At 43.5% G+C, this 288,358-nt stretch overlaps 6 protein-coding genes, 2 long non-coding RNA genes and 1 pseudogene across 31 annotated transcripts in view; 5 read left to right on the top strand and 4 right to left on the bottom strand.

Annotated features, from left to right (window-relative positions):
- The first annotated feature begins 15,833 nt into the window (after positions 1-15,833).
- Positions 15,834-17,185, top strand: LOC146702473 (uncharacterized). Its single transcript, XR_014922067.1, has 3 exons — positions 15,834-16,581; positions 16,679-16,790; positions 17,106-17,185. It is a non-coding gene; the product is annotated as an uncharacterized LOC146702473 (long non-coding RNA).
- Positions 17,186-19,595: 2,410 nt separating this feature from the next.
- Positions 19,596-23,387, top strand: LOC146702474 (uncharacterized). The gene is made up of 2 exons (XR_014921837.1): positions 19,596-21,316; positions 21,806-23,387. It is a non-coding gene; the product is annotated as an uncharacterized LOC146702474 (long non-coding RNA).
- Positions 23,388-30,703: 7,316 nt separating this feature from the next.
- rab3gap1 (RAB3 GTPase activating protein subunit 1) lies at positions 30,704-91,991 on the top strand. 9 transcript variants are annotated; one of them, XM_085465363.1, is made up of 27 exons: positions 30,708-31,780; positions 32,150-32,220; positions 33,007-33,136; positions 48,732-48,787; positions 51,187-51,265; positions 51,361-51,493; positions 52,464-52,542; positions 53,646-53,765; positions 56,909-57,074; positions 58,065-58,164; positions 60,357-60,438; positions 60,623-60,691; positions 61,645-61,718; positions 62,433-62,525; positions 62,666-62,838; positions 63,440-63,541; positions 63,719-63,864; positions 71,451-71,505; positions 71,797-72,132; positions 72,910-73,047; positions 74,655-74,882; positions 75,454-75,550; positions 78,543-78,646; positions 81,081-81,196; positions 82,064-82,166; positions 85,991-86,014; positions 89,135-91,991. In XM_085465363.1, exons 2-27 carry the CDS (start codon positions 32,201-32,203, stop codon positions 89,366-89,368), a joined length of 3,057 nt encoding a protein of 1,018 aa, XP_085321489.1. In that variant the 5' UTR covers positions 30,708-31,780; positions 32,150-32,200; the 3' UTR covers positions 89,369-91,991. The 9 variants fall into 9 exon arrangements, with proteins under 9 accessions (XP_085321494.1, XP_085321493.1, XP_085321489.1 ...); XM_085465360.1 differs by having other exon boundaries at positions 30,709-31,780; positions 63,719-63,891; XM_085465361.1 differs by having other exon boundaries at positions 30,709-30,978; positions 63,719-63,891.
- Positions 91,543-117,145, bottom strand: fasn (fatty acid synthase). Of its 2 annotated transcripts, none has more exons than XM_085465359.1 (42): positions 116,642-117,145; positions 114,774-114,909; positions 114,014-114,166; positions 113,753-113,926; positions 113,138-113,338; positions 112,778-112,900; positions 112,576-112,691; positions 112,354-112,488; positions 110,638-111,097; positions 110,173-110,360; positions 109,410-109,599; positions 109,207-109,301; positions 108,770-108,904; positions 108,417-108,620; positions 108,028-108,143; positions 107,782-107,957; positions 107,508-107,699; positions 106,604-106,684; positions 106,058-106,240; positions 105,762-105,941; positions 105,380-105,583; positions 104,800-105,116; positions 104,322-104,723; positions 104,077-104,241; positions 103,797-103,912; positions 103,196-103,350; positions 102,530-102,733; positions 102,261-102,411; positions 101,535-101,713; positions 101,279-101,398; positions 100,270-100,392; positions 99,887-100,110; positions 99,565-99,766; positions 99,311-99,462; positions 98,519-98,610; positions 98,039-98,433; positions 97,696-97,887; positions 97,323-97,532; positions 95,243-95,454; positions 93,510-93,608; positions 92,828-93,079; positions 91,543-92,714 (listed from the first exon to the last, which is right to left on the bottom strand). In XM_085465359.1, the coding sequence occupies exons 2-42, from the start codon at positions 114,898-114,900 to the stop codon at positions 92,577-92,579; spliced, it is 7,533 nt and encodes a 2,510-aa protein (XP_085321485.1). In that variant the 5' UTR covers positions 114,901-114,909; positions 116,642-117,145; the 3' UTR covers positions 91,543-92,576. The 2 variants fall into 2 exon arrangements, with proteins under 2 accessions (XP_085321485.1, XP_085321484.1); XM_085465358.1 differs by having other exon boundaries at positions 103,797-103,915.
- Positions 117,146-118,426: 1,281 nt separating this feature from the next.
- ccdc57 (coiled-coil domain containing 57) lies at positions 118,427-142,997 on the bottom strand. 8 transcript variants are annotated; one of them, XM_085465371.1, is made up of 13 exons: positions 142,933-142,997; positions 137,548-137,622; positions 134,744-134,902; positions 134,458-134,620; positions 131,634-131,726; positions 125,021-125,219; positions 124,539-124,691; positions 124,229-124,308; positions 123,897-124,119; positions 122,974-123,074; positions 122,568-122,699; positions 122,184-122,286; positions 118,428-119,999 (listed from the first exon to the last, which is right to left on the bottom strand). In XM_085465371.1, the coding sequence occupies exons 2-13, from the start codon at positions 137,589-137,591 to the stop codon at positions 119,794-119,796; spliced, it is 1,656 nt and encodes a 551-aa protein (XP_085321497.1). In that variant the 5' UTR covers positions 137,592-137,622; positions 142,933-142,997; the 3' UTR covers positions 118,428-119,793. The 8 variants fall into 8 exon arrangements, with proteins under 8 accessions (XP_085321501.1, XP_085321502.1, XP_085321497.1 ...); XM_085465369.1 differs by having other exon boundaries at positions 142,912-142,975; XM_085465370.1 differs by lacking the exon at positions 142,933-142,997 and adding an exon at positions 142,773-142,837.
- Positions 142,940-157,948, top strand: LOC146702478 (monocarboxylate transporter 4-like). Of its 3 annotated transcripts, none has more exons than XM_085465377.1 (7): positions 142,942-143,003; positions 144,192-144,352; positions 154,862-155,115; positions 155,197-155,340; positions 155,508-156,109; positions 156,250-156,430; positions 157,053-157,948. In XM_085465377.1, the coding sequence occupies exons 3-7, from the start codon at positions 154,893-154,895 to the stop codon at positions 157,358-157,360; spliced, it is 1,458 nt and encodes a 485-aa protein (XP_085321503.1). In that variant the 5' UTR covers positions 142,942-143,003; positions 144,192-144,352; positions 154,862-154,892; the 3' UTR covers positions 157,361-157,948. The 3 variants fall into 3 exon arrangements, with proteins under 3 accessions (XP_085321505.1, XP_085321503.1, XP_085321504.1); XM_085465378.1 differs by lacking the exon at positions 142,942-143,003 and adding an exon at positions 143,017-143,082; XM_085465379.1 differs by lacking the exon at positions 144,192-144,352 and having other exon boundaries at positions 142,940-143,003.
- Positions 157,949-158,623: 675 nt separating this feature from the next.
- Positions 158,624-184,572, bottom strand: LOC146702479 (casein kinase I). Its single transcript, XM_085465380.1, has 10 exons — positions 183,933-184,572; positions 176,570-176,680; positions 173,856-174,004; positions 173,216-173,444; positions 172,920-173,090; positions 172,677-172,825; positions 171,367-171,532; positions 170,521-170,660; positions 169,185-169,255; positions 158,624-160,590 (listed from the first exon to the last, which is right to left on the bottom strand). The coding sequence occupies exons 1-9, from the start codon at positions 184,006-184,008 to the stop codon at positions 169,223-169,225; spliced, it is 1,224 nt and encodes a 407-aa protein (XP_085321506.1). The 5' UTR covers positions 184,009-184,572; the 3' UTR covers positions 158,624-160,590; positions 169,185-169,222.
- LOC146702480 (histone H1 pseudogene) lies at positions 161,037-164,711 on the top strand (annotated as a pseudogene).
- Positions 184,573-215,258: 30,686 nt separating the features above from the next.
- Positions 215,259-288,358, bottom strand: part of LOC146702481 (RNA binding protein fox-1 homolog 3-like) — a 611,273-nt gene continuing 538,173 nt past the window's right edge. For 3 of the 6 annotated variants that reach the window (XM_085465381.1, XM_085465385.1, XM_085465382.1), the window contains 9 exons: positions 272,663-272,716; positions 266,363-266,455; positions 264,874-264,934; positions 261,353-261,406; positions 250,069-250,201; positions 248,487-248,526; positions 248,245-248,309; positions 241,561-241,639; positions 229,677-233,199 (listed from right to left, as the gene is read on the bottom strand). In XM_085465381.1, coding sequence (XP_085321507.1) covers positions 233,155-233,199; positions 241,561-241,639; positions 248,245-248,309; positions 248,487-248,526; positions 250,069-250,201; positions 261,353-261,406; positions 264,874-264,934; positions 266,363-266,455; positions 272,663-272,716 — 624 coding nt within the window. In that variant the 3' untranslated portion in view covers positions 229,677-233,154. Of the gene's footprint in view, positions 219,982-229,676; positions 233,200-241,560; positions 241,640-248,244; positions 248,310-248,486; positions 248,527-249,513; positions 249,959-250,068; positions 250,202-261,352; positions 261,407-264,873; positions 264,935-266,362; positions 266,456-272,662; positions 272,717-288,358 lie in introns of those variants that run through there. The other 3 variants (XM_085465383.1, XM_085465384.1, XM_085465386.1) reach the window with 3 other exon arrangements.

A 288,358-nucleotide genomic window follows, 5' to 3' on the forward strand; every position in this document is an offset into this window, starting at 1 on the left:
AGATAAACTCACCCCAAACAATCAACATTCCAAGAAATCCAGACGTGGCTCTGATTGCACACACATGTGATTATGCGCAGAGGTCCACCCTACCAGCCAACCTCAGATCTCCACGCAGGCACACATGAATGCACATACATTTGCACACATCCAGAGATAAACTCACCCCAAACAATCCACATTCCAAGAAATCCAGACGTGCCTCTGATTGCACACACATGTGATTATGCGCAGAGGTCCACCCTACCACCCAACCCGGATCTCCACGCAGGCACACATGAATGCACATACATTTGCACACATCCAGAGATAAACTCACCCCAAACAATCCACATTCCAAGAAATCCAGACGTGGCTCTGATTGCACACACATGTGATTATGCGCAGAGGTCCACCCTACCAGCCAACCTCAGATCTCCACGCAGGCACACATGAATGCACATACATTTGCACACATCCAGAGATAAACTAACCTCAAACAATCCACATTCCAAGAAATCCAGACGTGCCTCTGATTGCACACACATGTGATTATGCGCAGAGGTCCACCCTACCAGCCAACCTCAGATCTCCACGCAGGCACACATGAATGCACATACATTTGCACACATCCAGAGATAAACTCACCCCAAACAATCCACATTCCAAGAAATCCAGACGTGGCTCTGATTGCACACACATGTGATTATGCGCAGAGGTCCACCCTACCAGCCAACCTCAGATCTCCACGCAGGCACACATGAATGCACATACATTTGCACACATCCAGAGATAAACTCACCCCAAACAATCAACATTCCAAGAAATCCAGACGTGGCTCTGATTGCACACACATGTGATTATGCGCAGAGGTCCACCCTACCAGCCAACCTCAGATCTCCACGCAGGCACACATGAATGCACATACATTTGCACACATCCAGAGATAAACTCACCCCAAACAATCCACATTCCAAGAAATCCAGACGTGGCTCTGATTGCACACACGTGATTATCCGCAGAGGTCCACCCTACCAGCCAACCTCAGATCTCCACGCAGGCACACATGAATGCACATACATTTGCACACATCCAGAGATAAACTCACCCCAAACAATCCACATTCCAAGAAATCCAGACGTGGCTCTGATTGCACACACATGTGATTATGCGCAGAGGTCCACCCTACCAGCCAACCTGAGATCTCCACGCAGGCACACATGAATGCACATACATTTGCACACATCCAGAGATAAACTCACCCCAAACAATCCACATTCCAAGAAATCCAGACGTGGCTCTGATTGCACACACATGTGATTATGCGCAGAGGTCCACCCTACCAGCCAACCTCAGATCTCCACGCAGGCACACATGAATGCACATACATTTGCACACATCCAGAGATAAACTCACCCCAAACAATCAACATTCCAAGAAATCCAGACGTGCCTCTGATTGCACACACATGTGATTATGCGCAGAGGTCCACCCTACCAGCCAACCTCAGATCTCCACGCAGGCACACATGAATGCACATACATTTGCACACATCCAGAGATAAACTCACCCCAAACAATCCACATTCCAAGAAATCCAGACGTGGCTCTGATTGCACACACATGTGATTATGCGCAGAGGTCCACCCTACCAGCCAACCTCAGATCTCCACGCAGGCACACATGAATGCACATACATTTGCACACATCCAGAGATAAACTCACCCCAAACAATCCACATTCCAAGAAATCCAGACGTGGCTCTGATTGCACACACATGTGATTATGCGCAGAGGTCCACCCTACCAGCCAACCTCAGATCTCCACGCAGGCACACATGAATGCACATACATTTGCACACATCCAGAGATAAACTCACCCCAAACAATCCACATTCCAAGAAATCCAGACGTGGCTCTGATTGCACACACATGTGATTATGCGCAGAGGTCCACCCTACCAGCCAACCTCAGATCTCCACGCAGGCACACATGAATGCACATACATTTGCACACATCCAGAGATAAACTCACCCCAAACAATCAACATTCCAAGAAATCCAGACGTGCCTCTGATTGCACACACATGTGATTATGCGCAGAGGTCCACCCTACCAGCCAACCTCAGATCTCCACGCAGGCACACATGAATGCACATACATTTGCACACATCCAGAGATAAACTCACCCCAAACAATCCACATTCCAAGAAATCCAGACGTGGCTCTGATTGCACACACGTGATTATGCGCAGAGGTCCACCCTACCAGCCAACCTCAGATCTCCACGCAGGCACACATGAATGCACATACATTTGCACACATCCAGAGATAAACTCACCCCAAACAATCCACATTCCAAGAAATCCAGACGTGGCTCTGATTGCACACACATGTGATTATGCGCAGAGGTCCACCCTACCAGCCAACCTCAGATCTCCACGCAGGCACACATGAATGCACATACATTTGCACACATCCAGAGATAAACTAACCTCAAACAATCCACATTCCAAGAAATCCAGACGTGCCTCTGATTGCACACACATGTGATTATGCGCAGAGGTCCACCCTACCAGCCAACCTCAGATCTCCACGCAGGCACACATGAATGCACATACATTTGCACACATCCAGAGATAAACTCACCCCAAACAATCCACATTCCAAGAAATCCAGACGTGGCTCTGATTGCACACACATGTGATTATGCGCAGAGGTCCACCCTACCAGCCAACCTCAGATCTCCACGCAGGCACACATGAATGCACATACATTTGCACACATCCAGAGATAAACTCACCCCAAACAATCAACATTCCAAGAAATCCAGACGTGGCTCTGATTGCACACACATGTGATTATGCGCAGAGGTCCACCCTACCAGCCAACCTCAGATCTCCACGCAGGCACACATGAATGCACATACATTTGCACACATCCAGAGATAAACTCACCCCAAACAATCAACATTCCAAGAAATCCAGACGTGGCTCTGATTGCACACACATGTGATTATGCGCAGAGGTCCACCCTACCAGCCAACCTCAGATCTCCACGCAGGCACACATGAATGCACATACATTTGCACACATCCAGAGATAAACTCACCCCAAACAATCCACATTCCAAGAAATCCAGACGTGGCTCTGATTGCACACACATGTGATTATGCGCAGAGGTCCACCCTACCAGCCAACCTCAGATCTCCACGCAGGCACACATGAATGCACATACATTTGCACACATCCAGAGATAAACTCACCCCAAACAATCAACATTCCAAGAAATCCAGACGTGGCTCTGATTGCACACACATGTGATTATGCGCAGAGGTCCACCCTACCAGCCAACCTCAGATCTCCACGCAGGCACACATGAATGCACATACATTTGCACACATCCAGAGATAAACTCACCTCAAACAATCCACATTCCAAGAAATCCAGACGTGCCTCTGATTGCACACACATGTGATTATGCGCAGAGGTCCACCCTACCAGCCAACCTCAGATCTCCACGCAGGCACACATGAATGCACATACATTTGCACACATCCAGAGATAAACTCACCCCAAACAATCCACATTCCAAGAAATCCAGACGTGGCTCTGATTGCACACACATGTGATTATGCGCAGAGGTCCACCCTACCAGCCAACCTCAGATCTCCACGCAGGCACACATGAATGCACATACATTTGCACACATCCAGAGATAAACTCACCCCAAACAATCCACATTCCAAGAAATCCAGACGTGGCTCTGATTGCACACACATGTGATTATGCGCAGAGGTCCACCCTACCAGCCAACCTCAGATCTCCACGCAGGCACACATGAATGCACATACATTTGCACACATCCAGAGATAAACTCACCCCAAACAATCAACATTCCAAGAAATCCAGACGTGCCTCTGATTGCACACACATGTGATTATGCGCAGAGGTCCACCCTACCAGCCAACCTCAGATCTCCACGCAGGCACACATGAATGCACATACATTTGCACACATCCAGAGATAAACTCACCCCAAACAATCAACATTCCAAGAAATCCAGACGTGGCTCTGATTGCACACACATGTGATTATGCGCAGAGGTCCACCCTACCAGCCAACCTCAGATCTCCACGCAGGCACACATGAATGCACATACATTTGCACACATCCAGAGATAAACTCACCCCAAACAATCAACATTCCAAGAAATCCAGACGTGCCTCTGATTGCACACACATGTGATTATGCGCAGAGGTCCACCCTACCAGCCAACCTCAGATCTCCACGCAGGCACACATGAATGCACATACATTTGCACACATCCAGAGATAAACTCACCCCAAACAATCCACATTCCAAGAAATCCAGACGTGGCTCTGATTGCACACACATGTAATTATGCGCAGAGGTCCACCCTACCAGCCAACCTCAGATCTCCACGCAGGCACACATGAATGCACATACATTTGCACACATCCAGAGATAAACTCACCCCAAACAATCAACATTCCAAGAAATCCAGACGTGCCTCTGATTGCACACACATGTGATTATGCGCAGAGGTCCACCCTACCAGCCAACCTCAGATCTCCACGCAGGCACACATGAATGCACATACATTTGCACACATCCAGAGATAAACTCACCCCAAACAATCAACATTCCAAGAAATCCAGACGTGCCTCTGATTGCACACACATGTGATTATGCGCAGAGGTCCACCCTACCAGCCAACCTCAGATCTCCACACAGGCACACATGAATGCACATACATTTGCACACATCCAGAGATAAACTCACCCCAAACAATCCACATTCCAAGAAATCCAGACGTGGCTCTGATTGCACACACATGTGATTATGCGCAGAGGTCCACCCTACCAGCCAACCTCAGATCTCCACGCAGGCACACATGAATGCACATACATTTGCACACATCCAGAGATAAACTCACCCCAAACAATCCACATTCCAAGAAATCCAGACGTGGCTCTGATTGCACACACATGTGATTATGCGCAGAGGTCCACCCTACCAGCCAACCTCAGATCTCCACGCAGGCACACATGAATGCACATACATTTGCACACATCCAGAGATAAACTCACCCCAAACAATCCACATTCCAAGAAATCCAGACGTGGCTCTGATTGCACACACATGTGATTATACGCAGAGGTCCACCCTACCACCCAATCCCAGATCTCCACGCAGGCACACATGAATGCACATACATTTGCACACATCCAGAGATAAACTCCCCAACAGAAACCAAATTCCAAGAAATCCAGATGTGACAATGCTTGCACACACATGTGGTTATGCGCAGAGGTCCACCCTGTTATGGTAAGGACTAATTCAATGGTTCATGCAGCACCCTCTGGTGGTTGTGCCGTGTGTATTTGTTTTTGCAATTTGGCAATAAACGGAGTCGCCACTTTAAGACAGAGCTGTCCCAGCGAAGAAGAACGTCACGAAAACGGAAGCTTTCTCACCGGAGAGAACTCGCCCTCCAAGTTTGCATTAACAGCCACAGTAAGAGCTAAGCTAACAAATTAGAAAACACTAACTAGCATCTCGTGACTAGCAGCATGGCAGCCGCGCCAGCAGCCTTCCAAGTATCACCGCCGCCGAAGTTCGACTTTTCAAAGCCAGAAGAGTGGCCAAAATGGATCCGACGCTTTGAGAGGTTCAGGATAGCATCCGGACTCGAGCTACAATCGGACGAAAACCAGTTTAACACTCTGATATATACAATGGTCGATGAAGCTGAAGACGTGATCACCTCGTTGAACCTGACCGAAGAGGAGGCCAGTGAGTACCACACTCTCAAAGACAAACTCGAGACACACTTTGTAGTCAGAAGAAATGTTATCTTTGAACGTGCAAAGTTCAACCAAAGGCAGCAAGAAGCAGGACAGACTGCAGACTGGTTTATTACATCCCTATATCAGAATCAGAATCAGAATACTTTATTGATCCCTGGGGGAAATTATTTTTTGTTACAGTGCTCCATTTTAAACCAACATTAAGACAAGACAGACAATACGCTAACTAAGAATAGTACAATATATACATATATATACATACATACATACATAAGTCACTTATAAATAAATATTTGGAAAAGAAACATGTGTAGTTGTAGCAGCAAACAGTGTGTTAAGTGGATGCGTTGTACAGGGAGATGGCCACAGGCAGGAATGATTTCCTGTGTCGTTCAGTGGTGCTTTTCGGTAATCTCAGTCTCTCACTGAACGAGCTCCTGTGACTGACCAACATGTCATGGAGTGGGTGGGAGGTGTTATCCAACATTGTCTTTATCTTGGACAGCATCCGCCTCTCCGACACCACCTTGAGGGAGTCCAGCTCCATCCCCACAACATTGCTGGCCTTACGGATCAGTTTATTAAGTCTGTTGGCATCTGCGACCCTCAGCCTGCTCCCCCAGCATGCAACAGCATAGAGGATCGCACTGGCCACCACAGACTCATAGAAAATCCTCAGCATATGCCTTGGCTGAGCATTGCGGCTACGGGGCGCTGCACAGTGAAATGATAAGAGACAGACTCGTTGTCGGAATAAGAGACATTAGGCTCTCGGAGCAACTGCAAATGGACGCAGAGCTCACGTTAGAAAAAGCAGTGATACGGATTCACCAAAGTGAGCTTGTTAAGAAGCAGCAGGATCTTCTTAAAAACAACTTCAAGCAGGAAAATCTTTGTAACGTGGACATCATTAAAGGAAAAATAAAACACTTTAAACCAAGAAAGACTGTGCCACAAACCACAGAGAGGAATGTGAAAAGCCAATGCAACCGATGTGGAAAGACACCCTTTCACAGCAAGAACCTGTGCCCAGCCAAAGAGGTACTCTGCAATCAGTGTAAAAAGAAAGGTCACTATGCAAGAGTGTGCATATCTGGGGCAGTGGGAGAAATACGTGCAGCAGGTGGTGACAGTGAAGAAAGGGAGGTAGCATTTTTGGGAACAGTAGCTTCAGAGAGAACTGAGGATGCGTGGTTGACTAAAATAAAAGTTAACAATGTAGACTGCTGGCTCAAAATTGACACAGGAGCGGACGTAACCGTCTTGCCTGAAAAAGAGTACAATGCTCTAGCACAAAAACCACAGCTGCAACCCACAGATCTGAAACTGTATGGGGCGGGACTGTCTCCACTAGCAGTTAGAGGGACATTTACTGCTAACCTGAGCACTCTGAGCAAAACTACAGTACAGCCTGTGTATGTAGTAGCAGACCTGACGCAAGGGTTACTTAGCCGCTTAGCAAGTGTAGCACTTGGGCTAGTGGCCAGAGTAGAAGCAGTGTCACTCACTTCGGTAGAGGCAGTAAAGCAGCAGTTTCCAAAACTATTCAGTGGGTTAGGCTGAATGGAGGGGGAATACAAAGTCGAGCTTAAAGCAGACGCTAAACCATTCGCCCTGTCAACCCCAAGAAGGGTCCCGCTTCCCCTGTTGCCCAAAGTCAAAAGAGAGCTCGCTCGTATGGAAGAGTTAGGTGTAATCTCCAGAGTAGAGCAGCCTACTGACTGGTGTGCAGGAATGGTTCCAGTACCTAAACCAAACAGAGATGAAGTGCGTGTGTGCGTGGACTTGACCAAACTAAATACTTCTGTGAAAAGGGAAAGACACATGTTGCCATCAGTTGAGCACACCCTAGGACAGCTAGAGGGCGCAAAGTTGTTCTCAAAACTCGATGCTAACTCAGGGTTTTGGCAAATACCTTTGTCCAAGCAGTCAGCTCTTCTCACAACCTTCATCACACCATTCGGAAGGTACTGTTTCAATAGACTCTGTTTTGGCATATCCTCAGCCCCTGAGCATTTTCAAAAACGAATGTCTCAGCTTTTGGAGGGGCTGGATGGAGTTGTCTGCCAGATGGATGACATTCTGGTTTATGCTGACACACAGACCCAGCACGACAAGAGGCTGGTTGCAGTCCTCGAACGGCTCACAAATAAACTCCCCTAAAGAAACTCCCCTGACACTGGCAACAGTGACGCCAGTATGTTACGTGGCGATGAAAAGTCTAACGGTGCAGATTCACGGAGTAATCACAAAAGTTTAGCATGAATCTGGATATTAGATTCAAGATTTAAGTTTTAAGCTTATCAGATATCACTTGTTAGAAGAGATTTATTTCTAAGGATACCGTTTGAAAAAATCTCTTCTCAATCTGCTGTCCTTTTCTGCTTGCATCTTTTTTTTTTTTCATCTAACACTGACGTTATTCCATGTTAATTATTTTTTCTCCGTGAAAAACACAGCAAATCATCTTATCCCGGTACCAACTCATCTTATCCCGGTATCCACGGTACCCATCCCTAGTTGTCACATGACATTTGTGGACCCCGCTATTTTTTTAGTTGGACAATTTATCAGTAAAGTTTCAATCTCTGTTATTACCCCTAGACTAGACCGGCTGCACCACACAGACACTGCAAACCTCATCTCTGAAGAAAAACCACAAGAACAACATCCAAAAGAAAGAAAACATACCTTAGAAACATGCCGGGTTAGAGGAGACGGCAGCACTGCAGAGGTGAGGACAGGCATCTGTTTGAAATAGACAAAACAGTAAACATAGTCATACAGACTCAGAGACGCTTTCCATCCAATCTGTCTAAGTTTGAGCTGTTTTACAGTGAAGAATGGGCAAATAATTCAGTCTCTAGATGTGCAAAGCTGGTAGAGACGTACTCCAAAAGACCTGCAGGTGTAACTGGAGCAAAATGTGGCTCTATGAAGAGCAGGGGGTGAATAGAAAAGAATGACACACTTTTCCAAATTTCATTTGCTTAGAATTTTGACAACCATGTATTATTTTCATGCCACTTCACAATTATGTGCTACTTTGTGTTAATCTACCATTGAAACTGTCAATAAAAACATCTTTTGTTTGTGGTTGTAAGGTGACAAAATGTGCACAAGTTCAAGGACTATGAATGCTATTTCAAGGGACTGTAATGTTAAATCACCCCCCATGCACACATCAGTGCACATGCATGTACACATATGCAGAGTTACATTATCAAAGAAGCTAAAAAAACAAGCTCTGCTTTAACTTTTAACTAAAAAAAAGACTGCAAACTTTAGGAACAATATGGAATGAGTGATAATGTCATCATTCCATGAATTGAAAAAATTTGTTTCACCTTAAATCTTTTTTTCTTTTCTTAATTGCAAAAACTGTAAATTTGGCTCAAGGGGACCTGAAAGCCAGGAGACAATTTATTGACTTTGCCCACAATCTTATGAAGAAAAAGATTTCCATTAAATATTAATAGAGCAAAATCTCTCTCTCTTAAGTATTTGCACCTAACCACGTCCTAACCTAGGAGTCATATACAGCTATTAATTAATCCTGCATTTTTTTTGTCAAAGACATTTCTCACCATGAAATTACCCGATTCAAAACATGAACACTGTTAGCCTTTGCAGTAATTTCCATAGCTTAGTACTGCAAAATCAACAGTAAAAAACTCTAAAGGATGTTAGCAGTTTAGTACTGTAATTTGCATGTAATTGTGGGAAAATTCCACGAGATTACACTATTTTTACGGTAACTCACCGTACTCATGGAAACAGCTGTAAAATACAGCAAATGTAACAATTGGTGATGTTACTGAGATTATACTATTACACCATCCGGATTTCTGTTGTTTTCTACTGTAGATCTAAGAGTAATTACTTAAATCCTCATTCAGTTGTTTTTATTTGTTTGCTTCTTTTTTCTTGCTTTGTTTGTTGGGTTTTTTCCTTCCTGGTCTGAGGGATAGGGGTTCTAAGTGTTGTGGGTAGGGGATAAACTGCTGGAAGCAACTATAAGACATGTGAGTGTGTCATTAATCTGTATTCTGATATTTCAGTTTTAACAGTCACTGTGAAACTTGCTTGTTTGGCGTTTGACAATTCTGCGTGTATTTGCTTTTCTTTGTTGCTTCAACTCAATAAAAATATCTTTGAGAAAAAAAAATCCTCATTCAGAGTGTATTACTATAAAATGTGATTCACTGTGAAAGCAGTATAACATATAAACTACAATATACAGCATAATTTTTAACTTAAGGAGTAAGTTGCAGCCACACTAAAATTTAATTCCTTGAACTGAATGGAACCTCATATATTAATAAATGCATTTGTTTAGTCAAACAATGTGAAACATTAGTAATACTATTAATTAATAGTATACTTGTAAGGTTAGTATTGTGATAGAGTCGAGTATATTTAATTATACTCTTGTAGACATTATGACATTATGCTAGTACAATTATGGTGAACAAAAAGTACATCTAAAAGTTAATTTCAAGAATACTGTTATGTACTAAAACGGGGGCCAATATAGTCCCAAGAAGCATTATTAGTATACGTACTAGGTAAGATATACTTGGGAAATATAATTGAAGTATACTTATTTTTGTATGGCCAGCAACAAAAACTAATGGCTACATTTAGAGTAATGTTTAAAAATGACTTCATTTAGCAGGATGTTGCTTTTTTTCTCTTCTTATTCTTTCTTATACTGGACCTTCATTTGTTTTGTATAAGGTGGTACTTTTTAAGACACCTCTGCCTAACTACAGTGAACTGACCTAATAATATGCTCTGGTCGTCATTTTACACAAGGTGTCACATCCATGAAACCTACACCACTAACCAGCATCAGTCCTACAACTTCACTCTCAAAATTAATAAATTCTGGGACAAGCAGAAACTGTATTTTTAGCGGTGCATTTTGTTGCAGGCCAGACTGCTATTAAATGCTCTCCTAAAGAAATAATTCCTTTGTAGCACCACTTCGTCTTGGTTCAGAAGAGATGTCCTGATATACGTGATTGTTAGGTATTTTAGTACCATGGTAGCATTTACTGGATATTGTTTTATAGTGACATTATGCAGGAAAACTCTGTCATTCAATAAGGCCCCTTTGTTTTAGTTATTTTTCTCTTTGACCCAAGAATTGATGTGTGAGAATCACAGGCTGGTACAAGGTTGAAATACCACAGAGATCACTCCCTCAGCTACATTAGTTTCTTAATCTTTTAGGAGACGCCTGTTGAAGGCCAGATGGTTTGTTTCAGAATTCACTAATGAAAGAACTCTTTATTTCGTGCCTTGAAAATATGTCGCTGAGATAATCACAATTGTAGCTGAACTGATACACTATACAAAGGGTGCTTCTTCACCCAAGGGCAGAAAGACGCTCCCTTATCTTGGTCTGTACTGGTTTAAACTGAGAATCTGCTGACTCATGAATTTGTCCCTCTATATAAACTGTTGTACTTGTGAATAAAGTTGAGTCAATTTGGGAAGACAACCTGAAGCAGTCTCTGTTTTCTTGTTCTCCCAAGCTGCTCCCGAGCTCGTACTAACACGCTGAATGGCATGCTTGAATATTACTTGAGAATATATTTGACTGTGTTACAGACTAAGGTACATTCTCTGCTGATAGACGTCCACGCCTCGGAGGAAGCCGATCCACGGATTAGGCCCTGGAAGCCGTTTCCTTCAGTGATAATGTAACACATTATCACAGTTTAGCGCGTTGGGTTGTGTTGGATTGTTACGTTTTTAAAGCTTTGTAATGCGACAGGTGCGATAGCCGACACCACACCTTCACCTGACGTACAACGTGACGTATGACGCACACGTTGGGTATTCACTTTCAAAACAACACTGGGGATAGAAAATAGTGCTCGAGGTGGTTAATGCTCCTTTCGCTGGTTGCCAACCACCATTAAATAACAACAAGAAGAAAATATTGATCTGCTTCTCTTAGTTTTGCACGTTTAAGCCGCAATTCAGACTCAAAAAAAGCTGCAAAGCAGGAGAACGACATGGCCATCAAATATTCTGTGCCACAGATACAGTTCGCTGCAGCACAGAGTGATGATGAGACCGTTAACATGTGCAACTTAGAAGTAGTCAGAGGTAACTGGATGTTCAATCGGGTTAAATGCAAGGTTGATTGGATTATATCTGAAGATCGTATGCTATTCGTGGTAACTCTGCTAGACTCCAAATTGCTGCTCGTCCATGCGGGAGTATCTCAAAATGAAATGAAACCACTTAACACTTTTTCCCTAAAACGGACTGACATGGGACACATTAAAGTTGGATCGGAACCTGCTAATCAGTCTGAAGGTAAGTGTTTTTTTCACTTATTCGAGAGAAGTCCGAAATGCGTTCTTAGTACTGTTTGTTTTGACTTTTAAGCTACCCTACCAGGATATTTTCATTTAAAGACAAATTGTCAATATCTCTGAATGTGGAGACTCAAAAGACTAGTTAGGTAATTTGCCGATGGATTTATGAGACTTGATAGAAACTTGGACGTTTGCAACAGGTGAATCGGTGAACTACCGAGGTTGCGCCCAAATGCTTAAAGCTGTTAGCTGGTCAGTGTTTTCAGGTGTGCTTGTACTACCTGTACGGTGCGGAGTGCTGACTAAGTCATGTTAAACCCATTAAAGCGTCGAGCTCAAATATCTTTTCATTTTTGTGCACTGTTCTCTTGTTGGCACACATTTTCTGTTTATTGAAGCCTTTTGTGAATAATTTTGATCATGTAAAAACTGGGAATTGGTCCCTATTGACAATACTCTTATTTTTTGCATTGAATATGTCATTCAGGAAAGGTAATTGGTCACTGAAGTTTTTGCAACTGTGTATTTCTAAATTTTGTGGCTTCAGTGCACACAAATTTATATTGTTCAGTTTGCATGTTAAAAGCCTGCCAAGCACCCCAAGGCTGATTATGCTTGGTAAGAAGTCATTTATGACATAGAGCTGATTAGACCATATTAAAATTTCTGTTTGGCACAGGAGCTTTTCGTGGACACAGGTATCCAGTCTCTGTTTTGTTAGCTCAAATTTCTGTAATTTCCTTTATAAACCAAGGTTGTTGGACATGTGTCTCAGTGAATCCAGCAAAGTAACAATATCAAATTTCACATTACATATTACTGATCAACAGTAGTCTAGCTACACCAACAGCAGAAATACTGAAGTCAATACTGTAAAGTTTAACAGCAGCACAAACTATAAACTCCAAAATAACCATACAGTTGATTCACCTCCGGTACTTTAACTGGGCTGACTCTTTGTTAGGTGTGTTTAATGTGCAGAATAATTCCCAATTATATACAATTATAATATGTTAAAATGGACCTATGTACACAAGGCCATTAATAATTAACTGTACGTAGGTATTTGCTTTATGACTATCTAGACAGTGTGAAGAAGTGAAGTATTGAAATTATTTTATGTTGCATAATGACAACATGTTGCCCCTATACATTTAAGGACAAAGTTCAATGACCGCCACCTGCTGGATGGTGAGTGCAGAGGGGCGTGTAATTGTTGAGCTGGACAAAGAGAACACCTGTGCTGATGCAATGTCAGTCTTCTTTGGTTCATTCTATGTATTGAACCTGGAATACCAGGAGTCAGCGGGTGCAAGGTTTTTTGTAAGGATAAACCCTGAAGAGGGAACAAAATGTACCTCCAAGGTTGGGACAAGCAGGAAGACTGGGACCACTGTGAAGCGAAAGGTTGTTCACATTAACCCTCATGTCACAACTTTCCTCCAGTGGCTTACTGAATTTGAGTGGAGAACTTCAAATTAGGGAAATTAGTAAATTTCTTGTATAATTTAAGTGACCAATGTGTTGTTACCCATGTCTCCACAGATGATCCATGGCCCATGCTTTCTGGACATTTACACAAGACGAGCAACAATGAAGACAAGCTCTCTCGCCATCTTGCAAGACGCTGTCTCTGTCCAATAGGTTTTTTTGAGTGCAACAGTTTTGATTTTTTTCCCTTCTTTTACCCATCCATCCATCCATTCACTTCCGCTTATCCTTTTTCAGGGTCGCGGGGGGCGCTGGAGCCTATCCCAGCTGTCATAGGGCGAAAGGCGGGGTACACCCTGGACAGGTCGCCAGTCTGTCGCAGGGCCAACACACAGGGACAGACAACCATTCACACTCACATTCACTCGCACATTCACACCTAGTGGCAATTTGTATTATCCAATTAACCTATCCCCACAAGCTGCATGTCTTTGGACGGTGGGAGGAAGCCGGAGTACCCGGAGAGAACCCACGCAAACACGGGGAGAACATGCTAACTCCACACAGAAAGACCTGATGGTGGAATTGAACTCAGGACCTTCTTGCTGTGTGGCAACAGTGCTAACCTTCTTTTACCCGTTTGTTAAAAATTATTTCAGCTACTTACACTTTAATTGTCACATGTATTGGCTCACCCTACAAATCAATGAACTCAGTCCACAAAGCAAGATCAGGGTTCAGTGCAGGTCAGTCAAGTTTCTTCACACCACACACGCTCATCCATGTCCTTGTGGACCCTGTTTTGTGCAATGATTTGGTCGTGTGAGCCAGTATTTTGGACAAAGTGTATATAAAGGCAGACGTGTGGGGCTTGATATTATATCCATTACAATTCAGTTTGTTTGTATGGTGCCAACAAAATGAATGCCAAGGCACTTCACATTGTAGGTTTGAGACCCTACAAAATATAAGTAAGGAAACCCAACACTTGAGCATGTGTTGTCTGCCATGATATGGATATGACATAATATTGTTATTGTTTGTACAACCATCTGAGAAAATAATGGATTACATGGTTTAGTAAAAACAAGTGCTTCCTCAATGAAAATATGTTTTCAGTTCTTTTCAGTTTTTGATTTTGGAAATGTGTATTTCAGCAGGGAAGAATCAGAATTGAAATAAAGTGGTGTAAAGCACATGAATTATATTTTGTGTGTGTGTGTGTGTGTGTGTGTGTGTGTGTGTGTGTGTGTGTGTCCATCCATCCAACTTTTTTGGAACCCTCCAGTCTCTTACAGTATGTTACTGTTAACTGAAATTACGGTAAATTACGACCTTTTAAAAGAGTAAATGACCGCCTGTTAGGACACGGTGTCCTCTAGCAGAGATGAATATTTTTGGTACTGATGATGCGTACCAACGGTAAGTTACTGGTTAATATATTGCAGTTTATTACCTTGCAGCGGGCTTACAGTGACATACCGTGAATAAACGGTAGTATCCCAGATAGCAAGGAGACATTGAACAGATGTTGATTTTCCATCTGAACCATCAGAATCGTCAGGATTGGTTTTGTGTTGACATTTCAATGTTGAAACAACATTGAAATACTGATGAAACCTGACACTGACATTGAAATAACATTGATTCACTGTTGTTCTGTCATCGTTGATTGTTGATCTATTTATAGTTGACAAGGTGACAACAATCACGTTGAAAAACCATCGATTTATGGTTGAGCGGGAAATTAAAGCTGCTACCACTTGGACTATTCCGCAGCACCCCTATCACATTGGTACATCCCTCCAGGTAACCATTGTCTTGTACAGTAGAGCGGGACATTAGATTTACTCTCAGCGGAATTGACCGGAGAAGGCATCAGTTCATGCACTGCACTGGCCTGCACCAGTATAAGTATAGTATAAGGTAAGAATGAATGACTTTTGTTCTATTCGTTATTTCCACGGTTGCATTTGAATAACAGTAAAAAAAACAAACAAACTTGTTAATGTAAAGTTTCGGATAAAATGTGGGAGCCCGAAATTGTGTCTACTTTCATCTTACAATCCGGCAACAAATAAATTGCACTGCAAACAAAGTCTATCAACAAAGAAAACATTTTCGTTTCATACTTTTCCGTTATATTCCCTTACAAAGCTAGCTTTAACGCTTCGAGGGTTCCTTTGTTCTTGCCGTCGCCTCGGCGCTTGACCCAGACTTTCGCTCTTGTAGTTGCTTTTTAGCATAGTACTACAAAAAATTGTAAATCTGTGATATATGATTGATAAACGTAAAGGTAACTGTATAAATGTGTTCAATGACTTTGTTACTTTTAATGATTGGTGAGCACCCGCTTCGATTCGCACTCAATTCAAACTTTACGTTGCACGCTCACCTAACTTTACGCTGCACGCTCACCTAACTTGCGTTTGCACCTTTTGTCCACACGTAAACTGCGTTTAGCATTTACGTGTGGACGAGGAAGACGGAGAAAACGCAGCGTCAAAGGTGTGCGCCTATTTTGACGCCACACTGTGCGCCAAGTTTTTGTCTCGGTGCCATGAATTCCTACAATGGCAGACTTAGACAAAATACTGTTAATTTTATTATCTTCAGTGTTTAAATGCTTACATATACGGGTTTGCTTGTAATGGTTGCCTATATACATTTTAAGCTATTATTTATTATTTAGTTCAATCAATAGATCAAGTTTTGTAGTGACTATGAAATATATTGTAATTATCTGTTTCCTGTTTATCCTAGACAGGGCAAAAAAGGACTCCAAATTAAAAAAAAAGATAAAAATGAAAGACTGGTGCATTGTGCAGTTTAGCACTGGTGGTACAGAAATAGTCCCTAGATCATGGATAAATGGGGAGAAATTGTCATGGCCTCCATATCCTCCGTGAGACACATTCAGGATCCACGACGCAGTAAAGAGGAGAGTTCATCCTGGTGCAACATGGCTCACCTATGCACCAGTCCGACTTCTAATAAGCCACGGTGGGTATCATCTGGATTGGTGTTGTATAAATGTAACAATAACAAGTTTTTCGTGTCCTAATTTATGTCTGGCCATACATTGTGTTTGTACTTCCAGACACATTTCACGAAGCAGAACGCAGTCTTCAGAAATATCTAAGTGAACACTGTGATATGTCTGACCTTCAGTCCGAAGCTGAAACTCAGACCAGTCATAAAAGAAAGCACAAGTAAAACTTTTTTTATTTCACAAACACATCTTTGATTGCTAAGAATTTATGATCTTGTCTTTTATACATATCTGTGGTGCTTGCATACTGCAATATCACCACATAATATAGTCCAAAAAGTGGAAGCTTGTAAACTTTTTATAAATGCAAAGCCGTGTACACTTGTGCACTTCAAAAATCCCTTGTATACTGTACCTTCTTGCACATCTCCGTTTCCTGTGTGTGTTGTTATAAATCAAACTGTAACTTTAGGAAAAAATATTCCAAAAGCACATTTGTAATTACTTATGACCGTTTTCAACTTTTTTTCTTTAGACCAAATCCCCTGTACACATATAGTGACTCAGAGGATGAGCAGCCCACAAAGAAATGGTTTCCCCGGGCCCCTCGAGTGAAAATACCAGGTAATAAAATACTGCCTAGTGTCTTTGTACATATCTGTGTGTGACACAAGGACAAGTTGTCTGTATTCTTAAATGCTTAAAAAAAATTTATCTTTTTCTGTCAGACCTGACGAAAGCTGTTAACGAACTCCGTGAGGAGGTCAGAGCCATCCGCAATACCGGCTGCAATGAATCGGTAGATGCTGGGGTACTGCCTCTGGATTTGCCCTTGCACAACACTGAGGAGCTAAACAATGCAGAGCCAGCTCTTCAATCACAAGAGGCAAATAAGGCAATGGTAATTATATAAAGGTTATGTACACTTTGTAACTATAAAGTGTAATAGCTGTCAGATGTGATTTAAATACATAACAACGGCCTGTTGATTAAACATACAAGCACTTGCATACACATTTAAGACATGAGACACGCTAATTCCATCTCTTAAAATGTGTCTATAGGTGAGACGCTTTGCCTTGATTGGAGCCTGACGCAGCAGTTAGGGGCAAACTCTATGTCCGAGTTTGTCTTTGCACAAGCAGTGCAGAAATGGCTCCGATACGCCCCAGATCGTTTGGGTGGTGCAGGACGCACATCATGCAAAAAATTACAAACTTCTGTGAATCATATAAACGTAAATAGGAAACTGTCTTTTAATAAAGTATTTAGCAAACGAAACATGCCTATTGACCTTTTTTTGTTTATTTTTTTTCTCTGTTACATCACATGCAATGCTTTCTTATTTTAGGATATTGACATGATACATTGTGAGACATTTGGGTTTTTTTTATAAAGGGTGTCCAATTTAAGGAATAAGTACAATTATGTGTTTAGGTGGTTGAAGTACTGATGGAAACATGCAGTAGTTTAGTATTGGTTAAAATACCTATAAAGAAAGGTAGATTTCCAGTCATGATTTAACTGTTGTTTTAATAAAAAGCAACTGTGCGAAAGAGGTGGAAAATCAACACCATAGCTCAACAGTGTTTCAATATCAGAATCTGACATTGTTTCAATGTCAGCAGTATTAGAAAATATAACGTTGAATCAACGTCAGGTTTCAACATTGATTCAACATCAAAACCTGACGTTGTTTCAACGTTAAAAAAGGGTGCAAGAGTGACGTTAGGTCAACGTCACACTTCAACGTTGATTCAATGACACAGCCTGATATTGACTCAACATTGTTTCAATGTTTCCTTGCTATCTGGGATACCAATTTATTAATCACAGTATGATGTTACTTTGTTGACGTAATTTACGACATAACGACATAACGGTATCTCACTGACATAACTGTCGCCAGTGAGATACCGTAAAAAAGGCTACGGTGCGTTACCATAATTTGTCCAAGAGTATTATACCACACCAGCAAAAAACGGTATCATCCTGCAGAAAGGTAAGCTACCGTAACACGGCGTCACGATATGACGCTGGCAGCAGTGACGCCAGTATGTTACCGTAAAGTGGCGATGAAAAGTCTAACGGTGCAGATACACGGAGTAATCAGAAAAGTTTAGCATGAATCTGGACATTAGATTTAAGATTTAAGTTTTAAGCTTATCAGATATCACTTGTTAGAAGCTCCTTACCGTTTGAAGAAATCTCTTCTCAATCTGCTGTCCTCTTCTGCTTGCATCTTTTTTTTTCATCTAACACTGACGTTATTTTTTCTCCGTGAAAAACACAGCAACTCATCTTATCCCGGGGTGCCAGGAAGTCGAGCTGCGGATCTCAGCAGAAAACTTTTCAAACTGATTGCAGGTTGATCCAGGTATCGTTTGAAACAGGTTCTCCTCGGTGACGTGACAGTCGGAATGCATCTGCGTAACCATGGTTACAGGGGGACGCTTTGGAGCTCTGCTGCTCAGCAGCAAAATATTTCAGATCAATATGTAAATACTCCAACTCTAAAACCAAGTAAAATAAATATGCTGCATATGTGTATAGTGCGTTCATGTGTGTGTGCGCTGCGTGGTGACGTAGGCGCGTGCATGTGTGCCCCGGTCACAGCTCCTTTCAGCATGGCCGGAGGTAAGTCACTGCCACTTTGCTCGCAGCTAATTAAAGTTTGTTCAGATCCCAAGCTGCAATGTAAATACAGCCAAACCGCCGCGTTTTTGTTTGTCATTAAGAGACTCATTCGGGATAAGTTTTGTGGAGGGCGGAGTTCACTAATATACGCTTATGAGTTTTAGCCGAGAACGCAGCTAAAATGCTAGCATGCTAAGTTAGCCTGATTGCTAGCGGCTACTCGCGGCAGTCTTTTTTTAACAGCATGCACTCTTTTTTCCTTCGTCAGGAGAGGTGTACTGGCAGTCGCGTGACACACACAGATCAGACACATATTTCTGTGTTGCAGGTATGGAGATGTTCTTATGTTTTGGAGATGCTGTCTTTCAGTCATTGTTTTTATAAGTACAGTGTTGTACTGCCTGTTAGATGGCGGTTATTAATATAATTGTACTGAAGTATAATGTTTGAACTATAAGTACCAGAATATTGGGTCCTGGTTATTGAATTGTATTTATCTGACTGTTTATTTGTTTTTGAATTATTTTGTTTATTGTTCTTATAAGTTGTTTTTGATGTTTTTTCAGTGACATATTATTTATTTTGTGCTTTTTGTTTTTGAGAGCTTAAGTTAATGTTTTAAAACAATTTGTTGTATTTGATTCATTATATTATTGTAGTGTTAATGAAGCTGCAGACACAGCTCCTTTCAACATGGCCGGAGGAGAGGTGTACTGGCAGTCGCGTGACACACACAGATCAGACACATGTTTCTGTGTTGCAGATGTGCAGTAAAGAGCCAAAGACCCAGTACTGTCTCCTGCCTCTTACTTTCACGCCAGAACACAACGCAAGAACAACAGGCGTAACACATGAACGGGTTACACATACTGAGGTGAGTTGTTGAGGATATGTCGAGCTGTCGATAAGCACGGCTGTTTCTGTGCTCTTATATACTGTTAGCCTGTTTTGCTGGCGTTAGTGAAGCTGTTTTCAACTGGATGTAACATTGTTGAACTCTGATGATTAATGAATAAACTCTCGATGTGACGATGTGAGCATGTAATTGTAACCCTGTGTTCATTTAGTCGTTTGATACCGTTTAATATCCAGTACATCTATTGGGTGTTTTATAACATGCCCTGGAATCATTTTAAGTTTTACAATGCCGGTGATTTACGACTCTTTCGTGACAGTCAACTGTGGCGTAAACTCTGGCGGGTCTCAGAGCTAGCTTATGTGAGCCAGCAGTGACATCTATACATGCAGTAGCCTTAAAATACTGATTATTTATTCTCCTGCTAGGTAAGAATTTGTGTTTTATACGTTTATTGTCACATTGTGCGCCATGTTATTGTTTCGGTGAAATGAATTTCTACAATGGCGGACTTAGACAAAATAGTGTTACTGTTAATTTGACTCTCTGCAGTGTTTAAATGCTTACATATACACACACAGTTACTGTCCCGCCACACGTAGGACTCAGTTCTGCTTCTATGCCCCATCTTTGTTTACTCTTTCCCACCCAACAAGTGCATAAATAAGATGTTAAAAACGTCATCATCATATCAAACATGATCGATTTGGGGGGAGTTTGTTTGGCACATGCTGACTGCATCCTAATTATAACCAGAAGAGGAGGCGAGAGGAGAGAACGAGAGTGCAGCAGTTTGGTCAAAGGAACAGGTGAAGAAGAGGTGAGCATCCAAGAGACGAGCAAGAGGACAGTTTCAAAGCAGACATTATGGCACAATAAAAGCTGTAAGAGCAGAGATTTATTCATGTCTTTACTATTTTTCTTTAGCTTCTACTCCCGCTGCTTACAATAAATCCGAGATAAAGAACAAACAAGAACAACTCACATGGCATTGATTGTTTAGTTCAGTGTCACTCTGTGATTGTTTGACATTTCATATAAATGTGACTCTAAAATATAGTCAATAATATTAAAAAGCTGCTGTTACTGAGTGAAACTTGAAGGATTATGATAAACTTCAGTTCTTACTGAATCTGTAACATTGCTTTTTTTAAAATTGTTAAATGACTTTTGTGTCACTGTGCACAGTGAAAAGCTCACTTGATGTAGTGGTGAGGCCATGTTCACCACTAGATGGAGACAACCTGGCACAGGTATTTTCTATACACTAAATTTCACACTGAAAAGCCTTGGTGGGAATTGTTGTTTCATAGAAAGTAAAGGAAAACGCTCATACTCTCTCCCGCACTCGATATATGATCCATTGTTGATCTGCACACAGCTGTTGTCACCAACGGCGCGCTCGCTTACGTCACTGTCATGAGACATTCTCGCAAAAAAAAATCACGGTTTTAGTAACGCAGTAACGCAGCGTTCCTACGGGAAAGTAACAGTAATCTAATTACTGTTTTTGCAATAGTAATCCCTTACTTTACTCGTTATTTGAAAAAAAGTAATCGGATTACAGTAACGCGTTACTGCCCATCTCTGGACGTCATCATCCCGTAAGCCAATTAGGTTGTCACTAGGGATGGGTATCGTTTAGGTTAGGTTAGCAGTGCTTAAACAATGGAAAAAACACAAACTTTGTCCAAAAACCTCTCATGTTTAGCTGTTTTCCACTTTTTCTTTTGTCATTTTAGCTTTTTTGGCCAGGATGAAGGGAGCATCTGCCATCAAACAAGAAGACAGCTGCATGTAACTACGACGGTGTTTGCTACTTCACCTTACATGCATTAATGTAATAACGTGGTTAGCCTACTCAACGTAAATTACACACGAACAACATTAAGCTCCTCGCCCAGAGAAGAACGGCTGCTGCTGCATCATCATCCGTCATCATTTCCGCTACACTGGCAGGGCTAGGGGCCAGGACTCTCGTCTTCGGGTTCTTGGGGGATGTTGCTAACTCCGGGTCTGATAACAGGCACCACAGCCGCAGTAGATGTGCTTGGTGTGAGGTCTCGCAGCAAGCTATCAAATATGGTGCATTTCTCGGCTTTTAAAAAAAACGCTATGCGTCGCCAGGTTCGTCGTCAGATTCGAGATGTTACCTCCTTTGCACAGTATCACCTTAAAGCACTTGTTGCAGGCTGCTGAGTTTGCATCTTTTGCTGTGAAATACAGCCAGACTTTGACCGCTTCGCCTTGGGCATTTTTAATCTGTAGCTCTGCTCTAAAAGAACGTACGTACCTGGGCCCGCCTACTATCCTCGGAAAGGTAAAATGATTGGCTAGAATCCAAAGTGTATGATATCTCAGGGGAAAAAAAGCACCGAAATAAAGCACCGAAATGTGCGCTGCTTTTCGGTCTGTTTACTACCGTTTATGTCAGAACCGGTACCATAACGGCACCGGATACCGGTACCCATCCCTAGTTGTCACATGACATTTGTGGACCCCGGTATTTTTTTAGTTGGACAATTTATCAGTAAAGTTTCAATCTCTGACATTACCCCTAGACTAGACCGGCTGCACCACACAGACACTGCAAACCTCATCTCTGAAGAAAAACCACAAGAACAACATCCAAAAGAAAGAAAACATACCTTAGAAACATGCCGGGTTAGAGGAGACGGCAGCACTGCAGAGGTGAGGACAGGCATCTGTTTGAAATAGACAAAACAGTAAACATAGTCATACAGACTCAGAGACGCTTTCCATCCAATCTGTCTAAGTTTGAGCTGTTTTACAGTGAAGAATGGGCAAATAATTCAGTCTCTAGATGTGCAAAGCTGGTAGAGACGTACTCCAAAAGACCTGCAGGTGTAACTGGAGCAAAATGTGGCTCTATGAAGAGCAGGGGGTGAATAGAAAAGAATGACACACTTTTCCAAATTTCATTTGCTTAGAATTTTGACAACCATGTATTATTTTCATGCCACTTCACAATTATGTGCTACTTTGTGTTAATCTACCATTGAAACTGTCAATAAAAACATCTTTTGTTTGTGGTTGTAAGGTGACAAAATGTGCACAAGTTCAAGGACTATGAATGCTATTTCAAGGGACTGTAATGTTAAATCACCCCCCATGCACACATCAGTGCACATGCATGTACACATATGCAGAGTTACATTATCAAAGAAGCTAAAAAAACAAGCTCTGCTTTAACTTTTAACTAAAAAAAAAGACTGCAAACTTTAGGAACAATATGGAATGAGTGATAATGTCATCATTCCATGAATTGAAAAAATTTGTTTCACCTTAAATCTTTTTTTCTTTTCTTAATTGCAAAAACTGTAAATTTGGCTCAAGGGGACCTGAAAGCCAGGAGACAATTTATTGACTTTGCCCACAATCTTATGGAGGAAAAGATTTCCATTAAATATTAATAGAGCAAAATCTCTCTCTCTTAAGTATTTGCACCTAACCACGTCCTAACCTAGCAGTCATATACAGCTATTAATTAATCCTGCATTTTTTTTGTCAAAGACATTTCTCACCATGAAATTACCCGATTCAAAACATGAACACTGTTAGCCTTTGCAGTAATTTCCATAGCTTAGTACTGCAAAATCAACAGTAAAAAACTCTAAAGGATGTTAGCAGTTTAGTACTGTAATTTGCATGTAATTGTGGGAAAATTCCATGAGATTACACTATTTTTACGGTAACTCACCGTACTCATGGAAACAGCTGTAAAATACAGCAAATGTAACAATTGGTGATGTTACTGAGATTATACTATTACACCATCCGGATTTCTGTTGTTTTCTACTGTAGATCTAAGAGTAATTACTTAAATCCTCATTCAGTTGTTTTTATTTGTTTGCTTCTTTTTTCTTGCTTTGTTTGTTGGGTTTTTTCCTTCCTGGTCTGAGGGATAGGGGTTCTAAGTGTTGTGGGTAGGGGATAAACTGCTGGAAGCAACTATAAGACATGTGAGTGTGTCATTAATCTGTATTCTGATATTTCAGTTTTAACAGTCACTGTGAAACTTGCTTGTTTGGCGTTTGACAATTCTGCGTGTATTTGCTTTTCTTTGTTGCTTCAACTCAATAAAAATATCTTTGAGAAAAAAAAATCCTCATTCAGAGTGTATTACTATAAAATGTGATTCACTGTGAAAGCAGTATAACATATAAACTACAATATACAGCATAATTTTTAACTTAAGGAGTAAGTTGCAGCCACACTAAAATTTAATTCCTTGAACTGAATGGAACCTCATATATTAATAAATGCATTTGTTTAGTCAAACAATGTGAAACATTAGTAATACTATTAATTAATAGTATACTTGTAAGGTTAGTATTGTGATAGAGTCGAGTATATTTAATTATACTCTTGTAGACATTATGACATTATGCTAGTACAATTATGGTGAACAAAAAGTACATCTAAAAGTTAATTTCAAGAATACTGTTATGTACTAAAACGGGGGCCAATATAGTCCCAAGAAGCATTATTAGTATACGTACTAGGTAAGATATACTTGGGAAATATAATTGAAGTATACTTATTTTTGTATGGCCAGCAACAAAAACTAATGGCTACATTTAGAGTAATGTTTAAAAATGACTTCATTTAGCAGGATGTTGCTTTTTTTCTCTTCTTATTCTTTCTTATACTGGACCTTCATTTGTTTTGTATAAGGTGGTACTTTTTAAGACACCTCTGCCTAACTACAGTGAACTGACCTAATAATATGCTCTGGTCGTCATTTTACACAAGGTGTCACATCCATGAAACCTACACCACTAACCAGCATCAGTCCTACAACTTCACTCTTAAAATTAATAAATTCTGGGACAAGCAGAAATTGTATTTTTAGCGGTGCATTTTGTTGCAGGCCAGACTGCTATTAAATGCTCTCCTAAAGAAATAATTCCTTTGTAGCACCACTTCGTCTTGGTTCAGAAGAGATGTCCTGATATACGTGATTGTTAGGTATTTTAGTACCATGGGAGCATTTACTGGATATTGTTTTATAGTGACATTATGCAGGAAAACTCTGTCATTCAATAAGGCCCCTTTGTTTTAGTTATTTTTCTCTTTGACCCAAGAATTGATGTGTGAGAATCACAGGCTGGTACAAGGTTGAAATACCACAGAGATCACTCCCTCAGCTACATTAGTTTCTTAATCTTTTAGGAGACGCCTGTTGAAGGCCAGATGGTTTGTTTCAGAATTCACTAATGAAAGAACTCTTTATTTCGTGCCTTGAAAATATGTCGCTGAGATAATCACAATTGTAGCTGAACTGATACACTATACAAAGGATGCTTCTTCACCCAAGGGCAGAAAGACGCTCCCTTATCTTGGTCTGTACTGGTTTAAACTGAGAATCTGCTGACTCATGAATTTGTCCCTCTATATAAACTGTTGTACTTGTGAATAAAGTTGAGTCAATTTGGGAAGACAACCTGAAGCAGTCTCTGTTTTCTTGTTCTCCCAAGCTGCTCCCGAGCTCGTACTAACACGCTGAATGGCATGCTTGAATATTACTTGAGAATATATTTGACTGTGTTACAGACTAAGGTACATTCTCTGCTGATAGACGTCCACGCCTCGGAGGAAGCCGATCCACGGATTAGGCCCTGGAAGCCGTTTCCTTCAGTGATAATGTAACACATTATCACAGTTTAGCGCGTTGGGTTGTGTTGGATTGTTACGTTTTTAAAGCTTTGTAATGCGACAGGTGCGATAGCCGACACCACACCTTCACCTGACGTACAACGTGACGTATGACGCACACGTTGGGTATTCACTTTCAAAACAACACTGGGGATAGAAAATAGTGCTCGAGGTGGTTAATGCTCCTTTCGCTGGTTGCCAACCACCATTAAATAACAACAAGAAGAAAATATTGATCTGCTTCTCTTAGTTTTGCACGTTTAAGCCGCAATTCAGACTCAAAAAAAGCTGCAAAGCAGGAGAACGACATGGCCATCAAATATTCTGTGCCACAGATACAGTTCGCTGCAGCACAGAGTGATGATGAGACCGTTAACATGTGCAACTTAGAAGTAGTCAGAGGTAACTGGATGTTCAATCGGGTTAAATGCAAGGTTGATTGGATTATATCTGAAGATCGTATGCTATTCGTGGTAACTCTGCTAGACTCCAAATTGCTGCTCGTCCATGCGGGAGTATCTCAAAATGAAATGAAACCACTTAACACTTTTTCCCTAAAACGGACTGACATGGGACACATTAAAGTTGGATCGGAACCTGCTAATCAGTCTGAAGGTAAGTGTTTTTTTCACTTATTCGAGAGAAGTCCGAAATGCGTTCTTAGTACTGTTTGTTTTGACTTTTAAGCTACCCTACCAGGATATTTTCATTTAAAGACAAATTGTCAATATCTCTGAATGTGGAGACTCAAAAGACTAGTTAGGTAATTTGCCGATGGATTTATGAGACTTGATAGAAACTTGGACGTTTGCAACAGGTGAATCGGTGAACTACCGAGGTTGCGCCCAAATGCTTAAAGCTGTTAGCTGGTCAGTGTTTTCAGGTGTGCTTGTACTACCTGTACGGTGCGGAGTGCTGACTAAGTCATGTTAAACCCATTAAAGCGTCGAGCTCAAATATCTTTTCATTTTTGTGCACTGTTCTCTTGTTGGCACACATTTTCTGTTTATTGAAGCCTTTTGTGAATAATTTTGATCATGTAAAAACTGGGAATTGGTCCCTATTGACAATACTCTTATTTTTTGCATTGAATATGTCATTCAGGAAAGGTAATTGGTCACTGAAGTTTTTGCAACTGTGTATTTCTAAATTTTGTGGCTTCAGTGCACACAAATTTATATTGTTCAGTTTGCATGTTAAAAGCCTGCCAAGCACCCCAAGGCTGATTATGCTTGGTAAGAAGTCATTTATGACATAGAGCTGATTAGACCATATTAAAATTTCTGTTTGGCACAGGAGCTTTTCGTGGACACAGGTATCCAGTCTCTGTTTTGTTAGCTCAAATTTCTGTAATTTCCTTTATAAACCAAGGTTGTTGGACATGTGTCTCAGTGAATCCAGCAAAGTAACAATATCAAATTTCACATTACATATTACTGATCAACAGTAGTCTAGCTACACCAACAGCAGAAATACTGAAGTCAATACTGTAAAGTTTAACAGCAGCACAAACTATAAACTCCAAAATAACCATACAGTTGATTCACCTCCGGTACTTTAACTGGGCTGACTCTTTGTTAGGTGTGTTTAATGTGCAGAATAATTCCCAATTATATACAATTATAATATGTTAAAATGGACCTATGTACACAAGGCCATTAATAATTAACTGTACGTAGGTATTTGCTTTATGACTATCTAGACAGTGTGAAGAAGTGAAGTATTGAAATTATTTTATGTTGCATAATGACAACATGTTGCCCCTATACATTTAAGGACAAAGTTCAATGACCGCCACCTGCTGGATGGTGAGTGCAGAGGGGCGTGTAATTGTTGAGCTGGACAAAGAGAACACCTGTGCTGATGCAATGTCAGTCTTCTTTGGTTCATTCTATGTATTGAACCTGGAATACCAGGAGTCAGCGGGTGCAAGGTTTTTTGTAAGGATAAACCCTGAAGAGGGAACAAAATGTACCTCCAAGGTTGGGACAAGCAGGAAGACTGGGACCACTGTGAAGCGAAAGGTTGTTCACATTAACCCTCATGTCACAACTTTCCTCCAGTGGCTTACTGAATTTGAGTGGAGAACTTCAAATTAGGGAAATTAGTAAATTTCTTGTATAATTTAAGTGACCAATGTGTTGTTACCCATGTCTCCACAGATGATCCATGGCCCATGCTTTCTGGACATTTACACAAGACGAGCAACAATGAAGACAAGCTCTCTCGCCATCTTGCAAGACGCTGTCTCTGTCCAATAGGTTTTTTTGAGTGCAACAGTTTTGATTTTTTTCCCTTCTTTTACCCATCCATCCATCCATTCACTTCCGCTTATCCTTTTTCAGGGTCGCGGGGGGCGCTGGAGCCTATCCCAGCTGTCATAGGGCGAAAGGCGGGGTACACCCTGGACAGGTCGCCAGTCTGTCGCAGGGCCAACACACAGGGACAGACAACCATTCACACTCACATTCACTCGCACATTCACACCTAGTGGCAATTTGTATTATCCAATTAACCTATCCCCACAAGCTGCATGTCTTTGGACGGTGGGAGGAAGCCGGAGTACCCGGAGAGAACCCACGCAAACACGGGGAGAACATGCTAACTCCACACAGAAAGACCTGATGGTGGAATTGAACTCAGGACCTTCTTGCTGTGTGGCAACAGTGCTAACCTTCTTTTACCCGTTTGTTAAAAATTATTTCAGCTACTTACACTTTAATTGTCACATGTATTGGCTCACCCTACAAATCAATGAACTCAGTCCACAAAGCAAGATCAGGGTTCAGTGCAGGTCAGTCAAGTTTCTTCACACCACACACGCTCATCCATGTCCTTGTGGACCCTGTTTTGTGCAATGATTTGGTCGTGTGAGCCAGTATTTTGGACAAAGTGTATATAAAGGCAGACGTGTGGGGCTTGATATTATATCCATTACAATTCAGTTTGTTTGTATGGTGCCAACAAAATGAATGCCAAGGCACTTCACATTGTAGGTTTGAGACCCTACAAAATATAAGTAAGGAAACCCAACACTTGAGCATGTGTTGTCTGCCATGATATGGATATGACATAATATTGTTATTGTTTGTACAACCATCTGAGAAAATAATGGATTACATGGTTTAGTAAAAACAAGTGCTTCCTCAATGAAAATATGTTTTCAGTTCTTTTCAGTTTTTGATTTTGGAAATGTGTATTTCAGCAGGGAAGAATCAGAATTGAAATAAAGTGGTGTAAAGCACATGAATTATATTTTGTGTGTGTGTGTGTGTGTGTGTGTGTGTGTGTGTATCCATCCATCCAACTTTTTTGGAACCCTCCAGTCTCTTACAGTATGTTACTGTTAACTGAAATTACGGTAAATTACGACCTTTTAAAAGAGTAAATGACCGCCTGTTAGGACACGGTGTCCTCTAGCAGAGATGAATATTTTTGGTACTGATGATGCGTACCAACGGTAAGTTACTGGTTAATATATTGCAGTTTATTACCTTGCAGCGGGCTTACAGTGACATACCGTGAATAAACGGTAGTATACCAATTTATTAATCACAGTATGATGTTACTTTGTTGACGTAATTTACGACATAACGACATAACGGTATCTCACTGACATAACTGTCGCCAGTGAGATACCGTAAAAAAGGCTACGGTGCGTTACCATAATTTGTCCAAGAGTATTATACCACACCAGCAAAAAACGGTATCATCCTGCAGAAAGGTAAGCTACCGTAACACGGCGTCACGATATGACGCTGGCAGCAGTGACGCCAGTATGTTACCGTAAAGTGGCGATGAAAAGTCTAACGGTGCAGATACACGGAGTAATCAGAAAAGTTTAGCATGAATCTGGACATTAGATTTAAGATTTAAGTTTTAAGCTTATCAGATATCACTTGTTAGAAGCTCCTTACCGTTTGAATAAATCTCTTCTCAATCTGCTGTCCTCTTCTGCTTGCATCTTTTTTTTTCATCTAACACTGACGTTATTTTTTCTCCGTGAAAAACACAGCAACTCATCTTATCCCGGGGTGCCAGGAAGTCGAGCTGCGGATCTCAGCAGAAAACTTTTCAAACTGATTGCAGGTTGATCCAGGTATACATTTGAAACAGGTTCTCCTCGGTGACGTGACAGTCGGAACGCATCTGCGTAACCATAGTTACAGGGGGACGCTTTGGAGCTCTGCTGCTCAGCAGCAAAATATTTCAGATCAATATGTAAATACTAGACAATTCTAAAACCAAGTAAAATAAATATGCTGCATATGTGTATAGTGCGTTCATGTGTGTGTGCGCTGCGTGGTGACGTAGGCGCGTGCATGTGTGCCCCGGTCACAGCTCCTTTCAGCATGGCCGGAGGTAAGTCACTGCCACTTTGCTCGCAGCTAATTAAAGTTTGTTCAGATCCCAAGCTGCAATGTAAATACAGCCAAACCGCCGCGTTTTTGTTTGTCATTAAGAGACTCATTCGGGATAAGTTTTGTGGAGGGCGGAGTTCACTAATATACGCTTATGAGTTTTAGCCGAGAACGCAGCTAAAATGCTAGCATGCTAAGTTAGCCTGATTGCTAGCGGCTACTCGCGGCAGTCTTTTTTTAACAGCATGCACTCTTTTTTCCTTCGTCAGGAGAGGTGTACTGGCAGTCGCGTGACACACACAGATCAGACACATATTTCTGTGTTGCAGGTATGGAGATGTTCTTATGTTTTGGAGATGCTGTCTTTCATTCATTGTTTTTATAAGTACAGTGTTGTACTGCCTGTTAGATGGCGGTTATTAATATAATTGTACTGAAGTATAATGTTTGAACTATAAGTACCAGAATATTGGGTCCTGGTTATTGAATTGTATTTATCTGACTGTTTATTTGTTTTTGAATTATTTTGTTTATTGTTCTTATAAGTTGTTTTTGATGTTTTTTCAGTGACATATTATTTATTTTGTGCTTTTTGTTTTTGAGAGCTTAAGTTAATGTTTTAAAACAATTTGTTGTATTTGATTCATTATATTATTGTAGTGTTAATGAAGCTGCAGACACAGCTCCTTTCAACATGGCCGGAGGAGAGGTGTACTGGCAGTCGCGTGACACACACAGATCAGACACATATTTCTGTGTTGCAGATGTGCAGTAAAGAGCCAAAGACCCAGTACTGTCTCCTGCCTCTTACTTTCACGCCAGAACACAACACAAGAACAACAGGCGTAACACATGAACGGGTTACACATACTGAGGTGAGTTGTTGAGGATATGTCGAGCTGTCGATAAGCACGGCTGTTTCTGTGCTCTTATATACTGTTAGCCTGTTTTGCTAGCGTTAGTGAAGCTGTTTTCAACTGGATGTAACATTGTTGAACTCTGATGATTAATGAATAAACTCTCGATGTGACGATGTGAGCATGTAATTGTAACCCTGTGTTCATTTAGTCGTTTGATACCGTTTAATATCCAGTACATCTATTGGGTGTTTTATAACATGCCCTGGAATCATTTTAAGTTTTACAACGCCGGTGATTTACGACTCTTTCGCGACAGTCAACTGTGGCGTAAACTCTGGCGGGTCTCAGAGCTAGCTTATGTGAGCCAGCAGTGACATCTATACATGCAGTAGCCTTAAAATACTGATTATTTATTCTCCTGCTAGGTAAGAATTTGTGTTTTATACGTTTATTGTCACATTGTGCGCCATGTTATTGTTTCGGTGAAATGAATTTCTACAATGGCGGACTTAGACAAAATAGTGTTACTGTTAATTTGACTCTCTGCAGTGTTTAAATGCTTACACATACACACACAGTTACTGTCCCTCCACACGTAGGACTCAGTTCTGCTTCTATGCCCCATCTTTGTTTACTCTTTCCCACCCAACAAGTGCATAAATAAGATGTTAAAAACGTCATCATCATATCAAACATGATCGATTTGGGGGGAGTTTGTTTGGCACATGCTGACTGCATCCTAATTATAACCAGAAGAGGAGGCGAGAGGAGAGAACGAGAGTGCAGCAGTTTGGTCAAAGGAACAGGTGAAGAAGAGGTGAGCATCCAAGAGACGAGCAAGAGGACAGTTTCAAAGCAGACATTATGGCACAATAAAAGCTGTAAGAGCAGAGATTCATTCATATCTTTACTATTTTTCTTTAGCTTCTACTCCCGCTGCTTACAATAAATCTGAGATAAAGAACAAACAAGAACAACTCACATGGCATTGATTGTTTAGTTCAGTGTCACTCTGTGATTGTTTGACATTTCATATAAATGTGACTCTAAACTATAGCCAATAATATTAAAAAGCTGCTGTTACTGAGTGAAACTTGAAGGATTATGATAAACTTCAGTTCTTACTGAATCTGTAACATTGCTTTTTTAAAAAATTGTTAAATGACTTTTGTGTCACTGTGCACAGTGAAAAGCTCACCTGATGGTGGTGTAGTGGTGAGGCCATGTTCACCACTAGATGGAGACAACCTGGCACAGGTATTTTCTATACACTAAATTTCACACTGAAAAGCCTTGGTGGGAATTGTTGTTTCATAGAAAGTAAAGGAAAACATGTCTTGAGGTCTTTTTCCTGTGTTTTCAAAATTGTGTTTTTCACATACACATCAAAACTTCACACAGACAAACACACACAGAAAACAATAAAATATGTCAAATTGCATGCACGTGTCATTCATTTTCTGAGAATTTCAACACTTTTAGTTTTTATGGAAAATAACTTTGTCAGGTCAGTGAATAGATGCCACATAAGTACAAATCTAAATCATACATGTGTATTATAGAAAAAAGCACAAACCGTTGTGCTGTTAGTTCATAATAAATGGGTAGGGGTGCATAGTCAGTAAAAGTCACCAAGGCTCTGCAGAGCTCCAAACCTGCTCTTCCACAGACAGAAGCATCAAAAATGTGCGCTGGGAGCTTCATGGCATGGATTTCTACAGCCAACTAAATCTATATGTGTGTGGCCAAGAACCTTAGTCCATGTAGGGCATCTTAGCACAGTTTACTTGTGTCAGCTAGTGGGAGGGCAGAGAGCGCAGCCTTTACATTGTTTTATTGTAGAGTGACAGGAACTGCCTATGAGCTTCTAATCAAGCAGAAGTGTTGACGGAAAATCTATCAAAGGAAATACATTGATGAAAATCAAAGAAGAGAAATATTTATGTGATGTTCCATCTTCCTGAGAGCTGATTGGCTGTGATGACTCCTTCAAGTACTACATGCTACTTTGTCCTGCTAGTTAAGCCTGCTGTATGTTCTCAGGCCTCCTCCTGCTTCACTGCCATATATCCATCACCAGAGGGCTCCACTGACCTGCCTGCTGACATCAGACCACACCCCTGTGTCATGTGACCTGGCAGGAGTAGCAAAGCTGGACTCAGACCTGGCCCAGGCAAGTTCAAAGGCAGCTGTGGTAGAGAGAGTATATGGGCTCAAATTGTGGTCATAAATATTTTGTACTTGTAAATCAGGATTTGTGAGTATGGGATCAGAACAATGCCACCTTGACATGAAACCGAAAAAAATATTGAAACTGAAAAAAATATTGAAACTGAAAAAAATGTACAACGCGGCTGCGGTCATTGGTCATTATTTTCCTGTATGAATCGCTGTTACAGTAAAAAATGTCACTTGCATATATCATATAGGAGACACACACATTGATATACACTAAATAGTCATTTCATTTCTCTTTTTTTGTGTTGCCAATTTTTCGCGGGACACGCAATCGTGTTCTCTGATTGGATAGTTAAATTTGTGATTGACATGACATTGGCCAATCAGATGAGAGGAAGAAAAATAGGCTCAAAATTCGTACTTGTAACTTGAAAGTTTAGTGCAGACTTTCACACATATTTTTTTGGATAAGTCCACACACAAATCTTTTTTACACACACAAATCCTGATTTACAAGTACAAAACTGATTTACAAGTACAAAATATTTATGACCACAATTGAGCCCATAGTAGTAAAGCACTGGAAGGATGAGGTGGAAACAGGAAGTGTGTAGATACAGTGGACTTGGCATCCTCCATCTGCCTCCATGCTCTCTTTACTGGTCTTCTAAAAACTTCTCCTGTAGCTGTTTAAATGTTTAGGATAGCATTTAGAATTCAACGTTTGTCATTACACATGTCTAAATACAGGGTAACAAAATACAGTTTGCATCTAATCAGTAAGTGCAATAAGAGCAGATTATGTATAAGTTCAGTAGAGAGCAGATATACAGATGTACTGTTGTATACATATGTACAGATATACAGATGGTGTAGCATACAGATGTTCTGTATTGCTGTACAGATGGGCAGATATACAGGTGTACTGTGAACAAATATACAGATGTGCTACATATATGCAGATGTATCGGTGTGAGGTAAACAGATCTACAGAGTGCTATGAATATATCTACAGCAGTGGAAGCGTAGCTCTCTGAACAGACTGTAACAGTGAACAGTGTAGGCACTATAACAGAGACTCTGTCAGTGTCGTAAAACTATAGCAGTAACCAATGTGAGCATGTGGTGAATGTTGTTACGATCCAATGTTGTCAGTGTTTTGTGTTAGGCGTGACTGTTATGTGTTTCCTGTTTTACTTTGAAGGTCTGTCTTATCTCAGTGTGTTCAGGTTACGCTTCCTTGTCTCGTCAGTTCTGATTTGCCCCAGCTGTGTTTCCCTCCTGTTGTCCGTTCCCTGATTGCTCCCTCTATGTATTTAAGCCCTGTGTTTCAGTTTGTCATGCGTCGTGATCATTGTGGTGTTGGTATCGTAGTTTTGTATATAGCTGTAAATAGATTTGTAAAGTAGCAATTGAGTTTTTTTTTTTCCCACCTTGTATTTTTTCCACCTTTTTTCCACCACTCTCCCAAACACGTCACTATAAGACTGGACTCTCACACACGTCACCACACGCACCACCACACATTTCCTATAATTCTATAATTCCTATAATTTATAATCCTTATCTTTATAATCTCTTCTGCTATTTGCACATTCTTTACTGTAAATTCCTAAGTTAATTTGTAAATTTTTGTAGTAAATTGTAAATATTGTAAAACTTTTCTTCTGTCATTTAATGGTCGGGCATTGTACAGCTACAAGCATTTCACCCCCATGTCATACTGTGTATGGTTGTGTGTGTGTGACAAATAAAATTTGAATTTGAATTTGATTTGAATTTGATTTATATATTGTTCACTGCAGCAGCCTAGTAGGCGTGAGAAGCCATTTTTGTTGATTACGTTTTCTCCTGTTTTTCATGTAGCGAGTTAGGTAAGTGAATTGTCTTTTGTTTGGTTTTTCATTTTGGGTAGGAAAGCGTAGGGACCATTAGGGAGTTTTGTTTATTTTCGGCACTGCTCACTGCTGAAGCAAATAAATGGCTGCTTAGCATTTTAAAAGATACTATTGTTTGGGTTCTTGTTTTGGGTGGAGTGTGGTGGGCCAATGTTGTGTTGCGTTCAAGACACACCTAGACTTAGAACGTAACAATGTTGAGAATGAAATCATGGTCACTGGGAGGAGGAGTGTAGAAGGGTTCAGTGAGTGTGGATGGAAAGGTTCAGCGGGGGCTGAGTTCAGTAGGGTGACAGCTGTGGGGGAGGAGCTGTTCCTAAACCTGCTGGTTTTAGTCTGAAGGCTCCTGTAGCACCTTCTGGGGGGGAGGAGCTGGAAGAGTTTATTGGCAGGATGAGAGGAGTCCCTGAGAATGATGCGTGCTCGGCATAGACATCTCTTCTTGTGGACATCCTCAATGGCAGGAAGTGGAGGCCCTGTGGTGAAAACTGCCCAACCCGCTGCAGTGCCTTGTGGCCAGCAACAGTTCCCATACCAGAGTGTGACACAGTTGGTCAGGATGCTCTCTATCACATAGTGGTAGAAGTTAACCAGTATGTCAGTAGACAGGTGGTTCTTCTTCAGTGTCCTCAAAGAAAAAAAGGCGCTGATGGGCCTTCTTGACCAGGCTGGAGTTGTCAGTTGACCAGGACAGATTCTCAGAGATGTGGGTCCCCAAGAACTTGAAGCTGGAGACCCATTCAACAGCTGTGCCATTTATGTAGATGGGGACATGGGGGTCTCTGTTCTCCCTCCTGAAGTCCACAATGAGCTCTTTGGTTTTGCTGGTATTCAGGAGCAGGTTATTGTCAGCACCACACAGCTAGGTGCTTTACTCTTCCCTGTAGCAGACTCATTATTGTCTCTGATGAGACAGTCACCGCGGTGTCATCTGCAGACTGGATGATGGAGTTGGATCCGGACCGAGGTCTGCAGTCATAGAGGAACGGGCTCAGCACACAGCCCTGTGGAGTGCCAGTGTTGAGTGTGATGGTGGTAGAGCAGTTATGGCCTGACCTTACATGCCAGGGTCTGTTGGTCAGAAAGTCCATGATCCAGGTACAGATAATAATAATAATAATAATAATAATAATGGATTACATTTATATAGCGTCTTGTCTAAGGACACAACGACCAGGGGGATCAAACCGGCAACCTTCCAGTTATAGATGAGCTTCCCAATCCCCTGAACCATGGTCGCCTGGAGTTGCTGAGTCCAAAATCCACAAGTTTGGTGATCAGCTTGGAGGGAATGCCTGTACTGAATGCTGAGCTGAAGTCAACAAACAGCATTCTTACATAAGTATTGCATAAATATCTGAGTACACGTTGCAAGAAACTGCATTCCCAGATCACATCCACTGTGTGCTGGAAAATTTGCAACGATTCTACAAAAAAGTTCCACGTGGTGGTTTTTTTTTTCTTCCTACTGGTGATGATCCAGTGGAGCTCCAGTCACTCCAGGCTCCCTTGTGGTTCCACAAAACAAACAAACTCGTGCGTCCATGACTGATACTCCTGCTTCACTTCTGTATGAATTGATCTTTTCATCACGGTTCACTTTGGACAAGCAGGGCCCTATTTCAGGAAGCCGGTTTAGAAAACTCAGAGTGAAAAACGATACTCAGGGTTGAGTAACCCCGAACTGTCCAACTCGGAATATTCGGTTTCAGAAAGGCTGATAACAATTAGTTCAATCAACGCGGAGTTGCTTTAACCCCAAGTTAAGCGCGCGCACGAGGATACATAAAGCCCTGATTAGTGGAGCACAGATTAAGCGAGTCACCATGGAGACGGAGGGAAAGAAGGCGCGGTCAATGTATTTTACAGCGCTTGAGGCCGAAATTCTGATGGCAGCATATGCTGATAACATGCAAATTTTGCGGGAAAAAAGTAACACAGCCTCAGCTGCAAAAGAAAGGGAGCATGCATGGCAAAACACAGCCGACAGAGTCAATGCGTGAGTGTTAATTTAAACATTGATCTAGGGATTTCCACCCATTTAACACGTTATCTTATTATATTTCATTTTATTTTTTATTTCATGCATTTTATTTTGTGATGTGATGTGAGCGCAGGTGCAACCCAACAGGCCCCAAACGTTCCTGGCAGCAAGTAAAGATGAAATATAAAAATATAGTCCAAACAGGTAAGGTGTAATTGTATTATGAGCCATAGTGCTTGATCTGTTTGTCCCATGTAAATCAATTGCAGTTAGAGGCTACATTAATTTTCCTTCTGTAAGCACTTATTGAAATTATCTGAGCACATTACAAGTACATATTTGCTTACTCTGTATGCTCAAATGTGACCTGTTATAGCCAACAGAAAAAAAAGCGGAGGCCCGAAAAACAGGTGGGGGTCCTCCAACACCACCACTCACAGAGGCTGGCCACTTGGCTTCCACATTTGTGATAATGTTGGTAGCATCACATATGATCTTCACAGTGCAGAGAACACAAATTAGCATCCATTACTATAATGAAATAATTTGTTAGTTTGAAATGCTACAGGGAACCATGTACCTGTACATTAATGCTGTGGAAAGACTTCCTGTTCACATAGTCTCCTTCATTTACTGAAGGAGCAATGATTGGAATGTGAGTGCCATCTATACAGCCAATCACGCCTGGGAACCGTGAAAATAAATGTAAAATTTAAGTAGTAGTTCAAGTATCACCACATCATGAATTAAGTTTCGTTCATCCTGATACCTGCAATTTTGTGGAATCCCTCTTTGATGAATCTTGTGGGTCTATGACCGGGGAACACCACAGACGAGTACAGGAGACGTTTCAGTGCAACTGTAACATTCCTGACTGCCCGACAGACGGTAGCCTTGGAAACGTGGAGCGTCACCAATATTATACAGAAAGCTCCCGTTTGCAAAAAACCGAAGTGCGATACAAATAATATGTACAGAACTGAGAGAATGTCCGCGATGTGTCACATGAGCAATATTAGGCCTGAGGATGTTATTCAAATAAATTATAGATTGTGCTGAAAAACGGTAACGTTCACACAGGAAATCATCAGGAAATGATAAAATGTCCGAACGCGCTCTAATCACTCTCTCCCGGCGGAGAGCTCTGTGGAGAATTTGGGCTTCAACATCTACTGGCTCTTCAAGGAAGGGACACGCCATGTCTGACACTTCCTACAGTCAGGTTTCTGACAAAGAGGCGGAGAACGTCAGGGTTAGTTGAAGTAAACCTGCTAGGGGGCAGGTTAGCTTCACGGAGTGTGTCGTCATAGTAACTCACTCAGAATTAATCTAAACTCGCTTTGTGAAACCGAAAACCCAGAGTTTTCGTTAACTCAGGGTATACTTACTCAGAGTTTGCACTAAACCGGCTTCCTGAAATAGGGCCCAGGAAACAGAGGTGACGCTGACTTGTGGCTTTGCAGGAGGATTCCCTTTAACAACAGGAGCATGCACACAGTTTGTTTTAGGCCACCATGAATAGCTCACATTGTAAATCACAAAGAGCCAGTATATGATACTGTAGCTTCCACTCACTGTGACGGGATGGCTCGTAGGTGATTACACTCTGCTTCATTTGGTTCCAGTTCAGATTAAGGGACAACACATGAAAAGACAGAAACTGGAAACAAATGTTAGAAAAATATTTACTGTTAGAAAACATTCAGTGAAAACAAAATAGATTTTTCTGTTTGGCTTCAAATCTGAGTCTCCAAAAGCCAGTCAGACAGTAGAGTTGGTATAAACAGAGAGAGGAGATGAATCTTTTTTTTTAGACAGAGGAAGGAAAATATTTAGATTCACTTAAAAGGATAATTCTCTATTTTTAGCACTTTCCACTTTCACTTTCTTGCCATTGAACCATAATTAGCTTTAATTTCACTTCAAATACACGAACACAGAAAAGTAAAAGTGTGATTCTACCAAAGGTAAAACCTAAAATATAGCATTTTGAAAGAGTTCAAGGAGTTCAAATATTTGCTGGTCACTGCATTTTTGTGCGTGCAGAATTGCTAGTTTGTTGCAGAGCATGGTTCGAGGTTTTGGAGAAGCGAGGAGAGACAGCCACCGGAAGACACCTGGCGCGGAGGCGAATAAGATGCTCTTTTGAACTTTTTTTAAAATCGTTAATGAAACTTTTTTGGTTGTGAAACCTACGTATCTATTGTATCTGTTTGACGTTGAAGGGGCGTCATTAAATTTAAGCCCTAATGGTATAAAACATCTGCTCGTGCATTGTTAGTTAGAGATCGATGCTGTCTGCGTACAGCGGTCGTCTCTCCACGCGTCATTAAAATCATCATTTGACTTCACCCGGCCGGATCAGTGTTGTTATTTTTTTGGATTACCTCCTGTATCCCTCCTTGATATTTGAACCCTAACACTGCTGTATATGTGCTGGATTATTTGGACTACATTGCATTGTACAGTTAAACTATGATTGTATCTGTGGGGCTTAAAAACAATGACATGTGTGCACACACAGTGGATTCATTTTCACTTCTTTAGGGCTGGTCTGGAAACATTAACTGGCTCTAGATGACAGAAAGCGCTGCAAGGGCAGAAAAAACAGTATTAATCCCTTTTTGGTGCACATTATGACAGCTGGGATTCATGTATTGTGCATGTGTTGAGGTTTTCTCTTTGTGACTGAGGTCCTTACTGGCGGTGGGATTTGTATTGAGCGTGCAGTGCAGAGTGATCAGACACATATGTGCTGTTCCACAAACGGGATGTTTTTATTGTAGTCACTGTAGCAAGTGAGATCATTGAGAAATAAACCAGGAGAGATCAAACCACAGATCTTAAGTCCATGATACAATCTGAAGGAAGAGACAAGGCTCACTGTGTGGAAGGCTGAGATACTCGTCACTTCTGCAGACGAGCAGCAGAGATAGTTCAACAGGCCACAGAGTATTTTCCCTCCATCTCTGAGTGAAGTTATCTCAAACTCGTTTCTGTCTCTGTGAAATACAGCAGCTTTTAGCTGCAACACACTGTGAAACAAACTGCACAAAAACAGTTTGTGTGTTTGCTGATGTTTGTTGAGCTGTGTTAAGGGTTCAATATTTAGGAGGAGAGTAAAAACAACCATGGTCCAGAAGAGCTTGGTCAAACAATTGATTTTAATGACCACACGCAGCGTGGTGAGATGTACACTGCAAAACATCAGCTGTAGATCTCCGCCCAAAAAGACACTTCAGATTGCTTTTGATTCATCAGGGTTAACGCCCCCTCATGCGTCATCAGATACAATACATGCATACGTCAAATCAAAACCACAATGACTTTTAACACAGTTTGAAAAGAACATCGCCTCGTCTCCATGCCAGGTCCATCTTCTGACTCTCGCTTCTCCAAAACCTCGGGCCATGCTCTGCAACAAACTAGCAATTCTGCACGCACAAAAATGCCGTTGCAAGAAAATATATCTGAACTCTCACCTAGAACATAAGCCTACCTACAGTGTGTGCAGGTGTGTGTGTGTGTGTGTGTGTGTGTGTGTGTGTGCGTGTGTGTGTGTGTGTGCGTGTGTGTGCGCGTGCGTGTGTGCGTGCGTGTGTGTGTGTGCGTGCGTGTGTGTGTGTGTGTGTGTGTGTGCGTGCGTGCGTGCGTGCGTGTGTGTGTGTGTGTGTGTGTGCGTGTGTGTGCGTGCGTGTGTGTGTGTGTGTGTGTGTGTGTGTGTGCGTGTGTGTGTGTGTGTGCGTGTGTGTGTGTGTGTGTGTGTGTGTGTGGCTCGACCTCACACGAACTTTGTCTTATGAGAAGAGAGGCCAATTCTCATGTGCATAATAACCTAATCAAAAGATATAAATGAATAAAAGACAATAATGAATAACCTGGTTATTCAAATAGCATCCACACAGCTCCTCAAAGTCACTTTCACTTTGACAAGCACGCTCTGCAAAAGCCTGTGCTTCCTGTCTACTTTAACACAGAGTGTACTCAGAGTTAGGCCTTTCTTTTATAATGCAACAGAATCAGCACATACACATTTAAGATTATAACAAGCATTCAAAAGCATTTAAGATTATAGATTTAACTCAACAGTTTAACGTGGTTATAACTGCACCTGTAATAAAGGCTAATTGGCTACCAATATGTTTAAACATCTGAATACAATATCAATGCTGTAGATTATGTTATTAATGTCATTACTGCAATGGTAATGATGATGACCATGAACCATAGCAGTGAAATAATTTCCCTGATCTCCACAGCTGATAGAAACGTTGCATTTGAAATTACCTGCCACGACATGTTACTCCCTTTATGCTTGATCGTCTTCTGTAGGGCTCATTAGATGCTGAAGTACCGCGGCCACAACTTATGGACACCTGCAGTCGTTCCAGAGCTGTGCCAAAAAATCAAAACCACACAGCGGCCCACTTGGACCCTTTACTATGGCACACGTCATCTCTTTTTATGTGACGTCCCCTGGTGATTATTTTAAATGAAGGCTCAGAGTGACAGAAACAATAACTCCCTGTAAATTTGTTGAACCAAAAGTAACCAGAAAATGTAAGAAGTTTCAAAATAGGGCGGCTGTGGCTCACTGTACAGGGAGTGCAGAATTATTAGGCAAGTTGTATTTTTGAGGAATAATTTTATTATTGAACAACAACCATGTTCTCAATGAACCCAAAAAACTCATTAATATCAAAGCTGAATGTTTCTGGAAGTAGTTTTTAGTTTGTTTTTAGTTTGAGCTATTTTAGGGGGATATCTGTGTGTGCAGGTGACTATTACTGTGCATAATTATTAGGCAACTTAACAAAAAACAAATATATACCCATTTCAATTATTTATTTTTACCAGTGACACCAATATAACATCTCCACATTCACAAATATACATTTCTGACATTCAAAAACAAAACAAAAACAAATCAGCGACCAATATAGCCACCTTTCTTTGCAAGGACACTCAAAAGCCTGCCATCCATGGATTCTGTCAGTGTTTTGATCTGTTCACCATCAACATTGCGTGCAGCAGCAACCACAGCCTCCCAGACACTGTTCAGAGAGGTGTACTGTTTTCCCTCCTTGTAAATCTCACATTTGATGATGGACCACAGGTTCTCAATGGGGTTCAGATCAGGTGAACAAGGAGGCCATGTCATTAGTTTTTCTTCTTTTATACCCTTTCTTGCAGCCACGCTGTGGAGTACTTGGACGCGTGTGATGGAGCATTGTCCTGCATGAAAATCATGTTTTTCTTGAAGGATGCAGACTTCTTCCTGTACCACTGCTTGAAGAAGGTGTCTTCCAGAAACTGGCAGTAGGACTGGGAGTTGAGCTTGACTCCATCCTCAACCCGAAAAGGCCCCACAAGCTCATCTTTGATGATACCAGCCCAAACCAGTACTCCACCTCCACCTTGCTGGCGTCTGAGTGGGACTGGAGCTCTCTGCCCTTTACCAATCCAGCCACGGGCCCATCCATCTGGCCCATCAAGACTCACTCTCATTTCATCAGTCCATAAAACCTTAGAAAAACCAGTCTTGAGATATTTCTTGGCCCAGTCTTGACGTTTCAGCTTGTGTGTCTTGTTCAGTGGTGGTCGTCTTTCAGCCTTTCTTACCTTGGCCATGTCTCTGAGTATTGCACACCTTGTGCTTTTGGGCACTCCAGTGATGTTGCAGCTCTGAAATATGGCCAAACTGGTGGCAAGTGGCATCTTGGCAGCTGCACGCTTGACTTTTCTCAGTTCATGGGCAGTTATTTTGCGCCTTGGTTTTTCCACACGCTTCTTGCGACCCTGTTGACTATTTTGAATGAAACGCTTGATTGTTCGATGATCACGCTTCAGAAGCTTTGCAATTTTGAGACGGCTGCATCCCTCTGCAAGATATCTCACTATTTTTGACTTTTCTGAGCCCGTCAAGTCCTTCTTTTGACCCATTTTGCCAAAGGAAAGGACGTTGCCTAATAATTATGCACACCTGATATAGGGTGTTGATGTCATTAGACCACACCCCTTCTCATTACACAGATGCACATCACCTGATATGCTTAATTGGTAGTAGGCTTTCGAGCCTATACAGCTTGGAGTAAGACAACATGCATGAAGAGGATGATGTGGACAAAATACTCATTTGCCTAATAATTCTGCACTCCCTGTATGCTGGACCAGTGAAATTCTCCTTTCTGTCAGTGTAAAGATGACATATTTAACTGTTTTTCTACATGATAAAGAAAAAGCTGATGTGACAAAGACAGAAATCTGTCGGCACGGCTCTTTGTACTTAAATCGTAAGAAATAAACGTGTAAGATTACAGAAAAAAGCCCTGACAGCTCATTGCCCAAACTGCACAGTTTTTCCTTTCGTTTTTTAAACTGTAGTTGTCAATAGAAAATTGATTAACCGCATAAATTAACCGTATAAAGGTTATACTGACAACAGGAGGGAATGTCAATAGAAAATTGTATTTGTTTAGTCAGTATAAGCTTTTAATGATATAAGTTTATTCGTGATAGAATGCTGCATGATGATCTCTTCATTGCTCAGAACTGATTGTTCTTTATGAAACGTGTTCTGATATTCGTATCTGAATCTTTCCACAGCGATAGTAAGAAGTTGAACAAGCAGTTCTGACATCGCGCACACACACACACAAACACGCACACATGCACATGCTCATGTCACTGAACGAATGTATTAATTCCTGTTGTATAAAGAAAGAAAGCAGACGGTGACAGAGCGCGAGTCCATGAATGTCTCCTGTGCGAGCGCTCTGTGACCGTCCTCACGAGTAAACACAACTGCAGTGTTTGTGTTTTCTAACTCAGGTGTCTCAGCTGAAGAACTGCGGGGTGATTTTTAAAAATCCCCTGTCAGTAGTCATATAAAACAGAGATTTCTGTAGTAAAAAGTGAAAAACAAACTTTTCTGTCATTTAATTGTTATTTGCTTGATGTCTTTGTGTAGCATGAATGGCAATAAAGGAGGTTTTTATCACTAGGAAAAGCTGTAAAACTTATAAAAACACGGTTAAAAGTCCAAATTTCATGCTTGTGCTTCTTTGTGGTGAGCAGCAGATCCAACAAGTTAAGAATTATTAATGACTTCAAGCGAGCGTTCAGGCCTGTGAAACTCATTTAGACACTCAGACAGTGAGCCATGGCTCTGTGGTATGTGCACACATCTCTGCCATTCAGAGACACTTTGTATAACTTGATTTTATGTTATTTTTCAAATGTACATATTCTTTTTCAACAAAGCAACATTTTATTCAGTGTTTTCATGAAAATAGTATTTTTATACATTAAGTACTACTTGGGAGAACACACCTGAGGTCTAAGGCCTGGACAAGTTTGAAACAATGGAAAATAGCAGAAAATAAAAACAAGTCTGCACTCAGCTTTGCAGTCTTCCATTGAAATGCAGTCAGATGCTGCCCACTTTACGTTTTCACAGTTGTTTGGTGGTGGCTATGGCGGAGCTGCCACAAGAGGCCAGGTGGATGAGGGAAAGGTGAGGCAGGAGGAGCAGAGGCCCGAGGCGGCCGCCGGTCCGAGTGTCAGGTGAACTGAACTTCAGGTAAGAAGTTATGACCTGCAGTCTATCTGGGTCAGATATAAACCAAGTTTAGGTGGAGTTTATTTTCGTTGTGCTGACTTTTTACAGTCAGTTACAATAACTCGTACTGCGTGCTAGCCAGCATGACGGAGTTTCTACAGCTGGGTGGTGCTATGATGTTACTGATAGTGAACTTCATTTTATTCATAAGGTTAGTTAGTAGAGTTGCCAACCGTCCCCTAAAAAACGGAATTGTCCCGCATTCAGAGAAAATATTACTCGTTTCGTATTGAGGTGAAAAGGAGCACAGTTTGTCCCGGACTTCAGCTACAATGGAAAAAGACACAAAGCTGGAGTTATTCTGTGTCTTTACACTGTCAGCTGTCTCTTCTTCTCTCATTCTCTCACCCTCCCTCTCCTGTTGCTACTTCAATCATGAAACTGATCAATGATCAGCTGATCGTCTCTCTCGTTAGTTTATCTCCCACTTTGCGCCAGAAAGAGGAAGCCAGCGGTTGTCGCGCTAAAAAACAGCAGCACGTTTAAGCTTGATCAGCTGTTGTTAGAATTTATTTAATATTACTTTCTAGTATCAGCTGATGTTTGCTGGAGCCACAGCTGTAAAGCTGCTGGTCATGATGCCGGTTTGGATATGTGGTGAGAAACATCTCTCTCTCTATGACAGCTGGGATACGCTCCAGCGCTCCCCGCGACCCTGAGAAGGATAAGTGGAAGCGAATGAATGGATGGATGGATTATTAGAGTTACAGTCATACATATTTTCAGAAGCTTGTATTTAATCTCCATAAGAAACAATCATATTTAGCAGCATGAAAATTACATATTTATTTAGAAAATTACGTATTTTTATTGGAAGATCATGAGGGAGGAAAATATATGGTTCTTCAAAACAGAAAAATAAACAAAAAATCCATATTATGGAGTTGACAAGTGGTGACACACGAGTAGAAAGCAAGATATTATTTCTTTCAAAATGACCATTAAATCTTAACAACCTTTGTAATATCACAAGACACATCATAACAATTCTGTTTTTGCACATGTCAAGTTCTACATCTTAATAGTTCACCAGCAAGTAGCTGCCTACTACTCCTTGATTCCTAAAGTACTCTGTGGTTGTGTGTTTAGACCCTGCTGGACTTTCTCTACTTTTGACTCTCTGTGCTAGTTTCCAAAACCTTCTCTTCTGCCTTTTTTCTCTTCCTTTCAGATCACTGATGTTCTTTATTTTTCCCTCTTTCACTCTATTTGTCCATCTTTCCCTTTATGAGAAACTCAGGCTGGCTGTTAATTTTTTCTCTACTTATTTTTTGATCCTCCCTGTTCCTTCTCTTTTGTTCCTCTACTGACAGCTTCCCCTTTGCTATTCTAGCCTGAAATGTACCATTTTGTAATTGCTATAATTTTTCTGAAGCATATGCATTTACACATATTAAGGATGAATATTCACAACACAAATATGTATTAAGCAACAGAAATGCTATCCGGTCTTTAAGTCTGATGTCATTAGCCGTTTCCAGGTCCAAACTCCGCTGCAGATCCCAAAGTCAAAGGAACTCTGCGGCATCACTGAGAGTTACAAACTGTCTAAATTCTTTCATCTTTAATAAAATGATCAGTGTGGCTGTTTTACCAGGTGTAACATCCAGGCATCCATGAAAACAGAATATATGAAATTTAACAGAGTTAGAAGTTAGCTCGCCGGTTTCCACCTTAACACCAGCTCTGCTATCACTTCCAACATAAATGAAGACAAAACTAAACAGCAGTGGCGTTTGTAGGGTTACTGATGTTGGACTAGCTGGTATATAATGATGTGCTACGTGATTGCTAGCGACACAGCTATGTTAGCGTAACATAAACACAGTGAAACTTTTTTCCACTTGATAAAAGTTAACGTGAGGGTTCCCGATGGTTAGGCTGACAGTGATCACTGACTGTTTTTAGGGGCTTGTTCAGATTAAATAGAACAAGATAAAAAAAGAATAAAAACATGTTAAAACACAACAGCCTTAATAAACACAGTAGTTTGGACCCGAAAGCAGGGTTCATACATCATCACTTAAAAGACCAGCTCTCGGGGCAGAGATAGCTCAGTAGATAGAGTGTTTGCCCCATGATCGTTGGAGGTTCAAATCCACTGAACAGCGGCTATCCTGAGATACCCTTGAGCAAGGTACCGTCTCTACACACTGCTCCCCGGGTCATGGATTGGTAGCTGCCCACTGCTTCACTGAGTAAATGGGTTAAATGCAGAGGACTAAGCATTTTCCTACAGGATTAATAAAGTATACATTAACTATGAGATTCAAGATCAGGCAAATTCCATAATATTCAACACATCTGTAAAGCAGAAATATCAGTAAAATACACAGGAAGTAATATGACTGAAATAGTAATAAAAATAACTTAATATAATTAGTGAATAGGACACTTTTGTGACATTTGCCAAAATCATTAGAAAAAGGGTCAACACCGTCAGGCAAAAATCCTGATGGTGCTGACAAAATACCCTACTTTCTCTCATAGCACGTTTTTCTGACAGACGCCATCTTGTTTTTCATCAGTTGCTTATGGCCTCTACTGTGGTGTTGATGCACTATGGGTGTGACACAGAGTTTTTTTTATCAGAAAGGTATGCAATAAATGAAATAAAAATTAAAAAAACTCACCAGAGCAGTGACCTCATGGCATGTGTATCAAACAGGAAGTGGTAAAGGGGTCCTCACAGTGTAAGTTACCCACAATAATTCCTGATTTTTTTGTACTTTTTAAAAAATCTGATGGTGTTGACAGAAACTTTGGACATGTTTTGTCCCTTATCTCAAGAATCACTGATATATTCTCAAAATCTTTCATAAACTGCCTGCTTTTCAGGAATGAGGTGGTAATTCGATTTTGGAGCAGTTCTTGAGCCATAACCTTTCCTCACTGTCACTGGTACAGTGCTGCACTGATGCCTTCCTGAGAGCAAATGCAAGCACAAAGAGTTAAGTCAGCAGTTTTTTGATGAGCTTTCAATATTTCCTTTAACTAACGGGGAGTGAGGTCCTTTTATCTCAGGCATGTCAGGAATACTGAAACCTGGGCTGACTGACCTGACCACAGCCTCTATGACTTCAGCATCACTGTGTCCTTTACACAAGAGGCCGACTGGCCCACAGATCTTGACACCTCTCCTTACTGTCACTTCTTGAAGCCTGTTTGCTGCTGTAGGAAACACATTTTATGGAGCTGTCAGCTGACTCGGCGATGTTCTGTTCACTCTTTGACACACCCTGCTAATTGCTTATATTAACATCTCTTGGCTGGTCTGAGAATGGGTTGGCGTTCCCCGGACAAGCTGGAGGAGGCTTCTCTGCTTGGGCTGCTGCTGTGTTACTGCTGCATTTCTGCTCATCAGACTCACCTAATGAGATGGCTGGAACTGTTTCTTTTTGGCGAGGTGTCTGATGTCAGCTGGCAGTGATGATGATGATGCCACTCGAAGCTGCTTTTTCAAGTTTGATTCAGTTAGTCTTGAGTGGAAGCGCCTCTTTGCAAGAGTCAGTTTTGAAAAGACCTGTTCAAAGTGGTACGTTGTCCCAAACAGAGATGCACATTTCAGGGCATGTCTCGCCAGGATGGGAAAAGCCTCAGCATGAAAGTACAGTTTGTGAAAGTCCAGCAGAGAGAGGCTGTTATACTTAGCTTTGAGCTCGTAGTTGTTTTGCAGCCCAATTATTTCCACTTGGAAAGTGTCTGGCACAGATGGTTGCACATTAAACGGCGTAGCAAACATCTCCAGTTCCTTTTGGATATTCTTCACATCTTGAAACCTGTCATTAAATGCCTGAATGAGTTTTGCACAACGACTGTTGTTGTGATTTGGCGCTACACAAATAAAATTTAACTGAATTTAGAATTTGTTTGTTTTCTTTTATTGTGAAAGAACTATAGAGGAAGCGACCACCTTTTCGCACATGCGTAGAAAAACATCCTAGTTTCCGGAACCGATCAGGCAGCCAAAGGCAACAACATGGCTGCTGATAGCGATGTGAGTTTGTTTTGTAACATGTCAGTGTGGTTGTTAAGCGCGCTGTAACAATACGACAGCTGATTTTACGTTTACGTTTGTGTTTTGCAGCCCGAGTCGGAGGTTTTCGAGATCACCGACTTCACCACTGCGTCCGAGTGGGAGCGGTAAGCCAGCTGGTCATTACTCTGAAAACTAGGATTAGTCCACAGCTTTACGTGTTCCGCACAGCTCGCCCTCGGGAGACACGAACCTGCATTTATTTCTTCAGGCCTAAACATAACAACATGATTGTATATTACAGCGAACCTAACCTCAAATAGTCAAGCTAAAGAGTGAGGCTGTGTATCTGTGCATATACATTTACCACCACTCTGATATCGCACACCAGCATCACTAAAACTAGTGATGGGCAGATGAAGCCCCATGAAGCACTGAAGCTTTTCATCGAATTGGTTCACCCCAACGCGAAGCTTCATGAAGCTTCATTTGCTCTAGCAGGACACCTACTGGACGTAAAAATAATAGCTGGCATGAATTTGAAGAGTGTGGCATTTTGCACACAGCCTGTAAATGTCAACAACAAAAGGAGTGTGTAAAACACCTATAGTGTAGTGATGGCAGTATACTGTGTATATTTATGCTGGCAGTATGGAAAATGATTATTTGCGGCAAAGTTCGAACCGCTTCATGAACCAGTCACGTGGTACAGCCGGGCAGCGAGGCTTCGGACGTCATCATTTTCAGCTCCTCCCATAAATGAAGCAAGCCTCGATACGCGCTTCGCGGAAACGCCCCCTCCATTACTCGACACACGCTCCGAAGCCTCGATACAGAACGTCCCATCACTAACTAAAACTATAACACTGCACAGATATAGATGTGCTTCCGGTGTAGATGAATAGGAAGACTGATGCCATATGTGTGAGCCATTTTTAAATAATCTTCTGGATATTGATTACCAAACAAACTATAGCCAACTAAAATGTATTATTACAAAATGTGCGTTAAATAAAATGCATTTTCCAAGAACTGACCTGTAATTAGACACATTTGTCAATAAGGAACTCACCTGCTTGTTAGGGCTTGAGCCAGAAGTTTGAACTAGGAGTGGGTTTCCATAATCGATATTCCAATTAAAATCGATTTTAGCTTGAATAAAGTGATATTGATTCATTAAATCCTGAATCGATTTTAAATATAAATGTATTTTGCCAGAAACTCCAGAATCTCAGGTTAAACCTCACAAAACGATTTCAACAATCACCAAACAGCTGAAACAGTAAATGAGAGCAGCTGCACGGGTTCCACACAAAGACGTAAACACAGAGCGTGGACCGTTCACCCGACGGCACGTACACAGACGTATGAGCTGACCGCTCACAGAGTCTGAGCTGCAGGTTTTGTCACTCTGACCAAAATTGACTGAACCAGCAGCAAAAGAAGATCCAGACTAGGCTTCACGTTTGATACTCATCGTCATTAAATCTCTTATACTTTGGCTGGTTTGCTTCCACCACAATAAAATCACACTTCCTGTACAGCTCTCTCTCTCTGTGTGCTTCAAGAAAAGTTTCCCATCTCAAGTCTGTTTTCTGCATTATTCGCTGCTTATTATGCACCCGTCTACCGTTGTTTACAGTGCTGTTGGAGGCTGGGGTTTTTTGTTGTTTGTTTGTTTTTGTTTTTTAAACAAAACAGCAGTAAACCAGTAGGCTGTGGCTCCTTGTGTTTGTCAGGTGACAATAAACTAAATATAGCTAGATGGTACAGATTAGAGTCACTCTGTCAAAAGTCGGAATTTTCAACCTCAAAATCAGTAATAAAATAAATGGACTGGTTCTTATACAGCGCTTGCCTGCTCTCCTGGAGTACTCAAAGTGGTCTATACAACATGCCACACTCACTATTATCTATACGGTGAGCGCTTTCTAACTATCATACATATGCATTTATACTCTGATGGATGCATTGGAGAGCAAGTCGGGGTTAGTATCTTGTCCAAGGATATTTGGCATGCAAACTGGGGGAGCCGGGGATCGAACCACCAACCCTCTGATCAGCAGCTGACCTGCTCTACCTCCTGAGCTACAGCCAGCCCTTAAATAAATATATTAAATGACGAGAAACACGAGCGCACACTGAAAAAAAAACAAGGGACTCTGAGACACTGAGGCAGCTGATCTGGTTGGCCAGTGTTAGCATCAGATTGATTCTTGTTTTAGTGGTTCCTTCCAAAATCACAATGCCACTAACCAAAGGTCACGAGGAGGGGGGAGGGGGGGGGGCTAAATGGTTGTTTGTACTGCGTTGTCATGTCCTAATATGTTGATCCATTGGTTGGTGCAGCTCGTGTGTGCAGAGGCAGTTCAAATGGCTGCAGCCTCTTTAACGAATCACAGTTAACATTTGCATTCAGTCATATTCATTGCTTACTGTAGATGTAATATTTAAAGCACAGTGTGCTTGGAGGGAAATTCATTTCTGAAGATTAGTTTCAGTGGTTATTTAGCATGAACCAGACACTGTGCTTGTATGCTGGGCTAATCTGTTCATCTGCCTGAAGTTTTGTGTCCAGAGTGGAGGAAGTGCTTAATGATTGGAAGCTGACAGGGAACACTGCACGGAAGGTTTCTCCAGAGAAGGTATTTTTTACTCATCAAATCTTTACATGCGTGTGAAGTATGCAGAAAGGAAGTATCTCACCTTCATCGTATGATGCTGCATTATCTGAACACAGGGGGAATACACCAGTGGAACCTGGGCGGAGAAGTCGCAGGAAATTAATTTTGCTGACTTCAAGTTCTACATAAGCCACTACTTTCTGAAACAAGAGTGTGAAGAGGATGATGGGAAGGACAACCTCGAGGAAGGTAGAGTCACTTTGTCTGCACTATTATCAACATCAGCTTTTCATTGACTGTTTGTTGTGAATGATGTCGACAGTGTTGGACAGTCCTGCTCAGTGCACATGCAGGCTGTGGTGGAAGGACCGTCACGTTTTCAGAATTTTGTTATCAGAACGATGACAAGCTGACATCCAGACTCCACACCCTTTATTATGTAGCTTTAGTTTTTATTATCCTGCAGGTTTGCAGAAATATTTATTATTATTATTAACATCATCCCAGGGCACAGCTGTGGGCCTCCATCCTCTGGTTTTCATGCTTTGACTCTGGCTTGTACCACAGCCTGCTCCCACACCACTGTTGAAACACTGATGAAGTAAACCTTGGAAAAAGCACGAGGTTTGGATGTATCCGCTTAAAAAAAGGAATAAACACCTTTTTTCTTTGTACAAATAAAAGCAGGCAAAGCAGAAATGTTACCTGGATACTTGCTTATTTGGTTGTGAATGGCAGTGGGCGTCCACTGAGGAGGGTAGCAAGGCTCCATCTTTGAAATTGAACGCTGCACTGAGGTCTAGCAGGACAAGCACAGAGATGAGTCCACTGTCAGAGGCCATAAGAAGATCATTTGTAACCTTCACTAAAGCTGTTTCTGTGCTGTGATGAGCTCTGAAACCTGACTGAAACTCTTCAAATAAACCTCTGCAGATGATCTGTTAGCTGTTTGACAACTACTCTTTCAAGGATGTTTGATATGAAAGGAAGGTTGGAGATTGGCCTGTAAGTCAGCTGGGTCTGTCCTGTACATCATTAGAGACACCAGTGATGTACAGGACAGTAAATTACTGCCACCTTGTGGCCGCAACAGAAATGAGCATCTGTGAAAGTCAACCCAGTACAGTTATTTTGGTAGATGTCCCACTTTAATAATCATATGCACCTTAGATGGTGTTTAAAATGAACAATGTTTTTGACACAGTTCTTCTATTGGCAGATGCTATACCGTTGGCAATGCAGGATCTTCTCTGTATGAACAATGATTTCCCTCCACGAGCCCACTGCCTGGTCAGATGGTAAGTTTAGTCTTTACTTTTTATGCTAAAAAACTGCTTCACTCAAAGTGGAGTGGAGTCATTTATCTGCACGCCTCACAGCGAGAAGGTCCCGGATCAAATCTGTGTGGAGATGCATCCTGTAACTGTGCCTGCGCAGGTTTCCTCCACAGTGCAAAGATGTGCATGTTAGGTTTGTTACGGATTCAAATATTGGGGATGGATACAAGAGGAAAAACCAAAATAACAACACTGGTCCAGCCGGGTTGAGTCAAACGATGATTTTAATGATCACACGCGTGGGAGATGGACACCGTACGCAGACAGCATCAGATCTCAAAATGGTGGAGCATTGATCAAACTCTTATAGCCTCTAGTGGCCCCCACCTAATCATAAAGCCTAAACATTCACATTCTTTCCCTCACACGGCGCCTAAGCTACGACCTTGGCTCCCTGTTTATCTGCTCCTGCTGAGATGGGGCAGAAAACCTCTCCAGTATGTTCTGTTCTCTTCTAATCAGACAAATAAGGCGATGACTTTCTGCGAACACTATTTCTTATAACTCAGCAGTATAATGCATCATAAAACAATATCATTCATTCACAATAAATCAGCAGTCTAATGTAATGCAAATCAGTTTAACAAATGCAATAGTTATCAGCTTCGTCTAATTCAGGAGAATAATGCAAACTAAAACTACATAATAATTCACAATCTTTAATTAGGGGTCTAACATGGCATAAAATAATATTATAATCCCACAGGTTAAATGGATATGTGAGCTAGATACAGTGCATAGCATAAAGTGCAACATGAACATATAGTTTAAGTGTGTCTTTCATTTAAGAGAGCAAGTCCAGAAAGTGCAAGTGTTTCTGGCTTTGAGTTGCCAGAAAGACTTCGTAAATATAAGCAGAGAATCATAGATGCGTCTACAAAGAGGTAATTCAGACAATTTCTGAATATTTTATTTTTCTTCAGAGTGAAATAGTAAAATAATATCCCATTGATTAGTGATGGTCTTTATTGTTACCAAGGGATCTAACAGCATACAGAATGAAGCAAATGTTTCTTCCATCCTATGTGGATAAATGTCTGCTGTGATGCTGTATGTCTTGGTAGGTTTGGCATACGAGAGTTTGTGGTCATCAGCCCTGGAACGAACTGTGAGGCCGTCATCAGTGAGTCGAAATGCAACCTGCTTCTAAGCTCCATCTCCATCTCTCTGGCCAACAGTGGCTGGTAAGTTACGGTCATCGCACTGCGTGGAAGGTTTTGTGAGCACATTAGTGCCTCCTGACGGTGTGATGTGTGTTCATGTTTGAGTTTTAAGTGTGCAACTGAAGGAGTGATGGTTCACCCTTTGAAGGCGAACCATTTCTCTCTCACTATCGATAACGCCACAGTTTTCCCTTCTCCTCAGGTTAAGAGCTTTGGTGTCATCCTAGACAGTTCACTTTCCTATAAATCTCACATCAATAATTTCACCTATTCTGCCTGTTTCCATCTATGCAGCATTTTTTTTTTTGCCTGTCCCATTTGGTTTTTTAGCCGTCAGAATTGTTGTCTGAAGACCAACAAGGAGACCCAATGGATTTACTTTGCCAAATGGATCATCGTGGCATTGCCGTACTGGTCCATTTGATCGACCTTTGTTGTTGTTATTATTTATTTTATTTTATTTTCAGTTGTTACAGACGGGACAGACATGACTGAGGGATAGGAAAGGGAGAAAGAAAGAGGAAGGAAAAGAAAAACAGAAGGGGAGAGGGACAGTGAGAGAGGGCACTTAAAAAGAGAAAGAAGAGAAAAAAATCTTCTGGATCACCTGTTGAGAGAAAAAGAAAAGAAAACAAGCAAAAAAAACAAAGCAACATACTAAACACAACACCATCGCATTAATCTAGCTAAGTGTAAACAGCAGTAAATACTAAATATTGAATGTTGTTGTGCAGCACGCAGGACAGACAGCGCACAATGTGCTTGGAAATAGCACCAATAAAGGTGTAGTTTATGTCTATGAACAGTGAACACCCGTGTGCACACCTGTGTGGATCAGCGCGCTTGTATTCAAAAGGTTTCCCCATGTAACGGTCTGCAAGAGGATGTAGAGAGCCATAGCCCATTCTCCAGGGCATGAAGCAGGCATGGAGGAGATCCAGGCTCCAGACATCCAGAGGCCCCAGAGTGTGAGAGCCCAAGGAGGACCACCGGAGGGGCATCCGTGCCACCCTCCTGGGAAGAGCTGAGGAGAGCCCCAGACGAGGGGTCACCCCAGTAGCCACGGAGCAGAAGCCAGAGGGGGCTGCAGTGGCGTGCCCACCGGCTCTGCCGGCAGCCAGCTGTGCCAGAGTGAACCGAGCCGCAGGCCCGGAGGCCCGAGGGCCCCCTTTGCCCAGGAAGAGGCCCCGATGGCCAGCAGAGAACGGGGGTGTGTGAAGACCCCAAACCTCCCTCCTCTCGCTCATGTGTAGTGTTGCTGCGTGTTGTTCTAAGGTGCATTTAAAACATGGGAGAGCATGGTGCTGCTGCCAGAGAGCAGCAGGTGTTAGCACGGCCCCTCCCGAGAACCCTCAATGTCTACATGGATTTAAAGTTGAGAGGTGGGGTATGCAGCGTTAACAGATTACGTCCTTCTCTCTCCACCCAGTCTTCGTCCATTCTTGTCCACAGTCTCGTTACCTCCTGTATTGACTACTGCAATTCTCTTTTGCATGGTCTCCCCCATAAATCCCTCCATAAGCTTCAACTGGTTCAGAACTCTGCTGCTCGCATTATCACCAGAACCCCCTCCTACCAGCACATCACCTGTTCTTCAGGAACTTCACTGGCTCCCAGTGGAGTTCCAGATAATATACAAACTTCTGCTCACCTTCAAGGCCATTCATAACCTCGCTCCTCCTTACCTTTCTGACCTGTTCAGCACTACCTGTTCTGCCCGCTCACTTCGATCTTCTTCTTCTATCCAGCTTTCTGTGCTTCCCTTCCGCCTCAGCACCATGGGAAGCAGAGCTTATAGCTGCTCTGCTCCCAGGCTGTGGAGCTCTCTGCCCCCACATATAAGAAACACTGGTTCTCCCCCAGTTCAAATCTCAACTCAAAACCCATCTGTTCAAATCTGCATGTTCACTGTGAATCCACTGTTTGTTCATTTTATCTCTTACTTTTGTTTTTATTGCTCTTCATTGTGTCAGTGTTCTGTTATGTGTTTTTATCTATTGTACAGTGTCCTTTGGTGTCTTGAAGGGCGCTTTATAAATACAATTTATTATTATTATTGTTATTCTACTGGAAGAAGAGTTTTACATTTAGATTGGCTTTTATTTTTTATATTATTTCACTATCAATCTGAAAAATGTTAAAAAGCCTTTAAATTAACATGGTCTCATCCACCCCATGCCCCCCCTTTAGACTCACCCCTGTTTGCTGCAGGTAAAATGCGACGGTTGCAGGCTGTGACATGTAAACATGGTATCAGACTAAATGAATAGTTCATCAACATATTTGAATGTAGCCTGACTTCTGTAGCTTTCCTGCTGTGATGGAGGACGAGCTCTTTCAGAATAAAGGTTTTAATGATGATCACGAGAGCAGCGCTGCTGAAAGAAGTTTTCTTTCACTTTACCTGAGCTCACCGTCTCAGTAACGCCTCTTTGCTCCTGTCAGTGTGTAAACTTCAGCTCCACGTCAAACTGCAGCGTCATCATCACTGCTGCTGTGTTATCAGTGTTTTTGTTTAACACTGGGGATGTGTGGGCTTAATGTTGTCAGACCTTTTATTCACATGCTGCTCCTAAATAAGTTTGGTTTGCATGGCTGTTTATACTCACAAATGTGGCTGAATAATGTATATGTGTTAGTCCCCGTAGGCCGTAGCGAAATAACTCTGCATTTAACCCATTCACCCAATGCAGCGCCTGGGGAGTGTGTAGGGACCTTGCTCAGGGGTACCTCAGCTTAGCTTTTCACTTGATTCAAACCCCCAACCTTCTGATCCCGGGGCAGCCACTTTACCTACTGACCTATCCCTCACACACGTTTACATCGTTGAACAAGTCTGTGCTACAGAGCACGCTGCATCGCAGCATCGCAGCAAAGAATTGGTTTGGAGGATTTTTTTTAGAAGTGATGAATTGCTGCAGCCCCAGATTACGCCAATGAACACAACATATTAAAACCAGTCTGTGTAGCACTCAGCGGTCCGTGCAGTGACAGTGCTGACATACATGCCAGTACAATGCAGTTCTGCAGCTTGTTGCTCTGTGTTTCAGTCGGACTGTTTAGTTTAGCTGGATTGTTGCTGGTTGAGAGAAACTGAAGCTGGATGTCGGGCGTGTACCAGAGATCCTGCTAGTAATGCCTTCTGCTGTTTATCTTGTGTTCAGTCAGGTGCCGATGTTTGTGCAGATCCAGCAGAAGTGGAGGCGGATGTATGCCGGAGAGTGCAAAGGACCAGGCGTGCGCACCGACTTTGAGATCGTTCACCTGCGTCGAGCGCCCGTGCAGTACAACCACCTGTCCGGCCTGCTCGACATCTTCAAATCTAAGATAGTAAGTGCTCTGGAACAAACATCTTTATATGGATCATATTTCAAGGTTGTTTGTTTGTTTTTAATAAAGAAAAATTAAAATTGTGCAGCCACAGAGCGTCATGTACCCATGTTCTACAAGTATCACCTCAGCATCCTGTTCCAGACCATTTTAGGACGATGTGAATCCTGTTAAATGCAACTAATAATCATAAAAGCATCCACGAAGTGCATGTAAATGTATTTTCTAAAACATTTATTCATCTGGTTTTTCCTGCTCATGTACAGTCTCTCCTCCTCCTCCTCCTCCTGCTGTGCTCTGACAGTCACACAAAAACTGTATTCAACTTGAAAATAACACAAACATCTTATCTTATAATAGGAATATATTCTTGTAATAGTTCATCAAAGAGCAGGTTGATAACAGTACAGCACACTGCTTAGTTATGTGAACATTGGGAAAACAGAAGAGGAAGAAGAAGACGTCTAATTCTGTGTAAATTCGGTTTCTGGATTTTTGTGAAATTAATTTGTGAATAAAATAAAGACTGTTAGGAAGTGGATGTTGGTTTAATGATCAGTTTGTTTGAACTTTGTTTATTCCTATTCCTGGAAACACAATGGATTCCCAGACATCACGTTGTTTAACCCTTTCATGCACAGTGGTCTGCAGCTATTCAAAGGCTGTTTTCTTGTATTTGTGTTGATGTTGATGGTAAACTTGCACAGAAACACTACACACTGATGTCTCCATACCCTTCATAAGTCAAAACCGATGTTGTCCACCTAAGTGGACATTTAAAAAATGAAGTTCAAAAATCTTATATTCATTCCTAAAGAAGAATAAAAATCCTGATTGATGTTGTCATCATCCACACATGAGGGTTAAATGTGTTCAGTATGTTCCCAGAAACAGCCGACAATGACGAGGTGTAATCCACGCCTGTACAGAGAGATTAATGCTGCAGCTTGTTACCATAAACATGAGCTGATGTCTTCCTGTTGTCATCAGGGTTGTTCCCTGTTCCCTCTGCCTCCAGTCAACATCGCCATTCGCTTCACCTACGTGCTCCAAGACTGGCAGCAGTATTCATGGCCACAGCAGCCTCCAGGTAGGCAGTACATGTTATGGTATTAATACACAAATAAAAAAAATGTAATATTATTATTAAGAAATTATTAAATTTTTTTAAATACATGTCAGCAAGTGGCTGACATCCAGAAACCCTGCCAGTGGCTTTTAGGAGGCGTGTGTGTGATGCAGGTCATGTTGTTGTTTCCTGTGGAACGATTGTACCTGCTGGTTCCAGGTCGTTCTTCTGATAAGTCTTTTCACTCGTCTGTCTGAAATCGTGTGGGGAGCGCTTGGTCGTGGCTGGTTTATCGTAAATAAATAAAAACCCTGCAGGGGCAACGCCAGGTTTATGGCCCCAACAGTGCTCACTGGAACCTTCAGTAACTTAGAAATTCTTCTGTAGCCGATGCCATCAGTCTTAAGTGTGCAAAGGTCTTGAGAGAGCTTGTTGGTTTTACCCATCATGAGACGCTTCTTGTGTGAAACCATATAAATTTGCACTTATTCAAACCGACCATTCAGGATGGTTTTCTATTGTCAACATAAAAATGATCTGAATGAACTGAAATGTTTTCTTTTAACCATCAGCTGCACACAGAGGATTTTCACAGATTACAGTATAATCACAGTAAGTCTCTTTCTGTGGTCAACACTAGACTTTAACATCAAAAGATCACAGCAACAAAAAACGACGTCAAGAAAAGAATCATGAGTCAAAATAAAACGACTGAAATGAAAAAGCTGCTCTGTTGTTCCTATAAAAATGACAAAAATAAAAAAAATGGATGACATCAAATTACAGAAACAAGTCGAGACAGTGACTATAAAACAGTTTATTTAATGTTTGCTTGGTGTGCAGGGAGACGTTGACATGCAGGGTTTAAAACATCGTTACTTTTGCAGCGAGATTCATTCTCTCACCGTCTGAAACTCCTGATGTCGCCATATTTTTACCTGTTCAGTTCAGTTCAGTTTTATTTATACAGCACCAAATCACAACAACAGTCGCCTCAAGGTGCTTTATATTGCACAGTATCGTACAATAATAGATACAGAGAAAAACCCAACAATCATATGACCCCCGATCAGCAAGCACTTTGGGGACAGTGGGAAGGAAAAACTCCCTTTTAACAGGAAGAAACCTCCAGCAGAACCAGGCTCAGGGAGGGGCGGGGCCATCTGCTGTGATTGGTTGGGGTGAGAGAAGGAAGACAGGATAAAGACCTGCTGTGGAAGAGAGACAGAGATTAATAACAAATATGATTCAATGCAGAGAGGTCTGTTAATACATAGTGAGTGACGAAACACCCAGTGCATCATGGGAATCCCCCGGCAGCCTACATCTATTGCAGCATAACTAAGGGAGGATTCAGGGTCACCTGGTCCAGCCCTAACTATATGCTTTAGCAAAGAGGAAAGTTTGAAGCCTAATCTTGAAAGTAGAGATAGTGTCTGTCTCCTGAATCCAAACTGGAAGCTGGTTCCACAGAAGAGGGGCCTGAAAACTGAAGGCTCTGCCTCCCATTCTACTTTTAAATACGCTAGGAACAACAAGTAGGCCTGCAGAGCGAGAGCGAAGTGCTCTAATAGGGTGATATGGTACTACAAGGTCATTGAGATAAGATGGGGCCTGATTATTTAAGACACAGGCATCGAACTCCAGGCCTCGAGGGCCGGTGTCCTGCAGGTTTTAGATGTGTCCTTGATCCAACACAGATGATTTAAACGGCTAAATCACCTCCTCAACATGTCTTGAAGTTCTCCAGAGGCCTGGTAATGAACTAATCCTTTGATTCAGGTGTGTAGACCCAGGGTGAGATCTAAAACCTGCAGGACACCAGCCCTCGAGGCCTGGAGTTGGCAAAGCCTTATTTAAGACCTTGTATGTGAGGAGCAGGATTTTGAATTTTCACCATCGTACGTAGAAAGACTCACAATACATCGAGTTTATTTGTTATATTGTTTGATTTAAAGTTGTTTCTCTGCATGTGTGGATTGGATGGGTTGTTACCAACATCTAGTGAGAATTTCATGTGAACATCACCTTTAGAAATATATGTAGACAATTGGTGATGCGTTCAATATGTTTTACGTGTGTGTGTCACAAACAGAGGTTGGTTGTGTTACTGAACTCCCTGACTGTGAGGACGCCCTGGGTGGGCTCTGGTGACAGACTGCCTGCTCTGCTGTTTGAACGATTATTCAGTTTTTTTGTGTTTTTTCTGGCAGATTTTGATGCGCTCCTTGGTGGCGAGGTGGGGGGGGTGGAGTTTGGGAAGTTTCCATTCGGTGCCTGTGAGGAGCCAATAAGGTAAAAACTGATGATACTTTCTAAAAATTACAGTCACATGTTTTCTGCACACTGAGCAGTCGGTGTGACGGCTTTGTTGCTTATCACGTGGTCTCGGAGCCTCTTCATCATCATCCTTATCTGTGGGTCTGAGGAAGACTTACTTTGTTTGCTGTTACTGTGTTTCTGTTTTTCACTTTTGTAGTGAACTTCATCTCGCAACAACCTGGCCTCATCTTACTGAAGGCATAGTTGTGGATAATGACGTGTACAGGTAAGGCTGTGTGTGCAGTGTTCTGGTGTACTGTACTAAGAGCAGCTGCAATATACCAGCTAGTTCGTTTTGTTACCTCGCAACACTCAGCCTCACTGCAACTGCGTCACCAGCTGAGCCACGAGGAAACCGATGGGCTCAAATTGTGGTCATAAATATTTTGTACTTGTGAGTTCAAACTCACACACTGCTAGGGAACCTGAGCGCAGAGTTTTACACACAGTTTGTTGCTTTGTGTCTGTAAGACGACCTTAACAAAAAAAAATTGTAACTCGTGTAAATATTTTTTACAAACACACAAATTCTCATCTGTAGATGCACAAACATAAAATCTTCAGATAGTCTGGCTTACAAGGTTACAAAGCTCACAACTACACATTTGATTTGCAAGTACAATTGACCACAATCTGAGCCCATAGAAACCAGCACTAATCAGCCAGTGACCACAGCTAATGCTAGCGTGGGCTAAAGTGCACCACACTGAGTGATGAGGTACCCGGGCTAGAAAGACAACTCCAGTTTGAGGCGCATGTCCTCCTGACATTTGGTGTTTGTGTTAACGATCCAATGGAAAAGCTTTGATGGGAGTGAGCTGTTCACTTGCACTATAGCACACAAAACGCTGCGCTGAGCACTGAGTGTTGCATCCGTGTACACACTGCATTGCTTCATATTTCACTCGTAAAGTAGGAAATGGGTGGAGCAGTTTATTAAAAGGGTAAACGTACATGGGTTTGATTGTAAGGCCCAAACAGAGCTGGCACAGGTCTAACAAGCATGAAGGGACAAACTGAGTGTGACATAAGGAAATGCTTACATGTGTAATTATCTTGATTACTGGTGAAGGACTACGTCACATGTAATCAAACATGACTCATTACTTATAAAAACCCTTTAACTAAAAGTGTATCAGAAACTCTCCTCTACTGTTTACTCTGGTTATCACCCAACAGTGACCTCGACCCTCTTCAAGCTCCTCACTGGTCAGTTCGAGTCAGGACGGCTGAAAATCCTCAGTGTTTACTGGGTAAGTTAAACTGATCAGTGGGACACTCAGGGGCAGAGACCATGATGCTTTGGGGCAGACCACAGAGGTTTTACTAGTCAGTACAGATTTCAAACACACCGCTACATACTACATTAAGGTCAGTGCATTAAGTGCACTGACCTTAATGTTGTATTTTTCTGGTTGCTAATACACTTGGATCCATTACAAACATACACATTGTTGTGTGATGTGTGAAGACTTTTTATGGCTTTGTTTTTTGTCCAAACAGCACAGAGGAAACTATTTCTAAGCTAAAATTCATGCATCAAATGATACGCAGCAGATAAGACGGATGTAATCAAGCTACCGATAGAAAGAACATAGTGAAGGACAAATAAAGTGTCTTTTTTTCCTCATTGTTCTATGTGTGGGCCTCCTACTTCCTCCCACAGTCCAAAGTCATGCAGTTAGTGGGGACAGGTTCATTGGGGCTCTAAATTTCCCACGGTGTGAATGTCTGTCTCTGTGTTTGCCCTGCGGCAGACTGGCGACCTGTCCAGGGTGTGCCCCGCCTCTCATGACAGCCCCAAGCACTTTACATGTGATGTAAAGTGGACTTTTCTTTTGTTGCCACGTCCATGATTTAGAAAATGTTACACAGATGTTGTCCTGCTTCGCTGTGCTGAAGCGTGTGCTTCATGAAAAGTTTGAATAAGAAAATATCAGGTCAGTAACTGTTTGTGTTCCCTGTAGGTGAGGCTGTGACAGAGCTCTTTAAACTCTGCTGTAGGACTGAGTCTACAGAGGAGATTCCTGGAAGAGGATACGCTGAAGATGAGGGCAAAGGTCAGGTTCCTGGCTTTACTTGTTGAGTGACCATACTGCATTCTGGAAACGTGCGTAGCTTACTGGGAGATCTGGGCATCTGTGCTGACCCGGGCCTCAGCAATTGAACAGAAACTCTTGGATGTGTTTGTCGTCTGTAGAAAACAGTGATATCAGCTCTGCTTTGTCCAAGCTGACCGAGCCAGCAGCAACTGTGCCCATTTCCAAACTGTCTGTCTCCAACATGGTGCACAGTGCCCGGAAGCACATTCGCCGCCATCGACGCATCGATGAGTCGCCCCTTAACACCGAGATACTCAATTCTGTCCTTCTGGTAAGAGTTAATCATGTAACCTGTTTAAAAGGCATTAACTAGTCGGAGTTGACTAATACTTGACTGAGTTTTAATGGTTTCAGCTCATTTTATGAGGAAACTGATTCTGACAGAAGAGGTGTGGATCCCGTGTTAGGAGACGGTGAGCGTGATATTCAGAGCAGCAGAGACCTCGCAGCGTGTGGTAGTTTGACTCGTACTGATGTGGCTCCTCTGCTTCTTGTCACAAACAGTTTTTCCTTCCTGGTTACTGTTGAGCCCGTCACACTCAGCAGCTCGAGCTCGAGCTAAGACAGCCTTGAATCTTAAAACTACAGCCGTAATTGCATTTATGTCTTAGAGTGCTGGCCACAGATATTGATCCCATCTGACAGCAGCTCAGTAAAGCACAAGAGCGTCATCTTAAACAGGATATCAGGCAGCGTTCTTATTTTTATTGTCTACTTCTGGTCACATCCTGCTTTTGCCACTGAGCGATCAGCATCCTGTGTTTTATCATGAAGTGATGACTACGTGAGCTGCACTTGTTTAATTCTTCTAACATCTATAAAACAACAGAGTTTCTAAATGACAGACTTATTTATTTGTGTTTGTGTCTCAGTATCTGTTTCCAGATGCTGCTGTGGAGAAGTCTGACTGTAAGAATAACACTCAGCTGTCCAACTCCAGTGGGACATCGGAGCAAGAGAAAACCTCTGATTATGTATGTTTGCCTCTTCACCACTCGCACACTCAAGGTTACACTCAGGTCAGGTCCAATATAAGTTTCAGAGTGAAGACAGGCTCAGTGCTGTCAGTACTTTGTCAGGATTTTTATTAGAATGTATTAAATTTGGTGTCCTGCTGTTTGATTTCATGCTGGTCTTTTCCCTCGTTGTAGAACCTTTTCCACCAGCTGAAGTCAGCCCCCAGTGACAGTCTGACCTACCGTCTGGCTCTGTGTGTGTGTCTGGTCAACTATTACTACGGTGGGCTGCGGGCTGTTGGACACCTCTGGCAGGAGTTTGTCCTTGAGTTGCGTTACCGGTGGGAAAATAACCATCTTATTTGTGGGTGGGTACCTCACAGGCTCGTGCTGCTTTGATTTTAAAGATGTCACACATATTAACATTTTCATTTTATAGCAGGTAAAATAAGTAGGGATGGGTATCGAAAACCGGTTCTTGTTGAGAACCGGTTCCCACTGTTTCAGTTCCTTGGAAGTGTTTGCCATTTTTGCAAACGATTCCCTTATCGATTCCAGTCGCCCCGAATGACGTCACCACGTTGCGGAGCGTCATTTACCTGGCAGGAAACACGGCGCGTAAGCGGCTCAAACGCTCAAAAGTTTGGTTATACTTTACGAGAACGGATGACAACAGGGCAACTTGCAATACTTGCAAAGTAGATATTTCATTTAAGGGAGGAAACACTACGAATATGCAAAAGCATTTGCTCACAAAACACGCGATGACCTTAAATGAATGTCGTGTTTTTAATTCCGCTCCAGACTCGTGAATCTCAACCCAGCAGCAGCGGTAACGTTTGCACGTCCTCTCCCGTTAATGCGGCAGGTAAATAATCAGCTAACAGTGCATATTATGTTAGCGCGATCTGCCTTATTACAAACCTGCCATTACTGTGCATTTAGTGACCATGATGAGAGAGACAGAGTCTGGCTCAGATGCTGCCAGTTCTCGCTGCAGTCTACCGGCAGCGTCTCCTTTCAAGCCAGGATAGACGAATGTCACCGAGCAGTGACTCAGTTTGTGGTCAAAGGCTTGCACCCATTTGCCACAGCAGATGATTTTCAGTAAGTGAATGTGTTTAATTGTAGGCAGGGACATTACTGGATATTCTTGTGTAATTGCTACAGAATAATTTATGTTATACTTTGTTATTGCTACAGAAGAACATTTACAATTTTTTTTCCTGGGGACCCTGGGACACCCCATTGAAGAGCCGTAGGCTGTGGATCATTAAGATCTCACTGTTGGGTTTGTAAGGCCATGTTACTCCTAAATTTCTATCTTGTTCAAAGAGAAGATATAAAACAAAGTTCTAAGCTAATCGACCTTAGTGTTCTCCTTTTTTAAAAAGAATCGATAAAGAATCGAATCGTTAAACAGAATCGAAAATGGAATCGGAATCGTGAAAATCTTATCAATACCCATCCTTAAAATATGTATTGAACACGTCAGCAGTTCTCTAAGCAAATATATTTCTAAAGGTGCTTTGATGTGAAATTATCACCAGATGTCGGTAACACAGGGACATTAAACACACAGACATTTATTTATTACTTTATACAAATGTTGGTGATGACAGTTCATGGCAGCTTCTGTATGGAGAAACCAGTCCCATCATTGCTCATGACTTTGACCCACTCACCACACAAACAGTCTCTAAATCCCGAATGCTCCGTGGATCCTTCCCACAGATTCGGCTCAGGTGATTGGCTGGGCCGTTCCAGCAGCTTTACTTGATTTCTCTGAAACCAACAGTTTCCATTGGCTGTGTTTGAGATCATGGTCTTGCTGAAACATCCATCCTTGTTTCATCTTCATCATCCTGGTAGATGGCAGCAGATTTTAATCAACAATGTCTCCATTCATCCTTCCTGGAGTTATGTTTAATGGCTCAGTCCCTTTTGCAGCTTGTTATAAAGTTTTTATGCATAACTTTTCTAAGCAATCACACATTTTTTTGGGAACATCAAAATCATAATGCTCCCACCTCCAGACTTCAGTGTTGCTGTGGTGTTTTTGGGATGAAGCCACCCAAACACGGTGTGTTTACAGCATTCAAAGAGTTTTGCTCTTAACAAAGGTGGTCGCACTTTTCTCCTCTCCTCCTCTCCCTTAGCTTCCCTGCTTAGCCTCTTATGTCCTTGTCTTGTCTCGTGTTTTTTGTATTACTTTTCCCTGGAACACTCTCTCACAGTCTGTTCTCTAAAACCTAAAAGAGGAATTATGGATTTGATCAACTGGTCCCTGAATGCAATTGACACCCCTTTCTCAACGAGAAGTCTGGGCTCGGGTGAGCCTGAGTGCTGAAGATATCTACCTATTCGGAACCATGGTAACAGGGTTCTGGCTGATCGGAGCTGGCTTGGCCCTGACTTATCGAAGAATTAAGAAAGCGGAACCAGCTGTTCAAACCCCCACAAGGCTGCCCGCTGGGATTCAAACGATGGGAAGAGGCGTGAGTTTCTCAAAATGAGCTCATTGAGTGCAGCATGGATAAGATCTTGGAGAAGCTTACGGCTGCTGTGAATACTCAGAATAAGACTTCTGAGTGCAAATTGGATCACATCTTCGAGAAGCTCACTGCGGTCGTTGTTAACTTGTTATTTTCTGTTATATTGCGAGAGTACTGTTGCCTGCGAAGGGTTGTTGTTGGTGTGGAGAAAAATGGCGTAACAAATAAAGCGCTTGGAGTGAGACTACGACGTCGTGTCTTTTGAGTTAACAGTCGTGAGTTCTCAGAATCGGCTCTCTGAGCACAAGAATGACAACATCACGGAGCGCAAGTTTGATAACATCATGGAGAAGCTCACGGCTCTCCAACGGGAGATTGAGAGACCAGTGTCGGAGTGTTAGAACAGCTTTGAAATTCATATGAGCTGTTCGCACTAAAGTAAAAACTTCCATCACTTATGCGGATACCCCTTCGGCCCCAGCTGTGGGCTCAAGGCTGGGGCCGAACAACAACTCCCTGATAACGACTGTGTTTAGACTGTTCTTCCCACTCCATGCAAGGCCACCTGGGTTGGCTGGAAGACTGTTTACTTAGCCTGGCAGGGAGGAGGACACTGCCTCAGCTGAACTCTGGACACGCACACGCTTACACAGACATATATATACACATGCAGATGTACACTCCTCCCCCCTCCAAACGCCTTCGACGCTTATTCCCCTCCGATGCTGACGGTGGATCAAGGAGACCAGCGCACGCAGGCCCGGATGTACTGTCTACACTGGCTGTCTCTCACCCTTTACCCCCCCCTGTTGCTTGTCATGTGTTTCTTTCGTGTATTAAGAGTTTTTTCATGTGCAGAGGTGTTTTTTTCTGTTCTCAAACTGATCTCCCTGTTGGAGCTCAGTCTGGGGGGAGTTATTTTTTTCTCCTTATCTTTCCTCATGTGGTGCATTTTCCATTGTTACACCTCTCTGACCTGTCTTCCCCATGTGATGTTTGTGTCATGTATGTATGGTCAGAAGGGTAAGATGGCGCTGGCAAAGGTCGGCAGCCTTAACCCAATTTCCATCGGGGTCAGCCTTCAGGATCAATAAAGTTTTATTGAATTGAATTGAATTATGTGACCAAACTATGTTAAAGTTAAAGCGTATTGTTGTACCTATGCATTACACTGGAGCAGAGCTTACATACATTCTTACCTGCTTACACTCATCATTCATTCGTCAAACTGAATAAAATGGCAATAAAATAGGGTGGCTGCAGCTCAGGCAGTAGAGCGGGTCGTCTACTGATCGGAAGGTTGGTGGTTCAATTCCTGGCTTCCCCCAGTCTGCATGCCAAATACCCTTGGGCAAGATACTAACCCCAAATTGCTCGCCGATGCATTCATTGGAGTGTGTGTGTGTGAGAGAGAATGTTACTTAGAAAGCACCTAGAAAAATGTGCTTGTGCGAATGGGTGAATGCACAAGTTGTGTAAAGCGCTTTGAGTGCTCAGAAGAGTAGAAAAGCGCTATATAAGAACCAGTCCATTTACCATTTAACCAGGGGAGTATTGCACTGGTTGGATGGCAGCAGCCATGGAGGGAGGGTGTAATTGTCCCGTGTTATGCTGGTGTTTTGTATTAGATGTAAGCTTACATTTGGCAGCATTAGTGAACATTATACTGAATGTTACACAGGAGTGTCTCAGGTAGGAGGGAGGCTCACTCGGTCCGTTCACTGAGCTTAGTGTTCAGTGATCGATGGTCCAGGGGAAAAGCTGTTTTCTTAGCCTGGCTGTCCTGTTTCTTGAACAGGTGCTGTCCAGGATGAGATGAGATTTGATTGGCTCTCCTGAGACAGCGAGTGCTGACCATGTCCTCCAGGGAAGGAAAGGGACAGGCACTATTCTTCTGTACTGTCTTAATGACCCACCGAGCAGTTAGCATACCAAGCTGTTAGCAGTAGGTGGGGACACACTATGGTGCTGTGGTAAAAAAGCCACCAAGACTTTCTTCTCCAGATGGTTCCTCCTCCTCCTCAGCATCCTGAGGTGGAGTCTTTGACTTTGGACCATGAGAGGTCCTCAGCTACGTGAGTCCCCAGGAACGAGGACACTCGCTGAACACAGTCTGCTTGATGTGGAGAGGAACGTGTTTCCCTCTGCTGAGGTCACATCTCCTTAGTTTTGATGGCGCTGAGCAGACGGTTGTGTTCATTGCAGCAGCCTGTCAGGTTTTTAACCTCCTGCCTGTTCGCCGTCTTCTCCACTGATGATTGTCGCATCATCAGCAAATGTAACGATGGTGTTAGAGGGGCAGGTAGGTGTGAACTCATGAGTGTACAGGAGAGCAGGCAAAGACGCCTGTGGATACTTTATGAATGCAGATGATAATATTCTGCCAGCGTTTCACAGACTTGTTCAGCAAACTTTAAACACACTTCACGCTTCTCTTTTTTTCTGTGGCTCTTGCACACATATTGTTTTCTTTGAAACAGTCGTACCTGCTGATTCCAGGCCTTTCTGTGGCTCTTCATAACTGGGCCTTGACTCTTCTGATAATTCTTTTCACTGGTCTGTGTGAAATCTCGTGGCCCATTTATGGTGAAATAATATTCTTTCCACTTTACCAAAAGTGCGCTGGAACCTTCAGTAGTTCTACTGTGACCACTGCCACCAGCATGTTTTGCAAAGGTCTTGAGAGAGCTCGTTGTTTTTACCCATCATGAGACGTTTGTTGTGTGAAACCTGAATAATGAGACCATCAGTTGGGACTGAACCAGCTGATATTTGATTTGATATTAATTGGCGAGGTCTGTGACGAGTTACATGACTCTTTGGTGGCAGGACTCCTGGGCTGGAGGTGCGAGTCCCACTGAGTCTGTGGATGTTGTTGGACTGTCCTGGTTTCCCACCTCGGGATAAGCAGACTACAGTAGCGGTTTCCCTTTCTAAGAAGTGGGACTAGGGGCTGTGCTTGAACTTGGGAATGATACTCCAAAGCCTCCCTGGAAGTCTGTGACTGGGTCAGTTCGTTAGTTGAACCTGAGGTTGAGGATATATTTTCAGCCCTGCAGCTCCTCTGCCTGCTGTCAGATGGTGACGGCATACAAAGTATCTGGTACCACTGTCCTCTGTGTGCTGCTGTTGGTCCGTCAGCTGTGGAGAGAGTGAAGAATAAGTGATAATGAAAAGTTGTTGTTCTCGTTGAACTCTGTTATTGCTGCTTTATTCGTGGCCAACACTCAGCAGATATTGGCATCAGCCGATTTCAGTCGGGATCTCAATGGAGTTCATGGAAGAGCAGAACCTATTTGCAAACATTTGTGGAAACACATTTTGAGACCAGAGGAGATGGATTTGTCAGAGCGGGGGCCCCCAGGCTGTGGAGTGCTTTGCCTCCATCATTATGTTGCCTTGATTGCATTTACAGTGGGGCAAAAAAGTATTTAGTCAGCCACCGATTGTGCAAGTTCCCCCACCTAAAATGATGACAGAGGTCAGTAATTTGCACCAGAGGTACACTTCAACTGTGAGAGACAGAATGTGAAAAAAAAATCCATGAATTCACATGGTAGGATTTGTAAAGAATTTATTCGTAAATCAGGGTGGAAAATAAGTATTTGGTCACCTCAAACAAGGAAAATCTCTGGCTCTCACAGACCTGTAACGTCTTCTGTAAGAAGCATTTCTGTCCCCCACTCGTTACCTGTATGAATGGCACCTGTTTGAACTCATCTGTATAAAAGACACCTGTCCACAGCCTCAAACAGTCAGACTCCAAACTCCGCCATGGCCAAGACCAAAGAGCTTTCGAAGGACACCAGGAAAAGTATTGTAGACCTGCACCAGACTGGGAAGAGTGAATCTACAATAGGCAAGCAGCTTGGTGTGAAAAAATCAACTGTGGGAGCAATCATCAGAAAATGGAAGACATACAAGACCACTGATAATCTCCCTCGATCTGGGGCTCCACGCAAGATCTCATCCCGTGGGGTCAAAATGATCATGAGAACGGTGAGCAAAGATCCCAGAACCACACGGGGGGACCTGGTGAATGACCTGCAGAGAGCTGGGACCAAAGTAACAAAGGTCACCATCAGTAACACACTACAACGGCAGGGAATCAAATCCCGCAGTGCCAGACGTGTTCCGCTGCTGAAGCCAGTGCATGTCCAGGCCCGTCTGAAGTTTGCCAGAGAGCACATGGATGATACAGCAGAGGATTGGGAGAATGTCATGTGGTCAGATGAAACCAAAGTAGAACTTTTTGGTATAAACTCAACTCGTCGTGTTTGGAGGAAGAAGAATACTGAGTTGCATCCCAAGAACACCATACCTACTGTGAAGCATGGGGGTGGAAACATCATGCTATGGGGCTGTTTTTCTGCCAAGGGGACAGGACGACTGATCCGTGTTAAGGACAGAATGAATGGGGCCATGTATCGTGAGATTTTGAGCCAAAACCTCCTTCCATCAGTGAGAACTTTGAAGATGAAACGAGGCTGGGTCTTCCAACATGACAATGATCCAAAACACACCGCCCGGGCAACAAAGGAGTGGCTCCGTAAGAAGCATTTGAAAGTCCTGGAGTGGCCTAGCCAGTCTCCAGACCTCAACCCCATAGAAAATCTGTGGCGGGAGTTGAAAGTCCGTGTTGCTCGGCGACAGCCCCAAAACATCACTGCTCTCGAGAAGATCTGCATGGAGGAATGGGCCAAAATACCAGCTACTGTGTGTGCAAACCTGGTAAAGACCTATAGTAAACGTTTGACCTCTGTTATTGCCAACAAAGGTTATGTTACAAAGTATTGAGTTGTATTTTTGTTATTGACCAAATACTTATTTTCCACCCTGATTTACCAATAAATTCTTTACAAATCCTACCATGTGGATTCATGGATTTTTTTTTTCCACATTCTGTCTCTCACAGTTGAAGTGTACCTCTGGTGCAAATTACTGACCTCTGTCATCATTTTAGGTGGGGGAACTTGCACAATCGGTGGCTGACTAAATACTTTTTTGCCCCACTGTATTTTTATAAACAGCAGCTTGAGACTCATTTATTTAGCCTGGCTTTGAACTAGATTTGTGCTGTTTCATATTATTGTGAAGCACTCTGTGGTTCTTATCCTGTGCCATATAAATAAAGTCAAATGCTGGATGTCTGTACTTTGTCCAGCTTCAGCTGACCAGCTGAGCTGACACTTTAGAATCGGGCTTTGGTGTTGTTGTCAGTCATGTTGGATCTCCGTCCGTCTCTAATAACAGACAAATGACCAAAATGTAAAAATCCAACTCCAAGTACATAATACCAGGTACAAAAGCCCCTGCAGTGTTTGTGCCGTGCTCTAACTAAAACTTTGCTTGAAATTGTTTAAGCAGTATTTGTTTCTCTGTTAACACACTGGTGTTCACTCATATCCATCTCTGTGCTTCCTAATCTGCAGGCTGGCAGGTGGAGCTCCTGATCTTCGCTGTTGTCTTTTGCATCAGAAGTTCCAGGTAGCCACACAGTGCAAGGACTAATTGAACGATTTAAAAGACAAAAAACAACATCATGCACATTTGTAGACTTGCAACTTTAATTCCAGTGGTTTATCAAAAGTGTTGTGTTAACTTTGATAATTGGAACGATGTTTAGGTGATAAAGAGAAAAATGAATTCTGAGAGCTGATGCTCAGTGTGATACAGCATCTTCAAACTCCCAAACACCTGTTTATGTCGTGTTGTCTGTTGAACACAAGTAGCAGTGTTATGTTTCCATGTGTGAAAAGAGTTTTTGTTCCTGGACAGATGCTGAATTGTTGTATCGAAAGGAAGAAGGCCAGAGATGAATCTCACAAGGTACCCGAGGGGAAAGAAAAGGAACACAGGGTCTCAGGTGCCTGCCAGAAGAGCCGCCAAGGACCAGAGTGTGCAACCAGTGCTTCCAGTTCAACAAGAGAGATGTCTCAAGGAAAATCCTGGGACTCGTGGAGTGACAGCGAGGAGGAATTCTTCGAGTGCCTGAGTGACCAGGGCGAGACTGAGGCGACACAAGCTGAGGGCAGAGCTGAGGGCAGGCTGCACCCCCACAACAACATGACTCTGCTCAACTCTGCAGAGCCTCTCTATGTTCCCGTCACACAGGTCAGAGTCACTGCCTCACTGTGCAAACACATCATATGCTGTTATTTATTCCAAATACAGCATGTTGAAAATAATAGTCGGGTCACATGGGGTGGAGCCTATCCCATACCATAGGGCGAGAGGCGGGGTTCACCCTGGACAGGTCGCCAGTCGCAGGGCGAACACAGAGAGACAGACAAACATTTAACCCAGAGGTGTCCAACTCCAGGCCTCGAGGGCCGGCGTCCTGCAGATCTCACCCTGTGTCAACACACCTGAATTAGATGATTAGTTCAGCCTCTGGAGAACTTCCACGATAAGGATAAGCTTTATTTATTGGTTGCCTGCAACTGAGATGACCTAATCGACCATAGATACAATGTACAAACTTAACATTGGGGATACAGGTCAGGCTAACTAGCAACAAAGGATAGCCCTAACCCAAGACACGTTGAGGAGGTCATTTAGCCATTGAAATCAGCTGTGTTGGATCAAGGACACATCTAAAACCTGCAGGACACCGGCCCTCGAGACCTGGAGTTGGACACCTCTGATTTATGCTCTCATTCACACCTGTGGGCAGTTTAGAGTCAGAGTTAACCCAACCCCACTCGCTCCATGTTCAAAGACGTGCAGCTAATAATTAGAACTAAAAGAAAGCGGTTGTAACAGTACAGAGGCGACCTTTGTGTGACAAAACCATGAAAGCAGATCTCTTATAAGTGGTTCACAGAAATGTCATTAAGCTCAGCTGAAGCTGACTGAGTCTGATATCTGTGCATCATGTTTCATTTTCAGGAACCTGCTCCAATGACAGAGGACCTGTTAGCAGAGCAGTCAGAGGTACTGACCAAACTGGGCACATCAGCTGAAGGTACCCACCTGCGTGCTCGGATGCAGAGTGCCTGTCTGCTATCTGACATGGAGTCCTTCAAAGTGAGTCGGACACACTCTGGGTCAGCTGTCTCCTAAGTTTCTTAGTGCTTCCTGTCTAACATCCACACTTAGACGGACACATCAGAGAGCAGCTTGGGGTTAGTATCTTGGCTAAGGATACTTGGCCTGCAGACTGGAGGAACCAGGGATTGAACCACGACCTTCTGATCAGTAGATGACCTGCTAATGAGCTACAGCCACCCGTTAGCCTTCAGCATTAGCCACATGTTGTGGAAGTTTTCCATTAAATAAAGCCTGCAGACGAGCGGTAGCTAACATTCTTTAATCAAAACAAAGAACAGAAAACCAAGCTTGGTGGAGAGCCTGCATGACCGCGGGGCAGACGGTCAGCAGAGTCTCCCTGAGCCTAGCGTGGCTCTCAGTTAAAAACCTTCTTCAGGAACAAAAGGCAGTGCACCGCTGTTTCACACCTTAAGCTTCACACTCCCTTGCTGCCTCCCAGAGTCCTCGAAGAGACAAAAGATTCTTCCTGTGGAGTTCTGCTTCCCCCCAACTTCCTTACCAGACTCCCACCATCTGTGTAACTGCATGAGTGTGAGACATGCTAAAATCCAGTGGCACCAAGGCATTATACAATAACATAATATGAATAATACATAAATATAATAAATTCTTATACACACATTAGCGTCAGTGTGCCCTCGAGTTGCTACATGTCTGCTAGTTTTACTGTTCAGGATGTTTTGTGTGTGTGTGTGAACTGCCTGCAGTGAACATAACTGTGCAGTCACACACACACACACACAGTAGTCACAGAGAGTACCGCTGTGGTAGGGTGACCATAAAGAGGACACTGGGCCCAGTCATGAAGAACTTTAATAATACTGTTAGCTTAAAGAAAACGACGTCTTCTCTGTGCAGTTAATGAATGGGATATTAATAAAAAATGTCATGTAGGCTTTTACAAGTAAACTAGTGTGAAATAAGAGGACTGTTGATCAGCCTACGCTGTGGAAAGCTGTGACTCTGTCACTGACACGTGTGGCATGATGGATGCAGTCATGCTGGGAGAAGCTACGTGAGTGCAGAAACCTCTGATCACCAGACGATCACGTGGTTGTCAGTTTTCAAACAGCTCATTGCAGTTTTATAAATCATCTTCAGAGGTTATTTGAACCTTGTCTTTGCAGAGACCTGCAGACCTGAGGCAGTAATGCAGTGATAATGACCAGCACACAGTGTAAGTCATGCTGCAGCTGCCCTGAATCTACAGTGTTGGTTATTCCCACCATGTCTCTATGTTTCTGATCCAGTGTGGACGAGCTCTTTATTCAGTCTGAACTGGTTTTAATACTAAAATACAATTGATTTGTTATTCATAGATTTTCAGATTTACTCTTACACAAAAAAGTAAAACATTTTTGTTGCCAGATCACACGTATTTACTTCCAGTCCTGAACAGAAGGAAATCGTTTTGATGCCTAAATGACATTTTATGTTCAGTGACAGCCTGGTGTGCTTGGGTCCATGAATGCAGTGGTGTCGTGAGTGGGCCCTGCTCGAGTCGTCAGTGCCAGTATGAGGTGTCAGTGAATATATTTACACATTACTTCATTTAAAGTACGAGTTTGTGTCTCTGTCCACAGGCAGCCAACCCCGCCTGTGTCCTGGAGGATTTTGTGCGCTGGTATTCACCTCGGGATTACGTAGAAGAGGAAGTGGTTGATGAGAAGGGCAACACGATGGTGACCGGGACACTCAGTCCCAGGATGAAGATCCCAGGCAACATGTGGGTGGAGGCTTGGGAGACTGCCAGGGTCACACCTGCACGACGCCAAAAAAGACTTTTTGATGACACCAAGGAGGCCGAGAAGGTCTGAAGCAGGTCGTTCGTTTTGCCGCATGCGTGTTTTTAAGCCAAACGTGTTTACTAAGTGGATCACAAAGTGTTTTCATGAATGTTTCTGCTGATTTTCAGGATCAGCTTCTGCCATGGGACCGTTTTGGCTCATGTATGTTGAAGAAGTCAGTTTAACACAGATCTGTGCTCACAGACATGTTGAAGCATTTTCACATGTTGATGAAAAAGGATCTGATGCTGTCACACACGATGTTTAACTGACACACAGCAGCTCTCTGTGGTGTGATGGTGTTAAATGAAGAACAACTTTAAACCAGCTTCTATTAATGATCCGGTCGGCTTTATGGGAAAGGGACAAACAGTAACTGGGGTTAGTTGTTTCCTCACCCAAAGAGGGTCCTGGATTTGGACCCGGGCAGGTCCCTGCCAAGCGTTTGCATGTTCTTCCTGCACATATGAAAGCAGAGCTCGGAGCTCCAGTTTGCACCATCACTGAAAATGTTGCCTGTCTTTTAAAGACATTGTTTATCCAAAAAGAGAAAGTTAAAAATAATGCTCACTGATTTTTGGGGGTTTGTCTTTAGGTTCTGCACTACATGGCGATGCAGAAACCTGCAGACCTGGCCCGTCACCTCCTGCCCTGTATACTTCATGCAACTATTCAGAAGTTGAAGGAAGAAGGTAAGTCCTCACCGTTTGGTTGAAAAACACGTTTATATGAAATAAAATCAGGGAAAATAACTCTGAGCCCACAGCAGGTAAATTACAGTAAGACCGAAATACAAAAAACTAAAGATATTAAAATAAGTACTAAAAAAATGAAATGCAACCCGAGATGTTAATGGAGAAAAAAAACCAGAAGCTGCATGAATAAAAAAGTAATCTTGGACGCTGCCAGCATAATGCACAGGCTTTTGACGGGGCTCGCACACAAACACAAAGCAGAGGATGAAGCATCACCAAATATGTTTCCAAACCAAAGAAGATAAGATGAAGCATACCTGCGCAGCGGTGGGTGATGAGGAGAGGCCGCAGCGTGTCTGTCTTAAAGTGCAAGTTTGTGACAGTTTAAAGCTTAACAAGCTAAGACGCCAAACATCCAGAGCACAAAGACAAGTCAGAGGGCTTTTTCAGACACACACTTCTAAACTGTCGTGCTCAACAGTGTCTCTGCTAAAACTGCGTCTGTGCTCTGCTCCTGTAAAGTTGCCTATCGAGTGCTTAATGATAAGGTGTATGCTAGCTGCTTTCCTCTGCAGGTGGATAAAGCCACTGATAGTGACAAAGGAATGACTTCTGCAGACAGGCTCCTGGCAGAGCCACTGCAGAGGAACTCTTTACAATCACTGACTGTGAAACGTGAGGACTGTGTGGGGATGTGCAGACGGGGGCGGGACGGCTGGGAAACGAGGAGGGCTGCAAGTGGACGCACTGTATGATACACGCTGGCGTCTACACAGCTCAGTCCTGAGCTGAGTGATGTAATGACTGATTGCATCGACACAGTCATTACATCAAAATACAACCCCTTTTTTCCGGCACTGAAGCGAAACAGGCTCCGCCCACACAGCCGTTCTGTATCACAGCTGTGATGCAAAAAGATTTGGGCACCACTGGTATAGAGTGAATGGAACCCAGAACCTGGAAGTGTCCAGTGATGTGAGGGTAAAGGACGTCTCACTGTGTACTTTGGTGCACAGATGAGTTTGTGGTCGGTTCAGTGAATGCAGCCCATGAGCTGCAGAAAAAGCCCAAATCCTGAGCCCCCCAAGATTTACTGCACATGTTTCTTTTTCTTTCTTTTTCAGCTATTTATTTATGAGTGACTTATGTATGTATGTATATATATGTATATATTTTACTATTCTTAGTTAGTGTATTGTCTGTCTTGTCTTAATGTTGGTTTATAATGGAGCACTGTAACAAAAAATAATTTCCCCCGGGGATCAATAAAGTATTCTGATTCTGATTCTGATTGATTTGGGCTCAAGATGTGTTCTGCACTGCAGGCCCTTGGACTCCATCAGGGTTTGGGCCAGTTTTGAGCTCTTATAAGTATCAGAGATGGACACGTGATATTTTCAGGGCTGCGTAGGCATGATGGGTAGAACATGACCCTGGTGTTAAAATGCAGGTAAATGTGATTTAGTTTGTTTACTCTAACTAGCTACCCAACCCTCACTGTGAAAGGAGCCTGGAAAGTTTCCCCAGCATGAATTTCTTTCAGTCAAGTTTTCTCCAGTAATGATCAGAAATCAGATAAAACCCACTCTTTATTTTATTCTACACACAATAAATTGATAATTATTCCAGGATACAGAAAAGTCTAGATTTCGTCTTCAGACTGTCACATCTGGAGCAGGGCATAATTTGATTTGGTTTTTAGAAGAAGCTAAAGATCTTTCAGTCGTGTTGCTGTTGTTCCCTGACACCTGCAGTGCAACCATTAATTTAGCTAATGAGAGTTCACGTATAATTATAACAGGTCTTAGTTTCTGGATCGTCTCTAAGTTGACGGTATACTGCTAAGACCAGTTCTGAGTCTAGAGACAGCCAATGAGAGACACTAGTAAGGACATCACTGAGGAGAGTTTTCTAGTACTTTGGAGAAACCTCAATCAGCTAACGTCCTGCTGTGATACTCAGACCTTTTCTCTAATTAAACCAGAAAGCTAGTTTTCATTTATTCTGTAATATCCCAGAATGTTTCAGCATGTCAGAAATGCTTTGGTGCATATCCAGGTTGTATGCAAATTAATTCTGATTAAGTCTGGACTACAAAATACAAAACATAGCTTGGACACAACAATAATGTCCTCGTTTCACTTCTTTAAAAAATGTATTTTGATCTTATGACACTTACTAAAAGCTTTACTTCCAGAGGTTGACAGAGACGCTCCGTGCTGATAACACGTGAATGTGTGAAGGTTTGTATCATATCTATCTAACAGACTCCAGTTTGTGCATGTAAATGGAGAGTCCTCTTCACACACTGAGGTTAGTTATGGAGTTCCACAGGGTTCAGTGCTAGGACCAATTCTGTTTACATTATACATGCTTCCCTTAGGCAGCATCATTAGAAGACATAGCATACATTTACACTGCTATGCTGATGACACCCAGCTCTATCTGTCCATGAAGCCAGATAACACACACCAATGGGTTAAACTGCAGGAATGTCTTAAAGACACAAAGACCTGGATGGCCGCTAACTTTCTGCTTCTTAATTCAGATCAAACTGAGGTTATTGTACTCGGTTATTGCAGATGGCCCCGCCCCTCCCTGAGCCTGGCTCTGCTGAAGGCTTCTTCCTGTTTAAAGGGAGTTTTTCCTTGTGCCAAAGCACATGTGGGTATATTCCTGGACAAAAGGCTTAGTTTCTATTTGCAGATGTGTTCTGTGATCCTCTGAAATAGCTGGATTAATTAACTCCAATAATAATCCATCAAGACTTTGTGGATATGTTTTAATCTCTGTAAAGATTATTATAAAATGTTGTGAAGGTTTTGTTTATTTCAAAAGGATCTGTATTAGTAAGATAATAGTTTGCAGGTTTACTCGATTTTAGGCTTTTTCTCATGTTAACAGTAATTGAGGTTACAAACGTGGCAGGTCTTTCTTTTAATCACAGCTTTCTGTCACTCTGGAAACACTGTCATTTCTTCTCTTTCAGAGTCTGCTGAAGATATTCCATCAGTGCAAAAAACCATTCAGCAAGCTACAGTTCAAGCGAGCAAGCTCCTGCAGTCCCCCAACCAGGACTACAAGAAGTTAGAGGTCAGTGAAAACTCGACCGGACTTTCCACAAATGATTCAGTTTAAAAGAAAGTATCATTAGATTCACCCAAAAAAGTTTTGTTTTTAATACATTATTGATTGATTGTTAACTGTGTTTTTGTTGTAGTTGAGTATGTGCTGTACATGAGGTGTACGTAGACTGGACAGTGTGCACCATGGCTGAGAACTTGGCTGATAATTATTATGGCCATTGATGGTTGAACCATGAAAACAGGGGTGTGGTGCAGTGGGATTGTAGTGGGAGCTGGAGTAATAAACTCCAGTGCTTCCTCAGTGATGGCTAACTTTTTTCTAAACCTAGGTAATTCCTTCGGCTGTTCCCACCTGGGCTCAAAGCTTTTATACTCTGCTGATATCGGATGTGTTTATCAGTGATCGAAAACAGAGACTGAGATTGTTATTATTGAGTTTGATCACACGTTAGGTGCATTAAACACCTGCTTTAATACTGTCCTAAAGTCTGAGAACAATCATCACTTCTTCACATATAAAAATGTTCTTCTCACTAGCACTCAGTATCCATACAGCCCCTTTTCTTTGAATAACACTGTACAGCTGCACAGCTAAACCCCACCATGTTATATTTGCTTGATTGGACAGTCTTGTTGTGTAAAAGTATTCTTGGCTTTCTCAAAGTACATTTAAGTATGCCATGTATCCACTGTGACTCCAAACACGCCTTTTACACCCCGAGACTCAGCCTATAACGTTCCACGTAGGAAAAACCACGTACAGTGGGGCAAAAAAGTATTTAGTCAGCCACCGATTGTGCAAGTTCCCCCACCTAAAATGATGACAGAGGTCAGTAATTTGCACCAGAGGTACACTTCAACTGTGAGAGACAGAATGTGAAAAAAAAAATCCATGAATCCACATGGTAGGATTTGTAAAGAATTTATTGGTAAATCAGGGTGGAAAATAAGTATTTGGTCAATAACAAAAATACAACTCAATACTTTGTAACATAACCTTTGTTGGCAATAACAGAGGTCAAACGTTTACTATAGGTCTTTACCAGGTTTGCACACACAGTAGCTGGTATTTTGGCCCATTCCTCCATGCAGATCTTCTCGAGAGCAGTGATGTTTTGGGGCTGTCGCCGAGCAACACGGACTTTCAACTCCCGCCACAGATTTTCTATGGGGTTGAGGTCTGGAGACTGGCTAGGCCACTCCAGGACTTTCAAATGCTTCTTACGGAGCCACTCCTTTGTTGCCCGGGCGGTGTGTTTTGGATCATTGTCATGTTGGAAGACCCAGCCTCGTTTCATCTTCAAAGTTCTCACTGATGGAAGGAGGTTTTGGCTCAAAATCTCACGATACATGGCCCCATTCATTCTGTCCTTAACACGGATCAGTCGTCCTGTCCCCTTGGCAGAAAAACAGCCCCATAGCATGATGTTTCCACCCCCATGCTTCACAGTAGGTATGGTGTTCTTGGGATGCAACTCAGTATTCTTCTTCCTCCAAACACGACGAGTTGAGTTTATACCAAAAAGTTCTACTTTGGTTTCATCTGACCACATGACATTCTCCCAATCCTCTGCTGTATCATCCATGTGCTCTCTGGCAAACTTCAGACGGGCCTGGACATGCACTGGCTTCAGCAGCGGAACACGTCTGGCACTGCGGGATTTGATTCCCTGCCGTTGTAGTGTGTTACTGATGGTGACCTTTGTTACTTTGGTCCCAGCTCTCTGCAGGTCATTCACCAGGTCCCCCCGTGTGGTTCTGGGATCTTTGCTCACCGTTCTCATGATCATTTTGACCCCACGGGATGAGATCTTGCGTGGAGCCCCAGATCGAGGGAGATTATCAGTGGTCTTGTATGTCTTCCATTTTCTGATGATTGCTCCCACAGTTGATTTTTTCACACCAAGCTGCTTGCCTATTGTAGATTCACTCTTCCCAGTCTGGTGCAGGTCTACAATACTTTTCCTGGTGTCCTTCGAAAGCTCTTTGGTCTTGGCCATGGCGGAGTTTGGAGTCTGACTGTTTGAGGCTGTGGACAGGTGTCTTTTATGCAGATGATGAGTTCAAACAGGTGCCATTCATACAGGTAACGAGTGGGGGACAGAAAAGCTTCTTACAGAAGACGTTACAGGTCTGTGAGAGCCAGAGATTTTCCTTGTTTGAGGTGACCAAATACTTATTTTCCACCCTGATTTACAAATAAATTCTTTACAAATCCTACCATGTGGATTCATGGATTTTTTTTCACATTCTGTGTCTCACAGTTGAAGTGTACCTCTGGTGCAAATTACTGACCTCTGTCATCATTTTAAGTGGGGGAACTTGCACAATCGGTGGCTGACTAAATACTTTTTTGCCCCACTGTATGTGTATAAATGTGACAGTCTTGGGGTCTCATGCTGTCAGGATTGAGCAGACAGTTGTTCTTGTCCTGTGTGCAGGATTTCATTAACCAGCTGCTGAGCATGGAGACAGTCATCACTCAAGCTCGCTCGCTCAAGGCCAAGTTCTCCATTCCTGAGGACGACAGCGGAGAGGCTGCTGATGAACTGAAGAAGTGAGTCGCAGAGTTTGAGCTGCGCTCACTGACAGCTTTGTTTGTGCTGTTGGTGACATGTAACTGTCTTCACCGTCACTATAGATAGTTTGTCAGTAACAGGTTGTCACGATGAATCTGTTAACGTTTCACAAAGACGCCGTCTGAAGGATCACAGTCAGTTCACACGTTTCACCTTTCACCTTGTCACGCCTGCAGTTAGTGCAAAACGCGGCGGCGCGATTTTTAACCGGTAGTAGGAGATTCGATCACATCACTCCGGTTCTGGCTTCCTTGCATTGGCTTCCCATTGATTTTAGGGTTCGTTTTAAGGTCCTTTTATTGGTTTTTAAATCTTTAAATGGTCTGGCTCCTGTGTACTTATCTGACTTGCTGAAGCCACATGTTCCTCCTCACTCGCTCCGTTCAGCTGAGCAGCTGCTGCTGTCGGTCCCTAAGTCGCGGCTGAAATGCAGAGGAGACCGTGCCTTTTCAATTGCGGCTCCGATGCTCTGGAATAACCTTCCCCTCCAAATTAGACAAGCGTCATCAGTGCAGGTCTTTAAGTCCAGATTGAAAACCTATTTTTATTCCCTGGCTTTTAACTGTAGGAAACTGACACCTTCTTATTAATTTTATTGTATGTAATGATTTTATGGTATTTTTAATTTGGTTGTTGTTTTGATCTGTGTTGTTCAGCACTTTGGTCTGCCTGGTGTGTTCTTAAAGTGCTATACAAATAAACGATGATGATGATGATGTTTCTTTCTCGCTCATGTTGGTGGTCTTATTTATAGTTTTGGTGTCTTCAGGTTTTACATGTTCTTATTTAAGTGTTTTGTTTTGTGGGAATATTGTAACATTTCCCACATTGTGTGTTGTCTCTAGGTTTGTGAGCTCCCTGCTGGAGGAACCAGAGGTGGTAGTGACAGGAGCAGGCCAGGGCCTGGCTGGCAGTATAATCCACAGACTCTTCATCAGTGCTCAGAGGGTAACTCTCACTCTGCCTCCGTGTCCTTCCCACGTCTTGCTGTCAGTTTCATGTATACAGTCATGTATTTGTCATCTATAGAGACATCTTTAGAGGTACACACACACACCAGTCAACCACTTATTCAATATCAGCATCAAGAATAGGTCGGTGTCCCGGTCCTAGAACAAGACATGAAGTCAGCGCTGTTTTATTTATATATACTTCATGTAGATGAAACTGGAAGGACGTGGTCAGCACTGATGTAAAGACGCAGTGTTGTCTGTCAGTGTCAGGAGAGTCTGCTCTATTGTAACGTTGTTTCTTCCTGAATCACACAATTGCTGCTGCTGTGCTGTGAAGCACGTTCAGAGCTATAAGAACCAGTCTGTTTAACTATCAATGAAAAATGAAGAATTATCAGTTTGACTGTGTGACAATTCTGCAGGAACAAAGTTGTGCAGCTCTCTCCACAGTGGAGCAGATCTCCTTCCTGTCTTTGACGCTTCTTTTTCTCTTTCTGCTGTAACAACTATTAATGTGCATTTGTATATGTTTACAGTGTTAGCAGAAACAAAGCTTTGGTGGCCGTGACTCCAGAGATGGAGCCGAGTATCTAATCGAATCATCGGTTTGTTCTTTAAGCCTTAAAAGTGTCCATGTGCTCCACACTGGATCCCAGATTGACTCTGATGCATCAACTGGAACATGAATCCAAAATCCTGCTCCTTCAAGGTCTTAAATAATCAGGCCCCATCTTATCTTAATGACCTTGTAGTACCATATCACCCTATTAGAGCACTTTGCTCTCGCTCTGCAGGCCTACTTGTTGTTCCTAGAGTATTTAAAAGTAGAATGGGAGGCAGAGCCTTCAGTTTTCAGGCCCCTCTTCTGTGGAACCAGCTTCCAGTTTGGATTCAGGAGACAGACAAAACTTTCCTCTTTGATAAAGTTGGATCAGGAACCTTAATTAGTCTGCAATAGACCCTGTGCACGAGAAAATGCTAACTTCCTGTTTTAAGATCGGATGCAGGGTTGTACATTTCCGGTAGCTTTACTTTGCGGTCAATTGCTGCTGCAAAGATGGACTCCAAAATCATGTCCAAAATATGAAAACAGAAAGATCGCGTTAAGTTACAAAGAGCAGAAGGTGGGAACACTCACCACTGCTGTGTCATAAAAAAAATCAAATGATCAGTTTTGAGGTTTGAAGCGTGCAGATCGATTGGTGGTTTACATCACTCAACACAAGCAGAACTGCATTACAGAATCAGAAGCACATCTCTGTATAGTGACAGTTCTTATGATTTAAACAGCATTCAAACTACAGGTGAACAATAGTCAAAGGTTTCCCTGCTAGTCAAGTACACACCTACACAGCATGTCAACAAACCGTGGTAAGGGTCTCTATGCATGAGTATTTACGAAGGGTATGTTGTGACGTACCTTCAAAATTACCGCGGTCCCTCGCTATAACGCGGCCTCGCTGTTTCGCAGATTTTTTTTTTGTGCAAGTTTGCATGCTTTTTTTTTTTTTTTTGCGCACAGCGCTTTGTGTTCTGCATCCTGATTGGCTGCAGACTATTGTTGATCTCCTCCGTGCCGTCTCTCCTGTACAGTACAGAATCGCTGATTCATTGATTCATTAATGATTCACTGATGTTGAATTATCTCTCAGCTGCTCTGTTCTCATGTGCTGGACCTGAAAACACGGTTTGATCTTTGGTTTCTGTAATACTGGACTTATTTGTCTACGAAGGTTTGAACTTTGAGAGCTTAAACAAGAGAGAAACGTGTGAAAATGTTCATGCCTGTCTGAGTGTATAAATCAAATCAAATCACTTTTATTGTCACATCACATGTGCAGGTACATTGGTACAGCACATGTGAGTGAAATTCTTGTGTGCGAGCCCCACAAGCAACAGAGTTGTGCAAAATACAAGAATGGCTACATCTGAAACTAATAAATATATGTACAATATATAATAGTATATGCATTTCTGGATGTGTATACTAAATATTTTTCTACGTGTGTGTGTGTGTGTGTGTGTGTGTGTGTGTGTGTGTGTGTACACATATTTTACAAATTAAATAGAGTAAACAATAAATAAAATATATAAAAAAAAATAAAATATACAGAGTTGAATATGTGCAAAACAAGTGGCATTTATATACAGTGTGGAGTGCATAATGTTGAAGTTCCAGTAGTGAAGCTGAGGTGTCTATGACGTGTTCAGCAGTCTGATGGCCTGGTGGAAGAAGCTGTCTCTCAGTCTGCTGGTACGGGACCGGATGCTGCAGAACCTCCTTCCTGATGGAAGCAGTCTGAACAGTTTATGGCTGGGGTGACTGGAGTCCTTGATGATCCTCCCCGCTTTCCTCAGGCACCGCTTCCTGTAGATGTCTTGGAGGGAGGGAAGCTCACCTCCAATTATCCGTTCAGAGCACCGCACTACTCTCTGGAGAGCTTTGCGGTTGTAGGCGGTGCTGTTGCCATACCAGGTGGTGATGCATCCAGTGAGGATGCTCTCAATGGCACAGCGATAGAAGGTCCTGAGGATGCGGGGGCTCATGCCGAATCTTTTCAGTCTCCTGAGAAAGAAGAGGCGCTGCTGCGCTATAAAGTGTGTAGTGACGGGTTTTACCTTAAAACATCTATAATAATTGTAAAAAATAAAGTTGGCTACTTCGCAGATTTCACCTATCGCAGGATATTTTTAGAACGTAACTCCCGCGATAAACGAGGGAGCGCTGTTTACAGATACTGAGAAGTATAAAATTTGAATCCTTTCTCTCGTTTGCTCTGAGGCGCGGGGGGAAAATATCGACAAGTCGATCAACATCATCTACAGATACATTCGACATCTCGAGAAATGTAAATCGCCACTTGATTCGTCCATTTGGTTGAAAAAACGACCGTGAACAAGGAGCGAATATCACACCGGAAACTAAGCGCTATACGCCGGAAGTAGCATATGCTAAGGCGCACAGGTCTAAGTTATAGGTCTAAGTTTCCCATGATGCACTGGGTGTTTCTTCTTCACTCAACATGTGTTAGTACACCTCTCTGCATTCAGTCCGTCTGCCCCTCATCTATCGATGGATGTTAGAGGCTTTGGTTCCCACTGTCGCTCACAGACGGTCACCTAATGTTGCCTGTGTAACTGCAGGGTCTTTGCCTTATAACATAGAAGCAGCTTGAAGTAACTGTTGTTGTGATGCTGTGTGTGTGTAATAAAGCTCCCTTACTGACAGTGGGTCACCACAGCTTGTAGCTCCATGTATTTGATGTGGCACGTTTGCCCTCGCTGACACAACCCTAAAGAGATTTGTGTGTATGAATAAAGTTTATTGTTCATACAGTTCATACAGTACCGTATGTCTGTGAAAGGGTGAATGAGGGTTGTAGCTCCCTCAGCAGCTGTGGAGCGATGGCTCGTGGTCACCTGATTCAGCCCTGGAGATGTGGTTGGTTAGACACGCTGCTTTAGTTTACACTACAAACCACACTCACCTGTTTACACTCCTTTTGTGTTACAACCACCTTGTTACACTCAAACACCAGATGATGCATCTGAGCCAACTAAGGATTCACTGAGACTGAAGAAGCTCGAGATCATAAGAATTTGAGGCTCAGCTGATACCATAGGAGAATCCAACCATTGTATGTCAAGAGACTATAGGCAGTAAAAGCTCCATCTGGAGGAACGACGTGGTTCAGAGCGTTGCCTCCTGCAGCTGGTGACATGTTCAGATTTCAGCTCTGTCGGTTAGAAAGTCTGTTTTTGTTTTTCATCTGTGTGTTGCTCTTTCATCCTTTTGTTCTTCCTGTTTCTTGCATCAAGCTGGCTGACTTCACCACTGATGAGGTAACCATGCAGTAAGCCTCGTGTCGCTCACAGTTACATTTAACATAGTGCGATAAACACACTCAGTCACTGTAAGGTGCATCCTCTCTAAAGGTTCACATAACAGACAAACAGGATAATAAAAATAATCTGGTTCTCTGCAGCGTCCTCAGATGAACAACACACAACAATAATACACGTCTCAGTATTTGTTACACTGAACACAAATATAAACACAACACTTTTGTTTCCATGAGCTGAACCGGATCCTGACTGGTTTTGCGACATGTAAATGGTAAATGGCCTGTATTTGTATAGCGCTTTTCTAGTCCCTAAGGACCCCAAGCGGGCAGGGATAGCTCAGTAGGTAAAGTGGTCGCCCCATGATCGGAAGGTCGGCGGTTCGAATCCACTTAACGGCTACCCTGAGGTACCCCTGAGCAAGGTACCGTCCCTACACACTGCTCCCCGGGCGCCTGCTTAGTGGGCTGCCCACTGCTTCACTGAGTGAATGGGTCAAATGCAGAGAAAAACAAGTAATTTCCCCATGGGGATCAATAAAGTATCCATTATTATTATTATTATTATTATTATTTACACAACCTGTCATCCACCCATTCACACACACATTCACACACTGGTGATGGCAGCTACATTGTAGCCACAGCCACCCTGGGGCGCACTGACAGAGGCGAGGCTGCCGGACACTGGCGCCACCGGGCCCTCTGACCACCACCAGTAGGCAACGGGTGAAGTGTCTTGCCCAAGGACACAACGACCGAGACTGTCCGAGCCGGGGCTCGAACCGGCAACCTTCCGATTACAAGGCGAACTCCCAACTCTTGAGCCACGATGTGTGTCATTGTGCTACACATGTACGGCATATTTCAGAGTGGCCTTTTATTGTGGGCAGTCTCAGACACACCTGTGCAATATTCATGCTGTCTAATCAGCACCTTGACATGCCGCTCCAAAAAATAATTTCTGTCCACTATGAGATGAAGGAGAACAACAGCCTGATACCTGCAGGCCTGACAGCAGCAGATGTGTCACTGCTGTAACACCTGTAACACTCAGCAGGCGCCTCATTGTTCTGACACACAACAAAACTATTGACTACACTACACACTAACTACACACTAACTACACACTAACTACATAAGATTTGCGCTAAACGTCGCAAATCTCTCACATCTCCAAGCACCGCCGTCACTCCTAAAACTTCCTCCCGTTTCTAGCCCTTGCCATATCATTTTTGATTGGTCCACATGGTACATTTTTCCACCAATAGGAAAGGCTGGGGGGTGTTGTTTTTGCTCACAGGCTTTCGAGCGTTTTCCTTATAAAACGCCGTTTTTACCGTTTCTTCCTGCAGTAAATATAAACAACGACAGTATTCAGGAAGAAAACCAAACATTGCAGATATTTTATCATAACTCTGGTTTTACGTGGCCGATCAACACAATTTAAAAACTGGTATAAAGTCCACACTTTGTCCGTCAGTTGTTCCGTCTGTCCTGCTCACATCTCCAGTGGTTGTACACGTTGTCATTAACGTGGCTTCACTCCACATCAGCCGCTTTGCTAAAACACCGGTGTCGGCACATAAGGACGCTGTCATAGCCTGACAACCACGTATGCGAATGTGAATCGGATCATTGGCTGGACTGTGGGATAAGGTGGCCTCGTTCTAATCCCATACAGGAGCAGCCAGTCACTGACTCACACTGCAAAACAGGATTGTTAAAGTTTTAATTTTAATTTCAATTCAGGTGATTTTTAAAAAAAAAAAAATTTTTTTGTGTGCACAACGCAGATTTTCTGTGCGCAGAGACGTGCCAGCAGTGCGCAATTGTGCACGCGTGCAGCTTAGAGGGAACATTGCTTGCGAGTGTCGGGTCTTTTGTGTTTGTAGAAAATGTTTCATATCTTTGAGTTCAGCTCATGGAAAACAGGAGCAAAAACAAAAGTGTTGCGTTTATATTTTTGTTCAGTGTAAAACATCAGGTTTGACCCAGAATAGAGTTTGATCCACATGGTGGCGCTGTGAAAAGTGCGCGCTGTACTGGTGTCACCAGTGTTCCCAGCCCACAGACCAGTGCTGCCACTAATCGAGTTTCATTAGCAGCATCTAAATGCTGTTTAAAGGTGGACTTCATCTGTCACACAGGAGCAGTTTGGCTTCGCTTTGCTTAAATAATGACCTGGTGTATTTCTGTATACACACCTGCTGAGGATCAGGTCACTTTTATAATAAAAGGTTAATACGTGAAACCTTAAAAATAAAAAGGGCTGTTTTTAGCAGTATTTAGGCTGCAGTCTGTGTATTATGTCCATGATATTCTACATTACAGTAAAAACAGTAATTATATAAAGAACAGATGGATCAGGATCCTGTCTGTTCTTTACTATGATCTCAGCTGATAATGAGGCTTGAAAGAGACATGTTTGAACTTTTGCATTGATCAGACAAATAAGCCTGCATGTTTGCATGAGCTTTAACTGTAAAACATGAAGCCTTTATTATTAAAAAAACAAAACCCTTTTGGTGTCATACAGGTAAGAAAGCAGTGAAGCGTTTTTCTCTCTAACAGATGTTTCATCTGTTTTCTCTGCCGTTGCTCTGACGGGACCTGCAGGGTGTTTTTGGTGACGTGGAGGTTTGCACAGTTGTTGCCTGTGGTGTGTGTAGAAATGTTCATGTTCTAGTCCCACTGTGAAGCACATAGACGTGTCCTGACTTCCTGTCTGTCCCACACTCTGTTGTCTCTGTTTGTTGCTGCCAACAGTACAAATCATCTTTGCAGATTTTACTGAATTAACAAAAACATGTTTACTGAAAGACTTATTCAGTAAACACGTTTGTTACACTGAGACTGAAACAGAGATCCCTGTTTACGCTCATAGAAAACGAGCCTCTGTTTTACTTTATTGAAATCATTTCTAATCACAGACAGGATCAGCAGCGTGCAGCTGCAGTGAGGTGTTGGTAGAGGAGCTGTGTTTGTGAGCTGTAGTCTGGATCAGGTCTCTGTGGGAGACTCGGTTACAGTACTTCTGAATATCCACGTGTCCACCTCACACAGCACATTTCTTCAGAATCGGTTGCTGTTTGCTAACATTTGACCTTTGCCCTTTTAGGCTGCCCTTCTGGCGCCCGTCGATGAGGACTTGGGATCTGACAAGAAGCAAACTGGGGGAAGCAGCAGAGTACCAGACTTCCCTCCTCCAGCAGGCCGGGAGATCTTGTTGCGCACCTGTGTGCCGCGACCAGCAGCGTACTCCAAGGCGCTGCCTCAGCGGCTCTTCTGTGTCCTGATGAGGGAGGAGTTTAGGTTGGCCGGAGCCTTTTCCACAGACACGTCCTTCTTTTAAGTCCTGTGAACAATTCACACCTGGGATAAAGATAAGTGAAGGACACAGGATGGAGACTTTCACATGTATGAACGTGGCCATGGAGTAAGATCATAGAAATACATTTCTTCATTTGTTTGCTTTATTTGTAAGAATGGTGCAATATTTCAGCATCTACGGCTCGCCCAAGCTTAAAAGCAGGAAGCAGTATATTACTGGCATTGATTAAGAAGCATTTATGGCTTTGTCTGGAAATATGTGAAACTACATCCTTCTGTGTATAAAGCTGCAGCTTCCCACGGTGCTGAGATAAAAGTTTCACACTAAAACCTTCATTTTACCTTCAAAGCTTCTCTTGATGCCTTTTTAAGGAAATGAAATTTGTCGTTAGGATGGAGTTCCCCATCCTGCACTCACCACACGCTAACACAACCTTCTCAACTCTGATATTTAGTAGATTATATTTCAGTTGCAGGGATTGGTCCTGATGGTAAACATGAGAGTCGGTGAGGACTTCATGGGTCGTTTCAGCTGAGCTCCATCCTCCAGCATGTCCTGCTGCTGGATTAACACACAGCTGTTTGTTTGCATCCGACCAGAACCAGACCGTGCAGATCTTATTCCTGTTCATAAGCTGATTGTTCAAACATGAAGCTCTTTGACGTTGTATAAAAACTGAAACGACACTTTACAGCTGACTGTGATGTTTTAGATCGAGCTGGTTCCTCGAGGCGCGTCCGACAGCGTGAGGGGAAAATTGGTTTTGTAATATTTTCTTTGTTTTGTTAAGGGTGTATCCATCCCATAATACAGACACTTTTAACGACAGGGCGTTTTCTGATTTGCTTTCAGTGTTCATTTGATTTGTTACTAGAGCAGCAGTCAGTGCTTTACAGTTGGTTCACTGTCGTCTTGTTTCCTCCCTCGTCCCGCTGACCACCCCACACGCCGCCTCCTGTTAAAGGCTAACGTGGGTCCTTCCACCCACAGCTGCAGCGCACACGCAGGATTTTTGATTTGGGGAATGTTCTCTGTAATATTGTAGAGCTGACTGCTGTTGTTGGCACTGTAAAACAATAAAGCTGAATTGAACTAAAGTGAATAATTTGAAAATGACTCAGTGTTTTATCAGCGACACGTTACCGCAGCCTTTTAAGATCACTGAACCTGTTACTTCAAAAAACAACATGTAATGTTGAAGGGGACAAAGAGTTAGATCATGTTTGACACCTTTGTTGATCAAAACTTCTAAGATCCAGGTTGAATAAAACAGCATTAGGTGTGATTTCACTCTGCTCCACACACCTGCGTGCTCCAATCAGAGACACCAGAGGAACAGGTGATGAATGTGATGGGGAAGTATACGCAGGTGTGACATACAGAGCCGTGGGAATTACAGGACATTATTACTGTTGATATATTCTCAGCGATCAGCTGTTAGTGAAGAGCATGAAAACCTTACTGCACGTCGGTCCGCTCAACTTAGCTCGCTGGATAATTTACTCGTCAGCTTGAAAACATTTAACTTTAACAAAATGTTCACCAACATAGGGGTCAGTGCAGGTCACTGAGTCATCCTGCACACTAGCCCTGCCCCGCCCACCTGTGTTTATACACCTCTGCAGCCCCTCCTCCTTCAGCCGGGACATTTGTTCTAGCCTTCATTCATAAACTCGGCTTTCTAACATGCAGCTAAAGTTCAGTCTGCATGCTCGACCCACACTCCTGGCAGCTGAAGTGAAATACTGCTGTGCGTAAGGGTCGGGCGGGTGACCACGTCACCTGGTCATGGGGTAAATGCTGCGGCCGGGTTCAACTCTGACCTGAGGCCCTTTATTTCTCCCTCCCTGCTTTGCTGTCTGGTCTTCATTGTGCTATTAAATACAGACAAAAATGTTTGTTCTCCTCCTCCCATCACCACCTTTGTTGCATGTAGAAAAGTGTCATATAGAACCAGTCGTTACTTTAATGGTCTGAACTAAACGGTCGGGTGGCGCCATGTCAACAGCGACTAAGAATTTTCTGGGCCAACAGGATTTGTGTTTCAGTCCCTGATAAACTGACCCATCCTCTAAAAAACAAAACCCAAAAACTGTATTTACAAGATAAATGATCAGAAATGGTAACGACAACAAAAGCACAGGAATCATAGATCCAACGGGACAGGCTCGTTACAATGAAGGAAAACACTGAGCGACTGTTGAGGCCTTTATTAGTCCTACAAAACATAACAGAAATATTACAATAAAACACAGAGGCCTTTATTGTCACGTCCATCGTACTGTGACTCCTCAGCACATTCATCTCCAATCAGCAGCTTCCTTCACTGACCCAATCACAGGTCTCAGGCCAGCTGTTGTACTCAGGTTTGGATTATTTGCTGAGGTTTTAGCTCTCTGGACCAAAGCCTTTAAAAGGAAACAGTTTCTCAGAGGTTACATCAGTAAATATGATCTCACTGGTACAGTGATCATTCACATCTCTGATTAACCTCTGAAGAGACACATTTGGTCCTTAGCGACGCCTCTGTCACAGGCGTCTGTCAGAACAACAGCGTGTGTTTGATACAGTCCATCATGAAGAAAAGCAGTTTTTCTTCTGAATTAGTGAAATAACTGGTCTGTAAATTACAGTAACACGAGTGTCATTGTTAAAACACAGTTTATGAAACACTTAATTTGTTGTTAACTTACTGACAACGTAAACATTTGCTGGTTGCCACAGTAACTGATGACTGTGTGGTCACATGACTGAAAAGTAAACAAATGTCACAAAATAAAGAAATGCCTCCAACTGGTGTTACGAGTAGTTAGTGTGCAGAAACACGGCTGCAAGGTCAGCCCTCCACAGTCGCTCATCAGGCTGGTCGCAGCGCGTTTGTCTGTCTACTGATGTCTGCATGAGCAGAAACACCAATTTAAGTGATGTTATGTAATTCAGGATTCAATGTGTCAGTGTTTGTTACTTTGTTACATTCATTTTTTAACCACGTATTTTGTTGTGGGATGAACTTCTGCAAACAACAACATGGCAACAAAAAACAAAACAAAACTTGCAGTTGGAATCGATGGAGCTGTGAGATGTTGATTGGTTCACTAACCATTACCATTTGGGATATTAGGATAACAGTAGCGTGTAAACATAAGCAGTGCAAAGACTTCCTATAACGGCACATTTACAGTCTAGTTTGGGGAAAGCTGAGGAATTAGGGTGAAGAGACGGTGGATGTTTAACCCTCCCTTGGTTTGACAGCTCGCTCAGCCAGCGAGTTATGAATGATGTTCTTGATAGACTCCGCCCCCGCGCCTTCTAGGAAAGTGCGGTGATCTCCCTCGATGACGTGGACCGACACCTCGCCATCACAGACCTGAAGAAAGACGCAGTACACAGTTTGAACATTGGAAGGCTCAGACTGAGTTTATAGAAACACACGCACAGTGAAGATAAGTACTACAGACTGATGTAAATGTGCATCGGTACCTCGCTGAGCTTATAGTCAGCTCCCAGGTTTTGCTCATATTCGCTGCTGGTTTCGGCGCGCAGCAGCTTCACGCTGCCATGGTATTTTGCAGTAGGTACATATGCATCAGCAGCCTTTAGCTTGTAGTAGAAGGCGGAGGCTGCAAAGTGCAGTGAGTCTCGGTCGATGTCCTTGTGAGCGGAGGTGATTAGGTCCACGGCCACACTGACGCGTGCATTCAGGTCTGACAGCGGGAGCAGAGTCTCCAAAAGCTGTAGGACGTAACCATGGAGACGACTGTAAGTTCATAGCAAACGTTACTGCGTGCTCGCGGAGATATTATTGTTTTCAGAAAAGTAAGTGACACATAATAATGAACATCACAGATCTTATGTATATGAAAATGCAAAATGAAGATGTTTTGATATTCAGGAGTTACAAATGTCAGCTTTCAGTGAGAAACTGTACGAAGCTTTGATTTAACCGCATGTTTTACTTTAGTCTCCATAACAGCTCCAAACATCACATCATTGTTGAGTCAAACCTGCACCACACACAGACTGTGCTGGAACAGCAGCTCCAGACTGTGTTACAGTCACCATCTTTACCTTACAGGCAAAAAGCTCAGGTTGTGTGGCCTTTAACGCTGATGCCACATAAAGGAATACTTGTGTGTGAACGTGTGGGTCAGACACAGTATACCTTGTTGTATTCAATGCCAGTGAACTGCTGGATGAAGGCACACAAGGCTTCAGTCTCAGCCTCAGACTCGTTGCCGGGTGTTAGCTTGGCTCTGTAGCTCTGCAAATGAAAAACACAGATAAACGTGTTCACATGCAGATCATGTGACCAGAGCTCATCACACACGCTATACAGCAGATTAGTTAGAATAATAAACAGCCTTTATCATTGTTAGAGTGACGTGCAGTAAATTCCCACATATACTGAAAGCTTAACAAATCATATTGTGACAATCATAACCTGGACCTGTGAATTCGTCCATCACAGGTCGACACGTTCAGGTCAAATCCCCGAGCGCGACACGTGACCCTTCCTTCATTTAACGCATCTGCGGCTCACTGCCAATCATCCCTAATATTAGGGCTGCTCGATTATGGCAAAAATGATAATCACGATTATTTTCACTGAAATTGAGATCTCGATTATTTGACGATATTTATTTAACCCTTTAAGACCTACCATAGAACCAAGTCCGCCAGAGCTTATATTATTTTTTTACATGTTGTAGTGCCATTTGTGGGAGCATTTCAAGTTGCTATACAACTGTTATAGCCCATATTTTAATAATATGTATGCATTAAGTCCATAGTAACTACATTAATTGCAAAAAAGTGCAATAAACTACAAAAAAATTGAAAATTGTTTTTGTTTTTTTACATATATTTCTACTTGGAGAAATTTAAGGGTTTATCTCTCAAAACTTTAAATACAAAAAAGTTTATTTTGAGTGTCTTCATAGTTTTATTTTGGAGATACAGCAATTTTTATATACTGCAGGAAAAACAAAAACAATCCTATGATGCAAATTTGCAAAGAAAACAGCAGGTGCATCAAAATAAACTATTTCCAGCTGTGCAATTCAAGTTCTAAGCATCCCAGAAACTATTCAGAAAAGTCAAACATGACCAGTATAGGCTTTTAAGGCCTACAAGTAAAAAAAAACTACATTTTCCGCGAAAATGACATCACTTCCGGTTTCGGGCAGGAAATGGCGGACATGTGATAGTTAGCGGTGACGTCTGTTTCAATGTGCCAAGTGTTACGAACAGCTGATCGGATCGGCAAAGCGTGTTTCTGGAATATTATGTTTTTGTTCCTGCAAGAGCTTTTTATGCAATTTTTGCAAAGCTTTATGTGGAAGGAAACCGTGACCGAGGACAAGCTGATGGCATCAGATGTAAGTACAACTCCTCCGGTTTCATATGCAAAACAAATTATTGCGCTAGCTTACACGGTTCAGGTTCTACAGGGATTTAAAAATAGTTACGCAAAACGGAGCGTGCTGCTCTGACCGGCTTTAAAGGGTTAACAATAACAATGTATTGAATAATGACTTTAAAAAATACTATAAAATAGTGTGCAACACCACTGAAGTTTTTTTACCTCTCTTTTCAACCAACGGCAGTCACTCTCCTCTCCAAATAACTTCTGCTTAGCTTTCCGAGCTTCCCTCGGGTCCTCTTAATCAGCGGTCTCCAACCTTTTTTGCGCCACGGACGGTTTATGCAATATTTTCACGGACCGGCCTTTAAGGTGTTGCGGATAAATGAGGGAGGGGCTAATAATCGGCTCAGTCATTTTTAATGATCGTTGAAAGCCCAGATCGTAATCGTGATTAAAATTCGATTAATTGAGCAGCCCTACGTAATATGTTTTGATTACATGAAATAAAGATGCGCGAGTGTTTCTCTGACCTGTGTGTACGCCGCCACATATGAATGTGAGCCATCAAAGAGAAACAGGAACTCCACAGGCTGATTCTGGGTCTGCAGCTGAGAGCACATTTCAAATGCTACACAGGCACCAAAAGAATATCCAGCGACTCTGTACGGGCCGTCCGGCTGCACCTGCCTGACGCAGCTCACGTAGTAGGCAGCCAGGGACTCAATGCTATCCAGAGGAGCAGCTGCAAAGGAAACACACGAGGGGAGTTAGTTTAGCTGCACAGTGACATAAACAGCTGATGCACAACATGTGAGTGACAAAGGTCTGAGAACAGAACCACAAACTTTTAAACTGTGAAACAAAGAAAACATGAAATCACATCAGGTCTTTGGTTTTCCTCAGGCCACTATGGAGGGAGCTGTACATGTACAAGTGTTTGCAGTTTCACCTTTGAACAGTCAGACTTTCAGCTTCAACACATTTTTCTGTTTAACAGTTACACACGTTTTGATACACATGATTGTGACACCTGGTGAGGACGCACACTCATCATTTGATGACGATGGTTCAAAGTGTTGATTTTGTATTTTAAAGTTTTTCTCTGTGACTGTAAAGTCATTTTAATATGAGCCCCATTATGCTGACAAACCCACACCGACGATGCACACAGCTCAGCAACACCAACGAGCCTGAAACTCAAACGACATGAAAAGTTATCCATGAGGCGCCAAAACACAACAACAGCTGCAGCAAAGGCTCTTTGTACTGTAAGATGAAGATCCTACAAAAGTAGGAAGCCTCACAAACCACATGTAGACTGGTTGTGCAAACTCCCACAGACCCTGCAGTCGAGAGGATAACGAGCTGCTCCAGTGATCATGACCAGGACACAAACTGCTTCCTCCTGAATCAGAGGCCTGACTGACAGACACACCCTGGCATAGAGGAAGCTGAGGAGTGTGACAGTTGGAGCACACGCTCAGGTCTAGGTCTTTAAACAGGGGAACCACCACCCCAGTGTGCCAGTCCAGAGGCAGCATCCCAGAGCTTCACGCAGCGCCGTGTCAGCCAGGACGGCCCTGCAACACCCAGATCCTTCTCATCAGCCTGTCCTAAATCCTAGCAGGAGCTACCACGACGCGTACCACAAAATGCATCGCACTGGTTCTTCCCAGTAGTTCAACTCCTTGGAACTGGTTGTCTGCTTGCCAATGAATCCTGCTTATTGGTTCCACTTGTGCTACAATCAGGACGAATTGTAGTGGCGCAGTCTAAAGCTGGATATGAATATTACTTTTATGTTTATTGCACAAAAGGACAGCATGCTAGCTCCAAGCTAGAGCTCAGAGCGATGAGGAAGCTGAGCTTCAGCAGGTAACAGAGGTGGTGATGATCAGTCGAGCGGTCGCCTCTGATCATGTTTCTACGGTACCAGCACAAACACACAGTGTGTTTGTGTGACTGCAGGTTTATATTGTGAAATGTAATTATGAGACAGCGCGCTTCACAAAGAAAGCACTGTAACAAGTAACTAATAGACAAGTAACTAATTACTTTGTCTTGGGAGTAATTAAGATAGAACACTTCTAAAAAGTAATGCAGTATGTAACAGAGTACACCCATGACCCAAACACTGATCACACCTCCAACATGCACAAACATTTGACATCATATAACTGATTCATAATGAATGTGTTTGACTGTTCTCTCACAGTGGAGCCGATAAGAATCAATAAAGGAATTAATTCCATGAGTGACGTCAATAATGGAGTCCGTTTCCATCCGCAGACACACTGCAACACTATCAGCCCAGAACCCGGACCCGGACCCAGCAGTGTGGGATCCTGCTGAGCTGTGGACGTCCTGAAGGATTCTAGATTTGATTGACTTCAATCACAAAAAGCTTCCTCAGAGTCGAGGCTGTGCTGAGGAAGGCGGACACACCAAATACTGACTGAAGTCTACAAACTGTTCCTGACTGCATCCACCTGAGTCTGCACACGTTTCATAAACGACTCTGCATATTTCCTTTCCAAATGCAAAGTGCACAGTAGCTCCTGTCTGTTGTGCAGGACTCGGTATTTTCATTGTCTTTAAAGTATAACAAACCTTTGGTGCACTGCAAGCCGTAGCAAGGCACGCTGAGCTTAGAAGCAAGCGTCTTAAAGGCTGCGATGGAGCCCTCGATGGGATGTACCAGGAACAGCGGCCCGTCCTGGCTCTTCACCTTGTTCAGTGACATCACAGTAGGGCTGCTGGGGCTGACCATCAGCTTGGTCAGATCAGACTCCAACACAGAGCGAACGCCGTCCTTCTTAGCTGTGGTGTGTGGAGATGTACTCAGTTATGTTTGTACACATGATAACACATTTCATATTAACAAGAGTCTTAACAGCTCGATTTAAACAAATACATAAGTGCTTTTTTACAACCTGAAACCTTTTCAAAGATCTTTCTGCATTTAAAAAGCAGCTCTTCATACCGCTTTGTCCTTCTGGCTTGCTATTGGCCAGCTCTCGCAACTTGTTAATGGTGAGCTGGCGGATATCCCTCATGGCCATGACGATGTCATAGTCGCGTTCCAGAGTCTGGCGAACCTCAACGCCCATCAAAGAGTCCAGACCCAAATCAGCCAATGAGGTGTCAGCATTCAGACTGCTGACATCCCGCACACCTGTGAGTGAGAAGAAGTTAAAAACAACGAAGAAATGAGTCGATGTCTGTGATACAAAGTAACCTCAAAGATCACCAAAGCGACTCAGGACGGCGGTCTTTTCTTATATAACACCTTTATGAACGCTAGTTTGGTATAACCTGACTCTTACCTAGAATGTGAGCTACAGCGTCCACCAAGTCTTTCTGGTTTCCTGCTTCACTCTTTACGACCGTCCTCTCCGCCAGCACAAAGCTGGACACCACTGGGTGCTGCTGGCACAGGAAGAAGTCCAGCACTTCCAGACAGGAGGCCATGCGCTGCGGGAGGGTGCCACCGATCACAACGTCATTCCCACCCATGGTCTCTAGAACCACCCCAACATCACCAATGGCACCCCACTGGACTGCAAGTCCAGGCAGGCCATCATAGTGGCGCTTCTCACACACGCGCTCCATCGCAGAGTTGGCGTAGCCATAATTACTTTGGCCAGCGTTGCCACGGCCACAGCTGACTGAAGAGAAGGCCACAAAGTGTCTGAGCTCTGGACACAGTTTCCTTGTTACTCTAGAGAGGGGATGGAAACATCCAGAGGTCAGCTCATGATGGTGCCCAGTGACACACAGAGGGAGGAGCCACTCTTCTAACTTACCTGTCCAGGTTGATGGTGCCGTCATTTTTAGGTTTGTTAACTTCGAGATAAAGCTGAGGAGTTAAATTCTCCAACATACCGTCTTTCAACACCTGAATGCAAACAAACATCAACAAACGGTCACTTTAAACGTTAACTGGCAGTAGTTTAGCTGTTAGCATGTTAGCATCTGATAATTGAGAAACTTGAGTCGACATCGTTAGCATCGTTCTTGCTTTTGTTTTCGTTGCATGTCATGTGACACTGCAGCTATTGAAGTCCAACAAAGGGATCTGACCATCATTCTAGTATGCAGTAATAATGCAGTAATAATGCAGTAATAATGCAGTAATAATGCAGGATCCAAACACTGACAGCAACGTCAGCATTAGACAGCGAGTGAGGCGCCTGCTGGAAGGTGGAAGACGTCGTAAATGTAAACAAACCGTCTTGACTGAGAAGTTACTTTAGAAAATAAAATGTATTGTTTCAAAATAAAAGTAAAGAAAGAAAGCTACTGTTAGGTACTAGCACTGGTACACACATGAAAGGTAGCACTCTCCCCTGCTCGCTGTAAAAAGTCACTGCTGCCTCTAACACATCCACGGCTTGTTTCTGGGAGGGGCAGTTACCCCCCCACGGTTAGTTAGTGACACTGAAGAGCAAAAGTATGGAGGGCTCAGCTCAGTGACAGCTGCAGCAGCCAAAGTGCACGAACCAGATATATGTAGTCCAAATTTAGGAAGGACCATAAAACCTGTGAAACATGATTTTTCCAAGGTGACACATATAAATAACTAAAGGGAATCTGACCATGGCTAGGTGAAAGACACCACCCACTGCACCCATGGCACAGGCCTCAGCAATCAGTTGCTCTGTTCCTTTCAGTGTGCCGACATCACTGGTGGACACAAACACCTCCACACCCTGATTCTGCCAGTCCTGCACCCGCTTCGCCTGGTAACCTGAAGACAGTTCAACAGTGAAGCTGTAAGATGAGTCACATCAGCACTGATGCAGGACTTGGCTGTGCACATCAGTAGGAGCACCGTGTCATCGTGCATTACCGTTTCTCACGCCTGATCTAGAAGTCAGCACCAGTTTGTGGGCTCCCCTCTCCACCAGCCACTGAGCAAGCTCCAAACCAAACCCCCCGAGCCCCCCAGTTATAATGTAGGAGTGGGACGAGTGGCAGAAGGTGCGACAGATAGCTGGCAGAGACAGAGGGGAAGCAGCCTGTACAGCTGCTCCCTGCTCCTCACAACGGACCTGTGAGAAAAGAAAAGCTGGTCAGAAGATAAGCAGCAGTCCAGCCACTCTGCAGTCACAGTAACATACCAACCACATGCATGTAGGGATGGGCAGGTCCAGTACAAACACCTCACTCACCTGAACCAGGACCTTGCCGATGTGCTTGCCCTGAGCCATGTATCTGAATGCTTGTTCCACTTGGTCCTTATCGAACACTGTGGTTCTCAGAGGCTGAACTACTCCTCCCACAATGCCCTGCTGCAAACACTGGGACACCTCCTCCCACTCTTGGTTGCCCTCTTCAAAGAGAGCATCCAGCAGGATACCATGGAAAGCCACATTCTTAAGGAATAACGCCATGCCTGAAGGAATCACAGCAACGTGACAGCGTTTGTCAAGGCTTCAAGAATCATTTATGACAACAAAACTCTGGTTAACACCTGCAGGAACCTTTAAAAAGCTAATAAAACATGTTTATATATTTATCTATCCTGTTGTCAATAAACACCAGATCTACTGACCCAGAGGAGTGTTGTTGGAAAGGTCATATTTGCCGATCTCCAGGAATCGTCCGTGTCGAGCGAGGCAGCGAACACTGGCCTGCAGCTTCTCCTCGGCCAGAGAATTCAGCACCACATCCACGCCTGAAACACACGCAGCAAACACGACGTCACATACAGTCAGTGTATAACATGGAAGAATAACTGAGTGGGGATTACTCAGTTCACACAACTGTTACTTGTTAAACTCAAAAACCTGCTAAAGCTTTGTGTGCACAAGTCTTGTTCCAGGACATTCTTGGGTTCCTCAACATGGAACAAAGTGTCTGCAGTACACGTGCCGTGTTCCACACCGGCTTTAAAGTCCCAGAGGAAACATCAAACATGTTAGAGGAGGCGGAGCTGACAACCACGAACAGCACCAGTGCTCACACAGAAGCACACACAGTCATCGATGCAGCACTGGGAGGAAACACACTGGCACCGGTGCATGATGCACATTTCACCAATGAGTTTACAGTGAGAGCTGCTGAGCAGCAGCACTGTGACCGGACGGGGAAAATTACTACTGAAAGAAAGACGAGAGATTCTGGACTTAATGTCCGTCTTTGGATCCAGGACCTCGACACAGGAAGTCTGGACCGGCTCTCTGTTCAAACAGTCCAGTCTCTGATCCTTTGAGTATGATCCATAAGGCGGTGCAGAGCCTGGATGGAGCCGACGGGTGGGGGCACTGCCTCTGGCCTTCACATATCTCGCCTGCCTACTCAAGCCGGGGCCCCGAGCAGCTTTGCAGGCCCAGCTTTCATCAGCCACTCACAGCAGCTACTCTGCTCTTGGAATACGACTGTGTTCAAAGGCTGGAGTAACCTGTAAGTGCCATTTATACTAATGTATATCAATACTCAGGGAATATTGTTTGGAAGAATGGTCTTCCATCCCTGCAGCAGAGCACAGGGAATGATTGCTGACTGCTAATCCAAGATATCTGATGTCATGTCAATCGTCCCCTGAAGCACTGAGCAGCTACCTTTGCCTTGTGTGTGGAGCAGAATGTGCCGTTCAAAGGAAGTATCTCTGGAGTTGGCGAAAGCCTCTGCTGATAGCTGAGGGAATCTCTTCTGCAGGTACGTCCGCTTCTCCATTGAGCCTAGACAAGAGGCCCCGCCCCCAAAGTTGGGGTAAAAAGACATGAGATATAATTACAACTTATTAGCAAGAGGCTTTAAAAGAATCTATAATAAGAGTTGTTACTGTGAGTCTGTGTGCGAGTGTTACATACTCACCGACTGTAGTGAACACTCTGCACTTCTTACTGAGCGCTATGGCGATGGCAGCCTGGCCCACGCCTCCTGACCCCGAGTGGATGAGCACGGTCTCTCCAGGGCGTAATCTGCCACGCACTACCAGGGAGTAATACGCTGTGGCATAAACCACTGGCACAGAAGCTGCTTGCTCCAGTGTCCTGAACACACACACAACACAATAAGTGTGTGGTTTATGTAGCAGGATGTAACTGTGCTGTATGCTGGAGAAACTGCACAGCAGCAGCTTCATGAATGAGACTAATGAATAAATGAATCCTGTGTCAGTGCTCCGCCTTCAGGCTTGGACACTGAAGACTGTCTCACTTAATAATCGAGCACGTACACAACGCCTGTCTGCTCATTCACACACACATTCATACAGTGATTCTTTTATCTAAAACACGGACACACACACGTCACCATATCAGCAGGAGTCTGGATCTTTGTGTTACAGATGTGTAGGACGTGCTGTTACTGTGTATCTGCAGAGTTGATACAAAGTTTCTGATCACGCGTTTAGTTTGAACTTTCAGCACAAACAGCTTCATGTGTGCAAACAGACTGAAGACCACTGCCAGTTAAACTAGTAACTACTGGCATCAGGTGAGCTTCTCTGAAGGCTGCTGATGATTAAAAAAAGATTTCTTGTATTTTAATGTTCACGTTAAAGCTGCTGAGAACGTTCAGAGTTCTCCGCACACTGACCAGCTGTGGGGAACCTCCCAGAGGAACCTTCTGTCAGCGTCCACGACCGTTGCCAGGCCTTTGGCAGGCAACAGCCCCATCACACGACGCCCGCTGGGGTCGCGACCAGAAAACTCCATACCCAGCATGCACTGCTTTAAAGCCTGGTCCCCTTTATAACAAATAACAAATGGAAAAGGTTTGTCATGTGACTGTGAATGTTCAACAACAGCATCACACACTACGACCCAGCAGAGTGTGGCATTACTTGGTGTGTACAGACACACTACCTGGGATGGCGTCGGGCGGCAGCTTGCCAGTAGCCAGCATGATGTCTCTGAAGTTGAGCGAGCTGTAGTAGACGTGGCACAGCTGCACAGCAGGGCTGCTGCTCACAAAGTGGCGAAGCGGGGACGCGATCCAGCGCAGAGACGACAGGTCGCCGCGTGTCAGCACGTTGACGTAAGCGGCTTCGGTCGGCGCTTCATTTACATCTGAAACAGCAAGCAGACAAGCCTCAGTGAGCGCGGGAACCAAGAGGGAAGGAGGCAGTACTGTCTAACTCACTGCTGGGTTCAAACACCTGCAGCAGGGGCGCCTTACAGAGCTTTGTGAGAGAGCACAGCTCTACAATTAAAAGTCATTCTGACGACTGTTTGTTCCATGTAAAATTACAGTTTTGCAGATTTTACAGATTCATTTTTGTAAAAGTGCAGCTGAATCTCAACTCTGTGTTGCAGCGTCTTGAAACAGAACTGTAAGAATGACGTGTAAATAACAACGTCATTCTTATTCTTTATGTTTGTGATGTCATTCATAGGAAGTGCGTCCTCCACACGTTTAGAGCGCAGGCCGAGACATGTAAAGTGACCTGGACCAAACATGAGTGGATCCTGACACGTGACCATCTGCAGCTCATTCGCCTCCTTAAATACACGTATGAGTGCGAGTCGAACCATGAGTGATGAGCTGGTGTCTGAAGGTGCCCCAGCGTCCGTCCCTGAACACGTTCATGACCAGATCCTTCTGCAGTACTGACTGGATGGACTGGTGATCCTGCTGGAGGTCTGGTGCTGCTGAAGACTCGTTTAGGTTGGACACAAACACACAGCTGGTGGCAAAGCGAGAGAAGAAACACAAACAGGCATAAAGACACGTTTGTCCTGCAGTAACACATGAATAATACAACAGTGAACCCAAAGTGTTGAACCAGGGCAGACTGAGCGTGACAGACTTTAGCTGGTCTGAAAGCAGAGGACGAGTCCTCAGAGGTTTGAGCCTCTATCTGAGGCCTGTGGGAAAAACTGATCCTTATCATTTGACTTTACACAGAAATATAAGCAACAGAAAGGATCCACTATGTTTCCACTGTACAATGAAGTGTTAACGTCTGAGGAAGCCTCACTGATTACACTTGTGCTGAGTCTATTAGAAACCTGTGCTCTGGCACATTAGTGATCATCAGTAAGACTCTAAATCCTGACTGAAAGTCTTGGTGTGATCCTTTCTACATAAAAGCTGCAGTGTGAGAACAACGAGCTGTTAACGATGTCGTACCGTATCCGGTTGCCACCAGGCTCTTGCCGTAAACAGTTGACCATTCCCACAATCCCACACTCTGGCTGAGAAGCAGTCAGCCACACTGGATGGTCTGAGGACTCTGACATCACTTCCTGCTGCAGAGCAGAGTCCCCACAGTTAGACTTTTAAACAGCTCAAATCTCTCTCATATATACTTTATGATAACACAGAGAAAACAGCCAATCAGACGAGCCCGATGAGCGAGCTGTGAGTGTTCGGGGACAACGACAGACAGGGAGACGAAAGTGGGACTGACCTTGAGCGTTTCCACCCACTGATAGTCTTTGCTGTCCACAGGCAGGAAAACCGGCTGTTTACTCACAGACTGACGGCGACACAGAAAGAGGGCGGAGCCGTAGAAAGACTTCCTGACAGCCACCAGGTTAAGAGAAGCCTCTGAGAGCACTTCCTCCCACTCAGCCTTCCAACAAGATCAGAATAATCAAAACTCAGCTGACAGCACGTCACAGCAGGGTGGAAAAATGTTCTGTTTAAACACACCTGTGTGAGGAGTCCCTGCTGGCTGCTGCTCTGAGCAGTGCTGGACAGGAAGGCCACAGCCTCCCCCACAGTCTCCCCCTTCAGCAGCGTGTGGAGGAGAACAAACCCACTTTCTTTGGCTCCAGATGCCAGATTTGCTACCAGCAGCCTGGGCTCTGTCTTCACTGGACCCCATGCATGGTTACACAGCACCAGGTCCGCCCCCACAGCAACGTCTCCAGCAGCCGGGCCGGTCAGAGGATCCCACTGAGCCGCAGCGACACCGAGCTCCTCCAGGGGAGCCTGGTGGGGGGCCAGAAGCTCCAGACTGGCCGCAGTCGCAGTGTAGTCCACACGGAGCATGGGCTGGATGTTGAGCAGGGGCACGACGCGAGAGAAGAGCTGGCCGTCGTCTGAGAGAGCCTGCAGGAGTCAGAGGCGTGAAAATGATGAGTGTGTGGAAATAATCCAGCTAAATCCAGCTGTTTGAGAGTCTTACCTCCAACGCTTTGATCCTGCCAGGTGTGCTGTTTTCCACCGTGATGTCGAGGCAATGTCTCAGGGCGTCGTCGACCAGCAGACCCTGGAGCAGGTCGTCTTTAAGCAGGCACAGCCGCTCCTTCTGCACCACCTGCTCCAGCTCAGAGTGGAGGTTCCCATTGAACTCGAGGCCACAGAGCAGGGTTAGCAGCCGCAGCAGGCTGGGCTCAGAAGGCTCACCGCTGGGAGGAGGTGCATCAGAGCCCCCCTGTAACCCCGGGATGGAGAGCTTGACACCATGAGGGGCCAGCTTCTGCTGCAGTGTGTGGATCAAAACTGGACACGGAGGACAGGAGAGAAGACGGACTTTAGCACGATGTTTGGTTTGATGTTCGTCATCTCCTCACAAGGAGATCAAAACAAGTCTAACAGGTAACAGCTCTTAAATACATACAGGGAGAAAGATGCGAACAACCAGACAATCCCATCATGTCCGTCTCCTCACACAGTTTACATCAGATCACACGTGCAAACATTATTTTGATCCAGTTATCACTCATATGTTTACTGCATGTGAGTGATGGAGAGATTGTCTGTACCTTTGCAAAGCCTCAGCTGCTCTGCCAGCTTCCCATTGGCTGTAAGGCAGTCCGTCTCCACATCAGGAACAAACAGGAACTCCTCCAGTGTGGGCGGGCTCTGCAGCTGCTGCCGGCGAGGGGCTACTGTGGCGTGCAGGCCACAGATCTGGACTCCACCAGCAGTGATGTTGTCAAGGTAACGGCTTACGTGGACATCAACTGCTGCAGGAATCAAACAGAGTCAAACATCGAGCTGAAGGGGACCAAACGCTGAGAGCGAACAGCAGCCGGTGTTTTACACATAAAACGGTCACATCATGTTGACATGACAGCCACAAACCGCTAAGTAACGATCAGGAGGATCACTGCTGCTGATCTGACGTGAGGGAGGCAAACACACCTTGCTTTCCTTCAGCGTGCTCGCTGACTTTTTCCAGGTGTGCAGCAGGATGGACGCACACGGAGCGGATTCTGGTCGGCAAACGCAAACCTCCGCCCGGCAGCCCCAAGACGATCATCTGCAACATGGTGTCCAGAAACGTCACCCAGTTTCCTGTCCATTCCAGCTTCCCACGGTCTCCTAGAAACAGCCCATCAGATTATTAGAAAAACAGTCCTACCAACATTTATCTGAGTGTAACTAGAATCATGTCCTTTTATGTCCCAGCAGGACAATAAGCCACAGCTCCAGCGTACCTGCTGTGTTTGACTCCAAGATGCCCTGAAAGGTTTTTCCATAGTCGTAGCCTCGCAGTCTGAGCTCCTTGTAGATCTCGTGTGCGTTAAGCTTCATCGAGGCGTCGCTCCTGTCGGCAGCTTCCCGGCTGATCTCACCGTTGAATGAATCGAGTGCCGAATCCTCCAGGATGCTCACCTTACCTGAAAACCAGCGATTCTGAATATTCACGAGTTCATACTGAAAGTCAAAAGTCTGCAGACGAGTTTTACTCTGTCGCTGGAACAACTAACAGACCTCTGAGGTTTTCTTGCTCTGGTCACAGAGCTTCACCTCAGCCTGATGGGTGCAGCTCGGTGTCATGTGACCTGAGCTACAGCCGGCCTGTGCTGAACCAATCAGCAGCCGAGCGACACGGGAAACCCGTTTAAACGACACTGCACTAAATAATAAACAATATGTTTGTGGATATAATGTTGTGTGATTTTCAGCGACAAATGTAAATGATGTGTAAACTTTGGGATCTTCATCAGCAGCTCAGCCTGTGTGCTGATGCAAAGACGTACCGCTGACAGTCAGGCTCCCGTTCTCCGAAACCTCGAACCTGCTGGTGGCGGGCATGAGACGCACCTCCAACTGGACCGCACCTGTGATAAACAGTCAACAGCTTCATCCACTGTAACAATAACAATAATAATAATAATGCACTTATCAAAATCAGAGTTTTTCACAATAAAAGTCACAAAAACCAATTAAATGTAAAAGATGTTGCTGTTGATTATTTTAGTAATGAAGTCGTCTGTCAGTGACTCCGTCGAGTCATCGAGGAAACAAAATACTTTTGTCTTATTAATAAGGAAAAATAATTATTCAGAAGAAAATCAGACTGAGCTGCTGTGTGAGCAGCGTCTAACCCTCATGTGACACAGTGAGACAACATCTGTAAAATTATCTCAAAGGTCAAATTCAACTAGAATAACATCGATATGCAACCGAAACAAAGATGTACGTCCGTCTCCTTGAAGGTTTCTGAATTTAATACAAGGTGGAAGCAAGGAAGCAAGGAAGGAAGGATGATTTTCAAACATTAATACCAATATTTGATATTATTTCACTTTCAATCTGAAAAATGTTACAAAATCCTCGTTTGACGTGTGTTAACACGTCTGTGCACCGCAGAGCGCCGGCGTGTTAAACGAAGCATGGCAGCCAATAACGAGCATCGAGGATTTTCATCATCCAATCACGCAGTGAGTTCAGTTTAAACGTGTGAAATCGTCAGTGTGGCGTAACTAAGACGCTCGGCAGGTCTTACAAAGCTGTAACAATCTCACCGCCTCCACATCATCTCTTACTGGTTAAAGTGGGACTGACAGGATAGGCACTGGGCCGATCACATGACCTCACCTGCTCGACGAGGTCATGTGATCGTGGTTCAAGCCATTAACAAGCCACGCCTCCCATACTTACTGGCGTTTGACAGAATGGTGGCCCTGTGGATAGTCACATCCTCAAAGGTTACGGGCGTCGTTTCCATGACAACCCCTAGACTCCTCACCAAGGTGCGCCAGGCCAGCACCAGGTAACCAGTTGCCGGGTAGAGGACACGCCCATCGATGCTGTGTCCAATGAGATAGTGGTCTGCAGACTCTGGGCTGACGTCTGTTACATCAATGACGCGACGTTAAACCAAATCAGAAAAACGTTTTCACTGCGATGGAAACACTGCGAGCGCACTTCTTACCAATGTTATACACCGCCGCAGAACCAGAGCCTCCCGAGCCCGACAGGAAGTGTTCCGCTTTAGGGATATCCCACGTCTGGGCGTGGTCCCACTGCACCAAGGGCGAGATCATTGGAGTACCAACCGGCACAGGGTAGGTCACAGCGGGGCACAGGGCGTTGGCGTCCACGTTGATGCTAAAGGCAGAGAGTGGTGTGAGTGAGCAGCTGTCACAGTCAAACAGCCAATGAGGGAGGCTCTCCTCACCCGTTCATGAAGATCCTCCCGACGTTCGAGAGGAAAAACTCGAGGTTGTTGGTGTGACCTCTCTTCATCAGGGGGACGACTGAACACGTGGGCTTCAGGCTGCGCTTCAGGATGGCCTGTGTGAAGAAGTCAACGCTTCAGTCACAGCAGCGAGTGAAACGCTTTACAGCCCTGGTTTCCAACGGTAACACCACCTATTCAGGCTAGTGTCCCTGTAAAGTACATCACCCAGTAACATCTGGACAGGTGTGTGTGGAAAAAAAGCTTTGATAAATCAGTGTTTCTGAGCTTCAGACAGCAACAGCTGCTGAACGCTGTGTGTTGAGGCTGACACACACAGACACACACAGGAAGCAGCCCCACATGTGTGGACAGCACTGGTAGCAAACCTGCAGCAGAGCATGCGGAGCTATTTCCAGCACCACAGCGTTTTCGGGCACCAGGCTCAGGCCCTCCTGGAACAGCACGGGGCTCACGAGGTTGTTGACGTGGTATTCAGCCGAGCTGTGCAGAGCCAAAGCAGAGTCCCACTCAGACTGAGGGATGCTGGTGCTCACCCAGCGCGCCGAACGCTTCTTTGGCTCTTTGATCACCTGCAGTGACAGGATGGCAGCTCATTAATATTCAGCACAGCAGTCTGCACCAGGTTTCCTGTGACAGTGTTGGCGCCTGGCACGCTGATGTGTGAGCCCTGCTTCTACTGACAGGACCGAGCATGGATGGGACGTGCGGCGCTACATACCTTCTTCAGAGCTGCGAGCAGGGCTGGAGCGATGGAGGCCATGTAGTAGGAGTGAAACGCCACCCCGGCACTGCGCACTTCCTTTGCAAACACTCCTTGTTGTTTGAGCTCGGACACAAAGGCACTGACTGCTTCCTAAAAATCAAACGTGGCACATGTTCAAACATCTGGGACCACAGCTGTACAGCAGGACACAGCTTCCATAGTTTAAAACACACTGAGCTGTCACTCATCTGGACTGATGGAACAATGAGTTCACTGTGTTTGGCTATAAATAAGTGAGAGCGTCACGGCGATCACGTGTGTCATATGATACATGAAGCTCAGGTAAAACAGAGACGTGCTGTATGCAAGCACCTTGATTTGGTGCCATAACTCAAACTGAACCAACCAGCAGAAAAAGAAATTCAAGCTGCTAGAAGAACCAGGAAAGTGACCTGAGGGCCGGAGATGGTGACCGTGTCCTCAGCGTTGTGGCAGGCTGGAACCACCCCCTGAGGACACTGAGCGATGCACTCCTCCCAGGTCAGCCCTGCAACACACAGGAAGCACAAAGCTCAAACATGGCGTCCGACCCTGCAGAATCAGAGCCCTGAACACAACACTGAGTCCCATCTGTTAAAAGAAGACGCGCTCTCACCCACTGCAGCCATGCCTCCTGGAGGAAGGCTGGCCTCCTTGATGCAGCGGCCTCTCCAGTACGCAGCCAGGAGGGCCTCGCTGTGACTCAGGGAGCGGTCAGCATAGCCACAGGCTAGCTCTCCCACCGAGTGCCCCACGATGCCATCGGGCTGCAGACCCAGCTTGGTGAGCAGATCGATCTGAGCGATCTGTAAGGAGAAAAAACACGACGATTGCTCTGGCAGTCTGAGTCATCGTCCACCTGTGAACTCAGCAGCCATAGAAGGCCACTGCATGTTTATGCTCCTCCTCCTCGTGCCCACAGATCGCTGCAGGCTCTTTCTGGTGCTCTCCGGTCTAATGTGGCTCGACTGTGCAATGCATTCACAAGATTTTCACAACGCTTGACCTCTGACCCCTGATGTTGAGGTCGGGGTCACTGAGATCCAAACTCCTCTGACATTTTCAGTAGATAGATCTAAGGTATCGATTTGAAGCTCCTCTCAACCTTTTCCAGCTGAGAGGTAAAAAACACCCAATAACTCTTCCTCACTGTGAGCTCAGACTAAACACTCGTTTCCACAGAGTGAGACGTTTCCACGCAGGTGTTAGTTAAAGCAGGGGCACAGTGATTGGTCGGGTCATAAATAAATGTTTGTGCTGACGTCTTCTATAAACTGAGTGGTACACATGGATCTGTGCTCGACTCGAAGCTTTGAAAACAAACGTGTTGAAATGCTTCCCTTTTCTCTCTGTGAAGCAGCATCGCTGCATCGCTGTACCTGTACTGCAGCCAGGCCAACGAAGGCGTGAACGGTGTCTTCGAACGTGTCCTCCTGAGCCTCCATGAGCAGACGAGACACCACCAGCCCCGTCTCCTTCAGCGCCGCATCGGACCGCAGAATGGAGTCTCTGAAGTCTGGCAGCTGCATGAGACTGCAGCCCATCCCGGCCCACTGCGTCCCCATACCTGCATTACAGACAGCGTGTAGCAACACGTTGGTATATGAGGTGTGTGCGTGCAGCTCTGCATCGCAGCTGTGTTCAAACCCTTTTAAATAAACTGGAAACAAACTTTCATGTTGCCCAGCTGATGGTTGCTTAGTAACAGCGTGCTCTCAGCGACTCAACGTCACTCCTGTTACGTTCTCGTTCCTCCATCGATCTCATCGTTCACCCCAAATCTGTCCAAACATCTTTGTATCATGTGAAGCGTCTCATACTTCTGACTGCGTGCAGCGACTCACCTGAACAAACGTACCACAGAGGCCTGGCGGCGCCCGGCACCTGCTGCACTTCCATGACGTCGCTCTGAGAGCCAATCAGAGCGAAACCTCTGTAGGGCATGCTGGCGGCGGGCGCTCCTGACACTTCGTTCAGCAGAGACAGGAAGGCGTCGTCCGCAGCGTGTTCCTTCCCCTTCTGCAGGACGGAGCTCACCGCCGTCTCTGTGCGCCCGCAGGCCTGAAGCATTCTGGGAAGCTTCCCGGGTGAAGCCGAGGCGGCCGTTTTCTCAGCCGGACGAAGGATGACGTGAACGTTGGAACCTCCGAATCCAAAGGAGTTGATCCCTACGATGCCTCCTCGGACGGGAACGGGCCGATCGACGACGCGAACCCGACCGTCGGTGAGGGCGGGGATGTCAGGGTTAGGATGGAGGAAGTGCAGGTTGGGGGCCCAGACTCCTCGCTCCAGAGAGAGCAGCACCTGCACGTCGCATCAAACACATGAGCAGCGGTTTAAAGCAAATAATGACTCATGATTCCAGTTTAACCCTTTAAGACCGACCATAGAACCAAGTCCGCCAGAGCTTATATTATTTTTTTTACATGCTGTAGTGCCAATTTTGGGAGCATTTCAAGTTGCTATACATCAATACAACTGTTATAGCCCAAATTGTAATAATATGTATGCATTAAGTCCATAGTAACTACATCAATTGCAAAAAAGTGCAATAAACTACAAAAAAAAATTGAAAATCGTTTTTGTTTTTTACATATATTTCTACTTGGAGAAATTTAAGAGGCTTATCCCTCAAAACTCTAAATACTAAAAAGTTGCAAAAAATAGTTTACAACAACAGGAAATTTATTTTGAGTGTCTTCATAGTTTTATTTTTGAGATACAGCAATTTTTATATACTGCAGGAAAAACAAAAAACAATCCTATGATGCAAATTTGCAAAGAAAACAGCAGGTGCATCAAAATAAACTATTTCCAGCTGTGGAATTCAAGTTCTCAGCATCCCAGCAACTATTCAGAAAAGCATCAAGTCAAACATGACTTATAAAAACACCAGTATAGGTTTATAAGGCCTACAAGTAAAAAACTACATTTTCCGCGAAAATGACGTCACTTCCAATTTCGGACAGGAAATGGCGGACATGCGATCGTTCGCGCTGACGTCTGTTTCACTGTGGGAAGTGTTACGAACAGCTGATCGGATCGGCAAAGCGTGTTTCTGGAATATTATGTTTTTGTTCCTGCAAGTGCTTTTTATGCAGTTTTTGCAAAGCTATATGTGGAAGGAAACTGTGACCGAGGACAAGCTGATGGCATCAGATGTAAGTACAACTCCTCCGGTTTCATATGCAAAAAAAATTATTGTGCTAGCTTACGTGGTTGCAGTGCTACCGGGATTTAAAAATAGTTACGCAAAAAAGAGCGTGCCCGCTCCGACTGGCTTCAAAGGGTTAACACAGAGCTCATCATAAAAGAGGCCACAGCTCCAGATTTCTACTAAGCAGCACTTCAGAATATTTGGAAGCATTTTTATTTCTCTGAGACGCCACTAAAGGAAGAGTGGAGGAGGTGTGTTTGGGTGGGTGTGGCTCCACCCGGCGATGACTGCATACAGGACACAGTGTGTTCGTGATCTGTGTGTACCGTCTGTCAGCTGATTGGATGTTTCCAACGTCACACGGTCTCAGTGAGAACATTAGAAGACGACTGTGGTTTCAAACCTTTGCCAGGGCAGCCAGCCCAGAGGCCGGCTCTGGATGACCCATGTTGGACTTGGTGGAGCCAATCAGCAGAGGCTCTCGCTTTGACTCGCAGAAAACGCTGACGATGCCATTCACTTCCTGTGGGTCGCCGACCTGCGTGGACAGAGCAGAGGTTAAATACGGTGGATCTGGTTAGTAAGAGCGCCTCTCTGTGCCGACACACCTGACGGCTGCACTGACCTTTGTCCCGGTGCCGTGGGCTTCGATGTACTCCACCTGCTCTGGAGACACGCTGGCCTCCTGGTAGAGTGAACGAACCAGCCTCTGCTGCATCTCACCAGACGGAAACGTCACCCCTGCGTGAGCACGTCACAGAAAACCGGTAAACGAAACCATTTCTCCGATCGGCCGTGACTTCCAGTGCTCCCCTGGACCTCCTTACCTTGCTCTTTGTATCCGTCTGTGTTGTTGCCTGCGTTGATCACTGTGGCATACACTCTTCTAGCCGCCGGTCGTTTGGTCAGCAGCACTGCCACCGCTGCCTCCGAGCGGCAGTATCCATTTCCTGACAACACAAACGTGACGCTTTAACCCTGCAGCACGCTCGCATGTATGTCACACATTGAAGACAGTTAAAGCTGAGACAAAAAACGTTCTACGTCATTGAGTTAGTCAAGAAATGTCAAAGTAAATGTAACACAGAAAGATTAAATGTGCCGGCAGCCGGTGGAGGAGCGGCTCCTCCCCATCGCTCCCAAACAGAAACTCTGTGATGTCACGTGTAGACCAGGTGATGTTTTACCTGAAGCATCAAATGACTTGCAGGTCCCCTCTGGACTGAGCATGCCCAGCTTCATGAACTGCACTGAAGTGTTCGGCTTGAGAAGCAGGTTCACTCCCCCAACTAAAGCAGCGTCACAGTGGCCCTGCCGGATGGCGTGGAAGGCGTTTTCTAGAGCCAGCAGGCTGGAGGAGCACGCCGTGTCTATGGCAGTGCTGGGGCCTGGAGAACAAAGGCAGCAGGGTTAGAGCCGGGCGCCACATACGGAGCCGCCCATCTGATCGTCCGAGCTGTGGTATGCTGAGGAAACCACTACGGCACAGAGCGAGAAACAGAGTAAAAACACACAAAATATATCAGCAACAATTCAGTGGACGAATAAAATCAGAGCCCAGATCGTTCATTCAAAGCAGTCCAGCTGCTGCAGCGTGCGTGCTCTCTGCACGTTTACGTCCTGCCTGTCGACACAAACACTACTGCACGTCACTGATCTGCAGACTCCTTTGCTACTCTAAGATCAAAGGTGATCCTGAGCTGCAGCAGAGCGTCCACCTAAACCTGAGTGTGTGTCTCACACTGGATCACGCCGACAGCACTGCAAACACACACGTGCTGAGCAGCGCTGCGTGCACGTACCGCTGAAGTCGAAGAAGTAGGACAGTCTATTGGCCAACATGCCGCGCTGGCAGCCCGTCATGCTGTAGCCCAGGAGCTCCTCTGGATCTCTGCTGAATGCTTCGCCCGCCTCGGAGCCGCTCACACCGATGTACACGCCTGTTTTGCTGCCGCGCAGCGTGGCTGGATTCAGTCCTGCAGCACAACATTTCATTTTCACTCACATGTCGTCTTTCCCCCAACTGCAAACTAAACCTCAGCTCACCACTCGTTTGCTCTCACCTCCATCTACAATAGCCTCGTAGGCGATCTCCAGCATGAGGCGCAGCTGCGGGTCCATGCTGTTGGCCTGTTTGGGATGGACTCCAAAGAAGGCTGCGTCGAAGTGGCTGATGTCTTTGAGTTTCCCGTTCCTCTTTGGAAGACCGTACAGACCTGCAAACAGCACAATGTTACAGCAGCAGGACCCCACACACGGTCCACAGCCACTGCTCACACTGAGCACCAAACACGATGCTGTGAGACCAGACTGAGCCAAAGAGGGGAGGAAAATCCTCACGAGGACGTTTCCCTTTTCCAGCACAGAGAGCGACAGAGGACATCTGAGTGCTTATTACTGCCTGTGTGCAGCTCACAGGAAGCAGGCAAAAGCACACAGCAGGTTTATGATCACACCAGTTAGGAATCACCAGTAAAACTTGGATAACAAAAAATGAAACCATGAAGTTAAATCCATATGATGATGATTAAAAAAAACTTTACTTTTTAACAGGAAGTGGAATAAACTGAAGTGACACTGGCAGCGATCAGATGAATCAACTAAAGTAAATAAACCAAGCTGGTGGTTAAATCTGCTCCATCCTCTGTTCCTGATGACTCACATTCATTATTTTACCTTCAAATATGTCAAAGCAGCTAAACTCAGCTCAGCCTGCAGAGGCACCAACACTGCTGCACAGTGCAGGAGGTATAAAATATTAGTCTTTGAAGAGAAACTCAGCTCAGTAAATATGTTACATAGAAACCGAAGGGAAGCTTTTACCTGGTGTCCATCGCCGGTTGTCCTCTGTTACCATATCCACACCATTGATGAGGTTTTCCCAGAATTCCTCCAGGTTGCTGGACTCAGGCAGGCGGCCCGATATTCCAGCTATGACGATCTCATCCATGTTTATTTACTGCAGACACAGAGGGCCAATCAGTGACAAGCATTCTGCAGTTTAACAACAATGAATGTGGTCGGTGCTGGGGCCAGACTCACTATTCATGTAACCATGGCAACAACCATCCCAACAATACAGCACTCCACGCTGCACCGGACAGTGACCTAGAAAAAAACAGGTCTGTGTGTGTGTCCTCTCTGATCACACTGATGTTTGCAACTTTGTGGACACAATAAAAACACTGCTGCGTGTGACTGCGACCTGCAGAGCTGCAGCTACGCTGTGTCTCCAAAACCATCCAGGTCCTGAGTAAAGCTGTGCCAGAGCTCTGACATGCACACTGTGAGGTTGCACCAACAAAAACCAACAATCACACTCATGCCACTGTTTTGCTTGTGTGGCATTACAAATGTGAAGACAACGCGACCACGTTACACAACACGACACAGTCTGAAGGGATTTGGACTCCAGGATGTCCCGCCCTGGGATTACATCTAGCCCGGCTCCTTCAGTGCACCATCTTGACCCAGATTACACCCCATTGTGAGCGTATGCAGACAATTCGCTAACTACGAGCTAGCTGCTAAACTGCAAAGTCACTGTGTGCGCACAGCTCGGCGTGACCATTTCTATTCAGGGCACATCCTCCTCGTCTTCCCCCGTTCTCCCTCACTCTGCTCCTTTGTGTCAGGGCTTCGCTCTGCAGCAGCCACAACAGGACCTGACTTGTCAGCATCTTCACAGGAAGAGCGTGAAACAGTGAACAACAATGACACATTCTCAGCTCCTTCCATGACTCCACACTGTAACTATGTGTGGATCCACGGGCGCTGCGTGAACAGGAAAAACGTGTTCCTGGATTTCATCTCCACATTAGTTTGTTGCTTCAACATTGCTGTCATTAAAAAGTTTCACGTTGCACTGCAGGGGGCTCGGCCACTGACTCGATGCTTTCTGAAACAGTTCCAGGAATGAGTTTGGTTTCTTTTGTCAACATATTCTTTAATCTCACTGTCCTACACATGCCTGTTAGCTTAGCTGGTCATTTTAAACAACTTTGAATGTGAAGCTGATGAAGTGCTGTGAACGATGGTGACTGTAGTTTAAAGCGATCTGACAGATGAGTGAGTCTAAAAAGAATCAATGAGCCCTGAAGCACCGTGGTGACCACAGGGCTGCTGTTCACTGGACCCAAGCACCAGCGTGGCCACCATACTGATCAGGGCCCAGGCCTCCAACACGTGTATGTCCACGGACTCTCGAGTTCTCCCAGAATAACTGATGGCAGTGGGCTGTCACAGATGCTGATGAGCTACGTCCCTCATCCTCAGTGCTGTTCTGTCCTGGGATCTTGTATGCCAGCTCCATGCTGTCACACAGCTGAGCTTGGGGATTATTTTAACAAACCATTAACATTTTGGCTGATAACTATTTTTATTCTCCTGTAACTTTACTATATAAAGAGCTAAATCCTCTAAAGTTTCAGGAGTAATGCGTCATAATAAGAAGTGTTTGTGAACTAAAAATGTGGGAGACTGTTTGTCCGTGATTTACACAGAGGGAACAAATCGTGGCAGGATCAGCCTGATATGATTTGTATCCCACTATAACTTCGTTGTATGAAGAGCTAACATCTCAAGAATGTCAGGAGTAGTTAGTCATTATAACAAAAATTGTCGGGGATGCCGAGTTTGGACACCGGTCGGGACCACAATAAGCAGCGAGCAGCAGCCGCGGACGAGCTTACCTGTCTGAGCCGAACCGACGGATGTTCCGGTAAAACGTGAGGCTGAGCCGCTCAGCACGCTCGGTCATGTGTCGAGTCTTCAGCCGCCGTGGGTGTGAGAGCTTCCGTTAGCCTCCGCGCTTCATTCACGCTTTTTTCTCTGATGAACTTAAATGTGTCACACTCTGCCTGCCCACGCCACATGGGCTGACAACCGCTTGGCTCAGCAGTCCAATGAGAGGAGAGGCAGGGCTCTGCGATCCAGCCAGTGATGGAGCAACTGTGTGGATGCGCGCAGAAAAAAGAGCCGGGGTTACTAACGGTCAACCGGCAGCGGCGCGACGAGAGCAGCCGGCAGATGGGACGCGATAAACTCTAGTCATCCTCCTACGACGGTCACGGAGGGAGGTGGGGGGGTACTGATAGCGTGCACGGGGCGAGGGAGCGTCTGTGTCTGCGGGACGTGCACGCGCAGAGCTGCTCAACGTTACACCGCAGCTGACGATGCGAAGGTGCAGCCGGCAACTTCTGGATGACAGGCGAAGCTGGCCAATCACGGAGCGAGGATGTGAGGCTTCGTCCAATCGCTGCAGACCTGCAGCCACTGTTGAGATAGGGTGATTAAAGGGCGGGACCCAACTGTGACGTAGCCAGGAGAGCTCGCGTGACTTGTCAGGGTTACTGGAGTTCACGGTTCAGTCGCATGATGGTGTAAGGAGCTGCTGACCTCCAGCTCCACCTATGGTCAGTACTCATCAGCTCCATCCAGCTCATCGGGACTTTGGCTCCTCAGCTGAGGTGAAGTGTCCTGTAATGGACCACAACAATCACACTCATCTACACAAAGCACACAGCTCACCAAAGCAGCCACACCGTGACCTGTGTGTCCCACCTGGAGCCTCAGAAGCCAGGGCAGGTCTCACACTGGAGCGTGTGCTTCGGTCCCTGCTGATCCAGTCTGCTTGCCAAATATCCTCAGGCAAGATTTACTCACACATCCATCGGAGTGTGTGAATGTGAGAAAAAACAGAAGAAAGTGCTTGTGTGAGTGTGTGACTGCTATATAAAAATAGGTGCATTCACCACGATGTAGGTCTGTGGATGGATGATAGCTCAGGTACAGCTCGTGTTGTCTGAAATAACTTCATGTCATACCCCACAGTAAAGCCTGTCTGTGGATCCTCAGGGCTGCATGACAAAGTGCCCTTGGGCAAAACGCTCAAGCTGAATCTGCATCCATGTGAGTGCTGCAGGCAGTGAGCGTGATACAAAGCACTCAGAGTTCAGGTGTGTCTCGCTGTCACCCAGCATTCACCTGTGTGTCCCTATACCAGTGCTGCCACACATGATGTCCTGATGATGGTTCACTTTGTGTCGAAACACTTTGTGCACGCCCACACTTGTATTTCACAGATCAGCGTTTCCCAGGTTTTCCACAGATACTACGATAATATAATGAAAGTGAAGGGGACAGTCCCAAACAACACACAGTGGGTCAGTGTACAAAATTAGCAGTGTGTATCACCTGTTTGGTATCTGGGAATATCAGGAATAAAAGGACGGACTGACAAAGGTTTACTGAGAGGTGAGAGGAAATGTGGCAGGGTGACAGCTGATATCATATGGAGCATATGAAATATGGTCTCCAGCACTTATAAAATCTCTATTCCAGGGGAGAAATGCACTTCCTGTTTCTCCACAACAACATGTAACAGGAGTGGGTTTCTGAACCTGAGGAGAAACAGCAGCAGCTGCTCGTGTTTCAGAAAGAAGCTGCCTGTAGATTTGATCATGTGTCTGTTAAACCATGACGACAGTGTTTAGAGTTCACCAAAGCAAGTTGCTTTATTTACATGCAAACCTGTCAGTGATTGTTTCTGTCGCAGACACACCACTGTCTGCTCTGATTCACACCCACAGTGTACGCTGATGACCCAGCTGATCTCTGTGGTAAAGCAGATACTTTCTCGGGGATGAAGCATGTTTTGAAGCTGCTCGCGTGGAAGCCACCGTGGTCTGCTGCAACAGTGTTTGTGTGCGACTGTCCTCGTGTGCACAGAGACGGATGAACACCAGAGAGAATTACACACGACAGGACAAAACCTGAAACCTCCCACTAGAAGGACATGAAGATGTACTGAAGGACAACAAGACTGGAACAATGATGGGGACACATTTTAACTTTATAAAGGATTTATTCACGAGTACGTGATTTATGTTGGAGTTCTAACCCACTGATCAGTGTTACTTCCTCATGCTCCTCAGGTTGGTTCTTCGTCTTTCTGTGGATTCTGTTAGTTCACTTTTGTGACTCTAGTTTAGCTTCAGGTTTATTAGTTTCCTCCACGTGTCTCCATGTGTCTTTACCTTTTTGTCCATGGTTCGTCCGTCTTTGTGTCTGTGTCAGTGTTACGTTTCCTGTTTTATTTTGACAGTCCCTTACTGTGACTCCGTCCAGCTGTGTCCCCTGTGGTGTCCACTCTGCCTCGTCCCCTCGTGTGTGTTTAAGGCCTCGTGCTGTATGCTCCTGTGTGTTCTGTGTCTCTGTAGTTTCTTCAGTTATTGGATCTGACAGAGTGTGTGAGAGCGCAGCAATAAAGGTGTAACGCTCCTTAAAATCATGAATATTCCTCCCTGAAACTCTCACGTGGGTTCAACACGTTTGATTTCTGTTCAGGTTTTTGCTGGTCAGGGTTTGTTTTCTCCTTCTGCTGCGGTGCATATGTGCATGAAAACAATCACATCTTATTCAGTAACCTGTTTGTTGTATAGCTTCATTGTCGGTCAGTCATAGTTGTCCTGTTGTGTTATTCGAGTTCTGCTTCCTGCTCAGTTTGATGGACTGTGTGGTTCAGCTCCAGTTTCAGGTTTTTGGTCCCTTGAGTGTTTCTTATCCGTCCTGTCTCTGTCTCGATTGTCTCTGTCCTGCAGTGTTTTTGTCTTTGTGTTCATGTTTACTGTGAGTGTTCTTGTGTATGTGGCCTGTGTCCTCCTTTGCTGGTGTGTGTTTGCTGTTGTTTTCTGTCTGATTGTCTTCATTACATCCATCAGAGTCTCGTTCCCTTCCTTGTCCCACTCTTCTCTCTTTTTTGTGTTGTCCGTGATGCTCGTGTGTTACTCCCAGTGTGCCAGCTGCTGGGAGCTCTGGTCTGGGCTTGTCCTCAACATCCATCTCAGTCTTTAACATTGTAGTTTCTGATCTTGCTGATCCTGGCAGGGACTGCAGGTCTGTTGGTCTTGGTAGTGCTTGGCAGTGTTTTAGACTGGCTCCTGCTTTGCTGGACCTCAGTCTGGGGCTGGCTGGGAATCACACCACTACCATGCACCATCATCTGGACTCCAGAGCCACCAGACTGTCTGCTCCTGAGCCCACGTTCACCTTTTGGAGAGACAAAAGAAGTTGACTTACAACTGTTTCATTTGTTGAATTCAGATCCAAAAACACACTAACAGCAGCACAGGTCACTGCGATTCGCTGCAGTGACGTGTCGGTGCAGGTTGGTCCAGTGCAGCCTATTAATGCGTGCCATGTCTATGATCTATAAACTGTTCAAAGACATCATAACTCCCACGAGTTTCAACCAGCTGTTCATTACCTGGTTTGGTTACAGATGCTACAAGTGTATTTATGACATGTGTGCTCAGCTCAGCTAAAGTGATGCTTCCCATATATATATGTACCACATAATGCCTAAAATGAATAAAAGGATTCTGTTGCTGATTTTTATGCAGTTCTGTTGACAAACAACAACAACAGTACAAAGTTCAACCTCTCCCTGACTCGTGCTGCCATTCCCACCAGTCTGACGCCCTCCACCATCATTCCCATCCCCAAAACGACGTGAGACCTCACGTCTGTACTGTGATATTATTCTGTTATTATATGTTACCTTATATATGTAATCAAAGTAGTTGAATTAGAATACTGCTGTAGATCACATTATACCCTTTAATATAGAGTGTGTGAGCTGTATGTAGTGTAGTTCTCATTATACTTTTGAGTTAACAGAACATATTCACATATTAGTTCATTAGATAAATGTGCATCACTCTGTATCCTTGATCTGCTGGGAATGTGTGACACTGTTTTCTTGACATGCTTAATTGTTGAATCATGAAGAGAAGGTTGTAAGCAGGAGACTCTGTGTCTAAAGACAGGGGAGATAGACAGACCACATTCCACACCCCCACCTTACAGAAAGCAGAGAGACAACTGCCGAGGTCATAACTTAGGCGCTGTAACAGAGAAAAAATGTGATGTTTTGGCTTTTACGACTAGCTGGGGGCCACTAGAGACTATAAAAAGCTGAGCAACCCGTCACCATTTTGAGACATGTGCCTGACCCTCTGGTAGCATCTCTCCCGTCCGGACGTTGTAATGCTCTGACTGTTGAATTGTATGGAAATAAATGATTGTTGATTGAGCATTGATACACCGAGTATTGTCCCTCCTTCAGCCCAAAGATTCAAAGAACTGCGTGTTTTCAACAGTACTCACGAAGCACATCCCCATGACAGTGACACCAAAGGCAGACATTCATCATCACTGAAATGAGCTGTCAGGGCTGAACAGAAGGAAATAAACGGTAAGTGGACGCGTTCTTATTTAGCACTGTTCTGCTGTAACTGAGCACTCAGTGCTTTCTGCAATCTCATCCATCCACACAAGCACTTTAAGCACTTTCTATCTAACATTCACGGAGTAACTTGGGCCCAGCCTGTTGCCCAACGATATTTCACATGAAGACTGGAGACGACCTGCTGGATGGACAAGAAGATTTGTGGCTGTGGTCCGAGTTAGAGATGGTCTGTAGCTCGATGTGTCTGTACCTTCCTGTTCATCATGACCTCCTCTACCTGCTGAACCACCCAGAAACATTGGCTCAAATAAGTTTATTATGTCTATTTTTTTATGTTTAAGGACAACAGATGGAAATTAGCCTTTGGCTATAATCTGGCATGTTTACATTCATGTAATTGTTTTGTTTTTTTTACATTTATGTTCATTAACATGCACTGTCCTAAATAAATAAATAATTAAATAAGTCATCAGTCTCAGAGTTCACTGTTGGATGTCGGTAAAGACAGAAGATAGACTCACGTTTCTCCCACAGTGGAACTGTACACAAGAAAGCAGCACTGTTGCTTTAACAGCTATCACAGACATCTCTAACTCATCCTTTATCAACACATCATTCAAACTTTGTGCTTTGTTTTTCTGGTTTCACAATTATTGACTGCTATGATGCCAATCACTGCAAGTCAGCTTTATCTGGTTGGGAAATTGTTCCCTGGAGCGCTGACAGAGACCAGGCCACACGTTGAGCAACAGCTGATCTGTCGCTGACTCACACTGGGAGCAGAGTTTGTTTTATTCCAGTAACATAGAGTAACTGTACTTATGATCACAAACTAGATACAAAATGAGATGAAATGAATGTTTGTGATGCTGGCTGTGAACTTGTTTTGTCTTCTGCTACAAACTGACACTCAGTGCTCTGACTACACTACAGTGATGTGCAAAGACTGCGAGTACAGCGCATCGTGGGGAGGATGTGGATACCTTCTGAGTCCGTAAGTCCACGATCCAGAGTGTCCCACAGCATCGTTAATGAGCACAGCGATTCATGCGACACAGTCCTGGACAAGTGCAGCTGTGAGCGTGTCTAAAGAAGAAGAAGAGTTATTTTACACTACGGCTGTGCGAATCACAGATTTACTCTTCTGATGTTTACTACTTCATTAATATATACACACAAATGTGTACTTGCATTTACAGTATGCAGCATTTTTCTAGTGTTACTGAACCCACACATTTAACCACAGGCCATTTAGGAACACCACTCAACATAACAAGCATGTTGGAGGAGAACACAGCCATCCAGGCAGGGAGTGAACAGGCCAGCTGGGCTTGGCAGTGCATTAATGCATTCTTCAAGGCTCTCACCTCAGACGTGTCTCTGGGTTTGAGCCCATGGCAAGTGTTTGCAGTCCCTTTGAAGAAAGCCTGGCTCTTTGTTGGTGGGATGTGCTGTTCAGCAGCAGCAGAAGCTCTCTGCATCAGTGCATATTGCAGCTCCTGATGGCACAAACACACCAACACTGTATCCGGTGCAGCACAGACACGGACGTGTTCTTATTAAAGTAAAGCACATACTTTCCCCTCAAGTAAAAACGTCAGATTTTTAATTTGAACACATTTGCACAAAGTGCCGCCTGCACTCATGTGTCAGTGTGATACTGAGGGATGGAGACCACGGCATTTGTATCCATTTCAAATGACATCTACAACAAAGTAACACATTCAAACCTCTGTAAACCTGCTGGAGAAGAGGACGAGGACGAGCAGATACCTGAGTGGTGAGCTGGTACTGCAGCTGTTCCACAGCAGAAAGGCGGCCATGGTGGTCTCCTAGTTTCTCTGTGGGGGTGTCCTTCTCCAGCCCCCCCGGTGCTGTTGGACACAGAGATATTTAAGGACCTCTGACTGCTTCATTTTTCATGAGTCTGTCTGTAAACACCACAGAATATATCATCCACCTGTGGAAACAAACACCACACATGCATGCTAATAATAGTCCATACGCGTAGAGTCTGAATCACTTTTCTTGTAACTTTTCCCACTGCAGCCCCACACAGTACTGCTGTGTCTGAATCCATCCAGTAATAAAACGTTCTCATGCAGTCGCTGCAGAACATTTGATATACGTGTGACTCCACAATCCTGGAACTCTAAATGCTTTTGCTGTCGTTTGCTGTCTCCTCAAAAAGGCCCTGAGTCGCTGTTTTACATTCCTAAAAGGAGGAAACAGCAGGAAAGCCCACGTCAGTGCCAACAGGAACTGAATAAAAGAAGGCTAACTGGTCAGGTGGAGTGATGTCAGACTGATCTGAGATGATGACGATCAGGTACGTGCTGTTCCTAACTGTGTGATTTCACCTGCAGTATCTGAACTCACAGGTGCTGGAATCACATTCCTTCTCTAAAGGAAACTTCATTATGTCCTTTATTACCTCCTTTAGCATACAATTAACCGGAGCATTCTTTACAACAGGAGAGTAAATAATCCCCACAATTCATAGCGGCACACCATCCGACTATTCTTAAGAGGAAAAGTGTGACTGTGCAGGTCCAGTTTGATTTTGTACTGCCAGCGTCTCAGTTTGTCCTTAAATTCATTTATGCTTCCAGTAAACTGGGCTGGGCTGCAGCCTCCCAGCACAGCCACCCTGCTGTGCTGTACCGGGGTGTGCAGTGACGGGTGTGTAACTCTACCCTGCCGTCCGTCGGCGGCGATCTGGGCACGGAGGCGGTTGCCCAGCGCTATCAGCTGCTGTTTCTCTCTGCTCAAACGGGCGATGCAGGACGCTGCCTGCTTCAGCCTGACGCGAAGGAGCTGGGGGTCATTTTTAGCAGGATGGACGCTCTTAAACACGCCACACATCAGAGCTGGTTTCACATACTTGCTGTCTCCTTGGAGCTGCTGCACCAGTGTCCTCTGAAAAGATGATGATGAAACCATTTTGTGCTTTCTAACAGTGATAGGTAGGGTTAAGCAGATCAGTGGCTCCACCTCCACTGACAGATCAATAAACCTCCTGTAGTACCTGCTGTGTGATGTCATTGGAAGCTGACTCCACACGTGTCACAGCGGGGCACCTGCCACGTTCATCCAGACACGAACCACCTGAGGACCCACGGCACAAATATGATGCAGTGATATGAGGGAGACAATGTGACCAACAAACGTCAAAGATACAGGTTTCAGTGACTGTGGAAGATGAACATGTTCAACAGCCACAAACACCTCTGCTGCTTAACGCCTTATGTTCCTCTCTATCATCTACTTACAGTGTTTGTGTTAGCTAACGTAATGTTTTGGGGTTATATGGAGGAAATTAACAGTATGAATAATACCAGCTTGATTTTCAGGCTGTGATCTGCCTGGATTGATGTGTTGTGGGTCCTCCATGGCTGAAGCCAGGCCTGACAGTCCTGTGACACCTCCTCGCTGCTCCTCGAGGTGCTTACCTGACAGGTGCACCTCCTGCTCCAGAGGCTGACGGGAGTCTGAGTCCAGTTTTACAGAGAAGGAGAAGGAGTGTTAAAGTTTAGCTTAACACTCAGATTATCCAAAGCTATTATTTTATACATTAAAATGAAAAACAGAAAACAAGTTCATGATAATTCTAAGCTTTTCTTTCTTACATGCGATGAGCAGAGTGTCTGTGGCTGTAAGTTCAACAAAAGCATGTTTAACAGAAGAATCAGCAGCAGTGATGTGGGTCACTGGGTCAAATCTATCTTAGCATGTGGAGCCCACTGAAAGGGTTTGCGTGTATAGTTTGTCACAGTGATGCAGAAACTCATCAAGGTTTGTATACAGAGCCAGACAGCACCTGCTGTGTTGCCTTTGGAGGCTGAAGATTCCTGATACGGAGGTTGCACTGGTGCCTCAGCATTAGGTAAGACTAGGAGATGGCCGAGACCTTCCATGTCCTTTCTCATCTGGGTAACCACAGCACGCAGGGCGCTGTTCTGCTCCTGTAGACGCCGGATCTCCACCGATGCCAGAGAATCCACCTTTGGAGTGAGACCCTGTGGATTTAGATGGTTTTATGTCGTGTAAGTGATGTTTCACAGGAAGAAGAACAGGAATTGGAAATTTGCATTATTGTGTGTTGAATGTTCAGATCAAAAATACACAAAACGATGAGACTGCAGGGACACCAACAACACAACAATAACTATAAATCTGCTTCCATCAGTACTGAACAGGACTATGCAGAGCTCTGTGCCGCTCTCAGACATGTGCATCACTGTACAGCTTTTTAACCATAATTATGCAAATTTATGGGTAACAAAATTACAAATGTTTTGAGCAAAGTGTATATTTATCCTAAATGTACCTGTAATACCTACAGCATGTTCTAATCGCTCTAATAGGATATTATGGTCGACAGTATCGAACGCTGCACTGAGGTCTAGCAGGACAAGCACAGAGATGAGTCCACTGTCAGAGGCCATAAGAAGATCATTTGTAACCTTCACTAAAGCTGTTTCTGTGCTGTGATGAGCTCTGAAACCTGACTGAAACTCTTCAAATAAACCTCTGCAGATGATCTGTTAGCTGTTTGACAACTACTCTTTCAAGGAAGTTTGATATGAAAGGAAGGTTGGAGATTGGCCTATAATTAGCTAAGACTGCTGGGTCTAGAAGATCCTCAGTCATCAGTGATGTACAGGACAGTAAATTACTGCCACCTTGTGGCCACAACAGAAATGAGCATCTGTGAAAGTCAACCCAGTACAGTGATTCTGACAGATGTCCCACTTTAATAATCACATGCACCCTCAGATGGTGTATTCAAACCCAGGACCTTCTTGCTGTGAGGTTAATCACTGCACCACCGTGCAGCCCTTCTATTAGCTTCTTGTATTCATCTGAAAGTCCCATCATCATAATGAGCCAGCATGTTGTAGGCAATGAGAGCACGGCAGAAATCAATAGCAAAACTACCGCTATCCAAGCCGAGCCACCGGTGTGGCTGAAACCCAGGGATCCAGCTCACCGGAGGCGGTCTCAGCGCTCCTGAAAGAGGTGTTTTGGCTTGACAGGGAAGTCCGCGTGGAAAGATTTCATCGTAGTCTGACTCAACGGAGACACGGGGATACCCCACAAGTTATCATTGCTAAATCAAACAGCAAAGGAGATGCCGTGGACATCCTCAGGAGTGTGCGCAGAGGTAAACTACTCTTCAACGGAAACCCAATCGCCATATTCCCCGACTACACGGCAGGGTGGCGAAAGTCAGGGCAGCTTTCACTGCGTGAGGAAGATACTCCACGATAGACTGGGAGTCCACATCCTGTACCCTGCCAGATTTCCTGTCTCTTACAACAACGTTGAAAAAGAGTTTGTGGATGCTGCCAAAGCCATGGATTATGTCAAGGAAAACATACTTTCTCCAGCAGGTGGTGAACTATGATGGTCTTATCTCCTGGACCAAGGTGGAAGGTAACTCGGAGTTCTTTACTTCAGTAAACTACATCACAGAGCTTAGTTGCGATCGTGGCTCAAGAGTTGGGAGTTCGCCTTGTAATCGGAAGGTTGCCGGTTCGAGCCCCGGCTTGGTCAGCCTTGGTCGTTGTGTCCTTGGGCAAGACACTTCACCCGTTGCCTACTGGTGGTGGTCAGAGGGCCCGGTGGCGCCAGTGTCCGGCAGCCTCGCCTCTGTCAGTGCGCCCCAGGGTGGCTGTGGCTACAATGTAGCTTGCCATCACCAGTGTGTGAATGGGTGGATGACTGGATGTGTAAAGCGCTTTGGGGTCCTTAGGGACTAGTAAAGCGCTATATAAATAAAGATCATTTTTACCATTTAGTTGCAAGTTGTGCAGGCCTGAGTTCCACTATTGTTCTAGCAGACAGCACTGAGACCTGTTGGTTGCACTGAGACTGCTCGCAGCAATTCTCCCCGAACTTCAGTTCATCATTTCATATGAAGTCATAAGTTATAATGTCAAAGGCCTCCACAGCCCCGTTAAAAGAGGTAACACTAGGTCAGCTACAAAGTTTCAATTGTCACATATGTCTGTGAAGGTTCTCAGTCATCCAGGTCATCGTAGTCAAAGGAGCTTGCAAAGAAAAGCGTCTGGACTTCTTTAAGTTGCTTGAAGACATTTCACCTCTCATCCGAGAAGCTTCTTCAGTTCTAAGGTCAAATGGTGGAGAGTCCCAGATATAAACCTAGTGGGAGTTTCCCCCCACAGAGGGACAAAAGGACCCCCTGATGATCCTCTAGTCGCCTGAGCCAAGGTGGGAAACTGGGCGTGGGTCCCAATCAGCCAGAGTTTCGGGTGTGTTCATTGTGAAACCTGGCCCCACCTTATCATGCGAATTCCTGAGGTCAGATGGCCCAGGATGTGAGTGGGCGTTAAGGCGTCTGGGAAGGGATCTCAAAACTGGATTATAGATGGCAGAGAGTTGGTGTCGTAAACCCCGCCTCTGTTCAAAGATGGTCGCTCACAGTGGACATAGATGCTTCTTTCACTCCTCTTTCAAACCATCTGTCCTCTCTGTCCAAAATGTGAACATTGGCATCCTCGAAAGAGTGACCTTTATCCTTAAGATGCAGATGGACTGCTGAGTCTTGTCCTGTGGATGTGGCTCTTCTGTGTTGTGCCATGCGCTTGTGAAGTGGCTGTTTGGTCTCTCCAATGTAGAGGTCTGAGGTCACATAGCTTTTTTACAGGAGACACATTTATCTGATGTTGAGCATGACAAGCTAAAAAGGTCGTGGGCACAACAAGTGTTTTATTCATCTCACAAATCTGGCAGGAAAAGAGGGGTGGCTATCCTAAAGACCCAGATGGAAGGTACATTATGGTCAATGGCTCCATCGATGGAGTATTGGTTTCTCTCTTCAATATTTATGCCCCTAATGAGGATGAGCCAAAGTTCATACAATTTTTAATGTTCTGGTATTTTACTGCTTGGAGTGATTTTGACTGTGTCTTGTCACCTTACATGGACAAACAACCAAGCTCTAAAAGTCATGTGTCTCACATGAGTAAAGCTCTAAAACACTTAACAACTGAACTGGGACCAACTGATGTTTGGAGAAATAGGTTTCCTAGAGTCAGAGGTTATACTTCTTACTGGCATAGACATGCATCCTATTCCAGGATAGATTTATTTTTTACCTCCAAAACAGAAGAACATAGAATTAACAATATTGGAATTTTACCAATTACACTATCTGACCATGCACCGCTATCACTCTCATGGGACTTAGGATTGACACCAAAACTAAAACTTTGGCCTCACTCCTAAATGATAGCGAGTTTTGTGAGTTCATACATCCATCCATTCACTTCCACTTATCCTTTTCAGGGTCGCTGGAGCCTATCCCAGCTGTCATAGGGCGAGAGGCGGGGTACAACCTGGACAGGTCGCCAGTCTGTCGCAGGGCCAACACACAGGGACAGACAACCATTCACACCTAGTGGCAATTTGAATTATCCAATTAACCTATCCCCACAAGCTGCATGTCTTTGGACGGTGGGAGGAAGCCGGAGTACCCGGAGGGAACCCACGCAAACACGGGGAGAACATGCAAACTCCACACAGAAAGACCCCGGCCTGATGTTGGAATTGAACTCAGGACCTTCTTGCTGTGCGGCAACAGTGCTAACCACTGTGCCACCGTGCTGCCTGAGTGAGTTCATACATACTGAATTAAATATTTACTTAGAATTGAATACAACTCCGGAGATATCGCCCTTAACTCTATCAGATTGCACCAAGGCATACATTAGAGGTTGCATAATATCATTTGCAAGTGCCAGAAAAAAAAAGGGAGGCCAGGTGGTGTGAATTGGAGGCCAAAATAAGGCACCTCGAGCAATAACACACAAAAACCACAGACAGCCGACTAGCTGTCCGATCTGAAAGTGCTGCGTAGTGAGATTAATAGTTTAATTAACAATAAAATTGAGGGCAATTTAAGATACATTAAACAAAAGTATTAGGAACAAGGTAGTAGGGCTGGTAGAGTGCTGGCAATAAGACTCAGGAAACAGCAATTCTGCAATATGGTCCAAAAGCTGAGATCGAATCAAACCCTAATTACTAAACCAAACCAAATTGGCAAGTTGCTTTGCCAATTTTTTCAAGTCATTATATAAAAATTCAGATACATGCAAGGATGACAGTACACTGTCTGATTTCTTAGAAAAGATCAATCTAAGAACACTGCTGGAATCGGTAGCAAAAGAGTTAGATGAACCAATTCAGGAACAAGACATTTTACAGGTGATTTCAAACCTTAAAACTAAAACAAGTCCTGGCCTGATGGTTTTATTAATGATAAAGACTTTAAGGAAAAAGTCGCCCCCTTATTACTAAAAGCTTACCCCTGCGCTCTGCGCAGAAGGAAATTGGGTTAAGGCTGCTGACCTTTGCAAGCACCATCTTACCCTTTCGACCATACATACCTGTACATGACACAAACATCACACGGGGTAGACAGGTCAGAGAGGTATAACTATGGAAAATGCACCACATGAGGAAAGACGAGGAGAAAAAAGAACTCCGCCCAGACTGAGCTGGGAAAAACCACCTCAGCACGTGGCTAAACACTGAGAAGACAATATGATCATTGGAATCCCTGCTTTTCTCTAACATTTCACTTAAGATGTGCATATGGGGGAATGGACAAGGGTCACACTAAAGATTTGGCGTAGAATCAAACAAACATTTGGTCCAAAAGAAATTTTAATTGTATCAAGCCTTTCCAACCTGCAGGGTTTTTGTCCTATTATGGAAGACCCTGGCTTCAGAGCATGGTCAAATAACGGGCTTCATAAACTTTGTCATGTTGTGAGGAATGGGCACCTGAGTTCAACAGCTGAGAGGTCAGTTTCTACAGAGCCCCTCTGATGACATGGTCCAAAAAATAAATAAATTGTGGCCACAAAATACTATTTCGTGGGCACGAAATGCTAATTTGTGGGCACGAAACACTTGACCAATAACCGTGATCCTTCCCAGGCCCTTGCAGTTGGTTGACAATAAAATCTATCCCAGCGTCCAGGTCGTACTTACGTCTGTAAAGCAACTGGGCTTGCAGTATCCTGTTTTAACGTCTCTCCGTAATAATGGTTCCTTGCATTGCAGGCTTTTCAAAATGTATTTGTAGCTCATTCCCAGCCTAAAATAAAAGTCAATCATACCGTCTCTGCCCACGGTGTGTAGGTTTAGCCTACTCTCATGCTTATGTCTCTACGCAGCTGTCCAGGATTGTATCAATATGATGTGCGCACGTTATCTATTTTGTTGCCACAAATGCAGAATTCGTTGCCACGTTTTACCCAATTCGTGCCCACAAATGAGCATTTCGTGCGCACGTTATACTATTTCGAGTGCACGAAGTAGTATTTTGTGGCCACAATTTATTTATTTTTTGGACCATGTCATCAGAGGGGCTCCAGAAGTTTCAGCTTCCTTCTTCTGACTTTTTTTTAGATTTTTGCAGCTAAGAAGTTTTTTGACAAAACATAAAGAATGGAAGCAAGTTTGGAGCCCTCACCCATCGAGGAAATATCTCTAAAAATATTTCACAGTAATTCCTCCCCAAAATTGATTAGTAATTTCTATCATGCATTTATGAGTTTTAATACAAGTGCAACTTTGTATATTAAGGCCAGGCGGGAAGCTGAGCTTGGCACTCAAATCTCAGAGGAGACTTGGGAAGAAGAGTTCAGTGAGGCCCATCTGGTGACTAATTCTGGGCTGTGGAGAGAATTTAAAGGGAAGGTGGTCATGAGATATTTTAGACCCCCCAGAGATCGTTGCTAAAATGAACCAACTCCTGACACTTGTTGGCGAAATTGTGGTACTCACTTAGGAACCCATTCACACATATTCTGGTCATGTCCATTGGCTCCGTTTGGAAGGACATATTTAAAGCTCTCAATAGTTTCCCAACAACCGTTAACAAAAGACCAACAGTTAGCCATGTTAGGGGTACTACCAAATGGTTTTACAGGAAACAATAAAGAGTATCTCTTGAGAATCTTGCTTACAGCAGCACTAAAGTGTATCATCATTAAATGGTTAAATCTTGATTGATAAAATAAGAGAGATTTATCAGATGGAGGGAATAACACATGCTCTGCAGATGCAGAGAGGATTGTTCAGTGATGACCCATACATGCTTATTGTTTCAATAATCCAGCAGAGGTTCACTCTGTTCATTTATTGCTACTAAGATTGCCACGTCTTATTAATATTATTTGAAGTTTTTTTTTATTTAACTTCTACATTGCTGCCCTGTTCCTGTATCTGTTCAACTTGTGAACATTGACAAGTATAAGTTGCAAGGTTGTAAATTATAATAGAAAATGGGTTTTAAAAAAAGCTGAATGACAGCAGGAGCTCTGTTCCAGCACGCTTTGGCTGAGCAGCCAAGCCGTAGACTGATATTAGTGTGTGGTTAAACATGTGCTCACCTGTACAGCCTGATCTTGCTCCCTGCTAGTGGACTGGAGCAAGACGGTCAGATCATGCAGCTGCTGCTCTCTCTCCATCAGCTCAGCTTTAGCCTGACACATGAAAACTGTGTTACATTCATAAAACATCCTGGGCTTTGAAACCAGCAGCTCTCCTCTGTCAGTGTGCTGAAACTGAAACAGGTCACTGTTGAGGGGGGGTGGGGGCCACCCGAGCCTGCTGCCATTACCAGCAGGTTTGCTGTGTCTCCCAGCACATCAGCATGGAGGAGATTCGGGAGATGGACAGTTACTCTAGGAGAGCTGAAGGGCTGTAGCAGGTCCTGAACCCCTCAGCAGGTCTGCTTCTGCACAGGAATGGGATGACTGGCACTAGCCATAGAATACCAGTATTGGCAGATCCACCCTGTGTTTTTCACAGATGAAAGAAGCTTCACCCTGACCACAGGTCACACGTGAAAGAAGCTGTGGAGAGCGTTATGTTGCCTGCAACATTGTTACAGACACCATCACATTATGGGGAAGGACTTTCATGTAGGGATTGGTACCAAAGTACCATCAGGGTGTACACCTCACCCCTGGCGTCGTTGCCCACCTCTCAATTTTAAATACATGTAGACATTGAGGGCTAGCAGGAGGGACCATGCGCTTACCTGCTGCTCTCTGGCAGGTAGCTCCATGCCCTCCTGGGTTTTAATTGCACCTTAGAACACACATGCATCAACACTACAATGAGCGGGTGGAGGGAGGTTCGGAGTCTTCTCTCACCCCCATTCTCTGCGACCTGCTGGAGCGGGGGGGCTAGGAGGAGGAGTTGGCCATCCGACTGCGGTCTGGAGTGTGGGGCCTCCCTGCTGCTGCGGAGTCGGGGCGGTCTGCCTCCCCCCACCGCAGGGAAAAGGGTAACACCACCTGGGTCTGGGTGCAGTTCCCCCTCCAGGGGCGGGGGCACCTAGACCCGGTTTGTAGAGTACGCTTGGGGAGTGTGATCGTGTGTACAGCGTCTCTTTATGTCTGTCTCCACGTTGGTTGAGTGTGGAGTAAGTGCATATGAGAGCATGAGGGTGGGAATGGATGTTTGTATCTGTGTGTGCCTGTATGTCTGTGTCTATATGTCAGGTTGGGTGTCAGGCGCCACCTCCCTGGGGACATCTCAGGCCCTCCAAGGTTTGGAGGCCTAGCTCCACCCACCACCACTTCCCCTGCCAGTGGCGGACCCCCTCAGACATCGGTGCGTTGGTGGTTCTTTGTGTCCGGGGGTGGGCGTCCAGGTACACACCGGCTCACTCCTTGGCGGCCGCTTATCGGGGCCTGGAGCCTGGGGCTCGCTCGGGCACTTCGGAGGTGGGGTGCCCCCGGCCTCTCGGCCTGGGGCTCGGTCACTCAGGGGCGGCTGGCTGCCGGCGGAGCTCACGGGCGCGTCACTGCAACTCCCCCTGGCTTCTGCTCCGCGGCTGCTGAGTGAGCCCTCATCTGGGGCTCTCCTCAGCTCTTTCTGGGACAGTGGCGCGGCTGCCCCTCTGTTGGTCTTCCTTGGTCTCTTGTGTTCTGGGGGCCTCTGGATGTCTGGAGTTTTGATCTCCTCCATACCTGCTTCATGCCCTGGAGGACGGGGCTGTGGCCCCCCCACACCCTCTAGCAGATTATTACATGAAGGAACCTTTTAAAAAAAAAAAAAACAAGCGCGTCCATGCTCACAGGTGTACACACGGGTGATCACAAACTACACCCTTTTTGGCTCCTACCTCAAAGCACACTGTGTTCTGTTGATCTTATGTGCTGCACAATAATGTTTAACATTTAGTATTTACTGTCATATTCCCATATATCATTGTGATGTTGTTTATTCTATTACTCTTGTTCTCTTCTGCTTGCTTTCTTTTTTCTTTCTCAGCAGGTGATCCAGGTGATTGATATATGCATTTTTTTTCTCTGCCCGTTCTGTTGGTTTTTGTTTTTTGCCCTTCTCCCCCGTCCCTCTTCTCAGCTGTTTCTCTTTCCCTCTTTCTTTCTCCCCTTCTTTCCCCCAGTCAAGTCTGTCCCGTATTCAGTAAGTGAAAATAAAATAAACAATAAAAGGTGAATCAAATGGACCATTACGGCAAGGCTGGGATGGTCAGTTTGGTAAAGTAAATTCGTTGGGCATCTTTCTTTGCCTTTAGACAAGAATTCTGATGCAAAAGAGCCAAACGGGACAGGCAGAAAAAAAAAAAAAAAAAAAAAAAAAAAAAAGGGATTGGTAAGGACATCTTGATTACATCTTGGGATGAAATCCTTGTACCAGTGTCAGACCCTACACTGGTGCAGTGGGTCCTGATGTAAATTCAGTAGGACACCTCTGGGACATTATGTCGCGGCCCCAGAGACACTCCCAGGTTGCACCTCTGACTGTTCAGGAGCTCCATGATGCCCTGGGCCAGATCTGTTATCTCATCAGGAGCATGCCCCGATGTTGTCAGGCAACGTGAGGACCATACAAACTCCTCAGTATCATCTCTAACTGCTACAAGGAAATGTCATCCACACAGACTAGCCTGCTGCATCCGAATCTCTCTGTAATCATGTCCATCATTCAGTCCTTTCATTCCTAACACTACCATCAGTCTGTATGAGCGTAGATCTGATGTGTTCTCATTTCTCGTTTTTTAAATGACACCTGCTGACATGAACACGCGTGTAACAGAAAACACGTGAAAAAAAGTCTCTTTTTTCTGTCCTGCAGTGAACTGTCCAGCTTCCATCACTGCAGGTATTTCAGTTAGCATTAGTGCTAAAGTGCACACAGAGTCTATTGAATGGGTTGGGTTATGTGTGAGCCACTGACCTGGTCTCTGGCCTCGATCAGGTCTTGTATTAGCTGCTCATTTGCAAGGTAGTAGTCCGCCTTTACATCTTCAAAGCGTCGCTGCCATTCCAGCTCCATCTGCACGCTGTTCTTCTCCAAGACTTTCTCTCTGTTGAGGCCAGCTCTCAGATGCTGTTTGTACCTGACAGGAAATTATAAATACAAAGAGATGATGCCCATACTCCCTGTTTATTACTCCATTCAATGCATCAGGAAGGACCTCCATGGCACTCCCGACTTCGTATTTCTTCTTTCCCCCTCTCACCTTTCAGTCTGTTTCCTGCTCCGCTCCAGCTCAGTCCTTAGTGTGGTTTCTCTCTCCTGCAGGCTGATGATTTGTGTGTCTTTCAGGACCATTTCACTGGACACCTGCCTGACATACTCGTCCCACTGAGTCCACATTTGTGGCTGCTCTGTGTGAAGCCTTTGAAAATGCAGACCGAATAAGACTAGTACTTAAAATATGGGCTATTATATTTTATATGTGATATTGCTGTGTGTTGGACTAAGCCTTAGGGAACATGGCGAGAAAAGGTGGCTGAGGAGGAGGACGTAAAATGAAATGCTGCTGTGAGAGAGACAGGAAGCTAATCCAGACACGCCCACGCCTCTCACGTGAGGGTCACTGTGATTAAGGCTCATGTGAGAATTTTAGCAGCTATGGTATCAGTTTCAAAATCCTAGGTCACTTCCTCGTTGAGTATTCATAATTCAATTCAATTCAATTCAGTTTAGTTTTATTTATACAGCACCAAATCACAACAGCAGTCACCTCAAGGCGCTTTATGTTGCACAGTAGATCGTACAATAATAGATACAGAGAAAAACCCAACAATCATATGACCCCCTATGAGCAAGCACTTTGGCGACAGTGGGAAGGAAAAACTCCCTTTTAACAGGAAGAAACCTCCAGCAGAACCAGGCTCAGGAAGGGGCGGGGCCATCTGCTGTGATTGGTTGGGGTGAGAGAAGGAAGACAGGATAAAGACATGCTGTGGAAGAGAGACAGAGGTTAATAACAGATATGATTCAATGCAGAGAGGTCTGTTAATACATAGTGAGTGAGAAAGGTGACTGGAAAGGAAAAACTCAATGCATCATGGGAATCCCCCGGCAGTCTACGTCTATTGCAGCATAACTAAGGGAGGATTCAGGGTCACCTGGTCCAGCCCTAACTATATGCTTTAGCAAAAAGGAAAGTTTGAAGCCTAATCTTGAAAGTAGAGATAGTGTCTGTCTCCTGAATCCAAACTGGAAGCTGGTTCCACAGAAGAGGGGCCTGAAAACTGAAGGCTCTGCCTCCCATTCTACTTTTAAATACTCTAGGAACAACAAGTAGAATAGAATAGAATAGAATAGCCTTTATTGTCATTGTACAGAGTACAACGAAATTGGAGTGCCACTCCCTTGGTGCAAGTTTCAATAATAAATATAAATGTAAAATATAAAAAGTACAATAAAATAATCGCAAGTACTCAAACAATAGTAAGTACAATATATACGGGATAGCAGCATTAATATAATGACAGTATGAATAGCAGCATAATATAATGACAGTGACTGTATGGAATAGGTTCAATTGTTTTTGTGCTTATTTACTACGGTGATAGCTCTGGGAAAGAAGCTATCCCTGAATCTGTTTGTCCTGGTTTTATGTGACCTGTACCGTCGGCCTGACGGTAATAGTTCAAACAGTTGGTTGCTGGGGTGAGAGTGGTCCTTGATGATATTGCCAGCTCTGCTGAGGTACCGAGAGTTTGCAGTGACCTCCAGGCTGGGCAGAGAGCAGCCAGTGATCTTCTGGGCTGTGTTGATGACCCTCTGCAGTACTTTCCTGCCCGCAGCTGAGCACCCTGCATACCATGTTGTTATGCCGTACGTTAGGATGCTCTCTATGGTGGCTCTGTAAAATGTCACCAGCAGCCTCTCCTCCAGGTTGTTCCTCCTGAGCACTCTCAGAAAGTGGAGACGCTGCTGGGCCTTTTTAACCACCGCCGTAGTATTTGCAGTCCAGGAGAGGTCATCAGAGATCTGCACGCCCAGAAACCTCATGGAGAAACCATGAGGTTTCCATGAGGCCTGCAGAGCGAGAGCGAAGTGCTCCGATAGGGTGATATGGTACTACAAGGTCATTAAGATAAGATGGGGCCTGATTATTTAAGACCTTGTATGTGAGGAGCAGGATTTTGAATTCTGGACACAACAGGAAGCCAATGAAGGGAAGCCAAAACAGGAGAAATCTGTTCTCTCTTTCTAGTCCCTGTCAGGACTCTTGCTGCAGCATTTTGGATTAGCTGAAGGCTTTTCAGTGAGTTTTTAGGACTTCCTGATAATAATGAATTACAGTCGTCCAGCCTGGAAGTAATAAATGCATGAACTAGTTTTTCAGCGTCACTCTGAGACAGGATATTTCTAACTTTAGAGATGTTGCACAAATGGAAGAACGCAGTCTTACATATTTGTTTAATATGTGCATTGAAGGACATGTCCTGGTCAAAAATGACTCCAAGGTTCCTCACAGCGTTACTGGAGGCCAAGGTAATGATGAGCTCTGAAACCTGACTGAAACTCTTCAATTAAGCCATTCCTCTGCAGATGCTCTGTTAGCTGTTTGACAACTACTCTTTCAAGGATGTTTGATATGAAAGGAAGGTTGGAGATTGGCCTATAATTAGCTAAGACTGCTGGGTCTAGAGATGCTTTTTGACTACAGCCAGCTTGAAGGCCTGTGGTACATAGCTGATTATTAGAGATAGGTTGATCATATTTAAGATCGAAGAATTAATTAATGGCAGGACTTCTTTGAGCAGTTTTGTAGGAATGGGGTCTAAAAGACACGTTGATGGTTTGGAGGAAGTAATTATTGAAGTTAACTCAGAAAGATCAATTGGATCATAATAACTTTATTACTTCATTAAACTCAATAGGTGCTGTTTACTCGTTTTACTGAGGCTACTGCTGGTTAGGGTTAACAAACACAGCTGACAAAAACACTGTTACTCCAAAGGCTACGGTGACTCACTGTTATTTCAAATTGAGGTTCTACAGAAGAGTTTGGCTCTGACTTACTTCTTATTGTGGTAGTCTCGCTCCACCTGTAATTTGTTCTCCATCTGTTTCAGCTCATCTCCACGATCTTTTATTCTGCAACACACACACACACACACACACACACACACACACTTTTACATAGCTTTAAATAACATCACTCAAGTAAAGACAACTCCTCGCAGTTGCACTGAAATAAAACTTGTTAATGTAAAGCAACATGTAGAGCTCCTCAGTCATCCTCACAGCCTGTGGACCACTAGACCCTTCAATCAACAGCTTAAACATACTGTGAAACATATTTTTGCAAATGACATATTTCCTGATATCGTTCTAGAGCCCTGTCCTGGTTTCATTTGGGGATTGCATGTTATCTAAACAGGGACAATAGAGGTGCATGGAATCTAGTTTGCAGAGCTTGTTGCATTGAAAATTAAACAATGACATTTAAATATTTAGCAAAACCAATTTGTCTTTCCAGATCCAACGTCTTAGTGTCTATTGATAGCCCACAGACCTCTATTGTTTTCACTAGAGGCAGACGAATGTTTCAAAATGTGTGCAAATAAAGAGAAGTTCAAATCGAGTTCATCATGACAAAGAGAAACATGAAAAAGTGCTGATGAGCGTCCCACTCTGAACAGCCCGACTGCTGAGTAACTGCAAACACACGGCTACACTGGTCTTACTTCATTATTTCCAACACCAACATTGTTCTGGTGTTACACGTTCACATGTTTTCACATCATCCTTCTCAGAACATGAAACAAATATTCTCACATTATTACAGATTTCTATCAGACATGGAGCTGAAAGCTAGTCTAAGTTTAGGAGACAGACAGCCTCTACTTTAAAGATCAGCCTTCAATCGCTCTGATGAAGCCTGGAGTTTGGCTGGGTCAGCTATCCTGCTATGGCCTCAGGCTGCAGGCCGACTGCCTCCATGCACTGAGCGTTTCCTCTTCACTCACTTGTTTTCACTCATGCATTTCTATAGTTCACCTCTCTGTCCTCTCCTTACTGACCCTGCATCTGTAGGTGGACACTTCCTGTTGAAAGGGACTTCTTTCCTCGCAGTTGTCAGCGGGCTCATAGAGGATCATGTGATCGTATTACAAAGAGCCTTGAGATGATTGTTATCATGAGGTGCAGTTTAAATACAATGAAAAAAATGTTTGTTTTAAAGCACAGCTTTCCACTCCACATGCTTCGTGTCCCGCGCCTGCAGCATGCTACAGCGTGCCCATAACCAGCTCATGTTCTATAAAACCTCGCCTGGCTTAATATCACAAGAGTGACCACAACATCTGTAAAGTACATAACAATAATCATAAATGCAGTCACAGTTTTTTTATATCTATAGCTGCACGACTATAGTCAAGACAATTAATCATTATTAGGATTAAACATATCACTGCTTTCACATTCATGTGGTGCTGCCAGTGTACAAACCTTTGCATTATATAAAGACACAGAGCGCCTCTAAGAAGAAAGATGACCACACACACACACACACACACACACACACACACACACACACACACACACACACACACACACACACACACATCCTAATTGTAATGAAATCACTGTCCTCCTCTTTACACTGTGCCACATGCTTGTTAATTAAAACTTCTTTGCAGACAGGTAAGTTGTTTATTCACCTTGATTGACTCTCCAATAAATGAGAAGCTACAACAGGGATGTCCAAAGTCCAGCCCAGGGGCCAATCATGGCCCTAGGTCTGATTTTTTATGGCCCGCTGCCACAAACAGAATTAATAAAGCGTACTTCCTCTGTCCACCTTATGTTGTCAGCACCATGAGATGCGATGCATGAAAGCTTTATACACACGTCAGTAAGTGTCGTTTAAAATGAGGCTGAGATACTGACGTTTCAGGTTTGATCTTTGTGTTACTCTGTGAATGAAAAGTCGTTTTATTCTGTTAAGGCTTGAATGAACCTGATCTCCATAATTCTTGTGTTATTGAAAATAAGGTGTGAAAAACACCTCTGAGCTGCACACAATCTGCAGCAAACAAATAAACCATCTTTAACTCCATTCATTAGACCTGCAGGACGGATGTGACTAAAACCTGAAGCAAATAACTCGACGTCAGTGAGAAGTGCTCACAGCGGGTCGTTTGGTGGACGGAGTTTCTCTCTGTAGGATCGTTACCTTGCAGCTTGATGTATCTTGAGGCTGCCGCTGTGATTTGGTGCTATAGAAATTGAATTGAACTGAATTTACATGCAGTGCAGGTTTTGTCACTTTGGAAAAATAACTACATGAGGGGATAACGCCTCCTCTGCCTGGTAAGTTGTCCTCGTTCCATCCAGGTCGTGGTTTTCTAAGGAGGTCAGGAAGAAAGGGACTGCACTTCACCTCTCAGCCCAACAGCTTCTTCACTTCTAGTCAGTCAGCTGATTACTTTCCGAGCTCATTAGACTCTAATGGATACGCTGCACCGGCTCACTGTTGTGGATGTCTGATTGAGTGCTGGGCAACAAGGATTAGTAACTTTTTTTTTGTGGTGTGTTTTCAGACTACGTCCAAAAACAGATGATGTTGAGTCTCTTTGAGGATCAAGGTCCTTGTTATGTATCTATCTAACCTGGTTACTCATTCAGAGGATTCCAGGTAACTTCCAGCTCCATGGTGCAGCTAACAATCTCATTAACTCTGTGTATGAATCATTCAAACACAAAAAGTCTCTAACTGAAGGTATGAACCAGTGTTGTGTCGACACATAACAGCAGTAAATAAGTAAGCAAACAAAAACTGTATAGAGCCAAGAAGAAGAATGAAACTCACGGTCTTGGCCCTCAAAGCTGGACCATTGCAGCTGGGTCCTGATAACACTTACAAAAGAATCAATGTCAGATTGTACCTGTTCTACTGTGTTACAAGGAGCCTGTTGGAAAAACACTGCATTTGTTCCCATTTCTTTCACTGACTACAAAAAACGTCAAAGAAACAGGAAACAGGGAGAAAACGCTGAAGTACGCCAAATTACACAGATTTTGATCCACCGTGAGACACGTGAAAGACGGGAACAGCTTCATTTTTCACAATGACAGTAATCAGTCACACATTGGTCTCCCCAATGCACCACGTGCCCCGCTACAGTACTGCACAGCTACAGTACTGCACAGCTACAGTACTGCACAGCTACAGTACTACACAGCTACAGTACTACACAGCTACAGTACTGCACAGCTACAGTACAGTACTGCACAGCTACAGTACTGCACAGCTACAGTACTACACAGCTACAGTACTACACAGCTACAGTACAGTACTGCACAGCTACAGTACTGCACAGCTACAGTACTACACAGCTACAGTACTGCACAGCTACAGTACTACACAGCTACAGTACAGTACTACACAGCTACAGTACAGTACTACACAGCTACAGTACTGCACAGCTACAGTACTACACAGCTACAGTACTGCACAGCTACAGTACTACACAGCTACAGTACAGTACTACACAGCTACAGTACTGCACAGCTACAGTACTGCACAGCTACAGTACTACACAGCTACAGTACTACACAGCTACAGTACTGCACAGCTACAGTACTACACAGCTACAGTACTACACAGCTACAGTACAGTACTACACAGCTACAGTACAGTACTACACAGCTACAGTACTACACAGCTACAGTACTGCACAGCTACAGTACAGTACTACACAGCTACAGTACTGCACAGCTACAGTACAGTACTACACAGCTACAGTACAGTACTACACAGCTACAGCTACAGTACTACACAGCTACAGTACTACACAGCTACAGTACTGCACAGCTACAGTACTGCACAGCTACAGTACTACACAGCTACAGTACTGCACAGCTACAGTACAGTACTACACAGCTACAGCTACAGTACTACACAGCTACAGTACAGTACTACACAGCTACAGTACTACACAGCTACAGTACAGTACTACACAGCTACAGTACTACACAGCTACAGCTACAGTACTGCACAGCTACAGTACTGCACAGCTACAGTACTACACAGCTACAGTACTACACAGCTACAGTACAGTACTACACAGCTACAGCTACAGTACTACACAGCTACAGTACTACACAGCTACAGTACTGCACAGCTACAGTACTGCACAGCTACAGTACTACACAGCTACAGTACAGTACTACACAGCTACAGCTACAGTACTACACAGCTACAGTACAGTACTACACAGCTACAGTACTACACAGCTACAGTACAGTACTACACAGCTACAGTACTACACAGCTACAGCTACAGTACTACACAGCTACAGTACTGCACAGCTACAGTACTGCACAGCTACAGTACTACACAGCTACAGTACTACACAGCTACAGTACAGTACTACACAGCTACAGCTACAGTACTACACAGCTACAGTACAGTACTACACAGCTACAGTACTACACAGCTACAGTACAGTACTACACAGCTACAGTACTACACAGCTACAGCTACAGTACTACACAGCTACAGTACTGCACAGCTACAGTACTGCACAGCTACAGTACAGTACTACACAGCTACAGTACTGCACAGCTACAGTACTGCACAGCTACAGTACTGCACAGCTACAGTACAGTACTACACAGCTACAGTACTACACAGCTACAGCTACAGTACTACACAGCTACAGTACAGTACTACACAGCTACAGTACTACACAGCTACAGTACTACACAGCTACAGCTACAGTACTACACAGCTACAGTACTACACAGCTACAGTACAGTACTACACAGCTACAGTACTACACAGCTACAGTACTACACAGCTACAGTACAGTACTACACAGCTACAGTACTACACAGCTACAGTACTACACAGCTACAGCTACAGTACTACACAGCTACAGTACTGCACAGCTACAGTACAGTACTACACAGCTACAGTACTACACAGCTACAGCTACAGTACTACACAGCTACAGTACTACACAGCTACAGTACTACACAGCTGTACTGTTTCAAGTCCAATATTCTCCAGGACTCAGGCTGCTGTCCTGGGGTTTCAGCTTCAGAGGTCCAGCTCTGTGACTCTGACTGTTGTCTGTGCGCATGTGCTGAACAGCTGGGTGCTGTATGTCATATACAGATTTATAGCGGTATTATGGTGGACACCACTTTAATGATGACGTCAGTGGCTGTTTCCATCACAGTCGTGGTGCGCAGCCGCAGAGACAAAGTTACAAACGTATAACTTTTACACTCACAGTGTGCTGTAGCCGGTGCATCACTCCTGCCGCGAGCGCAGAGACAGCCCGGTCCCTGAACCTGCTGTTACCGGATGAAAACAGGAAGTGCAAAGACGTAACGAGCACGCGCTCACACATCCGCCTATCGTTGGGTTACCTTAAACAGCTACGTGCACACCTGCAGGCCTGGTCTTCATGCAGTCACCATGTCACAGCTGGCGTGAACTTTTTGGCTTATTCCCCTGCGAGGTAAGCGGTTTCCATGGAAACCGTGCGTCGGCTAAATTGCTCCCCGGCTACAGCGATGACATGGTTCCTGTTTACTGCTGTGGGTTCAAGACTGTGTGCGATGTTGTGTTTGGTATGAGATGACAGATGGGCGATGAGGACAGTGGAGCACGGACTTCGTGTTCTTCTAGAAGTGACAGCTCGGAAGTGCCATTACATTAATACATATAACAGTCATGTCCCACCTGCAGTGATCAGTGCTCAGCATCACGGAGCGCCACCCTGACATAGTTCTGATGGAGCACGGTGTTGTGCCAAAAACTGATTTCCAATGTTTCTGTGTATTTTTTCTGTGCAATATCTTTACGTATGTTCGTAAACAGACTTCGGCGAACACGGTTTACAAAGGGGTTATATATAGAATTAAAAAATGATCTGTTTTTCAAGTATCTTTACAACTCTGTGTTATTGTACTTACATTATAACCAATCCGGTCCTTTATCCTCACTTAAAATATTTTTACTGAACTATTGTAATATTTGCTGCCGTTTCTGCTGTCCTGTTGGCCAGCTTACTCTTACAAAAGACATTTTTAATGGTAATGAGATTTTTTTAACTGCATAAATAAAGGTTACGTAAAAGTCATTGCCAAAAACTGATTGCGGCTTCTACCTTGTTACACGAATGTTGTTTGTGGCTCAAGATGACTTTCAGGGGTGTCAAACTCAAATACACACTGGGCCAAAATTCCAAACTGGGCTAACATTAATATTTATTGAAAAACAAATCTTCCTCTAGATATAAGAATGAATCTTTTCTTATGAACTCAAACACGCTTTGCTGAAAAACTGAATATGGAACAAACAAAGCTTAATACTAAGCAATATATATATTAGCTGTATAATACCAGTAGGCCAGCTCTAATAGGAATTTGGTATGGCTTCGCGGGCCAAATGTAATTAGGCTGCGGGCCAAATTTGGCCCACGGGCCAGAGTTTGACACCTATGCTTTATGTCATCCATAAGGGATGCATTTAACATATGTTTCACATATTATAGCCCAATAAGTTACTTATAGCAATTTAAATACGAGCAATCAGTTTTTGGCAAATACCGGAAATCAGTTTTTGGAAGACGATCACTTTTTGGGACAGCACCGGCGTCATCAGGAGGAGTCTTCTGAGCTTTGTTGTGCTGGTGCTGGTACAGATCCCTGACTTGGAGCGGAGTCCGGTTTCCTGCAGTGTGGATCTGAAAGCGGGGCGTGGTTTAGGCTTTCCGTGTGCGCGTCATGCTTCAATAAAAACGAACAACGGACGCGCGCTCATGCGAGGAAGTCCAGCCGCCAGACGCAGACAGCATCTCAGCAGGTACGTGATCGATGAGCGATATTTGTTTCATTTCACACTCTGCTGTGATTGTCGTCATCACTGGGTGCTACAGGTGGGGCGCGCAGCGACTGCTTCACAGTTTAATACAAGTTCAAATAGACTTTAAACTCTCAGAGTGATGGAGCTCAGGTGTATCTCAGGTCTGCGTGATGCACTGAAAGCTGAAGCTCTTATTGCTCCAGTCAGGCGCATGTGTGCCCAGCTGCATGCATCACACCAAGTTTAGTTTTTGGTCATTCAGTCTATTAAAGCGCATCAGCACAATGTAGAAAAGCATATATGGGACATGTAGCTACTGAGAATGTACTCTGTGAACACTGGCTCGTTCCCCTCGTGTGAAATTATGGGAAGCAGCACAAAAGTAGGCGATTAGACAGAAAGTGTCTGCTCGTGTCCTGAGTCGCTGAGACTTCAGCAGCTACATAGACGTGCAGCGTTTTCACCAGGTTGACTCGTCCGTATCTGACTGATTTCAAGATAATAATAATAATGCTGTTTGGAATAACCAACTTAGTAATAAATTTCTTGTATACATAGACACCATGTTGCTGTTGCACTGCCGGTTTCCACTATATTCGCCGCACATACAGCGACTGTATCACTGATACCGGTTTGTGCCAAAAACTGATTTCCAATGTTTCCGTGAGTTTTCTATGTGTAATATCTTTACTTATGTTCGGTGAGCAGGGTTTACAAAAGAGTTTTATATCAAATTTAAAGGTTCCATGTTTTTCAAGTATCTTTTTGACTTTGTGTGATTGTACTTACATTATAACCAATCCAGTCTTTCTGTCCACTTAAAATATGTTTGCAATATCTGCTATCCTGATTACTCTTAAAAAAGATATTTTTAGTGTCAATGATTTTTTTTTAAACTGCATAAATAAAAGGATATATTAACGTCACTGCCAAAGGTCGTGGTATTCTACTGGTGGTGCCTACTGGTGGTGGTCAGAGGGCCCGGTGGCGCCAGTGTCCGGCAGCCTCGCCTCTGTCAGTGCGCCCCAGGGTGGCTGTGGCTACAATGTAGCTGCCATCACCAGTGTGTGAATGTGTGTGTGAATGGGTGGATGACTGGATGTGTAAAGCACTTTGGGGTCCTTAGGGACTAGAAAAGCGCTATATAAATACAGGCCATTACCATTCTAAGGAGCTCGGAGCTGCAGGATTGTTGTTTGTGGCTCAAGATGACTTGATATCATTCATGAGGGATACGTTGACATATGTTTCACATATTATAGACGACACTGGGCTGAAGAAACAACAGTATCTGTGCAGAGAATCACAGATTATGGTGGCAGAGATGTTGCAACAGACTTTTAATTCTGTACCAGAACATCTAGAAGGTTTTTGTTTTTTCTTTTGGTCTGTTGAAAGAAAGCCCACCGTGGCAAACAGTTCCCGTTAACATGCTCGATTCTGGGCCCTGCTGTCCTGAGTTTTCTCATGTCTAATGTAGGAACAGGAAGACCAGTTTCTATCCACATGTGTGTGACTCGTTGGCTTCTAACATAATACAAACTGTCCCTGCCAGTTAAACAGTCATTCTGTTCTTTATCGACATTTCCTGCTGTTTAGATTTACATTTTTTTTTACTTTTTATTTTATTTATTTGAACAACTCTCCTGTCTAGTAATAATAATAATGGATTGGATTTATATAGCGCTTTTCTAGGCACCCAAAGCGCTTTACAATACCACTATTCATTCACTCTCACATTCACACACTGGTGGAGGCAGCTACGGTTGTAGCCACAGCTGCTCTGGGGCAGACTGACAGAAGCCAGGCTGCCATATCGCGTCATCGGCCCCTCTGGCCAACACCAGTAGGCAAGTAGGGTAAAGTGTCTTGCCCAAGGACACAACGACCAGGACAGAGAGCCCAGGGATCGAACCGGCGACCTTCCGGTTACAGATGCGATTCCCAACCCCCTGAGCCACGGTCAACCCAAGTACACATACAGTTTCTTCAGAAAAACAGAATACTAAGAGAGTCACAATATATATATATTTAATACACATATATAATGGTAATTAGAAAAATAAGATAAAGTAAAAGAAAAGAAAAGGAAACATGCCTGCGGTGTCAAACATTTCATTCATTCATTTCAAATTCTCTTTTTTCTGTCTATCTTCATTCAGCTCTCTTTTTTTTTGTTGTACGTTAACCATTTTCCCCAGTCATTCAAAAAGCGTTCTTCCTTCAATTTCAGTTTATATGTAAAGTTCTCCATCTCCATAATGTCCTGCACCATTGCTACCACTGCTGCTTTCCTGGTGTTTCTGTCTTAAGCCAGTTTTTGGTGATGGCCTTCTTTGCTGCCAAAAGGAGAATCTGAGCCAGGTATCGATCCTTTACATCTACAGTACCTTCCAAGTATCCTAGATACAAAACAAGGCAGGTTCTGGGAATTGTATAACCTGATATATCACAGAGAGCTGAGTGAATTTTAACCCAGAAAGTGTGAATTTCCCTGCATTTCCAGAAAATGTGTGTATGGTCTGGTTCATCCCATCCACACAGCCTCCAACATTGTTGTTGTGTATTGGTTTGTTTATTTTTAATCTTAGGTGTAATAAAGTAGCGAATTTGATTTTTCCAGATGAATTCTCTCCACCTCAATGAGTGAGCTGTATTCTTATGTTCTTTCCATGTTTCATACCACACCTCAGTGATTTCTTCACTCAGCTCTCTTTCCCATTTTACTTTAACATATACAGTTGATTCCTGTCACGATTCCATCAAACATTGTAGACACTGTTTTTGGAATAACACTTTTATATGCTAGCATAATTATTTTTATAATAGGATGGATTTTGTCTTCCTCTATTTTTATGTTTTTATTAAAGTAATCTCTCACCTGTAAGTATCTGAAAAAATCCTTGTTTTTTAAGTTGTATTCCCGTTTTAATTCTTCAAAACTTTTAATTTCTCCTTTTTTGATTAATAAACAAATTGCTGTGATTCCCTTTTCATTCCAATTTTTAAAACCAAGATCCAATTTTCCTGGTCTAAATTCTTCATCGAAGGCTATCCATTTTAGCAAACCAAGCTCTTTGCCAATTCTCAACTCCTTTACTGTGTCATACCATACATTTAATGTAAAGGATATTATCGGGTTCCTATCTTGGTCTTTAGTTATGTATTCAGGGGTCTTTTTTATACCCATGTTTGTTTGGATTGGGACATTGAGTGTGGAGAGCTCCACATCCTTCCAGCGAGCCCCGTCATCATCACTACACCAATATGTTATCTGGCGTATCTGTGCAGCACGAAAATATTCTTTTAAATTAGGAAGCGACATTCCTCCTTTCTCCTTAGTAAGCTGTAAAGTAGTGTATCGTACCCTTGGCCGCTTGCCTTCCCAGACAAATCTAGATATATACTTATCCCATTCTGAGAATATGCTTATCGGAAAAAAGAGGAATAAATATAGCAATCGTGGTAAGCTATTTATCTTTATCACATTTATCCTGTCACTAAATCCTAACGGATATGTATTCCATCTTTCCATATCCTGCCTTATCCTGTTATTTATATGTCCATAGTTACTTTGATATAGTTTGGCATAGTTTTTGGTTATATTTATACCTAAATATTTAAGGGTTTTTGCCTCCCACTTTATTTCCCATTCCTTAAGATTTTGAGTTGGTGTACAATTAAACATTAGAACTTGAGTTTTAAGTATATTTACTTTGTAGCCAGAAAGCGTACCAAATTTTCCTAACATTTCTGTGAGCTGCATAAAAGAGTTTGTGGGGTTTTTGAGGGCTATCAACACGTCATCAGCAAACAGACTAATTACATGCTCTTGTTTATTGATTTCTATTCCTGTTATTAGGGAGTCTTGTCTAATCATTTGTGCCAATGGCTCAATATACAAGCAAATAAGGTTGGACTTAAACAGCAACCCTGTCTAGTTCCTCTCTCTAGTTGGAACGTCTTTGTCAATGAGCCGTTAACTTTTAGTCTTGCAGTCGGTTTGTCATAGAGAGATTTAATACATTGGATTGATTTCGTAGTGAACCCGAACTTTGCCATGGTTAGGTACAGGAAGTCCCAGCTGACTCGATCGAAGGCTTTTTCTGCGTCTAAACTTATCAACGCAGCCGGTATCTTGTCTTTATGTATTTGGTGTATGATGTGTAGGGTCCTTCTAATATTGTCTTGTGCCTGTCTATTTTTGACAAAACCTGCTTGGTCCTCATCTATCAGGTCTGGTATAAACGACTGGAGCCTATTTGATAGGATTGTAGGGTCGATTTTATAATCAACATTTAACACTGATATAGGCCTGTAATTTTGGCAGTATTCTCTTTGTTTTTGTGGTTTTGGCAGCAACGTGATAATTGCCTCCCTCCAAGAGGAGAGAATCACATGTTTAGTGTGAGTCCAATTAAGAGTCTGGTGGAGTAAGGGTATCAATTCTTTTTTCAAATTTCTTGTAGCATTCGGCAGGAAACCCATCACTGCCTGGTGCCTTGTTTGTTCTTAATTTTCCAATCGCTTGCTGTCATGCGATCATTTTGTATTGTTCCAATAGAGGGTGGATCTAAGGCATCTAAAAATGTTTTGATATCATTTAGGTCATTATTAGTAAGTGCATTTTGGGTATACAGGTCCTTATAATAATCGGTAAAGATACTTTCTATCTCTTCTAGGTTATGTGCCATTTGTTCTGTCTTAGAATTATACAATTTGTTGACTGTTGTTTCTGTAAACATCTTGCCAATAGCCGTGCAGCTTTAGGGCCTGATTCATAGTAGCTCTGTTTTACATATCTTGCTTTTACTTCTGTTTCATATAAGAGTAAATTATTAATTTTCTTCTTAAAATCTTTCATTTGTTGTTGTATCTTGACATCTACCTTGCGTTTGTGTTTCTTCTCCAATTGTGACATTTCAACTACATACTCGTTATATTGCTTCATCCTTTCTCTTTTAAGGTTACTTGATATTGCGATTAGTTTCCCACGTATAACTGCCTTCAAACAGTCCCATAGAAAAACTGGATCTTTTTCACTGTTGTCATTTTCTTCTACATATGTTTTGACATCTTTTTGTATTTGTTCTACCACAGATTTATTGTTTAATAGCCCCACATTTAGTCTCCATATTGTGTTTCTTGGTCTACCTTTAAGATAGATTTTTAAGTAGATAGCACTATGGTCCGACACATCTGCCACTCCAATCCAACAATCTGTTATTATATCTCTATTCCCTTTTTGCATAAAGAAGTAGTCTGTTCTTGAATATACACAATGTGTTGCTGAATAATGACTATAATTCCTCTGTAGCAGATGGAAAGCTCTCCAGACATCAAAATAGTTAGTGTCTTCCAGTGTATGTCTTACTAATTTTGGAATTGAATTTGTATTTTTCTTCAGGCTGGTTGTGTCCAAATGACTATCTAATATCACATTGAAATCTCCTCCACATATGCACATACCTTCTGCTTGTAGCACAAGAATATCAAAAATTAATGTGAAGAATTCCTTATTACTTTCAGGGGGCACATTCATCAATGTGACCAGTGTTTGATGAAACACACCCTTCACTATAACATATCTACCTTCCTTATCCTTTATTTCTTTGTGAGATTGAAACTTAAGGGAATTAGTTATCAGAATTGCAACCCCTCTTTTCCTAGAGTTTGTGTGAGAGCTGTAAAAGGTGTTTTTGAACCCAAATTTCCTCAGTTTTTCATGTTCTATTTTTGATAAATGAGTTTCTTGTAGGAAAGTTATCTGTGTCTTCTCCTTTTTCAGTTTAGTCATAATCTTGGCCCTTTTAACTGGGTTACAGATTCCATTAACATTTAAGGACATACACTTTATTTCTTCATGTGTAGTGAGCATTATCCTTTTGTGATTTACTGGCTGTCTTTTGAGACCCCCACAGGCACTCCATTGAACCCTTGTTTAAACAAAACATTTTCATTAACAAGTTACAAGTTAGTTTAACTTTGTACAGATAAGAGGACTTCAATAAAGAGGTACCAGCCACCTTCCCCACCTGTTGTTCCTCTCTTTGTTTTTGGGGGGTATGTCTCTCATATTGAAAGGGCCCCCCTCCAGTAATGAGATATGACTCACGAAAGATTGTCACACTCATACTAGTCCTTATTATTATATTATATAGTCCATCCCTAGCCAACTTTGTGTTTCCATGTAATCCTACCAGACACACCTTAAATCCATCTTGTTGTCATACGTCTCCATATACGCCTCTCATGCATGGTTATTGTTATGCTGAAATTCTTGAAGTCTCTCACGAGCTCGCCTGCGAGCCACCCCAGCAAACGTGGGCCGGACCGGTTTCCATGTCGCTGCCCCGGTTGACAGACTTCCCTCTGTGCTCTCTCTCTCTCCTGGCTGTTTATCCCTTTTTCCACGTTGTATCCTCTCGCTTGCAGGTCGTTAGCAGCCTCCTCTGCTTTGCCACACGTTTTCACTCCATTTGGCCAATGGACTTGCATCTTGCTGAGAGGAGTCTGGAAGCGGATGCCTTCTTTCTTTAATATCTTTTTGATATTCACGTATGCTTTACGTTCTTGCACCATTCTTGCCGAATAGTCGTGGTCAAAATAAACCCTGCTTCCGTCCAGAGTGACTATTGACCTTTTTATGTATCATCTCTTTGGTTGTGAATTGTTGGAAATTGACAACGACTGACCTCGGGGGGAGACCTGCTGCTGTTTCGGGGTTAACGCTCGGTGTGCGTGTTGAATCTGGAGGTTGATGTTAATATTAAGCTCCTCCCTGAGCCAGACTTCCAGAAACTGGGCCAGCGATTCTGCCTTAGATTCGGTTCCCTCTTGTATCCCGTAGATCCGCAGATTGTTACGTCTGGATCACAGTTCCAAGTCATCCAATTTGGTCACCATCGATTTTTGTTCTCTCATTAGTTCTGTCAGGGTTTGATTGGCCTCGTGGCTCCACGTCTCTATTTCTTCTGTGTGCGTCAGCGCAGCTTCTAATTTCCCTTCTTGTTCTCTAAGTTCTGTAGTCATGCTCTTAAACTGCTGGTCGATGTCTTCTTTGAATTTAGACAGTTCGTGTCTCATTTGGCCGGTAATTTCTTCTTTGAATGTCATGAAGTCTGATTTCAATTCGTTTTGGAGTGATTGAATTTGTTTGCTAATACAATCCAGTCCGTTTTGAAACGCGGCCATATTAGCTTCAGGTGCTAGCTTGTCCTCGTTGTTCGGGTGTTTTATGTCTTTACCTTGGGTGTCCGTAGTTCTTTTATTCTTTGCTTTGTTGTCCCTCCGCTCATCTTCCAAAGTTGTTTTGTCTCACGCTTTAATTCGTGTTTTAGCGGAGTTTATCTACTTGGCTTGCGGGAGCTCTGTACTTATGCGACCGTACTGCTCTACCGCCACACCGGAAGCCCCCTAGGTTTACATTTTATTTGTTCAAATTTTACAAAAGGTCATAATTCAACAAGCTCATATTCTCACAGTCATTGAAGGTTTCTCATTTATATAAGTATAATTAGAGCCCACTATTCAAAGACATGCATGTTAGGTTGTCTGATGATTCTGAATTGGTCCTGGTCATACTGTCCTTTCCAAGCATACAGCACTTTGTTCTATAGACCTGCTACGAGCCATTTGTTTCCTGTACACTGTTACAGGAGCCCGGTCTGCATTGCTGGCAGTAAGTTGGACTCCTCCAGGGCTGCTCTTTGTCACCGAGTCTGTGCACAGTTTTTATGGACAGAATTTCTAGGGAGGGAAAGAAGAAACTGACGGACTTATTGGGGGCGTGGCCACAGTGAGCCGGACCCTGCACCGGCCCGTTGTGGTAAAGAGAGAGGGCATAGTGTAAAAGCAGAGCTCTCGATTTACCTGCAGATCTACTTTCCTAATCTAACCGTCTGTGACGCAGCATTTTGAGTTCTTATGCTGAATATGTGCTTAGTTATCGTGTTGCCATTATTAGTTAGGATTTAGTTGAGTTTTATACTTGTTTAGGTTTCCATCGATGTCCCCTTCTGTAAGTCTGTCCTTGTCTTCATGTCTACATCTCTCAGTGTTTCCTGGTTTATTTTGAAAGAGTCGTGTGTTTCTTTGTTCAGTGTGTTTAGTTTCACTTCCCCTGCAGCGTCATTATGTTCATTTCAGTCAGCTGTGTTTCCACTTCCTCCTGTCTGTATTTAAGTCCTCTGTCTTCTTCTCTGTGGTACGTCCCTTCACGTCTTATCAAAGTTCATTCATAGTTATCACAGTTTAGACACAGTTATTATAGTCTGTCACTGCTCATGCTGCTTTATTTTTGTATTCATGTTCACAGCCTAAATAAACAGTGTGCCTTTTTAAAAAAAAACTTAGTTCCACCTCCTTCCCTCTCTGCTCTTGGGTCCACTGCATCATCACATTGGCGTACCCCGCCGTGACAGTGGCACTGCTGAGAGACATTTGATTGGAGCTCTGGAGGAGATGGCTTTGAGACAGGGAGGTCTGGGTGTTCCTGCCGCAGCCACAAGCTAGTGTTCAGGCATGGTACAAAGCAAGGAAATACTTACTCTGAATAATCAGTCAGACTTATTGTAAATTGTGGACCACACACACCAAATTTCATTTTAAGTGTTCAACAAAAGGGACGTGAGACAACAGAGCCAAAGCGCACCACTGTAAAGGAAAATGTCTTGCCTAATTTATGGTATACAAAAAGAAACACAACTTCATAAAGACAATTAATAGATCAAAAATAATTCAGGAAATGTGATTATTTTTTCCATGTAACTTGGAATAAGTCAAATTAATTATCCAACTATAGCCAGCTACACCTAAATGAAATGAACTGTGTTTCTAGAAGATGTTCCTTAAACGCAGACATGAGCACACTCCTGATCATAGGCAATGGAAAAAAAGCCACATAACCTTGATGACAGCTGGTCCCTGGGATACCCATCAAGATAGTCCTCATGCCACACCTCATCGTTGCCTCTTGGTCATGCTTTATTCAATTCAATTTAATACAGTGCCAAATCACAACAACAGTCGCCTCAAGGCGCTTTATATTGTACAGTAGACCCTATAATAATGGTAAATGGACTGGTTCTTATATAACGCTTTTCTACTCATCTGAGCACTCAAAGCGCTTTACACAACTTGTGCATTCACCCATTCGTAAAAGCACATTTTTCTAAATGCTTTATAGCTAACATTCACACTCCGATGGATGCATTGGAGAGCAATTTGGGGTTAGTATCTTGCCCAAGGATATTTGGCATGCAGACTAGGGGAAGCCAGGAATCGAACCACCAACCTTCCGATCAGTAGACGACCTGCTCTACCACCTGAGCTACAGCCAGAGATAATAGATACAGAGAAAAACCCAACAATCATATGACCCCCTATGAGCAGCACTTTGGCGACAGTGGGAAGGAAAAACTCCCTTTTAACAGGAAGAAACCTCCGGCAGAACCAGGCTCAGGGAGGGGCGGGGCCATCTGCTGTGACTGGTTGGGGTGAGAGAAGGAAGACAGGATAAAGACATGCTGTGGAAGAGAGACAGAGGTTAATAACAGATATGATTCAATGCAGAGAGGTCTGTTAACACATAGTGAGTGAGAAAGGTGACTGGAAAGGAAAAACTCAATGCATCATGGGAATCCCCCAGCAGCCTACGTCTATCGCAGCATAACTAAGGGAGGATTCAGGGTCACCTGGTCCAGCCCTAACTATATGCTTTAGCAAAAAGGAAAGTTTGAAGCCTAATCTTGAAAGTAGAGATAGTGTCTGTCTCCTGAATCCAAACTGGAAGCTGGTTCCACAGAAGAGGGGCCTGAAAACTGAAGGCTCTCCTGTCTCTACCACCTGAGAGCATCTCTGTATGACATTATAAGGCTCATTAAGCTTGAGTCAGACAAACTGACTGGAGATTATTTTTTAAATAAAGAGGAGTTTAGTATTTTGGCCCTGGGTTAGACACAGGAGATAGTTTGATTGTACTGTCATGAACTTTAACATTTAACTGTAGAGTTTGAAATGTAGCTCTAGGGTTTCTTTACGGTTTCTCTAAGCACTGCATGGTCTGTACTTGGATTAGCTGAGAATCCACTTGGAAGATCGGCAAGTGTCTGGAAGATTTCCTCCTTGAAAAAAATGCCCTTGTTGTAGCATGATTGAGTTCAGATTTTTGGAAATGACCTTATAACCCCTCCAACAGATTGATAGGTAGCAACATTTAATTCATTTCTGACAACTGCTGATGTCTCCAGACCAGCAAACAGCCAGACAAGGCCGTACGTGCTGATGATCCAGTAACTTGCAGCACTGTTAGCTTGCTGAGGCTGCATAGCAGGCTGAGGAGATGCTCCTGAGAGACAGCTTATGTTTGCTTTATTTTTCCTTTTTGTCACAAAGTCTGTTTAGTATGATTTACTCACATATTGAAGAATCTGCAGCTGTGGCACAGCTTTTGCATTGAGTTGGTTGATGGCTGTATTAAGTCTGTGCTTTGTACCAATGTGTCTACAGTTACTGACCTCATCATAGCTCCCAGAAAATAATGGGAGGAGCGGTGTTGGATGATGGACCTCCTGGAGTGAAGGCGCCAGATGGAGGCTGGGGTTGGGCAGTGTTGGCGGGATGCTTCGTCATCACTGGCTTCTCATACGCGTTCCCCAAGGCTGTCAGCATCTTCTTCAAGGACCTTATTCAAGAGTTTGAGGTTGGCTACAGTGCCACAGCTTGGATCTCCTCAATACTGCTTGCCATGCTATATGGCACAGGTACCCAAGTATAACACATGAAACTGCTAATAACTGATTGCACACGTATTCTGTGTACTGACTGATGAACTGTGTTCTTAGGCCCTCTGTGCAGCGTGCTGGTCAACAGATTTGGCTGTAGGCCGGTGATGATGGTTGGAGGAGTCTTTGCTTCAGTGGGAATGATTCTGGCTTCCTTTGCCAAAAGCATCACACATATTTACCTCTGCACTGGAGTTATTACAGGTAGAGTCACAAAAAGTGTTAAATATTTAGACTTTGTGAACAAATTTATGCTCAGAGTGGCAAGTACTAGTCTGTCTGTCTTAATTGAATAATTGATCCAATAATCAATTAATGATTCATTAACCCTGCAATGTGACTCATTTCTCTATACTTGCGTCTCTCTGCAGGTCTGGGTCTAGCAATGAACTTCCAGCCATCTCTGATAATGTTGAACTGCTACTTCAGTGAGAAGCGTCCTCTAGCCAATGGCTTGGCAGCAGCAGGCAGCCCTGTGGCGCTATGCTGTCTGTCTCCATTGGGGCAGAGTCTCCAAAACCAGTATGGTTGGCGGGGTGGATTCCTTATACTAGGAGGCATGCTGTTCAACTGCTGTGCCTGTGGTGCTCTCATGCGGCCCCTGTCCACCCCTAAGAAGTCCCAGATGCTGGAAGAAAACACTCTGCTGGCTGCAGACAAACCGAAGGCAAAGAAGAAACTATTGGACTTCAGTGTGTTCAAGGACAGAGGTTTTGTAATCTATGCCATTGCAGCTTCTGTGATGGTGCTAGGCTTGTTTGTGCCGCCTGTGTTTGTGGTCAGTTATGCTAAAGGCCTTGGCTACAAGGACACCAACTCAGCACTGCTGCTCTCGATCTTAGGATTTGTTGATATGTTTGCCCGACCTGCATCAGGACTCATAGCAGGCATGAAGCGTGTGCGGCCTCGAAGCGTCTATCTCTTCAGCTTCGCTATGATCTTCAATGGGTGCACTGACATCATAGGATCGCAGGTAACATTGCAGTCAAGTCCTCTTCAAGTAGAATGCTTCCAGTTGGCGAGTTGTCTTAATGATTGCAGATCTGGGTCGTAATAAGTGAATATTGTAAACTGGGCCGTATACGTAGTGTGAAACCTGTTGTCTCATTTCAGGCAAAGAACTATGCTGGTCTGGTGGTCTTCTGTATTTTCTTTGGTATATCATACGGGATGGTTGGAGCACTTCAGTTTGAGGTCCTCATGGCCATTGTGGGGAAAGAGAAGTTTTCCAGTGCCATCGGCCTGGTGCTGCTAATGGAAGCTGTTGCTGTGCTGGTGGGACCTCCTGGAGCAGGTCAGAGTATCCAAGCAATGATGGTGCTCTCTCTGTTACCATCCCGCCCACATTTAGAGTAAAATATCTCATCTGTATAATAACACCTAATCCTCAGATTATCAGTTTAATCTGCATCTCTTCACATCTGCATGGGAAAATGTCCGAGGACAGGGTTGCAACCACCATGTTGCCCTCGATGCAAAACAATATTAATGATAATTATTAAAATAATAGAAAGCTAGTACGGTGGGGTTTTTCTGGATGGGTTTATACTGTGAAGTTTACTACTTAATCACCTCAGCCAACATGAGTAGATCCAGACTTAAAGTGTTTGAGCTTCAGATGCTTTTAAGCTAGCTATAGCTGTCCCAGCACTTCCCGAAGAACATCAGCTGTCATGTCTTTTACAGAGATGTTGACTTTGTGTATCTGTTTAAGATAAAACCAAAAATAACAACACTTGGTTCATCCATAGTCAGTGACAAACACTAGGTCATGTACTCTGCTCCATCTTTCTAACACGCATGGACACAAACCAACCGTTACATGTGTCCCTTTCTTAGTATCCTCCTTGTTTTTATAAAGTGATCACGGGAACAATGAACAACATTCATACTAACACCGTTGCACTCTCCACCAGGTCGGCTCCTGGACGCTACCCATCAGTACATGTACGTGTTCCTGTTGGCGGGCTGTGAAGTGACAGTATCTGCCTTTGTCATTGCCACCGGGAACTTTCTTTGCATTAGGAGGGAACGAGAAGATGGACAGGCTAAGATTGAGATGGCCGTAAGCGCCGCTGAGCTGGAGGGCCTCAACCAGGCGGCAAACGAAGAACACGATGGAGGCAAAAAGGAGCAGACGGGAAAAGAAAATGGAAAAGTCCGTGTTTTGAAAGTGCAGGAAGACATGACTGTGACGGAGGCACCAGAAGACACCGGGAATTAACATTAGTATTAGCGAGATAGCATAAATTGTACCGATAGGACACAGAAAGATCTGATGCTACGGTAAAAAAAAGAAAGAACTGACATTTGATCACAAATGTATATCCAAGTGTCACAGGTTCACTAGCTGCTTTCAGCTGAAATGGCTCTAACGCCCCACACCTGTAAGAGGAAAAACTCATCACCAGTTTGAGTGTAGAATCATCTTTTTAGTTATCGGTCTTATTCATCTGTAAAAAACATCCTACAGCTGCTTTCAATCACATCTCCGAGTCTGTGAGCAGACGCAGCTCGTCTTCAGGGTGAAGCTTGACGTGCTAATAAAAGAACATGTTTGCAGCTCAGTCTGTGGGTTCCTCTGGGTCATTTGTGCAACGGTTTCTTGGTAAATTATACAAGAACAGGAAACATATTTAGAAAGAATGGCTGTTGTCATCCAACATGCCCATAAAAGGCTTCACGATATACTGCTGCTGTTCACCTGCTTGTCTTACTCTGCTGGACAGTCGTCTGTTTCACATATAAAGTGCTGTTTCTTATTATTTTAATGTGCTGAATCCAAACCTGACAATTAAAATATCTGATTAGCTGCTGTCTCCAAGACATTTATTTTTACACTACATGTTGTTTAGATGAGTTTTTTTTTATATGTGTTTGGTAATATCTGACCTTTCTTCATTATGAAACAATAATCAGAGAAACGTCAACACAGATTAGTCTTAATATGAAAGCACAGCAGGGTTATTGCAGCCCCGCCCTCACATTGTGAGCAATGCTGTGACGTTTCTCAGTTACAATAATGTGACATAACTCCTGCCGTTGGTGTCACTGTGTCTGTAAACATAACTGGAAACAGGCATGTAGAGTGGCCCAGTGTTAACAATCCATTCAAAGTTTGCCTGACACCCACTGAGGTCATCAAAGTCCGTCCACCGTCTTCCACCTATCAGGGTCGTTGGGGGGCTGGAGCCTATCACAGCTGTCATACGACGAGAGGCGGGGTCCACCCTGGACAGGTCGCCAGCCCGTGGCAGGGCTAACACACAGACAACCATTCACACTGATCCCCACTAACTGCATGTCTTTGTGGGAGGAAGCCGGAGAGAACAGACTCCACACAGACCCCGGCCTGATGGGGTTAGGGTCCTGAGTTCGATACCCTAACCTGGAACTGAACTCAGGACAGTGCTAACTGTCAGGACAGTGTAACCACTGTGCTGCCCGTTATCAGAGACAAATATAAATCAATGATAAGTCTTCAAAGTCAACTTGATGATTTATTGGTGGAAACTTGACAAAAAGCTTTAGAACCTACAAACTGTCATGTGCCGTTTGTCCATTTACAGAAAATACTGTAGAAAGATTTTAAACACATCACCTCTGACCTCACTTTGACATTTCTACCTCCCTCCCAAGGATCCTTACATCAGTACTGTGAAGACAAAGTGAACAACTTACCTATAATACATGTAGTATATTATATAATAGCTCAAGCTGCCCAGTTATTCCCCCTCCTACATGTGTTTGGAGCAATACCCTGATTTTTGCTGCACTACAAACTTTGATCTTTATGTCGTTTCAGCTCCTCCTTGCGTTCGCTCCTGCCTGATGCTGTTACAGAGCTGCTCTGTGCGTGACTCTCTCAGACCAACATCAGAGCGCGCACACTGCTGCAGCTCCGTCTGTTTTCCTGGCTCATGTGTACACAGCAGAGATGTGATGAAGGAGCGTAGCAGAGCGCACAGGTTCACATCAAAAACACAACAGCAGAGCCTTTTCACAGCAGAGATGGAGCTTTATTACAGTCGACTGTAAGACGCATTCATATAAAAACCCAATGCACTACTTCTGAAAAAGAGGCACGCACTCTGGTTGGTGCAGACGGTGCTGTCACAGCACCAGGATGACAGAGTCCTTCAGCTTCTCATTTGCTGCCCTCAAGGAGGCGCAGCGACTCCTGAATCATGTTCAGACTCTTGTCCACTGGTACGTCACAAAAACCCAAACACACTTTAATATTATAAATGTTTCACAGTGCAGAAACAATACGAACTCAAAAGTAAGAATATTATATATACAGTGAAAGAACTTTTGGTGAAATATACCCAATGATGTGTTTGCCCAACACAGTGCTTCTTTGTGATAGAGCAGAGAAACCTGGGACGCTCGGGGGAAACCCAACCCCTGCAAAGGTGTCTTCTTAAGTTTAACTCACACTCAGGCTTGTATCCGGACGCCTGCGATGCATCGAAACGTGCTCTGTGCAATCTTTTATGTTACATTTAGCTTTTTATTGCCAAAGTCCATCCCTACACCAAATCAAGACAACCTTCTGCTCTCCCGGGTGCGTCTAACATTTATGCTCGGGTTCTGCCCAAACAACCGGCTCCACGCTGCAGGAGAAACAAGGACATCAGCTCATCTACACACCTGCAGCTCATTTACTAACTTGCAATAAGATAAAGATGTTAGCGTCGCCACCATAGCAGCATAGCTATGTTGCAGCTAGCCTGCTAACTTTAGCACTTTAAAAATCCTGTTTAAAAACAACAACAAAAAACTAGTGCTGAGTTTTTCACCGAAGCAAAAAGATTTACCTGCCAGCTTGAATAAACTAAAAACAGTACATGAGTGATTTTTAGCCAACGGTAAAAAAAGATGGAAAACAGCATGCAGCTGTAAATGTGATGTCATGCTGTAAGCTGGCCTCTCAGCTGCTGTCTCTGGGCTGATGCTAGCTCACATACACGAGCAGCAGGATGCCTGGTTTAGAGTTACTCGCTAACACAAACAGCTGAATCAATCAGGAGCGTGTGGGGATGGCTGTCGGCGACAACACTAACAAATGAGACGAAATGAAAACTGAACGTGTGAACAGTGCGCCCGCCCTCAGACCGAGACGCTCCTATTCAGAGTTCTCACTGACAAACCGTCCAGTGAGGAAGGCTGATGCAGCGGTCCGTGAGGTCCTCATGGTTTGGATCAGCCTGCTGCGGTGCCGGGTCAGCCCTGATAAACTAGTTCAAGTGGCCCCAAAAGTAAAGAGCCCTGAAAACCAACAGTCTGGATTCAGATCACAAAGGTAAATGGAAAAGCATCAGAGGGTCAGTCTGTGACTGGAGCTGGAGCCGTAGACGTTATGGTGGAGATCAGGGCTCGGACTGCTTGTATTGTTGGTGCTCGTTGAGGAGCTCGTAGCTGGAGACCAGAGGATGGTACCTCAGACACCACCTGACGGAGACACAGAGCAGCAGCCAGTGTCAGAACAGACCATGACGCTCCAAAACACAGTGTTAGATTTGTATTGTTGATTGTCATTTATGCTTAGAAATATTTACTTATATATGCTTAGAGTTTTGTAATTAGTTGTAGATTGGTAGAGGTTTTGATCCTTGATAGTCTGCAAACTTTGTGTGTATTAGACAGCACTTTGGGAGCATGAGAGGTCATACCGTGTCTTATTGTTTTATGGTAGGATTAACGTAGCTACGTCTGTTCTAGTTTAGGTGCTCTTTGTTTAGATGAACTGCAGGACTTCCTCACCGTGTTATCTAGGATGAACCATCTAGGGTGAGGGGGAGGCTATCCTCTTCCTGACCAAGGATGTTTGACCCTTTGATCAGCAGTCCCCACACACACACACACACACACACACACACACAGGCAAGATACTCTTTGTTTGTATGTAGACGTCGTATGTTAATGAACCTATGCATATTCATGTAACCTCAATAAAAGGACAGTGTATGGGAGAACGGACGAGAGCTACTGGGGTCAAGCGAAGGAACGGTGCCTGTCCGGTTCTCTCCCGTGCACGAGTACCATGAAGAAGTTTGCCTACTTGTGTCTTGCTTGCAGTGTAATTATATTGTCTTAACGTTCCAGCGAATAGGTTTATGCTACAAACCTATCATTAATTGGTCCTTCGATGCCGGAGCCCTGGAATCGCATTCACCGAGGGGAGGAGAGGCACGCTGAAAGACTGACGTCAGCCAGGAAGTTCCTGTGGATTCGCTGTATGTCTTTTCTCCTCGATGAATGGCGATTGGCGGGATTCGAGGCTGATATTACACGCTAAGCAACACCGAGTAAGTTTAGAGTCCAACTCTATAACTGTACGTCTTCGCCGCTCAGTGGGGCGTTGTCCGTGGCCGCTTAGTGGGGCTAAAATTACGTCTTCGCCGCTCAGTGGGGCGTTGTCCGTGGCCGCTTAGTGGGGCTAAAATTCGCCGTCTAAGTGGGGCGATGTACAAGGCCGCTCAGTGGGGTTTTTTGTACAGAAGCATTAAGTCGCAGAGTTGCGCAGTTCGAACTTTTTTTGGTTCGCCGTCTTAGTGGGGCGAAATACAGACCGCTGTGTGGGGTACTGTAGTGAGTTCTCCACCGCTCAGTGGGGTGTTGAGAAGTTCCGCGGGGTCCAGATTGTGCTGGACAGTAGGCCTATTTTGTGTTGTTGTCATTGTCGTCGTCGTTGTTGTTGTTGTTGTGTGTGCGGAGCAGAACATGTGGTCTGTGACACCGACTGTTGTTGTTATCATGGGTTTCTAAGCAACCAAGAGTGAGTCGGAGGGAGACAGACGTTTGTGCTGGACTTTGCTCCTGGCAGCACAAAGTATTTATGTAAAAAAGAGAGAGAGCGACGGCTCCACAGCTGCGCGGGTTCACGCGAGCGCGGTCACGCGGACCTGAGCCGTGCGGTTAATCGCAGGCTTATAAATGGAAGAGATTCAAATGTTAGAAGTTTTCAGAAAACACACCAGCCTTGGAGAGCTGTGGAGAAGGCCAGCCCACATCAGCAGCACTTAAGATATGCTCTGGTGAATGGCTTTCCCCCCACCCCTTGCTGACACAATGTTTATTCTTTAGCTTGCCCTGATCGACAGCAGCCTGTGTGCCAGACCATAGATTTAATTGAGGTGGATAGTTGTTAAAAGTAATCTACATTAAGCTTGTGGTTGCTTAAATTCAGTACAATGACATGTGAGGTGAAGTGATATAGATAAATATTTAAACTCATGAAGTGCATAGAGGCACTTGACCTGTGTGGAAGACTGTCGTCTTATTATGAGCCATTGTTGAGATATAGAGCACATCTGTGAAAACAACTAATATGCTCAACCCTGTATGAAACATCTAAAAATACATGATGGAGAAGCTGTGTTGAATATGTAAGTGTAAGACTTTGCCACTGTGGGCAGAGCATGCAACTACTGTGTGATGTCGCGTTGCAGTTTTGTTTTTGTTTTTTGAGCTGATGAGCAAGCTACACATTATCAGATCAAGAGCTGTCTGAGAACTACTCAAAGAGAGGGAAACAGAGAGTGTGCAGCGTTTCCATGAGCAGTTTTTCTGCACCTTGACTCGTGTGTGTGTGTAGCATCAGCATCATGTTTTTGTTTATTTGTTTTGTTGGATTAAAAATAATTAAATAAACTGGTGATCATGCTTATGGATCACCATGGCACATATCTCCAGCCATATGATTTATTTATGCAGATGAAAAAGTGAGTGTGAATGTGTCTGACATCACAGTGTTTTTGTGCACTGTGCAAAAGTGATTGCCTCTGATTGTGAGTGAGAGCGGTGATTTTGCAGACCACCAGCTATTGTGAAGAAAAAAAAAAAAAGAGTGAAAAAGAGACAAATTACTACATTGTAGACGAAGAGAAATAATCATAGGAAAAAGGTTTTGTGTTGATCAGCCGAAAAACAACTACAATGTCATTTTCTGCTTTTAAGAAAGGATTGTTCACACAAACACAGACAGAGAGAGAGAGAGATGTGTGTTGATTAAGCAGTGATGATAATAATGAACATGTTTTAGTTTGTCACTTTCAGGTGAAAAGCAGACCTGTATCAATTTTCCACATGCAACAGTCGGAAGAAAGTTATAGTTTAACATCATTGGAAACAAGTTTCTGGCTGACTTATTTACAGTGCCATGTGTTTCTCAACCTCACAAGCGAGCTCACTCCTCCCTGAAGATAAGGAATGCAGCTCCAAAGCAATAACATGATAAAGAGACAGCAGCAAGTCCTGAGCACAAAAAGTCCCAGCAAAGCAGCAGCAATGTGGATAAACAGCAGCAGAAGAAGAAAGCAAACCCATCTTCCTGTCTGATTGGTTGAATTTCACGGAGGGGCGAGCAAGATGGCAGCGTGAAGAGGAGTTTTTGTTTGAGTTCTCAGCACGAGACACTTATTTGATGTCTTTCTGGCCTTCGGGACTTTTTTGGAGATCAGCGCGCTAAACTTGCTGGATCTGAGGCCAGGGTCTGCGGCGGCAGCATGTTGAAATGCTCAAAAAGGACTGAGTGACTCGGGCAAGCCACATGCGGCTAGCGACATGAAAGAAATGGACCCTTCATGATGCGTTCAACGTGCCAGCGCTGTGGTGGGAAAGGCTCCATCATAAACACGCCCTGCGCCGAGGTTCAGGCCAAGAAGAAGAAGACGATGACTTCCAAGCCCAAGAAGGTCGGCCTCAGCGTGGGCGAGCTGATTGTGAAAGCCGTGGCCGCTTCCAAGGAGCGCAACGGCCTGTCTGTGGCCGCTCTCAAGAAGGCTCTGGCTGCCGGAGGCTACGATGTGGACAAGAACAAGGCCCGTGTCAAGACCGCCATCAAGAGCCTGGTGGCGAAGGGCACTCTGGTGCAGACCAAGGGCACCAGGACCTCCGGATCCTTCAAGATGAACAAGGCTACTGAGAGCAAAGCCAAGAAGCCCGCCGCAGCCAAAGCCAAGAAACCGGCAGCAGCTGCTAAGAAGTCGCCCAAGAAGGCAGCAGCAGCACTTCAGCTACTAGACAGGACAAAGCTGAAGGAGAACTGCCGGGACTGTTGAAGAGGGAGAGGACAAAAGAGTGAGAGGACAACAGAGTGAGAAGACTAGGTGAGAACACATAGGAATTATTTAATGTGGGAAATCAAAATTTGGGTTAGCAAACCTGGGGAAAAGAAAACTGACTGCTTAAGTTGGAAAATTGAGACGGAGTCTGAAACATTGCGAAAATAGAAACATATACAAAATCACACACACACAAGCAGAACATGCATTAACCCTACTAACAATTCCAAACACAAAATGACTCATGAAGACTCATAGCACATTAGTTAAGAAATGATTAAATAATAGCAGAGAAATGTGTAGGAAAGACAGCTTTAAGAACATGCTCTGCTGGAGATGCAGCTCCACAGACATGCATTAGACCTGCCTAATAACACAAACCCATGCAATGAAAATTAGCTTGTTATCTTTCATCAGTGTTACAATAGTGTCAATTTAGCAGACACTTGTTATCAAATACTGAATTTATCCTAAAGAAAAAAAATTGACTCTACAAGTTGCAGGACAACAATTTAACTTTTGTGGGAAAAAAAAAAAAATCCTGGTTTGATAAATCAGTGATCAGACAATAAATTTAGTTGTTAAAATGGTAAATTGGGAGAAGCTTCCTGCTTGATTGAGGCAGCATAAGTAATTTACTGTATGAGGGAAATTGTCTTTTGTGATACTATTTTGAACATGCTTTTCTGTCGTCCTGTCAACTTAGTGGGTTAATAGCTGATATGCAAATTAGTTGATCGGTTTTAGATTAATGAAAGGTGATTGAATTCTAGCACGAGTGAATGAGATGTGTTGGAGTTTGTTGTGTGTTGAGTAGAGACTCTAAAACACTGAGTTTCCTGCTTTGATGTGCGAGTGAATCCTGTATTTAGATACACAACTCTGAATACGTCAGAACAGACTGTTTTGTGAAGTGCATGACAGCATGTCACATGTTTTATGATGAAGGGAAAAAGGAAAAATTGAATAAAATAGATCTGTGGCTTAAATGAGTGAAGAGCACAGACCGGGTGATTAAACTCATAGCTAATATGACATTAGGGTTATGTTGTGTGTTGTGCAGCTGATGGTTGATTTGGAGTGAATCTAGCTGATGATTTTTCTTTTGTTGTGAAGTTGAGCCTGCCGATTAGTATGATGGTATGATAAACCATGCTAATGGTATGATTTACCCTCCTGAGATGAGGAGCTTGTGTCATGACTTAACAAGGCCTTTTTATTTTGATACTTTCACAGTGCACTGAGAGTTTGGTTTGATAATCTCTGTTATTTTTTATTTTTCATTTTTGAACAAGCACTGATTTTTGCTTGTGAATTTCTTTTCTTTGAGCAGATCTGCAAGTCGGGAATTAAAAGCGTTACACGTCGTCAAGAAAATTGTTGCAAGTGAGTTTCTCCACATTTAAAATGGGTTCAGGAGAAAGCCACTTATTTGGGACAATTAGGAAATGAGAGTCCCCCCCAAAAAGGATTCAACGAGGAAATCCAGTCTAAATTATTTTTCTTTTTGAAATAACGTCGTTTTGCTGAGCGTGGAAACGAATGCGATGATAATTTCCACAATTAGCAAAAGAAGGAACCACTGAGTGGATGAGTAAGAATTTTAAAATATCTGACTGACTGACTGAACATGATTGTGTGAAGCTAACCCCCACCTGACAAAGGTGCAGATGAACCCATGTGTTTCCTTTTACAGGAGCAGAAAGATGACAGCAACACTCGAGGTTGCATGATGATTTAACCTTTTAAATGCCATTTTCTGTGTCTGTGCATTTATCAGGTGTGTTATTCATAGGCTTGAGTTGCTCACAGAGATATCTGTGACAAAGTATGCATACGCCTGCGCAAGCGCTAATATTTGCATTTTCTTTTCTTACAGCATGCCAGTTCTTCATGTGAATTGATGATGCGATTTATACCAGGACAACTGGTTGATGTTTTTTCCTACTACAGGATTTCTGGGTTTATGTGTGAGGAAAACTGTGTTTACAGGTTATGAGTGGTGATGCTGTTGCATTGTGTTGATGGGAAAATGTGAAGGTTACTTTGATAATGTGAATAACCTGTGTGAAATTTCCTGTGTTGAGAACTGGTGTTACTTCTTTCCACAGCTAGGGTTGACTTTATGGTGTTTTTATGGCACCTCTGGAACCTGTTGACCTGTGTCTGACCTCTGTCTGACTACAGTCAATGTGTATTGCTAATGTTAATTTCTTTGAGAATGCTGTGGGAGATTCAGCTGAAACGGACAAGTGACATGAGTAAAACAAATAAGAGATACAGTGTTTCTGGGATAGTTTGATATGGGCTCATTAGCTGGCCACTTTTGAGCCCATAGTAATATATAAGTGGAGTGACTTTGCTTAAGAGCAGTCACCGATTACATTAATGTTGCCTGAGTACATGGGATGATCCATGTCTGAGGCGACTTATGAAAATAATTGTAGTTTACTGATTTGAGAAAACCTGCACATGACACTTGTCTTGCTGATGTTGAATGCTTCTTGTCCTTATGATACAATTGTTTACAGGTATGAAGTTTGATTTTACTTCCAGATTTTGTTTTCCAGGCCATGATGGTGTGTATGCAGGCTCCTGGGAGAGCCAGGTGTTAAGCAAACTTAATATGCAAAGCACACTAACATTTTCGTTGCAGGATTATAGGTCCAGGGTGGTGCTGCTCCAGGGGAGGAGATGCCCTGATGTTGCCTGGGATATGATCTAGCTAATCTTTTTCTTTAAGACTGGAATCCAGGTTTGGTGAGTTGACGCATGGGTGTGTCCATGCGTCAAGAGGAGGGGTCCAAGGATTAACATTAAACAATGTTTTTTATTATTGTTGCAGTGATTTGTGTGATTAGCCGTTTTATTTACAAATATTAAACCTATGCAAGTGGTGCACCCATGTTCAGATGAGGCTTTGATGGCCTATAAGTGAAGTTCACTGAACTAAAGAATGTGGTTTGATGATTGTTGACATACTCTCCAAATAGTTTGTCTTCCTAGCAAGGAAATACAGGTGCAGCAGTAATCTCCTGAGAAATCTTCAGAGGCCCAGTGAGAAGCGTGAACCATTCCAGGCATAGCTGACAGCCAGGCAGTGGTTGAGGTCAAAGGTCAAGCTGATTGGGGCCCATCATGAAATCAGACCTTGGAGCCACAGCAAGGACCATGAAACTGCCTGCAAAATAGAGGAGAGGATCGTCCACAAGATGGGAGAGAGGCTTCAGGAGGATCAGAGATCATCTTCAGCACAGCAGACATCACACAGAGAGCTGTGCTACTAAGCTTCCAGGAAATCAAGAGGAGACTTCCCACAGCAAGATTTTAAATAAAATGAAAGATTCAATATTGACGCTGAGGAAGACAACTAAGGTGTACGACGTGCTCTGCCTTAAACCTTCAGCAGCGTTGGAACATGAAAACTCGTGGGATGAGGGGAGCGTGCCAAGCTCCATCGACAGCGCAGAAGGAGTTCGAGGATGACATCATGATTCTGTGAAAGCACAGGAACCAGAAGCTATGGTGGTGATGACAGCAGTTTCCTATGAACATCACCTAATGCTGTGCCACTATACTGTGCATACGATGACACTCTGAAGGCTGCTGGGATCATAACAGCAGTAAGATGACGGAACCCAGCACCCTTTCCACAGAGAGCTTTTTCTGCAGAGCGTGGACAATTAAGGAGTCATAAATATCCCCCTCACAAGACGAAGGTCTGAAGTCAGGTGATGGGGGCTGGTAAGAGGCCATAAACCTAGAGTGCTGAGAGGTCTGCAGCTTGGAAATAGCTGAGACCCATGTTGACGAACCACAAAACCAACTAGTATGTTTGAATGTCTATTCTACATACATTTGGACTCTGGTCCTATGGACAGTGACGGAAACAACTGGAAGGGACATTCATGACGCCCTGCAGAGCTTAAACCACTCTGCAGAAAGACATGTGATGTGCACACCCGGAGGAAGCACCACCAAGTTGAGATGTTTTTGAAAATGTTACTTTTTTAGTTTCACTATTAAATTAACAATTTCTTTGGTTGCTCGTAAGATGCAGTTTGCCATGAGATGAGCTCAATGAATGGGGTAACTGCTAATACATTTATTAAACTGTGTACCTTTCAGTAATTTAGGGTGATTTGACATATGCTGAGTATAAAAAGGTTTGCATTGAAACTGTCAGACATGACGTATTCATACCTGGGAACTTTTCAGGCATAAAGGTCAAAAAGGGGGGAAATGTTAGATTTGTATTGTTGATTGTCATTTATGCTTAGAAATATTTACTTATATATGCTTAGAGTTTTGTAATTAGTTGTAGATTGGTAGAGGTTTTGATCCTTGATAGTCTGCAAACTTTGTGTGTATTAGACAGCACTTTGGGAGCATGAGAGGTCATACCGTGTCTTATTGTTTTATGGTAGGATTAACGTAGCTACGTCTGTTCTAGTTTAGGTGCTCTTTGTTTAGATGAACTGCAGGACTTCCTCACCGTGTTATCTAGGATGAACCATCTAGGGTGAGGGGGAGGCTATCCTCTTCCTGACCAAGGATGTTTGACCCTTTGATCAGCAGTCCCCACACACACACACACACACACACACACACACACACACACACACACACACACACACACACAGGCAAGATACTCTTTGTTTGTATGTAGACGTCGTATGTTAATGAACCTATGCATATTCATGTAACCTCAATAAAAGGACAGTGTATGGGAGAACGGACGAGAGCTACTGGGGTCAAGCGAAGGAACGGTGCCTGTCCGGTTCTCTCCCGTGCACGAGTACCATGAAGAAGTTTGCCTACTTGTGTCTTGCTTGCAGTGTAATTATATTGTCTTAACGTTCCAGCGAATAGGTTTATGCTACAAACCTATCACACAGCTGTCCCCACAGCCGGCGTCCGACCGAGACAGCAGGCTGAAGAGCTGCACCAAACACGGCGAGAACACTGGGAGGGACTTACCCCGCGCTGCCGCTGTCACACGAGGACATGGCGAGCGTCTACTTGGTGTGATGCTCGTAGGGAATGCTATTCTGAGGTTGAGGGAAGAGAGAGAACAGAGTCAATATGTCAGAATCCAAACACACAACTCAGCAACACGACATCATCACACAGGCATCAGATTACAGGACAACAAGTACCAGCTTACAGAAAAATTACTGCTGTGATACTGCTGCAATACTACTGCACTACTACTGCAATACTGCTGCACTACTGCTGCAATACTGCTGCACTACTGCTGCAATACTGCTGTACTACTGCTGCACTACTACTGCACTACTACTGCAATACTGCTGTACTACTGCTGCAATACTGCTGTACTACTGCTGCAATACTACTGCACTACTACTGCAATACTGCTGTACTACTGCTGCAATACTACTGCACTACTACTGCAATACTACTGCACTACTACTGCAATACTGCTGTACTACTACTGCAATACTGCTGCAATACTGCTGCAATACTGCTGTACTACTGCTGCAATACTGCTGTAATACTGCTGCAATACTGCTGTACTACTGCTGTACTACTGCTGCAATACTACTGCACTACTGCTGCAATACTGCTGTACTACTGCTGCAATACTGCTGCAATACTGCTGTACTACTGCTGTAATACTGCTGTACTACTGCTGCAATACTGCTGTACTACTGCTGCAATACTGCTGTACTACTGCTGCAATACTGCTGTACTACTGCTGCAATACTGCTGCAATACTGCTGTACTACTGCTGCAATACTGCTGTACTACTGCTGCAATACTACTGCACTACTACTGCAATACTGCTGTACTACTGCTGCAATACTACTGCACTACTACTGCAATACTGCTGTACTACTGCTGCACTACTGCTGCAATACTGCTGTAGTACTACTACAATACTGCTGTAATACTGCTGCAATACTGCTGTACTACTGCTGCAATACTGCTGTACTACTGCTGTACTACTGCTGTACTACTACTGCACTACTACTGCAATACTGCTGCAATACTGCTGCAATACTGCTGTAATACTGTTGTAATACTGCTGCAATACTGCTGTAATACTGCTGCAATACTGCTGCACTACTGCTGTAATACTGTTGTAATACTGCTGCAATACTGCTGCAATACTGCTGCAATACTGCTGCAATACTGCTGCACTACTGCTGCACTACTGCTGAAAACCCAAACAAGCCCAGCTTTGTCGTCCGTACTTGTGCGCGGGCTTTTCTGCGTGCTCAGCTCACATGAAATATTCAGTGAGTCTCGTGCTGTTGGTTCACACAGACTAGGAGCAGAGGGAGTGTTGTACCTGTGAGGTGGACATGCGGGAGGTGTCCTGTCGCCCAGTCAGATCGGAGGATGACACGTTGATCGGAGCGCCGCGGTGCAGCCTCATGCTAACCTTTCGCTCACGCTCCATCCCGGACACTTGTCGAGGAGACGTGTTAGCTGGAGACCATAAACACATCGTACTGTGAGATGAATAAGTCCATGTTTCAAAGACTGACTGCAAAGGGCTGGAGTTCATGTTAACCTGTACATGCTTGCACCGTGTCACAGTAACATCACCTGAACCGTTAAAGGAAAGACAAACGATGTGAGAGCACCATCACCTCCATCAAGGAGCCAGCCGCACAACAGCAGACAGATCATCAGCTGACACGCTGAGGCCACTGAGGCCACAGCAACACTACAGGAGCAGCTCCTCTTCGTCTACAGGACGTGCGCACTGCATATAAACACGTCTGGACACCAGATTCCTACAGAGTTGTGATCTGAATGCACCAGGATCAGCTCTATAAGTTCTCTACATTGTGTTTCTTTTATTTATTCTTTGGTGTTATTTCAGTTACAGCTGACAGCATCTGAGCTGACAGGCAGGAGAAAGGAATAAAAGGAAGGAGGGAGAAAATAGAACAAAATCTAATAAAAGGATGGAGTACAAATAGAAATGCACAACACTGCACCTGTAAGAAAAACCAACATAGAGCATCTGGAACACAGAAATATGAAAGTGCACAGATACATGTACCAACGATCTCCTTTTCTTTAACGGAGAACACCGTCCTCTACCGAGGTTGTTTCCTACATTTTTTGTGTATTTGGGACACTTACATGTGATCTAACGATGCTAACGCAGCTGGAGTGAACTGACCTGTCTGTGAGGTGGGTGTTAGCGGGGTGGGCACTGTTCCCTCCTGGGTCCCTCGGGGGCGCCCGGGCGCAGCAGGGACTCTCGCCCCGGGGTTCCTGCTGTGCCTCAACCGGTCGTCCCGATCCCGACGCTCCCTTTCTGCTTCCTCTGCTGCACGGTTGGCTCCCTTTAGCAGGTCACAGAACAGATTATGGACCGACTGAGACTCTGCGGGTTTATTAGCCTCTGCACGCATGCTAACCCTGTACTGTAACCATCGCGCGCACTTTGGCCCGGCACAGATTCGTTTATGCTCAGCAGGCTTCTGTACTTTTTGCACTAATGCGTGCACTCGTGCAGGAGCTCTATTCCCCTTCACGAATTCCTCTCTCTGTTACAAAGACGCCATCACAGGACCACGTACCAGCCTCCACACACACATCTTACTAATGTGACAGGCTTGCCATCCTGGTTTGTCGCCAACATGGACGACTGACAGGGTGGGACTTCCACCAGCTTTGGTCTAAAGCAAAGTAACGACCTTCACAGTCCACGCCGAGACATCTGAACCTGAGCCACAGAAAAACAGGGTCATGAAGTATCGACTAAAACTATGACATGATCCAAACTCACAGTGTGCCCTGTTACAAACTGCAGAGCTGCTCTTTAACCCCGTGTTCATGTCTATGCACAGTTTTAATATCTCTTTACATGTGAACAGTCGGCCATAATTAGAGGCGTGGCTGCTTTGAGTGACAGGTGGATGATGACTTGTTAGCCCTCACTGAGCTGGACCCGGCAGCTGTGTTGGTACTGAGCAGCTGTCAGCAGGACTCAAACAACCATTGCAGATCATTTCTAAATGTTTAACACACAATAACAAACCAGCAGCTAACAAACGAGGAGGAGACGAGCCCTGTTTGTCAGTCTGGTCCCCGTGTGTGATGCATCCTAGCAGGTCACTAAACATCTCACCGTCCTGTGTAAACAGACGCAGCAGAGAGGACCTGCTGTGTCAGGAAACACAGTTTGCTTCAGGCTGACGTCTGTTTCTTTAACGTTAACTAATAAAGATTTCATGAATTACAAATTAACTTTCATCCATTACAGAAAAAAAGACTCGTGACCATCTCACAGACAAAACATTATGTACAGCTACTTTCAGTGTTGCCCTTACAGTAAAAAGGGCCTCGAGGTCATCCTTGTTGTGTTTCAGCACTAAAGAAAAAAACTGAGTGATACTGCAGCTCCAACATCTCAGACCACAGGATGGAGTCACACCTGTTCAACCTGTTTAATGTTCTCCTGCTTCTCTGACAGCTGATACTCACAAACTTCAGCATGTTCCAGTCGAACACGTAGTCGTAGGAGAAGCCCTGTCTGTGGAACAGGTTTCTGAAGAGCTGCCGTAAGTACGAGTAATCGGGCTTGTCATCGAAGCGCAGGGAGCGACAGAAGTTCAGATAGGTGGCGAACTCAGCTGTGACAGAGTGGAAACAAACATGTTTGAGCCGACGTGCAGCTGGGATCACGCGGCTTCAAATAAAGGAAAGCTCTGAAGACGGCAAACTCACAGGGGTAGCCTTTGCACAGCACCTCGATTGGCGTGGACATTTTCTTCTCACTGATGCGTTCGTACTTCTGCCTCTTGGTAGCGGCCTTCAGCCCCTGCCAAGGCAGCGAGCCCAGATTGAAATACATGAGGACGTATCCCAACGACTCAAGGTCATCGCGCCTCGACTGCTCTGTGGAGACAACGAGCGGAAATAAAGATGATGAAGAGGAAACGGGTTTCACTACAGCAGCAGAGTATCTCAGGTGGGATAAAGAGGAGCAGGAGTGCGTGGCGGATGACAAACAGGCTTGTTACCGATCCCAAGATGAGTGTTGATTGAGGCGTAGCGAGCGGTGCCAGTCAGGTTCTTGTTCTCGCGGTACGGGATGTGCTGGTGCGTGCGAGCATCTCGGTACTTTTTAGCCAGACCAAAGTCAATAATGTACACCAAGTTGCCCTTTTTGCCGAGTCCCATCAGGAAGTTATCCGGCTTCACGTCTCTGTGAATGAAGTTCTTGGAGTGAATGTACTCGATGCGACTGATCTGCAGTGGACCACAAACAAAGACAGACAGATTAGGTCCAGTGCAGCTCGTATCTGCGCCCGGCTTCATTCATGCATTCACGTGTGTGCACGTTCGTGTGTGTGTGTGTGTGAGCAGCAGGTGTGTGTGCACGTTCATGTGTGTGTGCACGTTCATGTGTGTGTGTGCACTTTCGTGTGTGTGTGTGAGCAGCAGGTGTGTGTGAGCAGCAGGTGTGTGTGCACGTTCATGTGTGTGTGTGCACTTTCGTGTGTGTGTGTGAGCAGCAGGTGTGTGTGCACGTTCATGTGTGTGTGCACGTTCATGTGTGTGTGTGCACGTTCGTGTGTGTGTGTGTGAGCAGCAGGTGTGTGTGCACGTTCATGTGTGTGTGTGCACGTTTGTGTGCACGTTCGTGTGAGAGCAGCTCACCATCTGGTCAGCGAGCAGCAGGACCGTCTTCAGGCTGAACTTGCGGGAACAAAAGTTGAAGAGATCCTCCAGGCTGGGTCCCAGCAGCTCCATCACCATCACATTGTAGTCGCCTTCAGCTCCACACCACTTTATTGTTGGGATGCCCACTGCAACCACACAGAAACAAATGCGTCTGCAGTCACTGTCTGATGGGTTTCTCCTGCTGGCAGCGTCTCCACTATCACCGCCTCCTGCGCTGCTCAGAATAAGCACACAGTGATGAAGGGCGTGTCCTCGGGGGTAACAAAGTGCTCCTGCTCGGATACTGAAACCTTCACTCACACTCAGCAGGGCTCCTGAGGCCCACACCCACGTAACAAAGTGTGATTCTGTCCTACTTCACTCCCTCCTTTAAATGTGGCGCTGACAAAATGAAAACTGGCGTCCTACTTGTGTATTGGTTTGGGCAGTCATTTCCACGCTCTAAAGGAAACTCTGCAGCATCTCTGCAATGTGTAAAGCCCACATGTGCCTGCAGGCAATCCTGACACTGGCTGAGCTGTGCTGGGGTCTCCTCTCAGACCTGGATCAAGGATGTTACGTCACAGGCTTACATCACATCCCACAGGGTGTGATTTAGACTCAGGAACATGAGGGCCAATGAGTGCTGTTGGTGCATCCATCACCTACACCAGCCACATGAAGGTCTGTCCTGTCCTTCTGTGGACCTGTCTCACAGTCCTGAGACTGCAGTGGGAGACCTGGAAGAGCTGGACTACCTGGTGCTGTCCGGTGCTCCCAGCACTGACACGGACATGAAGGAAGAGCTCAGCAGTGTGGAGCGCCGCAGATTCACAGTGTCTGACTTTCTCAGTGATAATCCTGAACTTAGGGCTGCTCGATTATGGCAAAAATGATAATCACGATTATTTTCACTGAAATTGAGATCACGATTATTTGACGATATTTATTTAACCCTTTAAGACCTACCATAGAACCAAGTCCGCCAGAGCTTATATTATTTTTTTTACATGCTGTAGTGCCATTTGTGGGAGCATTTCAAGTTGCTATACATCAATACAACTGTTATAGCCCATATTTTAATAATATGTATGCATTAAGTCCATAGTAACAACATAAATTGCAAAAAAGTGCAATAAACTACAAAACAAATTGAAAATCGCTTTTGTTTTTTTACATATATTTCTACTTGGAGAAATTTAAGAGGTTTATCCCTCAAAACTTTAAATACAATAAAGTTGCAAAAAATAGTTTACAACAACAGGAAACTTATTTTGAGTGTCTTCATAGTTTTATTTTGGAGATACAGCAATTTTTATATACTGCAGGAAAAACAAAAAACAATCCTATGATGCAAATTTGCAAAGAAAACAGCAGGTGCATCATTTCACTGTGGGAAGTGTTACGAACAGCTGATGGATCGGCAAAGCCTGTTTCTGGAATATTATGTTTTTGTTCCTGCAAGAGCTTTTTATGCAGTTTTTGCAAAGCTATATGTGGAAGGAAACCGTGACCGAGGACAAGCTGATGGCATCAGATGTAAGTACAACTCCTCTGGTTTCATATGCAAAACAAATTATTGCGCTAGCTTACACGGTTCAGGTTCTACAGGGATTTAAAAATAGTTACGCAAAACGGAGCGTGCTGCTCTGACCGGCTTTAAAGGGTTAACAATGACTTTAAAAAATAATATAACATAGTGTGCAACACCACTGAAGTTTTTTTACCTCTCTTTTCAACCAGCGGCAGTCACTCTCCTCTCCAAATAACTTCTGCTTAGCTTTCCGAGCTTCCCTCGGGTCCTCTTAATCAGCGGTCTCCAACCTTTTTTGCGCCACGGACGGTTTATGCAATATTTTCACGGACCGGCCTTTAAGGTGTCGCGGATAAATTAGGGAGGGGCTAATAATCGGCTCAGTCATTTTTAATGATCGTTGAAAGCCCAGATCGTAATCGTGATTAAAATTCGATTAATTGAGCAGCCCTACCTGAACTGAAACGAACTTTGTGTTAAACTCTGATCATCACTGCTGTGAGCCGTGCACCGAGCTGAGGCTGCTACATCCAACCCACGGGACAGTCGAGGCGTGGACACAGAAGCCTTCTGTGCTAAACCGCAGCACAGCGGTGGTCCACGGCTCACTGAGGTCATTCAACATGACCTTGTGTTTGTTTGGTGACTAATGGGATCACTGCAACGACAGGCAAGTGTCCATCACATTACACGTGGAGGAATAAAGAGAGCAGAGAGTAGGAGCAGGAAACGAGTCCTGCAGCTAACGAGTCCTGCAGCTAACGGGCGATCGTGGCTCAAGAGTTGGGAGTTCGCCTTGTAATCGGAAGGTTGCCGGTTCGAGCCCCGGCTTGGAAAGTCTCGGTCGTTGTGTCCTTGGGCAAGACACTTCACCCGTTGCCTACTGGTGGTGGTCAGAGGGCCCGGTGGCGCCAGTGTCCGGCAGCCTCGCCTCTGTCAGTGCGCCCCAGGGTGGCTGTGGCTGCAATGTAGCTGCCATCACCAGTGTGTGAATGTGTGTGTGAATGGGTGGATGACTGGATATGTAAAGCGCTTTGGGGTCCTTAGGGACTAGAAAAGCGCTATATAAATACAGGCCATTTACCATTTACCATCTAACGTGTCCTGCAGCTAACGAGTCCTGCAGCTAACCGTGACAGACTGCATGAGAACGAAGACACAGACAGACTGTGGTCACCTCCTCCTTGCATCATCTTGTAGATCTTGCTCTCGATGTGGAGCTGCGGATGTTTCGTCTTCACACATTCTAACTTGATCGCAACTTCTTCTCCCACTGAGATGTCTGTGCCTGGAAAAAGACCAACAGGGATACACATTAATACACACAGTGACACACACACAGATATAATGGAAGCCACAACATCAACAACAGCAATATTCATGGAGATGTTCCTGATGATGAGTCCTCTGGTCTCCAACATGTTCCTGTTTCCAGCAGCACACAGAAGGACAACAACACCTACACACTGCTGTGTAAACGTCAGTGTGTCTCCTTCATGAGGCGGCCTACATGGATGAAGTGAAGAATCTGGCATCGTGGTGCCAGGACAACCACCTCCAGCTGAACGTCAGCAAGACCAAGGAGCTGGTGGTGGACTTCAGAAGGGGTCAGCACAGAGACTACAAGCCCATTATCATCAATGGAGCTCCAGTGGAGAGGGTGCAGTCCTTCAAGTATCTTGGTGTCCACATCTCCTCAGACCTGACATGGGCTGCCCACATTCAGGTCCAGACCAAAAAGGCTAGGCAGCGCCTGTATCACCTACGACAACTGAGGAAGTTCAGGGTCTCTCCAAAGATCCTCAGGATTTTCTATACAGGCGCTGTGGAGAGCATCCTCACACAGAACATGACATCGTGGTTTGGGAACAGCTGTGTGAAGGACCAAAAAGCTCTCCAGAGAGTGATCCGTACAGCAGAACGCTGCTGCAGGATTGCTCTCCCCCCGCTTCAGGACACCTACACCAGGAGATGCCGGACTGGAGCAGATACTGAAGGACCCGTCCCATCCTGGCAACAAACTGTTCCAACTTCTGCAATCTGGTAGAAGGTTCCGCATCTTCCGGGCAAGGACAGAGAGACTCAAGAGGAGCTTCTATCCCCAAGCCATCCGGGCCCTAAACACACACACCCGCCCTCTCACATCATCTATAATTGACTGAGACAGGACTCTTCCAGACACTAAACCAAGGCACAATGTACATTTCAATTCCTTTAATTTTAAATATGTGTATATTGTCTATCCTGTAAAATAGTCAGATGTCTATTCATATTAATGTACAGAATTCACCTGCTTGCTGCTACTACTGCACATTCACCCAGTGTATATACTATATGTAGATATATATAATATGTTCTTCCTCTACACCCCCCCCAATTTTTGCACATGTCGAGGAGCGTGTCAGGCTACATTTCACTGTGTGTTATACTTGTTTAACTATGCATGTGACAAATAAAGAACCTTGAACCTTCAAAATAAACTAAATACAAACAAATTTCATAAATCGTGACTTAGCTGGACTCACAACACAGCAGAGAAACAGGAAACCACAACAAATCCTCAAGAAGCTGCATCTTTGTCAGCTACAGCACAAACAGGAACCCAGGTGAGGCCGAGCTCCAGGACATGGAGGAGGAGCAGGCAGACCAGGGTCAGGCAGCAGACAGGTGCTCGAAGAGGGAGGTGGATGCTGTGAGTGGAGCACAAACAGGGAGCAGCATGTTCTGCAATATTCACGCCACCCTTCCAAATGCTTTTGTGACACAGCACATGTGCAGACTCTGCTCCTGCTGCAGCACCTTACCTGCTTCTTTAAAGGAAAACTCCGGACCTGCCAGCCTCAGGCCCTCGGTGCACCAGCCAAACAGGATTTTTATTATTAAACTTACTATCATCAGTTTGCTAAACACAGTCAACACTAGTCACAGTGTCGGTGTAGTGGTCCTCGTACAGTATTTGGGTGGTGCAGTGGTTCACACTGCCGTTTACCTGGAAGACATTTGTGGGTTCAAACCTGCACATTCAGCACGCCCAGACGTGCCGCGCCGACATCGGCACCGTTAAAACATGTCAGCGGCGCACAAACAGAGCTATCGTCTGCCTGTGAATGTGACTTCAAGGCTGACACTAACAACTCCCATGTTATTTAACCCTTTAAGACCGACCATAGAACCAAGTCCGCCAGAGCGCATCTTATATTTGTACATGCTGTAGTGCCAATTTTGGGAGTATTTCAAGTTGCTATACAGCAATACAACTGTTATAGCCCAAATTTTAATAATATGTATGCATTAAGTCCATAGTGCTACATTAATTGCAAAAAAGTGCAATAAACTACAAAAAAATTGAAAGTCATTTTTGGTTTTAACATATATTTCTACTTGGAGAAATTTAAGAGGTTCATCCCTCAAAACTTTAAATACAAAAAAGTTGCAAAAAATATTTTACAACAACAGGAAATTTATTTTGAGTGTCTTCATAGTTTTATTTTTGAGATGCAGCAATTTTTATATACTGCAGAAAAAAAATGAAAAACAATCCTATGATGCAAATTTGCAAAGAAAACAGCAGGTGCATCAAAATAAACTATTTCCAGCTGTGCAATTCAAGTTCTAAGCATCCCAGCAACTATTCAGAAAAGCATCAAGTCAAACATGACTTATGAAAACACCAGTATAGGTTTATAAGGCCTACAAGTAAAAAAACAACAAAAAACAACCCACATTTTCCGCGAAAACGACGTCACTTCCGGTTTCGGGCAGGTAATGGCGGACATGCGATAGTTCGCGCTGACGTCTTTTTCAGTGTAGGAAGTGTTACGAACAGCTGATGGATCAGCAAAGCGTATTTCTGGAATATTATGTCTTCGTTGCTGCAAGCGCTTTTTATAGAATTTTTGCAAAACTATATGTGGAAGGAAACCGTGACCTAGGACAAGCTGATGGCATAAGATGTAAGTACAACTCCTCCGGTTTCATATGCAAAAAAAGAAAAATATTGCGCTAGCTTACGTGGTTGCAGTGCTACAGGGATTTAAAAATAGTTACGCAAAGCGGAGCGTGCTGCTCTGACTGGCTTTAAAGGGTTAACTGAGACAAAAAACCGATGCTGTACTCATGCAATGATTACTGTGTAACTACATTTCCCAGTAACGTCAATCCTTCTCATAGCTGTGCTGTGGAAGCTGCCATATTACCTCGCCATCTTGAGTACAGAGGCAAGGATGGACATGCTGTGTCACCGAATCGTGTTTTACGTATGTGGTGAGAACCCAGCAGAACAGTCTGAATACATGCTCATGTATGTGTGAGCGTCCACCGATGTTAGCACTGACAGCTAACAGCTGCAAACACAGCAGTAACACTAACACTGCTGCCATCTAGTGGTGAGATTTCACACCCTGTAACTTCAATAAGTGCCAGCAGCATCACAGCCGTGGAAAAAACAAAGAGACACATTTACACACAGTATTTTCATTAACACACGAACAGATCAGGATGGTACATAATGTTTGGTGTTCCACACGTTCCACATTATCTCCTGTGGATAAATCCTGAGCTCCACCGGAGCCTCAGACTTTTCTAACAGGTGAGTTCAGTCTTACAGAAAACCAGACTGGCTCATCTTCAGCCGACTCTCTCGACTATGGAGAGAAACACGTGGAAACCTGCGTCCACACGTTATCATTTTCACTGGGACAACAACTGCTCCCCCATCAGGTGTGTTCATATGACCCCACTATGAGCTCCAACCACTCATTTTAAAGTGACGACTGAATTTCAAGGAATTAAGATAAGTGTGAATATTATCTTTAGCTCTGGCACAATGACACCTCTTAATGTCAGTAGCTAGCAGAGACACAAATCCAGCCACAGGGGTCACCAGCAGCAGTAACAGGCCAACCCCTGCAGGCCCCCCGAGGACGGACAAAACCAGGCGCCTTCTGAACAGGGTCAGGGTGACCTTTGTTTGAAGCACACTCTCCGTCCTCACACTAGCACAGAGGGTTTAGACTTTTACGTAATGCAATCCAGTCAAAAAGGTTACATTTAAAATATTTACTGTGGTAACTGATGTAAGGATGTCTCGTATGTACCTCACAGTGAGTGATACACACGATTAGCAAAACACAGCATGCTGGACGAGACAAAGTCACACTTCTAGCTCAGCACGCAAGTGAAGACTAAGCTTCTATCATATCAGGTAGCATCTAATGCTGGAAGCTGCTGGGCCTCGACCACCACGTCAGCATTTGTGAGCTTGCTGTGATGCAGACATCAGTAACTTTGTGGCTGAAACGGTACTGCTTGCTGACCCATACATGAGTGCTGTCTGTTTCATTGTAGGTGGTAACTTCTGTCTGAACCCCGCCTCCCTAAAATAAATTCAAGATGGCAGCAGCCCAGATGTTAAAATTCAAGCCACAACCATCTTTTTATACAGTCTTTGTTCATATTAGTGGCTGACTGGCATATTAGATATTAGATATAGTCAGTGTGTCCTGGCTCACACTGGTGCCACTCCCTGAACCATTGATGTTATGGACTGGGGTCACAGTGGGCGACCCTTTGAACAGCATAGACTGAAGAAATTCCCACACGGAGTGGACAGTGTGGCTGTACGGTTACATACATGTGTAACACAAAGGCTAACAGATATGTTCCGGATTAAGACCTGTGCAGTAGATGGGCTTAACGTCTACCAACAACTGCTCACACTGTCAAACCAACTCACCGGACAATTATATCCACGCTCTTTGGTTCTGTCCACCAGTTCAGAAGTTTTGGCGCGAGATATGTGAAGACTTATCAAAGTGTCTGAAATGTAACATTCCAACTTCCCCTTTAGTGTGTTTGTTGGGCAGCTTAGATAATGTCACTACAGATAAGAATATAGCTCATATGGTTTTCACTGCCCTATGCATAGCCAAGAAAGCCTCTGCCTCTGCCACCACATCAGATCAATTGCTCTGGGCTCCTTTGATCAGCTCCATCACCTAGTGGGGGTGGGGGGGCCACAGCCCTGGCGCAAGGTGCCGCCGGTGCATCGAGCCACCTGGGGGGCTCTTCAACTGGTGGGGGAGATTGTCACATCTTGCAGGAGGTCTCCTCTCTCCAGGAACTCACTCTGCAGGTGGGGAGAGATATATGGGAAGTGGAGGAAGATCTCAGCCTGGGTGTCTATTGTCTTGTGTAATCTGGAAGATGAGTGGATGACGGGGTGGGCGCAGTTTTCTCTGTGGTGGGGCCAGGTGAGCTGTCCCGGGCTCTGTGGGGCCAGGCGGCGCTGCTGAACTAGGCCCCGGTCCCAATGGGCCTGGGCCCCCTTTCCCTGGTGGGTTGCAGAGTATGGGGGTGTCTACTGCGGTCAGCGGGGGAGCTGGCTCCAGGGAGGGGCCATTTGCCCCTCCCTTCCTTCCCTCCCCATCTCCAGCTGCCTCCCTCTTCCCGCTCCACCACAATCACCCACACATGCAGGGCCTTGGGGTAAAGGTGTGTCACCAGGGTGCAGGGGAGACTACCCCCCCCTGTCCCCTTCTGGCTGCCTGTGCCTCAATTTTATCCCACAACTTAGACATTCACATTACTCACACTCTCATTACACATACATATAGGATCTTGGGGGTGGGCACGCTACATGGACTCCAAAAGACCATCAGGGTGTACACCCCACCCCTGGCGTCGTTGCCCACCTCTCAATGTTAAATACATGTAGACATTGAGGGCTAGCAGGAGGGACCATGCGCTTACCTGCTGCTCTCTGGCAGGTAGCTCCATGCCCTCCTGGGTTTAAATGCACCTTAGAACACACATGCATCAACACTACAATGAGCGGGTGGAGGGAGGTTTGGAGTCTTCTCTCACCCCCATTCTCTGCGACCTGCTGGAGCGGGGGGGCTAGGAGGAGGAGTTGGCCATCCGACTGCGGGGCCTCCCTGCTGCTGCAGAGTCGGGGCGGTCTGCTTCTCCCCACCGCAGGGAAAAGGGTAACATCACCTGGGTCTGGGTGCAGTTCCCCCCTCCAGGGGCAAGGGTACCTAGACCCGGTTTGTAGAGTACGCTTGGGGAGTGTGATCGTGTGTACAGCGTCTCTCTATGTCTGTCTCCACGTTGGTTGAGTGTGGAGTAAGTGCATATGAGAGCATGAGGGTGGGAATGGATGTTTGTGTCTGTGTGTGCCTGTATGTCTGTGTCTATATGTCAGGTTGGGTGTCAGACGCCACCTCTCTGGGGACATCTCAGGCCCTCCAAGGTTTGGAGGCCTATCTCCACCCACCACCACTTCCCCTGCCAGTGGCGGACTCCCTCAGACATCGGTGCGTTGGTGGTTCTTTGTGTCCGGGGGTGGGCGCCTGGGTACACACCGGCTCACTCCTTGGCGGCTGCTTATCGGGGCCTGGAGCCTGGGGCTCACTCGGGCTCCTTCGGAGGCGGGGTGCCCCCGGCCTCTCGGCCTGGGGCTCGGTCACTCAGGCACGGCTGGCTGCCGGCGGAGCTCACGGGCGCGTCACTGCAACTCCCCCTGGCTTCTGCTCCGCGGCTGCTGAGTGAGCCCTCATCTGGGGCTCTCCTCAGCTCTTTCTGGGACAGTGGCGCAGCTGCCCCTCTGTTGGTCTTCCTTGGTCTCTTGATCTCCTCCATACCTGCTTCATGCCCTGGAGGACGGGGCTGTGCCCCCCCCCTCTAGCAGATCATTACATGAAGGAACCTTTTAAAAACAAGCGCGTCCATGCTCACAGGTGTACACACGGGTGCTCACACACACAAACTACACCCTTTTTGGCTCCTACCTTAAAGCACACTGTGCGCTGTCGATCTTATGTGCTGCACAATAATGTTTAATATTTAGTATTTACTGTCATATTCCCATAGATCATCATGATGTTGTTTATTATGTTGCTCTTTCTTTGCTTGTTTTCTCTTTTTTCTTTCTCAGCAGGTGATCCAGGTGATTGATAGATGTGTTTTTTGTCTGTTTGTTTTGTTGGTTTTTGCCCTTTATCTCCGTCCCTCTTCCCCGCTCTTTTTCTTTCTCCCAGTCACGTCTGTCCCGTGTGTAGCAAGTGAAAATAAAATAAACAATAAAAGGTGAATCAAATAGACCATTAAGGCAAGGCTGGGATGGTCCATTTGGTAAAGTAAATCCGTTGGGCATCTTTGTTTGCCTTTAGACAAGAATTCTGATGCAAAAGAGCCAAACGGGACAGGCAAAGAAAGAAAAGAAAAGGACCTGCGCAGTACACACAGTAACAGTACACACTCTTCCTCGTTTTGTTCCTTGTTGTTTCCGTACTTTCAGGCTATTGTATCATTCCCCCCCCGTGTAACCCACCTTGTGTTTCTGCCGTTACACTAACTGCACTGTCGTGGGTGAGGGCTGCAGGGTGGATGACCTGCCTCGGGTTAAACACCACACACACGGGATAACAAACAGTAAATATCACGTAGACCCGGAAGTCCTGCAGCGGTGACCAAATCTTCACTTTCTGAAGCGCAGCAGTGTTTTGAACGGCACGTTTCAGGTGACAGCTTCCACTCACCTAAGTAGATGTCCCCGAAGGACCCACTCCCGATCTTCCTGCCCAGCCGGTAGCGGTTGCCCACTCTGAGCTCCATGTCCGCGGTGCTCTTTGACACAGTCTCCTTATCTTAGTTATGAAGCACTTCTCCTGCAGTATGAAGGAATATTAGAGCTTTGAGTCCGTCGGTGTACACAGCCCGGTCCCTTTCGATCTCTTCCTGTAACAGCGCAGGTTTCACCATCCCCTTTTTCTCTTTCTGACCACCGAAAGTCTGTAATATCGGTATGGCCCGGTACCGTGAAACGCGTAGTCTATGCTCTCCGTAGTTTGGGGGCCACTGTGATCCCAAACTTAACGATGGACTCCGATTACTCTGATCCAACTCCAGACAGCTGAACGGGTACGCAGCGTCTCCCAGTCTGTGAAAGCTGTCACTCGCTGCTGACGTCACTTCCCCTAGCAACTACAGGCAGATGTGGAAAAAACATGTCAAAGTGAACTCTCGACACTTACATGTCCTCATACAGACACGGGAAACCTAAACACACTTTGGAGTACAATAAAGCGCTGGCTCGGTGACTATACGGAAGCAGAGCGCGTGAAGCCGCTCGCTCTAATCACAGTTCATGTTGCTTCTTTGGGTCGAACAGAGTCCAGCGTTACTGTGGTGAATGTTTTCGGACCATGCCCACAAGTCTGTTGCTATTTTCTGATTGGCTCAATGTGGACCGACCACAGGTTTTTTTTTCATTGGCTGTTAGGAAGCTTCTCACGTGGCAGGAGTGTGTTTTTAAAGTTAGGTAACCCGCCCTCACGTGTACGCCAATGCGCTGTCTGCATGCTGCATTCAAGTCCTGTCAGAATGTGTGTTTTTATGGCTTCATCCCGCCTCACAGTTCACAGGATGAGCTTTAAATATAAAATACATTTTGGGTGAAAATACTCCCTCCACGTGAAGGGTCCATGTAAAAGAAGAAAACAAACAAACAAATGATTGTTGACCACACAAGAAATGCAAAAATTAGCCAAGAAATGCATCAAAGTTATGGCTGAGTTATAACACCATGGCAACGTAATAATAATCATATAATGACAAATTATATATATTTTTAAAATGTATTTTCCATGGCTGACAGCTATAAAATAGATCTTACAGTCAGTGCAGATTTGAGGGAGAATGTCTGCTGCTCTGTGACTTGCTTAGCGAGCCAACATCCCGTGGATGCTCCGAGGAATCACCCAGGAACAAAATGCTAACTTTGTTTTTACTCTCTTTCAAACTGTGACAATAACTCACTCAAGGACAGAATGTACAGGTGATCATAGGGCCAAACAAATACAGTTTATTGGCATACTTTTGTTTCTGTTTAAAAAGTCTTTTAACTTTATAATATTTAGTAAGGTAAAGTAATGCATTTTAATTACACAAAGGTGACAAATACTCTCTCATAACCAAAACACTGCTACTGGCTGTGTGGGACATTTAGATATAGATCCTGGTGTAAAATCAGGATCTTTCATGTTGTTCTCAGTGTATTGTTGCAGGGCTCACACAGGCAGCTTTACAGGGCTGAACACCTCAGCTCAGTGGGTGTGTAGGACATTGGACTAACGATCTTTAATCACATAGTTTTATACACCACTATTGAATGTAATTATGATCAATTCTTAAACTCTGGCTCCCACAGGGTGTCTTTTGTCTCTTTCCTTCACCCAAAGATGCTCATGATCAGTAGTGAGTCAAAGAGCTTAAGCGAGGACTCCCAGTAGGGCTGAAATGTCCTGGGACTCTCCACCGTTTGGTCTGAGAGCTGAAGAAGCTTCTTTAAAGAGAGGTGAAACTTCACGAAACATCCAGTCGCTTTCCTTTCCAAACTCCTCACACTGTGCCAAACAGTTGTTAGTGCGGTTAAACTTCGGGGTCACTGGATATCTGTACACATGTTCATAAACAGTGATGCTAATAGTGCTGTTAAATTATGACTTGGTCTTATGCAATTAATTTGCAGCTTGCAAAAAATGAGTCATAAATATATGTATTAATATATGTATTTATTACAACATTTCTGCCATATGTACGATATAAAAAGTATGTTACAAGAAGGGTGTCATGTTCCCAGAGCTTAGTCCTGGCCATAAAGCAGGTAAAATAAATATTGAACAAAGTATGGAGCAAAGGTTTTGTACAAAATATTAATTACATTTCAGTAAATGTGTTCAATACTTTTTCTCTGTGTAATCTTTCATTATAAACTTAATTTATGGGCGTCTACAATTTGAATTCTTTGCACGTTTGGATTGGATGGGTTGTCACAGGCGTCATGTTAACAGCATAAATACATTTACTTAGAAATTGGTGACATGTTCAATACTGATTTTACCTGCTGTATTGGAGCCTATCCAGAGCTTACAACACCCCCCAGAATATCATCTTCAGGGAAGGATGAGATGAAGCAGCCCTCTGAGTCAACGAGTGGATCGCTGATCTTCCAGATTAGGATCGTTGAGCTTCAGTAGAGGTTGTAGTGATTGTAGGAGGAGCTGGGTGAAGACTTTGGTACTGAGATAAAGTTCAGCATAGGAATGGAAGCAGATGATGTCACCAAGGGGGAGCATATAGATGGTGAAGAGAAGAGGTCCAAGCACAGAAGCTCAAGTTCTGTTGAAGAATCAGGAGAGTAGCAGTGAGGCCAAGATGGCTGCTTATACATGAGAGAAATATGAGAAACAGGGTCGAAGGCTGCAGAAAGATCCAGGAGGATGTGCCCAGAGTCCACGGCAATGACAAGGTCCCGGACTTCCACACAGGTGGATTTCCTTCATTCCTAAGAAAATAAAACAGCTCAATACTCTTTTGCAAAGGTCTCTGCAACAGCACCGCCATACAAGGAAACTGCAGGTTCCAGTTTTTCACACAAAAGGCAAGACACACAATCACAGTGGCAAAGGTGCCATACGCCATTACTACCCAACGATCCAGCAGAGACTGAAGGGCTGCCACCGCCTCAAGTAGTGGCCACAAATGAGGATATCAGGACGAGGTGTGTGATTACACACACCTGTTCAGCAGACCCCATTTCTTACCATAACCAACCCATGCACACACACACGTGACTGCTTAGAGGAGAGGGCCACACAGAAAATGATGAGCCAGCAAGGTGAGGACTGAGGGGCCGTGACATCGTCAGGATCCACGCCTGGCTTTCTGAGGGGGCACAGAGCAGGTGGACATGGTGTTGTGTTCATACTACACACTGGATTTAATCAGTTTCTGTTACTCTCTGGCTATCTTCCACAATCTGATTTTCGTCCTGTCCTCCTGTTATTATTGTAGGATCTTTAACTTACAATATAAAGCACCTTGAGGTGACTGCTGTTGTGGTTTGGTGCTATATAAATAACATTTAATTGAATTTAACTGAATTACAGCTGTCTCTCTATATCATCTCTATATGTCTCTCATAATAGACCTTCTTAATGAAACAGAAGAAACTGGTAAGTATCAGACCAGCAGGCTTTCCAGTGGGTAATTAGAGCTGGACAGAAAAGCAACCGTCAGTATCAGTGATATCAGTGAGATGAAGTGCCTGCAAAGAGCCTAGAGTATTATAATAACAAACAATACGCACCACAAAATCAACTGATTTAATTGTCGACTTAATAATGTTTACTTATGTATTCATTTAAATGTGTATTTGTGTTCTGTAACCAGCAAATAAAGTTACAATTATAAATCATCTTCAGTGTTGGGGTTGGACGCAGGATGTGGGCTTCACCCATTTCTGTTTAGGCTAATGCTGACACCTGCTGGATGCATTTGAACATGAAGTAATGTAGGAACTCCGTCAGCTCTGAGCCATCTGTAACTTATTATTATTTATTTATTGCATAGGCTCAGATTAAACCCACATGCAGTTCATTTAGAAATTAGTGTTCAGTTATGTTTGAATTAGTGGACTTTGAGGAGTTTTTATTACAAAAAAAAGTCCAAATACTTTGACTGACCAGTGTTTGGCTTGGCTCTACTCCCAGAGCTCAACACAGAAGCATATGGATACGTTCACTTTCTACACTTTTCTCAGACAGGCATGAACATTTTCACATGTTTCTCTCTTGTTTAAACTCTCAAAGTTCAAATCTTCGTAGACAAATAAGTCCAGTATTACAGGATGAAACCAAAGATCAAACCGTGTTCTCAGGTCCAGAGCAGCTGCCAGAGGATTCAGCATTAATGAATCATTAATGAATCAATGGTACAAAAGCAGAGGAAGCAAGAAGAATGAGTTGAGTAAAGTTTGACTTATCTGTTTTGTTTCGCTTAATGCGCCTTATAATCTCAAAAATATGGTAACGTCTACCTTCCTTTAGCGTGTCCAGAAGTCCAACTTTTCGTGCGATGGTTAGCATCTTCCTCTGCCTTTAGGTGCTACCACAGGTGACTCTGATGGTGCACAACATTTCGTCAACAGTGTTGTGTTTGTTGGGGAGAAAATGTACAAAAACGTCACAACATAAACTTTTAAGATATTTTCAGGCAAGAATGTAGCTGTGTAAAGTTCAAATATCTGCTCAATTTATCAAGACATCACATATTTGCAGAAATGCTCCGACGTTTTCGGAGACGTCTATTTTTTTTAATGCTTTGTGGCAACTTTTGAACATCTGTGGCATCTATTAATGTCAAATCTAGCCTTTATTTAACAGCATAAGCAAACTGCTTTTCTATTTAACGGCTTTTCTGTTTTATTACATTTTAAATAATAATAATAATAATAATAATAATAACAATAGTATTTGTTTTGTTAAAAATGTGTTTAAAAACAAGTTTTGTTGTGACAGCTATAGTCCAGATTAGTGGCCTGTTAAATGGTTAACGTCTAGGTTGGCTTTATACTTGAGAATAAAGTAATACAGTTTGTTCTTCTAAAGAATTAAGTTAAATTCCACAGTTGAATCATAAGAAACATTATGTTACTTACAAACCCTGCCATATGTTAGATCTGGTCATTTTGCTTATAAGAAACTTTATATATTGGAAGTTAACTTTTAACAAGCATGTAATGATTATATTTAAATTAGGTGGTATTTTTTTAAACGCATGTCTCTTTAGGCCTAAACTGACAGTACCAATACCACACATTCAGACACAGTAGTAGATGGTGTTTTTAATACTATATGTGTTAGTCTAATTTGGTTGTATGGCGTCTACATTGACCCTCTGTGTTGTAAGTTATTATGATTGCACAGCCATTAAGGATCAAATCAGTTTCTGAAAAATGTTCTGTTTTTTCTCCCTCTGCTTGCTTCTTACTGTCTTTGAGGCTCGGGACCAGCACTCGGGTCCTGCTGCTGGACAGAAAGACATCAGTAAGTATTTTGGTTTTCCAATATATTAGTAACTGTCAGTGACATTAATATTAATTAGGCTGAACTTTAATCATACTTTAGATCAGCCTGTTTTACTTATTGTTTTATTTGTGCTTTGGTTTGGGGAAGTTGTTTCTGTACTGATCTTTTCCTGTCTTCTGTTATTAGACTTGAGATATGACTGCACGATGCTGTTGCTGGTGACTCCAGTTAATTCTATAAGACATGCTGTGGAAGTAAACAAACAACAACAGTTTGGTCTTTCTTGAAAGATCACATCCCCCAAACTTAGTTTAGAGGGTCTACACTGTATATAGTGAAGTCTGCAAGTTTTCTAACAGCAGCATTTGTTTTGTGCCCAAATCATTTTGCAGATCATTAGAATGAAAGTTATTGGCCATGTTTGCATAGATCTTTTTAAAATGATGCTTTCATGACATTATTGTGTGTTGGGTGGTGGTCACGGCTATCCAGACTGACAGTGGGACATTGAATGTCACCTCTCCGGAGGGGAGGGGGCCTGAGATTGTGTAAATTGGAGTCTGTTTTATACCAAATGCAGAAAAAAATGTTTTAAGAAAGCAATTAAGTTCATGTTCCAAAAAATATGATTGTTTGCTCGCAGGACACCAGGAGAGATGAGTCCTCCGTCACAGATGGTGTGGTCAGTGAAGATGGTCGCCTGCAGGTTCAACCTCATTGCATCTGCAACCCACATCCACTGCCACTGTACTTAAGGGAAGTTAAAGACTTTCTTCTGCACCTACATTTGGATCACCTCGATCCATGACAGTCATTCAGGCAGTAATGCCTGGACTGGAAACAAGCATCCTTAAAATATTACAACATTCCAGCTCCTGTGTTGGAATGAAAAACAAATGTGTTGTTTAAATCAGAGACGGCACTTGTGACAGAACAACAAATATTTTATTTTGATTATATAAGTAAGTACAAAACAAACATGTGGTAGGCCTAAACTTTTCAGAATAATTTTATAACTGTGCGTTTATTGAGTTTTAAACTTTACACTGACACCAAAATTAAACAAACAAACAAAAAAAAGACAAACCCCCCCCCAAAAAACCCAACAACAACATAGCAGAACGAAACAAAACAGACAAAACAAAACAAACAAACAGACAACCCGGCTCATGAATACAAAGAAATAAGTGGAAAATCCAGACATTTTGATTATGATACGATTAACAATACATATATGTAGAATAGCATTGATCTTCTTGCATTATACCAGGGCCCGTGAGAAAATAGCAGAAATATCCAAACCGACATACGTCATAATTGGGTCCCATATTTTATGAAACTTTTTGTCCTGACTATGTAGCTTGCATGTTAGGAAATCTAGTGACACATATTCCAATACTGTCCGGTGCCATTGAGTCTTAGATGGGGCCGTGTCCGTGATCCAGTTCAAGAGGACACATTTCCTTGCACAGAATGTTAACAGTGCATAGTGCTGCTTTCCAAACTTCCCCCTAATTTTGTCGTTTGCCACTCCAAGTAGCATACACAGTGGATTGCATTCAGTGTCAGTGGTGAAGATCTTATCCAGTTCACACTTTATGAGGAACCAGAATTGTTGTGTTTTCCGGCAGGACCATAGACAGTGCGTGAGGTTGCCCACCTCTATTTTACATTTAGGGCACAGCGGAGAAAGGTCTGAATTGTATTTATGGCATTGAGAAAGTGATATGTGAGCGCTGTGTAGGATTTTAATTTGGATTGCCTTAACTTTATTACAGACGCTCAGAGATTTAGCATTCTCCCAAACTTTGTCCCATACCTCGTCACTGATCTCTATATTTAATTCCTTTTCCTAAGTCCTCTTCAAATAAGTTGTGACCCCAAATTCTGTTAACAGGCTGTCAATGGAAAATTGTACTTAGTAGTCAGTATAATCTTTTAATGATATAAGTTTGCATATGGTAGAATACTGCATGTAATCATTTGTGTTTAGAAGTATATAGTTGGTGGCATATTGAAAGAATGTCTCATCCTAGGAGGTCTGTAACATTCCAGGGTGTTCTGGCGTTCACCCCCACATCCTAGGAGCATGGGAGAGGTTGTACCTTGTCTTATTGTTTTACGGTAGGATTAACGTAGCTATGTCAGTTTTAGTTTAAGTGCTTTTTTACATATAGATGAACTGTTGGATTTTCCAGACCAGCAGGTTAAGGGAAGTCGTTTATGGACACACACACACACACACACACACACACACACACACACACACACACACACACACACACACACACACACACACACACGTACACCTCCACATTCCAATGTAAGGAACAAACACTCACTGAAGCATATAAATAAAGACCAGGGCAGTCCTCAGTGCGAGTCTCTGAGCCTCACTCTTGGAGTGTCAGTTCTGGAGGCTGCCCTTGCTAGCAAGAAATTCTGTGTGTTTCTCTTCTCTGAGTCTCTACTGAAGAAGTGTTTTAGAATATATCTCTTAACATTATTTGGTCCTTCGAGCCGGAGCAGACAATATCAGAACTGTTATCTGTGACTCTGTTCCAGGATCCAGCACTGATTCCTGACGCCGTGGGGAGCCAGCACCGAAGCCTGTGCACAGCCCTCTTGGACGAGGAGAGAGCCCCAGGACGTGAATTCGGGTCTGGGCCGATGGCCTGGGCTGATGGCCTGGTCCACGGCGCTGGGATTCAGTCTGATGATCCGAACCACCAGTGAAATGTCGGAGGGTGAGAAACAATATTTTGGTATATAAAACGGCCGCAAAGGTTTAAAGTAATGTGATAAATTAGGTTGGGTTCGCTGAAAGGAGCTGAATTAGACTTAAGTTTTAGAGGTAGCTGAAATTACTTCGTGACAAATTAAAATGGTAAATGGCCTGCATTTGTATAGCGCTTTTCTAGTCCATAGGACCCCAAAGCGCTTTACACTACATTCAGTCATCCACCCATTCACACACTGGCGATAGCAAGCTACATTGTAGCCACAGCTGCCCTGGGGCGCACTGACAGAGGCGAGGCTGCCGGACACAGGCGCCACCCTCTGACCACCACCAGTAGGCAAACACGGGGTTAGTATCTTGCCCAAGGATATTTGGCATGCAGCCAGGATGCAGCCTGGGATCGAACCACCGACCTTCTGATTAGTGGCTGACCTGCTCTGCCACCTGAGCTACAGCCACCCCAAAATACATTTAGGCAAATGAAAACACGTTGAGACAGAGAAATTAAAATAGGTTGGGTTCACCAAAAGGAACTGAATTAGACTTAGGTTTTAGAGGTAGCCGAAATTACTTCGTGACAAATTAGTGCGTAAATGTCTATGTGTGTGTATGTGTCTGGAAGTAAGTTGATTTTACAGCACAATACGCTGCTGAACTACTTCTATTTTTGTTTTCTTTGCTGAGGCTCAGGTACTGGTGACAAAGGAGAACGGTTGAGTTTCATCTCATAAAACTGATACCGCTTCACCGTTAGGGTGAAGTTGAAGGCCGTATCAGTAAACCACTCTGAAGTCAAGCGTGCCAGCGACGGCCCAGCAAAATCTTTGAAAATGGAGAATAAACAAGTAAAATAAGATAAGATAAGATAAGATAAGATAAGATAAGATAAGATAAGATAGAACTTTATTAATCCCTCGGGTGGGTTCCTCTGGGAAATTCGACTTCCAAAAAAAGCACAGCAACGACCAAAGTTACAGTTACAGAACTGTTATATATATATATATATATACACACACACACACACACACACACATATATATAAATACAGAGACAAATATAAATAAAATATACAAAGGGGATAAATAGAATAAATAGGAATAAAAAATAAAAATACAAGTGAATTGCACATTTCAAGTATTGAGTCTATTGCACTGTTGACTATTTACAAAAAGTATTGCACAAGGTATTGTACAGTGAGGTGAAGAGGCACTACAGCTTAGTTGTTCCCCCCTCCTTTGTCCTCCTGTCTCCCCTCCCTCTCCCCTCCAGAGAGGAGTTAAACAGTCTGATGGCGTGTGGGACAAAGGAGTTTTTAAGTCTGTTAGTTCTTGTCTTGGGGAGAAGCAACCTGTCACTGAACAGACTCTTCTGGTTGTTTATGGCCGTGTGCAGAGGATGCCCAGCATTGTTCATAATGTCCATCAGTTTCTTTAGTGTCCTTTTCTCTGCCACTGTCACCAGAGTGTCCAGCTTCATGCCGACCACAGAGCTAGCCCTCCTGATCAGTTTCTCCAGCCTGGATGAGTCCTTCTTTGCTGTGCTGCTCCCCCAGCACACCACAGCATAGAAAAGTACTCCAGCAACCACCGACTGGTAAAACATCCTCAGGAGCTTCCTGCAGATGTTAAAAGACCTCAGCCTCCTGAGGAAGTACAGTCGGCTTTGGGCTTTTTTATACAGGTGCTCTGTGTTAATTAACACCTGATGAGAAATGGTTAGAAAAACAACAAGCCGGAGCAGGTAAAATCAGTGCAAATAGGTGGAGAAATCCACAAAAAGCAAAAAAAAAAAAAACAACAAAAAAACAAAAAACAAAAAAAAACCCCCAACCCCCCCCCCCGCAGATTCTTTAGATTGCCCTGATCAACAACAGCCGGTGCTCCAGACCATTAATTTAACCAGTTGTTAATAGTAATCTGCATTAAGTTCAGGGTTGCTCAAATTCAGTACAATGACAGATGAAGTGATGAATGAATGAATGAATGAATGAATTGAAATTTATTTCAGTCAACAACAACAGATTATAATTTTACATAAAAGTACTCAAACAGAAACCGAAAAAGGAATAGGCTGAAGCCTTATGGCTTATACTTATCTGATCCCTTACCCCTATAGAAATAATCAAATCCTTAACCAAGAAGATAAATAACATTGATAAATAAGTTGTATAACAGTTTGAAAAGAAATCAATGATAAATCAAGAAATTAAATCAACACAAAAAAATGTTAACAAACCAAATTTCTATAACCTTGTATAATACAAATTTTTAAAAGCTTCCTGAAGAATGACAAAGAAAAACACATCTTCAGTTCATCATTAAGTCCATTCCATAATTTCACTCCCAAAACTGACACACATCTATACTTAACATTGGTTCTCACTTTAGGCATTTCAAACTTATAAGACCCCCTTAAATCATATTTTCCATCTCTTAGTTGAAACATCCTTAAAATACACATTGGAACATTCTTTTTCATCACACGATATATCATTTCTAAAGTTTTAGAATATATAATGTCCATGAATTTTAACATAGATGATCCTACAAAAAACTGGTTGGTGGACTCCCTATATCCAACTTTATTTATTATTCTAATAGCTCTTTTTTGCAACTTAAATATTGAATCCAAATACTACACTATGAAGAACTTCTTTAATTAGTGACATGTCAAGGTCATCACAATCCGTGGATTTTTTACTCTTGAATTTACTCACCACTTCTACAATGTCACTCTCACAGACTCCACCAAGAAACATTGAGTTACATTTACAAGAAGTAGAATCTACTTCATCATTTCCTCCTGGTACAGAAATCTCTTTTGCCAAGTTGGGACCTACATTAACAAAGTAATCATTAAATTCATTAAGTATGCTCTCAGTATTCTCAATCACTACATTACCTCTTGTTACAATACGTGTTGGAGAACATGTATTATGTTGATTTTTTATTATCCTATTTAATACACTCCAGGTAGCCTTAATATTACTTTTATGTTTTTGAAGCAGCTGTTCATAATATCTTTTCTTTTCGTATCGCATAATAGATGTTAATTTATTTCGATATTTCTTATATTTGTCTTCATTTTCCTTTGTTCTATGTGTCAAAAAAATCCTGTATAACCTATTTTTCTTTTTACAGGCTCTTTCCAGACCTTGTGTAAACCATGGTTTTTTCTTTTTATAATTTTTAGAAAACTTTTTAATTGGACAATGGCTGTCATAGATTGACAAAAATATATCCAAAAACGCATTGTATGCATCATTAGTGTCTTCCACATAAACCTTTTGCCAGTCATAATTTTCTAAGTCTGTTTTAAAAGCCACAATTTGTTCTGGTGTTTTTATTCTACCACTGTAATCCATTTGCTTTTCCTCTTGAAAATGAAGTTGATTGTTCATTTCAAACACTGAAAAGACAGGCAAGTGATCACTTACATCTGTGACTAACAGTCCACTATGTATCTTGCCGTTTATCTTATTGACAAAAATATTGTCGATCAAAGTGGCACTATCCATCGTTATTCTGCTCGGCTTTAGAATCAACGGATGGAATCCAAAACTAAACATTGTATCAATAAATTCTGAAATCTTATTATGGTTGTTTGCCTTCAATAGATCGATGTTAAAATCACCACAAAAAAAGGTCACCTTCTCCTTGTGTTTTTCCAATATTACAGAAATTTCTTTAGTAAACTGGTCTATACAGGATGCAGGTGTACGATAAATGGAGCTAACTAATATGTTTTTCGAGCTTTCAACCTGAATTTCAGTGGTTAAACATTCCATCAAGTTATCAATCACAGCAGTCATATTGTTAACAACTTTACATTTAAGATGTGAAAAAACAAACATAGCAACACCTCCTCCTCTTCTATTCTTCCTATTTTGCCAAAACATTTCATAGCCCTCTAGTCTATCTTGCAATTCTTTGTCGTCATTCAACCATGTTTCTGAAATTGCTACCACTGCAAACTTATTTTGGAATTGATCAAGATACGCTTTGATTTTAGAAAAATTACTGTAAAGACTCCAACTGTTAAAGTGGATTAATGAAAAACCTTTTATCTTGGGATCCAACTCTTCCCCATTATAATATTCACATGTCATATCAACATTCTGATAGAGGTGGATATCTGGATCAATACTATTGTCCAACTCATAATATTTATAATCATGAGATCCAAAATATTCCAGTTTTTTTGCCTTTTTTTGTTCACACATTCACATGCAGTTATTTTTCTCACACTTATCAGATATTGTTCATATCACAGTCAGCAACACAATTCTTTTCTACATTGAACTCTATTTCTTTTGTTTAAATCTCTCAAGATCTGCAATGTCTCTGACAACAATTACTTTAGGTTGTTCTGATGTCCCATTAAGTCTTATGAATACCTTACAGTTCCTGGTCCAGGTATCTTGGATGTGCCTTTCCTTCTTCAATAGTCTTGCCTGTCGTGCAATTTCAGCATTTCTCTTGGTGAGATGCTCATTCACATATACGCCGGTTCCCTTTAACTTCTTTCCCATCTTTAACAGTTCAACTTTATATTTCCTGTTCACAAATCGTAGTATGATAGTTGGCATCTTGGTATGTTTTTGTGGAATAGTATGACATGCAGCTATGTTTTTGCTATCCAAAAGAATGTCTTTGTCTTTGAAAAACTGAATAACTTGCTGCTCAAGCAAATCCTTTTCAGCTCTTGGTGCATCTTCCCCATCCTTGTCACCTGCTGTACTCCGTGCATAGGTGTAGTGATTTGTCTTCAGTCCAGAAGTCATCACATCTTCCATTCTTGTATACTGCTCCAAATCTTCAACTCTTTTTTCCAGCTCTTCAATCTTCTTGTCTTTTTCCTTAATCACAATCTTCAGTTGTCTTACTTCTTCAATTAAGTCCAGTAGTCCTGCTTGCTGTTTCACCACCTTACTCAATTCCTCTGACATGAAGTTAAGAGACTTCTTAACTTCTTCAATATCTTCTGTTAGCCTCTTAGTTGTCATGTTTCTTGATCACCAATTTAAATTCTTAGAAGACAAAATTAATTCCAGGCTCCAGGTAATCCAATAAGCCAGGTGTTACTTGTAGAGCACATGTGATGAAAAAAAGGGACCCTAAACTTCAAAGTTTGTGGAAATACTCACACAAAATGAAGCAAAACTTTGTAAAGATATAGGCAAATATTTAAACTAATGACGTGCATAGAGGCACTTGACCTGTTTGAAAGACTGTCGTCTTGGTTCAGATATAGAGCACACCTATGAAAACGACTAATATGCTGAACCCTGTATGAAACAGCTGAAAATTACATGATGGAGAAGCTGAATTGAATATGAAAGTGCAAGACTTTGAAACTGTGTGGGGCAAAGCACGCAACCACTGTGTGAGGTTGCGTTGCGGTCTCTTCTGAGCTGATGAGCAAGCTACACATTATCAGATCGAGAGCTGGCTGAGAACTCCTCAAAGAGAGGGAAACGGAACTATGATAACTGTGATAACTGGAGTGTGCAGAGTTTCCGTGAGTTCAGCTTCTTCTTTCAGATGCGCAGCAGTTTTTCTGTATCTTGACTCATGTGTGTAGAGTGTTCATAACATCAGCATTTCTGTTTCTGTTTATTTGTTTTGGTGGGTTGAAAAATAATTAAATAAACTTGTGATCATACATATGGATCACCATGGCACATATCATCAGCCATGTAATTTATTTACGCAGATGACAAAGTGAGTGTGAATGTGTCTGACGTCACAGTGCTTTTGTGCACTGTGTAAAAGTAATTGCCTCTGATTGTGAGAGCAGTGATTCTGCAGGTCACCAGCTATTGTAAAGGGGAAAAAAAGAGTGAAAAAGAGACAAAATTTACATTGTGGATGAAAAATAATCAATCAATCAATCAATCAATCAATCAATCTTTATTTATAAAGCACTTTTCATACAAAAAAAAAAAGTAGCACAAAGTGCTTTACATAGTTAAAAGCAGCCCACCCCACCCTCCAACTCACTCCCCGCTCTCTCATTAACATAAATGATGTGAATACACACATATCCCCCCCCCCACACACACACACACACTTAGTATTGACTCAGCTCTGACATTGGATGCCCATGTAAAATCTTTGGTTCGCTCCTGTTTTTATCATTTGAGAAACATTGCTAAGCTGAGTCCCATTGTATCGCGCTCCGAATTAGAAATTGTCATTCATGCATTTGTTTCATCTCGTCTGGACTACTGTAATTCTTTGTTTACTTGTTTATGTAAAGCCTCTTTGGATCGTCTGCAAGTTGTTCAGAATGCTGCTGCAAAGCTTCTGACCAAGTCCTCCAAGTTTTCCCATGTCACACCCCTGCTGATTCAGCTGCACTGGCTCCCCGTTAAATTCAGGATCCAGTTTAAGGTTTTGACCTTGACTTTCAGGGCCCTGCATGGACAAGCACCAACATATATAAGTGAACTTTTGCATCCATATATTCCCAGCAGGTCCCTGAGGTCATGTGATCAGGGCTTGCTTGCTGTCCAGCACACGAGGCTGAAAACAAAAGGCGACAAAGCTTTTGGAACTGTGGCCCCCAGACTGTGGAACTCTCTCCCTTTGAGCCTGAGATCTGTGGACTCAGTGGTCACTTTTAAAAAACAGCTAAAAACCCATCTTTTTAAACTTGCTTTTAGTTGATTTTTATTTTTAGGTTTTAGCTTCTGTGAAGCACTTTGTGATTTTTATCTTGAAAGGTGCTATATAAATAAAGTTTTACTTACACACACGCACCCACACATACACACACTTAAAGAGTAAAAATTGGGCTGGGCTCGCATGAGCCAAGTGAGGAAACACTATAACAGGGAGCCGTCTGCACCGGGAGCCGGTCACAGACCGCAGCCTCCAGGCTGGGCACACAGCAGGAGGGAGGCAAAGGAGCCCCCCAGCCAGGCTGAGAGGACCCCCAGAGACCCAGCAGCCACGGTCGATCACAGCCCCGATGCAGAGAGCCCCCTCTGAGGAAACACTGGAGATATGACACAATAGGATATATACAGGGTAAAATGATAAAATAAATAAGAACAGGATACAATATAAATATAAATATAAATAGAGTAAGAAGGTTAAAAAATGAATAAGAATAAAATCAATAAATATTAGGTAAAGTCTAAATTAATAATAGAATAACAGGATAGAATAAATAAGCATAAAATAAATAAACGCTAAGTAAAAGCTAAATTAAAAAGGTGGGTCTTGAGCCTGTTCTTAAAAACATGTACGTTCTCTGCGGCCCTGAGCTCCTCCGGCAGGCTGTTCCACAGACGAGGACCATACCACTGAAAAGCTGCCTCTCCGTGAGTATGTGTCCTGACTTTAGGGACAATCAAAAGGCCAGCACCAGAGGACCTCAGGGTCCGCGAGGGTTCGTATGGTAAAAGCAGATCTGAGAGATAAGAAGGCCCAAGATCATTAAGACATTTAAAAACCAATAAAAGAACTTTAAAATCGATCCTGAAACACACGGGGAGCCAATGCAGCGATTCTAAAACCGGTGTAATGTGGGCCCGCCCTCTGGTCTCCGTCAGCACACGAGCTGCAGAGTTTTGTAAAAGTTGTAAAGGTGAAATATTCTTCTTAGGAAGACCAGAGAGCAGGGCAGTAATCAATGCGACTGGTAATAAAAGCATGCATCAGCATCTCCGTGTTGGCCCGAGAGAGAATAGGGCGGACGCTGGCTATAATTTTTAGATGATAAAATCCAATTTTGGTTACATGTTTAACATGTGGGATAAAACCAAGCTCAGAGTCAAAAATAACACCCAGGTTTTTCACTTGTAGCAAAGGACATAGTGAAAATGCCTCTAATTTAGACAAGAGTTTCTCTCTCTGAGCCTCAGGACCGACGATTAAAACTTCGGTTTTGTCCTGGTTAAGCTGTAAAAAGTTTTCTGCCATCCAAGATCTTATATCTAAAATACAGTTAAAAAGGGCATCCATTGGTCTGGTGTCATCAGGAGACACGGAGATGTACAGCTGCGTGTCATCAGCGTAACTGTGGAAGTTCACTCCATGCCTCCTGATGACACTGCCGAGAGGGAGCATATACAAATTAAAAAGTACAGGGCCTAGAACCGACCCTTGAGGCACACCACATGTCATTTTATGGATCTTAGAGGAGCATGTATCCATGCTCACCATAAAAGTTCTGTCAGAGAGACAGGAAGTGAACCAGTTGTGTACAGCACCAGAGAGGCCCACCATGTGTTTCAGTCTGTTTAAAAGAATAGCGTGGTCTACTGTATCAAAGGCTGCGCTTAGATCCAGTAGCACCAGGACTGAGAGCTTTTGGGCGTCCCAGTTACATCTAAGATCATTTAAAACCTTTAGGAGAGCCGTCTCTGTGCTGTGGTTCACCCTAAATCCAGACTGGAATATCTCCAGGATCTGTCTATCATTGAGAAAATCAGTAATCTGAGTAAAAACAAGTTTTTCTAAGATTTTACTTAAAAATGGTGAGTTGGATACAGGTCTGTAGTTATTAAAATCATTACAATCCAAATTGCTCTTCTTCAGAAGGGGCCTCACCACCGCCGTTTTAAAGGCAGCAGGGAAGACACCCAACTGAAGAGAGCAATTCATCACGTATAAAAGCTCAGCCTCAAAAAATCCATAAAGTGTTTTAAAGAGTGAAGAAGGGATTGGATCTAAAGGACATGTGGTGGGTCTCACTGTGGAGAAAACCTTCTGAAAGTTCTCAGCATTAACCAGGACAAAGCTGTCCAGTGTCTCCTCAGGTACAATCGAGCTCTCAGATGTGTTTACAAACATATCGCGATTAGATAAAATATCAGATCTGATGGCGCTGATCTTTCCCCTGAAGTGGTCTGCAAACTGCTCACAGAGCGAGTCTGTGGGGGTTCTTTTGGAGCTTTTAAAATCAGGGTTAAATAAATGATCTATGGTGGAAAAGAGGACCTTGGGATTATTTTTGTTAATACTGATTATTTTGGCGAAGTATGAATTTCTTGAGTTCCTTAATGTATTATTGTACATTTTAAGTTGCTCGGAAAATATTTGATGGTTGATATTATTTTTATTTTTCCTCCATCTCCTTTCTGCTGCCCTGCAATTTCTTTTGAGTTTTTTGACTTCTTCGTTTCTCCAGGGTGATACGTGTTTTACGTTAATCTTTTTGGTGGTGAGTGGAGCAACGGAGTCAAGGCTTTTCTTCAGTTTGCTGTTGAAATGATTAAAAATCAGATCGCAGGGTGCAGGTAGAATCACAGGGGGGCATTCGTCTAAAACCCTGGTAAAATTTGCAGCCACTTCAGAGGTTAGATAGCGCCTCCTCACAGTTCGCACCGAGGTCTCCCGCTGAATAAAACCGGTGATGTTAAAAAACACACAGTAGTGGTCAGAGACAGCCAACAACAGAGGACACGCTGGTGGACAGCCCATGGGTGATGACCAGGTCCAGAGTGTGTCCTCTGTTGTGAGTCGGCTGCGTGACGTGCTAGGTAAAATCCAAACAGTGAAGAATGTTTAAGAATTCTTTTGCTGCAGGGTCAGAAGGATTATCTATGTGCAGGTTAAAATCACCGGTTAAAATTATCATATTATAGTTTGAATGTATGTTTGTTAAAAATTCTGAGAATTCCTTGATAAAAGCAGCGCTGTCTTTAGGTGGTCTGTAAACTGTGACAGATAAAACTGGAGGGCTGCTGAAAACAATAGCATGGAATTCAAAAGTGGTAAAATGATCAAATAAAATTTGTTTGGTGGTGAGTGTGTTGTTGGCCAGAGATGCAGTCCCACCACCTCTCTTACCACTTCTAATAGAAAAAGAGAAACTAAAATTTGGTGGGGAGGCCTCAGTGAGAACAACTGGTGCATCCGAGCCCAGCCATGTTTCAGTTAAAAATAAACAGTCAAGTTTATTATCTAAAATTAAATCATTAATAATAAAAGACTTGTTCCACAGAGAGCGTACATTTAAAAGTGCCATACTGATTGAGACTGGTGGATTTTTGACAATAGAGTTGGATGGATGTTGATATTTTTGAAGAGGCCGGAGGTTATTAATGTTTTTGGAGTTACTGGATTTATGATAATTCTGTTGCTCTCTGTTTGTGATTATGACGGGTATTGTGTTGACTGTGGGAGAGAGAGGTCCTAGTCCAGAGTTTTGTGTATTACTGTTAAAAGTGGAACAAATATAGGAGCTGGGACCAAGGGAACATCAGTCAGTGGCAGACGGATCAGCAGGTAATGTCAGTTTGGGGTAGTGACAGGGCGATGTGCGGGAGTGCTGTACGCCAAATGCCAAATTGGCGGACAGCAAACGGCGTCCCCAGGCGTTGAGGAAAAAGGTTTTGTGTTGATCAGCCAAGAACAACTACAATCTCATTTTCTGCTTTTATGAAAGGGCTGTTCACAAAAACACAGAGAGAGATGTGTGTGTTGATTAAGCAGTGATGATAATAATGAACATGTCTTAGTTTGTCACTTTCAAGTGAAAAGCAGACCTGAATCAATTTTCCACATGCAGTGGTCGGAAGAAAGTTATAGTTTAACATCATTGGAAACAGTCAGGCCAAGTTTCTGGCTGACTTATTTACAGCACCATGTGTCTCTCAAACTCACAAGCGAGCTCTCACTCCTCCCTGAAGACAAGGAATGCAGCACCAAAGAGCAATAACATGGCAGATAAAGAGACAGCAGCAAAGTCCTGAGCAAAGAGACCCAGCAAGCAGCAGCAGTGTGGACAAACAGCATCAGAGAAGAAGAGGAAACCCATCATCCTGCCTGATTGGATGAATGGCACTGTGTTTCCAACAAGCTGCAACTTCACTGTGCATGTGAAAAGAATGTTTGAGGAGAACTGAGGGGACTGTTGGAGTTTGACATTTGCCACCTTTGGAGAAAATGGCAAGAAGAGACAGTGGAACACAGGACAAAGCTGAAGGAGAACTGCCGGCTGTTGGACTGTTGAAGTGGGAGAGGACAACAGTGAGAGTAAGTGAGAACACAGAGGAGTGCTGTTATTTAATCTGGGAAATCAAAATTTGGGTTAGCAAACCTGGGAAAAACAAAACTGACTGTTTAAGTGGGAAAATTGTGAAGGAGTCTGAAACACTGCGAAAAGAAGCATACAAAATCACACACACAAGCAGAACATGCATTAACCCTACTAACACTTCCAAACACAAGAGAGCTTATGAAGATTAGACAACATCTTAAGCATGTGAGTCTGTTTATCATCTTGTCCAAGTCACTTAGTGTGATGAGAAGTGATGCAAAGATCAGTGGATTCATAGCACATCAGTTAATCCGATCTAAAGTTCTTCTTTTTGAAATGACGTAATTTTGCTGAGGGTGGAAACTAAATGCGACGATGGTTTCCACTATTAGCAAAGGAAGGAAGGAAGGAAGGAAGGAAGGAAATAAAAACAAACTGACTGACTGGTAAAAGCTGACAAGACTTGACCACGACTCAAGGTTAACATCCACCTAGACAGGACAAAAGGGTGGATGAGTTTATGTGTTTCTTTTTACAGGAGCAGAAAGATGACAGCAACATTCGAGGTTGCGTGATGATTTAACCTTTTAAATGCCACTTTCTGTGTCTGTGCATCTACTAGGGGTGTTATTCACTATCTTGTGCTGCGCACAGAGATAACTGTGACAAAGTATGCACACGCCTGCGCAGCGCTAACATTTGCATTTTCTTTTCTACAGCATTACAGTTCTTCATGTGTTTGATCATGTGATTTATAACAGGACAATTGGTTAATGTTTTTCTACTACAGGATTTCTGGGTTTATGTGTGAAGAAAACTGTGTTTACAGGTTATGAGTTGGTGATGCTTTTACACTGTCTTGTTGGGAAAATGTGAAGGTTACTTTGATGATGTGAATAACATTCTTTCCACAGCTATGGATGGCTTTATGGTCTTTTTATGGCACCTCTGGAACCTGTCGACCTGCGCCTGACCACCAATGGTCAATGTGTATTGCTAATGTTTGTTTTTCTAAGAGTACATGTAGAGGATTCAGCAGAAGCGGACAAGTGACATGAGAAAAACAAGTAAGAGATGCAGTGTTTATGGAATAGTTTAATATGGGGCTCATTAGCTGGCCACTTTTGAGCTCATAGTGATTGATGAGTGGAGTGACTTTGCTTAAGGGAAGTCACCGATTACATTAATGTTGACTGAGTACATGGGATGACCCATGTCTGAGGCAAATTATGGTAATAGTTGTAGTTTACAGCTACTGTCACAGTCTGGCGAGGGCAGACTGTATGAATTGAAAAAGGACCCAAAATGCAGACTCCAAGGAACAGGGAACAAAACTTGAATGTTAACAAAAAGCGAGCCGTTTAATATGGCTGGAAAAAAAAGGTACAAACAAAGGGCAAGGCAAACTGAAGCAAAATTAACACAAACCTAAACTGGGGAATCTAAACAAACAATAAGAAAAACCTAGACAAGAAACTTGGAAGCATGGCATGGACAACAGACGACCTGACAATCACACACTGAAAACAGAGGACTTAAATACACAGCAGGTGATTAGGGGAAGTGGAGACACATGAGGAAACAGCTGACTAGGATAAACATAATGATGCACAGGCAAGAGTAAAACTAACCGCATGAGCACAGAACACAAGACCCCTTTTCAAAATAAAACAGGAAACATGCAGATTTAGACACGACAACCAGAATTTGACAATGTAAGACACAGACATGAAACGCATGAAGAGCAGGGGAGATTTAACATGGTTGGAAACACGAGGGAGAAATAATAAGAACTAGAAACACTTAGGCATGATAATACAAACTTGATAACATAAGACACGCAGCATGAAACACGAAGGGTGAGGGGAAGCTTAAATACAGGGGAAGAAAACACAAGGAGTCTAATAACCAAATGAACTTAGATAACCTAATGAACAAAATAAACTCAAACTTAAAACGCTGGGTCAAAAGACCCAGGACCATGACAGAGCCCCACCTTCAAGGGCGGATTCCAGACGCCCAAAACCATGAACAAAGAAACGCAGCAACAAGAAAACAAACATGAAACAAAACCAAAACAACCCACCCAGGGCGGGCGGCGGGGGTCCAGGACGGAGGGCCAGAAACAAGGCCACAAAACAAAACGTCCAACAAGAGCACAGGAAACAGTTCGCAACTCCTCAGGGGGCCGACCCGGAGGGTGACGGTCCAGAAGTCCATAGTTCATTTGATCAGGGGGCCGTCCGTGCGGACGGCAACGGCGGCGACACGGAAACGGTTCAGGGGGCCGACCTCGACGGCGGTGACGTGGAAACAGTTCAGGGGGCCGGCCGTGCGGAAGGCAACGGGGCGGAAACAGTTCAGGGGGCCGGCCGTGCGGAAGGCGACGGCGTGGAAACAGTTCAGGGGGCCGGCCGTGAGGAAGGTGACGGCGTGGAAACAGTTCAGGGGGCCGGCCGTGCGGAAGGCGACGGCGTGGAAACAGTTCAGGGGGCCGGCCGTGCGGAAGGCGACGGCGTGGAAACAGTTCAGGGGGCCGGCCGTGCGGAAGGTGACGGCGGCGACTCAGGCGATGGCGATCCGGGGGCCAGCCGCGCGGAAGGCAGCGGCGGCAGCGAAGGAGACGGAGCAGTTCAGGGGGCCAGCCGCGCGGAAGGCAGCGGCGGCGCCCAAGTGTCAGGCGTACCGGCCGAGGCTTGGAGGGCACAGGACCAGGTGACGCTGAAGCAGAGGCTGAAGCAGAGGCTGGCCCAGGCGACGCTGAAGCAGAGGCTGGCCCAGGCGACGCTGAAGCAGAGGCTGGCCCAGGCGACGCTGAAGCAGAGGCTGGCCCAGGCGACGCTGAAGCAGAGGCTGGCCCAGGCGACGCTGAAGCAGAGGCTGAGGCTGGACCAGGCGTAGCAGAAGCACAGGCAGAGGCCGGACCAGGCGTAGCAGAAGCACAGGCAGAGGCCGGACCAGGCGTAGCAGAAGCACAGGCAGAGGCCGGACCAGGCGTAGCAGAAGCACAGGCAGAGGCCGGACCAGGCGTAGCAGAAGCACAGGCAGAGGCCGGACCAGGCGTAGCAGAAGCACAGGCAGAGGCCGGACCAGGCGTAGCAGAAGCAGAGGCTGGACCAGACGAGGACGAAGACTCGGATGCAGCCGGACCAGGCGATGACGAAGACTCGGATGCAGCCGGACCAGGCGATGACGAAGACTCGGATGCAGCCGGACCAGGCGATGACGAAGACTCGGATGCAGCCGGACCAGGCGATGACGAAGACTCGGATGAAGCCGGACCAGGTGACGACGAGGCGGCCGCAGGTGGCGGCTGAACGGTCCCCTCGGACCCTCCAGCTGACGAGGCATGAGGCTGGACGGGCTCCTCGGGCCCTCCAGCTGACGAGGCAGGTTGCTTTTCAAGATGCAGCAACACACAGTCTATAGTGGGTGAAATGAGTTCGTATGAGTTCTCAGACTGAGGTGTGGCAGAACCAGGTGAGGCGTCGTCCTCAGGCTGAGGCGTAGAAGCAGCAAGCAGTAGCGCAGCAGGTGGTGGTCCTGCAGGCGGCGGCACGGGAGCCGCAGGAGGTGGTGCTGCAGCCACAGGTGGTGAAGCAGAAGGTGGCCAGACGGGCTCCTCGGGCCCTCCAGCTGACGAAGCGTGAGGCTGAACGGGTTCCTCGGGCCCTCCAGCTGACGAAGCGTGAGGCTGAACGGGCTCCTCGGGCCCTCCAGCTGACACAGGAAAAGGCTGCACAAACTCCAACTTAGCCCCTGGCTCCAACCTGGCCCGGATCTCGGTCCCACAGTGGCTTAGCTGAGCCTCATGGCTAGCACTTCCAGTGCAAACAGTCTTATAATTTGGCTTCTTGGAAGCAAAGTTCGTAGCATGATCAATACACAGGGATGCTAGGTAATTGTGCAGAGGGATAAGATATTCCATGGAAGACTTGGCTGGTGATTTTGCAGTCTTAGTCATTTCATAAACATGCCCATGAACCTTTAAGGCAGTGTTTGTTCCAATATTGTCCTTAGAAAAAACGCGTGGATTCAGAATACAATCACCCACCTTATATGTTGCTGTGAGCCGTGGTGACGACCTGGACGCCGCCTCCTCCTGGAAGCGGTGGTTGTGGAGGCCGGCGCCACTACAGCTGAGATGAATGTAGCACTGGAAGCAGCCACCGGTTGAGGTGAGGGAAACGCAGCACTTCTCTGCTGCAGTGGCGACATGGACATGGAGACAGGTGAGAGACTGAATAAGCCGACTCTTACTCCTGTAGCCGGTGAAGGAAGAGCTGCATCACCGCAGGGCTGGTGTGATTCAGCCTGCACACTGGGCACCTGCTCAGACGATGATGGTGAGGCAGAGGAGTTCGTGGCTGTAGCAAACTTCTTTAAATCTGCAGGCAGGCAGTCCATAAAACCTGGGTTAGCCGTGGCTATCCGGGTCAACTGAGCCCGAATAGCCTCCTTCTCCTCCCCCTGCTTCCCTGCACAGGAGATAATCCAAAGTCCACGAAGCTGTGTAACACGAATCTTGAATTCAAAAAAGTCACTGAAATAAATGTCCGCTGGGTCCAGCATGGTCAGGTCGTTCTGTCACAGTCTGGCGAGGGCAGACTGTATGAATTGAAAAAGGACCCAAAATGCAGACTCCAAGGAACAGGGAACAAAACTTGAATGTTAACAAAAAGCGAGCCGTTTAATATGGCTGGAAAAAAAGGTACAAACAAAGGGCAAGGCAAACTGAAGCAAAATTAACACAAACCTAAACTGGGGAATCTAAACAAACAATAAGAAAAACCTAGACAAGAAACTTGGAAGCATGGCATGGACAACAGACGACCTGACAATCACACACTGAAAACAGAGGACTTAAATACACAGCAGGTGATTAGGGGAAGTGGAGACACATGAGGAAACAGCTGACTAGGATAAACATAATGATGCACAGGCAAGAGTAAAACTAACCGCATGAGCACAGAACACAAGACCCCTTTTCAAAATAAAACAGGAAACATGCAGATTTAGACACGACAACCAGAATTTGACAATGTAAGACACAGACATGAAACGCATGAAGAGCAGGGGAGATTTAACATGGTTGGAAACACGAGGGAGAAATAATAAGAACTAGAAACACTTAGGCATGATAATACAAACTTGATAACATAAGACACGCAGCATGAAACACGAAGGGTGAGGGGAAGCTTAAATACAGGGGAAGAAAACACAAGGAGTCTAATAACCAAATGAACTTAGATAACCTAATGAACAAAATAAACTCAAACTTAAAACGCTGGGTCAAAAGACCCAGGACCATGACAGCTACAGCTACACGTTTCTTTTCCAACTATTTATTTATAAGTGACTTATGTATGTATGTATGTATATATATGTATATATTGTACTATTCTTAGTTAGCGTATTGTCTGTCTTGTCTTAATGTTGGTTTAAAATGGAGCACTGTAACAAAAAATAATTTCCCCCAGGGATCAATAAAGTATTCTGATTCTGATTCTGATTACTGATTTGAGAAAACCTGCACATGATACTTGTCTTGCTGATGTTGAATGCTTTATTACTCTTATGATACAATTGTTTACAAGTGTGAAGTTTGATTTCACTTCCAGATCTTGTTTTCCAGGCCATGATGGTGTGTATGCAGGCTCCTGGCGGAGCTCCTGTTAAGCAAACTTAATATGCAAAGCACACTAACATCTTTTATTGCAGGATTACGGAGCTACTCCGGAGGAGACACCCTGATGTTGCCTGGGACGTGATCTAGCTAACCTTTTTCTTTAGGACAGGGATCCAGGTTTGATGAGTTGACTCATGGGAGTGTCCATGCGTCAAGAGGAGGGGTCCAGGATTAACATGAAACACAATGTTTTCTATGTTTTTACAGTGATTTGTGTGATTAATGTCATGGTCCCCGTGCCTGCCCAGCCGGCCTCACAAGGCTACACTTGTGTTTTTTTTCTCTTTCTCCCCCTATCTCTCTGCCTGGGCGGAGCTCACAGCTGGCTCCCGCCCTTGGCTCTCACAGCTGTTGGCGATCAGCTGATTATCCGTCTTCTATTTGAGGCTGGGTCACAGATCCTCTCATCGCGGGATGATTGCGCTACTGACGTTAGTCTACCTTTCCAGCTCCCGTGGTCTTACACCTTTATGCCTTCGTGATTTGTGAGTGATTTCTCCCTTTCCCTGTTCCAGCTTATCTTCCCGGACCTGTGACCTCCCCGCGGTACGAACGTGTGTGAGGACGTGAGCGAGCGTGAGAGAGAGAGTGCCTTCCCCTAATCCCCTGGAACCCTGAATTTCCCGTCACTGTATATATTATTGCACGGGTGTGTAAATAAATCGTGTTCTGAGACATCAACCTGCTCTGCGCTTGAGTCCCTGCTTTCAGCTCGTGACAATTAACAGTTCATTTACAGGTATTAAACCTATGCAAGTGGTGCATCCAAGTTCAGATGAGGCTTTGATGGCCTATAAGTGAAGTTCACTGAACTAAAGAATGTGGTTTGATGATTGTTGACATGCTCTCCAAATAGAAGTTTTTCCTCCTAGCAAGGAAATACAGGTGCAGCAGTAATCTCCTGAGAAATCTCCAGAGGCCCAGTGAGAAGCAAGAACCATTCCAGGCATTGCTGACAGTCCAGGCAATGGTTGAGGTCAAAGGTCGAGCTGGTTGGGGCCCATCATGAGATCAGATTCCGGAGCCACAGCAAGGAACTGAAGCTGCGTTGGAATGAGAGCTGTGCCAAGGGGGGCTTTCCAGAGGCCAACAGAGGAGATTGTGGACAACAGATGGGCACCTGAAGGATGAGGGGAGCGTGCCAAGCTCCATCGACAACGCAGAGGGAGTCTAAGGATGACATCATGATTCTGTGAAAAGCACAGGAACCGGAAGCTATGGTGGTGATGACAGCAGTTTCCTATGAACATCACCTAATGCTGTGTCACTATACTGTGCATACGATGGCACACTGAAGACTGCTGGGATCATAACAGCAGTAAGATAACTGGACCCAGCACCCTTTCCACAGAGGGGTTTTTCTGCAGAGGATGGACAGTAGAAGAGCCATAAGTATATCCACGACAGGACAAAGGCAGAATCGGCAAATACAGACTATTATGTCTGTTCCCATATGCCCAGCACGTCAACACACCCCACACTATATGTGTTCCTGGACCAACTCCCAGGAAAGAACTACTCCATGATATTAGCAGAGAGAGAGGGACTTTGCGTCCTCTTCAACAACACCTGCTACACTTACATACTGGACGATGTACACTCATTAAACATGACTGATGCCCTGAATGCTTTGAGACAGATCCAGCAGGCCCAAAATCAGGACTATGTAAGTGATACAAGTGACTGGTTTTCTTGGCTTTACACTGGCTCCTGGTTACAGGTGCTAAAAAGACTACTCATCGGAGTTGTGTCTTTGTAACATGTATACTGCCATGTCTAAAACTCATGATAAACCGCATATAATTTTCCACTGTTGCTGCATACATAGCCATGACAAGTGATGATGATAATGACCCCGACCTGTTGAAACATGAAGACTTTGTGTGATTAATGACGGTGTGACAGAAAATGTACAACAAGATGTTACATACTGATATCTCACTTAAAGTTATACTGACAACAGGAGGGAATGTCAATGGAAAATTGTACTTAGTAGTCAGTATAATCTTTTAATGATATAAGTTTGCATATGGTAGAATACTGCATGTAATCATTTGTGTTTAGAAGTATATAGTTGGTGGCATATTGAAAGAATGTCTCATCCTAGGAGGTCTGTAACATTCCAGGGTGTTCTGGCGTTCACCCCCACATCCTAGGAGCATGGGAGAGGTTGTACCTTGTCTTATTGTTTTACGGTAGGATTAACGTAGCTATGTCAGTTTTAGTTTAAGTGCTTTTTTACATATAGATGAACTGTTGGATTTTCCAGACCAGCAGGTTAAGGGAAGTCGTTTATGGACACACACACACACACACACACACACACACACACACACACACACACACACACACACACACACACACACACACACACACACACGTACACCTCCACATTCCAATGTAAGGAACAAACACTCACTGAAGCATATAAATAAAGACCAGGGCAGTCCTCAGTGCGAGTCTCTGAGCCTCACTCTTGGAGTGTCAGTTCTGGAGGCTGCCCTTGCTAGCAAGAAATTCTGTGTGTTTCTCTTCTCTGAGTCTCTACTGAAGAAGTGTTTTAGAATATATCTCTTAACACAGGCCATAACAAATTTTTATAGAAGTTCTAAGGTTTGGCTGAAATATCTGCTTTTCACATTTAGAGACAGTTTGATTGGTGAGTATTGCTGTAGCCCTCTGTATATGGTCCCTCACTTGTAAATATCTAAAGAAGTAATGCCTATGAATGTTGTATTTATAGATTAGCTGGTCAAAGGACATGAGGTTAGACCCGTCCATTAAGTCAGAAAAGGTAGAAATACCATTCACAGCCCAGTTCCGAAAGCCGGGGTCAGTGGTCCCGGGCAGAAAAAGAGGATAATCAGAGAAGGGAGTGAAAAGAGATGTTAAGTGAGACCTTCCTTCTAGTTTTTGAACCATTCGCCAAGCTTTAACAGTAGATAATGTGAGTGGGTTGCTACAGAGCATCGTTAAGGTCTTAAGTTTCCCCACAAAAAGCAAACTTTTCTTTACTTTTTTTTTTTTTCCCTCTCTCCCTCCTTTGAATATACTTATTTAGGATAATAAATGTGTATGTATAGACATAGATATGATTGTTTATATAATGATAATTATATTTTATGTAAAAAGGATGGGGAGAGGAAGGAAGGGAAGGGGAAAAAGAGGGGAGGGGAAGGGAAGGGGGGAAAAGGGAAAAAAAGGGGAAAAAAACAAACCATATTTTTCCCCTTTTTTTCAAAAAAAAAAAAAAAAAAAAAAAAGCAAACTTTTCAAAGGGAAGTTAGACAGAGCTCTCAATATCCAACCAGACAGGAGAAGGCTGTTGTACCCAATCGGCAGCTATACGCATATGGGGGCTTAGCTGATACTTCCTTATATCTGGGAAATCAAGGCCCCCTTTTGAGGATGGAAGACATAACGTGGATATTTTAAGACGAGGTTTCCTCCCTGCCCAAACAAAGGAGCTGAACCAGCCATTTAGAGTTTGGATAGCTTTATGTGGAAAAAGGGTCGGAACCATCTGTATTGGGTAAAGTAGCCTGGGTAGAATGTTCATTTTCAGAAGAGCGATACGACCGAGCCAGGATAACGGTAAGGACTTCCATCTCTCTAGATCTAATTTGACCTGCTCAAATAGGGGGGTAAAGTTACTTTTATACATCTGTTCAAAGGCTGGAGTGACCCTAATCCCCAGATACGTAAAGCCCTGTGGGGACCAAGTGAAGGGAAATGGAGAAGGGGCCCGTGGTTTTTGTTTCAGACTGCTCAATAGCATTGCTTCTGAGTTATTGAAATTAATTTTATAGCCTGAGATTTCACTAAACTTATTAATAGTTTCAACCAGAGAGGGGATTGATGTCTCTGGCTGAGTCAACACAACAAGTACATCATCAGCATACAGAATAATCTTATGCTGTCTTTGTCCTACAGATAGACCATGTATGTCTGCCTGAACTCGTACTGCCTCTGCCAATGGTTCTATGGCTAGGGCAAAGAGCAAAGGGGAGAGGAGGCAGCCTTGTCTGGTTCCCTTCAGTATCCGGACGTTGGAGGACCGCACCCCGTTTGTGAGAACTGCAGGGCAGGGATTGTTATAAGGTAACTTAATTCTGTTTATAAAGTTTCCACTGAAACCGAATTGATGTAGTGTAAAAAACAGGTAAAAATTAATAATTAAATAATAATAATTAAACAAATAATTACATCTGAGACTTTGTTTCATTGTGAGATTATAACAGTGATGGAAATATAATTGTTTGTTGTTCAGCAGAACAGTGTCCAGTATGTTGGCTGTTATACTTTGTTGTGTTTGAAAATAAAAGTTGGGCTCATTTTAACATCATTACAAAAAGTGTTGTTAATTATTTTTAATCATATTCAGGTTACCACACATTGTTTTTTCATTTAGTTGAACTTGAAATGTTTGTCAGTAGGTAAACAATTAGTATTGTACAGTCAGAAATATCCAGTTATTCTTAATACTGCAGACTTGCAATGAATAAGTTGTCCTAACAGTCATCTTAAGTAAGCTTTACTTAATTTTTTTGAGTTCTATGAACTAACTAATTAGATTTTACAGTGTACACGGACACGCCGTCGGGGCTGAAAGCTGACAGCTCACTGACAGCTCGCTGACTCTGATGCGTCGGGTCCGCGCTTTGTGTTTATGTCTTTTTTGCGCTCGATTCTGATGCTGCAGGTTTTATCTCTCTCCAACCAAAACTCACTGAGGTTGAAAAAATTGTGTGTGCCTAACTGGTGCTGGTGCACCAGTGCAACTGTGGCAAAAGGTGAGTCTAGAGCCCTGCCTCTGGCGTCTGCTGAAATATTTTGAACGTTAACTTCTTAGATCCAATCTTCTGAAGATCAACTTATCTCTTTTGCACAAAACTTTTTACCTTGTCGTTCTTTCACTCCCGTCTCTTTCTGGACTGCGGTCATTCATTGGGATATCCAATCATCATCATTGCTGACATCCAATCAGCCAATGTTCACATCCTTGCTCTCTCTGTGACGTCAACATGATTTAAAACAAATTTAAAACGTATGATAATATTAATAAAAAGAATAATATCATTACATTTTCTTCTTTCCTGTGTTGTATGCTAATATGATTTCTTACATTAATCACATATGAGTATTCAGTCTTATATAAATATATACTTTCCCTCATCTCTTATTCAGTTTGTTTGCTATTGTACATTAACAGAATGTTTCATCAGCTCAACCTCACATGGACATCATGACGCTTTCAACAGCATCTCTTTTAAACTCAGTTACAAAGGAACACTTTTCCTTTCATAACTCCATGTTTCTCAATCATAATACACTAACATAGTACGAGTATAACTATATAAATTTAAATTACTGTCTCCTTATTGTCTCAGGTTGCATGTTTCTCACACAGCACACTGGTATTCTCAGCTTCTTGGTCTTTCCTATACTACTGCACTGCAGTGGTATAGAAAACGGCAGGAATGTCTTAAAGACATAAAGACCTGGATGCCCGCTAACTTTCTGCTTCTTAATTCAGATCAAACTGAGGTTATTGTACTCGGCCCTGAAAAGCTTAGAAATATGGTATCTAACCAGATTCTTCCTCTGGATGGCATTACCTTGGCCTCCAGTAACACTGTGAGGAATCTTGGAGTCATTTTTGACCAGGACATGTCCTTCAACGCACATATTAAACAAATATGTAAGACTGCGTTCTTCCATTTGTGCAACATCTCTAAAGTTAGAAATATCCTGTCTCAGAGTGACGCTGAAAAACTAGTTCATGCATTTATTACTTCCAGGCTGGACGACTGTAATTCATTATTATCAGGAAGTCCTAAAAACTCCCGGAAAACCCTTCAGCTAATCCAAAATGCTGCAGCAAGAGTCCTGACAGGGAAATCAAAGTGAAGTGAAAAGGATGGACAGGGTCAAGCAGACTGTGGCGGTCAAACAATGCTCACTTTGTGCTTTTGTGTTCTTTGTGCCAAATTTGTAACCTGTTTCTTCTATTGTACAGTTTTGGGCACCCAAAGAGAAACTGTTGCTTCAGTTTCCCATTCTTCTGATTGGCACCTGACGTGCTCTTCTGCTGCTGTATCCCATCTGCTTCATGGTGTGACATGTTGTGCCTGTGGAGATGCTCTTCTGCATACTTTGGTTGTAATGAGTGTTATTTGAGTTACTGTTGCTTTCCTAGCAGCTTGAAGCCATCTCACCATTCTCCTCTGACCTCTAGAAACTGTTGCACCACTTAAATCCCATTTCCTCCATATTCTTAAGTTTAATTACGAGGTAGGCAGGTTCTTACAACCGTGTCAGCATGCCTAAATGCACTGAGTTGCTTCCATGTGATCGGCTGATTAGATATTTTGTTAATGATCAGTTGAACAGGTATGTCTAAGTGGCTTGTGAGTACATATTCATATTTATTTTACCATTTAATTTGACCTATGTATGTTAGGTAGCTGAACTGAACTGAACTCATAATATTCAGTCACCAACTGCAGGCTTGCTGTAACACAACTAATGCTGCTGACCCAAACCAAGTCAATCAATGGAAGAGTTTCAGGGGAAAGAAATGTTTATTAATAATCATGTTAGTAATAACTGTAATAATAACTGTGATAATAATGTACGAATATTGTAATAAATAGTATTGTTTCTTTGAAGCACATTAAAAGCACACATAAATCAACCAGTTAAAGAAATACCATCCAACACACACACACACACACACACACGCACACACACACTGTAGAAGTACACGTGTGTCTGTGTACTTCTACAGTGTCACTTGCACAGGTTCAGTCTCACATTAGATGTCTCTTTGTACACATTAATACAGGTTTTTGCTCTTGACATAAAGAATAACTGATACATAAAGAGTAGAAGAAAACACTGGAGCCTCAAACACATAAATAAAAGCAGACTAAAAAAATGCAAACATGTAAGTTAGGTCTTTTTTTCTTCAAATTTTACTCCATAGTCACCAGTCAAACCTTTGTGCTTTGGGATCTGCATAGGACCGGGAGGCTGTTGGCATTCAGGAGTGAAAAACGTTCAAAGGCAACCAGATCATTTAAGTCAAAACTGCTGAAGAGAAACATCATATCACCGGATACAAATTCATTCAGGACAGTCTTTTGTTTGCATTTCTGACGTGTGTGCATACGTTTGAAATTTATATTATTTTGAATAAAACTTCAGACATACTAGAAATGAACTAGCGTCTGCATTTATCCTGACTGAAAACCAACCGTCAAGGCCAAATCGTTTTCAGTTTTCTGCCGTACTGTAAAACACCCCTTTTTTTACTGACAGGTGAAATCAGCAACATTTTTGAAATGATTAGTTTGAGTATTGTTTCATGCACACATGTAACAATTATGAGGGGTTTGTGTGTTTGGCGGAGCAGAGGAGAACACTGGGGAAAAATCACGAGCTTATCCACTCGAGAGCAGTTAGAAATTCTTTATTATGTTTTATTTGATGTTGTTTTTTTTATAAAATGGAAGAAATGGTGTAGAGAAGACAGTGACAGCAGAGACTCGAGGCTGAGAATCTACCGTTATCTCCTGTGCCATTTTAGCAGGTGCCCTAGATCTGGCTTCCATTGTCCCAAATTATTTCATAAACAGATTTAGAAAGAAGTGCATAGTTAAAGTGAGGCATATGGGTAACAAATCTAAATGCCAATAATATCGATCTTCTATAGCAATAACATTGTTATTCCAATTAACAGTTGGTTCTGCTGCTAATGACAACTTTAAATTGTTGTTCATGTGTTTTCTGAATTGGAAACAGTTTGGTAGCCTACTCAAGAAAGAACACTTGTTGGAAATACTGTAAAGGTTATGTAAAGAGTAAATATTGCAGATCACAGTATAATTTCTATACATTTACAACAACACTCCAGGCTAAGTTAGTGGGCTGCTCAAAGGACTCCAGTAAGGACTTCACGTTTTCACTTGCATGGGTTAAGTTATATACATGTACGTACTCTAAAATATCTTCCAGCTTTTGTTTTGTGCATAGTTCTTGGATTTGTGCTCACTGAGCCTGATGTTGTGTGAAACAAATAAGAGACATCTTTTATTATTATTTGGATAATGTGGGCGTTAAAGTAATTAAGGACAGAGATGAATCACAATATAACTTAACCTCACTGAGGTATTTAAAAGACAACTCTCAATAATAATATTCATAATAATAATAATGATGATGACTGAATTTCCCGGAGGAACCTACCCGGGGGATTGATAAAGTTCTATCTGTCTATAAGATTTGATAACTCCTTGTAGGGAGATAAAAATGAGATATTTAAATAAAATGTTGTCAAATCCCAGTACTGGTGAAACACCCACAGACCAACTGTATGCAGGATCGGGACTTATGTAGTGTCCTTCAGTTTAAACCTGTCAGAACGTGTCTTTGCAGCAAGTATTCTGTGACTTTAGGGTGGAGGTCAGTGGGTTAACGGGGGAGGTAGGTGTGGTTTTGGCTTATGGGTGGATGTTGGGCTCAAGTGTGGAAGAGGGGGAGAGGAGGTAAATGAGGTCTGGTTGCCAGGAGCTTTAAGAGTAATAGCTGCTTTAGGGCTCGTATCTGAGGTATACACAATAGAAACAAATGGGAGTAGTTTTGGTAGGAAGCCCGAGGATTTTTATATCTCGTTGCTGAGTACGTGTACTTAATGCAAACATCACATTTTCTGATTGGGGAAGGGAAGGACCAGGGTAAAAGGCCATGCCACAGGGGAATACCACAGCTAGAGTTAAAAGCTACTTCAGACCTTTAGATAATCTCTCCAACCAGCAACAGATGAACATCATATACAGTACATGTAAACAAGCCAAGAGAAAGAACAACAAGGAAAAAAAGAACAAAAATAAATTACAATTAGAATAACACAGCAGCGATCAGAGGAAACCTGATCTCTGCTAAGATTGACATCGTTAGAATATTTTTTGTTAAGTCCCAGTTCATGTCCAGCTGCCTGATCCCACTGCAGAAGCTTTTTCCCAGATGAACAACTCAGCAGTGGCACGCTGAGGGTGTGGTAGAGGCATCGTTAAAAAATCTGTCTGTAGACACATGCTCATTTAGTCTTTGAAAGAGTTTTTAGACATTCATGTAGAGGACAGTACGGACAACCAGTCTTTCACTGCGTGAAGGAGAAAGAAATGCAGCACTAACAGTGTAACAGTGCATCCTGTCACACAAACATCTGCCTCACTGAAACACCAGAAAAACAGGAGAGGAAGTAAAATCTGGGTCTCCGGGACAGTCATCAACATGATGGAGACATGATATCACCACGGTCATAAGAACGGAGTCACAGCACTAAAGGCACTCCAAGGCCAGCGAGTGATCAGCTTAAAAAGACAGAATTGGTCCAAAAAGGACAAAAGACAAAGAGCCAATCGTTCACACTCAGCATGAGCTTGGGTTGCCTTCGTTCTGTCACACCGAGTTAGATTACTGTGGCCTTTCAGTTGTTTCCACCTCCATCACTTTATTAACTGATGTAAATGAGTACTGTCCATGGGATCACTTAGTCTTATAGACCATGTTACCTACATTACCAAGTGCTATGCATTAAAGTAAGAGTGCAGTGAGACTCAAATCCTCCTCGGAATTAAAATAAAGATGTAAAGGTTTCAGTGTCGTCATATCCATAAATGTGGTAAAACATGCTACGACCCACAAATCAAACAAGTGCATGTGAGCGTCCTGCAGCAGAGCGTCTCCATTTCCAACAGGACGCACTGCTAAAAGTTTCCCCACCTCAGACTGGTCTCGTGTTTCTTTGTTGTCCTGTTCCTCACCACAGCATTACCCTCAGCACCACGATGACACTACGACTCAGCTACACAAAGACAAACCAAACAACTAAAACTCTCTGTAGTACTTCACGCTTCAGCAGGACATGTCTGTTCACCTTTGGGACATGACGTGATCGTGAGGAGGAGGTCCAGCATATTATCAGAAACATGTTACTATATCATTTACACGTGTAATAAATATACAGAATACTGTTTGTTCTTTTGAAGCACATAAAAAACACCATCTGCCTAAAAAGTTTAAGTTACATTCAGTAGCTGAACAAAAGAGAAACATGAAAGAACGACACATCATCACACTTACACCACGTCCTGCGTCAAAGCTGAAAAATCAAACGTATGTCCAGGAGGTGGAGATCACAAATGACTATATTTATATATAAATACTGTCTTCTTACTGCCAGTACAATGACTACAACAATAGTAGATGACAACAGCTGACTCTGCACCATGGCTGTGTTTTTAGTACAATGCGTAAATACAGAAGGATGTCAGCAGGAATCCATAGAAACAGAAGAGTTTACACAGACTTGCTGTCACTGTGTGACTTTTCACTTTAACCCCTCTCTTAGTCCTTTTGAGTGGTGGAAGCTGAAGGCTGTGTTGAAGCACATCATCATTTCCACTTTTCATTTTTTACCCACTCTCTGTTCCCAGCCCTACCCTGCCTGTGCCAACACAATGCACAAGAGCAGTTTTTACTCCACGGCACAGTAAAACCACCAGACTGTGGTGACATCAGGCAGCCTGTCATTAATGTCCCACCTCGCTGGAACTTGAGTCGAGCTTGTAGAGGAAACCCTAACCCTTTTTCTTATCTGTGTGTATTTTTGGATTTAAAAGGCAGATTTTCTGACCGATACAGACGTTATTAGTGGAAGACAGGCTCAAAAAGCTGTAATCTCATTATGTAGTGACAGGCCTGCTGGACCAGTTGCCCCACACACCTTAACACACACACACACCCAGCAGAAGGCATGTGGGGCATGGTGGCTGACCTTCAAAAGTCACAGGGAGCTGGCGTCTCCTCATCTCCTCTTTGAACTGCACACAGTTTCTTTTTTTAAACATACTTATATAATACACACATATGGTATATAATATGTATATACACAGAGTGATGTTTGATCTTTTCTGAAACCATAAACTTAAAAAAGTTTACAAAAATAAAAATGTTTTATCGTGACCTTCCTATTTGGTCTCTAACACTCAGCAAGGCTTGTTTTTCAGGAGTTGGAGCTGGTCGGCTCCTCTCTGCTCCCAGGCTACAGACTCAGCGGTCCAGGTCCGGCCTTACAAAGCAGGCCCTTTGTCCATCCCCTTAATTCTTGACAGAAGGCCATTTTTTTCTTTTAGTTGATCTCTGTTAGTGTCCTTCTGTGTCCACGGTGATCTTCTCTCTTTTTTTTTTAGCAGGTGTCCATCTGTACTCACTGTTTCGTTTATTTACTAAAAGAAGAGGGCAAGAGCACAGAAAATAAGCAAGTCAGTGTAAATAAGCTGCACATCTTCACTGGCTTTTACACTCTACTGTACGCATCATGAGCATAATCTACTGTAGTATCCAGCCACTGAGAAGAAAATATGCCGGAGGATTTCTTTCCTGCAAGCTTATAAAAGCACAGTTACAACAGCAGCAGCAGTTCAACCTAATATTTGAACTTTCAACAGTCACTAACAGCTTTTGTACGGCTCATGTTTTTTATTTTGTGCTTTTTGTTGAGAATTAAATTATTCTCTGTGATTTATAACTGTCACCTGAAGCTGCTTTACTGTAATGAAGTGTAGAGTAATGTTACTGGCTGTTCCTTAGAACAGTTGGTAAGTCCACAGCTTACTAAGAACGTGGTTATTTCTTATATTCACCATGTTTTTACACAGTGTCCTGGCTTTCCAGGAGAAAGTTGCAGAGGTTGTCCAGGGTTCACAAAGTTATCAGTGTTAGTGAGATAAATGAAAACAGAAAATGTTAAGAAGAACTTGAATGACAGCGTTACTGAACATGACACGAGGTTGTGTTGGAAAGAAGGGTCCAAGGAATTCTGCAGGCTGCAGCTCCTTTTAGAGAAGCAGAGCAACAATGAACACGGATGGGAACTGATAAGAGTTTAGTGATTATTCATTATCAATATCACTTATCAATTCCCATTGGCTCCAGTTTGAGGGTCACCATCACCTCTCAGCAGCATATCAAAGACATTACATCCATGCACATTAACTACATGCAGTGTGATCGAACATTCGTGCATGTTGGAGGTGTTCCCCGCTTTGTTGTGATTGGTGATGTTAAAAAAGTGAATGCACATATTACACAGAACACTTGTCTTAACAGTAATTCCCCAGGATAAAGACATTCGTTACTTTCATGTTACTGTGGTGGAGCGTGGTAGGCGGTGCCGTGCGGACGCACCTGCACGGCGTCTGCAGATCACGCCCGCGGTGTTAAATCACGGGGAAGCAGGGTTGTTGTGGTGGTGTGACCAGTGTAAAAATAAAGATGGCTCAAAACACGGATCTGTGGTCCCGTCGTGCCATAATTCCACCACACTGGTGCCGAACCCTAGGATGCGGCACGACGGGCCCACAACAGAGCCAGAGAAGGGAGGAGCTGTCCCAGATCATGGCTGACACGGCGGCTATCCAGTGGGAGCAGGTGGCGGAGGTGCGTCGCCAGCAGGAAGAGCTGCGGGACCAGACCGAGCGCCACCTGAAAAGGATTGGGCATCTGGCGGCGCTGCTCTGGGCCTGGGCGCCACCCCTACAGGGGTGTCACGACGGTGGTGGAGGAGCCGAGTGAGGCACTTCAGCAGCCGGAGGCGGCAGACGAGTGCTCACGGCTGTGCCTACACGGTCGTGCCGGTTTGCCAGGTACCGGGCGTGCCCGGCCTCCGGACCAGCGTTGCCATCACCGCTGGAGACTTGGGCGGCCTACGCAAGAGACACTGCCCTGTCATCAGGTTGGAGGCCGGGGGGGGGGGAGTAGGTTCGGCCGGATGGCTCCCCGACCTCAGTCGGGCGATGGGGATGTGTGGTGGAGCGTGGTCTGTGGTGCCGTGTGGCTGCACCTGCGCGGCATCTGCAGATCACGCCCGCGGGGTTAAATCACGGGGAAGCAGGGTTGACAGGGTTGCTGTGGTGGTGTGACCAATGTAAAAATAAAGATGTCTCTGTGGTCCCGTCGTGCCATAATTCCAGTTACTCTGTAAGATGATCTGAACACTGTCACATAGTTACCACTGAACAATATAAACCTGAAGGCTACAGTCACACACACCAACACAATCCATCCTGATGACCTCACACGTGATCTTTCTCTGAGCGTGTATGAGCACAAAGCAAAGATGAAAACCAGCACAAAGAGACTTCATAATGGTTGTCACGGTGATTCTACTGTAGCAACATGAACAGGTAGAAGTGGAAGCTGCAGCCTGACTGCTGTTCAGCAGCAGCTCAGGTTATCACGGTGCTGGGTCAGCACTTCCTCATCACTCTGCGTTCTTGGCTAGCTTAGAATATTCTCCACATCATTAAACGCTACCACCTGCTGGAACCACTGACTAAAGGCAGGATGGATTCATACTTTTGTGTTCTTTATGCCATTTAATTTGGTGGTTTTCTCTCTAAAGCACCTTGAGGCGACTGTTCTTGTGATTTGCTGCAAAATGTCAGACACTGTCTCTGAGACAGAGTGATGCCACAAATGCGACAGCCTAGTTTGTCGTAAAGACAAAGTATGCACAGTCGGAAATGTCTGATTAAAGACTCGTGTTACGATCTCTCCCTGAAACAGGAGAGCACTTTGTAAAGATAATGATTGATTGCCTTGGAGCGTCAGTCTTGTTTTGGTCTTTGAAATTTGTACTGAGGATATATACAGAAGGTTTCTGTTTCATACAAAAGAAATGATTCAGTATATTCTCTGGAGATTTCACTGTTTGTAAATATTTATTTTATTTGGTTGGAACAGATCACAGAATCTAGTTTTCTGTTTTGTTTGTGTTCATCTGTAACACTTGAAGCTTTTGACTGGTCACAATGAACATAAATGACAGAATATAAATAATATTTAAATAAAATGAACCTTATGTTGTAATATTTCATTTAGGAGTAAAATGAAACCTTTAAGCTTGGAAGAAATAGTGATTTGAGTTTTACTGGAATATGTTGTGATGTTAACAGAACCTCTGTAATTTCAGGGGGATGTTTATTGATTACTGCTTGTATGTATCACAAAAATATCTTATGAGGGAAAAAAGGCAATCAAATATAAAAGTTTAGAATAAACCACAGCAGACCAAGAATACATCATACAGAACAAACAAACAAACAAACAAACAAACAAACAAACAAACAAACAAACAAACAAACAAACAAACAAACAAACAAACAAACAAACAAACAAACAAACAAACGCTGACACACATTTCAACTACCAAAACATTTATGTCTGAAAATCTACTGACAATAACTTGTGACATTACAACACAAGATCAGCACAATTTAAAACCTGACAAAGTGACATAAACATCAGTGACAGTCAAACAGACGTCTCCCTCTGTGGCTTTATCCAAACAAACGAGGCCTTTAAATGTGTTGTGTTGCTGCCACAGTCACAGCCTCCGGTGTTTGTGTTGTAGAGAGATATGTGTTGTACATGTGTTGTAAATGTGTCAGCTGAAGTGTGAACTGACTGAATGGGTAACAAAAATAAATCAAAACGTGTCAATAACTTGAGTCCATGTAAGTTTAGTCAAATTGTCAAGACAACAGATGTCAACATAACGTTAAGTCATGTGTCTTCACAAAGTTTTGTGTTTGCTTTGTGACTTTTATGACCCTATTAAATCTTCCCGAACATCATAATAAAAAAAGAATTCGTGAAATGCATCAATCCATCCATCCAGAGACGGGCTGGAGCCCGGATAAATCTCCAGGCTGTTGTAGGGTGAAAACACAGAGCCAAAGGACGACTTAGACTAACTCCACTAAGTCTTTGCACTGTGGGCAGAAGTCCATTCAAACATGCTGCAGTTTAACCAAGCACAGCACATACACATAGAAACACATTGAGTTCATTTCTGTAAAGTTTTAACACTAAGAAAAGCAGCAATATGAAAAAGGAAACCGCTGGATTTATTTGATCTTTTGTTATATTTTCAAAAGTCATTAGATCTGCTTTGATACGATGATCACAGATACATTTGAACACAATAACAAAGCAAACTGTCCGCCTCTGTCACCAAATTCAATGATGAAATGCACAATGATGATGATGATGATTTTCTTTACAGTCAATATTAATTTGTAAATAAATCTTTTGCTTTTTTAAAATTCCTGGCTTAAGCGTTGGGCATCTGTAAACAGGACACCGAACAGCTGTGAAGAGGACTGATGTCACAGGTTTAAAACACACATCACTCCTAATCATTTCCAGCCTCTTTTGGATTCCTGAAGAGGAACACACACACACACACAGAGTTGGTAATAATACTCTGTTACATTTCTTTCTACATTTCTTTCGACGATCAAAGCAAACATTCGTGTGTGTGACTGGAAGAGCACAGATAGTTAAACACATGTGTTGTATTATTTATTATTTACATGGTGGTTATAAGAAGGAGATGTCCCATCACCACTGAAAGCACATTTTTATAGGTGGAGTAGTAGAGATATTTCTGCAGATCTCTACTACTTTCTGTTATACAGGCAAGTTTTTCAGTGAAATGTGATCATTTAGAAAGCAATTTCTAAATAATCTGACAAATTGGTTTAATTATTTTATGTGATTAAATTCTTTTGGCTATACAAAACTTTGGACAACTTTTGTTGTTTTTAGGTGTGCATCACGGGTAGATAAGCTGCTGGGTTTAAGAGCTTCTGACAGCCAAGCGTACAAGTACCTCAAAACTTGCATACCTTAAGCCAGAACAGTGAAAGCTGATCATGATAAATACACACTGCAGGGTAAATTTAGAAAACACTAGGGTGGACCACAAAAGAGAAGATGATGGTGGCTAAGGAACAGTACAAACAAGATCACCTCACTTGAGGACTTGGTTCCTGGAGTATTTAAAAACAGACACTATCTCTACTTTAAGATTAGGCTTCAAACTTTCCTTTTTGCTAAAGCATATAGTTAGGGCTGGACCAGGGGACCCTGAATCCTCCATTAGTTATGCTGCAATAGGTGTAGGCTACCGGGGGATTCCCATGATGCACTGGGTGTTTCTTCTTCAGACACCTTTCTCACTGTCACTACCCGATCTGTACCGGAAACCTGATCAGTACCACACATGTGTGAAAGGCCACTACTTCCAATCGAAGCATTTGATGATAGTTACGAGTCAGAGTATCTGTTAAGATGTTAACAATAATAAGCATCTCTTACAATGTTTGCAGTAATGAAACATTTTAATATAATGTACACACACACACAAAAAAAAAGATAGTTACAGATCAGGACTCCCCGATCCGTACCGCGCATGTGCAATGTTTTCTTCTTCTTCTGTTTCATTTAATGGCAGTTTACTCCCCAGTGTACGAGGATACTGCCTCCTGCTGACCGAGCGAATGAACCCTATTGTAAACTGAAGTATTGTCATTACAAATCGTGTGTGTATGTGTTAAATTTGATTTATTGATAGTCGAGTGTGTTTATGCTCGTCCGTGCGGAGAGGATTGTTGGAATAATGATGATGATGTCCGCTGTCAGTTGTCAGTAAACACTTCATCTGGCTGATGAATCTTTATGTGACATATTACTAAGTCTGTATTATTAACTCTGTAATTCGGCGCTATTCTTCTTATTTTCGCTGTTGTTCAATCGGGGGACGCTCTCTGTTGGGGAGAACAGAATGAATCCATTTTTTAAATGTCCCGGGCAGTCGAAAAAGAGGCAGAGCTGTCGAGAAATGCTAGGAGCTAACTGGGTGCTAACCGTGTCATTCAAATCTTTACCTTACCTTACAATATAAAGCACCATGAGGCATCTGTGATTTAGCACTACATATATATGAGGTGAATTAAAATGAGAGGCACGTTGGCCTAACAAACATTAACCAAGAGACAGGAGAGTTGAAAATTAAGAACAAAGCAGCTCTCTGCTCATTTGAAGAGTCTGAGAAGTGATGTAAAGAAAAACCGGGATGATTTTAAACAAGAAATTAACCAGAAGTTTGCCAGACTTTCTGCCAAACAGCAGCTGTACAGTGGGACGATAAGTGAAGTGGAGGTGTGGCTGGAGAAGCTTGAAAACTGGGCAATAGAGGCAAACTGCTCTCATTAACTCCAATGTCAATAGAGCTTACAGAAAGGTTAATTATTTGGAGTCAAGAAGAAATAATCTCTGCATCTTTGCCAGAGGGGAAGGAAGGCGACTCAACTCTAAAGTTCGTACAAGACCAATTTGGATCTGAACTCAGCAGGCCAGGTGACTTTGACCTTCAAATACAAAGGACGCAAAGTCGCTAACCCGGAAACCTACAAATGGGGCACCACCAAGGCCACTGTGGAATATACTACAGAGAGAAGACTGTGCTCTTTGACCATAACAATGCCTCAGAGATTGTACAGAGGAGATGGTGATGGAGTTGCAGTGCAGCTTGAGAATAGTGCCTTTAAATGTAAATGGTTTAAAAACCCAGTGAAAAGAAGACAGGCATTGACTAAAATGAGGAAGAAAAAAAGCATCATACCTCTCCTACCAGGAACATGTTAAAATGGGGACGTTTGGATATAAAAATATATCAGTGAGACTCGAAAAGACTGTAGTGAAAAACAGTATGAACATAATTCAGCACTGTATTTATTGCTGATGTTATAGCACAGGGCCTCTAAATAATGCTTTACATTAAAGGTGCTAGCACCTATGTTTTTTTAACCATTACTGAAATAATTTATATGCTTTTGATCCAATACATGCTAAGTGGACACAGTGGAGGGAGTCATGCCCAGTGACACGTCGACATGGACCGAGCCAGGAATTAAATAACTGAGCTTCCAACATCTTACACACACAGACTGCTCATGGAATGGACTTATTATAATTTAAATAATAGCATTTTATTCGTTTATTATTTATGTTGTTAATCATTGTTTGCTTAAATTTCTAAAACAGAATTAAAGAATTTAAATTTAGCATGACCTATAGGTGGGATATGGTGGACGCTTTATTTATCGATTCTTGGGCAGAGGCTCAAACATCTGGGCCACAACTGTCTAAAGTATGTTAAGAACAATTTGTAGTAAAGCAGATAAACAGCAGAAACACGCACTGCCTTGTTTCAGTCGCAGTCCACCAAATCAATCAAGCAAATAAAATTGCATCAACTAAAACTCTATAAAATCACTCTATACAAACTGCTACGAGAGTTACTTTACATTAAAGTTCATACAGTGAACTCATACAAGCCTTTACTGTGAGCATCACCTCAGGTCCAAGACTGGAGAATAAATGATGTCGATAACAGAACCCACAATAAACGGATCCATATCAGTTTATAGTCATATTCAAAGTGCACAAAGCCTGCTGCTGGCCATTGATAGGTAACGCATGTCTGACCTGCTGTCACTTGGATCTGGAGCTGTGCTGGAATACGAACAGAGATTTTTAGCTAAAATAAAAAAGCACGTCAGCGCCTTGGCTGGCACTAACACACATGCCACAGGGCTAATGTCTCAGAAGGTTACAATGAGCTAATGATCTAGTGAGCTAGACTACATTAGCAACATGTGTGACAGGATTTAGAGAACAAATAAAAATGAGCAGATGATTTATAAGCCACAGTAACATCCCTGTGTTATCAGAAGAGTTTGCACGTTTGCTCACGTTGTGGCATAAAGGAGCTGCCTATTGTTTTGGATTTAGGGAAAATGTATTTAGACTTCTTAACTCAAACATCAAAAACATTATTATACTATTAATAAGTAGCTTAAAAGTTAAGTAACTAAAGTAAGTACAATAACTGCATCTGAAATATTGCAGAGTAGAAGCAGAAAGCAGCAAAAATGGAAAACCTAAACAAAGTACAAATTTACATTAGCGATTATTAAACTACTTGAGCAGATATATTCAGTTCCCGTCCTCTCTCAGTGTGTCTTAGGGGTCGTGAGACTTACAGTACTGTTGGTGGTGGTGAAAAGCTCGGTGCTTATTCAGCTCTCAAAGATGTTTCTAAAGCCATCACACATCCATCTCTGTAGCAATCTCTCAGCATTATTATTCAACAGATATTCGTGCAGGTGTTAAATAGTTTGACCAAACCGTGTGGATGGAACTATCTTTTTGTTATTTGACTGAGAGTACTGAAATATCAGGTAACTAAAATGTGTCCTTTAAGAGTGAGAAGCAACAAGATACGAAGACTAGACTGTGCCATGATCAGCTGCACTTTTAAATGTTTTATTATTATTTAATTGTTTGTTTATTGTCATTAGTAGTAATATTGATGTATTCGTTTATCATCATTATGGTGAACATCATAAATCATGACCATATACATATTAAAGCAGGGGGCAGAAAGAAAACCACAGTTTCATAACACCATTGTGAGAAACATCCTCTGTTGTTCCTACATGTGCATACGTGTAATTATTGCCTCCACAGAACACGAGGAGTCATGAAACATGAAGTATTGGTATATAAGCTTTTTGTTATACACTTGTCTATTAGAGACATTCAGCAGCAATGGGATACCTCCGACCTCCTGGGCACCGTGGCAATGATCAGTAGACTGAACGGTTCTCATTTTGCAATGGTTGACACAGCTCTTCCTCCATACTGTGTTAGAAAATCAATTCATGCTGAGTTTAGATAAAAAAATATCCCACTCTTCCACTCACCTTTCAGGTTTCATAATGCAACACTTTCTTTTAGCATTTCTGATGCAGTTTCAGCTCCTTGAGGGGCAGGGACAAGCGAGGGTCAGGTTTGAGTCCATCTAAGTCAATATGAAACTAAACTCCTGTTCATGGACGGGAACTAGACAAGACCTCAGCAAATGTGAACATATATAAAAGTTTTAGCAGTTTGCTGGTTTGGAGCTTTCAGGTGTGTTAACGTAATGCCACAGTCTTTCAGGCAGTGGGTGTCCCAGCAAATTCACCCCAAGTTCAGAGTGCTGAGAGAAACTGCATAAAACCCACTTCTCAAACTCTAACATGTAACGTGGTAACTGAGGCCTGTAAAGTTCAAGATTAGAAAAAGACCAAGTACAGGGAGTGCAGAATTATTAGGCAAGTTGTATTTTTGAGGAATAATTTTATTATTGAACAACAACCATGTTCCCAATGAACCCAAAAAACTCATTAATATCAAAGCTGAATGTTTTTGGAAGTAGTTTTTAGTTTGTTTTTAGTTTGAGCTATTTTAGGGGGATATCTGTGTGTGCAGGTGACTATTACTGTGCATAATTATTAGGCAACTTAACAAAAAACAAATATATACCCATTTCAATTATTTATTTTTACCAGTGAAACCAATATAACATCTCCACATTCACAAATATACATTTCTGACATTCAAAAACAAAAACAAATCAGCGACCAATATAGCCACCTTTCTTTGCAAGGACACTCAAAAGCCTGCCATCCATGGATTCTGTCAGTGTTTTGATCTGTTCACCATCAACATTGCGTGCAGCAGCAACCACAGCCTCCCAGACACTGTTCAGAGAGGTGTACTGTTTTCCCTCCTTGTAAATCTCACATTTGATGATGGACCACAGGTTCTCAATGGGGTTCAGATCAGGTGAACAAGGAGGCCATGTCATTAGTTTTTCTTCTTTTATACCCTTTCTTGCAGCCACGCTGTGGAGTACTTGGACGCGTGTGATGGAGCATCGTCCTGCATGAAAATCATGTTTTTCTTGAAGGATGCAGACTTCTTCCTGTACCACTGCTTGAAGAAGGTGTCTTCCAGAAACTGGCAGTAGGACTGGGAGTTGAGCTTGACTCCATCCTCAACCCGAAAAGGCCCCACAAGCTCATCTTTGATGATACCAGCCCAAACCAGTACTCCACCTCCACCTTGCTGGCGTCTGAGTGGGACTGGAGCTCTCTGCCCTTTACCAATCCAGCCACGGGCCCATCCATCTGGCCCATCAAGACTCACTCTCATTTCATCAGTCCATAAAACCTTAGAAAAACCAGTCTTGAGATATTTCTTGGCCCAGTCTTGACGTTTCAGCTTGTGTGTCTTGTTCAGTGGTGGTCGTCTTTCAGCCTTTCTTACCTTGGCCATGTCTCTGAGTATTGCACACCTTGTGCTTTTGGGCACTCCAGTGATGTTGCAGCTCTGAAATATGGCCACACTGGTGGCAAGTGGCATCTTGGCAGCTGCACGCTTGACTTTTCTCAGTTCATGGGCAGTTATTTTGCGCCTTGGTTTTTCCACACGCTTCTTGCGACCCTGTTGACTATTTTGAATGAAACGCTTGATTGTTCGATGATCACGCTTCAGAAGCTTTGCAATTTTGAGACTGCTGCATCCCTCTGCAAGATATCTCACTATTTTTGACTTTTCTGAGCCTGTCAAGTCCTTCTTTTGACCCATTTTGCCAAAGGAAAGGACGTTGCCTAATAATTATGCACACCTGATATAGGGTGTTGATGTCATTAGACCACACCCCTTCTCATCACAGAGATGCACATCACCTAATATGCTTAATTGGTAGTAGGCTTTCGAGCCTATACAGCTTGGAGTAAGACAACATGCATGAAGAGGATGATGTGGACAAAATACTCATTTGCCTAATAATTCTGCACTCCCTGTATTGGTTGTTTGTCCTAGTTAGCAGAAGAAAGTCTCTTCTCTCTAAAAACAACAGTGTGGTTTGGGTGTGCAGAGTTTCATCTGAACAAACTACAAGACTTCTGAAACAAAGTGATGAAGTGATGAAGTGTATCAGCATTCTAGGGTCAAAGCTAAGGCATCTCTGCAACAGCTAATACTTAAAGTGGGTTGTGCAACAGTTGCAAAGAGTTAATGAAATGAAAAAAAAAACTGTTGCAATCCCCAGACCTCGACAGAACTTAAAATACTATTGCTGGACTTTAAGAGAGCTGTCCGTTAATGAATGCCCACAAACCTCAATGAACTGAAGCAACATCATGAAGAACAGTGGGTCAAAATTCCTCCACAACAAAGTGATTTACTTGTAAAGACATACAGAAACAAAATAACCAGCTCTTGCTGCTAAAGGAGATTCTACAGGCTGTTGAATCATGGGGTGTATTTGGTTTTTCACAGGAGTCCTGGGAAAATGTTGTTGTTACATTCAACATACACACAGTAACATTGTAACTTCTTTAAGTTCTCCAGGCCTCTTACAGGACATTCAAAGCTCTTCAGTAGGTGTTTGCTGCCTTTTGTTCCATTCTCTGTCAAGATTGTCCCAGACTGCTGAAACATTGTTGAGGTTGTCTGGGTTAATCATTCCTGCTGCTGCTGATTTTCAGTCTAGTTCCTGTATAATTTGGTATATCTCAGCCTTTTCTCGCTGGTTCCTTTCTTAAAAATGGCTGCCACTGAAAAGCACCCACCCTAATTCTGACGAGCCTTCAGAGAATAGTACATGGATCAGCTGATCATTTCTCAGGTCCTGTGTCAAGCCTTTGCTTTTGCGTTGCTATTTCTGAAGGACATGACACTGTTCATCTATTATAACATTTTTTTTAGGTCTGCCATGTCTTTTTTTGTCCTCTATTTGTCCAGTTTCCTCAAATATTTCGACACACCATGTCAACATATGCCAAGATTTCAGCTAATAGCTCTTGGAAATCACCTGGTTGGCACAAAAATACAGTTTTGCGCCTGTCAAACTGTGTTATGTTTGAGTGACTTAAATGAACGGTGGTTGGAGACTGCTGTGTGACCAAAATTATTGTAAAAGTGAGTAATCAACTAACAAAATCCCAACCTTTGACATGGTTGGTTTAATGGCAGGGACCAGGTCTGAGTGCATCGAGATGGCCATAAACAGGAAAGCAGTGACAATAAGATGATATCAGTTTGCTATCAGTTTTCAGTTGAACTGGTTCAAGCAAACATTGTGATACTGCAGCAATTTACTGTAATACATTGAAAATCTGTTGCCACTTGCATCGTTGTGCTGCTGTTCCTTAGGAATCTACTGTAGTGTCATATTTTTTCTGTCTTTCTTGAAACTGTCAGCATTTTTCACAGTAAATATTAAAGTTAAGTGGCCCAGCTGGTCACATAGTGCTAAATGGATGGGAAATTTAATTCTGGCATATTAAACTGTTTGTATCTTTGTATTTGACTGAGAGTGTCTGAAGATAAAAGCACGAGACTGTGAATACTGCACATATTAATTTAACTAATCCTAACATATTATACATTTAGACATTAAATATTACATTTAATCTTACACCTTTCTGTTAAGATCCTCTGTTTAGTCCAGTTCAGCTCTGCACTGAGTATGCAGTGTAAGTCAGGCTTGGCACTAAATGCTCTAAATAAATAGACAGAGCCAAAGTTTGGGCACTGTGGTCACAGCCTTCAGCCACCCACCCGAAGCCACCCCCCTCACTCTAAATACATAAATATTATCACACACACACACACAGCGGGTGCAAAAGGAGACAAGCTTTCCTGGGTTACATTTAATGCAATTTACAGTAAACTGTTTGCCAAAAAACGTTGCTTGTTTCAGTATTTGAGCCCACTAAAGCAGACTGGCTGAGGCTAGTTACAACATGTGCATCTGTCTGAATTTACAAGAGTTTTCCTCTGAATTTATCTTTGCCAGTCTGTTTGAGAAAGATTACAGTCAGTCTGAGCTGCAGTGAGACAAGACGCTTCCCATCCAGTAACCTTTATACGTGCCTCATGTCCAACAGTGGTTACCTACAGGTGGAGTCTGCAGGCTCAACTTCTGTTTACAATCAGTCACTGACAGCAAAAACACACAATCACTCAGCAGCCTAACCCTAACCCTGAGTACTGAGACTTTAAACAAACAATTTCTCTGAAAATGGTCAAGGTACAAGAACTGGACTGAAAATATGTGAAAAAGCAGCTCAAAGAAAAACTTTGAAAGGTCTTGAGAACGCCTGGAGAATTAGCTCAGGACCACTTTAAAAACCAAAAAAAAAAAAAAAGGCTGGCTCCTTGGAAGCACAACAGAAAGAAAAGAGGGATGGCTCAAGACTTTTGCACAGCAATGAACATATGGATATAGGAGTATATAGGAGTCTAGGTAAACAGATTTAAACTGGCACCAAAGGCCACTTCAAAGGAGCCGAGTCACAGGGCAAAACAAAAGTTTCTTTGAATTTCATTAAAGTCTAGTTTTTGGTCGGCTCGGTCCACATCGGCTAAAACTGTCTTTGTTCAACTTTTTCAATCCAAACATTCAAATCAACACATTGTTATTTACAACAATAAGTACAGTACATCAATAAATGACATCAGTAAATGTTTACAGTCCGTAAACAGGGAAGCAGTTTTAAGAGAATTCTTGCATGTCAGAGTTACATCTGCCACCTGGAAGCATCTTGCTGTGAGTTTTTCACGAAGGGGGTGAAAGCTGTTTTTAGCTGATTTGAGTTTTTGCTTTTTATGTCTGCGGCAAAGGAAAGGGGGGCCTGTCTCCCTCTTTTCTAGTAGGGAGTGAAGCGACTGCACCCTCCTCTGTAAAGGCTAGCCTGCAACATCAAAGATGAAAAGCTCCAATCAGTATTCAGTAAAGAATCATTATCTATCTATCTATCTATCTATCTATCTATCTATCTATCTATCTATCTATCTATCTATCTATCTATCTATCTATCTATCTATCTATCTATCTATCTATCTATCTATCTATCTATCTATCTATCTATCATCTGTCTGTCCATTTGTCTTGTTTCCCTGTTTTGTCCATAGTAAATTTGTGAAAAACATTTATATACACTGTAACTTTAAAAGGTATATTATGTGAAAAATTATATTTATTGTTTGGATTGTGATAATTGATAATTTTCTGCATTAAGCTGACAGATACACAGATTACACATTCGATTCAATTTTATTTTCATAGCTCTGAATCACAACAGCAGTTTCCTAAAGTTATGGTATAATGTAAGGTAAAAACCCTACAATAATACAAAGAAAACAGAGAAAACTCCAACAATCCTCTATGAGCAACCGCTTTGGCAACAGTGGGAAGAAAAAACTCCCTTTTACAGTTTTTCTCAGTCGCTTTGGTGCGTTCCTCAGAACACTATTAACATTTGCACAGCAGTTAGTGCATTTCCCAAAACAATTAGTGCAAACTGCAAAACCTAGTGGATAGCCTGCAAAAGCACGTCACATGCACAGAATTGATTATCCACACCTCAAAAGCAAGTATCCATGTCAATGAAACTGTCAGTGCCATCAAAATGAAAAGTCTTGACACCATCTTTATGAACAAGATAGTCAAATGGCATTGTCATGTTTCCACTGTGACAGTTTATAATTTCAGTGTTTCCCATTGCAAAAACAATTGGTGACACCTGAAAATGCTGACGACAGTACTATGGCCTACCTGTACAGCCATCTGAAATGTGCAGTAAAGTCACTGTAGATGTTATGGGAGTCTTGGGAGTAACTGAGACACTGAATACGTACGTTTCACATTTCCATTGTGTAGAAGTGTTTGTAATCCTACAGAATTGTGCAAAAGAAAAATATGCTACAGTCACTTGTGCACTGTAGAATACATGTAAACATAAAATCACCCATTTGGTAGAGCTGTGCACTAATGTGAACAATAAACAGCACATGTAACAGTACAGTAAATCATTCTGGCACATCCAGACGTTCCTGTCTGTCTGGCCACATATTTTCATCTACATCACAACAGATGTTATCCCTCGCAATGCAGCGAGGAAAGTATCTCCTGGAGTGGCGAATCCATCCTCTGCAGGACCCTGCTGTGATGTCGTCACATGCTGCATCCATGCCTGCTAGCAGGGCCATTTGCTCATGTGGATTTCATTTTTCTTGAGTACTCTGTCAATTGTTGAAATTGAAACAGATTCAATATTGCCAAATACCGTGTAATTCTCTATGACAGCGCTTTGTATTTCTCTCAGCTTTATTGCATTGTTTGCAATGACCATTGCACAAATGGCTTCTTCTTGCTGTGGGGTAAGAAGGGGCCCTCTTCCGCCTCCGCGAGGTTGTCTTACAATCCTATGTGGTGCAGAGTGAACTTTTTGTGAAATTGCAAATACAGTACAGTAACATGTGATGTGTCTGAGATGGCACAGTACAGTACAGTGTATTACTGTTTGCATACCTGTTTTCCCTACGGAATGTTTGAATGATTGAACTGACAGTAGTTCTTCCAATATTGGGTTGCACCCTTCGACCAGCCTCCTCCATGGTGAGGCCGTGATTGACAACATGGTCCACAATTGTAGCCCTTATTTCATTAGGAATCCGCCTATATCTGCCTCTTCTCCCTCTTCCCCTTCCCCTTCCTCCCCACATCCTCACCCCTCTTCCACGGTGCTGACCTTCCATTTTGTGTCACAGAAGTGTAGAAATGGTACACACTAGCCCCTGCGCAGTTTATATATGCTTGCCAATTGGGGATTCACAGGATTCATCCATAATTGACAGTGAACAAGTTGTTTGTCATTGGTTACAACTAAACTTTCACACGCCTCCTCATGAGTGACAGCTGTAATTCACCCCAGATCAATTGTTCAATTTCGGAGACATTTCCAGGAACAATGATACAGGAAGGTATAGGATTTGCTTGACAGATGGCCAATATTTGGCATGTGATAACTAGTTCAACAATTTTGTGTGTGATGACTCAAGCAATGGATGTATGACTATTAGTTTTATTGGGAACGACTATTCAGCATCCATAGGTATGATTACTTTTGACTGACATGACATAAGCAAATGGAAATGTCAGAAAGCAGCAGGGAAATGTATGGAAGCAACTGATTCATGTCCAAAATCATTTGCAGTTTGTTCAGAGAGAGGAGAAATTGCTACTATGATGTGCACAAATGACTGAGTGTTGTGGAGGTTGAACTAATAGTTATGAGAATTTCAATTCTGATCTGAGAAACGCACCAAAGCGACTGAGAAAAACTGTAACAGGAAGCAGGTTTAGAGGGGTCAGAGATTTCTTCCTGTTCTGCTGTGACCGGCTGGGGTTACGGCATGATTACTGTATGGTCATACTTCATATATTTATTGCTGTTTGTAACATGATTTGCTGTGTAAACTCAAAAATATCAAAGTGCCAAGCAAACGCTGAGACAGTCCATGAAACATTACAGGTTTTCTCAGTCGCTTTGGTGCTTTTCTCAGCTCAGAATGAAAATTCTCAAAACCTTTAGTGCAACCTCCACAACATTTAGTCATTTGTGCACATCATAGTGTCTCCTTCCTCTGAACAAACTGCAAATGTTCTTGGACATGTATCAGTTGCTTTCATACAGTTCTCTGCTGTCGACAACAAATGAACTCTACTCTTGGATGCTGAATAGTCGTTCCCAATAAAACTAATAGTCTTCATTTCATTGCTTGAGTCTCTTACTTACAAAATTGTTGAATTAATTTTCAAATTTGATACCTTTTGTTATTATTTTCTCCTGGAAAGTCCCTGAAATTCACCAATTTCTCTCAGGTGAACTTCAGCTTTCACTGACGAGGGGATGTGGGAAGTATTAGTTGTAACCAATGACAGGCCACTTGTTCACAGTTACTCATGGATCAATCCCATGAACCCTCAATTGGCAAGCATATATGAACCGAGCAGGACATGGTGTGTACCATTTCTACAATTCTGTGACACAGAAATGGAAGGTCAGCATCGTGGAAGAGGGGTGAGGATGCAGGGAGTTTGTCCCCCCTGCATCCTCACCCCTCTTCCACGATGCTGACCCGGGGAAGAGGGAGAAGACGCCAAACACATACGCAGATCCCTAATGAAAGTAGGGCAACACTTGTTGTCCATGTTGTCAATCACGGCCTCACAATGGATGAGGCTGGTCGGAGGGTGCGACCAAATGTTGGAAGAACCACTGTGAACTCAATCGTTCAAACATTTCGTAGGGAGAACAGGTATGTATAGTACTGGACATAATATCTCATGTTTAGTGTATATTACTGTAATTTTGCTGTAATCTGCACCACGAAGGACTGAAAGACAACCTCGCAGAGGTGGAAGAGGGGCCCTTTTTACCCTGCAGCAAGAGGAAGCCATTTGTGTAACGATGACTGCAAACAATGCAAGACAGTTGAAAGAAATTCAAAGCGCTGTCATAGAGGATAACGATGTGTTTGGCAATATTGGATCTGTGTCAATTACAACAATTCACAGAGTGCTCAAGAGAAAAGAAATGTGCACGAAACAATTGTACAAAGTGCATTTGAACCCAACAGTGAAAGACTGAAGGAGATGTACGGGTAAAACACGTCTTGTATGTATACTCTAATGTTCAGCACTGTAAACTGTTTTACTCTGTGTAGTTTCATGCAGTAGAAAAGCAATTCTGTGTATATACTCACAGAACATACAAAATGCATTATGTTACACAGGAAATGTTGTTACATTTCTCTCTCTAAAGCGTGGAGCTGGAAGCCAGAGAACCACTGCACACATTCGTACGTTGATGAGGCGGGTTCAGTCTGGCCAAAGGCAGATGGCGTGGAAGAAATCACACTGGACAGAGAGCAACCACTGATGTCCCACGGAGTGAATGTTACAATGTGTGCAGCCATCTCAGACAATGGCATCCTCACCCATATTCCCCTCCATACAATACACAACATCTCCTGACTCTTTTAGACACTCTTCACTGGGACATAGTCCCTGAGAATGAGTGGGGTGGAGGCCAACTCAACAAGTATGTTGTTGTTTGGAATAATGTCACTTTTCAACACTCACACATGGTCACACAGTGGTTTGAGATGACAGAACGCTGGTTGAATATCTGCCTCCCTACTCCCCACTCCTTAATCAGATAGAGAAGTTTTTCTGTGCCTGGAGGTGGGAGGTTTATGACCAGCATTCACATGTGCAAATGGCCCTGCTAGCAGCCATGGATGCATGTGACGACACCACAGCAGAGTAATGCAGAGGGTGGAGTCGCCACTCCAGGAGATACTTTCCTCGCTGCATTGCAAGGAATTATATCTGTTGTGATGTAGATGAAAATATGTGGCCAGACAGACAGGAACATCTGGATGTGCCAGAGTGATTCATGTGTGTTCAGTTACAATGTGCACCGTTGTATTGTTCACATTTGTGCACAGCTCGACCAAAACGATGTTTCTCATGTTTATTCTAAATAAGTGACTGTAGAGTTTTCTTTGGCACAATAAAAATGTGAAACACGCGTATTCAGTGTCTTGTACTCACTTACTTCCCTAACCACAGGGATGTCAGTACAAAAAGTATATAGTGCTGTCTTGAGCATTTTCAGGTAGTGTCACCGAGTTCTGACCTTTTCTTGGAAAACACTGAGAGAATACTGAACACTCATAATGACAACATGACAAAGCTATTTGTCATGTTGTTCATCAAGATGGTGTCACGACTTCACATTTTGGTGACACTGGCAGCTTCATTGACATGAATACTTGCTTTTCAGGAATGGATTATCGATTTTGAGCAAGTGACCTGCTTTTGCAGGTTATCCACTAGGTTTTGCAGTTTGCACCAATTGTTTTGAGAAATACACTAACTGCTGTACAAATGTTAATAGTGATGTGAGAACAGCACCAAAGCGACTGAGAAAAACTGTAAACATTTGTCGTAGGCTCTGAGGTTTGTGTAATGGGCCCTGGATTCCTGTGGAAAAAGTACTTACAGCGTATATGTCAAAAATACTGAACTATGATATCACAAAAAACTATTACTGCAGGACATTTGTTCAGTAGCCTCCAATAGTTTGGATCAGATCTATTCATTCAAACTGACAACACTGTAGATTTAGTTAGAGGGGTATGGCGTTATTTTTGTGCCACCATTCTGAGCGCACGTAAAAACATTTGCATATGCAAGTGTTGCATTTTGAGGAGAAATTTATTTTGAGTGAAGAAAAGCTGAATTTGAGTGAAAAAAATTCATTGCTGCGTGCAAAAACTGTATTTCAGTGTTTGCTATTATCCACACACACACACACACACACACACACACACACACACCCACACACACACACACACACACACACACACACACACACACACACACACAACAGCAGCCCCTCTCGCTCAGTTTTTGCATTTGCGCTCGCTCGCAGTGTGTTGCTCGCGCTCTCAACATTTCTGCCCGTGCGCGCTCAACTCTTTCTCTACACCGTTATATACACAGAGGGGCGGAGTTTGAAATATTACTCTGTCTGTGTCACAAAATAAACTTTTAAGATATTTTCATGCGAGAATGTTTCTGTGTCAACTTCAAATATCCCCAGAAAGAGTAATATTTCAAACTCTGCCACTCTGTGTTACTCCGCCACTGCCTCGTTTGAGTTTTGGACGAAATGCATTCTGCGATATTGCATTTCGTCATTTCGAGCTGATTGGAGACCAAAACAGCCAATCAGATTTTTTTTTGTGTGTGTGGATAATAGCAAAGACGGAAATACATTTCTTGCACGTAGCAATGAATTTTGTTCATTCAAATTGAGCTTTTCTTTACTCAAAATAAATTTCTCCTCAAAATGCAACACTTGCACCTGCAATTTTTTTTTTTACGTGCGCTCAGAATAGTGGCACAAAAATAACGCCACAGAGGGGGAGCTCAGTGTGAGAGATTTATTTCTTTAAACTCATTTATAATTTTATTGTAATTTAACAGCAAGGACACAGCTGTCAAATATTGTGAATGGGTCATAAATGTGCCCTTATTAGCACTTTCCCAGTTGATCTTTGACCCACTTGTTTCTATTTTTTAATAAATTTGACACATTTATTTGGATTATTTGTCATAATTTGTCTTATAGAGTTAGGAAACAATGTATAAATCAAAACTGATGTTACCTTACTGTAAAATATTGATTCCAATGTTACTTTTTGAGTAAGTAAGGAACATTTATTTATATAGCACATTTCACAGATAAAAATCACAAAGTGCCTCACAATAAAACCAGAAATACCAACACACATAAAATAATATAAAACAGTGAAAAATTTTTATCAAAAGCTCATTTGTATAAAAATGTATTTAGCTGCTTTTTTTGACCATCTTATCAGTTTAAATCTACTGTTGGCCTAATCAGAGGTTTAAAATATGCTGATGCAGGACACAAACGTCACAAAGAAGCATCGTCCTTCTGCAGTGCAGAGTAGCCTTCAAAAAGATGAGCACTGAAGAATATTTATAGTTAATGACTAATGAAGGCAAACATGAAATGCAAACACAGAGTGCTCACAACCATTTATAAAACATCATCCAACTAGTAGACAAACAAACAAACAAACAAACAAACAAACAAACAAACAAACAAACAAACAAACAAACAAACAAACAAAGAGGCTCGTCTTCAGTGTTAGATACAAAACGGTAACAACCTGACAGGTGATGCTGCTCAAAACCACTTTCATCACATCTGTGAGTTTTTTCATTCATTAAGATCGATGTGATGTGCTTACAATGCAGTTAAACAAACAAACAAACAAAAACAACCCAAATAAACAGTCAAAAGTTTGAAAAAGAGCAGAAACATATCAACGTGAAGAATTCATGTCATGAAGAGATTCACACCATCATTAACAAGCTGGAGGTCAGTCACCTGCAGAAAGCTGAATAAAGACTAAAGAAAACTGAACCTGATGTCGGCCAATGCTACAAATCTCAATGCTGTCACTGTGGTGTACCCATGATTTGTCCAAGAGATCATTTTATTCTATATTTGTGGATAGAAAGCAGTATGGTTACAACAGCTTACTGCATGACAGCATTGATAAACTCGGCTTTAGCTGATGAAGCAGAAACACAGATGAAGCTCATGTTTCTATTTTTCTGACAGTATTTGAGATCTGTGTTATTCTAGATGGAGCTTGTTTGTCAGACTTCACACAGTTTCATCTGAGGAGAGAGAGTATCCTCGCTCCTTCACCAGTTTCAGACTGACATATAAAATCTGTGACACATACGTTATTATTATTATTATTATTAGTATGGTAAATAAAGAAAGGTAAAACACTTGATTTGTCTAGCTAACTAAAAGACCTGCTGACATTTCCAGTTCACTGCTTGTGCCATGTCTGTTATTTAAATTGAACATTTGCTGGATTTGAATGAAATGTCATGACTCTGGTAAACCACACACAGAGGTACTAATCCAGTCCTGCCCACAAAAATTAAAATTTTCTAAAAGAATAGAAAAAAACTTGCTCGTCAAAATGATCTCATTGTTTAATATGATCCTCTTTATGTGGAAACCACCACATAATGAGTGGATTCATTAGAATATAATATTTCCTATGTTAGATATATTATCTTGTTTGCTGTATTAGATTTTGTCTGCACTCAGTGTCTGATCTATGAGCAGCAGCAGAAACACCTGCAGCTAACAGAAGCTCACATTCAGCTTCGTGTTCTCCTCCTTTTCCCTCTCTTGTTGAAGCCTGTGCTCCGTAGTTCATACTGACTGACACAAAACAAAGAAAGTCTGGTTTTCTCCGCCTCTTTGAAGTTTGAGAGAAGCTGACTAAAGACAAAGAGACTTTCTCACCTAAGAAAGTGGCGTTCAAATAAAACAACTGATTTCTCCAAAACAAACAAAGCTGGTTCTGGTTTTCTGAAATGTGAGCCTCCAAGAGAATCAGAACTCAGTACAAACAAAAGCTTTTGTTGGAGAGCTTCTGAAACTCTTAAACCTTCATGTGAGCTATTGATGTACTGGTTTATTTGTTCATATAAATATTCACATTTTTAACGATCTCCAATAATATGTATGGTGTCATACAGTGTATTTCAAAGACAGTGTGTGAATGTTGTATCAGTCTACTGTAATATTCTAGTATGGTGCAGTAATCAGCAGTGAGGAAACAGGGAGCAGACTTACCATAGTGCCCACACTGTATGTGGCTGCAGGACCAATGGTGTGGTGATAGGGGTCTGCGGTTGCATAGACTCTGCCGTAACTACATAAAAGGAAGTAGGAAGAATCAGCTTTTATTAAAATGCAGTATAAATGTACAGTTGCTTAAGCAACTGCTGCAAAACAAAGACTATAAACATATTTGAAAGATGGAAGGTGAAAAATGAAAGTTTGATATTAACAGTATTAGCTGGGACTCTATCCTATCTCTCATGCCCGCCACCACCTGTGACGTGCTTTGTTTGCTTGTTATTCTCCCTCATCTGTCAAAGTGTTGCTCTGATGCACTTGGTTTGTTAAAATGTGACAGGAAAAGTATCTGAGCACAAAGACACAAGCCTCAGTATAGAACGGCGTGCACGACAGTCATAGACTGAAGCAGTGCATGTGTGTGCTGATTAAAGTACTCAAAGAAAAATGCTAGACCTTATAAATACCCGTCTATTTACAACGGCAATAATAAGGAATGGGTTGCAGCTTTCACTTAGCTGCATTAAGGCAGTGCTGAATCGACTCGCCGGGCCAGGTGAAACCTGGAGTTCCAACTCTCACTGGTGTTATATTGTGTACCAGTCTTTTCTGATTGGGAATTCAGTCAGAAATATTGTTAGCATTCTCAGCTTCAACTGTCAAAGAGTAATTAATAATATATTATCATATCTTGGAGCCACTTATTTTAACTGAGATCTATAATCATTTTCACTAATCAATCACACTAAAGGCTGGCAGGCCATGTAATGAAAATTATGCTTCTCTCAAACCTGATGTTTTAAACAGGAGGGCAGCATTGGATTTGTTTGATCTCCAGCATGAACGGGAAGAAAGGCTACAGAAACATGTCTGTGTGGGTTCTCAGTCATCAAGGTCATCTAATCTACAGAGCTTGAACATACCAACTGGATTTCTTTCACCTCTCATCCAAGAGGCTTCTTCATTTCTAAAAACCAGGTATGTAACCCCAGGTGAAGGTTAAGTCAGGTAAGTCATCACATGAGCCAATGAAAAGAAGGTGTGGGTATATTACCATTACTGAGAGTTACAGTTGAAACCATTGTGAAACCTTGCCCCACCCAATCATGTGAACTGAGGTCTGGTTGTAGGCGCCAAATGCCTGAGAAGGGATCTTTAGACTGTGTTGACACTGCACCACACGTGGCTGATAGATGGTGCTGTAGGCCACCCCTTCTGTTCAAAGATGGGCGTTCATAGCAGACATGGATCTTTTACTCCTCTTTCAAACCTTCTTGCATCCTTCATCTCTGAAAGAGTGACTTTTGACCTTTGATTTTTCTGAGCACTTCTTGATGCACTGCACAGCAAACACTGTGTGGCTTAGATGATTTTGGCGGTTTTGGTTGAGGGTGTGGCTTAGTCTGAGGTGCACTGGGATGCTCAAATTCTCCTGAGTTTCTCTGACAAAGCAGTTACACAAGGAATGATGATGTTGTTCAGTTTGTCATTTCTCCCTGGTTGGTGTTTCTTTTACATCAGGGATGCAAATCTTTAGGTGACGGCCAAGCAGAAACCAATCAGAATCAGAATCAGAATCAGAATACTTTATTAATCCTGAAGAAAATTATGGGTTACAGCAGGCAGCACGCTACGGCACAAGCACACTTTCAAAGGAACCTTCTGACCAAACTTTACACAAATATCACATTGGAAAGACAAGTCAGAGAAGGTAGGCTGATAGGAAAAAACAACGAAAATACATAACATGAGGTGAGAGGAGGAGAAAAAAACTCCACTCAGACTGAGCTCGTACTGGGAGAACAGAAAAAACACCCCAGCACAAAAAGCACATGACTGTCAATACACCACAGAAACACAAGACAAGCAACAGGGGCGGGTAAAGGTGAGAGAGAGCCGGTGTAGACAAGGCATCCGGTCCTGCAGCATGTCTGCGCTGGTCCAGTCGACCGCCATCTGCCGCGGGAGGGGACAGGCATAGAAGGCGTTTGGAAAGGGAGGGGGATGAGTGTGTATCAGTGTATGTGTTCAGTTCAGCTGAGACAGTGTCCTTCACCCTGCCGGGCTAAGTAAACAGTCTTCCAGCCAACCCAGGTGGCCTTGCATGGGGGAGGAACAGTCTAAGCACAGTCGTTATCAGGGTGTTGTTGTTCAGCTCCAGCCTTGAGACCACAGCTGGCGCTGAAGTGGTAGCTGCATGAAGTGATGATGGTTTTTACTTTAGTGCGAACAACTCATGTGAATTTCAAAGCTGTTGTTCAACACTGGTCTCTCAATCTGCCGTTGGAGAGCCGCGAGCTTCTCCACGATGTTATCCAATTTTCACTCAGCGGTCTTATTCTGAGTGTTCACGGCAGCCTCGAGCTTCTCCAAGATCTTATCCGTGCTGCGTTCAATGAGCCCATTCTGAGAACTCACGCCTCGTCCTATCGTTTCAATCCCAGCGGGCAGCCTTGTGGGGGTAGGAACAGCCGATTCCGCTTTCTTTAATCTTTGATAAGCCAGGGCCAAGCCAGCTCCGATCAGCAATAACCCTGTTATCATGGTTCCGAACAGGTAGATATCTTCAATGTCCTTGATCGACATTTTTTATTGTTTTATGTAAAGCACTTTGGTATGCCCAAGGCTTTTAAATGTGCTCTATAAATAAAGATTGTTGTTGTTGTTGTTGACAGTCCCGCCAGGCACACGACCCTCCAGTTCGTCCACCCGTCCATCGTGTATCCGGCAGGGAAAGTCCCTCCAGGACAGTCAGGCTCCCCCGATCCCCGGCTTCTCGTTGAGAAGCTGGTGTCAATTGCATTCAGGGACCAGTTGATCAAATCCATAATTCCTCTTTTAGGTTTTAGAGAACAGACTGTGAGAGAGTGTTCCAGGGAAAAGTAAAAAATAGACTAGACTAGACAAGAACACAAGAAGCTAAGCAGGGAAGATAAGGAAAGGGAGAGGAGAAAAGTGTGACCGCCTTCGCCAAGAGCCAGAAGTTGAAGGTCATAATTCTCTCTGTGAGGGAGAAGGTTTTAAGGATGGGGCTGAAGGTAAACCCCCCCAAGATGGGTATGTTGCAGGTTAGTGTTAAAATTTCCACAACAAGGGCCTTGATCACCCCACATCTGTGTTCCAGATGGTGGTGGGAGTCAAACAACAGGTACTGGTCTGTGTGTGGGTTTCCAGTAAACTTCAATGCTGAGGTTTCCATCCTCAGTGCACACAGCACAGTCCAGAAACAGCAAACTTTTATCCTTTGTATCTTCCTTGGTGAACTGTATGTTTCTATCCACTGAGCTAACATGTTTGGTGAAAGGTTTTGATTCAGACTAAGGTGGCATCCATATATCTGTACCAGTGGCTGCGTGTTATCCTTTGGACAAAGCCAAGAGCTTTAGTTTCCATTTCCTCCATGTAAAGGTCGGCTGTAGAAACCATCGTTTCATTTAGAATATGTGGGATTGTGACTAATGGTTGGTGATAAGTTTTGATTTAGATCTGCTTTCCACAGATATAATCATTGAATTTGGAACATGCAAAGACAACAGGAAGAAGCTCTTTCTTGATCCATGGATCTCAGTCTGTGTACAAGAGGAGCAGGCGGTCGGAGCACCTGAAGGCACACAATTCAATTCAATTCAATTTTATTTATATAGCGCCAAATCACAACAAAAGTCGCCTCAAGGCGCTTCATAAAGCTCCAAGCCGGTACTGTGAGGCGTCACACGTACAGTAAGTGTGATGGGTTTCTGCACATCATAGTAGCTGAGAGTGGCTGGACTGGCTCTTTGTTAAAGCATTGAATGCATCTTGATGCTGCTTTAGCCAGCACCACTGAATGTCTTTGTGTGTTAGCTCATGAAATGGGGCTGAGAGGTCACTCTGGGAAAGAACTTTCCTAAAAAGTTGATCATCCCCAAGAAGCACCGGAGGGCTGTGACATTTTCTGGTATGAAAATCTCATTAATTGCTTTGGTCTTAGCTGGATCAGGCTTGAGGCCCTTGCTTGTGAATACATGGCCAACATAACAGACTTCCTCAAGTTGGAATTTGGACTTCAGGGCGTTCAGTCTCAGTTGGACTTCCCTCACATGCTCGAGTTCCTTTCTGAGATACTGTTCATGCTTTCATATCTCTTCCACCAATGATTATGTCGTTGACCCATTTCACTACAAAGAATTACAGCGGGTATTCCTTGCCTGCAGAGTGGGTCAAAGTGTAGCTGTGCCAGCTGTTTGAATTTCCTCACCTCCATATGCCACCAGTTTGGTTTTCTGAGTCTTCTGTTTTGTTTCAGTCGGCGGGCATGACATTACATTTGACGGCAGCTCTATTGGTTTTTCATTGATATGCACAGTGGTGAATACGTCATTCCTATGCAGAAAACAGGGATTCCCAGTGTCTATATTGACCCCATTCACAAAGAACATTTCTTCATCACTGCTGGGCGCTTGCATCTCAACGCCACCTCCACAGTTGTTGCAGTTAGTTATTGCATGTGCAGGACTCTGTTCTGATCGTGTCGCACTTATTTTGTGATGAAACTATCCACCTTTGCTGTCGTTTGGGGCTGCTATTCGAATATTTAGCTCATTTCAATTGCTTTGCTTAAGGTTAAGTCACTGTCATGCAGTAGTTGCTTTCTCATGCTGCCATGAATATATCGTATTCTTGCTCGTACACGGGCGACTTCTTGGCAATGTTTCCATTAAACATCAATGATTCTGGTCTACAGAATCCTTCCACATGGTCATTGATGTTTAATAGCCTTTGCTACGATAGCTGAACAACGTTAGCTGCTTGCTTGCTATGTCTTTAAAGGGCTGAGAAAACGTTTAGCTTACCGCTTTGTTGGCAGCTTTTTAGCACATGACCAAACCACAACTTCTGACATCATGTTTGATGTTTAGTAAAAACGCTGGGTTTATGATTGCTTATAAGCTTTTACTGTGTATGACAGTGGCGACATTACGTGCAAGCAGCTCGACTCCAGGGGTGGGAACCCGGTCCTGTGATAGACATTCCCACTGCATGCACAGTGCACTATTCACGTCGAACAGGTATGGAAACCCTCATTATTAAACAACACTAGTCACGTTCTACAGGAATCATCAAACCTGAGGAAAAACACAGGATCCTGAACTCTAAGACATTAGGAGTAATCTAATTTTCAGTTCAGTTCAGTTTTATTTATACAGTGCCAAATCACAACAACAGTTCCCGAGACACACTTTATGTTGTAGGTAAAGATCCCACAATAATAAACAAATAAGCACGGTATATGAGATTTCAGAAAGTCTTGAAAATTGTGAGCCAAAAGCCAGTCCAAGTCCAGACCTTGGACCATTTGGTGTTGTCTCTGGCAGGACCTTAAGAGATCTGTGCTCGCAAGCAATGTTGTAAAAGAGAGATAAAGGCATCCAGAAAACCATAACCATAGAAGAAGAAACATGGTCTATGCTTAGTTTTTCACAGGGCTCCATAGAATTGACCCACTGGTGTCAAGACAACCATCTCACCCTCAACGTCGCAAAGACAAAGGAGTTGATAGTGGACTTCCGGAGGTGCAGAGAAGTACACACCCCCATCACCATCAACGGCGCTGCTGTGGAGAGAGTGAGAAGCTTCCGGTTCCTTGGGGTACATCTGGCTGAGGATCTTACGTGGTCAGTACACACAAACAAAACAGTGAAGAAGGCGCAGCAGCGCCTCTTCTTTCTCAGGAGACTGAAAAGATTCGGCATGAGCCCCCGCATCCTCAGGACCTTCTATCGCTGTGCCATTGAGAGCATCCTCACTGGATGCATCACCACCTGGTATGGCAACAGCACCGCCTACAACCGCAAAGCTCTCCAGCGAGTAGTGCGGTGCTCTGAACGGATAATTGGAGGTGAGCTTCCCTCCCTCCAAGACATCTACAGGAAGCGGTGCCTGAGGAAAGCGGGGAGGATCATCAAGGACTCCAGTCACCCCAGCCATAAACTGTTCAGACTGCTTCCATCAGGAAGGAGGTTCTGCAGCATCCGGTCCCGTACCAGCAGACTGAGAGACAGCTTCTTCCACCAGGCCATCAGACTGCTGAACACGTCATAGACACCTCAGCTTCACTACTGGAACTTTAACATTATGCACTCCATACTGTACAGTAATGCCACTGTTTTGCACATGTCTCAACTCTGTATATGTTATATATTTTATTTATTGTTTACTCTATTTAATCTGTAAAATATGTGTATATATACACACACACACACACACACACACACACACACACACACACACACACACACACACACACACACACACACAGAAAAATATTTAGTATACACATCCAGAAATGCATATACTATTATATATTGTACATATATTTATTAGTTTCAGATGTAGCCATTCGTATATTTGCCTGTTTATGTTATTGTATTTTGCACAACTCTGTTGCTTGTGAAGCTCGCACACAAGAATTTCACTCACATGTACTGTACCAATGTACCTGCACATGTGATGTGACAATAAAAGTGATTTGATTTGATTTGAATTGTATGAAAATGTTCTTTTTCATATGAGCATACAGATGATGGTATGAAAGCATACCAGATAAAGTAAGAAACAGGATAAGATGATGCGACCAGTTTTGTTCTGTGAGAACGTTTTTTCAAGAAGGCTTCAGACATGGAAGAGAAAATATCGTACCTGTCACTATAAGCAGCTGCAGCAGTACCAGCTGGCTGTGCATATCTGTAGGCTGCATATCCTCCCTGAAGAGAAACAGAACAATTTCAAATCGCTCTCATTACAGATTAGAAGAGATTATCTTCAAAATTCAACATCAAATCCAGACTACTGTCTTGGCCAGTTGGTCATTATTAGAAGAAATGCTTAAAAATCAATCTTGCAACTACACAGAAATGAAATATCATTGGGCTTTGACTTACATATATTTCTGCCCCATAAAATCCATCCTGGTAGACCACACTGTTGACATAGAATATCAAATATTAAGCATATATTTAACATTGAAATATACAGAACTGACAGGGTGACGGGTTTTCATACTGAAAAATGTCCTAACTAAATGACATCATAGATGATCTGACAACATCTGGTAAACTGACATTAAAGGTAATTAGATTTCCTGATATTCTCCTCGAGCAAACAATACCTGCAAGGACTTCATTAGGATGACCGTACAGGACACGACCGCCTGTTGGGCTCTAAACAGCCTCATTTTGGTGGCATGGGCTTACAAAGAGCCTTCTTTTGAGATTCCACTTTCTGATTGCTTCACATAACTTGTGGAGATATTCATCCTCTGAAAATCACATTACAGTACATCCCAAAGTTGATTACTGGATTCAAATAGGATGGAAGCCAATGAAGTCCATTGAACTTGTCAAATATGCATTGTTGTGATTAAACTTTGATGAAGAGATGTATGCACATCATCAACAACAATCACAGGGTTTGGATTAACTGAAGGCTGAAGTAATAAATGCATGAACTAGTTTTTCAGCGTCACTCAGAGGCAGGATATTTCTAAGTTAAGAGATGTTGCACAAATGGAAGAAAGCAGTCTTACATAAAGACCATCCTGGTCTTTATGTCTTTAAGACATTGTGCAGTGCAGCACAAGCAACACATCCTGGCCCCACAGATGTAGAAAGGGCACCCAGAGAGAAGGGCCCAGAACGCAGCACAAACCAGGCACCTTGGCCCACCCCCTAAGGCGCAAGAGGACCAGCCGCAAAAGGTGCCAACCTGAAGGCAGGGAGGACACCCCAGGACCGCAGCAGCCAGCACGATGCATGGAAAAGAGAAAAGAAGGAAAAGAGAAGGAGCCAGAGAGCCAACTTGGAAAGAACTGGCAGGATCTCTCTAGATCAACACATGAAGAAGAGTCCCCTTATCTCAACATAGCAAACAACATAGGTCCCACCCCAACATAGCATACCACCCCCCACAGAGATGCCAAGGATAGCAAACCGGGCCACACACAGCAAACCTTCTGGCCACCATGGACACCATGTGTCATCCTGAAGGAGTGGATTACCTGTAGAACCTCTACATGGTCCAGGTATCGCCTTATGCTCCCAGTATCGACACTGACCGAGCCAAATACAAACTAGTAAAAAACAGAAACGATGAGAAAAGAACAAATATCGAGGGCCTGCACCTGTAAAACCACTCCTGTTTGGGGATTAACAACCCACACTGGCAGAACTGACTCTGATTAAAACTACAATTTTTGGAGCAGTGCATGTACCACACAGGTTAAATTATTTATTCAGTGGATATGACCAGCCTGCACCATTCCTCTCCTGCTGCCTTCTTGACCTTTATTTCTTCTTATGACTCCTTTATTTTACACTATTAATTTATTATTTTTCTTCTTCAGTGCCTTCATGTCCTGAAACACACACAAAAACAGTCTAGCAATTTCCTGCTCTATTAGAAGGTGTTTTTGTTTTCCACTCCCTGTTATCACATCAATGTCTTTGTATGTTAGCAAAAACTCACGTTCCATAGGTGGGGATAGGTGGAGGTGGAGGTGCAGCACGGAACGTGTTGTAGATGGCGCGGCCCCTGCCTCTCAAATGAGCCCCTCTATAGGCAACAGCTGCTCCTGCACTGGGGTATGGAAAACCTGCCACTGACAAAGATACATAAAATCATAGACTCAGTCGGCTTCACTGAACACACAACCACTTTATTACATCCTGGATCTTGATCTGAAATATGGCATACAATTTGAACATCTTACAGTATTCCCTGAAAACCTTTTGTCGGATCAATAACATTTAAATTTAGCATAAAGGGGTACACAGTGAGGAATAAATGTCATTACTGAAGATGTCTTTTGGAAAAGTGCTGTAACGGATTTTAAGGGTGTAATTCCTCTGCTGTTAACTTCTTCAAGGCCACGTGCCAACACAGTACAGAGCAGCTACTAATCTACTTCCAGAAAGGTTGAATATCTCTATAATAGTTTTGCTTCCTCACTGTGTACGGCCCTGGACTTTGGCTCCTCTGCAGAAGAAAGCAAGAAATCAGAAATGCTTGTGTCCCCGGTAAAACTCACAAACACAGAACTTAAAGAGGAAATTGAATCTCACTAATTTAAAAGATGTTTATTTAGCCTAGAGAAAGAGTTTGCTGTTCTATAAAAAGCTTTTCATAAAGCTAACACATCTTACTACTCAGCCTTAACTGGAGAAAATAAGAACAAAGACTTAGCGGTCGGTTTAACCAAGTATTCCTTTAACCTTAAGTAGTAAAGACTTTCTGAACTACTTAAAAAATGAAGTTTTAACCATTAAAGAAAACTTTACTTATAAGAATCTCAAAGATGTATCATTACATAAAGCTAGTTTTAGTACTTTTGACATTTACTTTGACCCTCTCTGTGTCCATCAGACCTTATTTCTCAGACACTGTTCCGAGAAGTCCTACGATTTGTTAATGCTTTACTCTATATCTGCTAGTGGACTATGCACAACAAGCCAACCTTCCTTTTAGCTGGAAAATTCTCTGGTTAGAGTAGATGTAAAACAGCTGGCTGATCATCTGCAGATGTGTGTTTGTGAGGAGCGCTCACACTGCAAGGAGAAAAGGAGAGATGTAACATTTTCTACAGCTGCTTCACTACCACTTTATTTATTTAACTCTTTTTCTCCAATTGATCTTTCTGAGTTAACTTCACCAATTACTTCCTCCAAACCATCAACGTGACTTTTAGACCCCATTCCTACGAAGAGATCTGCTTCAATCTTAAACATTCAGTCCCTATTAATTGCCTACATACCACAGGCCTTTAAGGTGGCAGAAGATAAAGCGTTACTTAAAACTAAGGTTATTGTACTCGGCTCTAAAAATACTAGAAATGCAGTTTTTAACCAGACTCTTCCTCTGGATGGCATTACCTTGGCCTCCAGTAACACTGTGAGGAACCTTGGAGTCATTTTTGACCAGGACATGTCCTTCAACGCACATATTAAACAAATATGTAAGACTGCTTTCTTCCATGTGCGCAACATCTCTAAAGTCAGAAATATCCTGTCTCAGAGTGACGCTGAAAAACTAGTTCATGCATTTATTACTTCCAGGCTGGACGACTGTAATTCATTATTATCAGGAAGTCCTAAAAACTCCCTGAAAAGCCTTCAGCTAATCCAAAATGCTGCAGCAAGAGTCCTGACAGGGACTAGAAAGAGAGAGCAGATTTATCCTGTTTTGGCTTCCTGTTAAATCCAGAACTCAAAATCCTGCTCCTCACATACAAGGTCTTAAATAATCAGGCCCCATCTTATCTTAATGACCTTGTAGTACCATATCACCCTATTAGAGCACTTCGCTCTCGCTCTGCAGGCCTACTTGTTGTTCCTAGAGTATTTAAAAGTAGAATGGGAGGCAGAGCCTTCAGTTTTCAGGCCCCTCTTCTGTGGAACCAGCTTCCAGTTTGGATTCAGGAGACAGACACTATCTCTACTTTCAAGATTAGGCTTCAAACTTTCCTTTTTGCTAAAGCATATAGTTAGGCCTGGACCAGGTGACCCTGGATCCTCCCTTAGTTATGCTGCAATAGATGTAGGCTGCCGGGGGATTCCCATGATGCATTGAGTTTTTCCTTTCCAGTCACCTTTCTCACTCACTATGTGTTAACAGACCTCTCTGCATTGAATCATATCTGTTATTAACCTCTGTCTCTCTTCCACAGCATGTCTTTATCCTGTCTTCCTTCTCCCACCCCAACAGGTTGCAGCAGATGATGCAAGATGTGAGTGGAGGTTGAAGGGCTTTTAAAAACTGCATTTTAGGTGGTATATTTGATGTCGTAAGCCCCGCCTCAGTACAAAGATGGTCGTTCACAGTGTATATAGATGCTTCTTTCACTCCATTTTCAAACCACCTTTAGATGCAGATGTACAGCCAAGTCTTGTCCTGATGAGGTGGCTCTTCGATGTTGTGCCATGTGTTTATGGAGTGGCTGTTTGGTTTCTCCAATGTGGAGGTGTAAGCACTCGTCAGTGCACTGCACCACATGCACTTTGTTGCTAAGTTTGTGTTTGAGAGTTTTGTCTTTTTATCTGAGGGTGTAGCTAGGTCTGAAGTGCACTGAGATGTTGTGCTTGGAGAAGACTCTCCTGATGCTTTTCTTTCCAAGATCCTTAGATTACAAATGTGAAGGAGTTCAAGATTGAGAGGATGTCTGTTTTGGGGATTCTCTTTTACAAAGTGCTAAAATATGTGTTAGGAAAGGGAAAGGGCCGAGGAAGTGACAATTCTGTAAGCCAGTGGATCTTTGTGTTTCCCACTTTCCCTTTAATATTAGTTCCCCTTTTGCCTTTTGTTTTATTTTTAATGTATTACAAAAACATCTGCAGAATCCATCAACTAAAGCACAAAGTGATTGTTTTTTTTATAAAAAGGTAAAGGATTGGACATGTGGGACAAATGTTATTAAAATTAATAAATAAAAGAAGCAGTGTGTGTAGTCCAGCAGAGTTAAGCACACACAGGCCCTTCAGCATACTCCATCATTTATCTGTGAGACCACAAGATGTCAGTGCAAACACACGGGATGCATTTATGGCTGCCACTATGACAACCCTTCATACAGTGCTAGTCCATGATATAGCTAACTGACATAAGCATAAATAGATACATAAAGTTGGAGAGTCTTGTCTAACCTTTTGGGCCAAAGGCGGAACAATTCACGGCTGAGACAAGAGTACTTAGAGTTTCTCTCTCTAAACTGAATTTATATGGAGAGCCATAAACTTTTTCTCAAAGTAATCTGGTAATTTACTGTACATAACATTAATGCAATTATCTTAACTTAGTCACAAATGTTACCCAACAGGTAGACAAATAAAGTCTTGAACCAGGTAAGGTGGTGTGCAGTAAAGCTGAATTCAAACCTCGTGGTGTGCATCCGTAGGAGGGACCGCTTTGCTTTTAAACGGGGTTAATGCTTTCTGTAATTCTTCTGTGTTCTGTGGTTTCATTTCTTCTAGGCATTCATGTTGTATCCCTCACACACATATGAACTCAAGTGAGATCCCATTCATAAGCCACAGGGTTTGCTATGATGTGGACCACCCTCTGGAGCTATGACAGCTTCAACTCTTCTATGAAAAGAGTCGAGACTGTGTTTATGGGAATTTCTAATCATTTTTCCAGAAGCGCATTTCTGAGGTCAGACAGTGACGGTGGAGACGACGGCCTGGCAACCTTCATGCCAAAGGTCTATTAGGTTGTCCGGGTCAGTCAAGTTCTTCCATACTAAACTTGATCATCCATGTCTCTATGGATGTTTTGTGTGCAGTCATGTTGGAAAAGGCCTAACACAACCTTATAAAAACAGTACCTTTGCATCATGACTGAAACTGGCACCACTGACTAACAAAGGGCCGTGAGGTCGGTTTCAGTTAGTCTTCAAGAAACTGAAGTACAGCTCCTTTTAGAAACTGGCCTGCTTTTAGATTTGGTGTCAGAGCTCTCTGGGAGCAGTTTTTGAAAAGCTTCTCTTTTAACCACTTCTCTTCGGCTGCAGTAACATCCTCCAGCTTATCTGAGAGACACCAAAAACCTTGCTGTTAGGCTCAGTTCTCTCTTCACCATGACAGACTGGTGCTCTGTGTCCACTGACCTAATTTTATCAATTTAAACGTTCTGTCATTGCTGGATGTCGTCACTAAGAGTGTTTGCATCTATGTTACTGTCCCAGAGACACAGTCAGTGTCTCTGGGACATCATATTTAGCATTTCCATTATTTCAGCCTCTTCTTTGGACTGCAGACTATTATTTAATTCTCTAGTCAGACTTTCTCCTTATTTCTTGTCTTAAAGGTGCAACATAGTCAACACTCTCTGTGCTTCACCTGGAGGAAAACATGTTTCCTTATATAGAGAAAAGGGTGGTGTAATATGCAGATTATATGGAGCTTCAAAACGATTGTTGGCTGTGAATTATCTCGACTTACTAACATACACAGGGTATACAAACACGACTGGTACACATGTTTGTCTGCTCTTCTGTATGCCAAAGTATTATAGAGCAGTGATGTCAAAGTCGTTTACATTGTGGGCCACATACAGCCCACTTTAGTGTAAAGATTTAATTCAGTTTAAGGAAAATATGCTGCTGTAGTAAATGCAGGAAATCTGTCAACACAAATAAATAAATATAAAATTACAGAAAACGTTCTGGTAGTTCACTCCCCATTAAAAGTCCTTCACCCCCTATAACGGTAAAACAAACTAGAAGCTTCTGTGGCAGATAGGAATGTTTCCATTTTTACACTATGTTAGACCATTGCTGTTGTTTAGTTTTTATTTAATGATGTGATATGTAATACATGCAATGGTGGAGGTCTTTATCAACAGGAAATGTTGTAAAATTCACTTAAAATGTCTCTGCCGGGCCGATTCTGGGCCCCAGGCCTTGTGTTTGACACACCTGTTCTAGTCAAATGTGCGGACACCTGTCTGCAGCCCTTTATTTTAAGCCTATATAGTAAATAAATATATGAGTTGTAAAAGCATCCTCCTGGTCTCAGGCGTTGCTTCATAATGTTGGTCCATGTTTATTATTAAATGCTTTCTGCTTCAGTGTTGCCCTTAAGCTTTATAATTATTACTAGTTTGAATTTCCATCACCCCCAACTAGTCACAGCAGATGGCTGCACCTCCTCGAGCCTGGTTCTGCTGGAGGTTCTTCCCATGCTTGCTCACAGGAGGTCGTTCGATTGTTGGGGTTTTCTCTCTGTTGTTGTAGTTTCTTTATCTTATGATATAAAGCACCTCGAGGTGACTGTTGTTGTCATTTGATTCAAATCAGTTTTATATAAATAAAATTGACCTGAGTTGCATTGAATGTTTGGTTCCAGATGGATGTTTGAGTACCTGCCTGTGTGTTATTAGATTTGTAGATTTGTCAACAGAAGATTTAAATTTCACTTCACCAACTATGCACCCAGGAGGGAGACTTCAAAGAAGTTTAAGAGGACAGAAGGTGTTGGATCTGTGTCCATGTTTGCAGTAGACTAGAATTAAGCTTCACTCTGGTTTCGTTGAGTTTTGGGCTCCTCTCTCTATGTCATGATTATTCGAGCACAGACTGCTAGTTTTGTATTTCCCAGTGTTTTTGTTTTTCTCTTGAGGTTATTCTTTCTTTTCCCAGACTTCCCTTTTTGACATTTTTTGTGACTTTGTGGTCTCTGCAGTTCGTAGGTATCTTCTGAGTCATTTCCTGTTTTACTTTGACAGTCGTCTCTTGTGTCTTGCTTTGAATTTTGCTTCCCCCAGTGATAGTTTCGATTCTCTACACATGTGCTGCGTTCTCCCATTCTGAATTCAGCCTGGATCCACTTCAGAACTAAAACCTACCTAACATACCTGTTAGACAGCTGTTAACTCAAAATGTTTATTATTTTTATTATTATTGTTGTTGTTTTACCAGGTTGTTATTTTTATCACTTGTGCATTTAGTCTATAGGTCTTTACCAGGTAGATGAACTGCAAATTTGGACATTTCCTTGATGGTTAGATTTTTCAGTCCTGGAAATTCTCACTGAAAAAAACAAATATATAAAAAATATCCTGTAATTGTTATTAGAGGAGATCTGATCTTTTTGTCCTTCTTCTGCTTATAGCTGCTTCAACTAGGGGCTGTGGTAACAGCATCATCTGCCTTCATCTCTACCTCACTCTAGTGCAAGCATGCACGCCCTCCTTCACTACATCCATGAACCTTTTCAGTGACCATTCTCTTTGCTTCCTGACCGGCAGCATTTAAACTCCCCACTCCTGCCCATCGTTGTCCCATTGCCTCTAAACAGACAGAGGTGGGAGGTGGCCTTTCTCTAAATTTATTTAGCAGAACAAAATGCAAATGTGTTCTGTTGATGAATGCATTTTACACAAAGATCAATTTAGACTTAAAAAACGAGTGCAGATCTGCAGAGCAATCTCTGCATAAACACTAGGGCTGCAACGATTCATCATGTATCCTGAAAAACTCGATTATAAAAAATCCCACATTTTTTTGCTGTGATGCTTCCTTTTTACACACGGCTCTGTAGTGCCGAGTGTTCACCACGTAAATTCGAGAATTTCTCTCACATTTGCAACTGACAACAGACTTGCAATAGAAACACAACTATGAATAAAAAGCATTAAGCTCATGTGGCCACAAGTTTTTTCAAAGAAAAGAGGTGGAGCTGTTACCGCGATGATCACATCATGTAAAGTGAAAGAAAACGTATTTCTATTCAATTTTTATTTATACAGCACCAAATCACAACAACAGTCGCCTCAAGGCACTTTATATTGTACAGTAGACCCTACAATAATACAGAGAAAAACCCAACAATCATGTGACCCCCTATGAACAAGCACTTTGGCGACAGTGGGAAGGAAAAATTCCCTTTTAACAGGAAGAAACCTCCAGCAGAACCAGGCTCAGGGAGGGGCGGGGCCATCTGCTGCGATCTACTGTAAAGACCTGCATTTTTTCCCTGTTTTGAATATTTATTATTCTCATTAATAATAATTTGTCATCTGATTTCTCAATCGAAAAATTAATAGAACACTCAATAGTTACTAAATGTATCGATAGTTGCAGCCCTAGGAAACACACAGTGAGGAGCACCTCCAATTTTGCTGTACATGGATAATAATAAAACTATTCTATTCTACTCTTTTATCACTTTAGAATTTCTTTTTTTAAATTTATCAAATGCCAGACAGTCATAAAGCACATAGGTACAGGTAGAAATGATAGTCTCTTCTTTTTCGTTTTTATAACATTCAATAAACATAAATAACATAGATGGCATGAATACCCCCCCACTCCCTCCCAATAATTTGAAGGTAAATATGTTACAGAAAGATGGATTAACCCATGCCTATTCAACTACGAAGTTAGTTGGGCCAGATTTTCAAACCGAGGAATTTATCTGGGCCAGATATTTTTTTTGAAGCCAGTAAGCAGCAGATCATGATCAATTTCAAACCCACACAACTGTACTGAAAAACAAGTTTTTTTTTTTATTCCTTTCCCCCTATAAATCTGGTGGTGACCTCTCACAAATGCACACCAAAAGGTCCATTTAAAAAAAAGGGAGCTATAACTAAACTATTTTTTGCACATTTGAAATAATAATAATAATAATAACAAAAAAACATTTTGATAATTCCCTTTCAAATTAAAATAAATATTTCGCTGACCACTCACTTTTCCTGCCATGGATGGAGCCCCATCGTTCACAAGTATACAGACACGCTTCATATCCAGACCATTTTCCTCAAAAAGAGCTGAAATCTTCTCAAACATTATTTCGCCAGCTGTGTGTCCCTCTAACGGTAGTAAACCGAGCAATTTCCCATCCAAAAAACGGACATATACGCACAACTGTGCATTATCAGTTCTGTCTGTGATCTCCTGCTATAGACATTACATCAGTTTTCTTCAGGTCATCTAACAGCATTTCAAACTCATCTGACGCCAGAACTTCAACTCTACGAATATTTGAACTGTCCTACAGGGGTACGTTTTTAATAGCAGATGTCACACTTACTTTAATTTATTCATCACTTTTCACTGCATCCACCACGGCCAGCATGCAGTATTTCATTGTTTCAGAATCTGTGAAAGGCCTTTTCTTCTTCGCCAAGAAGCAAACACGAAGGGAAGCTGCTGCAGCTCTCTCTTGGGCTGTACAGGACCCTCACCATGGTAGTACAACTCCGGTTGTAAGATTATTAAACTCGGTAAAATGAATAAGTATTTGTCAGTCCAGGCAGGGTTAAACCGACAGTTTTCATTGTCAATTTTGCGCTTTTGAAGTGAGAGAGACATGCTGTTGTCGCATCATATATTACGATGATTGTTTAATATGTTTACATCACGGTGCATTGTGGGTTAAATATTGCTAGGCTACTAGGAGTGTTGCATTCACAGTCTACACTACGCTGTAGGAATTTTTAATTTTTTAAAAATTAATTAATGAATTCATTTTTTGCGTTTTCTCTGTGTTTCTGCCAGGACCACAGGCAGGGCCACTCGCAGGTTGCTTCTGGGCCGCATTTGGCCCGCGGGCCGCCATTTGAATAGGCTTGGATTAACCCATACAAAAAAAGAGAAAAAAACCAAAACCCCCCCAAAACAAACAAAAACCAAAGAAAAAACCAAAAAAAAAATCAACAATAAAGTGCTAGCGCTCATCCTTGTAGATTAATATTAACATTAATCAACATTAGTTAATATTGCTATTAATGACTACTTGCTCCTCGGTTGAAGTAAATTAATAATGCTGGAGTATCTTAAACGAAGTCTTATGAGGTGGAGCAGCCCCTGCTGGCAATAGCAGGAGAATTTGTGCACGGTCATATGGTGGACTACAAAGAGATTTCTCGCGCTGGTAACTTTTCTAAGTATTTAAGTAACGGTTTCCAGTAAGTAAAAAATCTATCTGACGAGCCTCTGACTTAGACTTAGACTTAGTTCCTCCTACGCCGAGCGGCGCATCGGGCAGCTAGTGATCTCCATCGATGTCGGTCAGCAGCGACTGCTTCAGCTTCGTCCCAGGCAATGTCGACAGTTCTCAGATCGTCCATAAATGTTCGACGCCATGTGGTCTTTGGTCGGCCTTGCTTTCGCTTGCCAGTGCGTGGACGCCATGTCATGGCAATCTTAGCTGGGCGATGAGGGGGTAGGCGTAAAATATGTCCCGCAAAGCGAAAGCGCCTTTCTGCAACAACATCGGCTAATGGGCGGGTGCCTGCTCTTCGTAGGACCTCCTCATTTGTTATTCGGTCCCGGTAGGAAATTCTCAGGATTCGCCGCAAGCCATGTTGTTGAAGCACGTTCAGGTGTTGAATAATTGCACTTGTTGAGCGCCAGGTTTCACTAGCGTAAAGTGCAGTAGGGAAGACGATAGAGTTCAGTAGTCTGATCTTGACCCTTACATTCAGGGAGGTCGAGTTCCAAATAGGTTGGAGACGTCGCAGGACACCAACTGCCTTCCCTATTCTGGCGTCGACATCCCGATCAGAGACCCCGTCATTCGAGATGATGCTGCCAAGATATGTAAAATTCTCCACCTCTTCAGCACGTTGTTGGTTGATCATGACAGGAATGCGGGCATGTGCATAGTCAACTCGGAGTACCTTGGTTTTTTTGGCGCTGATTCTTAATCCAACTTTCGTTGCCTCCCTCTGCAGGGCCGCGGTCAACTTTTGGAGGTCTTCCTGAATCGAGCCCAGCAGGGCGATGTCATCTGAGGGAGAATTTTATCTTCTCCAGTTTTTGAAGTCCTAGGATGTCATGTAACCAGACTTTGATTAATGATGGCTGAGATGATTTACACAACAAATTCTTTAAGGGCAACAAGAGAAGCAAAGGCAATAAGGTTATTTTGGATAGCTGTGATACGAAGGTTATTTGGTGGTTTGCCAAAAATAGCAATATGTGGAGTCGGAGTTAAATTTATACCTCATATATCTGAAATTGTTTTGAAGAATTGATGCCAAAATTCAGACACACACTGTGGAACCATCCTTTCACCTACACGATGGCGTACAAAGATCCTTTGTGATGTACCAAAGATTTCAAATTTTGATTCATCAGTCCATAAAACCTTCTTGATGCATTCTCAATCATCCAGGAAAACAAATCTCCAAAAGTTGATTCTTTTCATCTGGACGTAGCGTTTTGTGGGAGAAACGTTTCGTCATCATCCAGGTGACGTCTTCAGTCTCAGCTGAGGAGGGCCTAAGGGTACATCTGTCACCATCTTACAATGCTGTGATTGCAGCCATTCCCCAGCTCTCTGTGAATGGGACTCATGGACATTGATCAGTGGTTGTTGATCAGTGGTCATGAGAATTTGCATAATTATGATTAAGGAACTGACCTCCCAGCCCATTGTTCCATCAGTGGGCTGGTTTCAGTCATTATGCACATGTCCTGTTTATAAGATTGGAACCTGCAGTCAGCTGAGACTGAAGACGTCACCTGGATGATGACGAACGTCCAGATGAACAGAAGCAACTTTTGGAGATCCATAAAACCTTCTTCCAGTCTTCAGTAGTCCATTGGTGGTGTTTCATGGCCCAGACAAGCCTCTTTGTCTTATTTTGACATCTTAGAGATGGCTTTCTTGGTGCAGCTCGTCCTGTCAAACCTGAAGTTTTCTCTTCACAGCTGAAACTGAGACTTGCTCACTACGACCACTATTAAGCTGTGCTTGAAGCTGTTGTCCCGTGAGCCGCCATCACACAAGCTGTTAACTCTCAGAAACTTGTCCTCTGATTCAGTCGTGTCTTTGGGTCTGCAGACCTCAGTGCGCTCGATGGTGAAGGGAACTGTACTCACTGACACTTTGACTTTCTTTGCAGAAACCACATCACTACCTTTATACCATAAATGGAAAAACTGGGGTGTTCTAAAACATTTGACCGGTTGTGTATCTGAATCAAAAACAGCACGCTGCTAGCCAACCCTGGTTTATATATATGTTAGCCAAAACTTAAAGGAAGAGTGAAACACAGGTGCACACACACACACACACACACCAGATTGCACATGCAAGATACAAAACACACCCAAACCAACACTAAGTGCAGCTAGGCATGCATATATGGACACAAAACTTTGTATTCTCTTTAGATTGGATTTAGCGGACAAGGTAGATGGTCACATATGCTATTCATTAAAAAAAACACATAAGGAAGTACATTAAAAAAGGGTGGCTGGTGCTATATATGCTTGATCTCTGTGTGATTTTTTTTCTTTTACCTGCATAAAATTCAGGACCATATACGGCTCCAACCATTGGATTCAGCTTCCAGCCTGCACAGGAGACACACATGCAAGCAAAACCGCACACACAGGATAAACGTTAGCATTGCTGCATGAAGCTGCACCTCTCTGCGGCTATATAACAAACCTTTTCCTTTGAATCACTTTGCTCTTATCTTTTGCAAATGCATCATTAATTAGAAACAGAATCACAACCCTTTAATTGTCATTAAACATCGGATGTTCAACAAAATTAGAAGCAACTCTCTGGTCGCAGCATTTAGAATAAAAAACAATAAAAAACAAATAATTGCTGACAATAAAAACAAATCTAAACAAACCAACTATGCAGATGTGCAACGTTTATACAAATGTGTTGCTCTGAAATATTGCACTCGTCTTGTGTGGTGGTGATGCGAATGTTTATGTGTGTGTCCTAGCCTTTTGTTTACCAAAGACAAATAAGAATGTCTGGCGGGGCAGTCCTGGGATGGTGATGAGGTCAAACATGTGAACAGCAGTACTGCATAGAAGGAACCTGGCTGTAGCACAGGGGGTAGAGCAGGTTGCCTGTTAGGTGGAAAGTTGGTGGTTCAATCCCTGGTACTAACCTCACGGTGTTCTTTGTATCCACTGGAGTGTGACTTTTAGCTAGAATGCACCTCCATAGAAATAAAAAGTGCTTCGGTGAATGAGGCAAGTTGTATAAAGTGCTTTGAGTGCTAATGCAGACTAGAAAAGCACTATTTAAGAAGCAGTCTATTTACCATTTTTTGCTCCGTTGATATGAACTATTCAGTCTTTTTCCAATCACAGTGAAAGCTTCGTTCGGATTGCAAGCAATAAGTTAAATCCTTTCTGCGAACACTCTGCCAGGACTGAGGTTCTGTTGCCTTCTCCAGGTGGAGGCCTCTCTGCTCTCACACCTGAGTGCTTCATAGCTGAGTGTCTGAGCGGAGGCATCACTCCAGGCCAGAGAGGAGCCAATACCCGAAGTGGAGTTTAAGTATTTTGCATTTCTTTCATGAGGGAGGGAAAAGGGGAGCGGGAGAATGACAGACTGATTGTGCCACACCTGAAGCCACTGCATTGGTCTGTAGTGGAGAAGAGAAAGCTGAGCATGAAAGTGAAGCTGCTGATTTACTGGTCAAGCTACATTCCAACTGCCAACAATGACTACAAGCTGTTCAGCTGCGTGGCAGGCACTGTAGGACCCAATTGCAGGACTCCGAGACAACAGACTAACTTAGAGAGACAGCTTTATTGTTATTTAGAAACTCTAAAAGAAATACAAAATACAATACTCAGAAAAGGAAGAAACTCGGAACCTGGAACTAGAAAAAGGTGGAAACTCTGAGGGAAAACTTGGAGGACACAGGGATACAAGAGGGAGAGCAAAGGAAGACTCAGACAACATGCTGTATACACAGCAGGTAAATGGATAATACAACTGAGAGGCACCATTAATAAAGACCATGAACCGAAGACTGTGGAGCTCAAACATAAAACGAACCAATAGAACAGGAGCACTACAAAAACAACCAAAAATGAGAAAAACCCTAAAACATCCCAAAAACTCAAAAATCTGAGTCAGTGATCCACAGACCATGACAGCTTTGGAAAGTGGCCGAAAAAATTAGATTTCAGATTAAAGTGGAGAAAATTAATTTTCTCTGAAGAGTGGCTGAGCTCTTTCTTAGCAAGAGTGTGATGAGTCAGTCATTTTGGAGGGACTTAAACAGTACAGCTGTTTGGGGATCTGACCAGACAATCTTCCTCGGCACCTCCTAAGTGCCATGTCCTAGTGGGACTACCATAACTCTCGCTGGCTTCGGAATCAGCAGCTTCCCGTTTGAGCTGGAGGAGGTAGTTGGTGAGAGGGAGATGGACTTCCCTGTTTGCTGTCCCTGTGATCCAAACATGGAGTAGAAAATGGATGGATGGATTGTATAGTGAACTTTTTTATCTGGACTGTCATAAACATTATCACTCTGCCTCCAGATGGAAGCATTTTAAGCATTCTTTATATGGTTTAAGGTAATAAACAATCAGTTAACTCGGTAATCCTAACTCTTGGTAAATTTTTCTCTTCTTTATTTTTCTTTATCACAAATGTCATCTTTCTTTCATGTTCTGAATGAAAAAAGAAAAAGTAATTATTGTACACAAAGTTAATTTTCTAAAAAAAAGACATTGAGGGTGACTGACTGTAGCGCAGGAAGTAGATGAGGTTGCTGGTTCAAACCCTGGCTGCCCCCAGCCTGCATGCCAAATATCCTTGAATAAGATAGTAACCCCTCTGATGCATCTGAGCGAACTGTAGACTTTACAAACAGTGGATGGTCCTCTAGAGCAAAGGTGTCAAACTCCAATCTTCGATCAATATTAGTAGGTCATGCATGCTGCAGTAGCAACCCCTAACCCTACTCAAGTAAATTTAAATACATTTAAGTAAATGTTAAGTGTTTGGAAAATGTACTTCTAAAAGTACTTTTATTGCACCATGTTCATTCAGTCATGAGCTGCTGTAACATGGATCAAATGGCTGAACTGTCACCTCAGCATGCAGAGTCTATACAGTCTTGTAAATGACCTACTAATTTAATTAGATGTACTGCTGCAGGGACACATGGAGAAGTTTCAGGACCCCGGCCCTCGAGCACTGGAGTTTGACGCCTGTGATCTAGACAAACACTGTGCAAACCCCACCTCCCTCACCGCCGCCCCAGCATACATGCTGGAGGTGTTCTGCGACACACGGTGATCCAAAGCCACACATATTGATGGTAAATGTGAAGTGGGCTTGATAGTAAAAGACTTTGAGGTGACAGACTGAAGAGACTACCAATAAAGATGTGTGATGTCAGGGCTCACTATGGCTCTGCACAAATAGGACAGAGGTGTGGTGTATCTGTAGAGGTACTAACACGTCTGACCACTCCCCCCCATTATCTGCTTTCTTTTCAGTGCTTTCTCCTTCCATCATCACAAAAGTGTGTGTAAGGGATGGAGGAGAGAAGCATGTACTCTAAAGGCCCTTCTCTCTCTGTTTATGAATGAGTCCTGGCTCTTTTTATTGGCTCTATTCCTTTATCCATTCACTGTGTCATCTATCACAGCATCATGCTGTGTACCACATTCTCCATCTACTTGAAATCGCTCCTCTCAGCTCTGATGGCCCTTTCTCTTTGCTGCTCTTTTCTTTTACCTTTTTACCGTCCATACGTGCTTTAGATTTCAGTTTGCTATTTGTGTTTGGTTTAATGCAAAATGTAATGCCTCTTGACAAATATTGGTTTCATTAATCAAATGTTAATTGGTTTGGCATTAAGGCACAATCTGGTGCATATTTGTATCTTTTAACCTTCATTCCACTCAAGCTTAGTCTATGAAAGGCTAATTGTTTACTTCTCCTCTTAAACAGCTCAAAAAGCTTCTTGTTAAAAACAGTGAAGAAAATGCAGAGAACTCAGGAGAAGAAGACATGAGAGTGGTAAAAACATGAATGGAAACTTTACCGTTTGTGTAAGGGTTAGCCATCTTTTTGTTCGTCATTACTCTGGCGGTGGCATTGTTCACCTGTCAGCAGACAAAAAAAAGGTGTATAATAAGACAGTGTAAGATATACAAAATTAAACATACACAAAAAAGCAAAAACTGAGCTTGCAATTAATAACTGCTAATAAAACCACTCTCCATGCAATGCTGGTATTTTGTCAATTCAACAAGTGAGGGTACATGCACTCAGTCTAATTGAAAGAATCAATCATAACATTCAACATCAGATAAAGAAAAAGAAAAAATACAACAGGGAGAAAAATTTATAAAACAAATTGTTGTTTCAATGTCATATTTTAAAATATTTTGGGGTTATTTATGTTTCAAAATGCAGTTTCCATAATAATGTTAGTGTTCCTGTTTCTCTGATATGCATGCTGCTAATTCCACTGCTTTGTAATACTAAACAACATCTGACTTATATTCCTTCAGAAGGATATAACTCGCGTTAATGAAGAGCGCACTTATGAATACGGAAATTAGTCCCCTGTTCTATCCCCACTAACCTGTCAACTGATCACATGCATCTGACTGTCTCAACAGTATTAGGCTGCTCCACACAACAAAACCTGTAATTCTGGACAAGTTCAGCCCTGAAAACTGATTCTGAAGAGGAAAACGGATGTTTATGACTCAGGGCTGGCATTATACACATTACACTAATCTGTGGTTGTTAGCTGTTTCATTATGTATCTTCTAGTTCAGAAAAAACTGTAATGACGGGTAACAAGATTAAAGCCTGAATATCACCTGTGATTTATTTTTACCTGGTCCCATTTCTATCTAAGAGCATAACAAGTTGAACTCACCCTCGTACACCCTTCATGCAACTGCCCGAATATCAGTTACAAGTATTTGCGACAAACTGGATGTAAATTGACAGATTTTCCAAGTCAGTATTTTCAAAGTAGAAGAACTTCGCGTTTAGACATTAGTCTTAAATATTTTAAAACTGAAAATTATGAAGCGTGAAAAGACTGCGAAACTTAAACTTGAGGTGCCAAGGATAAGGAACTACCGGAGAATAGTTTTAACAAGGAGCAAAGGACTAGCAGTGGGAAAATACTGTAAAATACATATTTCTAACTTAAATAAAACACAAACACATAACACAAAGAAAAAAAGAAAACATCTCATGCACATGGCACAGGCACAAGTATACGTGAGAGGAGGCAAAATGTATCAAAAACACTACCACAGTGCTGAATCGGTGTCTTTCTCACACACGCACACTTACGGATCAGGTTCAGCATGCAGCGTTCAAGGTGCAGCAGGCAGGGAGAGAGGTGGAGGAAATGATGAAAGAAAAGAAGAAAGGGGTGGAGTAAGTGAGGAAAGTGGGGAGTATGTCAGGAAATATTAGGCAAGCGAAAAAGGGAAAGAGATTCAAGGGGAGGAGAAGGGGAACAGCAGAAGAGGGGGAAAGGAGTAAAGGGAGACAGGAAGCACCTCTATTTTTCGTCCCTCTACGATTGTACCATTTAGTTTCTCCCGTGCATGGTCAGCATCTGCACTGGTTTCAAATGTTACAAACCCAAAACCCTGCAGTGGCCAGGAGGTGGGGTTGAAAAATCAAGCAACAAAAGAAGGACGTCCAGAAGTAAGATGATGAAACAAACAGGGGAAGATAGAGAGAAGAAAAAGACATAAAGGACAGATGAGAGAGCTTCAGGTCTGAATCATGCAGAAAAGCCAGAGAGATGTCACGCTGATCACACAAATATGGGAAACAGCTGGAGTCACACTGAAGAAAGGTGGAAACACAGGACTTAGATGTTCATGTCATTATATATACGTGTGTTGTTGTGTGTGTGTGTTTGTGTGTACACGCGTACGTGCGCATAGTTCTGTTCACTTCATTTCAGTTTTATTTATATAGTGTTAAATCACCACAACCATTGCCTTGAGGTGTCCACAAATAGAGATAAAACAGAGAAAACCCCAACAATCATACGACCCCCCATGAGCAAGAGCTTTGGCGGCAGTGAGAAGGAAAAACTCCCTTTGCACAGGAAGAAACCTCCAGCAGAACCAGAGTCAGGGAGGGGCGGCCATCTGGCACGACTGCTTGGTTGTGAGGGGAGAAAGACAGAACCAAAACATGGTGTGGAAAAGAGCCAGAGATTAATAATAACTAATGATTACATTCAGAGTGATGTGTAAGCACATAGTGAGTAAAATGATGAATTAAAAAGAAACAGTGCATCATAGGATGCCCCTAACAGCATAGGCCTAATGCAGTGTAACTAAAGGAGAGCTCAAGGTCACCTAATCAAGGCCTAACCTAAAGTTTTATCAAAAATGAAAGGTTTAAACCCAATCGTAAAAGTGGAGAAGATGTCCAAAGTGCGAGCTGCTATCACAGAACAGGGGTCTCAGTGTCATGCTTAGTCTTGTGGCAGGCAGGATGTAGGACCCAAATGCAGGACTCGAGACACGTGGGGATGAACTAAAGGAGGCAGCTTTATGGCGCTGTGAAAAACTCAAATACTAAATACAAGAAACAAAGCATAACACCTAGAAACTAGGAAACCAAGAACCCAGGAAACTAGAAACAAAGAAACTAGAGATTAGGAGTTGATGAGAAACAACAATGGAAAACAGGAGCACTGTGAGGTAATGATGCGACAACGGGCAGAGGAAAACACAGGGCTTAAATACACAAGGGAGTAATGAGGGAATGAGACACAGGTGAAGAGCACAGCTGGTAATCACACATAACGAGAAGGAGGGGAAGCAAAAGTGAAAACAGTGAGTATGGAGCCAGACTGTCAAAGTAAACCAGGAAACATGAGAAAGCATAAAGACGCAGACGTGACATTGAGACATGGAGACATGACAGACTGGGGACACATGGAGACAAGCGTGACGGGACATAAAACGTGCAACATGGAAAGGCATAGTAACAGAAAGCTAAAGACTAGAAGCTAACATACACGAAGAACAATAAGAACCAAACCCATGAATCAAATCTAAATCTAAATCAAAGAATATAAATTAATCAAAAAACACAACACTGGGTCACAGACACAGTACTGTGACACTGAAAACTGAAGGCTCTGCCTCCCGTTCTACTTTTAAACACTCCTGGAACCACAAATAAGACCACAGTCTGAAGCGAAGTGCTCTGTTCGGGTGATATGTTATTATGAGGTCAATGCGATGAGAAGAATTTTAAATTCAATTCTGGATTTATAAGTGAGCCAATGAAGATACGTCAGTATAGGAGAAATATGCTGTCAGTATTCTTTCTGTAACATTTTGGATCAACTGATGTCTATTAGACAGATATGATTCAAACCACCACGACACAGTACCTGTAATACCTACAGTGTGCTATAATTGCAGAAATAAAATATAGACAACAGTATCGAACGCTGCACTGAGGTCTAGCAGGACAAGCACAGAGATGAGTCCACTGTCAGAGGTCATAAGAAGATCATTTGTAACCTTCACTAAAGCTGTTTCTGTGCTGTGATGAGCTCTGAAACCTGACTGAAACTCTTCAAATAAACCTCTGCAGATGATCTGTTAGCTGTTTGACAACTACTCTTTCAAGGATGTTTGATATGAAAGGAAGGTTGGAGATTGGCCTATAATTAGCTAAGACTGCTGGGTCTAGAGATGCTTTTTGAGTAAAGGTTTCAATGCTGCCAGTAACGGCAGGACTTCTTTGAGCAATCTGGCAGGATTGGGGTCTAAAAGACATGTTGATGGATTAGTGGAACTAATTAGTGAAGTTAACTCAGAAACATTTAAATTTTGTTTGTGAAGAAGAAAAGAGCAATTCAAATCTTCCTGGTAGAAGAGAGGGTTATTTCTCTGCGCCTTTGGGTTGGGGAACGGGTTATGACGGTCGTCTGTGCTTATCAGCGAATGATGGTTCAGAGTACCCGTCCTTCTTGGAGTCCCTCGGCAGGGTGCTGGAGGCTGAACATGAGGAGTCTGTTATCCCACTGTGAGAGTTCAAAGCTCATGTGGGCAATAACAGTGAGTCCTGGAGGGACATGACTGGGACAATCGGCCTGCCAGATCTGAACCTGAGCGGTGTTTTGTTACTTCTGCACAAACCACAGTTTGTCCATCACAAACACCATGTTTGAGCATGAGGGTTACATGTGGCAACAGGACACTCTAGGCCAGCGGTCCCCAACCCCCGGGCTTCGGACCGGTACCGGTCCGTGAGTCGTTTGGTACCGGGCCGCGAGAGTTGAGGCTCAGGTGTGAAATGTATAGTTTTCAGGGTTTTTTATCAGTTTTCAGCATTATTTTGTTATCGTTTTTATCGTTAACTCGGTTTTCCTGGGTCTTTTCACGTGTGTTATGAATAAATCTTCTTTTTTTCGGTACCGGTACTAGTTTTATTTTGTTGTATTTATCCGTGACACCTTAAAGGCCGGTCCCTGAAAATATTGTCGGCCATAAACCGGTCCGTGGCGCAAAAAAGGTTGGGGACCGCTGCTCTAGGCCGCGGGTTAATGGTCAGTTTTGTAATTGTATCAACAGATCTGGGGCCATATGTTTTGGACACTCAGGTAAAGAAAGGGGCTGAGTTGTCAACTGATCGCCACCTGGTGGGGAGTTGGATCAGGTGGCAGAAGAAGATGCTGGACAGACCTGGTGTGCCTAAACATACAGTGAGGTGTGAGGAGTGAGTCAGTGACCTAAATTCCTGAAGGCCCTGGATGTTGTACGGCTGTTTTAATTGACATGCCTCTACAATGTTGAGTGGAGATGAGGGGTGGAACCTCTGGGTGTGTGCCAACTACAGGGGGATCACACTCCTCAGCCTCCCTGGGAAAGTCTATGCCAGGATGCAGGAAAGGAGTGTCTGTCCGTTAATTGAACCTTGGATACAGGAAGAACAATGCGGTTTTCATCCTTGTCGTGTAATACTGGTAGAGCTCTTTATCCTCTCAAGGACACTTGGGGGTGCAAGGAAGTTTTCCCAACCAGTCTACATGTGTTTTGTGTGTGAATGTGTGCGTGAATGGGTGGATGACTGGATATGTAAAGCGCTTTGGGGTCCTTAGGGACTAGTAAAGCGCTATATAAATACAGGCCATTTACCATTTACCATTTTGTGGACTTTCAAAATGCATTCAACCATGCCCCTCGGAGTGTCCTGTAGGAGGAGCTTTGACAGTATGGGGTGTCTGTCCCATTGTTATGGGCCATTCAATCCTTATACAACCATTGCAAGAGCTTAGTCCACATAGCCGGCAATAAATCGGAGCCATTTCCAGTGGGTGATGAACTCTTCCAGGGCTGCCCTTTGTCACCGATTGTGTTCATAACTTTTATGGACAGAATTTCTAGGTGTAGCCAAGAAAGGCTTCCACTTGGGTGGTTTCAGAATCTCATCTCTGCTTTTTGCAGACGATATGATTCTGTTGGCTTCATCAGGCGATGGCCATTCACAGCCGACTGTGAAGCAGTAGGAATGAGAATCAGCACCTCCAACTCTGAGGCCATGGTCCTCAGCTGGAAAAGGGTGGAGTGCCCACTTCAGGTCAGGGACAAGTTCCTGCTCCAAGTGGAGGAGTTTAAGGATCTTGGGGTCTTGTTCACAAGTAACAGGAGAACAGGAGATTGATAGACAGATTGGTGCTGTGGCTGCAGTGATGTCCGTCGTGTTGTAGAGAGAGCTGAGTGTAAAAGTGAATCTCTCATGTGACAGGGATGCCTCCTGGGCACCTCTCGTGTAAGGTGTTCAGGGCAAGTCTCACTGGGGGGAGGCCCCGGGGCAGACCCAGGACATGCCGGAGAGATTATATCTCTCGGCGGGCCTGCGAACACCTTGTACCATACCACCACATTAAAGGAATGCTTGGCTCAACAGAGCCCCGATTTTTGTGTCAGTCTGGCTACAAGACAAACCGATCAATGGTACTTGAAATTGTACTTGCTCATAGGTGTTCCAATGATAATTGAGATTCTCTCTCCAATAGTGTAGGATCTTTCTCTTGCAATCAAAAGCACCTTGAGAAAACTTTTGTTGTCAAAAAGTGCAACATAAATAAAACCGAAGTGAACCTGTAGCTCCACCTTTAGGTTTAGACCAGGGGTGTCAAACTCATTTTACATTGCGAGTCACATTTAGCCCCTTTGATCTCTTTCTGTCAGTGCAAAAAAGATACATATTTAACAGTTTTTCTACATGATGAAGGAAAATTTGCTATGACAAAGAACTCTTTGAACTTTAACAAAATAAATGTGTAAAATTACAGAAAAAGTTTTGGTAGCTCATTACGCGGAACTATACAGTTTTTTGTTTTTATTTTTATTTTTTTTGTAGTTGTAAAAAAAAAGAGACATTTCAACAGAAACTTTTCTGTTTTTGCACAAAGTTACAGAGTTTTTATTAGAGACAGAGCTAAGTGTTTTTTAATTTGGCATAATTTGCAAAAGTTGAAATTTCTTTGGTGTTTAATAGCAGAAATGAGTCTTTCTTGTCAGATGTAATTTCTGGGGGACAAAAAGAGCGACTGACAACACTGCACACAGCAGTGGATTGGGGTGTATTAAGCAAGCAAATAATGCAGAAAATAAAGATTTTTGGCGGGAATTAAACTGAGAGATAGAGCTGTGCAGGAATTTATTGAGGGGAAAGGAAGAAAGCAAAAGTAAGAATGAATTCATTACAATGTTACTCAAAGATGAAGTGTAGTTTTGATCTTCTTTGCTGCTGGTTCAGTGAAACCTGCAGTTTCAGAATCAGTAAAATGTCAGCACCTGACTGCATGTCCATATGTGTTTTGCCGCGCTTTGTGTTTACATCTTCTTGCGGAATCTGTACCTGCTCTTTAATCATTTGCTGTTTTAGCTGTTTGGTGGTTGTTGACATGGTTTTGTGGGCTTTTAGCTGAGATTCTGATGCTTCTGTGGATATCACACTTCTATATTGGAATAACAGATCTGATGGTTCATCCTGTTAAACCACATGTTCTCGCTTTCGCCTCGCTATCGGTGGCATTGGGTTCCAACAAGTTAATTGTTTATTGCCCAATTACTGTGTGTAGTATGAATGGTCATGGGAGGTTTTTATCAGTACGAAAAGCTGTAAAACTTGAAAATACAGTTAAAAGTCCAAAACACATGCTTGTGCTTGTTTGTGATTAGCAGCAAACCAAACAGGTTAAGAATAAAAATAGCTTCAAGTGGTCTCTTCCTCACTTGCTTATTGGGACGATCCTGCACTTCTCCACAACTGGTGCTGGTACATTAAATTCTGTTCAACAAGGTGCACGAGCACACAGGGGAAGTATGGGAGGAGGTTGGGTTGGACAATCCAGTGTTAGGAATACATATGGACTAATAGGCTGCTTTCAGTGTGCAGTGACTGGTCTGTAGTCTGTACAATTAAATCGAGAAAAGAATAAAAAATCATATTAACCCATCGGCTAACAAATGCGTCAGCATACTGGGCAAATGCGCAGTATACAAGATTACCAGTCCAGTTCTGCCATGACACGAAGAATACTAGAATCCTACTGTCATCTTAAAAAATAGCAAAGATTCATTGTTTGTCCAAATGTACAGCAGGTAAGTAAAGTGCCGAAGCCGCCCGGAGGAACATGTCACTGATAGGACAGTAATTACTGTTAGGCAGCAGAAATGAGCTGTGATGACAATGAGAGAAGTGAAGGACTGCAAGAGAAACACAGGAAACGGGACAAATACAATCAGCAGGAACATTTTATGTTTGTTTGAGGTGTGTTCGTGAACGTTTTATTACATTGCACTTACCTTGGAGCCTCGTTCATTAAAAATAATCTCCACGTCTAAAATCTTTCCAAATTGCTGAAGAAGGGAAGAAGGTGGGTGGGGCATAAAGACAGAGAAAGAAAGACGGAGAAAATAATTAGACTATAACACAAGAAATACTTTATTTATGTTTAGGAAAATCCCCTACTGCTTTCTCCAGCTGGAAAATGAAGTATTTTAAAACCATCTTTAAAAAAAGACAAGTAGTCTGTACCAATAGTAGCATTAGGAAATTATCCATTCACTCTTAGTGCTGTTTAATCATGTGTTTGGCTGATCATAGTAATAAAGAGGTTTGAGTGAATATGTCTGCACTCGAGAAAAATGAGCACCGTGGGAAGGTAGTAGGCAGTTGAGTAGCAACACCCCATCATGGCTATTTGTTTTCTTAGTATGCATACCACCACTGCAACTGCCTGCCAGATCTCACCTAATCATGCATTTGGCTTCTACAGCTTCCCACATAGCAAAATGGATCTGGCCCACACAATGTGCTTACACATGGCCCAAATATCGCAAAGAATGATGGCCCTTTGGTGGCCCACATCTGGTGGCCAGTGGTGACCCACACATGGGCCAGCACAAGGCCAGGTGCAGACACACTGCTAGCCCTGTGCTGGCTCAGAACAGTTTCAGCTCTGGCCCCAGATGTCAGCCTAATGTGTACCTTAATCAAGCCATGTAATAACAACATGTGCCAGAACATAATAGTGCAAAAGCAACATGACAAAACTCTGTTCAGACAGTGAATGGACTGATTCTTATATAGCGCTTTTCTACTCTCACAGATTACTCAAAGTGCTCTATACAACATGCCACATTCACCCAAACACACACTTTTTCTAAACTGAGTGCTTCACGACTACATTCATACACATTCATACTCTTGACATGCAGACTGGAGGAGCCAGGGATCGAACCACTAACCATCCAATCAGTCGGTGACCTGCTCTACCTCCTGAGCTACAGCTACCCAGTAGTAAACATGAGTAAACCCTCGCTAGGTTTTGGATAAAGTGTACACTCACAAACCTGATAAACCTGCATTTGAAACGTTGGCTACCATAGCAGTATAGTATTGCAACATGGCATTTGGGTCTTCTTACTAAAATAGGAAAATAGGAACATAAATAGTGCCATCATTGCCAGACCTGGCCCACATCTGGGTGACATACACCCTGCCATGACACCAGTCAGTCAGAATGCTATGAGCCTGGGCCACATCAACCAACCACAATCAGGCCAGATGTGGCATGCCATCACATAAACAGTGTCATCTACGCCAGGCCTGGCCCATATCTGGATGACATATCACTTACCCATGCCAGAAGTCAGCCAGCAGTGCAGGCTTGACACCAGGTTCGGGTCAGACCTGTCTGCTATGTGGGCTATCTTTAGATCTAAGTAATAGTTTTAATTAGCTCCATGTTTCATTTTATTTGGCTAATTGCTGTGAACTGAGTGCTACACACTCCGACAGACTGATGTCTGTGGTGAGTGTGAGACTGTCAAAAATATAAATACACTAAACATGTAAACACACCAGTATCTGCAGCAGGAACAACTGTAATTTGAGCTATTCTTGGCTAGGTTATACAAAAGCGAGTTAGGAAAACATGCAATTAATTTGAACTGTAAAGTATTTGGGGCTGATTTATGGACCCATCCAATACAATAGAATTCTAAAGAACTTTTTAAAAACAACAGTGGACAAAATACTGTACAAATCACCAAAAGAACACAAGACAAAGCAACACAAACAATAATAAATACAAGGTAAGATCGTCAAAGGAGCTTGCAAAGAAAAGCGTCTGGACTTCTTTAAGTTGCTTGAAGACGTTTCACCTCTCATCCGAGAAGCTTCTTCAATTCTAAGGTCAAATGGTGGAGAGTCCCAGATATACAGTGGGGCAAAAAAGTATTTACTCAGCCACCGATTGTGCAAGTTCCCCACCTAAAATGATGACAGAGGTCAGTAATTTGCACCAGAGGTACACTTCAACTGTGAGAGACAGAATGTGGAAAAAAAAAATCCATGAATCCACATGGTAGGATTTGTAAAGAATTTATTCGTAAATTAGGGTGGAAAATAAGTATTTGGTCAATAACAAAAATACAACTCAATACTTTGTAACATAACCTTTGTTGGCAATAACAGAGGTCAAACGTTTACTATAGGTCTTTACCAGGTTTGCACACACAGTAGCTGGTATTTTGGCCCATTCCTCCATGCAGATCTTCTTGAGAGCAGTGATGTTTTGGGGCTGTCGCCGAGCAACACGGACTTTCAACTCCCGCCACAGATTTTCTATGGGGTTGAGGTCTGGAGACTGGCTAGGCCACTCCAGGACTTTCAAATGCTTCTTACGGAGCCACTCCTTTGTTGCCCGGGCGGTGTGTTTTGGATCATTGTCATGTTGGAAGACCCAGCCTCGTTTCATCTTCAAAGTTCTCACTGATGGAAGGAGTTTTCGGCTCAAAATCTCACGATACATGGCCCCATTCATTCTGTCCTTAACACGGATCAGTCGTCCTGTCCCCTTGGCAGAAAAACAGCCCCATAGCATGATGTTTCCACCTCCATGCTTCACAGTAGGTATGGTGTTCTTGGGATGCAACTCAGTATTCTTCTTCCTCCAAACACGACGAGTTGAGTTTATACCAAAAAGTTCTACTTTGGTTTCATCTGACACATGACATTCTCCCAATCCTCTGCTGTATCATCCATGTGCTCTCTGGCAAACTTCAGACGGGCCTGGACATGCACTGGCTTCAGCAGCGGAACACGTCTGGCACTGCGGGATTTGATTCCCTGCCGTTGTAGTGTGTTACTGATGGTGACCTTTGTTACTTTGGTCCCAGCTCTCTGCAGGTCATTCACCAGGTCCCCCCGTGTGGTTCTGGGATCTTTGCTCACCGTTCTCATGATCATTTTGACCCCACGGGATGAGATCTTGCGTGGAGCCCCAGATCGAGGGAGATTATCAGTGGTCTTGTATGTCTTCCATTTTCTGATGATTGCTCCCACAGTTGATTTTTTCACACCAAGCTGCTTGCCTATTGTAGATTCACTCTTCCCAGTCTGGTGCAGGTCTACAATACTTTTCCTGGTGTCCTTCGAAGCTCTTTGGTCTTGGCCATGGCGGAGTTTGGAGTCTGACTGTTTGAGGCTGTGGACAGGTGTCTTTTATACAGATGATGAGTTCAAGCAGGTGCCATTCATACAGGTAACGAGTGGGGGACAGAAAAGCTTCTTACAGAAGACGTTACAGGTCTGTGAGAGCCAGAGATTTTCCTTGTTTGAGGTGACCAAATACTTATTTTCCACCCTAATTTACGAATAAATTCTTTACAAATCCTACCATGTGAATTCATGGATTTTTTTTCACATTCTGTCTCTCACAGTTGAAGTGTACCTCTGGTGCAAATTACTGACCTCTGTCATCATTTTAAGTGGGGGAACTTGCACAATCGGTGGCTGACTAAATACTTTTTTGGCCCACTGTAAACCTAGTGGGAGTAACCCCCCACAGAGGGACCAAAGGACCCCCTGATGATCCTCTAATCGCCTGAGCCAAGGTGTGAAACTGGGCGTGGGTCCCAATCAGCCAGAGTTTCGGGTGTGTTCATTGTGAAACCTGGCCCCACCTTATCATGCGAATTCCTGAGGTCAGATGGCCCAGGATGTGAGTGGGCGTTAAGGCGTCTGGGAAGGGATCTCAAAACTGGATTATAGATGGCAGAGAGTTGGCGTCGTAAACCCCCGCCTCTGTTCAAAGATGGTCGCTCACAGTGGACATAGATGGCTTCTCCCACTAGGTTTATATCTGGGACTCTCCACCATTTGACCTTAGAACTGAAGAAGCTTCTCGGATGAGAGGTGAAACGTCTTCAAGCAACTTAAAGAAGTCAAGACGCTTTTCTTTGCAAGCTCCTTTGACTACGATGACCTGGATGACTGAGAACCTTCACAGACACAAGGTAAGATCACACCACTCGTTCCTAAGATTTAAAAATAGGCCACAAGGGGGCTGTCTTAACATGGGGAGGAAGGTAACTCCAAGGTTTAGGGGCTATAGCTAAAAAAGATCAACTGTCTCTGCTTTTTAGTTAAGGTTTTGGGACTGCCAGGAACAGCTGGTCCGTGGATCGTATGGAGTCAGGAAGATATATAGCGTGGTACTCATCCATTAAGAGATTTTAAAATAAATAATAAAATCTTAAAAGGGATCCTGAAAGAAGGAGGAGGCTAGGAGAGGCAATGTGCTCATGTTTGCAAGTACCATTTAAAAGGCCAGCAGTAGTATTTTGGACCAATTGCATGCGAGCAAGGAAATAGTTGCTAAGGCCAACATGAAGTGCATTCCAGTATTCCAGACGCAAAGAGACGCTTACTTAATTACAGAATGTATCTGCTTATCTAGTATAAAATCACAGTCACAAATGTGAGTTACTGTGGGTTTAACAGTAGGAGCCAGGTCAAATAGAGGATTGACACAGACACCACTGGACCTGAATACACAGTCTTTGTCATGATCCTGGGTCCTTTTGACCCAGCATTTTTTGTTTTCTCTTCGATTTTGGTTCTGTTCTTCCTTTGTTTAGTGTTCACTCTGTTCTGCCCGTGTGTTCCTGTTTTATTGTGAAGGTCTGCGTCTTATGTGAGTGTTTTCAGTTTGCCTCCCTAGTCTCGTCATGTTAATCACTCCCAGCTGTGTTTCCCACCTGTGTGTAATCTCCCTGTGTTCTCTGAGTGTATTTAAGTTGTATTTTCTGTCTTAGTAATTGCTGGTTCGTCTGTGTTGTTTCCCCTTGGTCTCCCTGCGTCTTCCCATATGTATTTCTCCGGACCTCCCTGCATCCTCGTTCTGGTTTGTCTTATTAGTTTACCCAGTTTAGGTTTCCAGTTTCATGTTTTGTCGCCACCGCTGTTTGTACTTACCCACCCCTGTTAATAAACACTCACCTGCACCAGAGCTGCTGCCTTTTGGGTCCTTCCTACATTCCACACGGCTTGCCCCGGCAATCCGTGACAGTACGAACCAGCCACCATGGACCCAGCAGCAGTAAATCCGTCCGAGGAGCTCCAGGACGACGTTACATATAACGTGGAGATTCTCCTCGGGCTGTGGCTTGAAAACCCTCCAGAGGAGCTTCGCCGCACCGTCGAAAGCCGGCTACAACGGCTCTTTTCCGGCCTGCCATGGCTTCTAAAATCGCTTCCTCCGACCATGCAGGCTTTTCTCCAGCACACACCTCACCTTCTCTCAGCCACTCCTGCCTCGCTGCCCGACTCGCCGGATGTGATCTTGCCCGGCCCGTCGGAGCCGTCTGCGGGGAGGAAACGCCAATCGCGCCGCCGACGCGCCACCCCACAGCCGGACGTTCGGACTTCTAATTTACCGGCTGTGGTGAGTGAGGACTCTGTGTCTTTTCCAGACAACGTGACTGTTCATTCAGGGGCTGTGTTTTGTGTGGCGGATGTCAACGCGAGCTGCGTATCGCCTGTGCAGCTACTCCCAGCTCAGTTAGCTCCCTCGCAGCTACCCTCAGTTCAGTTAGCTCCCTCGCAGCCACCCTCAGTTCAGTTAGCTCCCTCGCAGCCACCCTCAGTTCAGTTAGCTCCCTCGCAGCCACCCTCAGCTCAGTTAGCTCCCTCGCAGCCACCCTCAGCTCAGTTAGCTCCCTCGCAGCCACCCTCAGCTCAGTTAGCTCCCTCGCAGCCACCCTCAGCTCAGTTAGCTCCCTCGCAGCCACCCTCAGCTCAGTTAGCTCCCTCGCAGCCACCCTCAGCTCAGTTTCCAGTGTCCCCCTCAGCTCAGTTTCCCGTGTCCCCCTCAGCTCAGTCTCCCGTGTCCCCCTCAGCTCAGTCTCCCGTGTCCCCCTCAGCTCAGTCTCCCGTGTCCCTTTCAGTTCAGTCTCCCGTGTCCCTTTCAGTTCAGTCTCCAGAGCCACCCGTGTCCCTTTCAGTTCAGGCTCCAGAGCCACCCGTGTCCCTTCCAGTTCAGGCCCCAGAGCCACCCGTGTCCCTTCCAGTGCCACCTGTAGCGCAGGCCCCAGAGCCACCCGTGTCCCTTCCAGTGCCGCCTGTAGCGCAGGCCCCAGAGCCACCCGTGTCCCTTCCAGTGCCGCCTGTAGCGCAGGCCCCAGTAGCTCCAGTGCCGCCTGTAGCGCAGGCCCCAGTAGCTCCGGCTCCAGTATCCCCGGTTTCACTCATTCACTCCATGCAGGGAGAAAGTCTAATATCACCTCAAGGGGCTTTTCGCGGTTCAGCCGCCATTGGCACAGTTTGCCGCTCCAGGGCTTCCCCAGAGGCTAGGTCTCAGTCCCCAGCTGATTCTGGACCCCTGAAGTCTATGCAGCCACCTGAGAACTGCACCATGTCAGCGTTGCCTGGGCAGAGCCAGTGCTCAGTGCATTGCCAGTTGCCTTTGTGTTTGCCAGAAGACTCCATGACTGCTGGCTTAGTGTTGACTTCTGCTGGAGGGTCCGAGGGACCGCTCCGGCCTTTGTCTCTAGTCTCCGCTGGAGGGTCCGAGGGACCGCTCCGGCCTTTGTCTCTAGTCTCCGCTGGAGGGTCCGAGGGTCCGCTCCGGCCTTCATCACCTGTCTCCGCCGGAGGGTCCGAAGGACCGCTCCGGTTTTCGTCTCATGTCTCCGCTGGAGGGTCCGAGGAGCCCGTCCAGCTTCCTACCTCATCAGCTGGGGGGCCCGAGGAGCCCGTCCAGCCGCCTGCTGCAGCTTCATCATCCTCCTCGCCGGCTGCAGCTTCATCATCAGCCTCGTCTGGTCCAGCCTCAGAGCCTTCAGCCTCGTCTGGTCCAGCCTCAGAGCCTTCAGCCTCATCTGGTCCAGCCTCAGAGCCTTCATCCTCGCCTGGTCCAGCTTCATCCGAGTCTTCATCCTCGCCTGGTCCAGCTTCATCAGAGTCTTCATCCTCGCCTGGTCCAGCTTCTGCCTGTGCTTCGCCTGGTCCAGCTTCTGCCTGTGCTTCGCCTGGTCCAGCTTCTGGCTGTGCTTCGCCTGGCCCAGATTCTGGCTGTGCTTCGCCTGGCCCAGCTTCTGCCTGTGCTTCGCTTGGTCCAGCTTCAGCTTCAGCTCCAGCCTCGCCTGGTCCAGTTTCATCCTCGCCTGGTCTAGCTTCAGCTTCAGCTCCAGCCTCGCCTGGTCCAGTTTCATCCTCGCCTGGTCTAGCTTCAGCTTCAGCTCCAGCTTCAGCTTCGTCCTCGCCTGGCCCGGCTTCATCATCTCCGCCTGGCCCGGCTTCATCATCTCCGCCTGCTGTGGCCTCAGCCTCGCCTGGCCCGGCCTCGTTTGGGTCTGGAGCTAAGCGGCCGTTTTCTAGACCGCTGGCTAGGCTACTGGCCGGCCACCATCGCCTGAGTGGCCGCCGTTGCCTTCCGCACGGCCGGCCCCCGGACCCTCTTCGCCTGAGTGGCCGCCGTTGCCTTCCGCGCGGCCGGCCCCCGGACCGCCATCGCCTGAGTGGCCGCCGTTGCCTTCCGCACGGCCGGCCCCCGGACCCTCTTCGCCTGAGTGGCTGCCGTTGCCTTCCGCACGGCCGGCCCCCGGACCGCCATCGCCTGAGTGGCCGCCGTTGCCTTCCGCACGGCCGGCCCCCTGGACTGTTTGGGTTCCTGTGCTGTCGGCCCCCTGGCCGGCCCCCTGAACTCTTCTGTTTTGGACTCCTGTGCTGTCGGCCCCCTGGCCGGCCCCCTGGTCTTTTCTGTTTTGGACTCGGTTTTCCTGTGCTTTGGTGTGCTTTTCTTTTGGTTTTGGACTTGTGTTTTGTTTTTCTTTTTGTCTTCTGGCCTTCTGGTGCTCCTGTTTTGTTTTGCCTCGAGCCCTCCGTCCTGGACCCCCTCTGCCCGCCCTGGTTGGGTTGTTTTCTGTTTTTTTTGTTTTGTTTTTGGGCTGTCGGGAGCCAGCCCTTGAGGGGGGGGGGGGGGGGGTTCTGTCATGATCCTGGGTCCTTTTGACCCAGCATTTTGTGTTTTCTCTTCGATTTTGGTTCTGTTCTTCCTTTGTTTAGTGTTCACTCTGTTCTGCCCGTGTGTTCCTGTTTTATTGTGAAGGTCTGCGTCTTATGTGAGTGTTTTCAGTTTGCCTCCCTAGTCTCGTCATGTTAATCACTCCCAGCTGTGTTTCCCACCTGTGTGTAATCTCCCTGTGTTCTCTGAGTGTATTTAAGTTGTATTTTCTGTCTTAGTAATTGCTGGTTCGTCTGTGTTGTTTCCCCTTGGTCTCCCTGCGTCTTCCCATATGTATTTCTCCGGACCTCCCTGCATCCTCGTTCTGGTTTGTCTTATTAGTTTACCCAGTTTAGGTTTCCAGTTTCATGTTTTGTCGCCACCGCTGTTTGTACTTACCCACCCCTGTTAATAAACACTCACCTGCACCAGAGCTGCTGCCTTTTGGGTCCTTCCTACATTCCACACGGCTTGTCCCGGCAATCCGTGACAGTCTTAGTATCCTTTAGACACTCCAACAGTGGTTTAAGCGAGCTGACATTAATTATTTTTAGTACATGTAAATTTGGGTTGTTGTCTGCATAAAAATAGTTGGCTAGGCCTCCCCAGAGTGAGAAAATAAAGATGAAAGATGAAACTTCTGTCAGTCTACATGAGAGAGGGACTGAGGAAGATACAGGGTTATCAAAGTGATAAATAGGACCTGAACCACTCTGTTTAACCTTATTGATGTCATGATGAATTTATGATGACTTACATTATATTTCCAAAAGTATTCAGTCATCTTCACATGCATATGAACTTCAAATTCAAATTCAAATTTTATTTGTCACATACACAGTCATACACAGTATGATATGCAGTGAAATGCTTACACAACTGCTCGTGAGATAAAACAAAAGACTATGAATAGGATAGGACATAAATATGAAAATTAAAATGAAGGGTAAATTTAACTAGGAAGGAATAAAATAAATATAAAAAATAAAGATAAAAATAAAATAACTGTACAACAAAATACACAATACACAAATACACAATATAGAAAATATATAAGAATATATGAAGAAATATAGAACAATAACAGCAGCTGTACAGTATTAAGTGGAAATGAAGAAATATAATGTCCAGTGTTGTGCAATCCACATATTTAAGTGTCTTGTGCAATGCAAATATGCTTAAAGTGTAAACAAATGTCCAGAATGTCCAGTGTGTGTGTAAAAACCATATGTGTGGGTCAGTACTGTGTGGTGGTGTGATTGAGAGACCGTATCGCCTGCGGGAAGAAGCTCCTCCTCAGTCTCTCTGTGTTGGTCTTCAGGGAGCGGAATCGCTTTCCTGACCTCAACAGAGAGAACAGTCTGTTGTTGGGATGGCTGAGGTCCTTCACGATCTTCCTGGCCTTGGTCCAGCACCGCCTGCTGTAGATTGAGTGCAGGTCAGGGAGCTCGGAGCGGATGGTGCGCTCAGCTGACCGCACAACCCTCTGTAGAGCTCGTCTGTCCTGCATGGTGCTGTTCCCGAACCAGGTTAAGATGTTTCCCGTCAGGATGCTCTCTATGGTGCAGGAGTAAAAGTTCCTGAGCACCTTGGAGGGCAGTTGGAAGTCTCTCAAGCGTCTGAGGTGGTAGAGACGCTGACGGGCCTTTTTCACCACGGTGTTGATGTGACAGGACCATGACAGGTCCTGCGTGATGTGAACTCCGAGGTATTTGAAGCTGTCCACTCTCTCCACTGGGCACTCGTTGATGACGGGGGTCTGGTAGTTCCTCTCCTGCTTAGTGCTGAAGTCCACTATCAGCTCCTTTGTCTTACTGACGTTTAGAATGAGGTTGTTCCTCTGGCACCAGTTCTCCAGATTCCTAATCTCCTTCAGGTAGGCCGTCTCGTTGTTATCAGAGATCAGGCCCACCACGACGGTGTCGTCAGCAAAGTTGATGATGGTGGTGGAGCTGGTAGTGGCCACACAGTCATATGTGTACAAAGAGTACAGCAGGGGGCTCAGAACACACCCCTGGGGGGCTCCAGTGCTGAGAGTGGTGGAGGCTGAGACATGTCCGCCCATCCTTACTGCCTGTGGTCTGCCAGTTAGGAAGTTGGAGATCCACTGACACATAGATGAGCTGAGTCCCAGATGCTCCAGCTTGGTGGTGAGTGTGGAGGGAATTATGGTATTAAATGCAGAGGTGTAGTCTATGAAGAGCATTTTAACATAATTCCCCCTTTTGGTCAAGGACTTTTTAAATATTATTGATTCCTTTAACTTGACCCAGTGGGTTTCTGGTCCCACGCATGAAAAAGGTCACACACTGGACTTGGTGCTTTCCCACGGGTTGGAAGTGTGCATCACGGATATATCCGAATTACGCATTTCCGATCATCTTCCTGTGTTGTTCACTCTAACACTGCGCTGCTCGATGGACAAGTCGAACGCCCCACTGCGCAAAAAGCGAGCGCTTAATGTACTAACAGCACCTGCCTTTTCTGCTGCCTTTATGGACTCTGGAATATTGAACTCCAATTGTAAAAATGTTGAGGACCTTTCGGCTATTCTTCATTCTACTTGCACTTATATCTTGGACTCTATTGCACCATTCAGAACTGTGCGCGCTAAGAATTCATCAGAACCGTGGTTGAACGATTACACCCGCTCCCTCAGACGCGACTACAGACGCGCTGAAAGGAGATGGAAAAAGGACAGATTGTATGTTTCCTTACAGATTTTAAGGACTCGTCTCTCTGCTTATCAAGAAGCTGTAAAAACTGCAAAAACACAATTTGTCTCAAACTTAGTATCAGCAAACGGTCATAGGCCTCAGGTACTTTTTAACATTCTTAATCGCTTTTTTAGTTTATGTGATAATCCTGGAGTTACTTCTTCACTAAGTATGTGCGATGATTTTTTAGCATTTTTCAATAACAAGATCTTATCGATTAGGGCCCTTGTTTCGTTGTCTGTTGTCTCAGTTCAAAGCCCTCCACCTGTGTGTTCAGCTGTCTTAGAGCAGTTTGATCCCGTCTCCCTTAAGGACCTGACCGCGATAGTTAGTGGCCTAAGATCATCACACTGCCCCTCTGATTCTCTTCCCCCGAGTCTGCTCAAAAACACTTTTAATATTGTTGGCCCTTTTATTCTGAAATTGATTAATACGTCCCTTACTACAGGCTGCGTCCCACTATGCTTCAAACAAGCTGTAGTTCAGCCTCTTCTTAAAAAACAAAACCTGGACCCAACTGTTCTGTCTAATTACAGGCCCATCTCAAAGCTTCCTTTTCTATCTAAAGTTTTGGAGAAAGTGGTCTATCTACAGTTGCAGGCACACCTCGATTCTAATATGATCTCAGAAAAATTTCAATCTGGTTTTAAATCATTACATAGCACTGAGACAGCACTTTTAAGGATTTTTAACGATATTCTCTTAACTATGGATTCTGGCAGCCCTGCTGCCCTTTTACTGTTGGACTTGTCAGCAGCTTTTGACACGGTTGACCACGACATCCTGTTATCACGGCTAGAATCGCATGCTGGCCTAAAAGGATCTGCCCTTCAGTGGTTTCGCTCCTACTTGACAGAAAGGTTCTTTTATGTCAATATGGGCCCCCACAATTCCAAATTAGCTCCTCTTAAATACGGCGTTCCTCAAGGCTCTATTTTGGGTCCCGCCCTCTTCGCACTCTATTTGCTGCCATTGGGCTCCATCTTCTCGCGGTACAGCATTTCATTTCATTGCTTTGCGGATGATCTACAGATTTATCTACCTTTAAAATCAGGATCAGATCAACCGCAGCTCTTATTACGCTGCCTTGACGACGTTAAACAGTGATTATCATTAAATTTTTTACAGCTAAACGAAAACAAAACTGAGGTTGTCATTTTTGGCAATTTCAATCATATCGACAGCACGTTGGGTACCCTCTCCTCGTATTGTAAAACACATGTAAAAAACCTCGGAGTTTACATTGATGGTTCTTTTAAATTGAATAAGCAGGTGAGTGCAGTAGTTCAGTCCTGTTTTTTTCAGCTAAGACAGCTAGCCAGGATAAAGCCTTACCTTCCGGCTGACGTCTTCGAGCGTATCATCCACCTTTTTCTTACTTGCAGATTGGACTACTGCAATTCATTGTATTATGGCCTAGATCATGCCACCATCCATCGCCTTCAGATGGTTCAAAATGCTGCTGCTCGCCTGCTAACTGGTACCAAACGGAGAGAGCATATAACCCCAATTTTAGCCTCTTTACACTGGCTCCCTGTCCCCTACAGGATCCAATTTAAACTCTTACTTTTTGTTTTTAAGTCACTCAACGCCCGAGCCCCCCCCTACTTGTCAGAGCTCCTCTCTGCCTATGCTCCAGGAAAACCCACGAGATCTAGTTCAAAACTATTGTTGTCCATTCCACGGACTAACCTCAAATCTCGTGGTGATAGATCCTTCTCTGTGGCAGGTCCCAGACTTTGGAATAGTCTCCCCTTTAATATTAGATCTGCTCAAACTCTTGAGCAATTTAAATCTTTACTAAAGACACACTTTTACGCTCTGGCTTTTAACACATTATGACCCAAGCATTTTGGATTTATCTGAATTAGTTAGTATTGTTTCAATTCTTCTATTTTATTGTTTCTATTGTTATTATTGTATTACACTGTAGTTTTTAATTTTATTGTTATTGTTAAGCACTTTGTGCAGCATCGGCTGTTGGAAATGTGCTATATAAATAAATCTGACCTTGACCTTGACCTTGACCTTCTAGTGTCCAAGTGAGTGAGTGATGTGTGGAGGAGATGAGAGATGGCATCGTCTGTGGAACGATTTGGACGGTAAGCGAACTGTAGTGGGTCCAGTGTGTCTGGTAGTGAAGAAATGATGAAGTCTCTGACCAGGCGTTCAAAGCACTTCATCACTACTGAGGTGAGGGCTACAGGGCGATAGTCATTGAGAGAAGCAGGGTGGGGTTTCTTCGGGACAGGAACAATGATGGACTCCTTGAAGCATGTGGGGATCACCGACTGAGATAAAGAGATGTTGAATATCTCAGTGAACACAGGAGCTAGCTGGTATGCGCAGTCTCTGAGGATACGACCTGAGATGCCGTCTGGTCCTGCTGCTTTCCTGGTGTTCACTCCCTTGAAGGCTCTCCTCACGTCATGCTCGGAGATGACGAGCACGTTTCCGGTGCTGGCAGTATCTTCCTGTCTGCAGCCGTTAGCGCCGCTAACACTAGCATCGTTGGAGTCCTTAGCTGCAGCCTCGAAGCGAGCATAGAAAGTGTTCAGCTCGTCTGCCAGAGTCACGGCCGCGTTCGTTGGTGCTATACAGGGAGTGCAGAATTATTAGGCAAATGAGTATTTTGTCCACTTCATCCTCTTCATGCATGTTGTCTTACTCCAAGCTGTATAGGCTTGAAAGCCTACTACCAATTAAGCATATTACGTGATGTGCATCTCTGTAATGAGAAGGGGTGTGGTCTAATGACATCAACACCCTATATCAGGTGTGCATAATTATTAGGCAACGTCCTTTCCTTTGGCAAAATGGGTCAAAAGAAGGACTTGACAGGCTCAGAAAAGTCAAAAATAGTGAGATATCTTGCAGAGGGATGCAGCAGTCTCAAAATTGCAAAGCTTCTGAAGCGTGATCATCGAACAATCAAGCGTTTCATTCAAAATAGTCAACAGGGTCGCAAGAAGCGTGTGGAAAAACCAAGGCGCCAAATAACTGCCCATGAACTGAGAAAAGTCAAGCGTGCAGCTGCCAAGATGCCACTTGCCACCAGTTTGGCCATATTTCAGAGCTGCAACATCACTGGAGTGCCCAAAAGCACAAGGTGTGCAATACTCAGAGACATGGCCAAGGTAAGAAAGGCTGAAAGACGACCACCACTGAACAAGACACACAAGCTGAAACGTCAAGACTGGGCCAAGAAATATCTCAAGACTGGTTTTTCTAAGGTTTTATGGACTGATGAAATGAGAGTGAGTCTTGATGGGCCAGATGGATGGGCCCGTGGCTGGATTGGTAAAGGGCAGAGAGCTCCAGTCCGACTCAGACGCCAGCAAGGTGGAGGTGGAGTACTGGTTTGGGCTGGTATCATCAAAGATGAGCTTGTGGGGCCTTTTCGGGTTGAGGATGGAGTCAAGCTCAACTCCCAGTCCTACTGCCAGTTTCTGGAAGACACCTTCTTCAAGCAGTGGTACAGGAAGAAGTCTGCATCCTTCAAGCAAAACATGATTTTCATGCAGGACAATGCTCCATCACACGTGTCCAAGTACTCCACAGCGTGGCTGCAAGAAAGGGTATAAAAGAAGAAAAACTAATGACATGGCCACCTTGTTCACCTGATCTGAACCCCATTGAGAACCTGTGGTCCATCATCAAATGTGAGATTTACAAGGAGGGAAAACAGTACACCTCTCTGAACAGTGTCTGGGAGGCTGTGGTTGCTGCTGCACGCAATGTTGATGGTGAACAGATCAAAACACTGACAGAATCCATGGATGGCAGGCTTTTGAGTGTCCTTGCAAAGAAAGGTGGCTATATTGGTCGCTGATTTGTTTTTGTTTTGTTTTTGAATGTCAGAAATGTATATTTGTGAATGTGGAGATGTTATATTGGTTTCACTGGTAAAAATAAATAATTGGAATGGGTATATATTTGTTTTTTGTTAAGTTGCCTAATAATTATGCACAGTAATAGTCACCTGCACACACAGATATCCCCCTAAAATAGCTAAAACTAAAAACAAACTAAAAACTACTTCCAAAAACATTCAGCTTTGATATTAATGAGTTTTTTGGGTTCATTGAGAACATGGTTGTTGTTCAATAATAAAATTATTCCTCAAAAATACAACTTGCCTAATAATTCTGCACTCCCTATATAATCCGTTATTGTCTTTAGTCCCCGCCACAGGCTCCTAGAGTCACTCTGTTGGAGTTGTGACTCTAGTTTCTTCCCGTACTGCTGCTTCACCTCTTTCATGCCTTCCGCACGTCATATGACGCGGCTTTGTACGGGTCCATGTCCCCCGTCGCGAGTCCGGTGTTGTAGGCAGCGGTGCGGGATCTCAGAGCATCGCGGATGGTTTTATCCACCCACGGCTTCTGGTTGGGAAACGTTCTGATAGTCAAAGGAGCTTTCAAAGAAAAGCGTCTGGACTTCTTTAAGTTGCTTGAAGACGTTTCACCTCTCATCCGAGAAGCTTCTTCAGTTCTAAGGTCAAATGGTGGGGAGTCCCAGATTTAAACCTAGTGGGAGTATCCCCTCACAGAGGGACAGACCCCCTGATGATCCTCTAATCGCCTGAGCCAAGGTGTGAAACTGGGTGTGGTTCTGATAGTCTTTTTCTCCGCGGTATCATCCGCTAGGTTCCCGATGAATCCCACAACCGCTTCCGTAAACACATTGACGTCATCATCGGAGCTGCTTCTGAACATGTCCCAGTCTGCGTCATCGAGTGCATCCTGTAACGCGGCCACTGATTGGTCCGTCCAGCGCGCATCCTTGCTCTGAACCGGAACTTGAGTTACATCCCATTCTATAGGGTTTAATGTGACGTTAGACCACCCTTTGCAGCTATAAATGCTTCAACTCTTCTAGGAAGGCTTGGCTCACAGTCTCCACAGTCTCTTGTTGTGGTATGCAGAAGAATTAGGAGTTCCTTCCACCAGAACTAGGAGCTGAGCTCAATTCCTGTACAACAGCCCCAC

The sequence above is a fragment of the Copadichromis virginalis genome, linkage group LG8 (genome assembly GCF_057382275.1).
Source record: "Copadichromis virginalis isolate Kocher_CV1m ecotype Utaka linkage group LG8, C_Virginalis_male_GT1.1, whole genome shotgun sequence".
Lineage (NCBI taxonomy): Eukaryota > Metazoa > Chordata > Actinopteri > Cichliformes > Cichlidae > Copadichromis > Copadichromis virginalis.

Bases quoted from the DNA above. Each gene is read 5' to 3' on its own strand.
- rab3gap1 (XM_085465360.1), top strand. From the start codon at position 32,201: ATGGAGACAACCTGGCACAG. The intron at 52,543-53,645 runs GTAAGTTTAGTC...ATGTCTTGGTAG, and splicing joins GCCCACTGCCTGGTCAGATG to GTTTGGCATACGAGAGTTTG. The intron at 72,133-72,909 runs GTCAGAGTCACT...TTTCATTTTCAG, and splicing joins TCTATGTTCCCGTCACACAG to GAACCTGCTCCAATGACAGA.
- fasn (XM_085465358.1), bottom strand. From the start codon at position 114,900: ATGGATGAGATCGTCATAGCTGGAATATCGGGCCGCCTGCCTGAGTCC. The intron at 99,767-99,886 runs GTGAGTGAGGTG...CTTTTCTCACAG, and splicing joins TCGGCAAGGTCCTGGTTCAG to GTCCGTTGTGAGGAGCAGGG. The intron at 93,080-93,509 runs GTATACTGTGTC...TACGTCCTACAG, and splicing joins CTGGCATTGAATACAACAAG to CTTTTGGAGACTCTGCTCCC.
- ccdc57 (XM_085465371.1), bottom strand. From the start codon at position 137,591: ATGGAGAACAAATTACAGGTGGAGCGAGACTACCACAATAAGAA. The intron at 131,727-134,457 runs GTCAGTGGCTCA...TTCATGTGTCAG, and splicing joins TGATCGAGGCCAGAGACCAG to GCTAAAGCTGAGCTGATGGA. The intron at 123,075-123,896 runs GTAGAGTTACAC...TGTGTCCAACAG, and splicing joins CGCCGCCGACGGACGGCAGG to CACCGGGGGGGCTGGAGAAG.
- LOC146702478 (XM_085465379.1), top strand. From the start codon at position 154,893: ATGGGAGGAGCGGTGTTGGATGATGGACCTCCTGGAGTGAAGGCGCCA. The intron at 155,341-155,507 runs GTAGAGTCACAA...GTCTCTCTGCAG, and splicing joins CTGCACTGGAGTTATTACAG to GTCTGGGTCTAGCAATGAAC. The intron at 156,110-156,249 runs GTAACATTGCAG...GTCTCATTTCAG, and splicing joins CTGACATCATAGGATCGCAG to GCAAAGAACTATGCTGGTCT.
- LOC146702479 (XM_085465380.1), bottom strand. From the start codon at position 184,008: ATGGAGCTCAGAGTGGGCAACCGCTACCGGCTGGGCAGGAAGATCGGG. The intron at 174,005-176,569 runs GTGACCACAGTC...GTGTGGTTGCAG, and splicing joins CAAGATGATGCAAGGAGGAG to TGGGCATCCCAACAATAAAG. The intron at 172,826-172,919 runs GTGAGTTTGCCG...ACTCTGTCACAG, and splicing joins GCTGTGCAAAGGCTACCCCT to CTGAGTTCGCCACCTATCTG.